At 40.8% G+C, this 206240-nt stretch overlaps 1 protein-coding gene across 3 annotated transcripts; it reads left to right on the top strand.

Annotated features, from left to right (window-relative positions):
- Positions 1–11495: 11495 nt before the first annotated feature.
- usp6nl (USP6 N-terminal like) lies at positions 11496–205814 on the top strand. 3 transcript variants are annotated; one of them, XM_068005133.1, is made up of 15 exons: positions 11496–11753; positions 15044–15124; positions 109890–109963; positions 122123–122205; positions 124846–124885; positions 129431–129511; positions 142867–142974; positions 145821–145930; positions 154694–154742; positions 155616–155736; positions 162641–162735; positions 165239–165304; positions 180235–180334; positions 189356–189508; positions 202831–205814. In XM_068005133.1, the coding sequence occupies exons 2-15, from the start codon at positions 15121–15123 to the stop codon at positions 204345–204347; spliced, it is 2601 nt and encodes an 866-aa protein (XP_067861234.1). In that variant the 5' UTR covers positions 11496–11753; positions 15044–15120; the 3' UTR covers positions 204348–205814. The 3 variants fall into 3 exon arrangements, with proteins under 3 accessions (XP_067861234.1, XP_067861235.1, XP_067861236.1); XM_068005134.1 differs by lacking the exon at positions 11496–11753 and adding an exon at positions 12661–12802; XM_068005135.1 differs by lacking the exons at positions 11496–11753; positions 15044–15124; positions 109890–109963; positions 122123–122205 and adding an exon at positions 126816–127056.
- Positions 205815–206240: the final 426 nt, after the last annotated feature.

Below are 206240 nucleotides of genomic sequence, written 5' to 3'. Positions count from 1 at the left end.
TTCCATTACTATGAATTTCTTAACTAGGCTCTACCAATTTTTGTTCCCTCCCCTGTCTTTATGTTCAACTTCTAATGGCTCCTTGCAGCATTTTCTTTAGCTGCTTATTGTGAAAGTGTCTGTAAACTATTATGTCTTTCTTTTCAGTACTTGCTGATGAATACTTACTGGTGAATTATATACATTTTTGAAGCAGTGTGAGCAATTTGGTTTCTACTTAGAATTTTTTGGTTTGACCTGCATGCTTCTAACCCACATAACTTCACAGAATATTTTACAATTCTTGTCTTTGGTCTTAAAGTTTTCCAGACTATTCAATCATTGATTGGAATTGACCAATTTCACTTAACTTTCTAAATTATCTACTTTTGTTGGATGCTCAGTTACAGCCCCAGAGAATTTAGTTTAAGGTTTGCTATTGTTATCCCTTGTGAAAACTGATGTGAGCCATAATTAAAACCACCCAGGCACCTGTCTCATCCTTTGCAAGCCTTACTTGTGTTTTTTAATGTTTTGCTTATGCAAATAACATTTCATCAAATAATTTAGTTATTTTACACACAAGATATTTTATTTGATTAGGAGAAATGCATTATTAACAGCACTACATTATTATTGAAATCTTCCCAAGCTCCAACTTGAGTTAGAATATCAATGTACAGTAACAGAGGATACACTCAAGTCTTTGAAATCTTAATTCACCAGATGGTAAAATGTTTCCTAATCTACATTTAAAAAATGACAAAATTATACAGGCAATATTAGTATGGAAATAATTGGCAAAAATGCAACAATATGGGTTATTATCATTGAAGGATTTTGAGCTTTTTGATATGGACTTTTTGGTGCCTGCTCTTAAGGAGGACTGAGTAAAGCCTACGGAAGGGGAACTGTCAGGGCGACGCTCGCACGGGAACCATGAGATGGATAAAAGAACGGACTCAAAATCCTAGATTAGCTGGGTGAATACTTGGTAAAAGAGAATAATCGGTTAAAAGTATGAACAGCAAATGAAGGATAACTCATGTGCAATCAATACAATTAAAACAAAATTACAGGTAGAATAATTTAGGATCGATAGTCTACTGAGGAATAGATTGTTTGTATTGAAACACCAATTGAGCAAAGGCCTTTAGGTAGTAATTGCCAGCATGGCCAAAATCAGAGAGCGTCATGGACTTGTTATTGCTCAAAGCTACCTTGAGAGAGAATGTCCTGACTGGGAACTCGCTGTACTGCTTGAGGACACTTACTCATTCTGCTGACAGCGAAAAATAAGGAAGAAAATAACAAAGGATATATGCTCTGCTGGACCATGAGAAATGAAAAAAAAAGCCTATTCTGCCTCGCAACAGACAAAAGGTAGAAACAATATAAAACATCCAGGCTTATGGTGATTTTCAGGAGAACCACGGGAGACCATAAGTAGCAGTCGAGGAAGACGCCCTTTATTCTGAGTTGTGCTCCCCAGATTAAGGTTGTATGACATCGTTATCTGGAAAAACCGTCATGTCTTAACGTCGATAAAATTAGAAAACCAGGTGAAAGTTTTGGTTGATTCTTGACCTTTCAGGCTGAATAAGAAAACCCTGCATCACCATATATAAATAACTGGGAAGATTTGCCAGAAGTAATAAAAAAGGTGTTTTTTTAAAGGAAAAATATAAATGCAAAAGAAGAATAAAAGAATCCAAATTTCAGTCAAAGAAGCCGGCATTCAATACATTCTAGATAAGAACAAAACCGATTGCAGAAATCTTCTCCAACCCTGACAACTGGAGCTTGAAAACATCACATAAACTATGCGCTCATACTTACTTGCCAAATGCCAATCATGCAGCTACAGTTGTTGAACTGTAACCAGTTGTTGATAAGTAACCAAAGTAACTCCTGTGCCACTTAGTTGCTTTATTTTACTAATGGTAAATCCAGTTATATATGATGACGATACCATCTTGATTACATTTTTGTCAGTTATTGTCTATACTATTATCTGTATAATTTTCTCTTTTTTAATGACCTCTCAAAATCCTGACGAGCAATTCACATACCGTCAGAACATAGCAGGAGTGCAAGAATCTTGTTCGCTGGACCCTCTGATTTGAGGTCTGAGACTGAAAAGTGACCAATATCTGTATTAATTGTTTCTATCATCTGGGTGGACTTGGTATCTATTAGCCTTTGTTGGGCAATACAACTAGCTCTGTCCTAATGACATATGTGTTTGCTCTGTCAAACCATTCTGCCTTGGTGGGGAGCCTCCTACAGGCAATGACATGAACAGGAATGGACTATTTCCTGAACAAAAAGCAAAAAACTGCAGATGCTGGAAATCTGTAACAAAAACAGAAAACGCAGGGAACAATCAATAGATCAGGTAGCATCTGTGGAGAGAGCAATCAAGTCAACATTTCGTCAGAACTGGAGGACACAAAGAATCAGCAAAGGGATATAGACAGTTTAAGTGAGTGGGCAAGAAGGTGGCAGATGGAGTATAATGTGGGGAAATGTTATTCACTTTGGCAGGAAGAATAGAAAAACAATATTTTTTAAATGGTAAGAAACTATTAAATGTTGGTGTTCAGAGGAATTTGGGTGTCCTTGTATATGAAACACAGAAAGTTATCATGCAGGGTACAGCAAGCAATTAGAAAGGCAAATGGTATGTTGGTCTTTATTGCAAGGGGTTTGGAGTACAAGAGTAAGGAAGTCTTGCTGCAACAAGGCTTTGGTGAGACAACACCTGGAATATTGTGTGCAATTTTGGTCTCTTTACCTAAGGAAGGATATACTTGCCTTAGAGGCGGTGCAATGAAGGTTCACCAGATTGATTCCTGGGATGAGAGGGTTGTCCTGTGAGGAGAGATTGAGTAGAATGGGCCTATATTGTCTGGAGTTTAGAAGAATGAGAGGTGATCTCATTGAAACATGTAAGATTCTGAGAGGGCTTAACAGGGTAGATGCTGAGAGGCTGTTTCCCCTGGCTGGAGAGTCTAGAACTAGGGGGCATAGTCTCAGGCTAAGGGGTCAACCATTTAGGACTGAGATGAGGAGAAATTTCTTCACTCAGAGGGATGTAAATCTTTGGAATTCTCTACCCCAGAGGGCTGTGGATGCTCAGTTATTGAGTAGATTCAAGGCTGAGATCAATAGATTTTTCGATTCTAAGGGAATCAAGGGATATGGGGATCGGGCTGGAAAGTGGAGTTGAGGTCAAAGATCAGCCATGATCTTATTGAATGGCGGCACATGCTCAAGGGGCCGTACGGCCTACTCCTGCTTCTATTTCTTATGTTCTTAGATTACAGAAGAATAGCATTTAAAAAGGAACAGAATAAGGGAAAGGGGAAAGAAGAAAGAAAGTGCTTAAGTGGAAAACAGAAAATGGCAGGTGACATAAGCAGGGGACAATAAAAGGAATAATGAGAACAATCGAAGAAAATGAATGAATTAACTCCTTTTAGGTTCTGCAGATGTGTATTCCAAATCTACCTCCATACACTGAAACATGGACATTCCTCCAAGAAACCAGTCACAGTAGACCAATTAAAAAATTGTCAAATACTGTAAAGCTTCATATTCATATACGGAGGGATAGACTTTTGTGACCTGGTGAAATTAGGTTGCAGAATGGTAAGAACGGGTGCAAATCTAGCCTGAAGTATAATGTGCTAATAGCATGCATGTTTCCTGGGTTGGCTTATTTGCATAATTATTTGCAGGTCCAAATAAAGCTTAGGCCTATAGGCATCTAGCTTAAGGTGGGAGCCAACAAATTGCGGTATAGGCGCAATCTGAAGGGATGCAGCTGTTAATTGCATGATTTAAATCAATTAGAGTTAATTGTATTCAGGTGATGGGTATCAATTGGGGACTCTCGTATCCTTTTTATAGGAGAGCTTAGCTAGGGTGTGGGGTGTGTGTAAAGGGGAATCTATGTGAATAAAGGCTTGGAAGCAACTAAAGACCAGGCTCTAGTATTCGATCCTTCACCACATGGCCATCCAATTTTAACAGCAGCCACTTAAAGGAGAGTAACTATATTGGGGGCAAAAATTCTTACAGCTTTTAGAAGCATTCAAAAATCATTTTGACCTGATGGCTGCTTTTGACAAGGCTGAAGGGGGTGAGGGGGAGAAAGAAGTAATAGGTAAAAAGGACACTGTGTGGACAAGTCAGGGGGCAAGTGACGGAGTGGGCTTGTACCCAACACTATTTGGCTGGCAAAGTGGATATTCTATTGCATGGTGTAGGACGAAAGGATACTTGCTCCATAAGGCTGTGGTGCAGCATGTGCGCAATAAGCCTGAGGCGAGAAATGTAAGGGCTGAAGTGATCTTTGCAGCCACTGGCTGTGCCCTGTCGATGCTTCAGTTTGGATGCAGATCAGATTCCAGCAAGCAACACAAATTCTCCCTCCATCCAAGGTGAATCAGAGCCCACCCCCACATATTTCCTTGGACAAATCCAGCTGTGCAACTCTGCTAGTGCTAGTGGGTGGGAGGGTAACAGTAAGTGAGTAACAGCCTTCGGGTTCTGAAATGTCAGATGCCTGGCATCTTTTCGTTCTTCCTCCTCTTCTTGTGCCAGGAAACATAAATATAGTACAATTCCTAAAGAGAAACCCATTGTCCCAATTAGCTATCTCTGCCCATTTTTCCACTCCGTTATGTCACTTACGCACCTGTTTATGAGGCATGAGAGACAAAAGTCAGCCCCATAGATTTCTATTGTATTTGTTCTTGGGATGTCGGCGATACTAGCAAGGTTGCATTTATTGCCTATCCTTAGTTGCACTGAAAGGGTGCTGGTGGTCTCTCTTGAACTGCTGCAGTCCTTGTGGTGACGCTGCTCCCATAATGACGTTCGCTAGGTAATTCCAAGATTTTGACTCAGCAACGATGTTGATCATGAGCTGATGTTGATCATGAGTTAAGGTGCTGGGCCATTAGATTGCTAATTGTGGTGGTATATAATTCTGCTGATGGTGAACAGCTCCTCATGGTGGTGATATACAAGTCAGAATGGTGTTTGATTTGGTGGAGAACTTGGAGGTGATCCTGTTCCCACTAAATTGCTGTCTTCTTCTCTTCATGGTAGAGGTCACATGCGAGAGAAGTACAATACTGTTGAAGTAACCTTGGTGAGCGCATCCTGTAGACTGTACATAATGTAGCCACAGTGCACTAGTGGTGGAGAAGATGGATATTAAGTCCAGAGGATCAAGTGATCTGCTGTGCCCTGAATGCTTCTGGTGGAACCCAAACCGAATCTTGATGAGCAGATGATTAGATATTGCTTCATGGTACTAATGATGATGCTTTCATCACTTTGCTGATGATTGGGAGGAGGCTGGTAGGGTGGTAATTGGCTGGGTTAGATTTCTTTTTTTTGTGTACAGGACCTACCAAGGCAATATTCCACATTGCCAGGTAGATGCCAGTGTAATATCTCTACTGGAACAGCTTAGCCAGGTGAGCGGCTAGCTCTGATGCAGAGGTCGTCAGCACTCCAGCCGGGATGTTGTCAGCGCTCCAAGCCTTTGCTGTGCCCAATGCACTCACCCACTTCTTAATATCATATGTAGTGAACCAAAGTATCTGGACACTGGTATCTGTGATGGTGGGGACCTTGGGAGGAGGCTGAGTAGCATCATCCATTCAGACTTTTGGCTGAAGATACTTGCAAACACTTCAGTCTTGCCATGTGCTGAGCTTCACCATGGTTGAGGGTGGGGATGTTCATGGATCCTCCTTTTCCTGTTAGTTGCCTGGATGTTCACCACTTTTCTCATCTGGATGTGGCAGGGCTGCAGAGCTTTGCTCTGATCCGTTGTTTGTGGGACCTCTTGGCTCTGTCCACAGCCTGCTGATTTTGGTGTTCAGTATGTAGGTAGTCCTGTGGAGTAGCATTCTAAGGTATGCTGGTGCTGCTCCTGGCATGCTCTTAGACACCCTACAGGTTGGGTTCCAGGCTTATGTTGATCATGAGTTAAGGTTGTGCTGGGCCATTAGGTTGCTAATTGTGGTGGTATATAATTCTGCTGATGGTGAACAGCTCCTCATGGATGCCCAGTTTTGTGCTGCTAGACCTGTCCTTAACTTGGTCTACTTAGCATGGTGTTAGTGTCACACTACACGATGGAGGATATCCTCATGGTGGAAACAAGACTTTGTCTTCGCAAGGACTGTGTGGTGGTCACTTTTATCAATGTTATCGTGGACAGACGTGTCTGCAACTGATACGTTGTTGAGGATGAGGTCAAGGTGGTTACTTCCTCTTGTTGTTTCCCTCACCACCTAATACAAGCCCCGACTGGCAGCTATGTCCTTCAGGACTCAACCGGTGGTGGTGCTACCAAGCCATTCTTGGTGGCGGACATTGAAGTCCCCCAGCCAGAGTACATTCTATGTTCTTGCTTCTGTCAGTGTTTCCTCTAAGTCATCTTCAACATGGAGGAGTACTGATGCATCAGTTTACATGGTATAGGAGGTGGTGATCAGCAGGAGGTTTCCTCATCCTTGTTTGACATGAAGCCATGAAACCTCAAGGGGTCTAATGTCAATGTTGAGGACTTTCAGGGCCACTCCCTCCCAACTGTATATCATTGTGCCCCCCCCCCCCACCCCAACTACTGATGGGTCTATCCTGCCAGGACATACCTTGGGATGGTGATGGAGGAATCTGGGAAGTTGGCTGATAGGTATGACTCTTTGAGTATGACTATGCCAGGCTGTTGGTTGACTAGTTTGTGGGATAGCTCTCCTAACTTGGGTGCCAGCCTCCACATGATGATAAGGAGGACTTTGCAGGGTCAACTGGGTTCAGTTTGCCATAATTTTATCCTGATATGATGCCTGTGTCGTTGCTGACAGATCTGTCCAATTTTCTTATTATTGAACTTTGTGGTGATTTCTTACAAATGGATGGCTTGCTTGGCTACTTCAGAGGGCATTATGAGTCAACCACATGGTGTGGGATTGGAGTCACGTGGAGTTACAGGTAGAGCTGGCAGGCTCCCTTCTCTGAAGGACACTAGTGAACCCATTGGGTTTTTCTGACAATCCTGAAGCTTTCATGCTTATTTATTTTTCTGGTGTTTGTCCATAGATTACCAGATTTATTGAATTCAACTTCACAATTTTCCAAGGTGGGATTTGAACTCACCCTGTGGGTTGATAATCCAGTATCATAACCACCAGATTACCATTCCCTTATGATCTGAAATGAGATGGATTCTTTATGTACATCTGCCACTCATTGGCTCACAGGTTTGGTGCTTCATCATTATTGGTGCCCCAAAACAATAAGTCACTGGCTCATCCCTATGCTGTCTTTTACAGCTTCTAACTTCTACCACTGCGATCCTCACTGAAATGTGGACCAATCCAATAGAAAGAACTTGGATTTATTTAGTGCCTTTCATGTCCGTTGGACTCGCAAAGCACCACGCAACCGCTGAATTACTTTTGAAGTGTAATGACTATTATTTTTGTAAGCAAAATGCACATAGCAAGGTCCCACAAACAACAATGAGAGAGATGACCTGTTAATCTGTGTTGGTGGTGGTTAAGGACATCAGGAGAATTCTCCTGTCTGCCTTTGAATGCAGCCATAAGATAATGTGCAGGCAGACAAGGCATAGGTTTAATATCTCATCCAAAAGGTGGCACCTCCAACAATGCATCATTCCCTCAGTACTATACTCAAATGTCAGCCTAGGTTATTTTATAAAGTCCTTAAGACCTTCTGTCTCAAAGGTGAGAGCAGTACGAGTGCAATATATCCATAAACCATAGCAGTTCCATGCTCCAAAAACGCTCATAAAGTGGGACAACGTTAACTAATGGTCACAATGTCAGCCTTTTCCCAGGAAATTACTTCTTTAACAGGAACAGCTGCATTATTGTGGTGTTTGACTTTATTTTTCTTCTGAAAAAGTCTTCTAAAGCTACAATGCAAGATGTCAAATCTATTAAATAGAAATAAACAATAACAGTACAATAAAAATGCACCGAATAACTTTTTAATGGGCTAGTGGATATAGGCAATACCTGATGTAACATGAACAAACAGAGACCAGAGGCCGCAGGTTCAATTCAAGGTCCGTCCTATCCGCTGATTTCAGCCTGGGGCTCCGAGATTTTACCCCAGTAACCCGGGCTAAGGAGGAAAATATCAGACCAGATTCCTGATTGCTATCATGACCGCTGCTGGAAAGTGTGTGTGTGGTGGGGCACCAGGTTGCGGGAAGGGCCTGTGTTGCCCATAGTGGGTCAAATAGCCTGCTGAGATTTAGGGAGTCATTTTAATCTAACCCGCCTGGCTGATCCAATTCCGTCAGTTTCCCGCTGAGCGGGTTAGGTTAAAATTACCTCCTTATTCTATGGCTCAAATTGAGCAAAGTATTGGAGAGGTGCCACTACCCATCGAGCTATGTACCAGCGTGAGTAGGTACTTTTAGCAGAGGAGCGAAGAAAACTATCGCTGTACTGTTGTAAGACTTAAACCTTTGGATTGTTCGCAGCTCCAGGGAATTCTGAACTCCCTGGATTTTCCATTTCTTTTAAATTTCAGCTCAAATAGCATGCAATAGAGGACACATGCAGCATATGCATTATACATTTTTATTAAAATTCTCACTTTCCATTACAATATATAATGAAAATCTGTTCCCAGGACAAAAGAGAAAAGGCCCAAAAACATCTCCTCGTATCTTAGAGACGTCCAGTACTTAACAAACTGTGTGTTTGAAACCAAAGCTGATTTATTTGACATATATCTAAAATATTAAACTCCAGTGTCAAAGCTCCTCTTGAGCTGTCTGGTGGAAGGCCCTGATCTTAAGTGTCCTGTCTCCTGTTCTTTGCACTTCTGTCACCCCTTTGAACATCCTTCTCCCCCGCACTGGCTTGGCTGATACCAAAAACTCAGTGAGGAATTGTTGGTGTAAATCTACATCTTAAAACTTGATGTCACAGTGGATTAACACAGCTGGTTGTGTAGCCTTCAAACCAGCCTTTCCATTTACAAATCATTACCAGAAATGGGACAGACCGCCAGTTTTTTTGATCGTGTGCAGCTCATGATCAGCAAAAAAAAAGCTGGCAAGAAATTATGTTCAAAACCACTACACTTTTAGGAAGGAAATGCAGTAATTGGTTTGGTTTTGGACAAGATCATAACATGCAGATCTGCACAGATGTTTAAAGAAATAGATAATCTTCAAAATCCTTGTGGATCATTTCTATCACAGTTTGTACTTTTTATAGTGATGGTTTATGTTTCTATAAATAGTAATTTTCTATGCTTCATGATTTAATCAATACTAATTCGGAACTCTCCATATATGTTGTTTCTGTTTTTAAAGGAATTGCATGCATCATTTTTATGGAGAACTGAAACTTACTTTATCCCTGAATTGTTTAAACTTGTTTTTCCCCCTTGTCTCAGTACGCAGTTACAGTACCGTGCACTATATGGCTCTTTGTAGCTTCACAACTGCTGTTCTAGCTGATATCAGCAAAGTTAACACAAAGTAGGGATCAAAAGTGGGACCTATCTGGTCTATGTAGCACAATGCATTATCAAGAGGTATTCCTACTCATTGAACCATTAGAGATGCTAACAAACATTTAGATTTTATTTAAGTATTTGTACTTTTTTTTTACAGATGTGTCAAAAACTTTTCCATGAAAATGGTGCTTCTTTAAATAGTATGCTACTTCCCCATAATTTTCACACCTCGTGAGTCCCTGATTTTCTGGGGGAAGTAGTGAGGAAACATTTCAGCCTGTATTTTATATATATATATAACCCATATATGTACATAGCTATAAAACGATACATAAGCACAAGTAAAACTGATACCTCTTTATTAAAGACAACATAAAAAAAAGTTGAAATGAAGAGTGCTGAATAAGCAAGGATAAAATATGTTTACTTCCGACATGACCTTACCTCAGCTATAATTGGAAAAATCTAGTTACCTAGAGATTAAGATGTTGAATGCCCTGTTTGTTGAAGTTATAGATAAAATACTGTTCCATGTTTATATTTAAAAAAATTGATACCTTCAGCCATCCAGTTTCAATTATTCATCTTCATGAAAGTGAGCACAATTTGAAGCACTGAAAAAAGCGATACTTTTCCTGAAAATGAAAATAAATTGTGTTCAGGTATCAGAAATGAAAGGGCAATGTTTCTAATCCATTGTACCACCTACACTCTGTTGATCACTCATGTCTTCAGTCAGAAAATTATTAACTGAATTACCTATTGAGAGTCAGCACCAGTGTTTCACAAACCATGAGTCATTTTCAATCTAACAAATGTAAACAAGTCAAGCACAACCATTAACTTGTAAAAGGAAGGCATTATGCTTGACGTAGCACTCATCCACATTTAAAATGGTCCAGAGTATCATGGCAATTTTTTTGTCAGAGATAATATGAATCTTAACAGTAACCTAAAGGTTATTTATAATAACTAAATAAAGCAATTATTTAGTTCTGCCAACACCTCATTATCCTTACCAACCTAACTGCTGTTTGTAGCTTGAAATTATTTTGTGACTTCGTGACCTATGTGCTATTGACTTAGAAGTGATGTGAGTCAGCTGTAAAATCAAATGGTAAAGTGTCAGCTTGGCTCCATTGGCAGCATTCTTGCTTATGAATCAGACAGTTGAGAATTGTAAGCCCACCACAAGACTTGAAGCATGTAATTTGGGCTGATAGTTCAGTGCAGTATTGTCTGAGACTGTGTTTTCAGGCAGATCTGAAAGTCCCGTGAGAAAAAGTAGGGTGTATAAACATTCCTCCATCAACCAACACTACCAAAAACACATCAAATGATTATTCATCTTGTTTGCTGCTTGTGGGACTTTGCAGTGTGCAAACTGCCGAGTTTGCCTTCATGATAATGACGGCAGTAGTTCAAAAGTAATTTATTGTATGTGTCCTGAGGAAATAATGTTACTGGTGTATGTGTGGAAGAGATCAGGAATGAAAAACAATAAATAGGTGCAACAAACAAACAAACAATAAAATGAGTAGTTGAGGCCAATAGCAGAGATGCGTTTCAGGGGGAGCTCGATAAGTAAATGAGGTAGAAAAAAATAGGAGGATATGCTGATAGGGTGAGATGAAGAAAGGTGGGAGGAGGCTGGTGTGGGAGCATAAACACTGTTGGGCTGAATGGCCTGTTTCTGTAATGTGCTGTAAATTCTACACAATAACAATGAGGGGAAAAATTATTTTGCAATTAAGTTATTTTAAAAAAAAACCATGCAAGTTGTTTTATCCTGTCTGTAGTAACACCAACACCCCCCCACCCCCACACACATAATTTCCTTCACATATGTATGTATGAGTTTCGGAGGGTGGGTGGGGAGGGAATGCCAACCCCCCTTTATCCCAATATTTCAGAATAGATGGATATGTGGCACTACCCAATGGCCCGGAAGTAATTCCGGGGCAGTGGTGTGCCGCGCCGCAGCGGGAGACGCCAGTTGGCCTGGCGCAGCGCGAGCGAGCGAGGGGCCGTTTCCATAGTTCCTCCTTTTTGAAATTCGCCTCGCGCTCAGTGTGCAACGTCCCATTTTACGAGTCCGGTCCGAGCCGTGGATTTAAGCTGACAGAAAGGAGAGAGAGGGGGGGGAAGAGAAAAGAAAAAAACACGTGAATTAAAAACATTTTTTTTTAAACCAAAAAAAAATGTAGCGTCGTCCCCTTTATTGAGAGGGAAATAAGGTAAATAATTTCTGTTTTTGGAAAAAAAAAAGTTTGTTTTCTTTCCGGTTGTTGTGGGACAATTTATTATTTTTTTTTAAAAAAGGGTTTTTTAATATGAAAGAAGAAACAACGAACAGGCTCTTGTTTATATTCGTGCGCCGCGACTCTCTACCGCGGCCTAGCGGAGTGTACGTAACCAAGCGCCGCAACCTATCTTGATGCTGTCCCTCCTCCGCCCGCCCCCCCCGCGATTGGCTGAAAATCTGGGTCTTCGGCCCTTCCCCGTATTCCAAGTGGCTGTCCGCTCACGTCAATCACCAACGGCGCGGCGCCGTTTCCGTTCTCCGGCAGCAAAGCTTGGTTGACCTAGCGTCATTAATAGCAATAAGAGAAACAATTGGTTAGTGAGAGCAGCGTTTGATTTATTTATTTGTGTTGCAAGGATTTAAACTGACAATATGATTTTCTTTCACTTTTGGGGCAACAGTTTCGCGTGCTTTATTAAAGGAGATCGTAATGGTATTTTTGCTTCAGGGGTTTTGCAAACGCTGATTTATGTTTTCTTTCTATTTGTTTTTCCGAATAATTCACGCGAGTATAGACATTTAACTGGTAGTTTCCCTAAAACAGTACACTTGTGAAATGTAGAAGTTGTTTAAAACAGTAGGTTCTTTCCGTTTTCTGCTTCACTGGTTCCATAATTTTTTTTAAAAAGCCTTTTTTTTTAATAAAGTCCCCTGAAAGTTGAGCTGTTGTGTTGGGAGTTTCCCCATCTCTCACACTGCATGTTGCCCACAGAGAAACGTGAGGCTGAGGCATTGATCTTTTGCCACTCCTGTCGGGAACCTGCTTTGTGAGACTTCTGAAGAAACCAGGAAGAAACAAGACATGAGTCTTTAATCGCCTTGTTTCCTTCTGGATTAAAAATGGTCGCAAACCTTTGAAGGCTCTTGCGCAAATTGCGAATTTAACATTGGACTAAGGGATCTTGGTAGCTTAATCGACAGTCGATGGTAGCAGAAGAAACTTAACTATAAAACTGAAGATTATTTTGGCATTAAATGGAAGTATGTTTGCCTCCCAAATATTTTGGATAAAGGGTGAAACTTGTGTGTGTCCAGACTTTTTATGTGGAGTAGATATAAAATCTTTTGAACAAGATTGGTTAACTTTGACTCAGGATCTGAAAAAACAACAAAATTATATTGATGTACTCTGCTTTGAACATTTTTTTCTAACATTTTGTTTTGCAAAATCAGTATTTAAGTGTTTAGAAGCTTTGTTTTATGATGTAGGACATTCAATCCGGAATACTGACATAAAGTAATTTATAGTGAGTACGCATTGTCTGGAGTAGAGTTGTTAAGAAAATCTAAACTACCCGTTACATTGTTCTTTGATGTGTATGTTAACGTAATCTTTTGAAGTAAAGCTATTGAGTTTCTGCAATAGAAATCAATTGCCAACTGTGTATGTATTTCTGTGCAACAATTTGCATTCATATAGCACCTTTAATGTAGTAAAACACCCCAAGGCGCTTCACAGAAGCGTTATCAAACAAAATTTGACATGGAACCACATAACGAGATGGTAGGGCAGGTGATCGCAAAGCTTGGTCAAAGAGGTAGGTTTTAAGGAGCAACTTGAGGAGAGTGGGGACGCGAGGTTTATGGAGAGAATTCCAGAGCTTCGGGCCTCGGCAGCTGGTGGCACGGCCGCCCAAGGTGGAGCGATGAAAATCGGGGAGGCGCAAGAGGCCAGAATTGGAGGAGTGCAGAGATCTCGCCGCGTTGTCGGGCTGGAGGAGGTTACAGAGATAGTGGGAGAGGGGCGAGGCCATGGCTGGATGAGAATTTTAAAATTCAGGTATTGCTGGACTGGGAGCCATTGTAGGTCAGCACGCACAGGGGTGATGGGTGAACGGGACTCTGTGCGAGTTAGGATACGGGCAGCAGAATTTTGGATGAACTCAAGTTTACGCAGGGTGGAAGATGGAAGGATGGTCAGGAGAACATTGGAATATTTGAGTATAGAGGTAACAATGATAGTTTCAGCAGCTGATGAGCTGAGGCAGAGATGGGCAAAGTTACGGAGGGAGAAGTAGTCTTGGTGATGGTGAGGATATGGGTAGCTCAGCTCGGGGTTAAATAGGACGCCAAGGTGGCAAACAGTCTGGTTTACTAAAATAAATTAAGATTGCATCTTTCAAACAGAATGCATTCAGATACTATGACCAGTTTAATCCTAAACTGTTTTACTAGCCTGTTGCCAAGAATTTACTTTTAAAAAAAAAACATTTTGAAGTGCAGTCCCAGTTATTGTAAGCAAAAGTACTTGAATTATTCTAAAACCTCCACTGGTGTTGATTATGGGTAGTCTGGAAGCAGGATGATAGTTTCTAATATTTGACACGTATGCTTCACCACAGTTGAGTTAATAAAGTTGCTCGTGATTATTTCACATATGTGATCGGTTCCATCTGTCATAAGCACGATCAATGGATTCCTACAAAATCTAATTATAAAAAAAACAAAAGTTGCAGTTTGAACTGTTCAGATATTTCTTCAGAATGTAGTGTATTTCTGTAGTTGTGTGTGATTAAGAGGCAGATACACAAATATTGGTTCTAGTATTTGGAAATGCTGTTGTCCTTACACTGGTGTCAGATCATGCAGCACTTGGGCCAAGGAAATAACATTAAGATTACTTAAAATAAGTTTCAGTATCTTCAGAGTTGTACCTACCAATGGATTGGTGAGGTGGATTTAGATTGAGAAATTATTAGAAATACAAGTAAAGGTAAATAAAATATGCAGTGTTCAATTTAAAAAAAAATTGCTAATGTTAGGAAAAGCCCACAGTTTCTGAATTGCAGAAATAGGTTGACATCGATTGCTTGCCAGTACTGAGATGCTTGTGACCTTTTGGTAGACTTGAGAAAGTTATAAGCACCTAATTGGAGGAATTGGTAAAATTATCGGCAACCAATCTGGTTTGATGGACAATGGTGGCTCTCCTATTGCTCACCCATTCTAAACGCGTGTTCCAAACAAATGTGGGTGGTATGACAGTCAAACCCAATACTGTCCTTGCCCTATGTTCCAGCAGAAGAAGTGGCTAGCAATCAGGTAATTGGGAATCCTGGCTGATTTTTTTTCTGCCTTATCCCGAGCCCAGAGACATTAAGGCCATTTGTGGTACCCCTACTCCTGCCCTGCAGAATATATTTCTACAAGTACAAATTGAACTAGAGATGTAAATGTTAAATATAATTGCATAAATCTGTATAAACCTTTTTTTAAATATAGGGCATGAGCTCCTCTCTCAGGATAAATAATTGCAGATCAGGACCATATCTCTATCACATGCAGAGGAACGCACCATTATGAGTGAGTAAATGTTATTATGCTTGAAAGCGAGTCGATATTGCTGTATGTAAAGTTAGTAGTTTAAAAACTATTTGAATCACATAACCTATGTACACTATAGTGTGAAAACATAGCAAATTTAACATCTCTCAACTTGAATTACCAAAGTAAAGTACATTATAATAAAACCAGTTACATTGTTTAAAATTATAGAATTACTGAAGGATGAAATACATTTATGTTTCCTTTTAGTTTCAGTGATTTAGGTTTTGTTAAAATGATCAGTTTACTGATATTACAGTCCAATATCTGAATAGATCCTATTACTTGGAGATCTTGTTAGGTTGATATTGAATGTGTTAATTGATCTGGAACTGACCAGTAGACGATTGAAAAGGAGATGGATCAGATTTGAAATACAATTTATTTGTGATCTCACCGTATTTGTAGAGGGACAGTGTGAAATGAGGACAGTGCAAATGTTTCTTTAGGACCACGTCCAAGTCGCAGTTTGGTAAAATGTATGGCAGACTCTTCCCCCACCCCCCAACTGTTTTCACTTCATAGTTCGCCAATAGGCAAGCTTCTTGCAGGGCAAGATGGATGAGGAGCCCATTTTTCTCACTATGTAGTCATGAGCTCTACTTCTGTGGCACATCATTTCGCAAATGTTAGAGACTAACAAAACTTATTCATGTTTGTGTTTAGCAAATTGGAGTATTAATCATTGCTGGGACCTGAGCTAACAACCATCATAACTAGTCTATTCCTGTTCATTCAAAGTTATTTTTGTGCTTAAAAGAATTCAAATTATCCAGTAATTAGAATTAAGTGATGTAAATAGAACAGTAGAGGAAGATTTTTGTGCACATAAAAAATTTGAATTCAGTAACTTTGGATTAAGAGGAGTAGACTGTACACTGCTGAAAGACAGATATAGTAGGACCATTGCCATTGATTACCCTGGCTGTTACAACCCATTAAATTGAGTTGAAGATTTGATTTTAATCATAAAATAAAAAAGCTAAATAAACTGGTCACAGAATGTCATTTTGATCCACTTGAAAATGTACCAGATGAGGTGAATTTTAAATAGAAAAGAAAGAATGAACTTGCATTTACATAACGTCTTTCATAACCTCAGGATGTCCAAAGCACCCTCAGCCAATTATGTACTTTTGTAGTGTCGTCACAGGTGTAATGTATGCAAACAAAGATAGATGTGCAAATAGATGTGTGATTTCAGCAATAATGTTTTACCTTAATGCAAACACTTGATCATTTTTATATTTTAGCGTTCAGATTTTAGGAACGTGCAACACTTTATGCTTTGTGTAGTTTTATCTTATTATCTTTAGTCAATGATCTACCTTAAAACATAGACCCAGATTCTGTGTAATCTCTAATCTTGTAAGTATAAAATGCTAAATTTTCCACTGCAGTTTTAGTTTGGATTTAGTGAAAGAAAATAATACTGAAAAAATACTATACTAATTAAAAGTTTTTAATCACATCTCTTGTTCTATGAGCTATGGTGATGTTTTTAATATAACCATCTGAGTTTGTAATTACAACAGTTAATTGTTTTGTTGTAAACATTCACTTGAAAGCAGGTACAGAAGAAATTTGTTCAGAACTCTAGGTTTAAAAATCGGGAATTTGTTGAGATTAAGCTGTAGAGTGAAAGCAAAATGACATTGAATGTGGATATTAAAAAGGTAGTAATTTAGTTGTGTAATTTGTATTAGAACTACAATCCTTGTAATTTTTTTTCCCACCTGTTTTCCGGTGAAATCAAATTTGAAATGGTTTTGTAGGAACAGATTGCTCCTCTCCCTGTATTTGTATTCTGTTGCAATTACCTTGGAAAATAAATTCAGCCGGAGCATGTATGAAACTTGGAGGATTGCAGTACTGTTCATTGGTTTGTAAGAGGAGGTAACAACTGTATAGAAAACAAGTACATTCTTGATATGTGATGAAAGTGTATCGATACATTTTTAGTTTCGGTGCTAAGTGATACTGCAAAGTGTGTATTTATATACAGATATATACCAGCTGGTTTTCCAAGGTCATGGATTCAAGCCCCACTCTAGAGACTTGAGCATGTAATTTTGGCTGACAATCAGAGCTGCACTGGAGGAGTAATGCATTGTTGGAGATGCTGTCTTTTAGATGAGGTTAAACTTCTGCCTGTTCAGGTGGACGTAAAGGATCCCAAGGTACTATTGATTAAGAGCAAGGGTGCTCTCCCAGTGACCTGACATACATTTATCACTCAACCAACAATACTAAAACAGATTAACTGGCTATTTATCTCATTGCTGTTTGTAATGACGAGAGGTGAGCATAACTGCCCTTGACATAAAGGCAGCATTCGACCTAGTATTGCATCAGGAGCAGCTTGCGCTGCCAGAGGTGCCCATTTAAATTTGATTCTGGGGCATTGGAAGTATGTCATCCTGTCTGAGGTGATAGGGTGCCTCACGTGGCTGTGCTGTAATTTAAATACAACATCTGATGTGTCTTATTAAAGATACTGCCCAAAAGGAAACTGAGCCATAGGACCAAGGAGGGAGGGAGGAGGCTCGTATGGAGCATAAACACCGGCATGGACCTGTTGGGCCGAATGGTCTGTTTCTGTGCTGTATATTCTATGAAAGGAGGTCCCAGCTTTGATCCTCGAGCTCTGAGTTAACTCATCTCAGTTAGCATAATGGTAGGGGGCGCTACATTTAGCTGCAGCACCCCTGGACTTGTATCACAGAAATCAGCCAGGGTTCGCCTGGTTGTTACTCAAAATAGTTGCTGGAAATGTGTGTATTTGGATGTCTTATGATAGTATTGGGGTTGGCTATAATTTTGTCCATATTGAATAATCTACTGACACTTGCTGTTCAGGTTTATGTGAATAATAGTCATTTGAGTGAGGCTGCCAACTGCTTAGGAACTTCCACCATACTGTTAGGTAGGGAAGGGGAGCATATTTAAATTGTGGTCCACAGGCCCTTTAGACATTCAATACTTTTTTCCCCCTTCATTGTACCTGACCTTAACAAACGTTGAAGGTACTTGAACCTATTTGACTCAGATCTGGAATTTGTACAAAGTATTTTCCTTTGTGAAAAATTTTGTTCACATCCGGAATTTTCTAATTTGTCATATTTCTACTCAACTTCTAGGTTAAAGAATCAATACAGGTTTTACAGGTGGGGTGGGGTGGGTTCTCCCAATTACTTAGTGTGCAAATGTCAAAGGATTGAACCATATAGATCAGGTATATTGGTCTGTCCTAAGTTTGCATGTTTGAGCCAGGGCTGTAGTGCAATTGTTGCAGTTATCCACGGCTGGGAAGGGAGAACGTAAATATCATCCAGTATCCCTGTTTATTGTGGATGTGTGTAGACATTTTGAGGAAAGGATCAGGTTGTTTGCCTAAAATTGAATAGCTTATTAATGTGCACAGCTGAGGCACATGAGTGGACACATGGTTGAGGTTCTGGATTGCTGCCAGCACCTGTGCAACCATGGTGCAGTGTGAGACACAGCCTCTAATTGAGGAGCAGAGAAGATTGAAAAAATGAAACGTAAAGGCACGGAAATGGCTTAATCATGGTAGTAATGGAATTCCTCTAGGAACTGTCAACGTGTTTTCCATTCTGAAAAAAGAATGATTTTGATCGTGAAATTTTTAAAATGGAGCTATTGCCCAAAAAAGGTACTTGTAGTACATAAACCACAGTCTCTTGGAAGTCATGCAGTAGGGTATCAAGTGATCCTGCTATGAAATTAAATGAATCTCACTACAACCTACTGGGATATAAATTGATTCAAGACCTCTTCTGACTTGTGAAAAGTGGCTAGTGAAAGAAACCACACAACATGTAATTTTTCCAAGCAACATGTTGAAGTGACTTAGCCTAATGGAAATTCTTGTAAGATGACATCCTGCCAAAGAGCATATTGTACCGTATTTCTCGATATAAGTAATGCATTTCAATTCAGAGTTTTTTTAAAAAATTGACAAAAGTATCACATGAATCCATTTAGATTTTAGAAAACTCTGTGATGGATGAAATAGTTAGGGATAGCCGAAAATATTTCACTCTTCCATTGGAGACAATGATACATATACCTCAAAACAATTTGATTAAATTATATATTCTGTTATAAGGAGTTTATCAAATAAATGTACAACAATAAAATTGGTTACAAATTACTACTGTTATTGAAACAGAAGCTTAAAGATGCTGGCTCTTGAAAAAGTTTCAACAGTCACAAGGCTCAAACATAATAGCCATTTCAAGCAAAAAATATTTTGGACAGCTGAACTTCACACGTGGTATCATTTACAGAAGACCTCTTTTAATAAGTATATAGAATTTAAGCACTGCTTACCTCAAATTCACCATTGGAATAGTTTCCTGCAATTGACGAAGTCCTGTTCAGGGACATGTATACACTTCAAAGCCATCAAGTAATTTGCAGTAGAGATGAGAAGAAAAAGCTGCAAATGCTGGGGGAAAAAAAACATAACATTTTGGTATAGTTGACTCCATGTGCAACAGCACAGGAGGAGTCAAGACCAAATGCAGTCTTCAGGTGAAGCAGGGTTAGAGGACAAGGAATAATTGACCAAGGTATGCAGACATAATTCAGTCCCCATTTTCAAGTCATACATTCTGTCCTTGTTTTGTATTTCTAAATTCCTATGTCCACATTTTTAATGGAAATTCTGTATGTAAACTTGTCAAATTGTAATTACACTCTACCTGCCAACAGCGGAGCTACATCACCTCCATTGAGGGGAGGGAAAATTACAGCCTGACAAGTTTACATTATTATTTTATGCCCATATTTAAAATGGAACAATGTTGACTGGAAGAAAGCACAGATGTAAGATTTTTGATGTATAGGTTTGCATATATGTGCACTTCCTGTATGTGTGATGCATTTATATCATACCTATTTCCGTTGTGCGTATTCCGTGGTGCTGTTTGTCACTCCTGCCTGTCGCACCCCAACTGTACTCCTCTATACTTCACTTTTGAGTCCTTCCAGGTCTGGTCTGTATATTAGATAGTGCTGTGACGTTGTGTTCCTTGCTCGAGACCTCCTGGCTCTCTTTGGTCCCTCTAATACCAGCCTTGCCTTGCCATTCTTATTTCTCATGAGACCATCCATGCATGCTGACCCGAACCCTGGTCCCAAAAATAACAAGCGGTTAGCCAGCTTGTGAGGGAAATCCCTTTGGGCATTTCTGCCTCTGTATGAAGAAAAGCCTCATTTCTGGTGGTGGCTGAGGGTTGAGCCCTTTTAAAAGGCACAAAAGACTTTAACTATGGTTAACCAATGTAAAGCCACTTCTCAGTCACTACTAAGAACACGGCTTTCCTTCTTGTGAAGGTGGGATTCCCCAAAATGGTTCCCCATGTTAGCTGTGAAAATGTCCTATTACTTAAGTGGCAAACAGCAATTATGCAAACATTGTTGTTCAACAAAGCTTTTGAAACTCATGGGATAAGTTGTTCGCGATAAAATTAACCACCTACTTAAACATATACAAATCAAGGTCATTGGTTTACACTTTCCAACACACTCATGGAATTAGATCCAAAGATACCATGAATGCTTCCACAATATAACATATAATTAAAATGTATTTTAACTTATTCCTGCATTGTATGTGGCTCTGACACATTGTACATTACAAGGGATAAAACAGCATATTATCTGATTCACACTGAGTAAAGCCATGGGAGATTCAAGCGTTTAATATGTTAAAAATCCTGCATACCGTTTGTGTTTTAGCACCTCTGGAAAATCTATTGGTTTTGTTTGATTGGCTCAAATTTCCAAAAACTAATCAAAAATACTTCACCACCATCCACTTACTTCACCGTTTTTCGCATCTTATCTCACCAACTTCTACCATATTGATCATGAGTAACGCTACAGGAGATCCACTACTGTTTTCTTTCTCCAGGTTCTAAGATTTTTTTTCCAGATACGAAGTGACCTAATGTATATTTCACATTTTCTGCTTTTGTGTAGATAGTCTGTAGTACTTGGAGTTAGCTGGAAGTGTTTGAAGTGAATTTATTTTCACTGAAGATACGATTGGGGCCAGGGAAATACAAGATCAGAATGCTGAAAGGCTGATTAATACAGTTCAAAACAGGTAATTTACCTTGGACTGATCACAGAAATGGAGGATGTCATCCAAGATTAACAAGCCTCAAGCCATATTAGATTTAAAGGAAACTTTTCCACTTGTCACAGAGCAGTAGATTTCTGGAATTATAGAACTTTCATCATTTGCAGTTAATGTTGTAGTAATTTAACTCCCTTGAAGGACTGGATGGTTTTCTGGTTACGAAGAGGATTGAAGATTTATGTAGACTTAGATAGATGATCATATACTTCATAGAACACTGTGGTTATTGTGCTGTTGGGACCATAGAAAAGTCATCTATGGAATGCAATTGTTCAGTGTTGATTAGTGTAGATGGTAATGTTACAGCATGTCTGTACTGCAGCACTGCTTCAATCAGCAGTTCTATTTTTTTCTGAAGCTCTTTGTCCTTTGGAAACTGCTGTATTTATGTTAGACTGATCCACAGAACTGAAACAGTTTAAAATTACTGTGCATGTGCAAAATTGTGCATGCACAATTTAAAAATCATTGGGCCATAATTCAATTTTAGGCCACTGTACCTTACTCTGTGGGCTAGAAGGCCATTGAGAAAATAAACACATTACAGACCTATATGGATGAACTGATCTACTTAGCTTGTGCATAACTGGAAAAAAAAATAGCCACCTCTGCCACCAGTGGCAATACCTATATTGATGCCAGGATGATACTGCCTCTGCAGCCTTAGCAAGAAGAAAAAAAACTTCCTTTTATATAGGACCATATGACTTTTCTCAGAAATGTCTTGAAGTGCATCACATATAGTGAATTACTTTGAAGCATGGTGATTATGTAGACGAATGCAGTAGCCATTTTGTGCACAAGTTCCCCTACAATACAGAGGTGAATGACTGACAAGCTCATTAGTTTTTGTGGTTATGGTTATGGGAATGTTTGCCGTAACATTACCTCGACCATCATCACCACTTTGCTTCTCAAAGGTTCTCTTGAAAAGATCCTTTTTCAAGAAGGATTATATGCAGTTATTTTTCTGTGTCTCGCTTGTTGTTGATGCTGCTTAACTTCTGTGTTGCAGTATGCTGCTATTTTCACTGGTTCTCACCCTTTTTATAATATTCCCAATGAAGGAACATCCCAGAATCATGTTTTGATGTTTCAAATGGAGAACACCTCCTGTTTTTGATTAAAAGTTATCAGTCAGATTTATAGATATAGTGATAATGCTACAGCGATAAAGGTATTGAAATGAAGTGGAGAAAAATAGAAAGACTAAATTGGAAAATTGAAGTAGATAACTGTCGGGGAAAAAACCCATACAGGCCAATATTTTTTGCTGAATGATTTATCAGTTTCTGATCCTGTTATTTTATTTCAAGCCGTGAGGTCCTTCCACATACTTATAACACTCGAGTGATAAACCATGAATTTGTGATGCTGTTCAGCCTGCTGCTTGCTTATGAGAAATTGATTGCTCCTTTCCTATGCCAACAATACAAAAGATCCTTAATTTAAATAAAAATCTGCAAATTTAAACTAATGGAGGCAAATTTTGGTTACATGAGTGGAATACTTCTTGTTGCAGTGTTCTGCTCGCAGATGGACTCTGGTGTAGTTCATTTACTACTGTGTCATTTGTGAGTTATGTGGTCAGCCTTGCCTGTGGAATAAAATTGCATCAAATTGTTAAGCATTTAGTATATGCTGTAATTACATGATTTATCATGGTTCAAGGCAACTGCTGGTACCACTTTGGCAGATGGCCCTTCTATTAAAATTTACTCACAGGAGATTTTCTAACAAGAGCTTCTGATACTCTGTGAACAGTTTGTTAACATTCTAAAAACTTTCAGGAGTTTTAATTTGTTCTTGAGAATTTGGGCAAAACTTCATAGTTTCTGTGATTTTTAGATGGCCAGAACTACTTCTGAAATGTTTCTAGAATAACACATACCATCTTGAAATCAAATTGATAGTATACATTCATGCCACTGGGGTTTAGTACTAGGGAAGTGAGAAACTCTATTCAGGCTATGTTTGCATACAGAATGTCTTGCATTCTGCTGATACTTTAGTTGCTGTTTGCACTTAGATGCTTTTCACAGGACTTGAGCTTTAACAACTTGGGTACAAACAAATCTGGATAAAATAGGTGATCTTCCAACAACAACTTATATTTATATTGTCCTTTTAACTTAGGACATCCCAAAGTGCTCCACAGAAGCTTAATCAGAAATAAATGGATGCCGATTCAAAGAAGGAAGTATAAGGGGTGACCAAAAGTTTGGTCAAAGAGGCGGGTTTTAAGCATTGTGTTAAAGGAGGAGAGGTCGGTGGAGGGGCTTAGGCAGGGAATTCCAGAGCATGGGACACAGGTGGCTGAAGGCACTGCTGGCAATATTGAGGCAAAGGGAGGGGTTGCACAAAAGGCCAGAGTCATAGGAATGGAGAGTTAGGGGTGGGGGAAGGTTGTCGGGCTGAAGGAGGTTACAGAGATATGTTAGGGCAAGGCCATTAAGGATTTAAGCATGAGGTGTTGCACAAGGGGTGTTGAGACTAGATGTAGCGTTCATCTCCAGCAGGGTTTGAGGGTGGGAGATGATTTAATTGGAGCAGGAGGGTGGAGGGGTTGCGGGAAACAGAAGGATTGGAAGGGTCGAAGGGGAGGGAATGAATGGGAAAGGAGGTCTTTGCTCCAATCAGATAAGTGATGATGGGGTGGGGAGGGAGCAGATTATGTGCTCGGATGAAGAAGCTGGATCCTGTTGCAGTCAATGCTCAGTACTTTGAAGGGTTTCGGCTGAGGCGCGTGGGCTCTGATCACCTAAGTAACGGTCATGGGGGCAGACAAACAAGCTGTGCAGGTGAAATGTGGCGGGAGTGTTACTTGACTGAAGGGAATGGATTCCAGTCAACTTTTTCCAAATTATTCTGTTATTTTCCATTCAAGAAGCCTGTGGAGTATGTGCTGTTACTACTCTGATGAGCTCAAAAACAACAAACTTTGGTCTCTCTTTCCCACCCCCCGCCCAATCCCTCTCCCCTTCTCTTCTTCCACCCTACCCACTCCCCTATTAGTGGCATGCAGATGTAAAGTGTTAGACTTTATCAAGAGTGGTATGCTGCAAGTTCATTTACATATAAGGGGTATTTGATAAGGGCAGATGCAAGCTGACCAAGAACGTAAAAATTGGATAACCAAGTTGCCCAATGCTGTTCTTCATTCAGTGGTTGAGGTATTGGCAGAGGCCAATAGAAATCAGGAGTGGTGCATAGCATGGGGTTGTGGAAGGAATAATGGCCCAGAAATTGTTCGGAGTGGCAAACCAACAGGGCTCACTGCCCCATAGATTTATACTAACTTACCACGGTCTTTACTGGGTGCAATTCCTCTAACAGGAAGCGGAGAAGGGCCCAGTGAAGCTAGGACCTGTGGGAGAAGCGAGAGGATCACAGTCTCCCCTTGACTAATCAGATTGCAGCATTCTTGACGAGCTGCGAAACTGTTTCTGCAAGCTTGGAATGTTAAATCCAGGAAGTGAAAGGTACCACATTAAAATCATTGTAAAAACAGTTATAGATAGCAAAAAAAAAAGAAAGGGTAAGAAATAATCAAATTAAATAAGTCAGAAAGAAGAAAAAAAATTAAAACATTTTTTTAATTAAAAATATTTTTTGAGGAGCAAAAACTATTAAAATAAGGAGTAATGAGATTCCACAATTTTAAGAGTTAATTTTTAGTTGTTTGGCAGTCATTAAGATTTACTGCGCTATTAAAACTTAGTTCAGACCTGGCATTTCACTGCGCTGGAACTTGCTCCTCGATTTTGCCACTAACAGTGAGTGCTGTTGAGCTCACCGTTCTTTTCCAAGCAATTTTTGCCTCAGTGATTTATAAAATGGTGGGGGAAACTATATTAAAATCTACCCTATACATTACAGTTAGTAAACTTAAAACATCTGAAAATAATTAAGTGACCCAATATCAACAAGTTAAATTCACAAATTTTGCACTTACTGTATATTTTAAGTTAATGCAGGTTTAATTAGCAAATTTCACTGAAATGCAAAGACTCCAGTCTGCATTTAGTTCATTCTAATATGCTCAGTTTTTGTTAGTTACCCGTAATTTTTGACTTAGTTTAGTTAAGATGTCGGCTTTGACTCTCGTTGCACTTTTGTCTCTGGGTCAGAAGATTGTGGGTTCAAGCCCCACTCCAGAGACTTGAACAAATGATTTAGGCTGATACTTCACTGCAGTAAAGGAGTGCTGCACTGTCAGAGGTGCAGTCATTTGGAGGAAACATCAATTCTCTCAGGTAGAAGTAAAATCCCATGACGCAATTCAAAGAAGAGCAGGGGAGTTCACCGAGTGAACATTTAGCCCGCAACCAACACCACTAAAACAGATTATCTGATCATTTATCTCATTGCTGTTTGTGGAACCTTGCTGTGTGCAAATTTGCTGTTGTATTTGTCTTCATTATAATAGTGACTACACTTCAAAAGCACTTTATTCGCTGTGAGTGTTTTGGGATGTCTGATATGATATGCTGTATAAATCCAGGTTTGTTTCTTTCTTTGTTTATTCTAATATTTTCAGTTTTTAGTTTCATAATTTTTGACTTCCTTTTAGGGGGCTCAGATGGGTTTTGTGTGTGAAAATCAGAAACTTTTGCACACCTAATCTCTGCCTTTCTTTACTGGACAAAATTAAAACTGCTTAACCAATTTTTTTTTACTGGGTGAATGGATCACTTTTAAACATTTTACTTGTAATAAACATTCTTGAATGATGTATCTGGCAGACTGTCATATGTGCAGCAGAGATGTGTAGGTGAAAAATTAAATTTTCACCACTTGTATGATTTGACTCATTGTCTAGTGGACAGGAGGTGAAAGAAAAAGCTACGAACCATTTCAGACATCTCTCTGCAGCTGATAAAGGAGCTGTCACAATTTGTGGTGGTCTGTTTTAATCTATTTATATATAATAATCTTGCACTTCATTTCCATTTTCCACACCAGTCATCTCTGTGCCTTTTTGTGTGAGATTGCCAATTAATAAACTAGGGACATTTCGTGCTGTGGGCTGACGCTTCTACGGAATTGGTTTAAGATCCTGCAAGCTTGTTTTACGTGAGGACTGAGAGTCTGGCAGAGAGATGAGACTATCATCCCATTGGTTCAGGCTGGACACTAATTGAGAACCTGGAGGTGAGAGGACCGTGAACTAACTCACTATGCAACCCAGTCCCAACCTGCCAAGTTTATGCACCTTTTCTATTTAATTTAATTTTATTATTTTTTTTCATTACCTCCTCTGTCCACCCCCTTCCAATATGCAAACCAAATCACCACTGCTGCCATACCATCTCATCCTTTTAGTTTGGCTAAGCGTTCTGGGCTGTGGACCATGCCTTTTCTTTCATTCCTGCCCTCTAAAGGTAGTTCTTCTATCCCCTCCCCATTTTTCCTTTCCTTTTTGGCCCCTCTTGGCTATACACCTTCAGATATGAGAATGGATAGGTGTACTTATATGTTTCCACCAATGTTGCTGTTGAGATGGCTGCTGGGAGATATGTCAAAGTGGTCTGGTGATTAATTTTGCTTCACTCCTTGTAAGTATATGCCTAGCTTTTGTTCGTTGTTTCCCCAAAACAACAAATCTCATCCTGCTAAATCAGCGGAGTGGGGAATCAAACCTTGCTTCCCTTCCTACACCTCAACTGTGAACTTACTTTTGATGTGGAGATGCCGGTGATGGACTGGGGTTGACAATTGTAAACAATTTTACAACACCAAGTTATAGTCCAGCAATTTTATTTTAAATTCACAAGCTTTCGGAGGCTACCTCCTTCGTCAGGTGAATGATGTGAAAATGAAATCCTCGAGATGAAATCGCATTTATAATTCACAGAACAATGCTTGGTGAGTACAGACAGTTTTTTCAACTGCCCGTTGCCAAGGCAATCAGTGTGCAGACAGACAGGTGTTACCTGCCAGGTCTCACAGAATATACAAATCACCAAAAAAAAAACAACAAACAAAAAAAAACAGAGATAGAGAGGTAGAAACATAGAAAAGACAGCAACTGACCCGTTATATTAAAAACAGATAACATTTGTTCGCTGGTGGGGTAACGTGTAGCGTGACATGAACCCAAGATCCCGGTTGAGGCCGTCCTCATGGGTGCGGAACTTGGCTATCAATTTCTGCTCGACGATTTTGCGTTGTCGTGTGTCTCGAAGGCCGCCTTGGAGTACGCTTACCCGAAGGTCGGTGGATGAATGTCCATGACTGCTGAAGTGTTCCCCGACTGGGAGGGAACCCTCCTGTTTGGCGATTGTTGCGCGGTGTCCGTTCATCCGTTGTCGCAGCGTCTACGTGGTCTCGCCAATGTACCATGCTCTGGGGCATCCTTTCCTGCAACGTATGAGGTAGACAACGTTGGCCGAGTCACAGGAGTATGAACCATGCACCTGGTGGGTGGTGTCCTCTCGTGTGATGGTGGTATCTGTGTCGATGATCTGGCATGTCTTGCAGAGGTTACCGTGGCAGGGTTGTGTGGTGTCGTGGACGCTGTTCTCTTGAAAGCTAGGTAATTTGCTGCGAACGATGGTCTGTTTGAGGTTGGGTGGCTGTTTAAAGGTGAGTAGTGGAGGTGTGGGGATGGCCATAGCGAGGTGTTTGTCCTCATTGATGACATGTTGAAGGCTGCGGAGAACATGGCGTAGTTTCTCCGCTCCGGGGAAGTACTGGACGACAAAGGGTACTCTGTTGGTTGCGTCCCGTGTTAGTCTCCTGAGGAGGTCTATGCGATTTTTTGCTGTGGCCCGTCAGAACTTACTTTGCCACTGACCTAGAAACTGAAGTGGGTTATTCTGCCTCTTGAACCTGTTCTGCCATTCAGTTAGATCATGGCTGATCTGTACTTTAGCTCCATTTTCCTTCCTTTGCTCCATATCCCTTGATACCCTTACCTACCAAAATTCTATCGATTTCATTCTTGAAAATTTGAATTGAACCAGCATCCGCAACCTTTTGGGGAGCGAGTTCCAGATTTACACGACCCTTTGTGTGGAAAAAGTGCTTTCTGATTTCACTCCTAAATGGCCCAGCTTGAATGTTATTCCCCCTTGTTCTGGATTCCCAACCAGAGGAAAGAGTTTCTTTGTATCTACTCCAAATCATTTCAAAGACATTGATTAGATCATCCTTCAAACTTCTAAACTCTCAGGAATACAAACCAAATTTATGTAATCAGCCCTCATAATTTACCTCAAAGTCCCAGTATCGTTCTAGTGAATCTGCGCTGTACTCCCTCCAAGGCCAATATATAGTTCCTGAGGTTCGGTGTCCAAAACTGAACACAGCACTCCAGATGGGGTCTGACCAAGGCTTTGTACAACTGAAGCATAACTTCCTCACTTGTGAATTCCAACCCCTTGAGATAAAGGCCAACATTCCTTTAGCCTTTTTGTACCTGTGCACTAGCTTTTAGTGATCTGTGCACCTGAACATCCGGATTCTTTTGCTCCTCCACAGCCATAGTCTCTCACCATTAAAAATATTCCGATTTGTCTTTCTTGGATTGAAAATGGATGAATTTACACTTCCGACACATGGAATTCCATCTGCCATGGTGTTGCCCACTCACTCAGTCTGTCCATGTCCCTTTGTAACATCCTGCTCCCATCTATACAACTTAATGTGCCTCCGAACTTAGTGTCCGCTGCAAACTTGGATATACAGCTCTCTTCACCCAAGTTATTAATATATATGGTGAAAAGCTGAGGCCACATACAGGTCCCTGGAGGACACCATTTGTCACACCCTGCCAATCAAAGAACATTCCCTTTATCCCTACTCTCTGTCTCCAACTTCCCAACCAATTACTAACCCATGTTTCAAGGTTATGAACATAGGAAGATGATGGACAGGAAAACACTCAACGGTCTATCTAGCCTGTCCCATATAGTTGTGATGCCTAGTACATCACAATACAGACACTCTCCACCTGCCCGGAGCCAAATAATCTCTTGGGAGAGGCGGAAAACTAGATTCAAAAACCTAGGTCAATTAGGGAAAAAGTATAGAAAATTCTTCTCCGACCCCTTTAGGCAATCAAAACTAGGCCAGAAGTTCAAATAGTATCCTATAATATAAATCAGGGTCTACTTCTTGTACCTCCGTGTGCTTTCATTTTTGCTAATCTTATCAAATGCCTTCTGGAAGTCCATGTAGACAACATGGTGATGAGGGAGTGGTTGAGCAGATTGAAAGCTGCAGAAATAACGTGGCAATTGGAGGGCCAAAGTCTAGGCAGTTGAAAGTTTGAAAGTTTAAAAGTGTAGTTGTATGTGAATTGGAGAGGTTTTTTCCCCAGGGGCAGAAGCAGAAACAGAAACAGAAAGAAGTGGGATTGGAAGGGTGTAGAGGAATGTGGATGGTGAGGGATACAAGGAAGTGGTTGCAAATGGCCGTATCTGCGAGCCAGAGGGTGGAAATAGGTCATGTGAGATGGCAAGGTTCAGAGGGTGGTTGTGAATATGGGTGGAAGAGTTTAGGAGGGCCATGGCTCAGTGATAGCACTCTCCTCTGAGTCAGAAGGTTGTGGGTTCAAGTCCCATTCCAGAGATTTGAGCATAACATCTAGGCTGACACTGCAGTGCAGTACTGAGGGAGTGCTGCACTGTCGGAGGTGTCTTCTTTTGGCTGAGACAATAAACGGAGGCTCTGTCTGCCCCCTCCTATAGATGTAAAAGATCCCATGGCACTATTTCGAAGAAGAGCAAGGGAGTTCTCCCTGGTGTCCCGGCCAATATTTATCCCTCAACCAACATCACTAAAAAATTGATTATCTGGTCATTATTACCTTGCTGTTTGTAGGACTTTGTGTGCAAATTGGCTGCCATGTTTCCTACATCACAGTAACTATGCTTCAAAAGTACTTCATTGGCTGTGAAGTTCTTTGGGCGGTCCTGAGGTCATGAAAGGCCTATATGAAGGGAGAGGTTAAGGGAGGACAGGACGGCAGTAAAACCAGAGGAGAGAGGGCAAGGTCAGTTGAGATGGAGATTGAAATCACCGAGGATGAGAAGTCACTCAGTGCGGAGGCTGTGGGAGGAAAGCAGTGAGGGTGTAGCAGTGAGGGTGTATCAGTGAGAAACACGACGTGGGAATTTGAATAGAATTATCTGAACCAATGAAATTAGGAGCAACAATTCATCTTGGTGTGGACAGGTATAGGTGCACTGGTGTTGATGCTCCCTGACACATTGCGATGATTTGCAGTGCTTATATCACAATTGAAAGGTAACTTTTTTTTAACACGAATCTGATTCACAAATGGATGCACAAAAAAATTGCACTTCATTTTTTTGAACTTTTTTTTATTGAAGCTGAAATAATTTCTCTTCCAGTTTTAAAAATGTTCATAAATATAATGCCTAGTAATTTGTACAATCTTATGCCTATTGAACTTGAAATTCTTGTCTCTTAAAAGTGATATTCACTGCATTGGCTAGTCTGGTTTCGCTGAAGAACCAAAACTAAACTCAGAATAATATAATTGATTCATTGCCCAAAAAGTAAGGTAAGCACTTCTGACTGACCCATTCATGCTACCTGAAAAGATTCTTTATTTCAGTTTCGTTCTGGAATGTGTACAAGATTTCCTGTGAGTTGCTTAGCAGTCTCCATTGAACTCAATATTTTTGTAGGCTTAATAGTTTACATCATTGCTTTGATCTTAAATGAAAATTTGCCCACTCTGACACTACCATATGTTTTCATTACTGCAATATGTGATTGCTGGCAAAAGCAGATTTTTTTTTAGTATTCCATTTACTTAAATTTTTTAAATTTCTGTTAGTTAGAAAATGCTGCATTGTCCATTTCTAGAGGCATTTCTTCTCGGCCAATATTAACTTTCACCTGCATATCATTGTTGTGACAATAGAATTTTTGTGAGAATTTGTTTTATTTGGAGTTTTAAAGGCAGGATAGGACTGTCAATGCAATTATTTCTTCTTGTTCAGTGATGCCTATTAGCAAAAGCTTGACATTTATTCATTTGTGTATGAATTTTATTAGCTGCTGTGAGCTAGTGATGCATTTATTAAAAAAAGTTAATTAAAAGGCACCCCTTGTTATCCATAAGTGTTCCTTTCAAAATGCAAGACAAATTCCATCCTGCCCCTCTAAAGTTTGTTAAAGGGGCACTGGCATCAGGAATTTGCACATGGTAAGCCACAAATTAATAGTATTCAGGATTGAAGTGAACTGCCACTCTGCAATCTTCAACAAAGCTGATTTTGAAGAACTGGAACTATTCTCTGGAACATTTTTCCTTTTTCCTTTTACATTGGACATGAGCTTACATTTATTCAGATCAAAATTCATCTGTTGCTTCTTAACTCACACTCTTTTGCCCAAATTTCTTTGAATAGAATGTTCTACTGCATGAAATGTGATACTGTTTAAAAGATTGGCAATAAGCTTAGCCACAGATTGTGAGCTCACCGCATGTTGAGGGTTTGACCTCATCAGTGCAGCTATGGGGAAACACTGAGTGGAAGTCAGCTGCTTCACAAGGAAGGGAGACGATTCAGAGAGCTGCTATCATGCAGTCCAAAACTCCTTTGATATCATTTGAGTGCACAGTAATGTGTGCTGGTTTTTGTTGTGCTAAATGCGCTTAATTTATTCAATGGGGTAGAACTGGCAACAATGGGGGACAGTGCATGCAGTTTCTCCTTAGTTACTGATGTGACCGAACACATGCATAATCTTGAATGGCAATGTGTGTGCTTCTGGTGTTTGCTGTATATATTTGTCAGAGGCAGTTGCTGGAAACCCTGTTGCTGGAGGTTGTATTTGGCTCTGAAGGCAAGAGCGTCAGGCCATTTATACTTGAGGGTTGCTGCAGACGACGCTTTTGCCATCAGAAGTAGTCCAGTAATAGAAAAAGGGTTTTGGGGAACAATGATAAGAGGCCTGGTTGTACAACTCCAGCTCTGTCACTACAAATGAGAAATGTATGTAGTTTGGGAGATGAAGTTGTGGGGTGGAGAAGGGAAACAGAAATAAAGTAACTTCTAAAAAAAATAATTGAAAGTTGTTTGAATAAAGGGGCAGATTACTATTGTTCAAAGCTATTGTTGCTTTCACCTCCCATTCCATCAAAATAAAATGATTGGGTCTATATTTTTCACAAGGTTTTTAGAATAAGTGCATTGTACTGTAATAATTGCAGCAAACTGTTTGCATAGCAAGCATTTTAATGAATGAAAAGCATGATCATGAAACAGCTATTTGGGTCATTATACAAGATTGCATGCTTTTTGTGGAATAGGAACACCTGTTCCATATGTAGTGTGTTTCATTTTTCCTTTTACATTGGACATGAGCTTACATTTATTCAGATCAAAATTCATCTGTTGCTTCTTAACTCACCCTCTTTTGCCCAAATTTCTTTGAATTTGATGTGTCTCTCTTATCAGTCACTTGGACAAAATTATGTTCCGCAGCTCTTCTGTGGGCATGCTGTGTTTCAAAACATGCTTTTTAAATAACATTTTTTAAATTTAAAATGTAATGTGCATTGTGGTCTAATACAAGATGTCTCTTAACATTAAAACAGGTGAGTCATGAACAAGGATGAATAAATCCTAGCATTTAGGACTGCTGATTTAGGATGGGATAATTGCAGATAATCACTTTTTAAAAAAAAATTTGCTTTGTTAAAGTGCCTAAGTTACTTATTATGCTTGTAAATTGCTACAAAGCTGTTGGTCTGATTGGAAGTGGGCAAAATATCTTGAATAAAGGATGCGTAAAGTTTCATTCAAAATATTTTGCTATTACATTTAATGTGGTTCTGAGATTGCGGTTTTTACTGTATCCAACTTCATGCTACTATTATTTCTGCGACTCTTCAATATAAATGCTAGTGACTTTTTTGCACTTACCAAGGTCAGTGATGTTGATGCTGGGGTATAGAATATGCTTCTACTTCTGGCACCAGGGGCATGATTTTTAAAGAAATCTGTGGGTGCGGGGGTTGGGGGGAAGAAAATTGGTTTTTTTTTGAGCGGGCAGGAATCCCGGCTCCAAACCGCTGAAGAACGTGCACCACCCAGAGTCATCTGGGTGCACGCGCTGTTCCCGAACCCAGAAGTCCCACTGGCAATTAAAGCCAGCGGGTCAATATTTAAGCCACTAAATCAAGTACTTAAAGTACTTGAAATGTCCATAAATCCAATTAACAATGAAGGCAGGTGATTTTAACGCTGCCTCACCGTGTTTCCTGTGCTGTGTGAAACACGGTATTGGAAAGTCGTCAGGTTTCAACTGGCAGCCATTTGGACATCTAAATCCCTGTTTGACAGATGGGGATAAAAGGTCAGTTATTGTAGTCGGGCACTCAGTTCTCTCAGACAAACTTTTGGCTGGGAGATCTTTGTGTTTAGACTGAAAATTCTTGGTTTCCACTCAGAATTGTTCTGTTTACACATTTACCAAATTTTTGGACCCCCTCAAACTGACACCATCAGGATGGTGGGGGGGGTGCACGATGGCTGCGTTCACCAGTACATCTGAGTATGAGGAACATAATCATCCTCACCAGGCACGGCGTGCACTTCAGATACTTGTTGCTCCACAACATAGTGCTGTGCCATGGGCATCTGTACAAGAGCAGAGAGGGGAACAGTAGAGGGACTGACGTCGCAGGAGGCACTAACCTCGTCAGAGGGCCTACAGACCGAGGCTGAGCTTCCTGGACCTCTCTGAGGAGTCGTGCATATGGGGGCTGGGAGTGAGTCGCCAGGTGGTCTGCAGCCTCCTTCATGCTGAGCTGCTCGCAGCTGGGCTTGGTAGCATCTCCTTATCTGTCACTGTTAAAGTGACCACTGCCCTCAACTTCTTTGCTTCTGGATCATTCCAGGGTGCCACTGGTAGAATCGCCGGGGTGTCTCAGCCTTCTGTCCACAAGTGCATAAGGCAGGTCACCGACAGTTTGTTTTGCAGGGCCTCGCAATACGTCAACTTCCCTATGGACGACCTCAGCCAGACGGAGAGGGCAGTGGGATTCCACTCTGGCTGGCTTCCCACGTGTACAGGATGCAATCGATTGCACGCATATAGCAATCCGAGCACCTCCACACGAGCCAGGACTGTTCATCAACAGAAAGGGTTGTCACTCCATCAACGCTCAGCTTGTTTGTGACCACAGCAAAAGATTTCTTCACGTCTGTGCGAAATTCCCTGGCAGCTGCCATGATTCATTCATTCTGAGGGAATCCAACATCCTGGACCTTTTCCATGCACCAATCAGCCTTAAGGGCTGGCTCCTCGGGGACAAGGGATACCCCCTGCACACGTGGCTGATGACACCTCTGAGGAACCCCATCAGCGAGCAACAGTGTCGATACAACGACAGCCACATCGCCACCAGGTCTGTAATTGAACATACCATAGGACAGCTGAAGATGCGATTTTGGCGCCTCGATCATTCTGGAGGAGCATTTCAATCCGCACCAGTGAGAGTGGGTTGCATTATAGTAGTACGTTGTGTCCTGCACGACACGGCACAACAGAGAGGGGTACCGGTTGATGAGGCCCCATGCCTCATCCAGCATCCACATCTGTAATGAACATGCAGGAGGAGGAGCAACAGCAGCAGGAGGAGGAGGACGAACCCATGGGCAGAGCAGCGGCTCAGCTGGCTGCTTGTAAGGCCAGGGAATCACTCATTTGTGAACATCTCTCATAAGATCACAAAGTGAGAATAGTCCAGTCCTCTCTCCACCTGGAAAGAGCAGCGCCAACACCAGTGCCCCCCCACCGCGCGCACAGCCCTGCTATCCAGTGCAGACATTTCCGCAGTTATCTGCGACACTATCTCAGACAGTTCCTCACGTACCTGTGCCACCATTCCACTAATGCAGGAGTTGGACTCTTCCATCCTCTGCACTATTGTGGAGAGCGTGCGTGGCACCTGTTCCAGTACCTTGTAAATGTGCTGCTGTCCCTCGATCATTCTCCTTTTAAAGGATGGCCCCCGGGGTACAGCATCTGTGTCCAGCTGAACAGAGCCTGAAGAGGAGGACACCCACCAACATGGACTCTCCACAGCTGCCCCTGTCACCAGTGTCTGCTCATGCTCACTTGTGTGTGGTGACTCACCAGATGCCGACCCACCGAGGTGTGAGTATCTTCGCAGGTGGATGGCTCACTAAGATGTGACGATGCGCCTTCAGAAGCCGGAAGCTCCTCTGAGGAATCGCCCTCTCTCACCACTATGGTCGTTGAAGGGCCTGTAAGAGAACAGAAGGCAATATTAAGCATGATCACAGATGTGTCCTGTTGCGATGATTGGCATGTTTAACATCAATTCATGTGTGTGATGAATGTTAAAGTTGTGTCACCAGACATTTGTGGGGTGCCAGTCTTGGCGTCCCCGACGAACAGGCACCCGAGGGTGCGGCTGATCTTCAGGGCTGCCTCCTCCGCTTCTGTGAGGGCCACGATTTGTTTGGCCCCCCTCCAGTCCCTCTAGAAGGGGAGAAAGTACAGACATGTGAGTGAGAGATGGTGAGGTGGCCAGCCGATGAATGTATTTCTTTGGGTGAGGCTGTCTGTGAAAGGAGTGCATTAGAGGGTGAATATCAGACAGAGACATCACATTGGATCGTGATTGGGGTGAGTGGTAGTGGTGGGGTCACAAATGGGGGAGGTGAGGAAGTGAAGGAAAGTTGAGGATGAGCCTTTAGTTGGTGTGAGGAGTGATGTGATAGAGTAGTCTTGGCAGTACAGAATGAGTTTGGAGAGGAGGGGGCGGTGATGTGCAACATGGAATGCAGGAGAATCAGTAAGTGTACTCAATTTTGCTGACCTAATTAGGTCATTGAAACACTTCCTGCATTGGACCCAAGCGCGGGATATGTTGCTCCTGCTTATGACCTCCTCTGCCACCTCGAGCCAGGCCTTGGTAGCAGAGGCAGGGCGCTTCCTCCTGTTGGTTGGGTAAAATCGTCATCGTCGTCCTCCTCCTCCTCACCCCAGCAGCCCCTCAAGTGAGGCATCGCTGCATCTTGGAGCAGCCATACCCCTGTGCTGCTCCATTGTTGTGTCTTCTTGCTCCTTGCTCCAGCAAAATCTATTGGAACAATGGCCCTTTAAATCTATGATGTGGAGATGCCGGTGATGGACTGGGGTTGACAATTGTAAACAATTTTACAACACCAAGTTGTAGTCCAACAAATTTATTTTTAATTCCACAAGCTTTCGGAGGCTTCCTCCTTCATCAGGTGAACGGTATGGAAATGACATTTTCGAATCCTTCGCATTTTAAAATCCCAGAACAATGCCTGGTGATTACTGCCCGTTGCCAAGGCAATCACAGTGAGCAGACAGAAAGGTGTCACCTAAAAAGGCCACCGAATATACAAACCCCCAAAAAAAAAGAGAGAGAGAGAGAGAGAGAGAGAAGGAAGACAGTCAATGACCCGTTATATTAAAAACAGATAACATTTGTTCGCTGGTGGGGTTACGTGTAGTGTGACATGAACCCAAGATCCCGGTTGAGGCCGTCCTCATGGGTGCGGAACTTGGCTATCAATTTCTGCTCGACGATTTTGCGTTGTCGTGTGTCTCGAAGGCCGCCTTGGAGCATGCTTACCCGAAAGTCGGTGGCTGAATGTCCATGACTGCTGAAGTGTTCCCCGACAGGGAGAGAACCCTCCTGTTTGGCGATTGTTGCGTGGTGTCCGTTCATCCGTTGTCGCAGCGTCTGCATGGTCTCGCCAATGTACCATGCTCTGGGGCATCCTTTAAATCTAGACGCTGCAGCTGACAGCTTGTCATGTGGGTGCGCAGTCTGCCCCCTGTGCAGCTTGTGGACCGCAAACCTGGAAACAAGATTAATGGCCACCAATTAAGTTACGATTGTGGGAAACGGTAAGTTCTTATTTTTGGCGTTCGCCATGTGCCCATTGACCCCCCCCCCCCCCCCCCAGCTGCTGTCATCCCTTCGCCATATTAACATTGTACCCCAGGTGTCTGCACAAGTATTTCCATGTCAAGCTTGTGAATTTAAAATAAAATTGCTGGACTATAACTTGGTGTTGTAAAATTGTTTACAATTGTCAACCCCAGTCCATCACCGGCATCTCCACATCAAGTTTTGTATGGGCCAGTTGCAAGGTAATGCTCCCCATTACTCTACATTAGCAACATGCATTTCCCTCAAGCAGAGAGTTTTGCTGCACCTGAGTGAGTTTTTCCATTTTTCACACCAGTGAAAGAAATTGCCAGTTTAATTCTGAATTGTGGCCAGCTTTGTGTTATCGGGCTGTGATCATGGGGAACTGGATTGAAAGTACTCCAGTTCATTTTATGTAGGACTTTTGAAGCAGAGGCAGTCTTGGTCCCATCAGTTAGGATGGGGTTTGGCCTTAGATGTAGCGTTAATGTGCAACACTACTTTTCATGGAGTGATTGTAACTTTACAACAGTCTGTAGGTGTGTGGTCCTCAGGCATAATGAAAACTTTCTGCAGAGGTCATTGGATAACGATCAGGAGTGGGGGATGGTTGGCATGCTATGCTGTTCTTCTGGTATACATGGAGAAATAACACAATTGTAGGCCTGTAATGAAGTAACAACAGTGATGAATCAATTGAGGCAAGTTTTTTAAAACAGCAATTATTACAGGAAGGGAAACGTTCACTGCTGAATTCACATGCTTACGCAGCAAAAAGTAATTTGCATTAGACATTTTAGTGTTAAGATTTCTTTAGGTTCACTGTTGAAGTACTCCATCCCCTACTGTTAGGAAAACAGTTACAAATAAATATGCTATCCAGATCCACAGGGAGGAACTGTAGGATCATATTCACATCCATTTGGGCAATAATATTTCAGTAAAACAATAACCTGTGAATGGTTTAAAAAACTGTCCATATACTGCACGCTACCATTTTTGTCAAAGGATACCACAGGATAAGGTCCGGAAATGGCCACCTCCTCAGAAAATTTACTTTAAAAAAAAATGAGATGGCTGGTGCCTCAACTGGGATAGCAATTTTCTTGGTTCTTCTAATGTGTGAGGCACAAAATGTGGCATTGTGTAGCAGTAATCAGCTCCCAGCAAATCTGCAGTTCAGGTCTTTCTGTGGGCAGATCAGAATTTTGGGAGCAAAGGCTCACGAACAGCATGTTTGCTTTTGAATGTCCTGAGAAGATGTGCCACTTGTAGTCAATCAACCTGCAGTAATTTAGATTAAAAAGTCAGTGGTTTTGTTTTGTTAGTGAAGTGCTCAATGATGTATCAGTGGGTGCTTGCAGTGTCTTGTGCAGCACTATACCGAACAGATCAGGAAGGTACCAGGGTTGAATTAGATCATGGGACAGCAATGAAGGCAGGACAGTCAATCTCCGTGTTAGTGGGTTAGGGAGTAGAAAATTCAGCAGATTTGTCATTCCTGATCACTATCTAGTGATGCCTGTTGGAAAGTGCATGCATGTGGGTGAGATACCAGCAAACTTATGTTTATGTGGTGTGTGTGATATTTTGTCTGGCATGTGTGCGCCTCACTTGAAAATATTACATGTGCAAAGTTTTGGTTATAAACTTATCTGATTGGCTCAAATATCATTCATAAAACAGCAAGTCATAACAGAACCTGTCTATGAACAAATAGCAAGCAGGTACGAAAGCTATCCACCAGGAATCAGCAAGCAACTACCAATAAAACAGTTAGCAAGGAGGAAACGGGAAATCAACCAAATTACTTATTTCTTGAAAATCTTTTTGGCTGCCATATTGTTTCCTCAACCAGCTGATTACACAGGTTAAAAAATATAAACCAGGAGTTGCCGCATGACTTCTGCCCAGATTTCTGACTGGAATGAAATGAAATAGCGCAAAAGATCGTGGAATTTTAAGCACAAGTGAGTTGCCACTTTACGCTGGAGTTTTTGTGATCTCTTAAGCTGTTTCAAATGTCCACAATAGCCTACGGCCCCAGGTTGGAAAAGGAGAGTTTCCGCCAATTGGACCCGTTCGGGGGTGTTCATCACATTGTACCCAGATTGTCAGGCACACGTGCACCGTGGTCGTATTAATCCATCGTTAATAACCTGCAGCTGCAGTGACCAGCAGTCAATTGAAGCCTCACTCTGGTCTTTTTCTCATACTGATGCTACAATTACTTTAAATAACTTCAAATACAGTTTAAATTAGTTCAAATTCAGTCAATTGATCTGCCCTTGGTGCATAAGACCTGTGACCAGCAGTCAATTGAAACCACTGATTGGCCTGTTTGTTCAGCTGCAGCAATTAGTTGAACACCCTTTTAGGTTAAATTAGTTTAAATTCAGTCATCTCGAGGCCCCATAGGCCACGTTCCAGTCAGTAATCGATTTTGATCGATCACGCTGGTTGACTGCGCTGATTCATGGGAGATTTTACGTTAGGGCATTCTGGGCGCATTTTACTGAAAATATATAAAGAGTCACTAATTTGTCAATTCTGAGTCTATCCTCACATTTTTTACTCTTTAATCTCTCATCATTCTTGTTGCTGTGCATGTTTTTGGCAGCTTATCTATGCCCTTGTTGTAGTATTGGTTCCAGGCCTGCAAATTATATTCTTCCACGTGTGGCCTCTCCAATGTTCTATGGCAACAGAATAACCTTCAATCGACACTTTTTCTTGTTTATACAAACTAACATTTGCTTTTGTGACAGCAGCCAGATATTAGCTTGATATTTTGAGAGATCTGTACTATGACTCCCAGATCCCTTATTTCCTTCCACATCCATCTTTCGCTGAATACTGCTGCTCTTGTACTAAAATGCAAAATGCTCCCTGAGATTAGTTGTTGGTGATTAATTGCTGATGATATCCCTGAATTGATGTTAAATCACAAGTAATAGTGTGCTCAGAGGTCCTATGTTTCGGATAATGAAGATTGCCGGTGACCTTTTTGTGAGCAGATGAGTATCAGTCTCTTATTGGTTAGATTAAAAGTCGACACACAGATCTGTCACTTATTGTAAGAAGCTTTTGATATTGTAATAACACATAGTGACAGGGAGATTTGTGTTCTGAGCTGCAAATTACCAATTGAAACGTGCCTATAAGGTATTGCTGTGCATATCTCATACACTTTATTTTTACATATTTTAAACATAAAGGTTAATTGTATTATTAACTTTTGAGAAGTTGCTGAATTATGAAATATAAAATAACAAAAATGTATATGTAGGAACTTCCTAGACTGGATACCTTCCTTATGGACAAACTGTTAAAATTGCTTAAAAGTTCATTGTAATGTATCGAAAAGCAGTTTTTTGTGATACTTAGAAATCCTTTCCACCAACTTTCTTTCAAATATTTATCACATTCCCAAAGAAGACACTTGAACATGTTGTAAACCAAAGAGTAATAAAAATGAGAAATGGCATCAACATTTTTCTTCAATGAATTTTTAAATAACTTAAGTACTCATCTGCTCTTGTATTCTCTGTCACTGTCTCAATTTTTTCCACCACCAATTTTCTCTGACGTAGCTGAGGTTTGGTTTAGTGGATGCTGACAGCCTTTCAGCACTTGCACTACATTTGGCAGTGCCTTATTGGGTAAAGTCAGTAAAATGGTGAAATTACTCAGGTCATTTTATTTAACCCATGCACAAAGTGAGTGTTAATGTGAAGTAGTGTTATGCTGTTTGCTTCCAGTGCTTCTCTTAAAATTCTTCTTTTTTTCAATATAACAAACAATATGTGGAAGCAGTAGACAGCCCAGCAGATTAGAGGGTTGTCACGTTTTGGGATTTCTAGTTCATCACAGAAGGATCTTATTATGGATCTATGTTAAAATGTTACCATTAAGTTAAACTTTGCTCTTAAGGGTTTAATTTTCCGAAGAACAATGCTGGGAGATGCGTTTTAGCATCCAGGCAAATAGTCTATTTAGATGAATTCAGATAATGAAAATTAATTTAACATCTACACCTATTATAATTGGGATGGCCCTGTTAATTTGAGCTCATCAATACCAAAAATGCAGCATAGCCTGCCAACGTCGATCTAGGGAAGGTAGTAGCCAATTTAATTGGCAGCTCTAGTGGCAGTCCCCAGACAGGGACAGAGTGGGAGGTCAAATTCCTGACTTCCAGTCAAGCTAGAGGACAAAGGCTGTTAAAAAAGCATACAGAATCCTTAGCTTTATAAACGGAGGCATAGAGAAAAAAACCAAGAAAGTTTTGCTGAACCTTTTATAAATTGTTGGTTAGGCCTCAGCTGGAGTATTGTGTTCAATTCTGGGCACCACATTCTAGAAAGGATATCAAGGCCTTAGAGAGGGTGCAGAAGGGATTTACTCGAATGGTACCAGAGATGAGGAATTTCAGTTATGTGGAGACTGGAGAAGTTGGGGTTGTTCTCCTTCGAGCAGAGAAGGTTAAGAAGAGAGATAATAGAGATGTTCAAAATTATGGGTTTTGATCGAGTAAATAAGGAGAAACTGTTTCCAGTGGTAGAAGGTTCAGTAATTAGAGGACACCGATTTAAGGTAATTGGCAAAAGAACCAGAGGAGAATTTTTTTTTAAGCAGCAAGTTGTTCCGATCAGGAATGCACTGCCTGAAAGGGTGGTGGAAGCAGATTTAATAATAACTTTTAAAGGGGTATTGGATAAATACTTGAAGGGGAAAAATTTGCAGGGTTTTGGGGAAAGAGCAAGGAAATGGGACGAATTGCACAGCTCTTTCAAAGAGCAGGCATGATGGGCCGAATGGCCGCCTCCTGTGCTGTATCATTCTGTGATTCTATAAGGGACAGAGACGTATGGTCATTTGGGAACATCTACTGAGAGGCAGGCAAAGGCCAAGGCTGCATTGAGATAGAACCGGTCAGGTTCAGAAAAGGCTGCCCAGGCGTAATGAGTAATTAGCCCGCGAGCAGGGACATGGCGCATTTTATGATTTTCTTTGTTACATGGAGAGATCCAGAATTAAGTTCAAGTGCAACGGAAGTTACTACAAATGTTTGTCTGTTTGTTCATTTAACCATTACAAAATAAATTAGATTGCTGACTTGCATTTGACCTCAACTTACTAACAACAACATGCATTTATAGCACCTTTAGCATGGGAAAATGTCTCAAGAAGTGTAATTAGACAAAATGAGTGCAAGCCCAAGAGGTAGATACCAGGAGGAGTGATCAAAAGCTTGGTCAAAGAGGTGGGTTTTTAGGAGCCTCTTTTGAGGCGAGGTCGGTGGAAAAGTGGAGTGGCTTCGGGAATTTTGGAATGTAAAGCCGAGACAGCAGAAGGCACGGTAGGAGAGTTGCACAAGAGCCTACTGTCTGAAAGGGTGGTGGAAGCAGATTCAATAATAATTTTCAAAAAGGAATTGAAAAAATTTACAGGATTATGGGGAAAGAGCAGGGGAGTGGGACTAATTGGATAGATCTTTCAAAGAGCCAGCGCAGGCATGATGGGCTGAGTGGACTCCTGTGTTGTAACAGAGTTAGAGGAGTGAAGAGTTCTGGGGAGGTTGTAGGGCTAGATGAGGTTACAGAAACAGGGAGGGGCGAGGCAATGAGGGGAATTAAACATGAGAATGAGTATTTTAATTACTCCTTTCTCCTTGCTACCTTCTCCCGTCTAATCGCATATTCTACCTTTTTATGTCCTACCAAACCCCATGTTCCTTCTGCAGTATTTGCATCCCTCAGAACCACCCCAAATACTACCAAAGCAGAACAACCCACATCCGTGCCCGCATGCAGCAAGACCTGGACAACACCCAGGCTTGGGCTGATAAGTGGCAAGTAACATTCATGCCAGGCAATGACCATCTCCAACAAGACAGAGTCTAACCACCTCCCCTTGACATTCAACGGCATTGCCATCGCTGAATCCCCCACCATCAACATCCTGGGGGTCACCATTGACCAGAAACTTAACTGGACCAGCCACATAAATACTGTGGCTACAAGAGCAGGTCAGAGGCTGGGTATTCTGCGGCGAGTGACATACCTCCCCAAAGCCTTTCCACCATCTGCAAGGCACAAGTCAGGAGTGTGATGGAATACTCTCCACTTGCCTGGATGAGTGCAGCTCCAATAACACTCAAGAAGCTCGACACCATCCAGGACAAAGCAGCCCGCTTGATTGGCACCCCATCCACCACCCTAAACATTCACTCCCTTCACCACCGGCGCACCGTGGCTGCAGTGTGTACCGTCCACAGGAATCACTGCAGCAACTCGCCAAGGCTTCTTTGACAGCACCTCCCAAACCTGTGACCTGTACCACCTAGAAGGACAAGGGCAGCAGGCACATGGGAACAACATCACCTGCACGTTCCCCTCCAAGTCACACACCATCCCAACTTGGAAATATATCGCCGTTCCTTCATTGTCGCTGGGTCAAAATTCTGGAACTCCCTACCGAACAGGTGGGAGAACCTTCACCACAAGGACTGCAGCGGTTCAAGAAGGCGGCTCACCACCACCTTCTGAAGGGCAATTAGGGATGGGCAATAAATGCTGGCCTTGCCAGCGACTCCCACATCCCATGAATGAATTAAAAAAAAAACATACCTGCTGTTAAATCACACTGCGCACTACTGCTAAACTGGTTATACCTTGCCTTCAGTCTGTTTTGTTACTGCCATATCCCTGTGTGTCTCCAGGCTAAAAAAAAAGGTAAGTGCTAAAAGTTAAGCACGTAAGTAAAGGAACATATCATTTCAAAGCCAATAATTTACAGTTTTCACACAAAAAGAACGGCATTATTTTTGTCTTGGAATGTGGACATCACTGGCAAGACCACATTTGTTGTCCATCCATAGTTGCCCTGAGCAGATAGTGGGCTGCTTTCTTGAACCGCTGCAGCCCTTGTAGAAGTGATGGTGCTTCATAACTTCAGGCCATTGAAGGCTCATTCAGAGAGCATTAAATAGTTTGGAGTAGTCATGTTTATGCCAGACTGGGTAATGGTGGCTGTTTTCTTTCCCTGAAGAACATTTATGACAATCTGTCAGCTTTCATCGTTGTTTTTTCTGGCCCCAGCCCACAACTGACCAGATTTATTGAACTCGGTTTCACAATTTGCCATGCCAGGATTTGAGCTCATCACCTCCTGAGTTGCAACTCCAATGCCATAACTGTTACGGTATTATATCAATCATAAGTTGCTGAATTTCATCCCAAAACCTTGGTAAAAATTCCAGAATGCCATGTATCTTTTTCAGCCACCATGTTGAACTCACCAGCTGAGAAACAAGTAATTGAAATAAATGGCAGAAATTACAATAAAATGATAAAACATACCTGTACAGCATTTTTTGTGTTTAAAACGTCAAACAATATGTTCCATTGAAGGCTTGTGCCTCTCTGAGAAGAGATCCGCTTGAATTGATAGAATAATGACTGTGAGAGGCTCTATCAGTTGAAGGTATTCAACATACATGTGTGCAGAATTTTCTCGATTGACAGCTAAGACTGGTCATTCACGAGTCGGCCAATAATCAATCTGAACATCGACAGTGAGCAGTAAGACTTGAGGATAATGAGGCATTTGTGGCATTAGGAATGCACCAAGTTGCACTTCAGTAGCAAAATAATACTTTGTGCATATATGGATTGTTCATGTCCTTATTACAAAGCATGTCCCCCAACCTACCATTAATAACACCATGCTGTGTATTGATCTGCTAGTGTATTAAAATTGAGTGATTAGTATTGTGAAGTGAGCAAGGTCAAAAGTGTCATTGGGGCAGAAGTCAAAACTCACTTTTTATAAATGCTTTCTGTTTTTTGAAATACATTGAGTTCGGTCAAGTCTACAGCACAGAAACCGGCCATTCGGCCCAAATGGTCCATGCCAGCGTTTATGTTCCACACGAGCCTCCTCCCTCTTTACTTCATCTGACCCTATCGGCATACCCTTCTATTCCTTTCTCCCTTGTGATTATCTAACTTCCCTTTAAATGCATCAATGCTATTTGCTTCAACTACTCCTTGTGGTAGCGTGTTCCACATTCTTACCACTCTTTCAGTTTGACAACCAAAACTGACACGAAGTGAGAAGTGACCAACGAACAGTTTTGTTCCATTGATTATTTCCTTCAAGATATATTAGTGCAGAGCCATTTTGTTGCAATAAAATATTTCTGTTTCAGGAACTGCTACTTGCACTCCTTTTACATTGCAGAACTGGTTCTACTAGAAGCTTTTTTGCCAAGTGTCGTGCTCCTGGTCCTTGGCAATTTGCACCATTTGTGGGATGGATTCTATAGCATAGGCAGTAACAGAAAAAAATGTTGTGCAGCCGCAGTCTTCTGTAATAACAGCTTCTGTTTTGGAGTTGGGGAGGTGTAAAACTCCTACGGACCAGTAAAGTAAAAACAGCATAGCAGTTAGTCAAAAAATCAGCTCTCTGTGGTGCCTGATTGTGCTGCTGCAGTCGTGCTCCATTTTGATTTACGGATGATTCCAGAGTCTAGTCATGTTCCATTACAGTACTAGCTTTTAGGATTTATTTTTATGTCGCTCACTTGCTCATTAGTGGGGTTTCTGTTGTGGAGCCAGCAGAATTTAAGTGTACAAGTACATGGGAGGTAATGTTTCCATGGCAATAAGATTCCTGTATCAGTAAGCTAGTCTGCAGGTCTCGATTGGCCTCGCGGAAAGAGTGAATCCCCTCACTACACAAACATTTTTTAAAAAGAAGACATAGATTCATTTATACTAAATATGATTAGTAGAAAATGACCTGTGCTGTAAAAGCTAAGGGAATGCAATGATTAAGGAACTTACCCTGACTATTTTCCACGACCAGATGTCTCTGTTAAACCCCTCACCCTGCAACCTCTAGCCTCACCTCCAAAAAGTGCAAGGAGCATATAGATGACATTGTCACTAAGATTGAGATCATCTGTTCAGCTGCCTCTGCTGCTTCCCCCATTTACCCTTACTGGCCAAACCAAACTTCCCCCTGAACCTCTGTCTTTTAGTTTCTCACCTAACTTCCCTCATGCCTTCTCTGAGCTCATCTTGTTCAGGAGACTTACCTCCTGCTCCTTGACTCTATTCCCACTAAATTGGCTATCCAATTTCTCTTCCTAGCCCCATGCTGGCTGACATTATGAATGGTTCTTTCTCCTCAAGTACTGTCCCCCTTCATTTCAAAAGTCACCACGCCGCTCCTCAAAAAAAACCACTCTTGACTCCTCTGTCCGAGCAAACTACTGTCCCATTTCCAATCTCCCTTTCCTCTCTAGTCCTGGAACATGTCGTCGCCTCCCAAATCCGTGGCCATTTTCCTGCAGCTCCATGTTTGAACCCCTCCAATCAGATTTCTGCCGTGCCGGAACACCAAAATGGCCCTAATTAAAGTTATAAACGACATCTTGTGTGATTTTGACATTGCATTATCCCTCCCCATCCACCTCTCTGTAGCCTTTGTAACAGTCGATCATATCACCCTCGTCTAGTGATTCTCCTCTGTTGCCCCGCTCAGTGGGACTGCCTTTGCTTGGTTCCACTCATCTATCTAATCATAGTCAAAGTATCTCCAGCAATGGATTCTCTTTCTATCCATATATCATTATCTCTGGAGTTGTCCAAGGATCTATCCTTCGCCCCCTTCTTTTCCTCATCTACATCCTGCCCCTTGGTGACGTAATTTGCAATTATGGGGTCAGTTTCCATATGTATGCTGACGGCACCCAGCTCTACCTCTCCACCACTTCTTGCAACACCTCCACTGCCTCTGTGTTGTCAGACTACTTTGTTTGACGTCTAGTCTTGGATGAGCCACAATTTCCTCCAGTTAAACATTGGGAAAATAGAAGCCGTAGACTGTGGCCCCTGCCTCAAACGCCATACCCTTACCATTGATTCCAACCCCTTCCCTGGCTGCTGTCTCAGGCTGAAGCAGGCAGTTCACAACCTTGATGTCCTATTTGACCCCAAGCTGAGCTCCTGATCAAATATCCTCTCATCACTGCATCCCTACTGTAAACTCTATAAACTCTGCCCATATCCTATTCTGTACCAAGTTTTATTTGCCCATTCCCCCCCCACCCCCATTCTCGCTGACCTACATTGGTTCCTGGTCCCCCAGGTTCCTCACGTTTAAATCCCTTCCTGGCCTCGCCCCTCCCTATCTCTTGTACCTCTTCTGGCCCAATAACCACCCTGAAATCTCTAACTCCATGACTGGTCTCTTGGGTGTCTTTTGGTTCCTAGGCCCTGCAATTCCCTCCCTAATGTTCTCTGCCTCCACCTCCCTCTTCCCCCTAATCTCCACCTCTTTGACAATACTTTTGGTCACGCCCCCTAATTTCTCCTTTAGCTTGACATGCATTTTTTGGTAACTCCTGTGTGAAGTGCATTGGGAATTTTTCTGTATTACAGATGCCAAATAAATGCAGGTTGTTATCTCTGTTTGAGAAGCAGAATAAAATACTAATTCCATTCCAATAGGCTGCAATGCTATTTTGTTCTGTTTCAAGTGAATTGCATGATTTTCTTTGTGAGTCAGCTAAACTAAGAGAACAAGTTAGACTAATTTGGGTTAACTACTGAAAATCGAAACACTCTCAAGTCATCTACAACCGCACGCTCAAACTCCCAACTGCCTAGCCTTCATCCATCATGATACTCCTGCAGCTGTTGACGAGCTCACCTCCACTGTTACTGCCCTCGTTCCCAGCAAAACCTCACTGTCTCACATACCTGTTACTTGTCTGGTACAGCCCACACCTTCACTCCCTCAAATCCAAGGGGCATAAACTTGAGTTACTTGGTTACTGCTGGTTTCACCATCCATTGTTAGACCTGGCCTGACCACATCAAGCTCTATTGGGCCTCACTCCCCTCTGCCAAAACTTCCACTATACTCTGACCATCCTCAAAAGAAAAGATAAACCCATGCTCGTTTCCTGCTCTTTAAACCTCTTTGCTGCTCCTCCACCCTCACCTCTAAGATTTGTGAGAGTTCATGGATTTCATCACCTAAGATAGAGACCATCTGTTCAGGTGTCCCTGCTGCTTCTTCCTCCCCCCTTCCCTATCAAGCCAAACCTCCTCCGAATCCCCCTCCAACTTCATCCTGAACCCATCTATCTCTTCAGTTTCTCTCCCATCTCCCCTCCCCAAGCTCATCTTGTCCATGAGACCTACCTCCTACTCCCTTGACCCATTCCCACTAAACTTGTTGACCACCCAACCCCCCTCGCTTTCCTATCCCGCATGCTACCTTTTATTGTAAATGCTCCCTCTCCTCAGACACTGCCCTCTCTCTCAACCCTCTCATCACCCCGCTTCAAAAAAAAATCTCTCTCAAACGTTCTGTCCGCTCAAGCTACTGACCCATCTCCAACCTCCCTTTCCTGTCCTCAGTCCTTGAAAGTATTGTCACCTCCCGGATTTGTATCTTCTCTCCTGCAGCTTCCTATTTGAATCCCTCCAATCAAATTTACACCCCTCCCACACACCATCAAACAGCTCTCACCAAAGTATTACAAGATGTAAATTATGTTAATAAAATAAAATGTCTGGCAGTTGGCAAAAATAAAATAAATCCAATTTCTAGCTGCATTAAACCAGCAATTTCAAAGAAATTCTCAAAGCTACTTGGGCAGAATTCGAGTGAGATGCAAACAGGTGCCTGGCCCATGTCAGAAAATCCAGTTAGTAAGCACTTTGGGAGAGGAGGGACTAGCACAATTATATGCAGAGGCTTTTGTTTCAAAAGTAAGGAATCCAAATTGTTCTTATGCTTTTGAGCTTCAGACCTTTCAGAAGGTTACTCTTCCACCATACGTTAAAAAGGGAACCTAATGTTAGTTCAGCTTGCCATGCATTTCAGAATGGGCTATGAAAATTCCTTATTGTACTTCAAATCTTTCCTCATAAGGACGGGTAATTTTCTAAATATTTGATCAATTTGTAATCAGTGTAATACTGTTATGTTCATTTATGTAACTGTTGTTAACAGTACACTGCTATTTTTGTTATATGACCTTATACCCCCCATTATCAGTGAAGGAGTGATGGACAAGAGGGACTTAGTGTGGGACAGGATTTGAGCAGCGTTGTTTTGGAGTTTATGGATAGAGGAGGATGGGAGGCTTGCCGGGAGGACATTGGAATATTTGAGTCTGGTACTGACAAAGGCATTTCATATCATGAGGCCAAGACGGCCGAAGGTGCTGCCGCCGAAGGCTGAACAGCAATGGAGGAGTTGAGGTAGAGGCAGAAGTGAACGATGTTGCAGAGATGGAAGCAGCAGTTCTGCTGATGGATTGGATGTGGGATTAAAGCTCAGCTTGGCCAAGCAGGTCAGTTGTTCTCCAAAAATAATGGGCACATTAATTGCCCGTTTAAACTTGCCACAAAATATTAAGTCTAGTAATTAATAGGTTAAGTACCCTTTTAACAATGTGATAATTGTTAATGACGACTGCCAATCAACCCCTCTGATCCAGAAAGTGAACAATTAAGTGTGGAATCTCATTCCTTCCAGTATTGAATTGTTGGAGATTGTAAAAATGTCAAATTTTACGTTTACATTTTTTTTCTTTCTGTCTCTTTTCTCTCTCAATCTATTCTTTCCCCCTCTTTATTTCTCTTTCTACACCTGATTTGACATTAAATTCACCCACTCTAATTTACTGTCCTCAGTCCTAACTCTGCTTATTTCTGAAGCCTTATCTCATTGGTTAAGGCGATACCCTGTTAGTCCTGTTGTTCACCAAGGTCCCAGATGTCCTGTTTCCCTCGTTGCGCCGTTATCAGCTCGCACTTCCAGCAGCTTATAGGAAAAAAATTTTTTTGAGCTGAGCGGTGCAGGAACGAGTCTAATTAACCGTGCATGCCGTGAGAGGCCTTGCTCCAGCAAATTTTGGGGCAGTAATTCATTGTGTGAAACATGATACAGTGCTATGTAAATGCAAGTTAGTCTTTTTTAAAATTATATAACAGTAAAATAAGCAAAATGAAATAACTTCCATTGAACTAAAACTGACCAAGTCTGAGTCTCAGAACTTAAATTAGAACGCTCTGGGACATCCTCGTCCTTCATTCTTACCTATAAATTTATATACACAGCATACTCCAGTTAATTCACAGTCATTGTTTGCTTGGAAAAATTCAAATTATCCACTAGTTTAATTTTAATAAAACTGCACAGGCAGCTTTTTTTTGCATGATTTCAATTTGTAATAAAGGGAGTAGTGTATTGTATAAAAGTTTGGCTTTGCATTGCACTTGAAACTTGTCTCAAAAGTATAAAAATACAGAAAGGCAGGCTAGAAATTTACAAGCTCCTGTTAAAGTGCAAACGTAAGTTGTTCCATCCTGCTTTCTTCTAAACCTGGAGCCAGGAACTTGCAGGCATTGTCAAATCTGCAAACTTCCCTCAACAATACCAATAAAAATTTTAAGTCCACCAAACTTCAGGCATCACATTTTGACTTGTTACAGATACAAAACTGTTCTTAAAAAAAAAATATAAAAAAGAAAGCCAGTTATGCTTCCTAATACAGCTAATCTACATAGAAATTCTATTAAATGTCAGATAATTGACCTCAGGATATGCTTAAGAGGACTTTAGGATGTGTCTATTTAGATTACTTTCCCAATGGGATTATTTTTGTAGTGGCACGACTAAACATTACATCCATACTCCAGACTTCAGACCTTCCAAGAGCAACAACAGGGAAGATCAGCTGGTGTTTGTTTATATAAAGAAAACCAGAATCGTCATCATCATTAAAAAGATACAGAGAGCTGCAAATGAGCTATGATGCAGCAGCAATTGTTAGAGCCACAAAATTTTAGATCTGCATTGCTGTTAGTTCTTCAGCAGTCAGGTAACTTATGTTGAACGCAGTTGACGGCAGAAGAACTGTGAAACGGAAACCAACTGCATTTCTTCAAGGTAGGTAAAAATGTTTAGGTTTAGAAAATGCAAAGTCTTTTCCGAATGTTTTTCCTTTCCTGTACTTCTCAAATAAATTGCATGATATAACTTATTATTTCCGCTTGAAATGCTTCTGGTTGCATTAGTGCAACTAATGGAGCTCTTGTGTGTGTGTTTGTGTGTAAGGCATCTTGCACAAACTTATATGTGATGTGGAGATGCCGGTGATGGACTGGGGTGGACAAATGTAAGGAATCTTACAACAGGTTATAGTGTTACAGGTGCAATTTGTAAAGTGTTTACTTGAACTAGAACTGCAAAATTTTAGTTTTTGAAATGTTAATGTGCAGGAAAAAAAATACCTGTGTAGACTGCTGTGAATCTTGGAACAATTTGGTTTAATTTTGTGTTTTAGTTAGCAGCAATTTGAGGGGAGGGTTAGGTATGGGTCGGGAAAGTTCAGCTTTCAGTCCTGATTCCCCCCCCCCCCCCCCCCCCCACCTTCTCTTGCCTGTTCACCGTGGTTTTCATAAAACACTTTTTTATTGCAAATACTATGAAATTTGCTTAATACCACTTCTCCCCCAACTTAATAGATCTGGGATAAAAAAATCATTAAATCGAATCTCTGCTTTTGTAGCAAGGGAATCCTTCTGCATAATAATTCCACATTTGGTTGAAGAAGTAAAACCGAGGGAGGGATTGACGATGCTGGTCTTGATTTTTAAAGAATGTAACTCCTGGCTGATGAGATATTGTCTCTCTTGTGGGGACCCATCATTTAGGCCTGCATTCACAGCCAGCCTAGATTTTGACCAGCTCAGATGATTTACATGTGTCCTACTCCAGGACATTCACTAACCTGGAGGTTGGTACTTTGAACCTGTTGGGAATATTAGCAACTGGTAAAAATACAAATGCTCTGCAGGTACATGGACGTGAGAAGAAAATTGGAATGAAGAGATTAACTTCTTGCTCCAATTTCTACAAATTAAACCACGAATATTAAACCGAATTTGTCATTTAGCATCACAGAAGTTGACATCCAAGATTTTTAAAAATTTTAACCATCACTTTACTTCAATGTCACAACACCAACAGCTGAGTATTTGTCAGCTGGTACTGCAATTCCTGGCTTGGGCAACAGCAGATCAACATCCAGGCTGGTTTGAAATGCTGATATTCATACCTGTGAGTGGCCAGGACTTGGATGCACGGCAACCATCCCATAAACCACCGCTTCGGATTTGAGTGAAGAGCTGAAATGGCAGGTCTCTATGGAATGGAAGTTATTCACTTGATTTAAAAAAAACTCAATTGGAGCAAAATTGGCTGGACATTTTGCGTTGAAATAGAAATTAGAGTGCTCTGATTGGCAGGTAATGACTTGGAATATTAAGCCACACAGACTAGAAGACCCCAAATTCATTTTCTGGTTTGTGTTAAGTTATTTGATGTCAGCTGGGACAGCATTTAGGGGCGCTACAATTGACCTCTGTTCTCTTATGGTGGGGGGAGGGGGGGGAAGAAGAAGGGAAATAGTTAAGAAAATACTCCTAGGTCACTGGGTAATGCTTGTGTCGATAAATGTGTGTGTATATGGATATCTGGCGAGCACAGGATAAAGCTCTGCTGTGATGCACCCACATTGTTGAAAACCCTCTAGGCATTTAGCTGTCTGAACTCATTCATGAAGAATGGCCACTTGCATGAGATACCAGAGGGTGGCTGGGAAATATACCTCAGCAAGAACTGTGCTTTCAGAATGGGACGAAAGATGAAGAGAAAGTTACATGATGTAGAGGTGAATTAAAAATTCTGGAAGAGGGGTTAAAAATAATTTAGTCTGTAGTTAAGATATTTAAGTCAAGTTTTATGTTGTGCCTTATGCTTTGACATCTTCAATGGAGTGGTCAAACTGTCTTCCAGCCGGTGTTCATTTTGTAATTCATGAAAGAATGGAGCTGTGAAATTATGGCATATCACTCTAACAATATTTAGTAATATGATTGAGCTTGCTTAATATTTACAGAACCTTGTGATTGGGATGACCTATTAACTTTTTGTACTCTTCTGCTTAATTGTTTTAAGTCTGAATAATTCACACAGACAATGGTGTAATTAAGTAATATAATTGAGTTCAGTTTTGGTGGACCTTCTCCTTCTGCTGTGGTCAGCTAGTTTAAGGTGACCCTTTTGTCACATGTAACATTTACAAATTATGTTGCTGCAAGAAGCAAATTGATCAGGCACTGTTGGGCAGTTCTCATCAGTTAATTTCAAAATAACTTTACAAATAGCATGCTGGTGCTGTTCAGTGGTGTGAGCATATATATTGGATATGCTGTCTTGATTCCAAGAGTAAAGCGTTGACCTTTTGTACTTGTGCAGAATTGTAGGGTAATTTTCAGGTGACTGGCATCGAAGAATTGATTCTTGTGAAACTTTCCAATGTGTTTTATGGAGTGTCCTTATGACTACAGTTTTGGTTTCTGTATTGATTTTTCTGGTTTGACATGTCATCAATTCTTCCTTTGTTGTGTCCATAATTAAACTCTCATTCCAGCAAAATTTAATGCATTATTTACCGATGTCCAGTTTAACGCCTTCCTGACAGATTTTTCTACTCTCCTAATTATTGAGGCCATTTGAAGTGGCTCATCACTATCCTGGAAAGCAAGTTTATTCAGTTCAAACTTGGCCTGGAACCTGGATTATTTACAGTTCAGTGGAACACCATGCAATGCAGTTACCCATTGGTGGTGGGTCTGCACCTGAAATGTTAACCTATCTTGCACGTTTCCAGCATTTTCTGTTTTTATTTTGATTCATGAAGCTCTGGAAAAGTGTAAAAAAATTGTGCTCAGTATGTGGGTCACACAAACAATAGTGAGTGTGAATTGCATGAAGAGTCCAATAACTAAAGAAAAATGCTAATATTTTCTTTGAGTTTGAGTTGTTGGAGGGACAGAATAATATTTTAAATAGTTGTAAAAGAGATGTAAAGAATTGAAGTAGAATATAGAATATTGTTACAAGAGATGCAAGGGAAAGACAAGTGAAAGGGAAGTATTGGCAAAGCATATGGTTGATGGAGAGTGCAAAATTTAGATAATAAAGTGAAAGAAAAACTACGTGTTACATATTCATGTGTGTCAACACTGTCCGAATCTGAAATATTTAAATATGTATTGCTGCACAAACTTCAGTATATTTATCAAAGCACCTCAATTAGTAATATTCGCATTTGAAATAATTTGCTGAGTTTTTTTCAAAGATGGTGGAGATTAACATCTTGAGCCATATGTTTTATTAAACCCACAAATGCTCACAATGAGTCACTGGAGTAGTGGCCAGGGATCTAGGAATGCTGGTAGGTGGAGGTTGGGGAGAATGATCCTGGCAGCACAGGGGTGGAGGAGGTGGATTGTTGTCACCTGTTAACAGTATGTTTCCTGCTGGTAGGTGCCCTGCCAGCCGGTTTCCTGGCTGTAATCCAGTTTTTATTGCTAGGTGCTGATACTGTATTTTTGGACAGTTGACAGTTACGATATCAGCACATAGAGCACCTTCAGGTGTGGAAGGGGATGGCAGACTGGGAATCTGTCAAGAAGAGGGATGCCTAATGGCTGGGAACAAGCTGCATATAATTCCGGGGTGAGGCAAGTTAGGGTAGCCAGGGAGAATCATGGAGCAGCAGGGAGGCGAATGGGTCAAGGCTGATCGGTGTGGGCCAGAAATGGGTTGCAGCAAGTCGAAGCATGCCTTGCAGGCTGGGCAGAAGCAGCACGCTAGGACTCTGGGTGAGTGGAAATGGGCCTTTTTTTAAAAAGAAAGAATTTCCCATGGCATAGATCAAGATCATACCAGCAGCACAGAGTGGTGGTCATGGAGCCAAAACTGAATCTCGAGCTCCTGTGGGAGGGGATGGGGGGGGGCAGGACTGAAGACACAATTATGACTGCAGTTATGGGTAACAAAACATTTTTTGAAAACTTTTTACATGTGTTATCTTGGAAATTGTACTTTATAACTTCTGTTTCGTCAGAAAACATGGTAGGCCAACAAGAAAAAATTTTGAGGGACCTGACCGATTTGCTATCTGCTTGCTAAGAAATTTGCAGTTGAGTTAAATGCCAATTAACAAATTTGCTTATTAGCCCTTCACCTGGAAGAAATTTGGTTGAGAAAATGTGACACAGGAAGAGCTATGAAAATGTACAGTTGTACCTTTTTTATAATGTAGTTAGATGAGCAATGGAACACTGAATGGCATTTCTCATCATGAGTCAGAGTGTTACATTGTTGGAAGAGATGGGTTTACATGGAGTCTACAGCACAGAAACTGGCCATTCGGCCCAACTGGTCCATGCCGGCGTTTATGCTCCACACGAGCCTCCTCCCACCCCTCTTCATCCAACCCCATCAGTGTATCCTTCTATTCCTTTCTCTCTCATGAGCTTATCTAGCGTCCCCTTAAATGCATCTATGCTATATGCCTCAACTACTCCTTGTTCCACATTTTTGCCACTCTTTGGGTAAAGAAATTTCTCATGAATTCCATATTGGATTTATCCCATATTTATGACCTCTAGTTTAGGATCCCCCCACAAGTGGAAACATTTTCTCTTTAAGTCGAAACTCTTTCATGATCTTAAAGACCTCCATCAGGTCACCCTCAGCCTTCTCTTTTCTAGAGGAAAGAGTCCCAGCCAGTTCAGCCTTTCCTAATGAAATATCTTCAGTTCTGGTATCATCCTGGTGAATCTTTTTTGTACCTTTTCCAGTGCCTCAATATCCTCTTTATGGAGATCAGAAATGTGCACTGTATTCAAAGTGTGGCCTAAACAAGGTTCTGTACAAGTTTAACATAACTTCTCTGCTTTTCAATTCTGTCACTCTAAAAATGAACCCCAGTGGATGGTTTGCTTTTTTAAAGACCTTATTAAACTGTATCGTTAATTTTAGTGATTTGTGTATCTGTTCCCCTAGATCCCTTTGCTCCTCTACCCCATTTAGACTTATTATCCAAGCAGTATGTGGCCTCCTTATTCTTCCTACCAAAATGCACCACCTTATCTATGTTGAAATTCATTTGCCAATTACGCACACATTCTGCAAGTTTATTAATGTTGTCTTGTATTTTGTCGCATTCTTCCTCCGGATTAGCACGACCCCCCAATTTGGTGTCGTCCGCAAATTTTGAAATTGTACTTCCGATTCCCAAGTCCAAATCGTTTGTAAATTGTGAACAAAAGTACTGTTTTTTTTTGTGTGGAATGCTTGCTGAGCACCAACATACATACTGGATCACCAGGGATGTTGAAAGGTGGAATATAATTTTAAAAGAAATTGAATATGTATTATGTCATCCTAGAGCTCTTGAGAAGTTGCAAGGCAGTAATTGCAGCAAGCAGTTTCCTTTATTTACAGTATGCATAGTCTGTACTGCTCTGACAAAGTGCTGAAATAATGATTCTGCTGAGTTTTTAGATGCATAATTTTGTACATCCAACATATGCTTACATAAAGACATAAAATGTCATCTTTAAGGTGATTGGCAGCGAGTTGTTGTGATCTGGGATGCACTCCCTGAAAGGGTGGTGGAAGCAGATTCAACAATATCTTTCAAAAGGAAATTAGATAAATACTTTGAAAAATTTGCAGGGCTATGGGGAAAGAGCAGGGCAGTGGGACTAATTGGATAGCTCTTGCAAAGAACCGGCATAGGCTTGATGACCTCCTTCTGTGCTATATCATTCTATGATTCTATGTTACAATTGTAGCTTATATAGACTGAATAGGGAACATTACCAATTCACTTGCACTAGAGTACTATATTTGATCCAGTGCTAATGTTGGTATATAGGTTTTACAGTTCAAGCTTCTGACACTCCGACACCTTTTAAAATTTGCTGTATAACAGCTCTTAAAATTTTGTTAATAACAAACTATCTCATTACCTACAGCTGGCAAATATAACACCTTTTCTATTTCTCCTGATTATATCAGTCAACGTTGTTCTCAACAGCCGATGTATAATGACTGTGTAATAAACATGTTCGATGGAGAGACAACTCTTGCCTCTTTCACCCTCCCTCCTTCTCCATATGCTCATAGCTGAGTACACTAAGAATTCTTCTCATGTTCCGGAATGAGAGAAGTACCACAAGCTTCAATTGGTAGTGTGGTGTGTGTGCTGATTGTGCTTTATCTCTAAGTTATATTCAGCATTAGGGGCAGGATTTTACCAAATGCTGTTCTGGTTAGACGTGCTTTTTTTTTGGAATCCCATCTCAGCCAAGCATTGTGTCTGTCCTGTACAGAGTTCAGTACAAGTGGGCTACCTGCTGTGCTTGTCTTTTGTGTCGTCAGCACAGCAATCAAAATGTTGCTGTCAGGCTGCTCAGTCTGGTATTTTGATTTTAGTTTCAGAATTGTATCTCTTATTGAGAGGCTCGATGAGCACTTCTGAGGAAAACTGGCTGAGTTTGCTTGTTCTGTGCTGTGTCCTTGCTGTACAAGAGGTTGCAGAGCGTTGGCGAAGAATATTGTGAAGTGTTTTAGAGATGAGACCTGTTGGAATTCGAAGAGGAAGGCTGACACCCGCTGCCCTGGCAACCAGCCATGATGCAAATTTTACAGATTATGAAGGAGCTGGTGTCACCTTCAAAAAGAAGTGTTGAAAAGAAAGGTACGAGTGAAGCTCCATAAAATAGTAAAGTATAATCACGTTCTATGTCTTTGTGTTGAGCAGTATTCAGCCTGTGAAGTCTCATTCACATTTACTATTTTGTCGCATTTAGTTATGATAATGTGTTTGGAGTTTTTACTGTTGATGATTGGAATTGATGAGGGCCTTTTAACGGTTACAGCAGAAAAGCAATAAAAAAGCTTCACCACTAAACATATCGCATTATTTTCAAGGAACATTCTGTGCCTGTTATTTAGATCTAAATGTTACTGCTGTAAGTTTACATTTGATTTTTGCTGAATGAGAAAAAATTGTTCATCAATATTTTTCTGTCACTTACAACTTTTCCTTCTCACTGGCAGGTTGCCAAGCGAACCTGTTATCTGGGAAAATATATATTAGCTCAGGGAGGTCTAAACAGCGAAAAAATGAAATCAAACAAATATTGGTTTTCAGTTTTGCAATCAGTTGGCATATAATGAATGAGCTTCTGAAAGGTTACATTTTGATTAAGGTGTATTTTTTGATATATGACATTTATCTCCCCATTCCTTTTCTCGAATCTCCACGTTGGCAAGCTGAAGATTTGCTCCCTGACCTCCCCATATGCTGCTGTAGAGCTTACTGGAAGGAGATACACAGGATTACGGTGATGACCACTCTGATTCCCTTCCCCCAAGGAAAGCTCCTGGCTATTGCTGGTTATGTTAAAATGGCACAGATTGAGAGCTCAACATGGGGTCAGCTCACTGTGACACAGCAAGCTGGAAGTCAAATGCACTCTGTCCCTTGGAGGCAAACGTGTACTTTTGAAATTGGCAGAATCTAAGTGAAGCTAATAACGAATATGATCAAATTCCTGTTGAGCTGGACTGTTTTGGTGGGATTGAGTGCAGGCGTATTCATTTTTTTTCCTCCAATTTACATAACTTTTATTATTAAAAGGAATTTGGCTAAAAGTATATAAAACCTTTTGAGTCCAGAGGGAATGTTGGTGCTGACATTGATCTTTATTATTGACTGAACTTTATTCCAGGAATTTTGAAGAAGTTGTTAAAATGTAAGAATAATGACAGGAGTTTAGGAAGTCACTGCATAACAAATCATTCTGTGTAATTACAGAAGCATTTGCATTAGTAGTTTTTGTGGGAAATGGAAGAAAATGTCTGCTGAGAAAAGAATTATTTCACACCAAACCACATCTTTTATTGTTGAAAATGTCTTCATGAATGTATGGTAAATGTTTGTAATCTGATTGGACTAAAATAATAATTGCTGTAAACTTACATGGAGAAAATCGACAGATTTTGCAATCATTAAAATTGGTACTCAATTAATAATTTCAAAATCTGATTATTTGTTGCCCTTATCATAGAATCATAGAAGTTTACAACATGGAAACAGGCCCTTCGGCCCAACATGTCCATGTCGCCCAGTTTATACCACTAAGCTCGTCCCAATTGCCTGCACTTGGCCCATATCCCTCTATACCCATCTTACCCATGTAACTGTCCAAATGCTTTTTAAAAGACAAAATTGTACCCGCCTCTACTACTGCCTCTGGCAGCTCGTTCCAGACACTCACCACCCTTTGAGTGAAAAAATTGTCCCTCTGGACCCTTTTGTATCTCTCCCCTCTCACCTTAAATCTATGCCCCCTCATTATAGACTCCCCTACCTTTGGGAAAAGATTTTGACTATCTACCTTATCTATGCCCCTCATTATTTTATAGACTTCTATAAGATCACCCCTTAACCTCCTACTCTCCAGGGAAAAAAGTCTCAGTCTATACAACCTCTCCCTATAAGTCAAACCATCAAGTCCCGGTAGCATCCTAGTAAATCTTTTCTGCACTCTTTCTAGTTTAATAATATCCTTTCTATAATAGGGTGACCAGAACTGTACACAGTATTCCAAGTGTGGCCTTACTAATGTCTTGTACAACTTCAACAAGACACCCCAACTCCTGTATTCAATGTTCTGACCAATGAAACCAAGCATGCTGAATGCCTTCTTCACCACCCTATCCACCTGTGACTCCACTTTCAAGGAGCTATGAACCTGTACTCCTAGATCTCTTTGTTCTATAACTCTCCTCAGTGCCCTACCATTAACGGAGTAGGTCCTGGCCCGATTCGATCTACCAAAATGCATCACCTCACATTTATCTAAATTAAACTCCATCTGCCATTCATCGGCCCACTGGCCCAATTGATCAAGATCCCGTTGCAATCCTAGATAACCTTCTTCACTGTCCACAATGCCACCAATCTTGGTGTCATCTGCAAACTTACTAACCATGCCTCCTAAATTCTCATCCAAATCATTAATATAAATAACAAATAACAGCGGACCCAGCACCGATCCCTGAGGCACACCGTTGGTCACAGGCCTCCAGTTTGAAACACAACCCTCTACAACCACCCTGTCTTCTGTCGTCAATCCAATTTTGTATCCAATTGGCTACCTCACCTTGAATCCCGTGAGATTTAACCTTATGTAACAAAAAGGCTTTGCTAAAGTCCATGTAGACCACGTCTACTGCACAGCCCTCATCTATCTTCTTGGTTACCCCTTCAAAAAACTCAATCAAATTCGTGAGACATGATTTTCCTCTCACAAAACCATGCTGACTGTTCCTAATCAGTCCCTGCCTCTCCAAATGCCTGTAGATCCTGTCTCTCAGAATACCCTCTAACAACTTACCCACTACAGATGTCAGGCTCACCGGTCTGTCGTTCCCAGGCTTTTCCCTGCCGCCCTTCTTAAACAAAGGCACAACATTTGCTACCCTCCAATCTTCAGGCACCTCACCTGTAGCTGTCGATGATTCAAATATCTCTGCTAGGGGACCCGCAATTTCCTCCCTAACCTCCCATAACGTCCTGGGATACATTTCATCAGGTGCCCGAGACTTATCTACCTTGATGCGCGTTAAGACTTCCAGCACCTCCCTCTCTGTAATATGTACACTCCTCAAGACATCACTATTTATTTCCCCAAGTTCCCTAACATCCATGCCTTTCTCAACCATAAATACCGATGTGAAATATTCATTTAGGCTCTCACCCATCTCTTGTGGTTCCGCACATAGATGACCTTGTTGATCCTTAAGAGGCCCTACTCTCTCCCTAGTTACTCTTTTGCCCTTTATGTATTTGTAGAAGCTCTTTGGATTCTCCTTTGCCTTATCTGCCAAAGCAATCTCATGTCCCCTTTTTGCCCTCCTGATTTCTCTCTTAACTCTACTCCGGCAATCTCTGTACTCTTCAAGGGATCCACTTGATCCCAGCTGCCGATGCATGTCATATGCTTCCTCCTTCTTTTTGACTAGTGCCTCAATCTCCCGAGTCATCCAAGGTTCCCTACTTCTACCAGCCTTGCCCTTCACTTTATAAGGAATGTGCTTACCCTGAACCCTGGTTAGCACACTTTTGAAAGCCTCCCACTTACCAGACGTCCCTTTGCCTGCCAACAGACTCTCCCAATCAACTTCTGAAAGTTCCTGTCTAATACCATCAAAATTGGCCTTTCCCCAATTTAGAATTTTAACTTTTGGGCCAGACCTATCCTTCTCCATAGCTATCTTAAAACTAATGGAATTATGATCACTGGTCCCAAAGTGATCCCTCACTAACACTTCTGTCACCTGCCCTTCCTTATTTCCCAAGAGGAGGTCAAGTTTTGCCCCCTCTCTCGTCGGGCCATCCACATACTGAATGAGAAATTCCTCCTGAATACACTCAACAAATTTCTCCCCATCCAAGCCCCTAATGCTATGGCTGTCCCAGTCAATGTTGGGAAAGTTAAAGTCCCCTACTATTACCACCCTATTTTTCTTGCAGCTGTCTGTAATCTCCTTACATATTTGCTCCTCAATTTCCCGTTGACTATTTGGGGGTCTGTAGTACAATCCTATCAAAGTGATCTCTCCCTTCTTATTTTTCAGTTCTACCCATATAGACTCAGTGGGCGAACCCTCGGATATATCCCCTCTCACTACTGCCGTGATGTTCTCCCTAATCAAGAACGCAACTCCCCCTCCTCTCTCACCGCCTGCTCTATCTTTCCTATAGCATCTGTACCCTGCAACATTGAGCTCCCAGTCCTGCCCCTCCCTTAGCCATGTTTCAGTAACAGCTATAACATCCCAGTCCCATGTACCCATCCATGCCCTGAGTTCATCTGCCTTGCCCATCAGACTTCTTGCATTGAAATAAATGCAGTTTAATCTAGACTTCCCTTGGTCTTTGCCCTGCTTTCTCAGACCATCTGTCCGGTCACGTTTTGTACACTCTCCCTTACTGCCTTTTGTTTCTGTCACCACTTTACTTCCCACTGACTTCCTGCATCGGTTCCCATCCCCCTGCCACATTAGTTTAAACTCTCCCCAACAGCACTAGCAAACACTCCCCCTAGGACATTGGTTCCAGTCCTGCCCAGACGCAGACCATCCAATTTGTACTGGTCCCACCTCCCCCAGAACCGGTTCCAATGGCCCAGGAATTTGAATCCCTCCCTCTTGCACCATCACTCAAGGCACGTATTCATCCTAGCTATCCTGTCATTCCTACTCTGACTAGCCCGTGGCACTGGTAGCAATCCTGAGATTACTACCTTTGAGGTCCTACTTTTTAGTTTAACTCCTAACTCCCTAAATTCAGCTTGTAGGACCTCATCCCGTTTTTTACCTATATCGTTGGTACCTATATGCACCACGACAACTGGCTGTTCACCCTCCCCCTCCAGAATGTCCTGCAGCCGCTCCGAGACATCCCTGACCCTTGCACCAGGGAGGCAACATACCATCCTGGAGTCTCGGTTGCGTCCGCAGAAACGCCTGTCAATTCCCCTTACAATCGAGTCCCCTATCACTATAGCTCTGCCACTCTTTTTTCTGCGCTCCTGTGCAGCAGAGTCAGCCACGGTGCCATGAACCTGGCCGCTGCCACCTTCCCCTGGTGAGCCATCTCCCACAACAGTATCCAAACCTGTTTTGGAGGGAGATGATCGCAGGGGACCCCTGCACTGCCTTCCTACTCTTCCTCTGTCTGTTGGTCACCCATTCACTATCTCCCTCAGTAATTTTTATCTGTGGTGTGACCAACTCACTGAACGTGCTATCCACGGATGCTCCAAAGTGAGTCCATCCGCAGCTCCAGAGCCGTCAAGCGGTCAAACAGTAGCTGCAGCTGGACACACTTCCCGCAGGTGAAGGAACCAGGGACACAGGAAGGATCCCTGAATTCCCACATCCCACAAGAGGAACATGACATGGCTCTGGGATCTCCTGCCATGACTTAACCCTTAAGTTAGCTTAACACAACTACAATGTTAAGAGAAAAAAAAGGAAAGAAAAAACTACTTACCAGTCACCAGCCAATCGCTTACCTGTTGGCTGTGACTTCGTGCCTCCAGCAGCTGCAGTAGCTCGATCCTCCTCCTAAACAATCAGCTACTCACCTATCAGCTCCTTCCCTTCTGCTGACGTCACGTTGGGGTTTTTTTCTCTCTCCCTAACCCTCGCGCTCGGCCGCTCCTCTGCTCCGCCGCCTCAGCTGATCCTGTGCTCCTGACTCCCGCCTTTTTATGGGTCGCTCCTCTGCTCCGCCGCCTCAGCTGATCCTGTGCTCCTGACTCCCGCCTTTTTATGGGCCGCTCCTCTGCTCCGCCGCCTCAGCTGATCCTGTGCTCCTGACTCCTGCCTTTTTAAAAATCTGTTTATGTATGTACTGGCTGCTGTACAGAACAGAATAATTCATCTTCTTAGACAGTGATGAGCTACTGTATTTTGTATTTTGATGGGAAGAATTTTATTTTTTCACATAATATTGAAGGTCAAAGTTGGTCTTGTGTGAAAAAGAATCCTTTAATTGCCCAATTTCAAATAACAGGCAGTTGAGCAATCCTTAACTTTAGTTTTGGCCTTACACCACTATGTCTTGTCTTCAGAGGTGTTGAATCAGTTGGGTTATGACTGTGGTTACAGTAACTTCTTCCCTGACTGGTAAATTATCATATTGCGAATAATGGTTGGTTTTCTAAAAGCAGAATACTGATTATCAACTACATATTGACATGATAAACTTGTTGGCTCCCATGATGATTCACTGAGTTGATGTGATGAATTCCTGAGCCACACAGATGCAGGTTTGTGCAGGGCAGTGATAGGGGCCTACAGTTAGCCTCCTTGCACTTATGTTAGTGAAGGAAAAATTGGTCAGTGTTCTTTCTCCGGATTGCTGACCAGCGACCCATGCTGGAATTGTGCATGTGAACAGGATTTGGTTAAGTCATGATGTTCTCTACCGTTAAATAGCTTTCCGACCCTCATTGTCAAGGCTTAGGTGCGAATAGTCACCACTTTGAAGAGATACTGGAGAGTGCCTGATGCCCATGGAATTGCACCCCAGCAAGGTGTCAACATCTTCAGAGGAGAGGAAAGACAAATTTCATGATAAAATTGCATATGAAGGTGACCATTTGTTTTTTGTCAAAAACGAATAAAATGAATTTAAGCCAATGTTTTCGGATATTTAGGCTAGATATGTCCTCCGATTCAGCATTACTAGCCACTGCTATAAACAGACATCAGGTCCTCTGTGATAGATTGCATCTTTGTTTGTCCAGTATCTAAAAACAGTAGTGAGACCCATGGACCTCAACAACAACAACAACTTGTATTTATATAGCGCCTTTAACGTAGTAAAACTTTCCAAGGCGCTTCATAGGAGCGATTATCAAACAAAATTTGACACTGAGCCACACAAGTAGATATTCGGATAAGTGACCCAAAGCTTGGTCAAAGAGGTAGGCTTTAAGGAGCGTCTTAAAGGAGGAGAGAGAGGCGGAGAGGTTTCGGGAGGGAATTCCAGAGCTTAGGGTCTAGGCAGCTGAAGGCATGGCTGCCACTGGTGGAGTGATCAAAATTGGGGCTGTGCAAGGGCCAGGAATTGGAGGAGCGCAGAGATCTCGGAGCGTTGTAGGGCTGTAGGAGGAGGTTATAGAAATGGGGAGGGGCGAGGCCATGGAGTGATTTGAAAACAAGGATGAAAATTTTAAAATCGAGGTGTTCTCGGACTGGGAGCCACTGTCGGTCAGCGAGCACAGGGGTGATGGATGAATGGGACTTGGTGCGAGTTAGGATACGGGCAGCAGAGTTTTCGATGAGCTCAAGTTTATGGAGGATGGAAGGTGGGACGCTGGATGGGAGAGTATTTGAACAGTCGAGTCTGGAGGTAACAGAGGCATGGATGAGGGTTTCAACAGCAGATGAGCTGAGATGGGATGGAGATATGCGATGCTACGGAGCTGGAAGTCGGCGATCTTGGAGATGGAGCGGATATGTGGTCAGAAGTTCATCTCAGAGCCAAATAGTATGCCAAGGTTGCGAACAGTCTGGTTCAGCCTCAGACAGTGGCCAGGGAGAGGGATGGATTTAGTTCTTGGGGAACGGAGTTTGTGGAGGGGACCGAAGACAATGGCTTCGGTCCTCCCAATAGCACTGATCCTTTACTCTGTACATTTGCGACTGGAATGCATCAAGTGCTGCCATATGATCGTCTTACTTTTGAAAGCCGACTAAATATGCATTCTAACCACACCGAGGCTCAGGCTCTGAACCAACAAGTAGCTTTATTTGCACAAGAAAGTAAACAACATGATTAATAGTATAACAGTAAACAACAGTGTAAAATACATCTTTTTGTCCTTGATCAGTAACAACTTTCATTTATGTTGTACCTTTAACATAGACAAATGTCCTAAGCTGCTTCACAGATGCATAATCAGACAAAATGTACTCTGAGACAAAGGAGGAGATATGAGAATGGGTGACCAAAAGCTTGGTCCAAGAGATGGATTTTAAGAAGTTCTGAGGGGGAGGTGGAGTAGCAAAGAGGTTAAGGGAGGGAATTCCAGAGCATGGGGCCTAGACAGCTGAAGGCATGACCAACAATGATGGGGCAAAGGGAGGGGAGAGGGTGTGCAGGAGGCCAGAGTGAGTGGAAGGGAGAATTTGGGGCTGGGTGGGGTTACAGAGATATGGAAGGGTGACCATGAAGTGTTTTAAACATGAGGATGAAAATTGTAGGCATTAGGGGACCGGGATACGATGTAGGCCAGCAAAGACACGGGTGATAAGTGAACCGGCCTTAAAGTGTGGAATAGGATATGGGCAGCAAAGTTTGGATGAGTTAAAGTTTACAGAGGGTGGAGGATGGGAATTTATAGTAGAGTCTGCTTGACTTATCCTGAATGCAATTATACAGGATAGTTATTTACCAGTGATAAGATTGTGGAGTCCCAAGCCTTGGCAACAGAGTTCATTGGTAAATCTATTGCTTATAATGAGCATTTGTGCCATTGTAAGGAATTGATTTACTATGGAGCTCTACACTGGAATTCACAGTTTAATTTAGAACTATACTTGTATGCAAGGCTCAGCTGTTGCATGCCTGGAAGATCACCGTATAGACCTGTTGTGCACCATACTATGGCTTTGCTTAATGCAGCACATCCTGGAGTTTATCCCAACAAGCAGGTATACAAGTACCTGTACCTGGAATAGTAACCTCATTAACAAAAATATCGAAGAGCCACTTATAATGTACAAAATTCCAATGGGCAAACCGATCCTTTATAAACAGCTCGTAATGTAAATGGTAAATGAATAATGTTCCAAATCCAAAATACTTATTTTATTCATGGAATTTTGTTTAACCTAAATAATTAAACTTAACTCCTTTAATATTGGCAACACAATGCAAACATACATTGGCACAATCAAAATAATTTTAAAATTTGAATAGTAAAAGAACCATGACAGATTATTTTAAAAATAACTACAATTTATTAAAGCTAATTTTTAATAAACTGTATATGGATATTTGGTACTGTAATCTAATACACATTTCATTTGTATAAATGTAAAAATGAGTCTGGGAGTTTCTTAAGGGAGTGTTGGACAAAATTGAAGCTAATGGAGGAGCAGCAAGCTGCTTTGGTAGGATTCCTTGAAAAAACTGTTGATTCATTGTAGGAGTATTGATACTTGGGAACCAACATCCTAAGTTGTCAAAAACATTGAATTTCAAATGACAAGTGTATCTATATTTTAGAAGTCCTGCTTGTGGCTGTGTCGTGATCCAAATTAACTGGAGGTCTTCCTTCTCAATAAAATGGTTGAATCCAAAGCAACGAACAATCCATCACGTCTGACTTTGGACAACATCCAAAAAGGTGAAACATTATTTGAGGATGCTTTACACAGAAACCTTCATGAAAAATTTAAACGAAGTTGATTTCTGTGTTGGTTGTACTCGTCCTTGAAAGAGGTAACACAAGTATTTTAAAAAATAAACTTCAAATCATGAAATGTTTATTTTAGCTTTGCACCAAAAATAAAAAATATCCTTTTTTCCTGAATCAATTGTGCAAGATGCCATTTTTCCACAGCTTCATGTACAGACTGTATTTCAAAACAAAAAGGGCGAACAGAAGTGGTATATACTGCAGTGACATAAACAGTATCTGATGTAGTGTAGCACAGTAGGTAGGTTAGTTGCAATACTGTGAGATAAAATATCCAGCCAAGTTGATGAAATGCAAATTCATGGAATATGCCAGTTTTAAAGCAGTAGATCCATCCCAAGGCAAATGGGAGCTGAATTGACTTTGGGCATAACTCAGTTTTTTGGTTAAAGTGGAACCAAATGTAAATGATTATATGAGAGAAGTGCATTGCTGGTCACCAAAAATCCCCCATTTTCAATTGTGTAAGTAAGCAGCTGTACAGAACTCAATTTTTGTTAAATCCACTGTCGCCATAACGAGTCACTTGGGAGAGGTTACTAGTGTTTAGTTTCTTAAATTGAACTTTAATCATGAAATGCCATTTGTAAAATGTGTATCTTTTTTCTCAAAGTTTATTAACTGACCAGTGCAAACATGTATGTATGAATGACACGATGGGCCAAATGGTCTGTGCTTAAATTTCTATTGGCGAGCGCCACACTGCAAAGTTCATTTAGTCCTTCCCGATCTGAGGCGGTCCATAGATCAGCAATTCAGTAAAACCATCTATTTCTATCTTGAGCGCTTCTTGGCATTTGATTTGTATTAAGATTATGGTTGTTTATATCTCTTAATTGATTTGTGCCAGTTATCTCTTAGTCTACCAAAGGTGCCTTCTTCCTTGGGGTTGCCAGATCAAGGTTAGTTTGGATAGACAATGGTCATTTTCAGTACATGGCCATAGAAATGGCAATAATGGACTCATCTTTATTATTGATTATAGTCATCTACTTTGTGCTTTCTCTTCAGTCATTGTTTGCTGCTATTGAATCTTCAAAATTCTTTTATATTTGCTTTTGAATCTTTTGGAATTTCTGCCAAACTTTTTTCAGACTTACACACTGCACCATACTGATGAATATTAATCATAGTGCAGTTGAAGAGTCTGAACTTTGTCTTAACTGTCAACCCTTCAGAACTACATTTCTTGCTGAGCTTCTTTACGTCGTTTGGTCCTTTTTGGAGGTGAGATCTTTCTTCATTACTTGCATCTCTTTCAGTTGTATTTCATTTCCCTGAAATGTAAAACAAGCTGCATCTTATCATTTTAAACTTGTGTTGGTGTCTTGTTTGGCATTTTGTATCCTCATAACTATAGTCTTTCTATTGAAGGTTAATTCAATTATTTTTTTCCCCGCCTTTTTTAATAAATCAATTCTTGTAGTTCTTCTATAGCCTCAGTAAAGAAGCAGAGATGGCTTGTGTAGTTAACAAACCACCTGCATTTATGTTGGTACTTATTCACATAGTCTAGTCAATAATGAGGTTGAATAATTTGGGGGAAAGTACATTTCCTTGATGTATCACACTTGTAATTGGGAAGGATTCTGCAAGGACTTCATTGACCTTCACACAGCTCTCTGCCGTTACAGCGCATTTTCACAGGATTTCCCAAAGTGAGGGGATGTGTATTGAGAGTCAAAGGCTTTTCAAAGTCACTAAGTTTAGGAAAACTGGCTTCTGGTATTTATTGCACTTTGCAGTGCCATTTCGGAGAATGGATTTGGTCTATTCAAGACCTACTATGCCAAAAGTTTGCTTGTTTCTCTTGCAGGACATCAATAAAGTGTTTTGTATTTTATGCAAATCTCATACCTTTCGCCCCCTAGAAAAATGTAACATTGGGACTGATTTTTTGGATGGCCGAGCCGGTGCGTTGGGGGGGCGCTCCGAAAATGGCGGAATCCCAGAGCGGGTTCGGAGCCTGGCTCCAACCTGCTCACTTCCGGGTTCCCCAATGACGCGTTCGGGTGCGTGTGCAGCTCCCGCATGCGGGACTCCCACCGGCAATTAAAACTGGCGGAATGATAATTTAGATAGTTGTTTAGTAGTTGAGAGACCTCATTGACTGGAGATTTTGGCAGGGGTGCAATTTTGAAGGATCCTCAGCTTGTTTCCCGTGCTGTGGGAAACACTCCCTGTTGGAGCAGACGTGTTTCAGCCAGCAGCCAGTGGGAGATGCAAAGGATTATTTGACGGGTGGAGGGAACAACTCATTTATTGCAGCAGGGCACTCTGTCACTTCAGACAAAGTTTTGGCTGCAACACCTTTCCACTCAAAATTATTAATTTATACCCTAAACTCTGCTGTGCAAACACATTTACCTACTTTGGGGACCCCCTTAAACTCACACCTTCAGGATGGGGGGGCGCCATGTCTGCATTCATCACTTCATCCAAGGACGAGCAACATCACCAGCCTCGCCAGGCACGCCGTCCACCTCCGCCATGTGGAGCTCCACAACACAGTGCTGCGCCACACGCACCTGCGCAACAACAGAGAGCGGCGTTGCAGGAGGCACTACCCTTGCCACAGGGTCTACAGACCGAGGCTCAGCTTCCTGGACCTCTCTGAGGAGCAGTGTATACGGAGGCTCAGAGTCAGTCGCCAGGTAGTCGCGGACATCCGCAGCCTCCTTCGTGCCAAGCTGCTCCTGGCTGGCCGAGCAGCATCTTCTTACCTGTCGCTGTCAAAGTCGTCGCTGTCAAAGTCACCACTGCCCTCAACTTCTTCGCCTCCGGATCGTTCCAGGGTGCCACTGGGGACGTCGCCGGGGTCTCAGTCGTCTGCACACAAGTGCATAAGGCAGGTCACCGACAGCTTGTTTCGCAGGGCCTCACACTATATCAACTTCCCCATGGATGACCTCGGCCAGATGGAGAGGGCATTGGGATTCCACGATGGGGCTGGCTTCCCACGGGTGCAGGGTGTAATTGATTGTACCCATGTAACAATATGTGGGGTGGGGGCGGTGATGTGGAAGACTGAGTGTAGGAGAATAAGTAAGTGTACTCACTTTGGCTTACCTAGTTAGGTCATTGAAGCGCTTCCCGCACTGGAGCCATGTGCGAGAGCCGTTGCCGTTGCTGCTGACCTCCTCTGCCACCTCGAGCCATGCCTTCTTGGTGGCAGAGGCGGGCCACTTCCTCCCGTCCGCCGGGTAGAAAATCTCCGTCCTCCTCCTCACCCCATCCAGTAGGACCTGGAGTGAGGCATCATTAAACCTGGGAGCAGCCTTTCTCCTGGTCTGCTCCATGCTGCACTTTTGATTGGTTGCTGCAGGAGCAGCATTGGAGGACTGCCCATTTAAATAGGGCTCCTCCAACTGACAGCCTGTGATGCGGGTGCGCAGTCCGCCCGCTGCGCAGGTTGACGACTGGAAACCCGAAAGCCACGGTAAGTGTCTTCAATTTGCCTGCGATCGCGTGGAGAACGGGCGGATTTTACTGGGTGGGTTACCCACGCGCCCAGTCGACCCCTCCCAGCTGCCATCCCGCCTCCCTGGTAATATCGGGGCTATTATCTTTCTCCAGTTTTCACAACCACTTGGTCTTCCTTTCTTTGAACCTTGATGATTATGTATTCTTAGTTTATAGGTGGAAAAACATTGTTTTATTTTTATACTGTTACACAATGTAGTGATATATTTTGTTCTCCTCCCATTCAACTTGTGTGTGGAGGCGGAAGACATGGGTATAATTCTTAATGAATACTTTGTGTCTTCACAAAAGAAGGGGACGATGCAGACATTGTAGTTGAGGAGGAATATGAAATATTGGATGGGATAAACATAGTGAGAGAGGAAATATTAGGGGGAACAGCATCTTTGAAAGTAGATAAATTGCCAGGCCTGGATGAAATGTATCCCACGCTGTTGAGAAACAAGGGAGGGAATAGCGAAGGCTCTGACCATCATTTTCCAATCCTCTGTGTGGGTACAGGCATGATGCTGGAGGACTGGAGGACGGCTAATGTTGTACTGTTGTTTAAAAAGGGAGAAAGGGATAGGCCGAATAATTAGAGGCCAGTCAGTGTAACCTCAGTGGTGGGCAAATTATTGGAAAAAATTCTGATGGTCAGTATTAATCATCATTTAGAAAGGCACGGATTAATCAAGGACAGTCAGCATGGATTTGTTAAGGGAAGGTCATGTCTGACTAACTTGACTGATCCTCCTTGTTACCTCCTCAATAAATTCAATGAGGGTAGCGCGTTCGATGTCGTCTACGTGGATTTTAGCAAGGCTTTTGACCAGGAGAATTTTTTTCACTCAGAGGGTGGTGGGTGTCTGGGACTCACTGCCTGAAAGGGTGGTTGAGGCAGAAACTCTCATCACATTTAAAAAGTATTTGGAGATGTACTTGAAGTGCCATAACCTACAAGGCTAATGGACCAAGAGCTGGAAAGTGGGATTAAGCTGGATAGCTCTTTTTTGGCTGGCACGGACACGATGGGCCGAATGGTCTCCTTCTGTGCCGTAAATTTCTATGATTCTAAGCTTCAGTGTAAATTGTGATTTGCGGTGGTACTAATTACTGTTTACTGCAGTAAATTACCCATGCAAACCAGGGTAATACAATGGATTACATTGCTCTGGTTTGTATAGGTAATTCACTGTAGTATAATCATAGTCCAAGTAAGATTACATTAGGGTGGTGTACAGCATAATTTTCTAGAATTTATTTCTATGATCTATAATGACCCTTCTGTGTTATCGAATATTGTAAAATAGTTCTGTTGTGTCAATAGCTCAGCTATGACATTCCCTTTTTGGCTATAGCTGTAGATCTTTATCTTGCTTCTAACTTGTCAGTTGACTTGCCCTCTTCTATTTACTGCTATCTTTGGATTATGTTATTCCTTTCATCTCTTGTTTCTTGGCACAATCTGATATGGGAACTGTATTGATCAGGATCTGGTATGACCAAAGTCAAAGGAGTTCATATTTTCTCCACCTTGTTAATTGTCCACTTTATATGTTAAGTGGACTATTGTCCACTTTTTAAGCTGGTGGAAGGTTAGTGGACGAGAATACATCTAATGGACAGTGAACAGAAAGACCCCAGCAACTTGATTTTGGGCTTCATTCCCAAGGATTTAAAAAAAAATTATGGGTGATGCCTCCACTATCTCTTTCCTAATCTCTCTGTGTTTTGGGATGGATACTACAATCATAAGAATATAATTTTTTGAAGGAATGCAAAATAAGCACTGGGATTTTAATTTGATAATGCAGAGTAAATATATATATGATTCAGTTACATTAAACAATGTTTCAATATAAGTGGAATATTTTTATATGTGCAATGTGCAAAGCTGCCAAGATTGAATGTGCTAAAAAATCAAGTAGCCAGTAATTTCAGTTTTAAAAAAAAAGACATTCTGCTTGTCAAAAAATGGAATGTGGTCTGTTTCTCGCACGTAGTACATAATAGTTCCACTTTCTTGTGTCAGAAGAAATTTTGCAGACCATTTAGTTGACATGGTAAAAGTGGTTTTCCTTTATAGTATGTGTTGGGCATGTGATGCATCTCTGCAGTTGTGCTCATTAATAAACCGTGGACATCGTTTGTAATGAATTAGGCTATCTCGGCTGGGGTGGCAGGAGGGGTACGACAACTGGCTTCAATGTTCATTGCTTCAGGAAGGAAAAATCAACAGGGTACCTGCTTGATGGCCATTGGAGTGTTTGAGTGAAGATAGAATTGTAAGGCCCATGTGGTTGAATCGTCTGCCAACACAGTTGAGACTCCCAATACTTGGGTGAGGTGCTGCAAAGGTGGTTGAGGTGTTGCAGGGTACCCATGGAATCCTATCTGAGCAAAGTACGCCTTCAGGAGAGTATGTTTAGATACTTCTATGGAGCTGCCAACTGATACTGAGCTCTGGCAAATTTTTTCCTCTTTCTACCCTGAAGGCAGTGACTTGTTTGAATATGGTACTGCCATATTGCAGCTATTATTCCTCCACACCTTGCCCATGTGGCCATTATTGTTGTATAGTAGGTGTCTAGTAGAAATTCCTTTTCTTGCCCAATGTTCACACAAGTACACTTTCCTTCAGAGGTTGCTCGATTGCAATCAGGAGCAGGAATCTGGCTAATTTTTTTTTCTCCTGCCACCCCCACCTTTCCCTTTCATGGCCCAGGCCAATTGGTGTCCCCATTCGTGCCCTTGTAGAGGTCATCTAATGCAGCTTAAACTAGGGATTGGACTTTTTGGTCTGCATGCTTTTATTATGTTTCCCAGCTTTTTAATATTGGTGTAAACTTGAGTGTTCTGCTTTGGAGACCCACAACTCCAAGCTGTATCAGCTGGCAAGTTAGCAAGTGTTTAACCTGCTATGTAGAGGATTATTCTTCCAATTTATATTGAGGATGGCAGGTTGTACATCAGATTGAAATGTTTTCTTCCCTAACTTCAGTTTCTGTAGCTAAAGGACAATCAAGATCATGGAATAGACATGAGAAATGTTTTCTTACACTTCATCTTGACAGTGATGTTTCACTAGTTTGTTGACTAAAGCAAACTTCTTTTGAACTTAATGCAATTGCATTGTTGTAAATGCAAGTGTCTTGTGGCAGGTAAGAGTAAAACGGCATGTGTGTGCATTCCTATTTTTTAACCAGAAGACATTAGTTAGAAATACCTTATAAATGCATTGGTACAAATACTTCAACCTTTGTGTCATTTTTTTCCTTTATGTTAAGATGTGTTTACTTAATTTTTTCCCCATTCTTTCCTTCCATTGACAAATAGACTGTTATTGTTTTAACTCTGAAGCCAGCAGCAGAATGAAGCACGAGTGCCGATGGGCTGAGCGTTGTAATGATAAGGTTGTAGATTACTGCAGGATATGAAGATGAGCAAACGTGGTGTGTTAAAACAAAAAAGAGTAATACTGAAGAACAGGGTTTTATATTTACTGATGTGCATTATCTTGTGAATAAAATTATTGCTATATTCTGCATAGGCTAGTTTTTTCATTATTTTGTGTCCTACTGTCAACTGCTTTGTGGGAGTATCTGCTGATCTTTGACCGATCCTGTTTTCTATGTGGGTGTACACTAGGCTAGCAATTGAAATTATTAATCCACAGATCAGCTCCTTAACATGAAAGCAACATTATGGAATCCTAATACTAAGTAGTAATGTCGGGATTCAGAAGGAAATGCCAGCTTGATTTTGACTAGCATCAGCTGTTCTTTTATGCAATGGTAGATGGTATCAGTGAACAGGATAATGTAAGAGCATCACTGATGGTGAAGGAACAATCTGGGATTTGTACTGCAAATAAACTGACCTAAAGTTCGTTCATAAAAGAATGATGAGATGGAAGAAAAGTATGCTTCTCATTTAAAATTTGAGAAATCATCAGATCTGTATCACATGGCAGAACTTCATATTATCCTTTGTAAACAATTTTACAACACCAAGTTATAGTCCAGCAATTTTATTTTAAATTCACAAGCTTTCGGAGATTTTCTCCTTCCTCAGGCAAATGTTTCAGGATCTCCTTGAAGCCTACGCATTTATACATATTGAACAATACATGGTGTTTACAGACTGCCCCTGCAACTGCCCGTTGCCAAGGCAATCACCGTGTTCAGACAGAGAGGTGTCATCTGCAGAACCCCCGAATACACATTCAACAAAAAAACAAACAGGGAAAAAAAACAGAGAAAAAAAAACACAGAGAGAGGCAGAAACATCCGGAAGGCAGAGAGAGCCAGCAAATGACCCATTATATTAAAAACAGATAACATTTGTTCGCTGGTGGGGTAACGTGTAGCGTGACATGAACCCAAGATCCCGGTTGAGGCCGTCCTCATGGGTGCGGAACTTGGCTATCAATTTCTGCTCGACGATTTTGCGTTGTCGTGTGTCTCGAAGGCCGCCTTGGAGTACGCTTACCCGAAGGTCGGTGGATGAATGTCCATGACTGCTGAAGTGTTCCCCGACTGGGAGGGAACCCTCCTGTTTGGCGATTGTTGCGCGGTGTCCGTTCATCCGTTGTCGCAGCGTCTGCATGGTCTCGCCAATGTACCATGCTCTGGGGCATCCTTTCCTGCAACGTATGAGGTAGACAACGTTGGCCGAGTCACAGGAGTATGAACCATGCACCTGGTGGGTGGTGTCATCTCGTGTGATGGTGGTATCTGTGTCGATGATCTGGCATGTCTTGCAGAGGTTACCGTGGCAGGGTTGTGTGGCGTCGTGGACGCTGTTCTCTTGAAAGCTAGGTAGTTTGCTGCGAACGATGGTCTGTTTTTTTTCCCTGTTTGTTTTTTTGTTGAATGTGTATTCGGGGGTTCTGCAGATGACACCTCTCTGTCTGAACACGGTGATTGCCTTGGCAACGGGCAGTTGCAGGGGCAGTCTGTAAACACCATGTATTGTTCAATATGTATAAATGCGTAGGCTTCAAGGAGATCCTGAAACATTTGCCTGAGGAAGGAGAAAATCTCCGAAAGCTTGTGAATTTAAAATAAAATTGCTGGACTATAACTTGGTGTTGTAAAATTGTTTACAATTGTCAACCCCAGTCCATCACCGGCATCTCCACATCATATTATCCTAGTTGATGTGATGCTTTGCATGTACAGTATTACAAGCAAAAATTTCTTCAAGGAGCTGTTCTTAATAGTTTTAGCATATTATGTATACTTTGCATGTACGATGATATGGAACCCTTTGATGGTGTTTAATCTCAAAACATGCTATAATGATGTAGATGATCGGTAAAGAAACTACCAATCCTGCTCTATTCAGCTACATTTATTTTCAAATGAAGGGAATTGATAGCATAACTGTTAATTCAAATACACTTTGTATAGTTGGAGATTTTGCAGAACAATGTATATGTGAGTTATGCAAGTCATTGTATTTCAAATTCTTATTTGATTGCCCTTTGTACAATTACATGTGTTTAGGTGAAGTGGAATATCAAAACTCCATCCTAAAATTAACTTGAGTGCTGTGTAACTTAAGTCCCCTGGACCCCCCCCTCCCCCCCAAAACAAAAAACTGGATGATTTTATTTTTGTTGTTAAATTTTAAGATGCAAGATGCTTGCTGGGATTATTCTTGATAGTATAATGGCACCTTTAATAAATTCTATCCATCTTTAATCAAGTCCTGAACCCTGGCTTATCAGATGTACACAGATAAACTTTAAATAAACATTGGGATGTTCACGTCATTAGTGCAAAGACCTCTGAGCAACACTCCGAAGTTATCCCATATAAAATGAGGAACAAGGACAGATTAAGCGCTGTTTTGTTTTGAAGCTTCCTCTAAATCTGGAGAAACAGTTACTAAAATAGGGAAACTAAACCGGACCAAGTAGTGACAACTTGAAACTGAGGACATTCATAGCATTTAATGACCCTTAAAAGAGCAAAGCACAATTTTCTTACATTTGAGCGATTCTTGTCACTATAACTCCTTTTATATATTAAAAAAAACCTATAAAACCTTTCATTTATCTTTCACTTTTTTTCTGGATTTAAAGGACGGTTTTGCTGATGATGGGTGAGTGGGGAGGGCGGGGTGGTGGGTGTGGTTAGGAGTCTCCGAGGAGTTATCAAACTTAGGATGAAAGATGAATCCATATTACATGATTAAAGTGAAACGTTTGCTCAAAGAGCCTGAATTTATGATTGTTTACTGATATGGCATACTCAGTAATTCCAACTCAGTAAACCATGTGATAGAATTCACTGATTTTAAACAGAATTGTAAACTTGAACTTCAATTTCAGAAATGAGTCCTGGTGGGCAGATTTTCTCTTGCATAATGCAAATTTTATTACTTTGAATTTGTATATTTTTGGTAAGATTGCTGTGTTAACTATGCTACTATCAAGGGAACTCTTGCTTTCTAGTATAATAAACTATGTGACATAAGAAAGTTGTTGAAAAATGTATACATGTTTAATTGAAACCCACCACAGGCCCAGAGAATGACTTCGAAAATCATCTCGGTTTCTGTGCCAGTTTTGAACATTAAAAAAATAAATAAAAATTATGAACTTCAATAAAAATGGTTAAATAATGGACTTGGAGACTGATAGAAAATGGTAAGTGTAATCATGATAATGACAACTGAAGAAATATATAGCCTGTTTTCTCTTTTTTAATCCCTTCCCCCACCACCATCTTCTACCCCATCACCCTCCCCAAACACATTCTGTTTTCCATTGTGGAGTTAACTGATTTCACATGGGTAACAGTGGAATTGCAGCTATAGGGCTCACCATCTCCAAACTGGGTGGAAGTAAAATCGATTAGCTTGTCTCTAGGTAGTGACATTGACCATTATGGATAATTTTTATTTGAATATTAATGAGCTTCCTCAGTATTTTACTTACAGGATTCTGAGGAACTGTGTACACAATTATTATAGTGAAGTGGGTGCACTGAAGTGACCTGCAGAAAGAGTATTCACTTATAGCGTGCTAGTTCCAGAGCATAGCTATGTGTGTTTGTGGACTGCTTACAAATTGATATTCTGCCAATTTTACCATCTTTCTCCTTCCCAGTTTCTTCTATTCAGCAAATTTTCTAAAACTTCATGAACATTTAAAGAGCTTGGAGGGGGCTGAAGGGAGCCCGCAGATAGTTTTACATAAGTTAGCATTGATTTTATCAAGTAAGTGGACCATAAAGAATCGTATTTTCCTTGTATTATTGCAGTATATTTGATTCATAAAAAATTATGAAAACCATGAGTCATTGCAGGAAGAAGTGAATAATTGTCCATAATAATTATAGAGGAAACCTGCAGAAGTTAAGGTTTTACAAATCACTGATCATACCTTATGGATACTATAAAATGTTAAACTTTACAGATAAGGTAAGTATTATAGATAAGCTGATTATTACTTCAAGTACAACAAGAGTGTAGGACCAAAGAATATAAGTAGATATTAATGAAAAAGTAAATTTAGAACCGAAATGGAGGAAAAAAAACTTTTTTTCAGAGTAATGTATATGTTTTGGATAATATCTGCCAAGCAAGCTAGTAGAGCCAAGGTTTTCTGTTTTCATGGGCCAATTGGTGTGAACTATGGAGTCTTTGGGTCACCGTCAAAGTTTAAATCAATGTTTCTATTAATTTGCATAAATTTCAAGATGCTGATACCATCAGATCTTAGTGTTCTGATGTTCGATTTGTCCACTGATGTGGAAAGCACTGTCTAATCCTCCAACAACTAGTTGATAAGAAATATAAGTGAGAATGGAACTGAGTTGCCTGGTCTTCAAAAGTCAAATTGCCAGGGCTTGAGGCTACGTATGGTCCATTGACTGTAAATTGGACATCTCTTTAACAAAAGCAAAAACATTGGGATTATTCATATTGGATTTAGATGCTGTAAAGAGGAAGCTGATGCACTAGTGGAATGAGCTTTGATGGGTCAAATGGCATTTTCTTATCTTTGACTTGGGTTCTATTTCATATTTCATATTTCAGGGGAGAGGTGAGAGTAACTGCTCTCGACATCAAAGCACCATACGACTGAGCATGACACCAAGAGCCATTTACAAAACTGAAGTCAATAGAGATCAAAGAAAAAACCCTCCGTCCGATGTTCTGGAGTCATACCTGTCACAAAAGATGATGATTGTGGCTGTTGGAGGCCTGTCATCACAGCCCCAGGGCATCATTGCACGGGTTCTTCAAGGAAGTGTCCTTGGCCCAACCATCTTCACCTGCTTCATCAATAACCTCTGATATTGTATGCTGACAGGGGCAGCTTCATTAAGACTTGGATGTAATCCTGTCTTTGGCTGACAAGTAATATTTGTGCTCCCTTCTTGAGGTCACTGGGGTCAAGAGGGAAACTGTCCAGTGGCTTGAGTCTTACCTGACAAAAAGAAAGATGACCGTGGTTGTTGGATGCCAATCATCACAGCTGTAGGATATTGTTGTCGGAGTCTCCCTTGACTTGACCATTTTCAGCTGCTTCATCAGCGACCTCCTCTCCAACATAAGGTCAGGAGTTGGAGTGTTTAGCTCCATTCACAATTCCTCCAATAATGAGACAGCCCATGCTAGCCTCCAGCAGGAACTGGTTAACACTGGTTAGGCTGACAAATGGGTTTTTGCGTTGCATAAGTACCAGGTAATGACCATCTCGAATAAGAGCGAGCTCAGCCCACCTCCCTTTGACCTTTTGATAGTCACCACCACCGAGTACCCCACCATTAACATCCTGGGGGGGGTGGGGGTTACAATTGACTTGATAGCTTAACTGGACCACCCGTATTAACACTATGGCTACAAAAGCAGGACAGAGGCTGCGTACTCTGTGAGGACTGGCTCACCACTTGAGTCCTCAGAGCCTCTCTACCATCTACCAAGTTGAAGTCAGGAGTGTGATGAAACTCACTATTCATCTGGGTACAATCGCAACAAAACTGGAAGTTCGAAACCATCCAGGAGAGAGCAGTTCTGCTGATTAGTGCCTCCATCCCTCCATCGCCAGTGCACTGTGCCTGTCGTATGTTCAATCTACAGGATGCACTCACACAAAAGTTACTTAGATAGTACTTCCATCCCCTGCAACATCAACCACCAAGAATAACAAGCAGCAGTGTTGTTGGAACACCACCACCTCCAAATTCACCTCTAAGTCGCACCCTTCATCGTTGCTGGGTTAGAATCCTGGAATGCCCTACCTAATACCATTGTGGGAGCATTGTTACCACAAGGATTGTAGTGGTTCAAGGAGAAGGCCCACCACCACTACTTCGGGGCAACTAGGGATGGGCAATAAATGTGGCCTTGCTTGCATCTCCTACATCCCAAGAACAACTATATAAAAAAAATTAGTCTTAACCACAAGAGTAAATTCACACACTTTTTTCCAGTTAAAAATACTGTTGAGGAATAATAGATTACAATATTTATGCATCATATATTGATAATTTGAAAATCAATAAACAACATTCCTCATTCTTCAAGTCTATTTCTAAACTTCTAACCTATAACTTTTATGCCTTAAAGTAGCTTGTAATGGACATTTCCAACAAAACCTGAAACATTTGTTCTTCTGTTGATGTGCATTCTCAAATTGTTCTACTTCTTAGTGATTTGGATTGAGGGGCTTTTCTCCATGAAAATAGCAATTTGCATTACAATTCCACCCTACTGAAAGATTTTTTGATAGAATATTTTGATTTTTTTCAAATCAAACACCGTCCGTTCTTCCCCCATATGAATATAGTTGTGAAATGAAGATATGATTTGCAGATATAAACAATTTTTTTGATTTAAAACCGCAAAAACACAGCAACTACTTGGGTTACCAAGCATGCATTTTCCCTCCACTTCCTTCGTTGGTCATTCCAATTATTAAACCTCATAGATGAGGGACTTCAGTTATGTGGAGAGACTGGAGAAGCTGGGGTTTTTCTCCTTAGAACAGATTTGATAGAGGTGTTCAAGATCATGAATGGTTTTGATTGAGTAAATAAGGAGAAACTGTTTCCAGTGGCAGAAGGGTCGGTAAGCAGAGGAGCCAGAGGCGACATGAGGAAACATTTTTTTACGCAGCGAGTTGTAATGATCTGGAATGCACTGCCTGAAAAGTTGATGGAAGCCGTTTCAGTAGTAACTTTCAAATGGGAATTAAATAAATACTCGAAGGGAAAAAATTTACAGGGCGATGGGGAAAGAGCAGGAAATGGGACTAATTGGATACCTCTTTCTAAGACTCTTTTCCTTCCTTTCTGTGGGAGATGTCTGGCTGAAACAGGGGACTCGACAGGGTGGAATATTGAACCTGGATATCTGTTTTGGCATGAATAGGACCTAGACATGAGCTGTCTTAAAATGCTTTTTCAGCTGAAGCTTGCGTGAAGTGGTTAGCTGCTCCAAACTGAGTTGGCTATTCTTATGCAGACCAGAGGTGATTTAAATCCGGATGTTTTCCGCAGATTCCAAACAATGACCAATGTGTTAGCAATGTCTGGCCACTCAGAAACACATCTAGCACCTTGAAGTTGACAAACTTATGGTCTTTATGGGTCAGGGGAGAGAGGCTTTCCAAGAATCAATACAGTAATCAGCAGTCAGTCAGGAAAGCAGCAGAAATCTGGAGTACTGGGCACCTTACCTTAGAAAGGAGATATCGGCCTTGGAAGGAGTGCAGCGCACATTCACCAGAATGGTACCAGAGCTCCAAAGGTTAGAATATGAGGAGAGTTTACATAAACCAGGCTTGCATTCCCTGGAATATAGAAGGTTAAGGGTGTGATTTGATTGAGGTTTTTAGGATTTTGAAATAAATTGATAGTGTAGATAGAGAGAAACTTTTTCAGCTGGTGGGGGAGTCTAGGACAAGGGGATATAACAAACCATTCAGGAAAGAAGTTAGGAAACACTTCTTCACATAACGGGTGGTAGAAGTGTGGAAAGCTCTTCCACAAAAAGCGTAGATGTAGCTCAATTAATAGTTTTAAATGTGAGATCGACAGATTTTTGCTAGCCAGGGGTATTAAGGTGGGTGGATGGAATTAGGATGCAGATCAGCCATGATCTCATTGACTGGTGGAACAGGCTCGAGAGGCTGAATGGCCATCACCTGTTCCTAAGTTCCTAAAGGCTGCAAAAGGAGTGAAGGCAATAGAAAGGCTGCAAAGGAGAAAAGAGCTCTGCACTCGGCAGAACAGATTACAGAGTGAATAAATTTTTCGATGTTAAGGAAGAATCCCCCCCTAACCGGAATAGTGTACATGTGTTTATTTTCGTAACATTACGCGAACAGAAGATTGTACAATGTGACTTCTAGCATACGCACTTTACTGTATGTTTTGTCTGTCGCAACTTACAGACCAATCACCGTCTCATCTAGTGTTAACTTGGTCAAGTAAGCTCCAGGAAACCCTGGTTTAAAATTCTCACCCTTGTTTTCAAATTCGTCCATGGCCTCACCCGTCCCTATTGAAGTCAATGGGAATCAGGGGGAAAACTCTGCAATGGCTGGAGTCATACCTAGCACAAAGGAAGATGGTCGTGGTTGTTGGAGGCCAATCATCTCAGCCCCAGGACATTGCTGCAGGAGTTCCTCAGGGCAGTGTCCTCGGCCCAACCATCTTCAGCTGCTTCATCAATGACCTTTCCTCCATCATAAGGTCAGAAATGGGGATGTTCGCTGATGATTGCACAGTGTTCAGTTCCATTCGCAACCCCTCAAATAATGAAGCAGCCCGTGCCCGCATGCAGCAAGACCTGGACAACATCCAGGCTTGGGCTGATAAGTGGCAAGTAACATTTGCGCCAGACAAGTGCCAGGCAATGACCATCTCCAACAAGAGAGAGTCTAACTACCTCTTCTTGACATTCAACGGCATTACCATCGCCGAATCCCCCACCATCAACATCCTGGGGGTCACCATTGACCAGAAACTTAACTGGACCAGCCACATAAATACTGTGGCTACAAGAGCAGGTTAGAGGCTGGGTATTCTGCAGCGAGTGACTCACCTCCTGACTCCCCAAAGCCTTTCCATCATCGACAAGGCACTAGTCAGGAGTGTGATGGAATACTCTCCACTTGCTTGGATGAGTGCAGCTCCAACAACACTCAAGAAGCTCGACACCATCCAGGACACAGCAGCCCGCTTGATTGGCACCCCATCCACCACCCTTAACATTCACTCCCTTCACCACCGGCGCACTGTGGCTGCAGTGTGTACCGTCCACAGGATGCACTGTAGCAACCGGCCAGGCTTTTTCCACAGGCCCTCCCAAACCCGCGACCGTTACCACCGAGAAGAACAAGGGCAGCAGGTACATGGGAACAACACCACCTGCACGTTCCCCTCCAAGTCACACACCATCCTGACTTGGAAATATATCGCCGTTCCTTCATCGTGGCTGGGTCAAAATCCTGGAACTCCCTAACAGCACTGTGGGAGAACCTTCACCACACGGACTGCAGCGGTTCAAGAAGGCGGCTCACCACCACCTTCTCAAGGGCAATTAGGGATGGGCAATAAATGCTGGCCTCGCCAGCCCCGCCCACATCTCTGTAACCTTCTCCAGCCCTACAACCCTCCGAGATCTCTGCACTCCTCCAATTTTGGCCGCCTCCTCATTCCCAATTTTAATTGCTCCGCCATTGGTAGCCGTGCCTTCAGCTGCCTAGGCTCTAAGCTCTGGAATTCCCTCCCTAAACAAGTTGTTGTGGTTACCCGTGAAGCATCACTAGACATATTTAACTGAACTCCCCAATGTATTTGAATCTTCTTCGGAAGATAGGACTGTACTACTACTACTACTACTACTACTACTACTACTACAACAACAACTTGCATTTATATAGCGCCTTTTATGTAGTAAAATGTCCTAGGGCTTCACAGGAGGATTATTGAACAAAATTTGTCAGGATCAGAAAAGACCATTTCTGTCCATTTAACCTCCTCCAGCATCACTGCCTCCCTCCTTATCAATTAGCATCATATTCACCTTTTGGTACAAATCTCGTTCAGCAATTCCCATAAAATATCTGCCAAGATGTGACTATTTTAATTTGCCACTATATTAATACTAATATGAAGCCTTCAGGGATAAGTGCCTTTTATTTTTTTGGTATCCACAGTCTTTGGTCCTTTTGTCTGTCACCCCTTTTTAGGTTATTTCTACATCAGTTTTTCTTGCATTTGCACTTAATACTCTAACTGTAAATACTGATGAAACGGAAGGCAACAGGCCTTTGTTTTATTTTGTTCAAATTTTGAGGGTAATACTTCTTTTGTTCACTGCCTTTCCGTCAGTCTTCCAAATTATGCACCAACTGTTGTTGAGGGTGTGCAACCTGTTTTCAGGCTTCCTCCAATGTCACTTAAAACTGGTTGTTTGAAAGCGTGCAAGAGTGGTCTGTTGATGACACTCCTACCTATGTTTTCTCCCTCCCTCTGGGGACGTTACCTTTCAACTGATATTTCTTCACAGTGCCACAACTGAGATTGGGAGCTCAGTGATATAGGATATGGTGGAAATGAACTTGTATCCTATGACTGTGGCATTGATATTAGAGCTCCACATTGCAGTGGCTCATGCTGCCAAAAATGACCATAGTTGTTTGAACTGTTCCATTTTGGAGGAGAGCATATCTGTCTGACTGTGATATCTCTACTTTTATGCTTTATTCCTGTTTGCAATCTGACTGTTCTTTTAGTTTTATATTGCGTGTCACTATCTGGTGTATGAGGCATTCTTGTTGCTTTATTTCTTGGATGAGAGCTGATCTGTCATGTTAAAAGAGGAGCCTTTTTAATCAAGACACAGCTTTGAGAATTAAAACTTTTATTGGCAATTTCTTCTCCAGTTGCACAAATGCATATAGAATGTTGACAATTATGTAGCAATCTTAGGAACTTAATCCATCTTGTATTTTGTCATGTGCTGTTTTAATGTCTAGCTTTATATGTGTATTTCTAGCACGTGTCTATTTCTAATATGTGCATGTGAAGAAAAGTATACTTTTGATGCCTGAAGTATTTTTCTTTAGAAAGAAGAAAGCCAGTCATTTCCTGCTGGTTTTTCGGACCATGATGACTGGCACTTCCACAAGGGCAGAAGCTAGGAATTTACAAGGAACAGTTTATCTACAGAAACATCCCTCAGCAATTTTCCTCTGATGATAGTCATTTTAGCACCAATAATTTGTCTTGCATCTTTGTCTTACGGTTCAACAACTTGCATTTATATAGTGCCTTTAAGGCCCTCCTTAAAACTCAAGCACATTGGGACTTCTTTTCCACATTAAAGGAGGAGAGGGAGGTGCAGAGGTTTTGAGAGGGATTTCCAAAGCATAGGGCCTAGGTGGCTGAAGGCACAGTGTCATTGGAGGGGCAAAAGGAGGGAGTGCTGCACAAGGCCAACATTGGAGGAACGGAGAATTCTGGTAGTATTGTGGGGCCGGAGGTGAGGCCATGAAGGGATTTCAACCCGAGGATGAGAATTTTAAATTGATGGCATTGGGGGGTCTGGGTACCAATGTAGGTCAGCAAGGACTGGGTGATGGGTGAACGGAATGGTGCGATACAGGCAGAGTTTTGGATGAGTGGAAGCTTATGGAAAGTGGAGGATGGGGAGGCCACTCGAGAGCATTGGAATAGTTGAGTCTCGAGGTGACAAAGGCATGGCTCAGGCTTTCAGCACCAAGTGGGCTGAGAAAGGGGCGGAGACAGGCGATATTTTTGAGGTGGAAGTTTTTGTGATGAAGTGAACATGGGGTTGGAAATTCAGCTCAGCGTGGAATAGGACACTGAGGGGCATGGAATTGGTGGCAAGGGTAAAGAAATTTGACCCAAAAATTCCTTGAACATTTACTATAATGTTGAATTTCTGTAATGTTGAAATGTTACAAAATAAGATTCCAAATATAATTTAAATCCTTACAATATAAGTAAGATTTTTTTGTACCTGAATCTGACAGTACCTTAAATAAACAATAGGTTGTAAATGGTATTAGCAAATTAGCATGACACAGTGATGATGTCACAACTTTGACAACTAAATCTGAAAAAAAAATTGGGAACTTCTCTTGAGGTTCTGCGCTGCTTAAAAGTTTCCAATGTAATACTTGAGCAGTGAACAACAGGAAAAGCAATGCAAAAGAAAAACAGGCAGGAAATGGCTATATGGGATATTTAAAAGGCAGATGGGAAATAATTACAACTGACATGAAAAAGGAACTGACTGGATCCATAAGTAACCTGTTCGGTGGTGTGACTTGGTGACTGGATGGCTGCGAGAAGAGGGTGGTTAACAGGATGGGGGACTGCAGTGAGGGTCCGAGGTTTGTATTTTCTCTTTGTGTGATGAATTGTTCATAGAAAGTATACTCTTCAGCTACAAAATAGACTAGCCACTTGTTCCATTAGTGTCTGCTTCAGTCATCATGTCAAGTCATGTAACTTTCAAGGATTTTTTTCAGTTGGGGAAAATTGATTTTTTTAATCATTCTGTACATAATTTCATTGATTACTCAGCTATAAGTATTGGTACAAGTTTTTAATTAATGTACATTGAAAATGTCAATTTTTTACAATGTGGTAATATAAAATTTCCATAATAGTGAGTGGTGTGCTAGGCAGCATTTTTGTACTTAAATTCAGTTTGAAATGTTTGTTCCCTCAAATTTGCTGCCTTCCCCAACTCCTGAAGGTACTGACAGCCCTCCATTTCTTTGTCATTCTTCATGTATGAGCTTAAACAGTGACTGCTGATCATGGGGAGCTGTACTTTTTGCTACAGGGACTATTGAAGGCCCTAACTCTGCTGGTGTGCAACCATTTTAGTTTTTTTTTTACAACTTTGCAGTTACAAATACCTAATATGGTAATTTTAAAATTGGGTTTGAAAATGAGAAGTTGGTAGACAAAATGGAATAGTTCAGTTTTAAATGCAACAGTTCGCTGATGTTGAAGTGAAAGTGAGTTGTGCCGTGATACTGGACTCGTTGCAGCAATTACTGCATTTGGAGCAGAAGAACGATGTTGTGCACGTACACTGGCCGTTAACGATGGCACTTCAAGTATTTAAGGCCATAAAAAAGACACAGAATCCTTAGTTTTCTATCTGAAGGCAATGGAAAAATGCAGGGCAGATTGACTTGGATGTTACCAGGGATGAGGGGTTACCGAGATTTATGATAAGAAGCGGGAGAAGTTAGGGATTTTCTTTTTTAGTAGCGCTGAGCAAGTTAAGCAGTCATCTGATAGAAGTCTTCAAAATTACTAAAGGTTATGATGCGATAAACAGTGAAAGTGGATTGTTTCCATTTTCTGGGTAGATGGTGATGAGAGGGCATAAATTTAAGAGCACAAACAATTGAAGGGGAGGTTAGACACAGTTTCTTTACATAAAGGTTGGGTGTAATGTGGAATTCTCTGCCACAAGTTTGTTGAAGCAAAGTCCATCAATTCTTCTCTGAAAAAGGAGAATATTAAAGCAAATAGGAGAGTGGTATTAGACTGGGTGATGTACATGGTGAAAAACACCTGCAAAGACTTGATGGGCCATACGGCTGATTTCTGCGTTGGAACATTCAATGAACAGGCAGAGCATGCTGCTTCACTCAGCCAGTAGGAAATGTGTTCTCATTCAGTTTTCAGTTGTGATCATGCTGAACTGAATCAGGTGTCACAGTCATAGCGTTTTTGTTTAAAATGATCATATAGTGTACAAATTTTTTTACCATCAATTTTTGATAAGTCCTTCATTGAGTATAAATAACTATATTTGATTTGATCTCTGCAAGCTGCGTCAATTAATTAAGTCTTTTGTGCTGTGGAAAGGAAATGTGTATGCTAGAAATTGGCTTGTTTGTTCTACAAAGGAACGTCTGTGCTTCACTTTTTTTCTGTGCTCTCAAAGAGCCTGAACAGTGTAGATGGATTGCTCAAATATGTAGATGCTTTTACCTTGCATGTTTGTAAATCAACGGCCTAATTTGCTTCTGATGGCAAAACAAAACGGTCATGCTGCTTGACACATTTTGTTGAAATACTTAATTTCTGTTGCTAGATGCTGCTTGTGAGTAATATACTTGCTGTGATTCAAAAACTGGTGTTAGAATATTACAGGGCATCATTATATTGTACCACCTGGCTGCTGACTGGAGCACAGATGCAGATACTCAATCTGAGAAAAGCTTCCGTCGCCTATAGCCCTCTCAGCTTCCCATTTCACGGATGGATAGTTCTTTACCAGTTGCTGGAGGAAATTTGTACTCAAAGTAGCATCAGCAGCCCTTTGTGATATCCAACTCAATTGCTGCTCCTGTTAGTTGCCTTTGGATTAATCTTTCAGTTGTTCCAGTCATTTTGAGACACCTTTTTAACCTCAGGAAAGTTTTTTGAGGGTGAAGACATTGCTTGGCGCATAATGCAACCAAATAGGCTGGGAGTTTGATGGACACTTAAGGCCGCTGAAAGCTCGGTGGTTGCACAAAAGCATCTCTGGGACTCTGAACTATTACACATTTATGTAAAAGTAGGAACAAAATTGATGCAAGTCGAAATGAATCAGTTAAGGGAGGAGCCAGGCATGCAATTTTGTTCAAGATTTAAATATTTAACTGTTTTGTGATCTTGGTAGCATTTTGGTTTGACATGTGCATGATTGGTTGTAAGATTAAATAGAGGACCAGATATCAGTGACTTGCATCAATTCAAAGCAGAGGTTGTAATTTGCAATCTTCTCTGAAATCAGAAATGCTCACGAAGTATTTCAACTTAAGCTGAATTAGTTATTAGAAACAAAAGTCAGAAATTAACATGGAGCTGGGGCAGAGTGAAATAGAAAAAAAACTAGAGTGCTTGGTAATGCTTCCAAAATGAAGCTGGAATGGAGCTGGAACAAACTATATCTACAACTACATTTAAATACAATCAAAGTTAAAGTTATGGAGGAGTGGAGCCAGAGTGGAAGAATGAAAAACAACCTTGGGGAAAAGCCTTTGACCAAAAAGGTGGGGCAGTGTTCAGTCACCTTAACAAATAAAGAAATAATTACATTGTTTAAAAACTGAATTGAAGGAGGCCAGGAGCTGAATAAAGAAAAACAAACTTTTAGATTACTTTAGTGTGCAGTCTCCTAAAGAGCAACTTGTGTTTATATAGCACCGTAATATCGAAAAATGTTCTGAGGTCTTTTGCATTTAAAAAAAAATCCTGGATGTTTTCTTTGGTTCAGTGTCAGTGGCTATTCCCATAAGTAGACCTCCCATCCCCAGTAATAGATATTATCTGTTATTATTATCTCCAGTAATAGATTATTATCGCCTGTGCAATATCTAGGTAAATGATAGTGAGACCCAGGGATTGCAACAGAGGATTCTTACTCCGCACGCTGATATTACAAGTGTTGGGTCTGCCATAGATATTTCCTGGTGCTGATTACTTTCTTAAGTGTTCCAAGCATTTTGCATTCAGGAGTGTGACTGCTCTACTCATTATCTAATTAAACACTAGCATTTCATAGAAGTTTAACAATATAACCCCCATGTGATCTGAACTGAATGTCAAGTCTTTCACACGTGGGCTTAAAAAAGCTTTACTGAGATGAGACCGGATGCAAATTTTCAAGCTATTTAATTTTATTGACAGCAATCGACATACAAAGTAACATTTGTAAACAAACCTCACTTATGTCATTCAAATTTCAATTCTCGCCTCGAAAAATAAGCAAAAAATAATATCCTGCCCCTTTTGGGCTGACTTGTTTTGACATTACCTTTCTTTCCAGAAAACTTCCAACCACAAAAACTGACTTTCTGCATCTTAGCTTCCAGCTCCAAATCCAGGCATGCACCTTACAGTCTCCTGTTTAAAACCTGACTGCCGTTGTGTCTCTTTTCTCCTATTCTCTGTACTCACAGGAAGTCAAAAGGCAGTGCCCATCAGATTCCTGCTGCCTTCAGTGATTCACCAGTAGGTCTGTCAATAAAAATCTACCTTCCCAGACCATGAACGGATCCTCAGCAGAAATTTCTAGGTCCAAAGTAAGATTTTAAACAAAATTTAAAAATTTAAAAATTACACATCACAATAACACTATTTAAATTTATCCATTGCATTGTCACATGTCTTTTAATGTCTTCATTAAAGTTTTTACTTGAAGGGTTTGGCTTCTTCACAAAAGTCTGAGCTTGGACTTCATATATTTGCCCAGAGCTGAATTAGGGTTGTGCAGTCTGAGCATGTCCTGTCTCGCTAATTTCCTAAGGTGCATCGGTGCTGTTCAGTCAGCTGTACTGATGAAATATTTTGGAACTTTCTACTCTTCAAATCTTGAAAAATAAGAGGACAAATGTCAAAAGCTTTGAGGTAAAATTTCCATTGGTTTATTTTTTAAACAAGAGGGGTATGTGTGTGTGAAAGAGAACATAGGAACAGGAGTAGGCCATTCAGCCCCTCGAGCCTGCTAGGAACATAAGAATAGGCCATTCAGCTTTTCCACCATTCAGTTAGATCATGGCTGATCTGTATCAGCTCCATTTATCCATCTTGGTTCCGTAACCTTTAATATCCTTGTCCAGCAAAAATCTATCCATTTCAATTTTGAAACTTTCTATTGACCAAGCCTCAACAACGTTTTTGGGGCAGAGTTCCAGATTTCCACTACACTTCGTGTGAAGAAGTGCTTCTTGATATCACCCCTGAACGACCTAGCTCTAATTTGAAGGTTATGCTCTCTTGTTCCATACTCCTCCACCAGAGGAAATAGTTTCTCTCTATCCACCCTATCAAATCCTTTAATCATGTTAAACACCCCTTAATCTTTTATACTCAAGGGAATACAAGGCTAGTTTATGCAACTTGTCCTCCATAATTTAACCCGTTTAGCCCAGGTATCATTCTGGTGAATCTGTGCTGCACCCCCCTCCAAGGCCAGTATATCCTTCCTGAAGTACGGTGCCCAGAACTGAACTCAGTACTCTAGATGAGGTCGAACCAGAGCTTTATATAACTGTAACATAACTTCTACCCCTCATTCAAATAGGTCATGGCTGATCTGCAATGCAATTCCATTTACTTGTCTTAGCTTCAGATCCATTGATAACCTTACCTAACAAGAAAGGCAGACAGGCAGTTTCTTTCCTCATCCTAGTTTAATTTTCATTGTAAAAGTTGAATTTTGGAAGTAAACAAACCCTCTTTGAGGGAAACCGATAAGGGAAGGTAGGAGGGGAGCAGGAAAACTGAGGATGCAGGGGCATCTGGTATTTCCATCTTTCCCTTGGGGCATCAGGTGGCAGGCGGGGTTGGGGGGGGAAGGGTGGATGTTTAAGGTTGGATGGTTGAGGTGTGAGTGTGCAGCAAGGGGAGGGAAGGATACAGGGGTTGAGACACTATTTCGAAGGAGAAAAGAGGGGTAGTTAGGAGATGGTAGGAAGGGGACTAGGTAGTGCCCTTGCTTTTCATGGGAATATCTGTCAAGTATCCAGTCCTGATAGCTGTTTAGTTTCCTTCTGGAAATGTGTTGGTTGAGGATAGGCTTGGCTGTGTGTTCTCCTGTTGCTGATGGTAACAAATGAAAAACGGCTACATGTGTCACACTGGCCATAAATCATACTTCATTTTGAGGTATAATGGAGAAGTGCAAGGAGAGAAAATCAAAAGGAAAATAAAATTGGAATTAGTGTTGCATACGGGTGTAACTACAGGATGGAGTGATGAAGCAGCACCATGCCAGTCATCAGGTATCCTGTGTCACATGCACTACTTTATCCAGTCATAAAGGAGGAAACGTGAGGTTTTTTTTGTAAAAATTGGTGAGAAATTCATTTAGATAGGGGTATTCGTAACCTTAAATAAAGAATAAATTGTTGTTTTCTCATCAGATGAGTTGGTTGAGAATTGAAATTACAAACCCAGCAACTTTTTGGGGGGTTTGTAGGCTGGAATTGAGCAGCTCAAAGTTACAGCATGCAAATAGCTTTCTAGACTCATACATACCTCTACTTTTCACCAAGGTTCCTTCCATGATACCCAAATTGAAAAGAGCTCTCAGAATAGCAGTTATCAGCAGATTAATGCCGCTGCATATCCACAGTTTTCTCCACATTCCCTTGCTAATATTTAACAGCCTGCCAAGCAACCACCAAACTCATCCCACAGGAAAAGCAAAGCCCAGAGGGAAGGGGTGGTGGAATGAAGTCAAATGTAATTTACAAAGATGTATATTCTTGAGTGGTTTCACTCCTGCTGAGCTCTGTCTCCATTGGTATTATGATGTGGAGATGCCGGTGATGGACTGGGGTGGACAAATGTAAGGAATCTTACAACACCAGGTTATAGTCCAACAATTTTATTTTAAAATCACAAGCTTTCGGAGATAATCCCTTCTCCGAAAGCTTGTGATTTTAAAATAAAATTGTTGGACTATAACCTGGTGTTGTAAGATTCCTTACATTTGTCCATTGGTATTAAACCTATTTCTTTATTATCTTGTAGCAATGGGGGTAAAGACTGCAGCCCAGTGCAACTCATGACAACTAGGAAAGAAAGACTTGCATTTATATAGCACCTTTCACGACCTCGGGACGTCCCAAAGCACTTTACAGCCAGTGAATTAATTTTGATGTGTAGTCCTGTTGTAATGCAGAAAACATGGCAGCCAATTTGCGCACTGAAAGGTCCCACAAACAGCAATGTGATAATGTCCAAAACTAAGTAGTTTCAATCACCAAGCCCATTCATCAGACTTTTGCATCATGTGGAATCTCTCTCTTCGTAATGGATTCAGTTTCCACCATGGCTATGCTGGTTTATCCTTACTTCAAGAAGTTAGTGTCACAGCAATATAATACAGGTTTGTCAGAATGCAGATGTTTAGATTATTTGTGTACTTTGCTAGAAAGATCTAAAATAAATCCCCAAAAATTCTCAGGAATCTTTCATAAAAATAAAAATGAAATTTACAGAGCTATAACTGTACTGTACAAAAGGCAACAATATAGTGATAATATGTAAGTTGCTCATTGATACAGTTTTGAATTACAGTTTTGTTTTTGTGTAGCATCAAGATTTTTGGCAGCTTGTTGTTGAAAGTGAGTGTTCAGCTGTTAGTGTGTTAATATTGGCATAAGAGGTGCCTTCCACTGTACAGGTACTGGCATCACAAAGCCCACTTGTTTTGAAATTCTAATCGTATTTCAATTTCTTCTAATCAAAAAGAGCTGACTGTTTTGTCAGTTCTCATATGATTGTCTACGAGGCATCAACTGCCAGGGAGAGGTTATGTTCTGTACATATGCTTGTGGGGTGCACAATTTTTCTGCAGCTTTTCTCTTCAACCAATGGCTAGCAGTGTAATTATAGTATTGCTCCAGAAACCCTACTGCATTAGCAGGTATCCTGCAGCAATGGTGCACAGATAAAGCTATAGAAAAGCATTATCTGTATTTCATTCTCCAGCAAAGTGAGAGTACTGAAAATTAAGAGTGTGGGAAGGCAGCCATCAGATGTAAAGAGCATATGACCTATTGCTATAACTATTAATAAGTTACCTCGATAGACTGCTTTTACTTGGATCCACTATGGGTGCCCAAACACAGATGACTACCACCTGCACGGATGTGGCACAGGGTTGGTTTAGGAATATTGTGGCTGACAATAGAGGCTGCTTAGTTGGAAAAGGCCATGGCCGCAAACTGAGTCGTTCTGATGAATGTTCCAGTGTGCATTTCATGTGTAATTTCTTCCTTTAAAAACTTACACTTGGAAAACCTTTATTTATTCCATTTCTATGCAAGCATAATTGCTGCAAAAGTCACATTTGCAGTTTTATCATTCTGGCTGTTGACCGTCCCAAATGTTCAGAAGAGGTCTGTACAGGCCAACAATGGCAGACCCGTCGACCAACAGTGCTGGCTGCAGCGACGTACTACCAGGGAGATTGTTTTGTTTCCAGCCTGTTGAGGCACCACTGCAATGGAAGTCAGATATTTGGAAACCAAAGCCATCGGTATTTGAAAAGAGAATGAAAGTTTAACATTTTGGGTAGAAACCCTTTGTCAGACTTTGAAAAAGGAATGCAGGTTATAGACCAAAATAAATGCCTTGTTTTGTTGCACTTCAAGAACATATACATTAATGTGTGTGTGTAAGTAAAAAAAAAAGTTAGAAGGGAAATTGCAAGAGTTGATGATTTCGAGCATTTGCTCACTAACCTTTGACAAGGATTACAATTCTAAATAGCGCGCAGCACAAGATTTACTTGTGCAAAACCTTCTTCCTTCATCAAACTCAAGCCAGTCACTGTTTTCTCTCCCCCCTTCACCCAAATGTAACCACACATTTTGATTTAAAAACTGCCACATTTTCCGAAGTAATAGGAATACTTTAATCGGGTATGGTAACATGATTAAGATTTTTTTTCCCGTAGGAGACATGACCAAACTGCCGCTCCAATCCACAATATAGTTTCTTGGGATAAAGGGATATGGGAAGAGGGTGAGCACATGGGATTATGATTTGTTCGTGTGGAGGATAAACATCAACATGGACTGGTTGGGCTGAAAGGCCTGTTTGCATGTTGTAATTTCAATGTAAATCCATTCCAGTGTGAAACTCAGGTAAAATACAATGGGGTCCAGAAACACTTTCCCCTTGTGAGACAGAATTAGGCAGTAAAATATTATAATGAGGTGCTGACAGTTTCTTGGGCTAAGTTTTTAGCTTCTATAAATCCCATACACTGTCGGGCAAGGAAAGATGAAGTATTTAGTGATCATGGAGGCTGTTAAGAACTGCTCAAAGACCGCATGGTTATGTTGAGTATTGTGCCGACAAAGACTCCAAGGTCTCTTTGAAATTAATCCATGGCTGTTTCAACGTCATTCATGAAGTATGCATGTTGCCCATTTTTCATTCCTATGTGCAGTATTTTACACTCGTCTGCATTAAATTTCATCTGTCATTATTCAGTCCACTCACGTATATTTGTTTAGCTCAGTCTGTAGTTTCTGGTGTGCCGCCTTTGATTCCACTGCCTCTCCCTGTTTAGTGTCGACTGTGAATGTAAGCAAATTGCATTGAGTTTCAGAATCCAAGTCACTGATGTCAATTAGAAACAGTAGTGGTCCCAAAACTGGTTCTTGCTGCATTCCAATCAGTACTCCCTCCTGACATTACCACTCTAACCAGTACCTGTTGTTTCCTACCCTTCAGTCAATTTCTTATCCATTCCCAAGTTTTACCCTGAGTACCCATGGCATTGAGTTTAATTCGTAATCTTTTGGGTGGAACTTTATCAAATATCTTCGCGCAAGTCTACTGTGGTAAACCCTGTCACTTTGTCTTGCATATCAAGGAAGTTGGTAAGGCAGGACCTACCCTTTCTAAAACTGTGTTGACTGTTGTTTACCAAGTTTTACTCAGCTTTTTTCATAATAATTGATTCTGTTATTTTACATTGAATTGAAGTAAGACCAATGGGTCTGCAGTTTCCTGTGCGTTTTGCCATTCTTTTTGCTTTTGGGTACCACGTTGCCTGTTTTCAATCTGCTGGTACCTCCCCGCAATCCATTGGCTACCTCATAATGATTCGCAGTCTTTTTTTTAAATTTCAAAATATACTTTATTTCATAACATTTAAAGATACACACAGTTCAAGTAAAAAGACACAATTTCAAACAAGGCAGTTCAAAGCAATACAGTGCAGATCGAATACGTTATGATCTCATTGTTACAATTTAAACACTGTGTTTTGTACAGCATGTATTCTAAGATAAGGTGGGATGGCCTTACAAGGTTGCCTTTCCCCATAGTGCCTTTGCATAGGTCGCACCTCGCTTCAGTGCGTCCTGCAGCACGTACTCTTGGACCTTGAGTGTGCCAGCCGGCAAGACTAGTTCGTGGACAGCTCCTTCAGCTGGAAGACGAGCAGGTTTCGGGCGGACCAAAGGGCCTCCTTCAGCGAGTTCATGGACTTCCAGTCGCAGTTGATATCTGTCTCGGTGTGCGTCCCAGGGAACAGCCCGTAGAGCGCAATGTCCTGTGTTATCGAACTGTTGGGGATTGGCAGTCACTCTCAAATCTACTATGGTCTCTGTCAGCACTCTATTGGTAAATACATGCAACCCTGGGAATCTATTTGTTTTAATCCCTATCAGGTTGTCTAGGATTCCCATCTCATTTATATTGAAGTCTTCAATTATGCCCTGGTGCTTTTTGGGGGGAGGGCATGTTTGTGTCTTCCCTTGTGAATACTTTGAGGAAGTAATCATTCAGAATGTTTACTCTATTCATTGTCAGTTTCAAGCCTATTTGCATCATCCTGCTCTGTACACTTGAATTTATAAAGGTAACATGACAGAAATTGACTTCATCAGAGGGATAGGAGGAAAACCGTTACAGAAAGAGAGATTTTTTGTTTAAACATCATTATGGGAGATTAGTAACTGATCATTTTCAAAAGGTACATGCATTCATCACCAGTGACAGCAATACTGAGCCGAGTTTCAGTATCAACATGATATTCACACAAATCTAATCTGAACTGAAACTTCTCTATCTATCAGAAGTGAAATCTTCACTATTGAAACATCAACTACATAGGAAATAGTGGCTAGAAACTAGAGATGAACAGCCAATCCTAGATGAATCAGATAATATTATAGTGTACCAAATCCACTCTCAGTTCTCATTCCCTATCTTCCACAATATCCCACCCACTCAAGTGTTGCATGTTTTTTTTAATGAAATCTGGACGTGCATTCCGACCCCAAAATTGGTAAACGGGTAAATGAGAGATTCATTGAAACATTCTTTCTTGAAAGGAGTGAGGTCAGGTTGTCCACCGTCACCCATCCTCTTTATTGTTGTCTTCATGGATAAGTTGGATGATGTTATAGGGGCTGTGTGTGTTTGGGGATCTCTGAAAGAATTGCACTGGTTTTTGTGTAAGATATTTTACATGGACTCACCTGAGGATCTAATAGATTTCTCAGTGGCATGGTTGGAGATTTTCATGCCAGCCACTGATTGAAAATGAAGTTCAGCTGGCTGACTCCACTGCTGCTAACAAGAATGAGCAATCTTGGACTTTTTAAACATTTGTCCATGATATAGTAAATGTGCATAATATTTTTGAGCTAAGTCAGACATTTCAGTGCTTCTTAATATTTCTTGGTTGCACAAATTTTTATTTTAAGTTACGTTTGCTTGAAGCTTCCACTCTCGAAATAAAGAATCTTCAGTCAGTCTCTTGGAAATTAAATGGGAGGAGCAGGACTGGGCATCTTTTGTGAATGGCCAGTCTTGCTATCAACCAAAAAGGATTTCAGAATTTATTTTAGGAAAGATTATATAAGTTTTTTTGAATTAAAAACCTGATGAAATAATTGATCGTTATTTTTCCACAAATACCATGCATGCTTTTTGGCTTTTCCATTCAAAAGAAAATAATTTTTATTTCCCTTGCCCACTGCTGTATAAATGATTTTTATGTAAACAGTAGTTTGTTTCAGATTTACAATGACAAACAATAGAAAGGACAAGTTGAATGACTATATGTGTGTCTTTCTTAAATATGAGCTTAAACCTTAAATTCATCATTCAGTTTCTATCAACCATTTTTCAAAAAAGCACAAACTGGAATAATGTTTATGCAGTTAAAACAAATCTTGACTTGTCACTGAAAAAATATGTTTTGGAATTAAAAGATAAACAAAAGCAAGCATGGGTGTCAGATCAATATTATATCTCAAGTGATCTCTGGCTGTGTCTGTTTTTCTCTCTCTCACTCACTTACAGTGGTTAAAGAAAACTGTTAGCTTTACCTGAGTAAAGCTTCTGAATTTTGCCATCTAATTCATCTTCAAATAATTTTTTAAAAATTTGTTCACGGGATGTGGGCGTCGCTGGCGAGGCCAGCATTTATTGCCCATCCCTAATTGCCCTCGAGAAGGTGGTGGTGAGCCGCCTTCTTGAACCGCTGTAGTCCGTGTGGTGACGGTTCTCCCACAGTGCTGTTAGGAAGGGAGTTCCAGGATTTTGACCCAGCGACAATGAAGGAACGGCGATATATTTCCTTGTCCAACAACCAACCATTTACGAATAGATGGAAAAGATAAACCTCCTTCGAGTTGAGTTCACAATATCCCACTGTTGTAATCTGAGAAATGGAAAACATTGCATGCACTCAGACTGCAAGATCTGCCTTCAGGTAACAGATTTGGAGCACAGGGCAAATGTATCATGGCCAGGTTCAAGCTTTTGAGAGTTGCTGAGACCTGCAGGTAAAAACATTAATGAAAATATTCAAAAGGCAAGAGCTAATTTAATGGTTAGATTTAATCATGTTATTATGAATTTTTTAATTTTTTAGTGTTTCTATCATGTTACACACCTTATTTTAAGACTGATTGGCTGGTTGGCTGAGAGGAAAAATGGCTGTATACAATCTGTGGTTTGAGTAAGTTGGTTTGGCTTCTCTTTTCCAAGAAATTTGACTGGCTTACAATTTAAATCAGCTGGAATAAATTTGCATCGAGCTTGAATAAATTAGCTGCAAGAATTTGAATAATTTGTTATGCATTTGCATATAAGTATAATGCTAATGTGTTCGAGGAAAGTTGACACAGGAAGTGTGACAAAATCAAGTGCTACATGTACCCTTTTTAAGAATAGCTGATCCCTTATGTTGATGCTCACCATGGGTGAGTGAATATGTAGTTTCATAAGAACAGGAATGTTGTGCCATGTCGTGTTATCAGTACTGGAGTGGCTATGGTGGTGTGGCAGTATTTTGAGCAGATTCTGGGGTCAAGGAACCAGATGATAAGGCCTCTATTTAACATTTAATCTGAAGGATGGCACCTCCTAATGCAGCACTAATACAATACTATGCTGGTGTGTCAATCTAAATTGTGAGCTGAGGTCCTGGGGTAGGGCTTAATGCCACACTCCAGGCTTGAAAATAATCCTAAATAATGACACAACTGAATGGACTGCAGCCTAAAAATAAATGCTTGCGATCACCCGCTCCCTTAAATATCTATGCAGTTCTCCTTTAAATTTTTTTCTGCACCATCTGATTCCACTACTTCCCTGGGTAGTCCGTCGCACATGTTCGCCACCGTCTACATGAAGTACACAAATCTAAACTGTGCACATACCCTCTTTTTAAGCCTGAACCTGTGTCTCCTGATTTTTGAGCTCGTGGCAATCTTGTACGTATTCGGGTTCGATTTATTCTATGTAGGATCATGATTACTTGAATAATAACTCACCTGATCCCCTCTTATCCCAAGTAAATAACCCCAGGCTCTTTAACCTGCCCCTTTGCCTCTGGAGTCTCCCAGGATCTATCTGTACCCCCCCCCCCCCCCCCTCCTATTTCTCATTTTACATGCTGCCTCTCGGCGACATTATCCAAAAACATGATGTCAGGTTCCACATGTACGCTGACGGCACCCAGCTCCACCTTACCACCACCTCAACCCCCCCACTGCCTCTGTGTTGTCAGATTGATTGTTTGACATCCAGTCCTGGAAGAACCAAATACTCTGATCAAACATTGGGAAGACCGAAGCCATCGTTTTCCGCCCCCGCCACTGTTCTCTCGCGACCGATTCCAACCCCATCCCTGTCCACTACCTCAGGCTGAACCAGTCTCTTTGCAACCTCGGCATCCTATTTGAGTCTGAACTGAGCTTCCGACCCCATATTCTCTCCATCACAAAGACCGTCTGCTGCTGAAACCTTCAACCGTGCTTTTGTTACTTCCAGACTCGACTATTCCAATGCTGTCCTGGTCAGCCTCCCATTTTCCTCCCTTCATAAACTTGAGCTCACCCAAAGCTCTGCTGCCCGTATCCTAACTCGCACCAAATCCTGATCACCCATCATCGCTGTGCTCACTACATTGGATCCCAGTCTACCAATGCCTTGATTTTTAAAATTCTCATTCTCATGTTCAAGTTCCTCCGTGGCCTCGCCCCTCCCTATCTCTGTAAACTCCTCCAGCCCGATAACCTCTGAAATCTTTGCGTTCCTCCAACTCTGGCCTCTGTGTATCCCCCCACTTCCTTTGGCTCATCATTGGTGGCTGTGCCTTCAGCCACTTCGGCCCTCAGCTCTGGAATTCCCTCCCTAAACCTCTCCGCATTTCTACCCCTCTCCTCCTTTAAGATGCTCCTTAAAACCTACCTCTTTGACCAATCTTTTAGTCTCTTGTCCTAATATCTCCTTCTTTGGCTCGGTGTCAATGTGTCTGATTACGCTCCTTTGAAGTGCCTTGGGACATTTGTTATACATCGGGTATGGTAGCATAGTGGTTATGTTACTGGACTAGTAATCCAGAGGCCTGGACTAATAATCCGGAGACATGAGTTCAAATCCTGCCATGGCAGCTGGTGAATTTAAATTCAGTTAAATAAAATCTAGAATAAAAAGCTAGTATCAGTAATGGTGACCATGAAACTACCAGATTGTCGTAAAAACCCATCTGGTTCACTAATGTCCTTTTAGGGAGGGAAGGAAACCTGCCATCCTTACCCGGTCTGGCTTTGTGACTCCAGACCCACAGCAATGTTGTTGATTCTTAACTGCTCTTTGAAAGGGCCGAGCAAGCCACTCAGTTTTACAATGCCGCTAGAAAAGTCACAAAAATAAAACCAGACAGACCACCTGGCATCGGACCACTAGGCACTGAACACGGCAGAAGCAAACCAAGCTCATTCGACCCTGCAAAGTCTTCCTCACTAACATTTGGGGACTTGTGCCAAAATTGGGAGAGCTGTCCCACAGACTAGTCAAGCAACAGCCTGACATAGCCATACTCGCAGAATCATACCTTTCAGCCAACGTCCCAGACTCTTCCATCACCATCCCTGGGTATGTCCTGTCCCACCGGCAGGATAGACCCACAGAGGTGGCAGCACTGTGGTATGCAGTCAGAAGGGAGTGGCCCTGGGAGTCCTCAACTTGGACTCTGGACCCCATGAAGTCTCATGGCATCAGGTCAAATGTGGGCAAGGAAACTTCCTGCTGATTACCACCTACCGCCCTCCCTCAGCTGATGAATCAGTACTCCTCCACGTTGAGCACCACTTGGACGAAGCACTGAGGGTAGCAAGGGCTCAGAATGTACTCTGGGTGGGGAACTTCAATGTCCATCACCAAGAGTGGCTTGGTAGCACCACTACTGATTGAGCTGGCCGAGTTTTGAAGGACACAGCTGCCAGAATGGGCCTGCGGCAGGTGGTGAGAGACCAACATGAGGGAAAAGCCTACTTGACTTTGTCCTCACCAATCTATCTGTCGCCGATGCATCTGTCCATGACAGCATTGGTAGGAGTGACCACCGCACAGTCCTTGTGGAGATAAAGTCCTGTCTTCACACTGAGGACACCGTCCGTCGTGTTTTGTGGCACTACCACCGTGCTAAATGGGATAGATTCAGAACCGATCCAGCAGCTCAAAACTGGGCATCCACGAGGCGCTGTGGGCCATCAGCAGCAGAATTGTATTCCACCACAATCTGTAACCTCATGGCCCAGCATATCCCTCACTCTACCACTACCTCGACCAAGCCAGGGGATCAATCCTGGTTCAATGCGGAGTGTAGAAGAGCATGCCAGGAGCAGCACCGGGTGCACCTAAAAATAAGGTGCCAACCTGGTGAAGCTACAACACAGAACTACATGCATGCTAAACAGCAGAAGCAGCATGCTATAGACAAAGCTAAGCGATCCTACAAACAATGGATCAGATCAAAGCTCTGCAGTCCTGCCACCTCCAGTCATGAATGGTGGTGGACAATTAAACAACTAACGGGAGGAGGAGGCTCTGTAAACGTCCCCATCCTCAATGATGGCAGAGCCCAACACGTGAGTGCAAAAGACAAGGCTGAAGCGTTTGCAACCATCTTCAGTCAGAAGTGCCGAGTGGATGATCCATCTCTGCCTCCACCCGATATCCCCACTATCACTGAAGCCAGTCTTCAGCCAATTCGATTCACTCTGTGATAAGAAACGGCTGAGTACACTGGATACAGCTAAGGCTATGGGCCCCGATAACATCCCGGCGGTAGTGCTGAAGACTTGTGCTCCAAAACTAGCCATGCCACTAGCCAAGCTGTTCCAGTACAGCGACAACACTGGCATCTACCTGACAGATTGCCCAGGTATGTCCTGTCCACAAAAAGCAGGACAAATCCAATCCAGCCAATTACCGCCCCATCAGTCTACTCTCAATTATCAGCAAAGTGATAGAAAGTGTCATCAACAGCTCTCTCTCAAGCGGCACTTACTGAACAACAACCCGCTCACCGCTGCTCAGATTGGGTTCTGCCAGGACCACTCAGCTCCAGACCTCATTACAGCTTTGGTGCAAACATGGACAAAATAGCTGAATTCCAGAGGTGAGGTGAGAGTGACTGCACTTGACATCAAGGCAACATTTGACTGAGTGTGGCATCAAGGAGCCCTAGTAAAATTGAAATCAATGGGAATCGGGGAAAACTCTCTTATGGCTGGAGTCATACCCAGCACAAAGGAAGATGGTAGTGGTTGTTGGAGGCCAATCATCTCAGCCCCAGGACATTGCTGCAGGAGTTCCTCAGGGCAGTGTCCTACCCCAACCATCTTCAGCTGCTTCATCAATGACCTTCCCTCCACCATAAGGTCAGAAATGGGGATGTTCGCTGATGATTGCACAGTGTTCAGTTCCATTCACAACCCCTCAGATAATGAAGCAGTCCGTGCCCGCATGCAGCAAGACCTGGACAACATCCAGGCTTGGGCTGATAAGTGGCAAGTAAAATTCGCGCCAGACAAGTGCCAGGCAATGACCATCTCCAACAAGAGAGAGTCTAACCACCTCCCCTTGACATTCAACGGCATTACCATCGCCGAATCCCCCACCATCAACATCTTGGGGGTCACCATTGACCAGAAACTTAACTGGACCAGCCACATGAATACTGTGGCTACAAGAGCAGGTTAGAGGCTGGGTTTTCTGCGGCGAGTGACTCACCTCCTGACTCCCCAAAGCCTTTCCACCATCGACAAGGCACAAGTCAGGAGAGTGATGGAATAATCTCCACTTGCCTGGATGAGTGCAGCTCCAACAACACTTGAAGCTCAATGCCATCCAGTACAAAGCAACCCGCTTAATTGGCACCCCATCCACCACCATAAACATGCACTCCCTTCACCACTGGCGCACAGTGGCTGCAGTGTGTACCATCTACGGGATGCACTGCAGCAACTCGCCAAATTGCTTCTTCGACAGCACCTCCCAAACCCGCGACTTCTACCACTCAGAAGGACAAGGACAAGGGCAACAGGTACGTGGGAACAACACCACCTGCATGTTCCTGGGACACTGGAAACGGTTCTGGGGGAGGTGGGACCAGTACAAACCGGACGGTCTGCACCTGGGCAGGGCCGGGACCGCTGTCCTAGGAGGAGTGTTTGCTAGTGCTGTTGGGGAGGGTTTAAACTAAAGTGGCAGGGGGTTGGGAACCTGAGCAGGGAGAGAGAGGAAAGCGTAACAGGAAGGGACAGAAGGTATGGAGTAATAGGTAAAGTGTTAAAAAAGGAAAAAGCAGGAACTAAGCGTCACAAAACAGATTTGAAAGTTCTTTATCTGAATGCACGTAGCATTCGTAATAAAATGGACGAGTTAACGGCACAAATAACTACGTATGGGTATGATCTTGTGGCCATTACAGAAACATGGCTGCAGGGTGACAACGACTGGGAATTAAATATGCCAGGGTATTTAACAATCAGGAAGGACAGGCAGGAAGGAAGGGGAGGTGGGGTGGCTATGTTAATAAAGGAAGGAATCACTGTAATACAGAGAAATGATATTGGGACAAAGCATCAAGATAATGAAACAGTTTGGGTGGAGATAAGGAATAATAAGGGAAAAAAAACATTAGTGGGCGTAGTATATAGGCCTCCTAATAGTTGCAACTCTGCTGGAAGAAGTATTAATCAGGAGATAGTCGGGGCATGTAATAAGGGAACAGCCATAATTATGGGGGATTTTAATTATCATATTAACTGGACAAATCAAATTGGGCAGAGCAGCCTTGAGGACGAGTTCATTGAGTGCTTCAGGGATGGATTTCTTGAGCAGTATGTAACTGATCCTACAAGGGGGCAGGCAACCTTGGACCTGGTCCTGTGGAATGAGTCAGGATTAATTAATAATGTCCTAGTTAAGGATCCCCTTGGAACGAGCGACCACAACATGGTTGAATTCCATATCCAATTAGAGGGTGAGAAGGTTGATTCTCAAACAAGCGTACTGAGCTTGAATAAAGGAGACTCTGATGGTATGAGAGCGGAATTGATTAAAGTGGACTGGGAAAATAGATTAAAGGGTAAGACGGTACATGAGCAGTGGTGTTCATTTAGGGAGTTATTTTACAACTTTCAAAATAAATATATTCCACTGAGGAAAAAAGGGTGTAAAAGAAATGACAGCCACCCGTGGCTAAGTAAAGAAATCAAGGATAGTATCCGACTAAAAACAAGGACATATAAGGTAGCCAAACTTAGTGGGAGGATAGAAGATTGGGAATTCTTCAAAAGACAGCAAAAAGTAACAAAAGGATTGATTAAGAAAGGGAAGTTAGATTATGAAAAGAAATTAGCAAAAAATATAAAAACAGATAGCAAGAGTTTCTATAGTTATATAAAAAGAAAAAGGGTGGCTAAGGCAAACATAGGTCCCTTAGAGGATGAGACCGGGAAATTAATGGTGGGAAACATGGAGATGGCAAAAATGCTGAACAAATATTTTGTTTCAGTCTTTACAGTAGAGGACACTAAGAATATCCCAACACTGGACAAACAGGGGACTCTCGGGGGGGAGGAGCTAAATACGATTAAAATCACTCAGGAGATGGTACTCAGTAAAATAATGGGACTCAAGGCGGATAAATCCCCTGGACCTGATGGCTTCCATCCTAGGGTCTTGAGGGAAGTGGCAGTAGGGATTGTGGATGCTTTGGTGATAGTTTTCCAAAATTCCCTGGACTCAGGAGAGGTCCCGGCAGATTGGAAAACTGCTAATGTAACACCGTTATTTAAAAAGGGTAGTAGGCAGAAGGCTGGAAATTATAGGCCAGTTAGCTTAACATCTGTGGTGGGTAAAATTTTGGAGTCTATTATTAAGGAGACAGTAACGGAACATTTAGATAAGCATAATTTAATAGGACAAAGTCAGCATGGCTTTATGAAGGGGAAGTCATGTCTGACAAATTTGCTTGAGTTCTTCGAGGATATAACGTATAGGGTGGATAAAGGGGAACCAGTGGACGTAGTGTATTTAGACTTCCAGAAGGCATTCGACAAGGTGCCACATAAAAGATTATTACTTAAGATAAAAAATCACGGGATTGGGGGTAATATTCTGGCATGGGTGGAGGATTGGTTATCAAACAGGAAGCAGAGAGTTGGGATAAATGGTTCATTTTCGGACTGGCAACCAGTAACCAGTGGTGTTCCACAGGGGTCGGTGCTGGGTCCCCAACTCTTTACAATCTATATTAACGATTTGGAGGAGGGGACCGAGTGCAACATATCAAAATTTGCAGATGATACAAAGATGGGAGGGAAAGTAGAGAGTGAGGAGGACATAAAAAACCTGCAAGGGGATATAGACAGGCTGGGTGAGTGGGCGGAGATTTGGCAGATGCAATATAATATTGGAAAATGTGAGGTTATGCACTTTGGCAGGAAAAATCAGAGAGCAAGTTATTTTCTTAATGGCGAGAGACTGGAAAGTACTGCAGTACAAAGGGATCTGGGGGTCCTAGTGCAAGAAAATCAAAAAGTTGGTATGCAGGTGCAGCAGGTGATCAAGAAAGCCAACGGAATGTTGGCTTTTATTGCTAGGGGGATAGAATATAAAAACAAGGAGGTATTGCTGCAGTTATATAAGGTATTGGTGAGACCGCACCTGGAATACTGCATACAGTTTTGGTCTCCATACTTAAGAAAAGACATACTTGCTCTCGAGGCAGTACAAAGAAGGTTCACTCGGTTAATCCCGGGGATGAGGGGGCGGACATATGAGGAGAGGTTGAGTAGATTGGGACTCTACTCATTGGAGTTCAGAAGAATGAGAGGCGATCTTATTGAAACATATAAGATTGTGAAGGGTCTTGATCGGGTGGATGCAGTAAGGATGTTCCCAAAGATGGGTGAAACTAGAACTAGGGGGCATAATCTTAGAATAAGGGGCTGCTCTTTCAAAACTGAGATGAGGAGAAACTTCTTCACTCAGAGGGTGGTCGGTCTGTGGAATTTGCTGCCCCAGGAAGCTGTGGAAGCTACATCATTAGATAAATTTAAAACAGAAATAGACAGTTTCCTAGAAGTAAAGGGAATTAGGGGTTATGGGGAGCGGGCAGGAAATTGGACATGAAGCTGAGTTCGGATCGGTCAATGCCCTGTGGGTGGCGGAGAGGGCCCAGGGGCTATGTGGCCGGGTCCTGCTCCGACTTCTTGTGTTCTTTAGATTTGTGGTTGGGATCAGATCAGCCATGATCTTATTGAATGGCGGAGCAGGCTCGAGGGGCCGATTGGCCTACTCCTGCTCCAATTTCTTATGTTCTTATGTTCTTATGTTCCCCTCCAAGTCATACACCAACCCGACTTGGAAATATATCGCCGTTCCTTCATCGTCGCTGGGTCAAAATCCTGGAACTCCCTACCTAACAACATACAGACTGCAGTGGTTCAAGAAGGCTTCTCACTACCACCTTCTCAAGGACATTTAGGGATGAGCAATTAATGCTGGCCATGAATGAATGAATGAATAAAAAAAAATTAAAAATAAATGCAAGTTGTTGTTGCCGAGATGCTTTAAGCTTGCGTATCCATTTGGTTGCTTTTTTCTGTACTGACTTCAATGTTGGGATCTCCTTGCTGTGGTACAGCAACCAGAATTGTACGCAGTACTCCAGCTGACGCAGTGCCAATGCCTTCTGTAGATTTATAATCGTCTCCTAGGATTTGTGCTGTATCTCTCTGGCAGTACATCCCAAAAGCTGGTTAGCTTCCTGTAATGCTGCTACACAATGTCCTGTTGGATTTGTTAAGCTATCCACCATTATCCTAGATCCCCATCTTTTGCATTGTCTTGTAGCTTACAAATATATTCACACTGTTCATTTCCATTCCCTGGTCTTGTTACTTTGTGTTTGTTCGAAATAAATGTCATCATTTATCAGCTCACTATTTCAACCTATCCAGATCTTTTTATATTTGGTGTGACAGCTCCCTGTTATATGAACTCACCTCTATCCATTTGATATCTGCAAACTTAGATAGTTTTGATTCTCTCTCCAGCTCCAAATCATTTATATATACTGTAAGCAATAATAGTCCTAACATTGATTCCTGTGATACCTGCGAGTGACCCCTAGCTATCTCAGCGTAGCTCCATTTACTACCTCCCTTTGCTTTCTGTGGTTTACCTTAATTTCGGTCCACTTCAGAAGCTTGTCTCCTGTTCTATGCCTTCCTACCTTGTTGGCTGATTGCTTGTGTGGCATGGTATCAAATAAATTGCTGAAATCTAAATGTTCAAAGAATTGAACGTTCAAAGAATTTTCATTGTTAACTGGACCTGAGATTTCGTCAAAAAAATTCCAGTGAACTTGTAAGTCAAGACCTATGCTACATCTATCTAGTTATTTCAGGATGCCTTCTATCCATAATTAAATGTTAGTTCACTGGTCCATAGTCTCCTGAAAGAGCTTAGTTTGATTTTGGATTTATTAAAGTAATTGATTTGAAGTATTTACAAAGGAAGAGAAGAATAACTTGACCAGCCCTAAATAGCGATAACCCAAATAGAATTCATGACTGATGGAATTATGATAGAAATCCTAGACAGGCTAAAAGGGTTCAAAACAAATACATTCCCAGGCATAGATGGTACTTAACCCAGAGTACTAGGGAGGAGATTTGAGGCATTGACAATCATTATGAAAGAGTTATTGAACATTAGAAGCTCAACAGTAGTTGACTGGAGCTTAACAATTGATTGGAAACAAGTTACCATGGTGGTCACCTTCAAAAAGATTGTCAAAAAACAGATACAGGCAACCACAAACCCAATAGTCTTAATTCAGTCCAGTGTAAAATAATGGAATCATTTTATCTGGAGTAAACTTGAGGATTATCAATACAATAATAACCTAATCAATAGCATTCCACGTAGAATGGATTCAGAACAGGAAAATTGTACCTGACCAATTTTCTCGACTTTTATTTTGAAGCAGTGACAAACCAAGTGCGCTGTGGAAAGCCCAACAACATGGTGTGCTTCGATTTCTAAAATAGATTTGATACAATGAAAGATTCTTCGTTAAGCTCAAACGAGTAAAAAGCAAATTTAAGACTGATACGAAGTTGTACTTTGTACAAAGAATGATCAATACATGAAATGGATCCTGAGATAGAGCTGGGGGAGCAAATAGCCTGGTATAATTGAATAAACAATTAGATGTTGAATAAGGGGACTGTAAAATCTTTTTAAATTGATGAATTTGGGTGGGCTGAATAGCCTTCCTCACCTGTAATTAGCTTGTGAAATTGACCAACAGATCACTGCAAAATTGCAACATTTTGGTTATCTGGTCGCTCTACTGGCATAGTAGTGCAAATTTGGATTCCAGGCATAGCTGACTTCTGGGTTGACTACTTTCTCTATGGCATGTTTCACCTTTTTCTCATGAAGGGGGCTGTTGTTATAGAGTGTCTTGTAGTGGTGAAACTCCAGTGTCTATGAGGAATGTCTATTCTCTTCTCTTGGCCCCACTTCTCCAGCAGGTTGGTCCTGTTAAATGTTGTGGGGCAGTATTGATATGCACTGTAAAAGTGCACCTAGCGCAGATGATCTTGTCTTCAATTTAAAGGCAAACAGCTTTGGTGCAGGTTAATTCAGAGGATAATACAACAGATTTTATCTTTCATTTTTTAGAAGTTCAGCATGGATATTTACAAATGTTCAGTAGAGTATATTGCCCCCTGAAACCATGTCTGAAATAATTTGCCTGAAGAAGTATTTCCTTTGTTCAGACAGTGAATACCCTTGTGCTGCCATGCAGATAGGTCATGCCATTTCTCGAAACTCGCCTAAAGTAGGCGACATTCCTGTTTTATATTTTAGCTGCTTGCGTTAAAATGAATATACATTGTATAGTAGCAGTGTGATATAGAGCATTTGATCTATGTTATTAAATTGAATACACATGCTGTAAAAATGAACAAAGTGGTAGCTGAGTATGCAGTGGGAATGCTGCACGTTGGAATGGTTGAAATCAGTTTTGTGCCCACATATTGAAGTAACGATCAGAGATATTGGCTTGGCAAAAGCTTCTTAATTGTAACACCCATATGTTGAGGAAAATCTTCTTTCTTCCTTCTATCATTATCGTAAGTAAACTGCAGAATGTATGGAAAATGATTTGCTGTTTCAGAAAATAGTTTCTTTGAAATTGTTTAATTTTAAAAGGATGTGGGTTAACTGGCTGTTGCTGAAGTATTAAATCTCCTGTTTAATGAATAAAATAGCTCGATGGATAATCTCATTCTGTTAGAAATTAACTATACACTAACTATATTTTAGTGCTTTGATGTGTTAATATTTGCATAGACCTTTGCTTAGTCTTGAGCAAATGTTCGGGAATCTGCTTTGATATGGCACAAAAACTAAAGCTGCATTTATATTGGTTTCATGCATGTTGGTGTGCGGGTCTTATGCAGCGAACGGTAATCTCAAAGTTAATTTGCTGCACTCTGAGGCCCGTTGCCAGGAAGATCCAGTTAAAAAGGTTGGTCTGCCTGGCTGGCCTTAATGAATGCAGGAAATTTATTTTGGGTTTGCCTTCAGTTATATGCCACCAGCTTGTCAGGAGCTGGTGGTACAAGCGTGGTATAAAATCAGTGTCGAGGAGTTTTAGTTAGTCTGCAACAGATGTGACTCGGGGCCTGCTACACCCAGTTTCATTATGTAATGCTATCGGAGAGGAAGCAACTATTTCAAAATCATTTTCTTTGATAGTTTCATTAAACACAGGGGAGACTTGTAATGCTGACCCATTTATTTTCTGGTTTGCCTGCAGATCCAGATGCTGAACAGGGTGCGGCAGCGAAACTTGCCCAGGAACGAGCTGAGATTGTATTGAAGTATGACAAGGTGAAGTATTCTCAACCTGTACTGTGTATGTGAGACTATTATCTTTTCTTTTTTTTAACATTGCTAATTGTTCTTGGAGTTAATGACTTTCAGACATTCTGTCGAATTAGAGTACTGAGGAATGTAGGCTGGAGGGATAAATACTTCCTTTAAACAATGCTAATCCAACACAAACCGAGATCGTCTTTCCCTTTTAGTTAAGCCTTGCTTTTACACGTTTTTCCTTTGGAAACTTTCAATCTAATGTCAAAACAATTTAATTCTTAGATAGCATGGATCATTAATGAAGAATATGATGTACCTTTAGTCACTGATATATTCCTTACCAGAATATCCTAGATGATTTGAAAACCTTTTTAGAGACAGTAATGTGCCTTAAATAAAGTAAGTTATATCCAGCAATTTTATTTTAAATTCACAAGTTGTTGGACAACGTTCACCTGAGGAAGGAGGAAGCCTCCGAAAGCCTGTGAATTTAAAATAAAATTACTGGACTATAACTTGGTGTTGTAAAATTGTTTACAATTGTCAACCCCAGTCCATCACCGGCATCTCCACATCTTAAATAAAGTATGATGTGGTGATGCCGGTGATGGACTGGGGTGGACAAATGTAAGGAATCTTACAACACCAGGTTATAGTCCAACAGTTTTATTTGGAAAAAATGAAGTGTCAATGTAGTGTAGTGTTCTCCTTCTGCTCTAATGTACATGTAAAAACACAAGCAGCAACTACCAAGAGAAGTTGAGTACTTCAGTCTAACATACTGTATTAGGTATAAAAACAGAAAATGCTGGAGAAGCTCAGCAAGTCAGACAGCATCTGTGGAGAAAGAAACAGAGTTAATGTTTCAGGTCGGTTTTTGTTTTTGTCAGAACTGGAAGATGTTAAGAGTTAAAGTTTTTAAGCAAGTACAGAGCCAAGGGAAGGGGGGAGGGAGGTGAGGAAAGAACAAAAGGGAAGGTCTGTGATAGGGTAGAGGGCATGTGTGATTAAATGACAAAAGGGATACTGGTGCAAGGCAAGGAAGATGGTAATGGGACAGGTTAAGAAACAAAAGATTGATCAGGAGTAGCTGTAAATGGCAGTAACAGAACCATTACCAGCACTAGCTGAACGAAAAAATGGGAGCTGTGGTTATGATCTGAAGTTATTGAAATCAATGTTGAATCTGGAAGGCTGTAAAGTGCCTAAACGAAAGATGAGGTGCTGTTCCTCAAGCTTACATTGAGCTTCATTGGAACAGCGTAAGAGGCCGAGGACAGAGAGGTCGGAGTAGGAGTACTCTCTGTTCTCGGAACTTGGATAAGGGAAACAGTCCTATTGAGCAAGTGTATTTGGGTATTTCACTGCCTTTGTAAACATTACTTTTTAAACATCTGTATTTCTATTCATAGAGCATCCTTTTAACTATTGTACAATTAAATTCATTTATTGATCATTAAAGGAGTGAATTGTCTATAAAACTAAATGATTAGAACTTTGTGATAACTATTTGGATATAGTTAAGCCAATAAATGAAAACTGATTGTCATTCAGCTACTTTAGCCAACCCATGTCATTTTGAAATTTGTTTTAATATTTGTTACAAAATCAAAAAATACTGTGTAATGTTTCCAGTTACATTACATTTTCATAAAAAGACACCTGAAAATAAGAGTTTTTTAACCTTCCGGTATTTGCAATTTTACTTGGTCTACTTTAGATGTTTGGGGCAAGTAAATTATGACTGGATATCAGTGACTATACTTGTACAATTTATAATCCCTTTTTGTTTTCATTTCATGTTGATGACACTGGCAAAGCCACATTTAGTGCCCATTTGGCATCCTGCACATACCACTGGAGTGGGTAGTTACTGAGAGTTAGACCTGGGGGTGTGGATGAATAGATTGACATAAATATATTTGGTTACCTAGCTTCTGAATCATAAGCGAGATGTGAGCATGTGATAGTGCATCATTTCCAGAAAATTTCTGCATGTTGCCCAGAACACACTTGAAGGGCTGTTGGATTATGTGATCTATTATAGATTACAGTACAGCCTACCTACTCTACTTGGTGAAATTACTGTTAGACAGCTCAAATATAAGCAGAACTATTTGGAGGGAGGGGTAAAAAAAAAGCAATATTTAAATATGCCTCTTGATCTGGAGTTGATATTCATTGTGAATAAGTTTTAACCACCCATCTAAGATCCATATGGATTTTGTTGACTGATTTATAAAGTTTTTTTTAAAAAGTAAATTCTCTCTCTTTTGGTGCTGCGTTTCATTAAGCTTTCATATAAAAAATGCTAAGAGTTAAAGAATCATAACTTAGTGAAATAGTGGATGTGTAAATCTGAAAAAAAATGAAATCTACATTTGAAAATCAGGACTGTAACAGCCCCACCCTTCAAATAGTTTCACTTGGTTTTGTCACAGGAGAGTGGGCTTGATTATTTTGAGTTTGGCTTTTGATTACACCCCTCTCTGCTCAGAGGGAACTACTTAGCCTTCATCTGATACAGGCTCAGTAAGATTCAAGACTTTCTTTGTGGGAATGTTGCATTTTGTTAAATTTAGTCATGATGTGATAAACAGTTGGGAAAGCCCATTTCAAATTCCAATACAACTGCTGCAATACAAAGTTAAAAGGTTGGGGAGAGCAAGGGAGAAATAGAGATGGCTGCTGATTCTATTTGGTTCAGTGCTGGAGATAATGGTGAGGCTTTTATCAGTAGGGAAATGGGTCGCATTCCATCTTGAGAGCCTTTCCATTGATAGATGGTAGAGTTGGAATCAAAATGCTTTATTGCCACCCTGACAGTTCTTCTGAAGTGTAAAAGTTCACAGATGCTACATTTTATGGGTGATCTTCAGAAATGCCTGGTGCCTTTTTATCTCAAGATTTGAATTTACCTTAATTGTAGAGATCTGAATGGAGAGTGGCAGAGTTTACATCTAACATGTTCAGCTAGATAGTGCCTCAGCTACTTTAAACTATTGAGTTCTGTTTGCATTTTATTCCTTTTTAATTATTGTTTCTCATACCTTTCTTCCTGTTTGTTCCCTGTGGTGAAATATGTAAGCTAAAGCAATCCAGGCTTGAGAATGCCATAAATTAATTGTTGGTGCTCGTGGTCTTTCCTAAAGTTGCAATTTTTACTTTCAGTTGTTCGGAATATCAGATATAATGGTGAAAGCTTACAAAACAATTGCAAACTATTAGAGGTAGGAGTCTGCAAAAGTGACAGAAGCACAAAGGAAAACATGATGTGAATGTGTTGCATCACTTCTTCATAATAACACTCACCTATACCCTGACCTTCAAAGCACATATTCTTTCAGGGAAGAAATCAAAAAATATATAAAACAGTCAGTTGTGTGACTATCACTAAATTGTGTGTTTTGTTGTTTACCCAACCAGTGTAATATGCCAGATTGTTGTGTGTTTGATTTTTAAAGTGGAAGTTTTGCAACCAGGCAAGTAAATAGAAATCCTCAAGGAGAATTTCAGGGTTGAAATGCTCAGCCAGCATTTCAGGGTTGCTCAAGACATTTGTCTACCAAGTGATGGCATTTTGGCTTTGTTTGATAGGCTTTGGAGAAAGTTTTTTTCTATGTAAAGGTATTATATATGTGCAAATTGTTGATGGTAAAGGCTGGATGAAAAGAACTTACTGGCCAAATCTGACCCTGGGCTGCCTGTGGACATTGCCACTATATAGTGCTATAGCCTGGAAAGCATTCCCTTGTATGCAGTTGTCGAAACTTAACACTATACTAATGCACTAACACCAAAAAAAACAGTATTGCAAGAGGAAAATTTTACTTTAATTGACTTGTATACAAGGGAAGCGCACCTCCAAGCAAAGGTTGAAGGTACAACTTCTTCGAGTCAATGAAACAGCTCATGTTTATACAGTTCAACAAGAATGCCCATCTGCTACAGAATATGGGCGTATACATACATTCTTTATTGGCTCAGGTAGTTGGTCAATCAAGTAGTGAGCCTGCCCCCTCTGAACGTCCATAGCTCTTTTTTATCTTGGCACGTAGGCCTGAGCATTCTCATCCTCCCCACATTCTTGTCCTGGTTATCAGTAGGGCTGAAGTCAGTCTCAAGGCCACATGGCCTTTCAAGAAACTGTATTCTCATTATATTTTTGTAGTCAGCAATACCCTTATCTGCTAGGGGGGCCAGACGGTACTAAGCACCTGCTCAGCTAACTTAATTATCAACATACCAAGGCTTAAACGTAATTACACAATTGTGCCTTTCTGTGTGTGCTGTAGCTACCCCATTATGTGAGCCAACAAAGAGTTAATATGGTCAAATATCCCTTCATGCATTGCTACATTAATATGGTCAAGGAACTGTTCATGCATTTCTACATTAATATGGTCAAGTATCTCTTTATGCATTTCTACACAGTTCAAAAGTGGAGTTAACTGTCATTTGCTTACCTTGGGTTAATGAATCAAACGTTACACTATAAGAAACGTCTGGCTAGGGTGTTAGCCTCCCAGTAAAATTTCTCCCTGCAATAATATGGTACAATATGGTGCAATGTGTTGAGCAATACAGTCTTTTTTTTAAAAAAACATGTGGAACACCTGAAGTGGACTGCTATTCACGGCACACGGCTATTTTGTATTACATTAATCTGAGTGCTGAAAGGGTTGATGTCTAGTGTGGCTACAACTGCTAATGATTTTAATAGTTCTGTATACTGTTCCAGGGTCCTCAAGTTCCTGAAGTCAATTCTTTATTTGATTTGTTTTGAGATTAGATGCTGTTGGAATTTCCTGTTGGTGTTTATGGGAGCAGACTTGTGTTATTTATCATATTCTAATCAGAAAGTGTCTCTCTGGCTTAGCTTTGATTTATTCAAGTGTGATTATGGTAGTAGACTTTTCTTTTTATGTTCCAAGTTTGTTCTCTTCCATGTATGTACTGGCCCTTGGGCTGGATCTTGAAGAATGACATTTTGGATCAGGTTATTCATTTTTCATTGGTCACTATTATTTCAGTATAGACCTTATTCTGAAAGCTTAACTTTTTTGTTTTAGTATACCATTTTTTCATTTATAGTTAAATGGTTCAACCATTCATGTTTAGGATATACAGCTGAAGTGTTTTTTTTAAACAGGAGAGATGGCTTAAGAGGCACTGGTCTTCATAATGGGTGGTATGAATGCAATGTTTAATCGGGAGAGGTTCCCCAGAATAAATAGCCTCATGAGTGAGCTTATAGAGCAGCAGTTCTGTTTGTATCCTGTGCTTGGATTTGCATGAATTTATCTGTTTGTCTAACAGCAACTCACTAACTGCAATGCAGAATGGACTCCCCTCCCTTCCCCCAATCTCCTTTCTTGCAGCACAGTACTTGGAGGAAAACACTGTTGAGTAACCTCATTTTGACTTTTCCAAATGGAGTTAGAAAACCGTACTGTCTTGCAGTACACAGGGTGTTTGATACCAAGCCACTTAAATATCTCATGGTAACAATTGGAGGTTTACAAGGTAAGTTAGTGTAGTGGCTATGGTACTCCTTGAGCTGCCCAAAGGTTGTGAGCTCAAATCACACCATGGCAAGTTGTGCAATGGAATTGAATAAATCTCGTATTTTATGGGCTGGCATCAGAAAGAGAGCTGCCATATTATTGTAAAAAACCCAACTGGTTCACTGATGTCCAATCTTCATTTGACTCTAGTCCCACACCACATGGCTGACTCTTAACACCCTCAGGGCAACTAGGGTTGAACAATAAATGCTGCCTTGCCAACATCGCCAAAATCCCAAGAACAAGTGCAACTGTCTAAGTTTTTAGTTATCTTGTATCTGCTGCAACCAGCATTCTCTTGGTGGGGTGCGGGGGGGGGCAGTGGATTGCTTGGATCAAAATGACTAATCTTTTAAAAACTCATTTTGTTTGTATGTCTTGCCTACCACTGCTGCATGAAAATTCAGATTGTGCATGTACCATATATTGAGAACGAATTATAACATATAAGATATTTGCTAGTGATATCGATGAAAATTCCAACCATCTCCCCCTGACCTTGAATGGCACCATCATTGTGAAGAAGCTTAACTGGATCAGCCATATGAACATGGCTACAAGAGCAGGGCAGAAGCTGGGTACTCGGGACAAGCGGCTAACCTATCCCTCACAGCCTCGCTATCATTGACAAACCTCAACTCAGTTGTGGGGTGGAATACTTGCTACTTCCTTGGGTGAAAGCAGCCACAACAACATAAGCAGCTTGACACTGGTGGATAGAGCAGTCACTTCACCGGTGCCCTGCACTGGACTCGATATTCACCTGCTCCACTACTGTAGCTGCAGTATGTACTATCTACAGGATGTCCTGCAGCAATGAAAAAATCATACTCCCATAGCAACTCCCAGCCATTTAACCTTAAGCACTGAGAAGGACAAGAGCTGTAAGATCATGGGAACACCATCATTTCTAAATTCCTCTCCCAAGTCACATACCATTTTGTCTTGGACAGATGTCTTTGCCATTTTTTCATTGTCATTGGGTCAAAATCCTACATTTCCCTACCTAACACCATCGTTGGAGTGCCGTCAGCACAAGGACTGCAACAGTTGAAGAAGAAAGCTCACCATCATCTTTTCATGGCAATTAGAGATGAACGATAAATGTGGCCTTGCCAGCATCATCCACATTGAAAGAGCAAATGTGTTCTCACCACATAGTCTTCAGATGAATATGCGAAGGGACAGTGAAAATAGGATTCATAATTACATCATTCCTGCCATTGCAACCATCTGCAGCATTTCTGTGCGGTATGTTAAAATTATGAAGAAGGCATTGTTAAGCCAGTCCCTCCCCTCAACTAGTACCCTCAATGCACAAGGGTGCAGCTTATGATGTATGTTCCTCAAATTGCCCCTTCTTTCCCATAGGGAGGTGCCGAGCTTTATTGCATCATTTCTTGTAAGTGAGATAACGACAATTTAAAAATATAGAGCGCACTTTGCACAAAGGATGTCTGAATGTCTTACAAAGAAGAGAGATGGATACTGAGAAAGAAATAATGAATTTAAGAGGAGAAATTTTGCAGTCCGTGGTCTTGCCTGCTGTTCCTGTACCACTTTGCCATACTGTATGCATATAGAAATTAACAAAAGTGGAAGAAGCAAACTTAGCAGCAGATCTGTGACTATACCTTGAGTTCAATTTAAAGCAATCACAGACAGTTATCTCCAGAGAAACCTCATTCTTTGCCAGACATTATTATTCAGTATTATTAGCCAAGAAGGAGCCTCAACTTTGAAAGTAATTAATTGGCTGTGAAGCACTTTGAGGTATCTGTAGAAAGTTAACGGCACTATATAAATGCAACTTGTTTCCGTTCATTCTCTGTCATGTCATTTTGTTCCCTGTGTCTGGGGATCTATTATATATAATTGTGTTGTTCTTGTATACATTGCCCTATTTTCAGGCCATGGCAGGAGCTTTCATACAGTGTGTGAAGGGATGCTTTATATTGAGGATGCTTTACTCAACAAATGAGGTGAACTCAATAAGAGTGCCTCTTGAGTGAGTACCATGAGCTTTGGAAGGACTTTGGTGTTCGTTGTTGTTCTACATGACCCAGCAGGCCTGCTAGCATCATATGGCTTAAAGACCACTGACCAGGATTGTGAAGCATAACTACTATACCACCAGGAAACTGCCAACATGAGCTAACTTCCTCAGTAGTGAGATCAACTCTATTCTTTTTGTAATCTTGCACAGAATAAATTGTTATCCTCCTGAAGTTTAAAAGAAAACTGGGAATAGTGTTGTTTCACTTCAAAGGCATGTTGGAAGTTAATGTGACCTCATGTGATTCACAAGAGGCCATTAATAGCAGTCCAATGAAAATGGATCTACTTCAGGAAATATCTTTGTTTACAATCTAAATGCTGATGTGCTACTTGCACCAGTACAAAAGGTCTCTTGCAAACTGTGGAAGGACAATTCTGAATTAATTGCTTCTAATGTACGATTTGAAAAAGTGTATTTCAATTACACTGCAATAAATATCTGACACATCGATAAGATTACAAAATTTACTTGTCGCTCTTCTGTTGTGTTGTTTGTGAGGCTTTGCAGTTCCAGCTGAAATGCACTGCTTACCCTCGACTCACCATACTTCTTCAATCTATTATTGATTCTTTATGTCCGTGCTTGGACAGGGAGTCCAGAAAGGGTGGAGAAACTTCTGGAAAGGGAGGAGAGCCCTCAAAGGTCATCACTCCCGTTGAAATCATTGACATAAATAGAAGCATGTTTTAACTATTGCAGAGGGAGTTTAAGGATCTAGGCACTAAACAAGGGTGGTAATCTCCAAATTGCTTCCTGTGCCATGTGCTGGATAAGTTAAGGGAAAGAAGATTAGGGAGGTCAATGTCTCACTGGTCCAGGAGGGAAGCGTTCACCTTGGGGCATTGGAGAGTTTTCTGGAATCAGGGACAACCTTCACCTCAACCAAAACGACACCACTGTCCTTGTGGAGAGGGAAAATAGAGCATTGTGGGAGGATATAAATGAATATGACAAGGGCTGGGGGAAGTCTAGGTTTGAGACTGGAGAGGAAGAGCAGGATTAATAAAGCTATTGGAATGGAAGCAGAAGGCTTAGCTTAAATGAATATTGAGAAAATACTGTCAGAGAAGAAAAGGAAAGTAAAAGCTGAGATGGTGAGTGATAAAAACACTATTATAGAAAGGGCAAGGGATATCAAAAAAATTAAATGAGAAAACTAGGAAAAAGAATAAGGGTCCATGTTCCAGAAAATCAGAATCAGGATTGATTATTATGTTCTTTTGTCCTTCGACATTGGAAAAAAAAACAGGGAAAGCATTACCTCACTTTCTGCATTGAGTTTTTTGATAACTCATGAGACTGATTTTTGCTGGGAACGAGCGTCCACAGAGTGAACAGTGGATCCCGGATACATCAGATTGGGACTCTTGATTTTTCAGGATAGAGAAGCGGGCAATTTGTAGGCACCTATTCAAGCCCCTTCCTCATGTTATGGAGGTGAGCGCTACTGTCCTAAAGAAGGCTGTTCAGTCACCCAGGGGACTGCCGAACTCCACTGCCATTTCTTTCAGTGAGGAGCAACCCTATGCCTGAACTGCCTGTGTACAAGACTGCAACTACAGATTCCATTGTAACCTCACCTGCTGCTTTGATGCTTGCCCATCACTGCAGGGCTTGTGGAGTGAAGAAATTGAAGGTGGTGATAAAAAGAAGAGATGAGATGAATGGCACTTGCGCGTGAGGTTGATTTAAGTGAGGCAAATTTGTGCAGTTTGCCTCACACACTCTGCTCCCCATATCTGAATCCAGTGGCAAGACGAAGTCAAGACACCTGGAGATGGGGAGGGCTGCAGTGGATGGTCTGCAATATCTGATGCACCCATACCAAAGACTTGAGCTTTCCTCAAAGCCTTGCGACCATGCCTTCTTAGCCGGAAAAGTTAGCCTATCTGTTAAGTCTGCTTAATTCACCAAAGCAGCCCTCTTGCACTGAGGAGACGGGTACCTCCATCGCCCAGGATACAAATCTGTGAGCTCCTCTCGCTTTGGTCTGCAGGCTAAACTAAGTAATTTCCCAGAGTGTGGCTGCTGCAATGAGTAAGCGACTACTTGAAACCATAGGTGAAAGTTGTGTAAGCAGAGGGGACCAAAGATTGGGGACCATTAAGGGATGCGGCAAGCCCCTATTTAGAGATATTACCCCTTCTGTTTAATGCTACGTCCCGATTGGATTGAAAAGGATTCAAAACAAAATTGGAGAGTTTAGAAGCATCAGATGGAAGGATATGATACGATAGCTGGTGATGATTTAGGTTTGGACAAGACAGGGAACTTAATATTCCTGGTTATAACATTTTCCGGAGAGCTAGGGAGGAGAAAAAAGAATGATGGGGTCATAGCGTTAGTGGAAGCATTCTATCACAGAGCTAGAACACAAGTATATCCTAAAAGGGCTGTGCTAAGTCAGAATTTATATGGATAGAGATAAATGGGAAGGGTAATGGTACAATTCTTGTATACTACAAGCCAACGCACTGTCGAGATGAGGCAGAGGTGGAGATCTACACACAGTTCAGAGGAATATGCAGGAACAACAAGGCAACGATATTAGGTGATTTTAGCTCTCCCAAGAAAGACTGGACTAAAGGTAATGCATGTGGTCCAAGTGGGTACCAGTTTTTAAAATGCATCCAAAACTACTTCCTAGATCAGTATGTTTCTAGTCCAACAAGGAAAGAAGACTTGCTGAATTTAGGAAATGAACAGGGACAAGTAACTGATGAGAGTCGGAGAACAATTGTGAAATTGTGACCACAGCATAGTAGGATTCAATGTAAGAATAGAAAAAGGTAAAGAGTCAAATAATAAATGTTTTAGACTGGATAGGAGTTGGTGGTGGTGAACCCCAGAGGTCATTGTTGGATCCACTTTTGTTCTTGGCATATATCAATGATTTGGACTTGGGTATAGGGAACATTATCTTAAAATTTGCTGGTGAGGCAAATGTAAGAGGTTTTGGCAAGCAATGAGGAGAACTGTGAATGACTTCAAGAAAGTTAGTGGAATGGGCAGATAGGTGGCAAATCCAACTTAATATGATAAACAAAATTCCTCATTTTGGGAGGAAAAAAAGGAATGGGAGCATATATTTACACTGAAAAGGTATGGACGAACAGAGAGACCTAGGGGTTCAAATACATAACTCCCTGAAAGTACAAGTTCAGGTGGATAAAGCCATAAAAAGGGAATAGAATTTTGAGTCTTGCAAATAGGAGCACAGCGTACAAGTAGTAAACTATTGTACAAAACATTGGTAAGGTCACAGTTAGAATACTGTGCAGTTTTGGGTGCCCCATTATAGAAAGGACATTAGAGAGCATTCAGTGGAGATTTGGCAGGATAGTGCAGGGATGGGAAGCTATAGGTATGAGGAGAGACTGGGATGGAGAGACGGGGATTATTTCCACTTGAGCAGAGAAACAAAGAGGAGGTTTAATGGAGGGTTTTAAAATTATGAAGAATTTTGATAGAATGAAGAGAGAAAGACTGTTTTCTCTGGGTGGGGAGCCATTGCTGAGCAGTCAATTTAAAATCCTCACCAAGAGTGAGGAGAGATTGAGAACATTCTCCACATAGTTGTTGGAGCATGAATTACTTTGCTGCAGGGTATGGTTGAGGCAGGGACTGTTGGATAAATATTTAAAGCAGAGGAAGATGAATGCTTAGGGGAAAAGTATGGGGCTGTTTGGTTTGCTCTAGCAAAAAAACGGCACCAATAAATTGGGCCAAAAGGCCTCCTGTGCTGTAAACGTTAATAATTTTATGATACAGAGCATTGTCATGCTCTTTGACCATAATTGCCATCTTCGTGTCAACAAATGCATACTTCTGACAAAGGTCACTGGCCCACAATTGGGAATGGGAAGCTTGGAAGGTTTTACCTTATTTGGCATGAGGCCGGAGGTCAACTGTAGCACATTTTTCTTTGCCCTACCTCAACACAGAAAATGGTCAAAACAGGAACATTTCTGGCCTATGTGGCTCATTTATCTTTAGGGCCATGAGGGAGCCTGAAGATGAAAAAAAATACTGTTTTTCTTTGCATATTTTTGGTCCTACATGCTGAGAGAATGGGCTAGCAGGCATGCTTTCAGAAGCCTCTTTTACTTGAAGGGGCTGGTAGGTGCATAAGAGTGTTGTTGCCGAATTGGACATTTTCCTCCTGGCTGTTGCCCTCGTCAGAGTGCTTAGCATTTCCTTGGAGTAGTAATAGGAAAAGTATCCCAATTAAGATCAAGGTGCCCCTTTCATTGGATCTTTTATAGACCTTTACTGGAAAGCTGAAAGTCAAGTGCATTGTTTCCCATATTCCACTTATTGTAACATTCATGTGATCGTGCTTCATTGTTGGATTTGTAAATGCTATTTATATTTTAGTTATGTTAATTGACAAGTCTAATTGTTTTGAAAATTAATCCTGCGCAGTGCTTTTTTTGGAATAAATTAATAGGTAAATTTGAAGTAACAGCTGGCTTTATTATCAACTCAAAATTGAATGCATCAAAACTAGACAACTTTATTGATGACCATGTCTGCTGTTTGTTTCAGGGACGGGAAGGAGCAAAGATTGATCCGTGGGAAGATGCAGACTTCCATATTTATAAAATCACTGATCGATTTGGTTTTCTACAGTAAGGCTCAGTATTTCTTTTTAAACTTCTGTATGTTTTCAAGTTCAAGGTGGTGATATTTTTGCACCAAAAAGGGGCATACATTGTCAAAGAAATTATTTGATTACATCAAGAGCTTAATGTGGTTAAGTTCAGTATATTGCTCACTAAGGATGCTGGTTTATTTGCAGATGAGGCCAATCGTTCAGCATGAACTCTTGGTCAAATCATTGATTTATTCACCAAAAAAAAACATTTTTACGAAACTTCTTCACATGTTTCCAATTGAGCAGGTTTTCTGTTCTGAGTAACCATTGCCAAAGCTTCCAGATTTAATTTTATTAACATGCTTCATTCATCTCAATCAACATCTGGGCCAGCTTCAACAAATTTCAAGGAGCAGTTAGGTCCAGGGAAGAATATGTCTTCCTCCCCCTGCCTCCGAAAAGTGGTATGCTCGCAAAATCCCATTTCACATTCTTTATCTTTTAAATTATGTTTTCTGAGTTTCTGGGTTGTTTATAAAATAGAGCCTCATTTCCTGCGAGCTGTGCTATGACCTCACCGACCGGAACCATCTTTCCATCACCTGGAGCAGCTACATTGGAACCAATGGGATATGTGACAGCAGATGAGCCTGAATGGGAGTTGGATGACAGTGGAAAGCCACACTGACTAGCAAGGGATGCTGAGTATCATACTAGTAGCATGGATTTTCAGGAGATTGGGCACCGCTGGTCAGCTTTCAGCTTGGTCTGCAGTAACATCTCCTGTTCTTTCCAGTGAAGCTGCTCCAGGGGACACATACACACATTCCTCATTAGTGATGTCTTGGAGTGACCTCAGGGAAATGAGGCCTGACTTCAGGTGGCTACTCAGCTCACAAAGCTGATTTTTAAAAATAAACCAATTTCTGTAAAGATATTTTTGAGTTTAAGTTTACCTTGCTCTTAAATGAAAAAATAGGGACTTCTTAATTATTTTCTGCTGACAGGTAATTATTTGCTGTTTCTAATCAATATAGAATAAGACAATTGTTTTACATTTGCTGGAATTGATGTATGTTTCTTTACCAGTGAAGTGAAAACTACAGTATAATTTTTTCTGAGGAAGATGAAAAAATATTCTTTCAAACCTAGTAATTCTATCTTTTTAAATATATTTGAAAAGAACTGGAATGACACACCGTCATCTCTCAAATGTGTAGGAGCCTTTCTCTTCCATGCTCTCAAACTCATTTCCCACAGAAGTTTTATCTTGCTGCTCCTCTCTTCTACCTCTGACACCTTCTGAATATGGGTACAGAATGGGCAAAAAGATATCTTATGCACAAATCTGAAAATAACAAGCTGTAGTTATAAAAAAAAATGCACAATGCCATACAGTAGGAAAAAAAGTCTTAATCACTTCTGATGCAACCATGTAATTCACGGCAAAAGTGTGGCACGTAACTGTACCATAACATCTGACAGCAAAAACACTTGCAAAAATGGATCAGAACTGCCACAATGTACATTTTATAAGTTGAGTAGAGGTTGGGCAGTATACTAAGGCAGCAACGCATTTCAGGGTGAGATGAGGTTGATGTGTTACTTCCTTGCCAGATATGATTTTATATGTATTGTGGTTTAAATCTGTTCTCTTATCATTTCACGAAAAATAAAAATGAAACCAAGAAAAAGATAACTTGCTATCTCTGAAAACCAGACACAGATTTAAAAATGTTGAATTCGCCTACTGTCGAAGATGTTGACCTTGACTTTTACGAAAAATATTTTAACTCCTCATCTACCAATTTTTTTCCATTTGAAGCTTTTGCCTTACATAACTAGTTTCTACCTCTTCATTTTCTAAAGTGTTACTGACTGACCAGATTTAGTGAATAGAAGTGTGAATTGTATGTATTTTGATGTTTGGACCATTTCTATTTGTTAACTTAATAAATTAATTTTTATGAAAGTCTTGCATTTGGGTTGAAATGTCATACATTTGAACTGTGATTTGATAGCCCAACTTTAACATACTTCGATTAAAATTAATTGTAATCTTATTGTACTATTAAATACTGTTGAGATGACACAAAATAAAATAAGTGACACATTTTGTGTTCTGCATAGAATGCTTGAGATGCATCTGACAGCTCAGAGGGCCATTCAATACCCCTTCAATACACATATAGAAGTTACAACATGGTAACAGGCCATTTGGCCCAACCAGTCTGTGTCTGCGTTTATCCTCCATGCGAGCAAGTAGTTCTAATCACATTTACCCACCCTGTTCCCATATCTTTTCATCCCCTTTTCCTTCATCCACCTATTCAATCTAATCTTGAACGTTGACATAGTTTCTGCCTCAATCACTAACCCTGGAAGTGAATTCCACATCCTATCATCTCTCTGTGTGTGAAGAAGTTTCTCCAGCCCTCTGCTGTATATCTTTTACAGAGCAGTTCCTCTGGATGTCTGGTATTAATTGCCTCCCATGTTTATAGGCGTGGTATAGGTTGGTTGATTACTAAAATTGTGCTTGATTTCTAAAAGTAAAGTTTCAGAATATTTTGAAGTGCTAGTGCAGTGAAAATTGTGCATATGCTTTTGTTCATTCTAGTGAAACATGTATTGCGGATATAATTATTGAAACCTGTTTTGCTTTTGTAAACAGTGCGAAGGAACTACCAATGCCTGATGCTCTAGAAGAAAGAGTAAGTAAAAATTAATTCTAATTGCTGTATGGAATTCTTTTCTTGAAAATCTGTAATCCCATTTATATGAAGGAGTGTAATAGAAATTTGCTGTAGACTAATGTTTTTCTGATCATATGTAATGAAGTGGCAGAGGGTAGTTTTTTCACTGTTTAGTGGGCAAAATCTGAGAGTGTTCAGCAAATTCCAAAAACTAATCATTGATAGATGTTCAGAATTTTGAACAGTAAATGGCTGTTTGTTATGTCAACATAAAATCAATAATCACTAGACAAATCACATTTTGTTTGCAGACATTTGTGGTGCTGTCTGTTTATGCCACATATTAGGAAATCTGAAGAACTTTTCATTTAAGTTGATAGTAAACTAGTTGACAAAATGTCAATAGCACATAAATGGCTTCATTATCCAATTTTGCTAATTAGATTCAGACTAGTTGACAAAAAATGTTGAGGGGAATTCCTGCATTTAGTAATATATTCCATTCTAATTAAAAACTTTCTCACAGTTGCACAAATTCTTCGGATGTACAGGCATGAATTCAGGTTATGAAGTTCAGGGACTTTCTTGTAATCAACAAGCAGGTCTGAAGATTACATTTTTTACCAGTGATATTGAACCTTCAAAACACAATGATTAAATCTTTACGTGATTTAAAAGATGGTCAGCCGGCTCCCCCAGTGGCTCAGTGCACTTATCCAGTGAGTAACTGGACAGTGTAGGCCAGGAAGGCCCCAAGCTGTTTTTTGATCTCAGTAGGGGTGCTGTGGTGCTACAGTTGGCCACACCATTCTTGAGTTATGAAGAAAAATGGCCAGGTTTTCCAATCCTGATCATTATCCACTGTCCTTTGCTGCAAGTTCCCATGGATATTGATTAGGATATGGTTGAGCTTGACTTGATGGTAAAATAGCCTGGCAATACTTTATCCAGTCTCATACATGAATGTTGGCTGCTAATAATGTAAGAACATAAGAAATAGGAGTAGGCCATACGACCCCCTGAGCCTGCTCCGCCATTTAATAAGATCATGGCTGATCTTCGACCTCAACTCCACTTTCCCGCCCGATCCCCATATCCCTTGATTCCCTTGGAGTTCAAAAATCTAGTGATCTTAGTCTTGAATATATTCAATGACTCAGCATCCACAGCCATCTGGGTAGAGAATTCCAAAGATTCACAACCCTCTGAGTGAAGAAATTTCTCCTCAGCTCAGTCCTAAATTGCCCACCCTTATCCTGAGACTATGCCCCCTAGTTCTAGATTCTCCAGCAAGGGGAACAGCCTCTCCGCATCTACCCTGTCAAGCCCTCCTAGAATTTTATATGTTTCAATGAGATCATCTCTTATTTTGCTAAAATCCAAAGAATATAGGCCCATTCTTCTCAATCAACAATTAAGTTACCGAAGGTGACAGATACTCAAGGGATGGTGTGCCATCAAAGAGCTAATTCTTTTAGGAGAGAAGGGGATGGTTGCTTTTTTAACTTGCCATGGTTTTTAAAAAGAAACTCAGCAAATGTGACCAACGTATTGAAGAGTTAATAACCAGAGGCAAGTTTTCACTTTTTTTCTTCAATACTTCAAAAACTTTTTGTAGACTAATTTAAAATTAAACTAAAAGTAGCCCATATGTAGCATGAGTTTTGATTGAGGATTTTTTTCCTGCATTTTCTCTATTTTCCCCCTTCCTGAGCATGATGACTTGTGTTGTTATAGTTCTGTGCAAGTTGGTGGTCACCTGTTACCTTTGCCTAAGTGGCCTTTCTTCAGGTGAGCCTGGATAGTGAATATTGGCATGGTTTGAACCACAGCAGGCATCATAGTTGAGTCAAATCCTATTATCACCTGATATCGACCTATGTACACTTTCCAACAGGCGTGATCAGGAGCACTTGCTGATTTTATTTTTTTATTCCCCTTTCCCTAGCTCAGAGTTGATGAGGCAAATTGTAGCATCCCTTCTGACATACCTGTTGAGGTCAACTAATTCAGCAGAGATTTGGGATCAAATCAGGGACCTTCCTGTTTTATATGGTTTAATACCATGCCAGTCCACTTATCTCCACTGAGCCACTGGATGAGTGCTCCTGCACTTTAAAGCTGAAAGTGATGGGAAAGATAGAGCTACTGCCGACATGAGTGATTGAAGCCTTCATCTTGCATTAAAGGTAGCAAAGCAGTTTTGATATCACTTAATGATACTGAGCTTTACCAGGGATTGAGGAAATTATTGAAGGAAAAATTAATTAATATTATTTTCAAAACAGTTCTGTGTATGCAAGACACTGATTTTTGAACCACTACTTTTGGCTTTAACAATTTGTTCAGTTGATGGTGAAGCTCCATACAAATGAGTAATACCAAAGCTACTTCACTATCTGTGCAGAAGGCCATCAGAAACTCAAGCTAGAATGGACCATGTTTCATCATCTTTTGCTTCCTTCTCCCCATAAAGCTAGTAAAACTCTGTTCCACAGTAAACTGGTTTTACTGGTGAAGGTGAAAACATTAATGTACAGTATCATCGAGTTTAAAATTCTGTTTGAGTTAATCCATGTAAGGATGGCCTTGTTCTGTGCGAACAGGAAATGATGTATTGCATACATTGTATGTGAAAATTGTATTACTTTTCATCCAATTAAAATTATGCCATCGTTTTTTGCTGTCTCTGAATGAGGACATTATCCTATTTACTTTTATGATATTTGTTCTGATGAAGCTTTCCAAAGCCATGCTTCCTTTATAGTGAACAATAAAAACCTCCTTTGTTGGTTTTCAGCAGGCTAATTTCCTTAAAGGCAAATAAGTTCCATTTTGCATCTCTGTTTGACCAGCAGTTCATCTTGTTGGCTTGTATGGTCCATTGTTGGCTTGTATGGATCTTGCCCAGCAATCAATGAAGCTCTGCAGCCAGCAATGAAAGTTGCAATTGTGACTTTTAAACAGCTGATTGAGGAGATTTTACTCTCGACCCATGTAAAATTGCAACTTTCATTGCTGGCTGCAGAGCTTCAGGGATTGCTAGGCAAGGTCCATACGAGCCAACAATGCAACAAAAAGACGGTAAGAAAAAATGATTGCCATTGGCAGCAATTTGCCTAGCTGCTTCAGCTCTACCATCTTTGGAGGTGCAGAGAAAACCATCTCTTAACACGGTTCTCTGCTCCTCTTAAAAAGCAGCAGTACTACAAGGTAAAAGCACCATGTGCTCTGTCTTCAGAACGTGGAGATTACTAGTGATGTGCAATTTGGAATGGCTTATTGATTTAAGTACTGACTTGATTGATTTCCATGCTTCACGCCACATCATCAAAAACCTGCATTTATGTAGTGACTTTAATGTAGAAATATGTCCCAAAGCACTTCACAGAGGCATAATAAAAAAAAATGGAGGCCGCACCAAAGAAGGTGACATTAGGAGAGGTGACCTTGGTCACAGAAATGGGTTTTAAAGACAGTTGTAAAGGAGGAGAGGAGGTGGACAGGTAGAGCGGTTTCGGGAAAGCATTCCAGAACATAGGGCTTAGTTGGCTGAAGGCACAGCAGTCAATGGTGGAGCAAATGGAGGGGGGATACACAGCAGGCAAGAATCAAAGGAACGGAGAGTAGGGAGAGCATTATAAGGCTGAAGAAAGTTGAAAATTGGGAGGGGCAAGGCCATGAAGGGACTTAAAACACAAGGATGAGAATTTTAAATTGGAGTCTGGAAGCCAATATTGGTTAGCAAAGACAGGAGTGGTAGGTGAGCAGGTCTTGGTGTGGGATAGGATAAGGGTAGCAAAGTTTTCGATGAACTGAAGGTTGTGGAGCGTGGAGAATGGGAGTTCAACCAAGAGAACATTGGCATAGTCACATCTGGAGTTGACAAAGACATGGATGAGGGTTTCATGGGTTGAGGTAGGTGTGGAGTTGTGTGAAGTTATAGAAGCAATTGTTGATAAACTGGCAGATTCCAGGGGGGCACTGGTGGGTGGGGTGAGCGGGACAGGAAAAGATTAGTCCCCAATGGGTGAGCTGGGTGGGAAGGTTGGTGGAAGTCTTACACAGGCAAATATTATGATTCACTGTTGGTAATAGCCTATTGTATATCTAGGATTGTGAAACTAGAGGTTAAAATTTACACGGTTCTGCATCCTCCGTTGAGATTTGCCAGTAACTGCTCAATGTAGGAAATTGCAGGCAATTTGCTTGTGATTTTCCCCTCCATTGATTTCATTTCAATTTACCCTTGGATATCAATTCAGACTCCCATGCTCAATTTTTAGCAATCCAGTATTCAATACAGAAAATCAAAGGGTTGAATAGCTTGTGAAAGACGACCTCATTTTTATTTAGCATGTTTGAAAGTCTTTTTAATAGAGCCCATCAACAGTTAGATTGGAAATCACCTTTTCGAAATGTATTTAGCAACTAGGTGAATGTTGATATGCTGTTGTCTGTATTATTTTGGCAGCACGTAACTTGTATTTAATTCAAAGCAATTATGCTTTGACTTCCACTTTTAAATATGCATGGTAACGAAATGTTGACTTGTGTTTACAGCTAAAACAAATTGAGATTGAAAGAACAGGCAAATGGCTAAAAATGTTGAAAAGCTGGGACAAATACAAGAACAGTGAAAAGGTAAATCTGCCTGTGAATTAGTTTTACATGCTTTTGTAAACTCTTGTATAGAAATAGAATTTTGAAGTTTATGCTGATTACTATTAAAATAGCCAACAATTGTACGTATGTAAACAATATTATATACATGCAGTTAATATTTGGTAAAATGCATCTGCACTATTAAGTTACTAGTGGATCTGAGAAGGTTCAACCCCATTTTCAAACTTCTTTGTTCTTAATTCTCAAAATGCTGTAGTGCTTTACTTTGACAGTACATCTCATAAAGTACTTATAAGATTCCATCTTACTTGGGCAGCATGGTAGTGTTGCATATTGGAACATGGATTTGCAGAAGTCTCGAGTTTATTCCCTGACTGCAGAATTCCCAATCTCAGTCATGATGTAGGGAGAGGGGCTGGAAGATGGTGGGTATCTCACTGACGGGCAATGGGAAGATTGAAATGGCTGCCTTGGTCAGACCCAACTGGAGTACTGCAATCAGTTGTGGATACCAATGCTGCTATTGTGCACAGTAATGGTGACCAGCCCAAGACTGCAGAGTGTGTGGTCCAAGGGAGGTCCTTTGGGCATAGGGAATAAGAGGATGGATGTCCTTCAGGGAGGGTAAAAAAAAAAGCATTCAAATGCAAGTTTGTACAAGAATCCATAGTAAATCTCACCATACTTTACTATTTTTTTCCAATGATAAAGCTGTTAGATTTTACGATCACCTGTTTTGCCTCAATTAAGATCTCCTGTTTTGTCTCAATTATAAGACATTTTTCTGTGTTTATTTTCCTTTTGCTGTTGCATGTTATTTTTGTAGTGAGTATATTGAGCTGGATGTTTCACCAACAAATGACTAGTTTGAATGGGTCTACTCCAGTAAATAGCGTAAATTCAACTTCTCTGTGAGACCTTTAAACTTGAGTACTTGGTTTTTGATATGTGTTTAGTGCAATATATTTCAGACAAAGATCACCTCAAGAGTAACCTTGATTTTACAATGGGGACAGAAGGGATAAGGTTGGGTTTTTTGAGGAGAGGGGTGATGATGCTGGTTTTGAAAGGTAGGGTGCAGTGCTTGAGGAGCGGGAACCATTTACTATCGCCACTAATACAGGGGCCAGGAAGGGAAGTTGGAGGGAAGTTGGTTCATCAAGATTTTAGTGGGAATGGTGTCGAAGGAGCGTGAGGCCAGTCTCATGAGATAGGAGAGTAACTGGAGACAGATGGGGATTTAGGGTAGGATGGGGACAGGATTGGGGTGTTGTTTAGCTTAGTGGTGAAGGGGAAAAACAGCAGAAACCACTGAATGGATGGTCTCTATATTGGAGATGAAGAAATCCATGAGCTCCTTGCACAATGGTAGAGGTGAGGGAGGCAGGGGAGAGGGGTTGGTAGTAAATAAAAGGAACCTGGGATTATCTTTGCCTTCCAAGATAAACCTAGAATAGTGGGCAGTACTAACAGAGGAGAGAGAGAGACCCAGTCAGGCCTGATCTGTTTATGGATATTTAAGCCGTTCGGATTTGAGGGAGCAAAGATGATGACCCTATTAGGGAGAAACAACCAGCATAGGAGACGGTGAAGGTTTTGTTGAGGACTAAGGCATCGACAGTGGAGGTGAGGGAGCGTTTAAGCAAATCAACAGGTGCCAGAGGAGGAGGGAGAAATAGTGATGTGTGACTTGCCAGCCAAACGAGAAAGCTGGGATAAAGGCTACGGTGTCGCCATTCGTAAGCCAAGTTTCAGTCAAAGCCAGGATGTCAATACAATCGTTCACACTGTGGTCTCAGTTGGCAAGGGTCTTGCATAGAAGGGAGCAGAGATGCTGGAGGGAAGCGTAGTGTTAGTTGATCCTCCAGCAGAGCTGAGGTGGCAGTGGTAAGGTTGGTGAGGCTAGCCTCCAGCATTTACGGGTATGAAAGTCATCGAGAGGAGGATGGGGCTATTGGGGTTAGGCAGTGACGGGTTCCATGAGAGAGAGAGGGGAAAACATAAATAAGCGAGATGGAAGTAATGGGCTCAGCTAGCATGTTGTAACTCCAGTGTTATGTGCCACAGAGGGGTCAAGTATAGTTTTTTGTACGTAGTCCATCACTCAAGAAGCTGCAATCTCTACCAGACTAAAATTAAAATGCACTGATTGAAGGGCAAGCAGTTCTCCAGATAGGGAAAAAAATCTAACTGCAAATCACTTTGAGTTGCCTCCTGTTGACCAGTTAGGGAGCAGCATTTGTATGCATCTCAAAATGGGTCACCTGTCTATGCCTTGGTGCTTGGTGAAAGGATTTTTAAAGCTTTGCAAAAAGGAGACGTCTGTAAAAACTGCCTAAAAAGGGACTGCTTGTCAGTGGCAGTATAAGAACAGATGTTTTATGCAGAATTCCCCCTGCAGTGATCGTGCAAGGTTCTGCTTCGGTGGTGATGTGAACTTCATTATATCACTGCCGGGTAAGTTTTACATAAAATGTTTGTCATCCATGTACGGTCAGGAAATATTTGTGGTAATTCAGATATGGGAAAGGTGGAATCTAAGTTTTTTTTTCATTCAAAATGTAATGGTTTATGTTTGAGGCATTGCTTTTGAAGTCAAGGTCATTTCAACCAAAGTCCGTCCACCAAAGAATCCATTCTGCCAGTGACAGCAGGATATAAATTTCCAGCTTGACAATGAAAGAATTGCATTGACCTTGATCACATGATAAATGCTGCAGCCTTTGACTTCAGTCTAAAGGTATGCTGCATTACTTCATCTTGTCCTGTCATGAGACTGTTGTCAGGGTGAAGATTTCACAGTAGACAACATAATGTGTGTGCTGTACAAGGACTTTGAATTGTCTAATCATGAAATTTTGGCAGCTTGATCTGAAGCACAAGCATTCTTGTTCTGACATGATTGTATCTTGCCGAAGTGAGAGCTTGAAGGTTAAATTAAATAGCATTGACCTTGAATCTCATTATGCACCTTTGCTTTGTGTTGGAGCATTTTTCCAGTAAAATGCACTGTAAATATAATGAAGTAGAATGAAAATACAGTAATGAAGATGCAAATAGCGCAGTTTTAATATCTTGTTCAATTCTTCGTGATTGATATTCTGTCTTAAGCATTTATTTGTCCCTGTGGCTTGCCTTCAGTACTACATAAACTGAAGGTAAAAGGCAAATTTGTTCCTGGACAAAGACAATTGTGTGTTTTTCTTCACAATGGGCATTCTGCAAGAATCATCAGTGGAAATTGTGTGTAAACATTTGCATTCAAAATGCAAACTAATCAATAATTGAGTGTTTTTTATATCCAACTTGGAGACTGTCCGCAGACTTTGTTACTTTCACTATTGGGTGAGAGGGTAACTACCCCAACAAAAGTTCATTTACTCATGAACAGTGACTTGTGCTTTTACTAAGGTCAAGTCCCATTGGATATGGTTACTTTCACATAACTGCTTCTAATTATGTTTTTAGCACATTTATCCCTCATTAGTAAACTGGAAATGGCTAAAATTATTATTTTTTTAAAACTAGAAGTATGGATATAATGGAGAACAGTGGATTCTTGCAGGTTTAAGCTTTTATAAAATTCATGAAATCAATGTCACACTCATTGGAACAGGAATAGGCTATTCATCCTCTCAAGCCTGCTCCGCCATTCAATTAAATCATGGCTGATCTGTGCCTCAACTCCACTTACCCGCCTTAGCTCCATATTCCTTGATACCCTTCCCAACAATAATCTATCTCGGTCTTGACAGCTCCAATTGTCCCAGCATCCACAGCCTTTTGGGGGAAAAGAATTCTGGATTTCCATTACCCTTTGTGTGGAAAAAGTGTTTCATGATTTCCCTCCTAAATGGCCTGGCTAAAGTTCTAAGATTATATCTCTTTGTTCTTGATTTCCCACCAGAGGAAATGGTTTCTATGTATCTATCCTATCGGATCCCTTTAACATTTTAAACACCTCGATCAGGTCACCCCTCGATCTTCTATACTCAAGGGAACACAGGCCAAGTTTAAGTAACCTGTCCTCATAACTTAACCCTCTAAGCCCCAGTATAATTCTGGTGAATCTGCACTGCACCCTTTCCATGACCAAGGTGCAGTGCCCAAAACTGAATGCAATACCCCAGATGGGGTCTGACCAATGCCCATAATTTAGCTTGTGTGTTACACAAACAAAAGAAAAATACTGCGGATGCTGGAAATCTGAAATAAAAACAGAAAATGCTGGAAACACTCAGCAGGTCAGCCAGCATCTGTGGCGAGAGAAACAGAGTTAACGTTTCAGATCAATGACCTTTCATCATGTATGTTACATAATTAGGTTCACAATTTCTATAAAACTCCCTGTGTAATCAAACTTGGAAAATTCCCTTTGTGCCAAGTGTAAGGAAATCAAAAACCATTTACAAAAAATTGAATTGTGATTTATTACGCACATGACACAGGGAAATCACTCCCTTGGGATTACTTTGCATCACCAGAGCTCATGAAAACTCTTAACTTGGTCATAGTATGCAGTTCTAGAAATACCATAGGCTTTTTATGCTAACATAAATTTCAAAAATGAAGCCTTTTTAGCTTACTTATGCACTTTAAATGGCATTTTGTATAATTTCCATATTATCTGCATCAGCATGTTGTAAAGGTGATTTCTTGAACGTTGCTCATCTTTTTAGTTAAGAAATTATATATGGAGGAGAATGTGTATTTTCAAACGGTACCTAAGGATTAAGTTAGTACTCTGAGCTTGAGTTTTTTGTAATCGATGCTGTAATATGTTCCGGAGGATGGCAATTATTGAGGATATGATTTTTGTCAATAAGCTCAATATCAGTTGATTTAAGCAGTCATGTTGCCTGAAGCTTCTACAGCATTACATTGAGCTGTTTCCCCTTTTTTAAAAATTAGTTAATCTCCTTTACCTTTTTCATTCATGAACTTGTTGCAGTTCTGAAAATCCTTGCACCACAAGAGGTTGCTTGTGGCTGTTCAACTGTGCGTTTATGGCCCAGCTTTCTTCACATTTGGCTTTAGTGCTGCAACATCTGTTGCTCCTCACCCAAGCCAGACGTACCGTGTAATCCTGCCAATGTGCACAAATGTGACATTTGGCAGTGTTGAGACCTTGTGAAAGAACTGGTCTTGCATTGCTAGCACATCTGCATCAGCTTCTACAGTTAGTCCACGGTTTGCTTTTTAAACTTCGAAACAAGTATAACCTGAGGATGCCTTTCGTACACCATCAATTCCTGATGGTTAAAAGGAGTTGGGATGGGGCATCGAGAATGGCTGGCTGGATGACATAGTGGTTTAGCACATTTGTCGTTCACTTTTGGGTCCCGGGTTCAATTCCAGCCCAGACTGATGGGATGGAAATATCCCCTGTCCTTTGAATTTCCTGTGTGAATTAAATCTGGACAGCCTCTGTCCAGTTTCAAGTGTCCATGGACCCACAGCATAAAATTGTGCCCAATACTAAAATTGGAAATTTGACTCGAATATATACATGCTATGGAGAAGTGCCAAGCAAAAGGTAAATAGGACCAGACTTAACCTAAACCTAGTTTCGGAGTAACATTGGTGAAGCTTTGGGATCAGTCATGCTGCCCCTCCTCTGTTGCAAGTTATGTGGAGACGAAAGGGAAAAAACATAAAATACACCAATTGTTAATCTATATTATGGAAGTATTTTTCATTAAGATCAGGTTTATAATTGATGGAACTATAATGGAGAATTAATTCACTGTCGTTGAATATATATTTACTTACTTACTTTATTTTCCATTTAATAAAAAAATCCACAAGACAATTATTACTATGGATTTTCACTAGAGTGGAGCTTAGTAAGGGCAGTCAAAATTAATTAAGTTATGCTGTCCACGATACTGGGCACAAACTGAGAGTGTAGAAAGTGTAGTCAGCCGGAAATTGCCTTCAGCTGAATTGTCTAAATAATCTGATTTGCCACATACAGTGGTTGCATACTCTATGCAATATGACAGATTCCTTAATTATTCATTAATTTAACAGATCCCTTAATGGCCTGGTGGGTGAGAGAGCAATGGCAGATGTACTAAGCCATACAGAACAGAAGGTCCAAGGTTGAATTCCTGATAGGTGCTGACTTAGGTGATCTCAGCCAAGGCAGCAGCTGGAATGCTGCAGTTGCCTTCAGCCCCCAAACTAAGCAGGGGGCGAAATCAGCCAAGAGTTCATGCTCCTTCTAACTATCCAGTGATTCCTGATGAAAATAGTTTATGTGTAGACTTTGAAATAGAATCTGCTGGCATCCATGGATCTGTATTCAGCAAGAGTTCCTACTTTTAGGGTTGAAAGGAGAAAATTGGGCAAGAAAAACCACTTTAGAACATGAAGTAGAGATGCCCATTCAGTCAAACTATCTTTACTTACAATTTTGGTCCTAATACTGGATCCACATCATCCTTCTCCTGCATTTTGAATCTTTTAGTTCATGTTGCCATTCCAGGACTGGCTATCTAAGTAAAAACCACGAATTCCAACAGTTGTACCATATGTGAAAAATAAAAATACACTGTTTTGCTGCTATAACCCTGTAGTCCAAATCCTGTCTTTGCAGGATAAATTGTAAAGCTGACTAAGTGTTCTATCTGATCAGAAATATTAAACTGTAATGCAAAATTTATATTAAATTTGGTATTCATTAAATATTAAATGTGAAACAAAATTGTTGAGTTTAATGCTGCATACACTTGGCTTTATGTTTAAACCTAGCACTAACTACTTAAAGCTGGAATCTAATATGAGTAGGATATTAAAAGCCAAGCAATTTGAAAATTTTGGCAGTACATGGCTGACAATGCATGGACTTTCCATTCAGTTTTCACAAAATTGAAAATGAGCTTTGTAGCTGCTTTAACAACAAAATGTGTACATTGTCAGCTGTTCTGGGCTTTTCAGTCACTTGATATGCTTCTTTACTGAAGTGTTGTAAAGGCTGGGATGTGGGGGGAGGGGAGTGGGGGCAGAAAGAATAACAAGTTTCATGTGCACTAAAGAAAATACTGACTCTGTTTACTTGTATTAAAATAGCCTGTTTTTGGCAAAGATCACTTGCTAGCTTTGCACTCTTTGTATTCCTGGTGGTGGAGAGTTGGTTTGTTTAAATGTTTGAATTTTCAATATTATCACCGTCTCTAATTGACTTTATGTTGTAGATTTTATAATTAATATGATTTCAGTGACTTAAATTTCAATAGTTTCTGGTGTCTACCCAGGATGCAGGATCTATCAGAAGTTGTCATTATTCTACCAAGTTAGAATAGAGAGTTGTAATATCTCTAAGATCCTTAAAAACTCAGATCAAGAAACCAGACTGGAACTCGTGATCACAAATGAGCTTAAACGACAGAACTTTTTTGTTTACGGCAAATATTTCATCACTTGAATTGCATAATTTATGCATATATAATTTCATTTGAAATATTAAAGAAATATTTTCCCCACATTTAACAGCAGACTGCTCATTCAGTGTGCCGGCACCAGGCAAATATTTCAATAAAATCCAAATCACTATAAAAGATGCAACAAATTATATATGACCTGTCAATACATCGTTTAAAATGATTGCATTGTCAGTTTTCACTGATAAATAACACAATATCCTAACTTTATGGAACTTTAGAACATTCTTAAAAAAATCCTCAAGGAATTTTTATTCCCTCAAGCCAATTAGTGGGATATGTTGTTGCATCGTGGGTGGGACTGGTAACTTCCTGCATAGTTTGTAGTGATTGTAAACAACATACTTCGAGCATTTCGCATTTGTTCGAAGAGGATTTGACATTCTAAGACAGTTTTCTGTCAGGCCAGCATCAGTCTCCTATAAGTCATTTTAGTCTTAAAAAACGTTGATCACACTGTAAAGTACCGTTGACATGCAATGCCGTTTAAAAATTGCAGAAGTTACAGCACAGCCAATTTGTGTGCAAAAACTAACGCATGCATAACTCGTACATCTGTGGAATACCATTCACAAGATATTACTCTGGAGAAATCAGGCCAAGGGGTTACCCATCAACAACCAGAGTATAAAAACAGGCTCCAATAGAAGCTGATCTCGTCAAAGACAGATCAGTGAGGATGAACTGTTTCAGAAGTCAGAAAGTATAATAATAAGGTATAGTAAAGGGGATGAAGTTTTAAAAATTTTCTGTACTGGAAGCAGAAGGTAGATGAACTGGGCCCTGTGGGGAGGTCACAGGCTGAGGTTTTTTGCTGAGTGTTGGGCAACAGGGGATTAATCAAATGACTCATTTCAGGATGAAGGGCGTCTCAGCAGACTCTTAAGAGGCAGAAAAGTTGATTGAATTAGACACTGTTTGAGAATTTAATCCTCACAATAACTTCCCACTATGGTCAGACAATTGTACAGGTCCTGAGAACAACGCAGAGGCTTTCGATTCCAGTACAATTGCTCCAACATCAGTAAGTTCCACAACATTTCTGAAATATCATGGCCCCATGATCTTAGCTTGTTAAAATTGAAGATAAATTAGAATAAAACTGAGAAACTAACTTTTTTTCCTGATTGAAGTCCTCCAAAGTCTTAGTCTGTATTAATGCAGCGACATCAGAAAGGATATTATGCATTTGCATATAAGTGAAGAAATCACTGCCATCAGATGCATTGGATTGTCGCAGAGAACAAATGACCAAACTACTTCCCCTTTAAGAAGCTTGGAAGGTGCCAGGCTCTGTAATAGCGGCTCCAGGATGCCTGATTTTCCACCTCCCCTGCCCCCAGTGTATAATGTTTGCTTCGAGTGGTGAATTGGGACATAATTTCATAGTATATGTAAGAAGCAACAAGTGTCTCTCCAAATCCATTAATTTGCTTTGCAGCTTTTAATTATATTTGTGCTGAAGTCTGCATTTAACAGCTTATTTGGTATTTCTTGGAACTGGGGTTATGTGGTTGCAAGATTTTGGCTGTTCTGTCATCTCTAATATTGTTTCTGGTAACTAATTCAAGTGTGAGTTGTCAAAAAGAGTAATGGAGTGATTTGAAAGTATAATCAATCTTGTTTGCTTCATTTAAAATAGTTTTTTCTGGTGCTAAACTGCAAAAGCCAATTGCTCTGCAAGAGCCATTGATCCTCTGATAATTAATTTCCAGAGGCTTAAGATGCCTTCATCATCCTGTTAGATAACAAAACCGATTGATTAACACATGAAAATTACAAACCATACGTAAAGACCAAAACGTGGGTTCATCCAAATAGATCACACAGATATGTTTGTGTTAATCATAGGTTATCTACAAAAAGCAGTTAAATTATCTTGCTGTTGTAGAGTTCCTGGATATTATTTTTCTTTTGGTTGAAACATTTCAGTTTCTTGGGGTCCGTGATGGATGAATAATTAAGTACCAGCATCGTCGCAGACATGATGTCTTGCAATCTCCTGTTCCCTGACATTCAAGTAGCTATGTAATTTTCCAAAAATTGCTGAAAGGCAAACTGAACAGTACTGCTACAAAACCAGAAAATGCTGGAAATACACACCAGATCATTCCAGAAAAGTTAATTTGCATGCATTGAGTAGTTGCCGTTTGTAGCATATCATAACCCCAAATCTGTGTGTCAAGAGTACTACCTATAGGTGTTGGAAAGACACTAACATGCAGCATACAGATGCTATACATGGAAGGACTTGGCTGGCAGACTTCTGCTGCAGGAAGTGGTGCTGAGCAAAGAAGGTGCTGGGAAGTGCACAGTGCAGCCTAATGGGCACCGCGAGAAGCTGGAGACAGTGAAGGAATGAATGGGTAGGAGAGAATGGTTCGACAGTAACAGTTGACAGTGCGGCCTCCTACCTTGCCACGCCTGATGAGGGCATTGAATACTTGACAACACTGCACTTATATCCTCTGAACAGTGTTGCTGGCATTGGCCAAGCTCTGTTTGCTGACCCAATGGCCATCTTCGGCAAACAGGATCTTTTTCTTGAACTGCACTTGATGCAGCAAGATTTCTACTGCTTCTTCAACAAAGTTAGCTGCCCTGCTCTTTTCTAGACAGCTCTGTCTCTTACTGCAGCCATCGGTCAAAAAAGTGATCTAATTAAGGCTTGCAGCAGTACACACATTCCTTCTTGCTCTTGGACTGACGTTGATTCTGAGATGAAAGTCCTGCTCTGTGCTCGTACTGTATATTATAATGAACTGAACCTAGAAAATAAGGTTGGATTTAACCAACCTACTGAAGGTTTTGAAGACATTAAAAACATGGTGGACAGAGAAAACGCAGCTCATATTATATCCTGAAAGCTTTTGGCAAGATTCTACATCAGTTACTAAGATAATGATTCACAGAATAGGTAGTAAAACATGGTGCTGAATAGAAAACGGACTTAAAAGTTAGAAATTAATGGTAACCATCAATGGAAACTATTCCAATTGAGAAGAGCATGGTATCCCAAAGGTCAGTTGATCTTGGGAACCCTGCTTTTTTTAACAAATAAATTACATATACCTAGAAACATGGACAGGTTCACCGATATTCAAGTCCGGTGCATGGAGAGAATTCTAGCTACATGTATAAACGTTTTAATAGAGGTGTGAAAAGTCATCTTGAGGAGTTGAATTTTTTGAAGAGGTGACTAAAGTAGTGGACAGGGGATTGTCAATGGATGTTATTTATATGGACTTCCAGAAGGCATTTGATAAGGTCCCACATAAGAGACTGTTAGCTAAGATAGAAGCCCATGGAATCGAGGGAAAAGTATGGACTTGGTTAGGAAGTTGGTTGAGCGAAAGGCAACAGAGAGTAGCGATAATGGGAAGGTACTCACATTGGCAGGATGTGACTAGTGGAGTCCCACAGGGATCTGTCTTGGGGCCTCAATTATTCACAATATTTATTAACGACTTAGATGAAGGTATAGAAAGTCTCATATCTAAGTTTGCCGATGACACAAAGATTGGTGGCATTGTAAGCAGTGTAGATGAAAACATAAAATTACAAAGGGATATTGATAGATTAGATGAATGGGCAAAACTGTGGCAAATGGAATTCAGTGTAGGCAAATGTGAGGTCATCCACTTTGGATCAAAAAAGGATAGAACAGGGTACTTTCTAAATGGTAAAAAGTTGAAAACAGTGGATGTCCAAAGGGACTTAGGGGTTCAGGTACATAGATCATTGAAGTGTCATGAACAGGTGCAGAAAATAATCAATAAGGCTAATGGAATGCTGGCCTTTCTATCTTGAGGACTAGAGTACAAGGGGGCAGAAGTTATGCTGCAGTTATACAAAACCCTGGTTAGACCGCACCTGGACTACTGTGAGCAGTTCTGGGCACCGCACCTTCGGAAGGAAATATTAGCCTTGGAGGGAGTGCAGCGTGGGTTTACTAGAATGATACCCGGACTTCAAGGGTTAAGTTACGAGGAGAGATTACACAAATTGGGGTTGTATTCTCTGGAGTTTCGAAGGTTAAGGGGTGATCTGATCGAAGTTTATAAGATATTAAGGGGAACAGATAGGGTGGATAGAGAGAAACTATTTCCGTTGGTTGGGGATTTTAGGAGTAGGGGGCACAGTCTAAAAATTAGAGCCAGACCTTTCAGGAGTGAGATTAGAAAACATTTCTACACATAAAGGGTTGTAGAAGTTTGGAACTCTCTTCCGCAAACAGCAATTGATACTAGCTCAATTGCTAAATTTAAATGTGAGAGAGAGAGCTTTTTGGCAACCAAAGGTATTAAGGGATATGGGCCAAAGGCAGGTATATGGAGTTAGATCACAGATCAGCCATGATCTTATCAAATGGCGGAGCAGGCTCGAGGGGTTAAATGGTCTACTCCTGTTCCTATATTCCTATGTTTCTATTCCTATGTTCCTATGCTGATCATTTATTTTATACCATCTGCAAACATGGGAGATCTCAGTTGCTTATACCCTTGTTCAAGTCATTAATTTACATGTAAAAAATAGCAGGGCTCCCAAGATCAATTGACCTTTGGGATTCCATGCTCTTCTCTGTCCACCATGTATTTAATGTCTTCAAAATCTTCAGTAGGTTTGTTAAACCCAACCTTATTTTCCTCCATCCATGCTGACAACTTTTTAACACAAATTATATTTTTCAAGGGATCGTCTGCTTGATTTCTCAAGGTAGTTTCAAAGACTTTCTCTACAGTAGATGTACACTTGCCAGCATGTGCGTTGACCCTTTTAAGTTATGAAATTAATCCTGAATTTTCTAAAACTTACAGAAATATCATTTACAGCTTGCCTAATTTCAGTCACCACCTTCTTTAATTTTAATAGCTACAACGTTGGTGGCCATGCTTTCAGCTGCCTAGGCCCTAAGCTCCGGAATTCCCTCACTAAATCTCTCCACCTCTCCACCCCCTCTCCTCCTTTTAAGACACTCCTTAAAACCTACCTCTTTGACCAAGCCTTTCTTAATATCTCCTTATGTGGCTTGGTGTCAATTTTTTTTTGATAATGTTCCTGTAAAGCGCTTTGGGAGGTTTTACTACGTTAAAGGTGTATATAAATGCGAGTAGTTGTTGTTGTTCAGTGTACATTGTCCTGACCAGATACTTTGGCTATTTTAGGAGCATTTAACCTTTTTATAACAATATATATATATATCCTTTGTTATTTACAAATTTTCTAGCTCCTCTTCTGCTGCTTTTGGAAATCTGATAGCTGACTTAGACAACTTTCCTTCCTTTTTGGACGAAGTCAGATGTGAAATATGTCTTTAATAATATTTCTTTGTCCCAGATTTCAGCTTCCCACTTGAATTTTAAGTGGACCAGTACTTTCTTTCACCCTTTGTCCACTGTGGCTATCATATTGTAGCATATAGCCGCTACTGACTAATTTGGGGATCTAAAATCAGCTTTAACTTAATCTTGGTTATCTGATTTTTTTTTCTCGGTACTAGATCACTAAGTACATACTATGACTCAGGTAAAATGAACATAATCCAGATATGAAAAACTTCAGAATAATAAACCTTGGGGCTCAGATAAGAAGCCTTAGGAAGATGTAAGTGGAAGGGAGAACTGGAAAATAAGCAAGACCTGAATTTATTTTTTGAAGCATGAAGAAAGAAACAAGTCTTACTGAGAAAAATCAAGACTACAGTGGCTCAGTGAGGCTACGTAACTTAGTTTAACAATTTGTGAAATTTAATCAATTTTGAAATCAATACATTTACCAATCCTGTGGCTCTAATGATCAATTTAGCTAGTTCCCAAATAGCACATGCATCTGCTCTATTTTTGAGCATTTAGACATAGTGTTGTTGTAAGATTTTAGTAACTTACAATGTAGCTAAGGAAAACAATTATTTTTCACTTTGATTCTAAGGTGGTGCGGAGAATTTATAAGGGAGTCCCACTGCAGCTGAGAGGAGAGGTCTGGTCTCTACTTCTGGAAATACAAAAAATAAAGTTGGAGAAAAAAGACTTGTATGATGTAAGTTTTTTGCAATTTCTGATACTTTTAGTTAACTTCAATTAGGGCTATCCTTATATGATTTTTAGTTTACCCACATTATTAAAAGCACAGGGAGGAGCAAAATTATGTTGATGTGCAATGCATCTATATATCTGTAAATCTAAGCTTATATTGATAACCAGTCTTAAATTTAAAATGATGCTTTGGAATTTTGCCAAACTTGATAAATAACTTCTTTCTCTCAGACCATACTTTTTAAAAAAAGAAAGCCATGCTAAGATCAATTTGTATTTAAATACATGACATATCAGCATTGTGAAATAATCCACCAGCAGACTCATTGCTTCTTCCTGCAATACATTTCAGGTAAGTGGACATCATTGTGAACTGCTCATGATTGGTAACTATGTGTTACTTTTCATAGTATTTTGGTTCAAATTAAAGAGTAGGTTCTGTGTGTAAATTGTTCCCTGTAGTATTATTTTCCTAATTTAAATTTTTTTTTGTGTGCAAGGTAGAATTAGTGTTGGCAGTGGAACACTTTCCAAATGGATATCCAGCATCAGCCATCATGTATGTTCACCTGAGGTTTAGCACTGCTAGTTAGATTTAGCTCCAACAGCATGTCTTAACCCCTGGCTTAGAAGATCTACTACATCAGTGTGAATTATTTCATTTGCCATATCATTCATCATTGTGGTGTTTGTGAAGGCAGTGGCTGCGTTTGTGCTGAATTGTGGGGCAGTCTTGTGCTTTGGGCCTGCATCCACTGGGAACTTGGCTTATGCTGCTCAAACTCAATTCAATCATAGCCAGTAGGAATATCAGACTTAAATTGATCTTGGGTGAAACCAGTTCCCAGAGATTGAAGGATAGTATAGTAAACCATTGCCCCATCCAGCCCCCTATTAAAAACAGGTAATTCTTTTGCACAAAGTTGTCATTGGTGATGTTGAATAAATATTTATATTTGCAGCATGTTTTCTCCCAAGTCAATATCTATGCGGTTCTCAAATGGGTTAAAGGGGTTGCTGAAGAGCAGCCCTGCCCTTGAGCTTTGTCTTTCCCACTACTTGTGGGAAGTACCTAGCCTCTCCTTGGTGCTTGCTCCTGATAAGCCTGGTTGAGCTCAGAAACTTGTAGAGTGGGTGGATCAGGTGAGCAAATCGCTGTCCTAATTTTTTATTAATGAGCCAAAATTCTATGGAGAGTTATTTATATTGCTAGAATTTAAAAAATCACAAGTTGTCCATGGTGATGTCTTATCTGAAATGTGCTATAGGAATGTAGAACGGTTGGAGCGCCTGTTTCGCCAATCGTAAGTAATGTTGAAATATTACTTTCAGTTTTTGACTCTCAACTTTGAAGCGTTGACTGAAATTATTTTTCTGGATTATTGATTCATTACCCGCATTCACTGAATGGTGAGGGCACTGATTTAAAAGTGGTCCAGATTATCAATAGTACAAATTTTATTGTCGACAGTTGGAACTGGCAACCTCTTTCAAACAGTAAACTACTTTGAGATTTTTTTTATTATCTCACCATTTAAAAAAAACTTTTCACAAGACAGTGTGGTGGGAATGAGAAAAACATTCAACCCTCTTATTTATTTAGGGCCATGTCCTGGACTTAGAGAGAATTTTCATCTCTGTCCCACTTAGTGCTGAGCATGTATCCCTGTACGTCTGCTCAGTTTTAGTGTTTTTCATTTGTCATCCTCAAGATGCTTTTTCCAGCTTAACTGTAATTGCTGTAGTTTCCTAATTCCTGCCACTGGCTGTCATTGCAGTGGCTGAATATATTGAAATGCTACATTGTGCCAAATTTCCCCTACTTCGTGCTTTGTACAAATACTTATTTGCAGTTTGGCATAACATGACCAAGTGGCGAGAATTCGGTACTGTATACTATATAACACAATTTATTTCAACCAGAAGTTCATTACAGTGCCATCCAGTTGCAAGATTGAGGTACTACGGTAATAACAGATCCTACGGTATAAGAAGGATTTTCTGTCCATGTGGGTCACAAGTCCCAAACCTGGGGAAAGAAGCATTTTTGACCCCTGTACCTAATTGATATTGAAATAGCATCTGTTGTTTGAGTGTGATGAAATCTAATACTTTCGAGTGCAGAATCACTTACCAGGCAAATGAGCAGCATGTTGTGATACTAGGTGATACAGACCTTGATTGCCCAGGTTTTGATCCCTGACCCATTTAGCTCATCTCAACCGGGGCCATGTGCTGTTGGGTTTGGTGTCTTCCCCCCCACCCCCCCCCCCCTGCCATTCCCTGGGCTGGGGAATCAGCCAGAGTTCCTGCTCCTGATTTCTGTCCAGTGACCCATTGTTGATAAGTGCACACTTGTGGATGTTGAATGAAGACCAGTTTTGGTTGCAGTTCCCTTTTTTTCTTTTCCCTCTCCTCTCTTTCCCTCCCTCCTCCCCCGAACAAACATTCTGCCAGCAATTGCTGGCCCACAAGTGAGGAAAGTGAAGGGCTGCTGATGCTCATGGAACTGTAACCTAGCATGAATCACTGCGGGGAATAAAATTGGGTAAAGAATACCAGTTGTTTTGGATAAAAATTACATTTTAATTCTACCATATCTTTCCATAAAATGTAAATGCTTTTAGGCTGAATAAATAGGCCTGAACTGTAGGTAAGCATTGTATGTAAGTGTGTGTTAGATGCAAAATGTTTTGCCCATGCTGGCAAAATGTGAATTTTAAAAAATTGTAACAAAGTAAATTATTGAGTATTTTAGCATTTATGTTTTATTTTGAATTGAGAATATTGTTGACAAATCCCAAATGTCTTATTTTGTTCTCTCTGATGCATTTTAAAAAAAATCTTCAGAAACTTAAAAGCAGAGCACGGACAATATCTCCAGACATCAGGCAGATTGACCTTGATGTGAACCGTACTTACAGGGACCATATCATGTTCAGGGAAAGATATGGAGTCAAGTAAGGACATTTTTGCTTACCTCTTAAATGTTTCTACATATTGCTTGCATTTGTTTGGCACAGTCAGTATAATCCTTTTTGTAAATTCCCACCCCTTTGCCTTTCACCTTCAGTGTTTTCCTGCAACACATACCTACTCCTAAGATTTCCCTCGAACAGCTGCCAAGAGGTACATAAGATTGGCCTATAGTGACTGAATGACTGATATTTTTCCTCCTCCCTATGTGGAACAGACCAGCTATGCAGCTCCTCACAACAGCGTGACCGAAGTCGGACATCCTGATCCGACAGAGAAGTGTGGTGTGAACCTGTGTCTTGCTGTTCCACAATGTGGTGCCTTGAAATTCAGATGCGCTGCCCTTTCTGTCATTTTGATTTCTTAAAAATCAAATGGTTACATTGAATTACTGTTAACTTCAAAATCCTATTTTATTTATTCCTTTCTGTGTTCGATTTTGTGTGTGTTTGAAATATTTTTGCTTGAACAATGATTACTAATGACCTCATGGGGGGAGTCTGTCTCTGCAAGGAAGCTGAATTAACATCAGCACTTGCACTCATGAACCCTGGAGTGCATTTGCTTCTAGCCCCTCTGTGTTGGGTTCAGTGATGTTTCTAAGTATATATCCACAATGTTATCAGCACTCAGCATCTAAACAATTCTTTAAAATTAATAGAAAGACTAAACAGATTTTATTGACCATTCTTTGTAATGGTAATTTTATTTGAAAAGAAGTACCAATGATGATAATAGCTCTTTAAATATCATGGATAGGCATCATGGTTGAAGGTCCTACTTGTAAGAATTAATATGCAGTTAATTGGAATTACATTCTGACTATTTGAACTTTTGTATCTTTTTTGGTATTACATTGTTTGTAATAGTATACACAACCCATTTCAGCACTTTGTCTTCAGTATTGCAATTAAATATTTTCATACTGTGCATGCATTTTCTCTCTACTGAAAAATAGACTTCAATTTGTTTGAAATGTTAATTGGTTTCATTTATTACTGATATGCTGTAGTACTGAAATGGGTGTCAGTAAGTTGGATATAATTGGGGTTAGCTTCTTTTAACTTTTACTGCAATAGGAACACAAATTATGAAGGATGATGGTAAAAACCATTAATTTAAATTTTTGGTGCTTGTCAGAGTTGAGCATTGCCAGGTTGAAGAATTAATTTGTTTCTCATCAACTGATAAGATTGAAGTCAGTTGCAGGCAAGATGCCTGCTGGCATTACTTTAATAATGCAACTTCAACTCCAAACTATAGAGAAAAAGTATATAGATTGCTGCATCATGTGTTGTGTTCATCCCACACATATATCTGCCACTTCGGACTGTGAGAGCCAAATTAGTTCGTATAAGCCAGTCATAGTCAAGTACTAGGACTGCCAGTGAGAAAGTGACGCTTAAGTCCATTCCTTATTTGTGTAAATGTGAGTTATACAATACAAAATGAGATGAGCAATGTCCTGTGAGGGGATAATTACCTTTTTTGGACACCTGCTGCAGACTTGAGAAGCATTTTTGCAAATAACTTGGTAACCAGTGGTAGAAATTCAGCCTCTCATAACCCTTTGTGGCCTTGTTGTTGACTGGGAGATCAGTCATGATGTGCATAATGCCAACTCTTGCATCACAGAGTACCTCCTTCTGAAATAGTCTCAGAATTTTCTTAGATTGACTGAAATGCTGAAGTAAATGATCAGTTTTTAAACAAATATTTCCTTTTAAGTCAGAATTTACAGAAAAGATGCAATGGATTGCAGATAACCATTTGACATAAAACAATGATGAATATCCCTCTAATTATTACATTTGATAAGCTAAATATATCAGAATATCAAAAAGCAAGAACACATGTTTTGTAGATCACTCAGGAACCATATTTCCAGACAAATGCATTTATCAACCACTTGTCACAGTTGATGCATAATGGTCAGTAAGTAGTTCTCTTGAATTACTGAAACCTCTGTTCTTATAGATACAAGATATAGGTTCAGAGTTGTAATGGGCAAGCTTTGGACAGAGGCCATGAAATATTTTACTCATAAGATGATCATCAGTTGGAATAGGTTGACTAATGGCGGACGCTAGTACACTATTTAAAAACAGCTAGATTCTGTAATGGGAAAGCAGTAAGGCTGATGTTCCGAAAAGATGAGATCAAATGGGGCTTCATTAAGTGTCAGCTTGGCTCAGTTGGTAGTGCTATAACCTCTTATTCAGAAAGTTGAGGATTCAAACCCCAATAGGATTTCAGCGGCTGATATTTTAGTGCAGTAATGAGACAGTGTTGCATTGTTGGTAAGTGTCGACATTCAGATGAAATGTTCAAATAAGGTGCTGTCTGCCTATTCCGGTGGTTCATTTGGCCTTAAAAGATCCTATGGCAGTATTTGAAGAACAACAGGAAGTTCCCTCTGTTTTTAATGGTGTCATAAAGACACATCAACTGATCATTTGTCTCATTGCTGCTTGTGTGATCTTGCCATATTCAAATTAGCTGCTGTTTTTACCTACATAGTTTCATTCATTCTTTTCTTATGATTTAGCATTTCAAACTATTTGATTTAAACAGGACGTCAAAGAAAGTCCCCTTTGTTTTCCCAGCTTTGCTGAAATTTTGGAGTCAGAACTATGACGAAACATATTTTACTAATTTGTTACAGTTGCCCTGTGCTTCACGTATTAAGCGACGTAGAACTACAAAGCAGTTTCAAAAAGAACACTTCACAAATATCTCAAATTGAAAGAACTCTAAACTTCCAATAAACCTCAAAATCTGATAGTTGTGAGGACATCGTCCTGCAAGCCTCCCTTCTGTGGGGCATTGCACTCAATCCTGGGAGCAGGAGAGAACTGCCCTATAAATGTAAGATGGCTTCATATCACTATCCAGTCTTAGGGCCATGACCAAATAATGTTTTGTTTCTTTGTAATATACCTTCTTTTAGAGGTGTTAAGTTCTGTGAAGGAGATGATGTAGAAATGATAAATTCTTTCCTTACATTCAAGAGGAATTCAACTTCTTCCAGTTGCTTCACAGAAAAACAGGTTCTGTTTTTGTCACTTCACCTCCAATGAAAAGTTCAGTGGAATTTCAGTCCATTCTGAACATATTTATCATGAAGGAAGTTTTCATTATAGTGTCTCTGATTGTCCTTCAGGCAATGAAGCTGGGAAATTGATTTGAATCCATAGATTTGAAGGTTGCGAATTTACGTATTTTAAAATTTTCTTCTGACTTTGTTATTGGCAATAAGTACTCCCAAAAAAGTTATACTTGGTGACAACTTGACTCTTGTTCCAAGAAATTTCTATGTGACGCCATTTTGATAATTGGTTATTCCAAGTATACTCCACATATAACTCAGCGAGTAAAATAATGATGTGTCACTTCTCAGCAAATTGGGTATGTAGTTTTCCAAAGCCTCCTCCAAATCTTTCCATCAAAATTCATTTACTTTGTATGCTGATGTGAGATAAATGGCATCAGTTTTTATTTTGAGGTATAGGGTTTTTTTTGCAGCATCTCTTTTCTAGGCTAGAGCCTTAATCGAAACTCAGGTGGAACAGGGGAGTTACACTGTGCAATCTTTTCAGGTATTTCATCCAGAGCTAATTCATTGGCCACAAAATCTTTTTGGTATAAAAAGATGAATGTCACACTAGAAAACTATTCTCATGAAATGTTAATCTTGCCCAGCCACCATTTTTAGCCTTTGCAAGCTACTCTTATCTTGCTTACATCTTCCTGATGAGATGATGGTTCAGTCTAGATTGTTGACATCTCTCTCGATTGACATTCCTAAAGGCACCATTCAAGTCGAATAAGCAGTGTGGTGTCCATTATATCTCCTGCTATAGTGAAATGCTATTTGGATTTTCACTTAAAAGCTTGGTTTTGCACTACTGATATGTGCAAGACAGAAGAAGAAGGCAGCCCTTAGAATCGAGCTCAATACAGTGCATTGTTTTGAACCAGTTAATAGAGCTATTTATCTAGACACAGTTGTCATTTTTTTGACAAAAACACTATTCTGGAGTGGTGAGTCTAGGCATTATTCTCTAATATCCATTTACTATATAGGATTGATTCTGTCAGGTAGGGTGCCGTCAGGCAATCCTGTAAAGCCACATTTGTTCCATCAGAAGCAGCAGGACTTCCCTTACAAGAAGTTTTTCTAGAGTTCCTCCAACTGCTGGAAGCTGACAGCAGCATTTAGATAAGCTCACCATTCCCTGTTGTTGGCCTGCATCAGGAAGGTTCCGGCTGGACCGCCATTGTCATAAATGTGACTGCACCAACTCTCAAATATACAGCTATCCATTGTTGCCAGATCCAACCTGCAGAATAAGCTGGGCACGTTAGTCAGCAAGGGAGCCAGGTAACAGTCCATTGAAGTGATTCTGTAATATAAATGTAGGACTTTTGGCCAACATGATACATGCCTCCTGGAAAACATTTCTGAAATTCACTGATCCTCATGTGATTCAGGGTGCATTTCCATTACAGTCTTAGCATCAGTGTGAAATGGTTTCACTTTGCTCTGATAAAAAGAAATTGTAGTGCAAATCTGGAATGAGTCAGGCTGTGATTTTGGATTTATACTGCAGCTTTAGCATCGATGCAAAGTATAATTGCAGGTTCAGCAACTTTGAAACCGGAAACAACTGCATGATGTGTTACTTTGAATCACTGGTGGTAATTATTCCTTTTTCATTCTCCCTTGGAATGCTTGAGAGGAATACAATTTTTCAATATAGACATTAAAATGGTTTCTACAAAAGATTGCCACAAATTAACCCAAACTATTTTGCATGAGCTAGGAAACTTACATTTGCCAAATGGAAATAAACAGTGCCTTTGAATTTTCTTGTAACATTCCATTGAGTCTTAGAGAGGTGTCTGTGGTAAGGTTTCAACAAAATAAATTAATCAAAATCATTCCATTTAAGTGTAGATGGGGAAAAAAGTAAGTAGGTGTTGAATCCAACATCCAAAGTTTAAGTCAAGGGAGAGAAAAATAGTTGCATGGATATGTTGTAATCTGTCCTTAGAAACGATTTCTCTCAAACTATTCCATTCCAAGAATTGGGGATGTCAAATTAAAGTGAATGCACTTCAGTAACTGTCTATACCTGTTCATGTGCTTGGTTTGAATGGCTGAATGGGTTTTGTGAAACGTATGCTTCATTCAAATTTTGGACTCCTCAAAATATTCACTTTCTGAAGCCATCAATTACTTTCTAGTATTGAATTTGGCTTACTGTGCGTTTCTAGACAAAAATAACTTCAAAAAGTAATTTTGAATTATCTCGCCAATTTTTAAAAAAACTCAGCCTTTGTTTTTAATGGAAAGATTGACATTTAGCTTTTGCAGCTCATACAAATTTGTTCCATTGTTAAAATGCTGACACTGAAGGGGAGAATAAAAATGATAATGGCACTGAACTTTAGCTGAAATCTTTACAATAGCTATCAATTTGAAGGCTCTAAACAACACTGTATTCCAATAAAAATTTTGATGTGGAGATGCCGGTGATGGACTGGGGTTGACAAATGTAAGGAATCTTACAACACCAGGTTATAGTCCAACTGTTTTATTTGAAAATCACAAGCTTTCGGAGGCTTTCTCCTTCGTCAGGTGAGCGAGTGTGGGATTCCATGGAAGGTTACCGCATTTATAGTCAGAGAACAATACCTGGTGATTACAGATAATCTTTCCAACTGCCCGTTGTCAAGGCAATCAAAGTGTTCAGACAGAGTGATGTTACCGACAGGACCACCGAATACACAGACGGCCAGAACAAAAGACAGACAGAGAAAGACAGAGAATGACCCGTTGTGTTAAAAACAGATAACTTTTTTTCGCTGGTGGGGTTACATGTAGCGTGATATGAACCCAAGATCCCGGTTGAGGCCGTCCTCATGGGTGCGGAGCTTGGCTATCAATTTCTGCTCGACGATTTTGCATTGTCGTGTGCCTCGAAGGCCGCCTTGGAGAACGCTTACCCGAAGATCGGTGGCTGAATGTCCTTGACTGCTGAAGTGTTCCCCGACTGGGAGGGAACCCTCCTGTCTGGCGATTGTTGCGCAGTGTCCGTTCATCCGTTGTCGCAGTGTCTGCATGGTCTCGCCAATGTACCATGCTCCGGGGCATCCTTAAATTTTATTTAAGGTCACATTGTTTAAAGACTTCAAACCTAAATCTCTTGAGATTAAAGCAGTCTTCTCGTCCACCATCATGAATAAAAGCATCTGCAGTTGATTGCAGTCTGGAGCTTTGTAGACATTTGTTGCAATTGTGTTTTTTTTCTGGAAAATCAGCATTAGATTAAAAAGTCTACTCAAATGAACTGTGCTTCAGCAACATGTAAAAGAAAAACAGTTCATCCTGCAGCATTTGGGGGTGGGGATCATTATCTCAACACAGGCTGTAGCTAAAGTCTGTCATAAAATGCAATTGGCAAATGACCTCAACTTGTCTAAATGCAATAACTTTTAAACTAGTGTCTAATTATCTTTTTATTAACCTATCATGATTCCACGGCTGTGTTTTGTTCTGATCTCAATATTCACAAAGTGGTGCTGCAGTACTTTACATAGTCAATGCATGAGATCTATTTTAGCTATTTAACCTATTAAGATTTTCCGTGCAATACACTGTTTTCCCACAAAGCAAATGTAAGCAATATGTGATCTTGTTTCACACATCAACCCTGTGTAATGCTTGTGGTCCTTTCTAATATGTTCAGTTGGACTATAACCTGGTGTTGTAAGATTCCTTACATTTAATATGTTCATGGCATGACACTACAGATGTTCACAAGCACTTATAACTTGGAAAGGTTACTTTCAAGTGTCTTTGTGGAGGTACTGTCAGTCATTTGGGAATATTTTACGTAAAAGTTCAACAGATATGTTGCTACTGATGCCGCATTTAAAGTTTGGGAAATAGTAATAGAGTGCATTTAAATATCTAAAATTTACTTTTCTAATATTGAGGTTAAATAAGAAATTTTCAAAATACATTGTTTTCAAAGGCAAAATGCAGCAATTAAATGATGCAAATTTACTTTGATTAATGGTACCTCAGAATAAAGTCTCTCATAGTAATAACTAAAAATGGCTAAAAAGTATATTCAGAACAAATGATTGATTTTGTGCACACATCATTAGGTGGATTTTTTTAATATATTCTCGGGATATGGTCATTGCTAGCAAGGCCAGTATTTATTGCCCATCTCTAGTTACTCTTGAGAAGGTGGTGGTGGTCCTTCTTCTTGAACCGCTTGTGATTTAATACTTTTTTGGACAGAGGCGTAAAGTGCAAATGTAACACACATTGAATTGAGGTCGGATCAATACAATCTAAGAGTATAATGACTATGAAACAGTGTGCTATTTTTCAGTAAAACTTTCTATTGCACTCAGTTGACCCTTCCCCTACGTTCTACCCCTTTTTCTAAATTATAATGTTGGTCTCGTGTCAAAATGATCAAGATGCCCCTTTTATGAAACAAGAGGCTAAACTTGGCTTTAATGGCATGATTAATCTTGGATTTAAACTCCAATGGGAAAGTTCCAAAAAGGTTGAGTGTGTATATGTTCTAATACAAAATTGAAATTGATACTGTGTTCAAAGCTGCACTGTTCTCTTGCGATGCCAGTAGTTGTGTTAAATCAGCGTTGTTCTTGCTGCTTGTTTCCCATGAGTATGTTACAACTTCCTGTCTCACTTGGAGTTATTAATTCTCTTTACAAATATATTGTGTAGAAAGTACTTCTGAGAATTTTCTTCCTAAAGTAAAGATGTCATAAAATAGTCTAGTACACTGCCCTAAACAACCTTTTTTTGCTTCACTGAGACACCAGAATATTTGACTGAAGTCCTCGTAAAACAGTAATGTTCCAGCTGAAATTCCATACGCTAAATATATTGTGTACCAAATAAATACTAGAAAGCCATTCATTTGGATTTTTAAAAATCCTGAGTATCTGCTATTCCGTAGTAGTTGCATACATGAATTCAGATATTAGGAGTTTGTTTAATACAGCACATAGTGGTTCATAATTTTATTCTCCACATCAGTGATATTTTTGGAATCTCAGGACATTTTGGGATCTGCAAGGGGTTACCAAGGGTTTGTGAGGTCATAATCACTACCTGAGTAAGGGAGTGAAGTTGAGTGATAGTAGACCCAAAGATGGAACAGTAAGGTAGAGAGCAAATAAAAGCCGTACCATAAATATATTGTCCAAGACTGAACTGAGGAATGAGAAGGATAATTTGGTAGCTGGTAGCTAGCGTCCAGGAAAGAGACGCCATGAAGTTGGCAATGGATTTTAAGAAATGTCTGAAAGACCTTCAGTGTAGACTGTTTGTTCTTTACAATGCATATCCATGGCTCAGGTTTAGGGAATAGCCCTATCAGGTCAGGAGCCTTCAGTTTCAAGACAGTATCCTTTGTGATCCCTGTGCCAGGCACAGTTAAGGTGATGAAATTTGCTTGTTCCTCAGGGACCATCCATAAATGTCTCCTTTGCAAGTGTCCAGAATACTATTTTGCTTAGCTCTTCAGCCACTGCCACATGTGTATAAATGGAGCATATACACACCCAAGTACACCCTAAACTCTAGGTCTTGTATTTAGATTTAAGCAAGGTGTCCTGAATCAATCTGTATATATTCAATAATGACATAGGATGAAATTGATACATAATTTCTTTGCATCTCTCCTCTACAGGCAGCAAGCTTTGTTCCATGTTTTAGCTGCTTATTCCATGTATAACACGGTATGTTTTTTGTATTTAATATTCTAGATACAGTTTTTAAAACTGCTTATTATCTTTCTGGTTCATAATGCCTTTCTGTAAGATTACAGATCTGGAATGTTTTCAAAATTAAAACTTTTACTTAGCCTTGATTTCAAAATGCACAATTCTAGCAGTAACAGTTTTTCTGTAAAGTGATTGTTGAAACACTTGAGTTTGAAAGGAGGAGTGGCGGCAGGAAGGGGACAATTAAATTTGGAGGATACTTAAAGAAGAAAGAAAGTTTAGGGGAATCATTTTTTTTCTCTTTTTTTTGGAAGAAAATATTACTGGCAGGAGTATATTCATCGTGCACATAAAATTCATCAATTGCACTGCAGAAACCATACATTAAAGCACGTCAACGGTAATAATTAGGCATTTGTTTTGTGGAGTGAAGGTGAGGTAGCACCTGTTGGAGTTTGGTCTACCTTGCCTAATAATTTCACTGAAGTTCACTTGTGGAATCAATTTGGTATCTCTTCAGTAGTTGAAATTTCACACTGTTTATAAATTAAGTACTCCACAGCTAGCTACCTTTTTACAGATCTTCACATTTTGACAGTCAGTTACACTTCTGGTACATTTGTTATGTCGACTGCAGAAACAAATTCCACAGACTGCTGCATTTTTTTGAAGCTCTGTGATTTCAGTATAAATTAGATTTGGAATGGAAGTTGACAATAACTGCTCGTTTAACATTAGTTTCTTTTCCTAATGTTTATGTTTCATAAATCATCAATAAGAATTATTTAGTTATAAATAAAACCTCATTCATTTCCATAAAGGGAAATTAATAAATTGCCTTTAAATGGCCACTGCAGCTTTATTTTTTTTCAATTTGTTGAATTGCAGGAAGTAGGCTACTGCCAGGGAATGAGTCAGATCACTGCACTGCTTCTTATGTATCTGAATGAAGAGGATGCCTTCTGGGCACTTGTTAGACTACTGTCTGGCCCAAAACATAGCATGCATGGTAAGATATTTCCAGACATTTTCATTTTAAAAAAAAAAGCAAATAGAATCTGTTTACTGCCATTGATAATAAAATGAATAACCTGATTGAATCAATTTTGTGATCCTTGTTTGCATCGATTTTAGTCAGTCGCTCCCCATGACTTCACACGGATAGCTGACTAGAGCACCAAAACACCATGCTTACAGGTTTTTGCTTGCCTGTGATTGACGGCCTTTTATCATATTCGCCACACTTCCAACGTTCTTCTCCTTCAACAACAGGGTTGCTTTATGTTCCGTTTTCATCTCATTAGCCTCCTCATCTGCATCACTTACAAAGCAATCTTTATCACCAAGTGCATCTTCCTGTGCTGTCTCTGCATTTCAGGCACCCAATTCTCAATGCCCTTCTCTTGGCAATTTCCCATTCAACTATAATGGATGGCCATTAGCCTCTACCCCAGCATTGTTGAGGGCACCAAACATTCTTTACTCTCTGTGTGCTATTCACACATGTTTCTTTACTAATTTATACCTTTTTACTATTTAAAAGCCCAGGGACTGCAGCAAAATAGTAGTCAACTTGCTTATGATGGGTGCTGGTACTGGATGATGAGAGGCGAAGGCCAGGAGACATGGTCCAGCAGGTGTATAAACATATGTTGGTGAGAGAGAAACTGGGGATCCAAAGATTGGGCTGGGAGAGAACATGGGGTGAATTTCAGTAGGGAGGGATTTGTGGGCTGGATGATCTTCCTGATGCTGTTAGAATAGATTGGGACCTCCTCAATGTGGCAGTGCTTTCAGGAGTTGCTGAAACATGCACAAATGAGAGGAAAACTGGGATCTTGGGGCAGGGAGAAGCAACAGGTTCAATTTGGGAGGGAGCAAGGAGACCTTGCGTCCAGAGGCGGTGGGCCTGAAAGGGTGAGTTGGCTGCTTGGCTAGGAGAGACTTTGGGATGGGACGTGTTCAAGGAAGGAATGGGGAGGACCTGAGATGTACGTAGGTTGGGGGGATGGATGAGGATGCCATGGGAGTGTGTGGCTGTGAGGGGAAGGGAGCTGGAATGGGTGGAGAGGTCGCGAGGCTTTGGGCTGGGAAAGAGCATGGCCGGAGGCCATAGGCTGGAAGAGGCTGAGGAGGTCGTGGTAGCCCAGCAAGAGTGGACCTGTCATTATGAGACCTCAGTGGAGCAACACTGGTTTCAATGAGACGGTAGCAAGGCTGCAGTAAGAGCAGGCGGGGAGACCACTATTAGTTTGGTCAGGCATAAGGCAGCACAAGGCTGTGGAGTGGAGTGGAGTATAATGATGTGGAGATGACGGTGATGGACTGGGGTGTACAAATGTAAGGAATCTTACAACACCAGGTTATAGTCCAACAGTTTTATTTCAAATAAAACTGTTGGACTATAACCTGGTGTTGTAAGATTCCTTACGAGTGGAGTATAAGACTTAGGAGAACAGTTAGACGAGTTGCTCCTAAAGCTTACTGTGAGTGAGGGAGCTTCACTGCATTATTTGGAATGGGCTTTGGTGCAGTAAAGGTTGGATTGGCGCCAGAACTGGAATACTCATTACCTCACTGGAACACAGCAGAGCTAGAGCATGTGGATGGGAGGGTAGGAGCAAAAACTGAGCTGGTGGTTTTGGCAGACCTGGCAGCGTAACAGAGGCCAGAGATTATGGCTAACATGCCTGAGGTGGAAAAATAATAGGATTGGGGAGGAAGGGAGCATTGGGAATTAAAATGGCAGCCGAAAACCGGTTAAAATGTTTACAAAATATCTGGTCCATGCTAAACACATGATATGACAGGCCAATCAGCAATGTTAAATATTCATATTAAGCACATGATACCATGGTCAGTGGTATTAGAAGCTGCGTGTATGATTATAGTCCTACAGTATTGCAGACATTTTAAAAAATAAGATGGGTAGATTTCCCACCATTTTCCTCGATTCCCAAAATCCATACTGACAATTCAGAACAATTTCCTCCAGGATTTTAGGGGCAAGAGAGAACTGGAGGAAATTTAACACAATTGGTTTTGATTCAGAAGGCATTAATTAATTCCAAGTGTCTGTCTTTCATGCTGTCACTGCTTCAAAGTTTGATTGTAAATGCTACAATACTCCTCAAATAAAAGAAAAGGCAGTACACGGTACTTTGTGTACCTTTATTGCATAAAGTCTCTACCTGAATGTTACATAATACTATTTGTTTTTTAACAATTGACTGTAAATTATTTCTTGATAAATTTGGGATATTTCTGTCATTGACCTTCAGTAAGGACTTGGCCAAGATCAACAGATTGAAGCATCCTGACAGTTCGTGTCTGTGGCGACACCTGCCTTCAGCAAAAACAGTACTATAGTATATAATTTAAAAATCAATATTTAGGAATAGTCTTATGCTAAGTTTCATGTGATGGTTAATGAATCGCTTCAGATTCACTCCTGTGAATTATGACTTAACCTGAATCCCTGGATGAAATTACTGAGCTCAAAATCAATCCTGTCCATCAATTATGCACCAAATATTTACAGCTGCCAACTTTTCATAGTTATGTGAATGAAGATTTGGCTGTTGTTGAAATGGAGCTATATTGCATATGGATGAGTTGAATAAGTTAATGAGAACTGCAGCTACATTTTCCTGTCAAATGTAGTCTGAAACAATTTCTCAGACGGTAAGTTGTACTGTAACAGATGCCGTAGACTCACTTTTACTGACGACAAGATGCAACTGACCTGATTAGGGAATTTGTTAACAAATAATGTAATTATAAAACACTTTTTGTTTTACAAATTACAAAATTCACACCATGATTCCTTGGACAGCAGATTCCCAGTTCTGCTATGCTGTGAATAATAGGCACATAGTTGGAAATCTGGTACCTCTCCACAGAGTTTGATGGCAGGGGATGGGGGTTGGGAAGATGGAATCAGAAATTATCGTTGAACTAGTGGAAAACCATAGGGTGCCATGGATAAATTTTCTCGTAACCCTGTTCCACCATTGTGACAAAGGAAGACTCAACTCAGGAAGAGGGGGAAAATAAGACCGTGGAATGCAGTGCTGTATAAGTTTCAGATTGTTTTTATAGTTTTTGATCAAAATCTGTGAACTACAAGTAAGGAAAGCATAGTATTAAAAAATCAAGTAATAGATTGCATGGATCTCACAAAATTTTCTGGAATGTCTTCATGGTGGTTAATTGACAAATTGGGAATATTTAAAGTTTTAGCATTATCTGGGCAGTAACAGCTAAAGTGACCCTTTTAGTTGCCACACAAGATGAAGTTCAAATATGCTGTGAATCTCACAGCTGTGGCACTTGGAACGTTCCCAGTGTGAACTAAAATAATCCAAGACAGATCATTTGATTTGCCAGGCAAATTGGAAGTCTGAACCAACGATCCAGTTCTTTTTTGCACTTGTCCAAAGTTGCTGTCATTTTCCCTACCTAACAGCTTCTTATCAAAAAAAAATTATGATTTTAGATTCATTTATTTTGACTTTTTTTACATGCATGTATTTTACAGTCACTGCAGTTAATGCAGTACTTAGAGTTTATTTATGATTTCATGAAGAGTATAATACTTGAAGCTGTGTTTAACATATTTCAAGCGTGTAACAAAGTTTGAAGTTATTGAATGGATGTTGTGAGAATATTTTTAAATTGAGGAAAATTCTTGTTTTCTTGTATTGTAATTTGAACTCCTAGAAATTGGGAATTGGATAAATACTTGAAGGGAAAAAATTTACAGGGCTATGGGAAAAGAGCTGGGGAATGGGACTAATTGGTCAGCTCTTTAAAGAGCTGGCACAGGCACGATGGGCCGAATGGCCTCTTGCGCTGTACCTACTATGATACTATATCCAATATACAATTTTTTTATGAAGGAAGCATTTAAGAGTGCCTTAGTTTTTAAAAATAAAATGGAGGTTTGAGGATGCACTCAGAAAATGTAAACTACTTTTGTGTCCCCTATTAAAGTAATTTTATTTCCTTCCATTCTTGGTTGCTCCATGCCGTCCACTGGTCCTACATCTTGACGTAGAGAGTGGGTAGCCAACCTACCCCCAGATCTTTACCAATTAGTATGGTCAGTAGAAAATGCACAAGAACAAACAAAGGCAATTAGCCTGTTGATTTATTTTCCTCCCATGTGGGAAATGTCCAGTTTCCACTTGACAGCATGATTGAGATTGGGAGCTTACCATGTGATGAATCATGGATGCTGACGTTGCCTTTGCCTGTTTGTCTTTCATTTTTCTACTGTGCAGCCCTTCAAATTCATAGCTAATTAGTTAAAAGTTCCAAGAAAAAACTTGAGTGAAAGATCAACAATAAAAATGACTGAATTGAACTAAGTAAAATGTTACCTCTTAATATTCTGTTATCAAAAAAAACTAGTCTGGAGGTAAATAATATTGGAAGCCATTCCTTATATCGAAGTTGATTGAATATTTTAACTGTAGTTGATGTTCCCGTTGTGCACAGATTACAAATGACACTTTTTGTTAAGAACAGTTTTATAGCAGTCTTTAAATGCATTTAGTTTCTGCATTTATTTCTTGTTGATTGACATTTTTCAGCATACAACTAATACATTTGGGAATCGGAAGATTTCTCTCTACCTTAAACTAATGAGGGTTTTTATGTGTGTGTTAACTACAGATGAGAAGAACTCAGTTTTTAGGTTACATTTTCAATTCTGACTTGGAAGAATTTCAGCTAAATAGTATGATACTTTCATGCATTTTTGGTGAAACAAGGTTGACTATTATTAGACTGCTAAAATTGACAAATTTGCATCTCCGTGCACACCATGATCTTTCACAGACAAAGATTTCTCTGTACATATGGTACGGTTTAATAAAGTATTTCAGTGTTTAAATTATAATTATGCAATGCTCTCAAAGATGCAGTGCAAATGCTTTTAAGGCTGCTATTAGAAAATGCCTAACTACCCAGCTGTGTTCACCCAGTGTCTCATTCGCTGCAACTTTAACAATTTAATTTAAAGAAAACTTCCTAGCAGCTATCCATAAATGTAATTGTTTTTGTTAAACTACTGGGAACTCATTAATGGATTATTTTTCTGGGATGAATCTGGTAATTTCTGGAAGTTTAGTAATGGTTTGTATTATGCCTTAGGGCAGCTCTTTATTTTAAAATGATGAGGAGCCCAGTGAGATGTTGAGCAGTTTTCGGCATGAAGCCGTAACCACTTCCTGACAACGTTGGGCAATTGATTACTAATCACTAGGGTTGGTGGGCATTTATTTACCAGCATGCAAGCCAGATCTCTCTCAGTATTGTGTTTGAGGCATTGCATCTTATGTGATTTACAACGAGATCTCAAAGAAACTGATTTAGAATCAAGGTGCTGATCAGATCCTTTCTGGAGTACTGTTTCCAGTCTAGATACTGAGTTAGAAGGCTATTACTGATCTTCAGGAGATTACATTGCCAATCAATTATGGCGGCATTGGGTACCAGGAATTTAAGGTATGATGTCAAGTTAAGAAAACTTTTTTTGGTAGAAGGCATTTGGTAGAAGGCATTGAAGTGTCATGAACAAGTGCAGAAAATAATCAATGAGGCTAATGGACCGCTGGCCTTTATATCTAGAGGACTAGAGTACAAGGGGGCAGAAGTTATGCTGCAGCTTTACAAAACCCTGGTTAGACCGCACCTGGAGTACTGTGAGCAGTTCTAGGCACCGCACCTTCGGAAGGATATATTGGCCTTGGAGGGAATGCAGCGTATGTTTACGAGAATGATACCCGGACTTCAAGGGTTAAGTTACGAGGAGAGATTACACAAATTGGGGTTGTATTCTCGAGTTTAGAAGGTTGAGGGGTGATCAGATCGAAGTTGATAAGATATTAAGGGGAACAGATAGGGTGGATAGAGAGAAACTATTTCCGTTGGTTGGGGATTTTAGGAGTTGGGGGCACAGTCTAAAAATTAGAGCCAGACCTTTCAGGAGTGAGATTAGAAAACATTTCTACACACAAAGGGTTGTAGAAGTTTGGAACTCTCTTCCGCAAACGGCAATTGATTCGAGCTCAATTGCTAAATTTAAATGTGAGATAGATAGCTTTTTGGCAACCAAAGGTATTAAGGGTTATGGGCCAAAGGCAGGTATATGGAGTTAGATCACAGATCAGCCATGATCTTATCAAATGGCGGAGCAGGCACGAGGGGCTGAATGGCCTACTCATGTTCCTATGTACCAGCTATCACCAGCTACTCACCAATCAGCTCCTTCCGTTGTGCTGACGTCACTTTAGGTGTCTTTTCACCTCTCTCTCGCGATCCGCTCTCTCGCTCCTCCTTTTATCGCTGATCCTGCGCTCCGCGCTCTCGCTCCTCCTTTTATTGCTGATCCCACACTCGGCTCTCACTCCTCCTTTTATTGCTGATTCCACACTCTGCTGTCTCTTCCCTCTCGCTCCTCCTTTTATTGCTGATCAAATCATTTAGTGTAGTTTTTTGCGGGGGGAGGTGAGTGAATTTGCTAGGATCCCAGAATTGTTTCATATTGGTGATTGTTGCTGTGAGGTCTCCATCAGACACCAGCATAGACCGTTGTGACGTAGATATTGCTTTCAAATGTGTTTGCCCACTTTCATTCACTGCCCTTAAGTGTGCACAAAGTATGGGTTTATGTCTGGATGGGATTTTTTTGGTGAAGTATTCAGCATTTTAAACAATTTTTTTTTGAAAAGGGAAAACATACTATGCAAGTCTGTGTCTTACATTTTCATACACATTTATTTCAAAATAAGTCAGATTAAGATGTATCCTAATAGTTATGCAAAACTTTTATCTGGTTTTGTCGACAGAGAATTTAAATTTGAGATGAATGTACATTTATTTTTTGCAATATTATTTTCCTTTAGGGTTCTTTGTTCCTGGTTTCCCAAAACTGTTACGGTTTCAAGAACATCATGACCGGATTTTGAAGAAGATCATGCCCAAACTTAAACAGCATTTAGTGAGTATCTTCAATCTGTTGATAAACTTAGTAACAAGCATTTGTAAAGATCATATTTCCTTGCATCTCGAACTTTAACATAACCACTAAGGGTGCATTTAAACTACTAGTTTAGCATCAGTATGAAGCAGTCTCTTAGAGTGTCAGCTTTGACTCAATGCCTCCGTCTTTCCCCTCAGGTGGATGTAAAAGATCCCATGGCACTATGTACGGAAGAGCAGATGATCTGGCCAATACTTATCCCTCCACCAACATCGCTTTTTAAAAAAAAAATTTATCTGGCCATTTATCTTGGTGTTTGTGGAACTGCGCTATGCACAAAATTGGTTACCACATTTCCCCTACATTACAACAGTAATTCATTGGCTGTGAAGCACTGTGGGACATCCTACGGTCATCAAAGGCGTTATATAAATGAAAGTTTTTTCTTTAGAATGGGCAGTAAGCCTATGCAGTGTAAATCCGATCTGACTCCAGAGAGTCTCACTCCACCATACTTCATTGTTAGGGTCGGGCTGTGACAGGTGTTACGCAAATGCACCCTAATGTTTACAAAATGCTGGAAAGATAATTAAAATGTTCCTAAACAGGCAAAGGAAGATTGGTTTAATTTTAGAAAATGTGGAAAAATGTTCACCTGCCTATCTAGCTAATAAACTGGTGAGCTTTTGGACTGAAAAAAGAACTTGCATTTTTATAGCATCCTCAGGGTTTCCCAAAGTACGTCACAACCAACTAATTGATTTTGAAGTGGAGTTATTGTTACGTAGCTAAACGAGGCAGCCAATTTGCACACAGGAAGATCCCACAAATGGCAAATGATATAAATGGATCAATTAATCTGTTTCTTGCTGGTATTGTTTGAGGAGGTTGTTGACCTCGACACTGGGAAAACTTTCTGCTCTTTTAAATAGTGCCATGGAATCTTTTATCTCCACCAGAATAGGCAGACAGGACCTCAGTTTAACATCTCATCCAACGACGGCACCTCCAACAATGCAGTACGACTTCTGTACTGCAATGAAGTGTTAGCTTAGTTAAGCTTAGAACACTTAGAATGTGTTCAAGTTCTGGAATGGAGCTTAAACTCACAACCTCAGACTCAGAGGAGAGTGGAAGTGAGCCAAGCTGATATTAAAATTAACCAAGCAAACTGTGGCATATTAATGTTTTGTAAACCATGTTGGACTGGACTAAGATGTTGAAGCCCAAAATCAAATGGAAATGTTCAAATTAATTGTGTTACCTCACTACTTTTGCGGATAGATAGGTACTTTGGGATCTTAATTGTTGCTAACTTGACAGGCATTGCCTATAAAACTGGGATTCTTTGTAAGTGCAAGCCTTGACTCAGTGGTAGCACTCTCTCCTCTCAGTCAGAAGATAGTGGGTTCAAGCCCCACTCCAGAGACTTAAGCACAAAATCCAGGCTGGCATTTCATTGCAGTACTGAAGGAATGCTGCACTGTTGGAGGTGCCTTCTTTTGGATGAGACGTTAATCCCAGGCCCCTTTTGCCCTCTCAGGTGGACATAAAAGATTCCACGGCACTTCTCGAAGAAGAGCAGGGGAGTTCTCCCAATGTCATGGGCAACATTTATCCCTCAACCAATAGCACTAAAAACAGATTATCTGGTCATTTGTTTCATTGCTGTTTGTGGGACCTTGCTGTGCACAAAGTGGCTACCGCGTTTCCTATTTTACAACCATCACTACACTTCAAAATTGTAAACAATTTTACAACACCAAGTTATAGTCCAGCAATTTTATTTTAAATTCACAAGCTTTCGGAGGCTTCCTCCTTCGTCAGGTAAATGTACTTCAAAAGTACTTAATTGGCTGTAAAGTGCTTTGGGACGTCCTGAGATCGTGAAAGCGCAAGTTTTTCTTTTAATCGCATGGTATTTTTTATAAACTGTTTTGTTATGCAGTACTTTGTTTAAAAAGAATTGTACTAATGTACTGAATGGGATTGTTGCAAAACATCATACACATTTACAGAGTTATTTATTTTTAATTGGATTGTTGCATTTTTGATATAAATAGAAAAATAGCATGATTGCTGTAAATAGGATTATGGAGTGGATTGATGGCAATTAAGGGGCAGTCTGCAGCCTGGACTATGAGGGGACGAGCATCTCCCATTGGGAGAAAACTAAGGATGTGGAAACTGCTGTGGAATTTCTCCAAGACCACTTTTTTCCTTGTTTTCCAAATAATTCCTCCTGCAACTATCAAGTAAAAGGATACTGGAGCTAGAACTTGGGTGCAATTTTAAATGAACACATTGCTTATTTAGAATGGTCTCAAAAATGAGGCTGCTTAATCATAGAAAACTCATTTCCTTATACTTGTAATTGAGTGGGATAATGAAATGGATTCCCATGATTCACAAGATTTTAAAAAAATGAGACGAACTTATCAAGTACACAAACAATGTCATTCTTTTTTTTTTAAATGACCAATAATGTAAGATAATGTAATATTCTATCTTTTTTATACAGGATTCCCAGGATGTGTTTACAACTTTGTATACCATGAAGTGGTTCTTTCAGTGTTTTCTGGACCGAGTAAGTCTGAGGAGGGTCTTTTTTTGGGCTATGGTATATACAGTAAACTTTTTATTGGAATTATATTGCAGTCTGTTCAATACACCGTATACAGGATTGTGTGAAAATCTCACATCACTCTGTGGTACCAGTGATGATAGTCTTGAAAATTGAGCTATTCACATCTGCAGGTCTGTGTCTACTTTGTATGATATTCTGTCTGCTTTTCCACAACTTTCCCTAACAGTACTTTTTATTTTTGTAAATGTGGCTCACACTTCTATTTTTTTAATGCTAAATATGAATGTACTATGGTTTTCTTGATGGATTAACATTACATGAGATGAGAAGTTTTTCTTAATAAAAAGAAGAATTTAGAGCTTGAAGAACTTACAGACTGCTTTAATGAATAGTAAAAAATATTAATTCCTAGATGCCTCAGTGGAGTATTGCACCATGTGGTGTAGCACTGAGTCATACTGCCCTCTTCTAAGGTCGCCAGGTTTTAAAACACGAGGAGTGCTTCTTGGTTAGAGGGGGGAAAATTGGCCAGGATTATCACTCCTGCTTGTTATTGAGTGAACCCTACTGGACGAGGACAGATTTAACTCTGGTGATTTCCCATCACTCACGTGCTCATTAGAACACCTGACTGGACTCTTGAATGAAGGCTGGCCAGCTGGAAATGTACTGAGGGGTTACTGCTGTCCATAGAGCATGAGTCAGTACTTGTGAGATAAAATGGAGGGGGAAGGAAGGAATTTAACTTTTTAAAACAATCATAATATTGTTGCAAGACACGATTGAGTTGACTTTATATCAGTAGCATAACTGTGCATTATGTTTTTGTATATATACTGTACTCAGAGCCTGCTTCCAAAAGCAATACCCGAGATTTGAAGATTTGGTTTGTTTTCCCCACTAAACTGTTTTTATAAGGAAATAGCATTTTGTGCTTGTGCTGTGCTTGTTAGAAGATGTGTGATATGAAATCAGGCAAACACTTTGTCATTTGTTAGTTTTCACTTTTATCTGTGGTTAAAACATACAGCACAGCTTCCAGTCAGGTTTCTTTCTGACAAATGTCACTTCAAATCAATCTAGGTCAGTATCCTGTGGTTTTCTCCCTGGCATCCCAATCCCCCAACACTCCAGTTTTCTCCTTTCCTCAAGGCATTGACTCATGCTGAGATATGATCAATGAAAACTGGCTGCCTTCCCGGTGCCTTGTCCAGGTGGCTACATTTTATATGTATTCCTAAACAGTGAGGGGGAAAAATTGGTTAAGGGTCCATTCTGGGCGATGTTAATGCGATGCGCTAACACCCACGCCCGACTGACCCTGGACAAGCAAGACACAAATTTGGTCCCAAGGGAGCACTTACCTGCAATTGGCATTCCTTTCCAGGCCTTGAATGAATGCAATTTGCACTTTCTACCACCAGAGGGAGTTCAATCTCTTAAAGGGAAGATGTTAGAAATCTCTTAAAGCTAGCTTGTACCTGTTATTTGCTGAAAATAACAGTCTACTGTCTGCATGGAGTCTGAACAGACATCAGACATCGCACAAGTAAAAGACAGATGCACATCCCATCCCTATGTTTACACACTGATGAGTTATGTTGAAACATTGAATAAAGGTTGCGCATTACTAAATCCCACATCCTCCAATCTGCACGCCAGACCTCACCAATGTGCCGATCTGAGTTGGTACCAGCCCTGCGAGAGCGCATGCACCAAGGTTCTCTGCTGATGCACTAGAGACCTTGGGTGCAAGAGGTGGACAGAAGGAGGGACATCCTATATCTGCGGTGGGGTGGTGGGGGTGCGGGGGGAGCAAGAGGCCCTCCAGACATTTACTCAAAAGACAGTGGGAGGCAGCGGGGGGTGAAGTCAGTGCCAGGCGCACAGCATCATGAACATGAATGCAGAACTGGAAGAAGTTCAATGCTTTGACATGAGTGGGCAAGGTGAGTGAGGTCAGTTATCAAATGGCGTCTTCTACCAACTGCAGCGGGGTCGAGTGCAACGAAGTGGGGTCGAGTGCAGGGATGTGGGCTCAAGTGGGGTCGAGTGCTGCAAAGTGGGGTCGAGTGCAATGAAGTGGGAACGCACGACACCCCCCCCCCCATTCCCCACATACCAATAAACTCTTTCCATCAGTACTCGACTCTTCCAATCAGATGCTTCCTCCCGCCCTTACACATTACCACTGTTTCAAACCACCCACCCATAACTCACCTGTGACCTAACTCCATATACCCGTCTTAACCCGATATGCTTTAATTCCCTTGGTTCACAGAAATCTATCAATCTCAGATTTAACATTCACAAGTGAGCTAGCATCAGCTTCTGTCTGCAGAAGAGCATTCCAACGTCTCCCACCCTTTGCATGTAGAAGCATTTCCTAACTACACTCCTGCACATCCTGGCTCTAAATGTTAGGCTATGCCCCTGCATCCTAGTACTGAAGTCTAGGAGACCTTCAAAAATGGTTACAAATGTCTCGGCAGCCAGAGGCAATAATCCAGCCACTAACCTGTAAATCCTGCATGGTCCCTTTAAATAGCACCGGTGGGGGGTCCTCCTGGCACTCTAAGACATGTTCAGATGGTCGGGATTAAGACTGTGCGTTGAGTTGAGCGTTAGACACGATTTTGGGACTTATCACCTTAAATCAGCATTGCACACCGAAGCCAATTTCTCCCTACTTTACATGATGCTGGCGTTTCTTATCTGCGCCTGCGCAAACTCCTATACCAAGATGGCGTCTGGTGCACGTCACGCAGGAAATGTGCATGCGCATCCAAGACGCCATCTTGGATGCTGGAGAGACCGTGTGGTGCCGAAACAACGGACGCTACACAGCCCAATTTAGCGCCCTGAGTGTCAAAAGGCTATTTAACTATGGTGACTAGTAAGGGACATCACAACCAAGCTTATACCTCATCCAACATCCACACAAATGTGTACTTTCCAATAGAGGTTTATGAATAACAATCAGGAGTGGAAATCCTGGCTAATTTATTTTTTAAATAAAAAAAATTAGTTGTATAATATGTTACATAGCTAGTTTAATCACCATGACTTAATGGCCAGCAAGGATCATTCATGATTCGCATTTTGTGCCTCAATTGCATCTCTACCTTTTCTCTGGAACATTTATATAACATAGTACCTCGGATTCTCAGTTTGAAGATCCAACTCAGCAGCTGCACAGCTTCAATTTGATTGTTTTCTGCAGGCTGATAGCTTAGACTTGGGCTGCGATCCAGTACGAAGACACTGTCAAATTGCAGTTTCAGGTAGTAGAATTCAACATGCCTTGAAGATCTTACTTTGAGATAATAGTCATGGTTCTGAAGGTTAGTAAATTATCTTTGTAGAGCAAATAAATGAAGAATAGAGTAAGGGTAAAATGAAGAAAAGGATGATGATTTGACGAACAGGAATAATATCAAGAAAAACTGAGGGAAAGGTAAGAGCCAAAATAAGAAAACCAAAGTCATATTTAAGTAAGTTAATTACATGAAGAAAATGCAGAATGAAGGGCAGAGCAATCATGCATAAAATGGAAAACAGGGAAGAATAAATTGAAGTAAGGTGAAAGGTAATCCAAAAAGGAAGAAACAAAAGGGAAAAATACAAGTTTATTTGAAATAAGGGGAGAGAAATGAACAATAATTGGAAGATTCTAAAAAAGCTGACATAGTGGTTTGTGGTTCGGACAAACTGATTATTGATCTTTGGTATTTTCTGCCATGCACAAGGAAGTATCAACATGGAGCATTAACTGCACAAGTATGTCATTGGTGTAAGGTTAGTATTAATTTTAGAACCCCTGTGATCATGCATACAAATCAAGTATGTGCACATCATGAAACCCTTAAGAGTGTTGAGAAGCACCAGGAGAGTCGAGACTGATGTCTAGTTCAATTGAATTCCAAAGTAAATTTCTTGGCGACTAATTGCATTCATGATAATTAAAAGTTTACAATCCTGAATTTGCACCTTACGTTTTACTGCTTCCCTATTGCCAATCGAAATGTTCCACTGAACTCGTAACCTATAGCCTTGGTTAATTATAATTCATTAAATAATTGACCACAAATCAAGTTGAAATATCAGGGGTAGGCGAATGCGTTTTATTCCAAGTATAGTCTGGCATTCTGCAGACAATCGACCTTTCATTTAAAATGTCAAAGCTATTCAATTTGAATGCATTTTATTTGATGATATTTTGCGTAGAAGCATTCCTTGGCATTTTAAGAGTGCTGTGTCTTGCACTGACTCATTGTGAAGAATGTTTCTACTTGTGGCTCACTACTTTTTGCGTGCTAACCGTTGTTTCAGATAACATTCTTGTGCCTTGATTAAACTGCCAAGTTTGTGTCTGATATGCATTAATCTCTGACATGGTAGCCATGCTGAGCAGTATTTAACCCTCTTCTTTCCCTCCACCTCCTGTATTGCTGATATAAAACATCACTGCTCTGTGCACGATTTAATTTATTGATATGCTGTTACTGATGTTGTGACACTGCTGTTGGCTTATTAAACTGGAATATATTCTCCCTGCATAGCTAATTTAGCTTTTAAAAATCTGAAGATGGTTGTGTGTTGGCAGTCTCCTGGAGGATCAGAATGCACAGTGGATTGGTGGGCCACAGGTTCATAACCAACAACATTCTTATTTGACAATCTCAACTATGTTGCTTTGTTAATTGTTGAGTACCTAAGGTGTTTTCCCACAGGAAAAATCAGAATAAGAGTAATTCCAGGGCTGGTCTCTCACATTTTCCTCTTGTAGTACGTTCACATCAGCATTGGCTGGGTCCAGGGAGCATGTTGCTAGAGTTGCTGAGTGGCATGGGTAGACAATGGACTGAGTCTTACTTTCAAATGATTAGGGTATATCTATTAACATATACTCTTAAGATCAGTTGAGGATATGTATCTAAAACCCAGTTTAGACTAGTATTTCAATTGGGCATTCATGGAGAATGAAATGTTAGTTTCAAATGGAATTACAAGGCAAATTGGTATATAAAGCATAGCAGATGCCACATTTGCAGGCCCAGATTGCCCATGGTCAATGGTCTGGATGATCTATTAGTAACCTTAGTTTACACAATGCTGAAAAGTCACTCTTGTAGATTTGCAGTTAATTCAGAAGAAAAATTCTTAGTGTAAATAATAATGTTTTATTCTCCAGTGTTAGTACAAAGTTTAAAATCTCTTGCTTGTCAATACTATTTTGAAATGAGCTAAAATAGAAGACGTGTCTGAATAAGATGTGTGTAAATACCCAATGTATATCTTCTATCAATGTAACTGCTGTTACCTGGAACAGGAACAAGAACAGAGTACATTTTAGTCCAGATATTAATACAAACTGAATACCATCTTCTGATTTAAATGTAGCTTTTAATTACCTTCTTTATAGTAATCTGCTTAATTTGTAATATAATTCATCAGAAAGCCAGTGGCACATTATTTGACAGGAAGGAAGTAAGATACACTTAGACAGTCAAGCTTGCATTATATATTCAGAACTTCTGAACAGTATGATTGTAACAAGGGACCCATTGTCAGAATCTTTAAAAGACCTTTAAGGCATGTACTGTGTGACTTCATGAGCGCGGGTAAAAGAAGAAACATGCAACATTACGGTTACGTAGCAGCAAACAGGTAGAGATAAACTACAGTAACTAAATCACTCTGATACTCTTTGGTTTTTAACAGAAAGTGCATTCCTGTTTCCATTTACTTAAGTATTTATTTCCTTTTGTAGCCAAAGACAAATCGTTTACAAAGTGGCTCCCCCTGCTAGTGTTAGGTACCAAAACGAGAGACTGCACAGATCTGCTCTTCAGGTTTAAATTGGTTGTCCGATTATCCTTTACATAAGGAGTAATTTTTAAAGTTTTACACAAATGAAGTGTAGTTTAGACTTTCTAAGCCAAATATTTTACAAAATAATGTTTTACTAGGAGGCCACAGAAGCATGTAAAAAGCTTTAAGTAAGTAGTTTAAGAATATATTTGAATGACATGTAGTGGGTTTTGAAATGAGGCCTAATGTGTATATAAATAGTGTCAATAGATATTTGAAAGTTCTCCTTGAGGTTGAATTTTACGCAATGAGTGAATACTGGGATCAATGCCCTGACAAGAATTATCATCAAGGGCACCATATGAATCCTTCACCCCCTTTACCTCAACTCTTTGTCAAGGAATAGAAGAAATAGGAGCAGGAGCAGGAGTCGGCCACATGGCCTCTTGAGCCTGCTCCGCCATTCAATCAGATCATGCCTGATCTTCGACGTCAACTCCACTTTCCTGCCCGATCCCCATATCCCTTGATTCCCCTAGAGTCCAGAAATCTGTCTATCTCAGCCTTAAATATATTCAACAATTCAGCATCCACAGCCCTCTGGGATAGAGAATTCCAAAGATTCACAATCCTCTGAGTGAAGAAATTCCTCCTCATCTCAGTCTTAAATGGCTGACTCCTAGTTCTAGATTCTCCAGCCATGGGAAACAACCTCTCAGCATCTACCCTGTCAAGCCCCCTCAGAATCTTATATGTTTCAATTAGATCACCTCTCATTCTTCTAAACTCCAGAGAGTATAGGCCCATTCTACTCAACCTCGCCTCATAGGACAACCCTCTCATCCCAAGAACTGTCTGGGGTTTACCACACAGTGCATGCTTAGGACTTAATGATTCCTAAATTTAGCTTGTCAAACTATCTTAAGTCAACCAGGATTATAGTAGCATTTACACTACCAAATTCCCATCAGGATCTCCACAAGTTACTAACTGAATGAATTAACCTTTCTTGCTAATTATCGAAGAAGTCAGACAACAAAGTTGTGAACTAACAATTGCTTATTAATATTAGAATCATAGTTAGCAGCACTTAAACAATGAATAGGTAAATTATTTGTAGATAGGGTGAATTGACAAAATAAGTAAGAGGTTAAAACGGCAGTTCGGTTATGTGCCAGTAAGTCAGCATTAACTGCTTGCTGGTTATAAATTTACAGTTGAGATTAGTGTCTGAGGTTTTATATAAATTGGTGATAATTTAGGTTTAGACTCCTTAGATAGCTGACAAGTTAACAGCATTAGATAGCCAGTCAGTTGAATAGATTAATGTCTATATACTTGTAGTTACCAATGTTTCCAGAAATTCCATCCAAAATGCAATAGTCCTTGACATTTGCAGTGCAATCTACACTGTACGCATCCTTAGGGGACACAAACACCATAGGTCATGATGTACGGGTGGGTATTTGTTTGTTGCAAATCTTTATTGAGTAAAGATAAGCATGGTTGGCCCACTCTGTTCTTTTCTTCAGCAATCTCCTGGATATCCCCTTTACTGATCATACAACCCTTTAACTTCCATTTAAAACAAAAGCAATGACTGAAACAGTTCATCCAGGTATAGATAGATGAAATTGGACACTGGAGAAATGGTATTCATTTCAACACTTAGACCACTAAATAAATAACTCTGGGAAAGCTTATTTTGGACGTGTGCCACTGTAGAAGGGTACCAAGCTTGCTTTCATTAAATTCAGCACTTCGGTTTGCTTACACTCAATCTGTGCTGGAGCAGCGAAGTAGTGAATGTGGTTAGACAAGCTAGTAGAGTGGAATTATCAGGAAAGTTTGTCCCTGCCTGTCCCAATCAGCAATTTTGTTAGAAATGACTGCCCAATGGGCTATTGTAGTGTTATTTAGCAGGCTGCTAATTAAAACTAAGAATTTGCTCGTATACTCAGTACAGTTTGAGTTGTTAAAAATGTTTCGACCAGAGTAGAATTCACTTACCTGAAATACTATCCCTTGTATGCAGAAGTTTTTAATCATGACTTGTTGATCCAGGCCTGTTGAGAATGCACTGGATCGTGGCTATGGTCTGGTTTGCTCCCCTGGTTGATCCCCTGGTTTTGATGACAGCAATTGGAAAGGTCAATTTTGTGAGATGTCTCTCCTTGTTATGGTTATCTCTGATAGTATTCAGTTGTTAATGTAGCATTTATCTTTCCAGCTCCCTCAACCTCTTAAAAATAAAAGACTACAACTCTGACTTGGACAGACAGTGTCTACAAAGGTCCTGTGTAGGGATTTCATTCTAATGTTTCACTTATTAGCACTTTGTGTTAGTTTTGAAAGCCGTTTGAGTCAAATGTTTAACATTCTTCTGTGAAACAGAGCCAGAGGTGTATGCATCATAAAGTGTCTTAAAGCTGTACCTTATATGTTAGAATATAATACCTATATGGCATATCCTTATTTTCTATGAAAAAGAATGCAAAACTCAAACCTTGAGGGAAAGTCTGAGAATATCTATGAAGAAGGCGCAGAGCGAAGTCTTGAGACAGCTATTTTTTCCAAGCTTGAGGTAGCCCTGGAGTACGACATGAGCTTAGTATTTAGTTTTAGCCTTCATTATTCACCAGTGTGTCATAGGATTCTACTTGACATCCAAACCCATATACTTGTTCTTCCCTATGAAGACAGCCAACTATTTAAACAAACTCAGAAGAAATCCTCTGTTCCTGAAGGAGGCACAAAATAATTGTATATTCCAACCATTAGCTGACTTTATTTGAGAACAAGACCTCAATCAATACTCAGGGATATTTTGGAAGAACCATTACCAATTCTTAGAAGTCTGTTAAATACCAAAAAATCTCTAGCAGAGCTAATGTTTTTATTGAAGACCAGCATGAGGCTTGCCAAGATTATAAAAAAGGTATTAGAATGGCAAAGAAAAATTTTGAATTGAACCTAGCAAGAGAAGTGAAGGATAATGGGCTCGAATTTAGCAGGCCTGCGGGTTCCCAGCGGGTGGTCCTCCGGGAGCGTCGGAAACGCGGACGGCGAAATTAGTGGGTTGCCCACGCGATCGTAGCAGGCAACACCCTAATAGGAATCAATTACCTGCTCCTCCGGGGTCCACGGCGCTGGCCTGCGCGTCGGTCGGGCTGCGCATGCGCAGTACGATCTGTCAGCTGGAGGCTCTCTAGTTAAAGGGGCAGTCCTCCACTGACAGATGCTGCAACCAATGGGACAAATTGCAGCATGGAGCAGCCCAGGGGGAAGGCTGCTCCCAGTTTAATGATGCCTCACCCCAGGTATCATCAGATGGGGTGAGGAGGAGGGGGAGGACACAGATCTTCCCCCCGGCGGGCGGGAGGAAGCGGCCTGCCTCTGCCACCAAGAAGGCCTGGCTCGAGGTGGCAGAGGGGGTCACCTGCGCCACCAACATATGGCCCACCTGCATACAGTGCAGGAGGCGCTGCAATGACCGCAGTAGGTCCGCCACTGTGAGAACACGGAGTCTTTCCCCTACACTCCGTCTGCCACAACACTGCCCCCACCCCACATCTCCTTCGGCACCGCCAACACTATTCTGTCACATCACCCTTCATACCCACTCACACCCCATCCTCATGTTACCTCCACCTACTCACCTCGCCAGTACTCATCCTGCCACTAACACGCAACCCAATCCTCATACAATCTCATGGCTCCATCCCATACTCACCCTCTCGTGCATCTCCCTCACGGCCAGCCTCACTCAACCTGCCACCACCTGTGCTGCAGCCACAGGGCATGCATCACATATGTGCATTAGGCAGCGTAAGGCAAACGTCTCGTCAGCATGAAGGGGGTGCACAAGGGTGTCTGAGGGTTTGTCATGGGTGTTACCCATATTGAATTTCAGAGCAACAAACAGCACACATTATATTGACACCACCACTGCCATGTCTCCGCGAATCCTGTCCGTTGTGTCCAATAATGCCCGCTCCTGGGTATCACTATGAGGACCCACCACTGATGCCACCCATCGTGTTACTGCAGAGTAGGTGCAGGTGTATTTGCAGGGCTCGTCCGCGCAGACGACTGAGAGACATCGGCGGTGTAGCCGGCTGCACCCTGGAAGGATGCGGAGGAGAAGGTGTGGTGGGCAGTGGTGACTTTGCCAGCGACAGGTAAGCAGTTGGTGCTGGGGCCAGCCAGGAGCAGCTCGGCATGAAAGAGGCTGCAGATCTCCACGACTACATGTCGAGCGAATCTGCGCCTCCCTGTGCACTGCTGCTCGGAGAGGTCCGGGGAGCTGCGCCTCGGTCTGTGGACCCTGTGGCGAGGGTAGTGCCCTCTGCGACGCGTCTCTCTGCGGTAGCCCTCCCTCCTGCTGTGCAGGTGGGCGTGCAACAACACCGTGTTGGGGGGATCCACGTCTCTGAGGTGGACGGCGTGGACTGCGAGGCTGCTGGTGCTGGTCATGCTCTTCGTCCTCCGAGGGTGTCCACACACCACCCAACTGGCAGGTGTTGGTCTGAGGGGTTGTGCAGGGTAGGTGTGTGGTTCCTCGGACTGGGGCTGCGGTTTTGTGTCGGTCTGTCCTCTGGCTTGGCGGGGGGTGGTGGAGGGCAGGGGTTGCCCTATGTGACGCGGTGGCCTCCTGCGTGGGTGAGGGCTCTCCCCCGTGGAGCGCACCTTGGCACCTGCCACAGGCTGCTGGCTGCAACACGCCTGGTTGGAGGGAGACTGTTTCCCCCAGTGTGGGAAACTCACTGCCTTGAACCTAAAATCCCACACTTCCTCTTTTGACAGCTGCTTCAGCTCATTAACTGCCCACAACGAGCAAGTTAAGTACTCTCAAGTGGAACCCCGCTGGCTTTAATTGCCTGCGGGATTCCCACCAGCGGGGCTTGCGCGCGCAGCCCCGCACGTCAGCGCGGTACCCGGAAGTGGCCGGGATTTCGTCGCGATCCGGTCACGTGACCGGAGATCGGGATTTTCGGGGCCACCCCGCTGGGAACCCGCCGGAAACACGATCCTAAAATCGAGCCCAATATGTTTCTTTAATTACATTAAGAGAAAAAGAAAAACAATGGATGAAGTGGGGCCACTGAAAATGGGATCCAGTGATGATATGACACATGGTACACAGGCTGCAGTAGTGTTAAATAAGTTTTTTGCTTCCGTGTTTACTGAGGAGGAGACAAGTAACTTAATTGATCTGAAAGAACTCGAGGATTTGCAGAGGCAAGTTGTGACACTACACTATTCACATTACTACCAACATGGTAAGTGCCAGAGGACTGGCGGACAGTTAATGTTATTCCTGTATTTAGAAAGGGAAATAGAACATGTCCGGGGAACTATAGACCAGTAGGAAAGATAATGGACTCTTCACTCAAAGATGTAAGAGGAAACTATCCAGACAACGAAAATATAATAAAGCAGTCAGCACGGATTTCAGAAGGGAAAGTCACGTTTGACCAACCTTATTGAATTCGTTGAAGAAGTAACAGAAAGAGGGCAATGTAGTAGATGTAATATATTTGGATTTTCAAAAAGCCTTCAATAAGATACAGTATTGTAGACTCATGACTAAGGCCAGAGCATGTGGAGTCAGAGGACACTTAACAGAATGGATAGCACGCTGGCTACAAAACAGAAAAGAGAGTAGGGGTTAGGGGTAGCTACTCAGACTGGCAAAAGGTGGGAAGTGGTGTACCACAGGGATCGGTGCTGGGACCACTGTTGTTCACAATTTACATCAACAATTTGGACTTGGGAATCAGAAGTACAATTTCAAAATTTGCAGACGACACGAAATTGGGGGGCGTAGTTAATATAAAGGAAGAATGTGTTAAAATGCAAGAAGACATTAATAAACTTGCAGAATGGGTGTGTAATTGGCAAATGAATTTCAATATAGATAAGTGCGAGGTTGTGCATTTTGGTAGGAAGAATAAGGAGGCCACATACTGCTTCGACAATAAGAGTCCAAATGGGGTAGAGGAGCAAAGGGATCTTGGGGTACAAATACACAAATCGCTAAAAGTAGCGACACAGGTTAATAAGGCCAGAAAAAAAGACAAACCAAGCACTGGGGTTCATTTCTAGAGGGATAGAATTGAAAAGGAGAGAAGTCATGTTAAACTAGTATAGAACTATAATTAGACCACACTTTGAATACCGTGCACAGTTCTGGTCTCCATATTATAAAAAGAATATAGAGGCATTGGAGAAGGTGCAAAAAAGATTCATAAGGATGATACTAGAACTGAGAGCATATATTTATCAGGAAAGACCAAACAGGCTGGGGCTCTTTTCTCTAGAAAAAGGAAGGCTGATGGGTGATCTGATAGAGGTCTTCAAGATAATGAAAGGGTTTGATAGAGTAGACGTAGTCCACTTGTGGGGGGAGTCCAAAACTGGAGGTCATAAATATAAGATAGTCACTAATAAATCCAATAGGGAATTCGGGAAAAACTTTCTTTACCCAAAGAGTGATAAGGATGTGGACCGCGTTACCATAAGGAGTAGTTGAGGCAAAGAGAACAGATGCATTTAAGGGGAAGCTAGATAAGCAACTAACGGAGAAAGGAATAGAAGGGTATGCTGCTCGGGGTAGATGCAGTAGAGAGGGAGGAAGCTCGTCTGGAGCATAAACGCTGGCATAGACCAGTTCGGCCGAAAGGCCTATTTCTGTGCTGTAGACTCAATGTAACAATGGTCGCCGAACAACAGAGCAGACTGAAGGTAAATAAATCTCAGTGGTTGGACAAATTGCATCAGAGGATCCTTGAGGAACTAAGGCACAAATCTTCCAGAAATCACTGAATACTGGAGAGGTGCCTGGAGACTGGAAAAAGGTAGATGTTACTCCAATTTTTAAAAAGGGATACAAAAGTGACCCAGGATACTACACATTGGTGAGTTTGATGTCCATTTTGGGTAAAGTTATGAAGACCCTCATTAAAGATAAGATCATGGAGTAACTAGACAGAAATAAAATCATGAAAGATAGTCAATATGGGTTCACAAATCTAACAAATTTTGGTCTAGAAAGTGGCCATCTTGAAATTTTATTATAGGGTTACACTGCTGACTTTAAGAATAAATATTATAGACTTTGTGTCTTCTAATATCTTGCAGTATTAAACCTATAGGATATGTACCTTGCTAAGAAGAGAAGCCACATGTAAGCACTTTTTTTATAACTGCTCTCTGCAAGCAAATTGACTCAAAGCATCCATTGAAAATGTTTTACCTTCCTTCAAACACTACAGTTCAGGAGTGGTCACTACTTGGTCTTTGTTGGGAAATCTTTGCAGATTAAATTGGGAATTGTTTCATATGTGCACATACTTGTTCCTAATTCACAGGGGAATATTGTTGGATCCTAACAACTGCATTGCCTAGAATATGCAAACTTGATTAGATTTGGTCAGAACTCCGTGGCATTGGTCATAACCAGAATGATTGAACCAGATGTGATATGGTACATTGCTTCTTTCATAGAAAACAGATTGTATATATAAGAATGGTATTTAAGTCTGAAATATTGTTTGAACCATCAAATTAAATAGACGGGGTGGTGTGCTCCAGGCTAGTCATTCAATTCCCATTTGCATTAATACATTAATCAGCTGAACAACAAATTTATCCCAAGGGAGTCTTTTACTTATACCTAATTCAACCCATAATTTCACAGAATTGCTCTTCACTAATGAGCACCACAGCAGATATCTGGAGGGTCGGTAATATGGTACATTAAACCTTTCACAATTTTTCATACAAATTTAAAACAGATAAAGGTTGCACATTGGTTGAAAATATTTGTCTTTAGTTTGCAAAGAATGAAATTGATTTAACAGAGGTATAATTGGAAAAGGACTTGGTGTGATAATCGACTTGCCGCTTTCAATTTCTAGTTAATGTTACAAAGCAGTTAAAAATACAAATAGAATGCTAGCTTCCATAGCCATAACAGTGGTTTACAAGTCTCCAGAGGTTTTAATAAGATTTTACAATGTCCTAATCATACCCCACTTCTAGTGCTGTCTTTAATTCCGGTCACCACACCACAAAGTCATATACAGGCATTAGAGAAAATTGATCCCAAGTGTAAAGAGGATGACCAATGAAAACATATTGGAGAAACCTGAGCTGTACAGTCTAGAAAGTACAGAGTGAAGAGGGGACCTCTTTAAAGTATATAAATTATATTAAACTATTAAAAGCTGCAGTAAGGTATACCCAGAATATAACTTCCAAGTAAGCCAGGATCAGAGAACCTTGATTAGTGAAAAATGAATTTAAATTAGTGATAAAGGAACTTATAATCAATATAAGTTCTTTACTCAGTGATAAATGTCGTGAATAATCAGTCAGGCTGGGTAGTAGAAACGAGAACTTCCGAGTACAGGTGGATTCTATAATAAGGGTTTAGATACTGAAGGGATGAATTCCAGTGATCAAAATTAACCTTTCTTGCCCTTAAATTTTCTTACGTCCTTGTCTCTATCGTGTATCAAGACAGCAAAGTTGGTCGCACCACCACTAAACAGTTGCATTGTAAATGGATGTAAGTTGACTTTTTGTATTCTCTGGCTAGTAAATGTGCACTCTGGCTCATAAATGTGCTTGATAGGGTTTTAAGGATCGTTCCACCAAATGGAAAATGGTTTGTTGCAGTGGCTTTACTTTCTCAGAGATGTGAGTAGACAGGTGGTCTCTCTGACATTTGGCTTTCAACATTTTATAGCTTTATTTGGGTCAACATTTTAGAAAAAAAGTCATAGTAGCTGCAGCTGTCTATAACTACTTTTATCACTCCACAATATCTTCGTGATCATCACAGGGTATTCCTGTCTCTAGCACTGGATTTTCTTTTACTTGCATTTATTTATGTTCAACTTGTTACGAAGGATTTTGGTAGTTTCTATCTATAATTACAGTGAAAAGAGTTTAACTAACTGAAGCTGTTCCCTCTAACCATTTTAGGCACAAAGGAAATAATCACGACTGCGAAAATTATCTAATAGATTTTTAGAAATATTGTGTAAAACTTGAACCATTTCCAAGCCTATTTATGCACCTAATATTTTTGATTTACCTTGTTGCAGACTCCCTTCACCCTGACATTGAGGCTATGGGATATCTACATGCTGGAAGGAGACCGGATTCTCACAGCAATGTCGTACACTATTCTTAAACTCCACAAAAGTAAGATTGCTTCATTAACTGCTCACATTCTGTTTTGTTTTTCCACTTTTCAGCTTGGAATGATACAATTCTACGACATAACCCTGAACACTTGAATATTGTGCTTTTCCAGACTGATAGTGGTGGGTTTTAATCAAATCCAATGACTAAAAAGAAAAAAAAACAATTTTGGGGGCTTATAATGAGGAGTTTTGTTACTAGGGAAGAGAACATTTTCCATTTTTTGTATCAAGTGTGAAACCAAGCAAATCCAAGTCATGTGTAACAAGGGTTAGATAAAAGGTAAAGCTGAGTACCAGCCCAAATCACATCAGTGTAAAATTAAGTTTTCTCACTGGTTATTCTTAACTGTGGCTGGTAATTAGTGCCAAATAGTGTACATTTTATTTTTGTTGTGGACTCCCGTCCATTAAATACTTTGTTAAAACTAGCATAGCTTCATTTCACTTAGGATGCTTGCATCGATTGGTACAGTCTACTTTCATCCAGACTGGGCTGGACTCAAACTGAGACCCCCAGAGATGAAAGTAGTGTTCTTCAACTGCTTTCCTACCAAATTTCTCCTTTTATCTCCACTCCTGTGTTGAAGCCTCGGGTATGATCTAATAGGCACCACAGCCCCCCGTTACCTCATTCAAACAGTCATTCTTCATGTATAAGCTGAAATAGTGAATTTCACCAGGCCATTTGACTATGTGGAGCATCTCAGCAGAAATATTTTTATCAGACATCTACATGTGCACTTTATAAACAGTGATCAATGCATAGCAATCAAACAAGATTCTTTACTGTGTTCTCTAAACACCCTCCCTGGTCAGGGGCTAATGAAGCCAATTATAATGCCCCGTGAGCATGGAATTAGCTAACTCCACAATGACCAGGGATTGAACCTGCGACCTTCATTGCTACAAAAAGTGCATTTACCCTCTGAAACTTTGGGGAGCTACTTTATATCTATCTTTTTTTTAATATCTTTTTTATCTAAATTAAACTAAACTGATTAATTGCTTATTCCCTCCCTTTCATGACATTCTGGCCACTCAACCGGGAGGTTAAATGAGCCGCTCAGATTCCTTCACAGCTTTCAGCACATATGCCATTCTTTGCTATCCAGCAGGAGGAAAAGTTCAATTGTTTTTAGTAAGGTGGAATGGATTATTTGCAAAACATCCCAGCTGAGAAACTGGCAAAGCTCATTTATTTTTTTAAATAGTGACTGGATCATATCTTTAGAGAAAATTGTACTTGGGAGAATGATTTAGCCTGGACAAAGTAACATCACTAAATACACTATTAGCTCAAGATTCTTGCGTGACCGTATGATTTTAATTCAGGTTCATGACAATTGGGTTTAGCAATGCATCCCATTTCCCTTTATCTGATGCCATTAGCATGTTATGATAAATCAAACCTATTCAAATCAATCAGATCTCGGGGTGGGGGGGGGGTGCAGGAAGCAAATCATAATTGTCAATTTTTACAGTGATTTCCAGTGCTGGGATGAAAGTAATAGGTGCTAAACAAAACAATGTGCTACTGTTTGGAACGGTTGGATAAGTACAATGCCAAATAATGTAATTTGTTAGATTTTAAGGCAGTAATCTGCCTTTGAGAGCAGAAATTAATTAACAGTAAAAGCCAGCCTCTCCTCCTAGAATGAGTTCTGTTGTAAACAATTTTACAACACCAAGTTATAGTCCAGCAATTTTATTTTAAATTCACAAGCTTTCGGAGATTTTCTCCTTCCTCAGGCAAATGTGGAAGGAGAAAATCTCCGAAAGCTTGTGAATTTAAAATAAAATTGCTGGACTATAACTTGGTGTTGTAAAATTGTTTACAATTGTCAACCCCAGTCCATCACCGGCATCTCCACATCATAGAATGAGTTCAACAGCTGAGAAGCAAAACCACCTGAGTTATTAAACTGGCACAATTACCTTGAATTCCCTTTGTTCCATCTACTAATGGTTACAATGTATATTCCATGGTGTGTTATGTTGAAACAGGCTGATTCAAGTAGTCTGCTGCATGTTGTGTTCCAGTTGGCTCTGTGTCCCCTCTTCCTGTGTGTGCTGTGCCATTATTGCTATTGGGCTAGACTTTGCTGTGAGTGGCGAACGAATGGTGCCAGCCGTTCGTTAGACTTGCACTTGCCCATGGACTTTCTATGAGCTGTTGCACAGCAAGTTTCTCTAAATTAGAGATCCAAAAAGCGTGGCACCCTCTACAGGGCATCTGGGACCTGCGTGAACAAGGCAAGCACCTGTGTATCTCCTTAACCAATCAGATTGAAGCATCGTTAATAATAGCGCAGTCAGAACCAGGAAATGTAAGTTACAATGGTGAATTCAATGTCAAATCAGGTACAAGAAGTGAAATAAAGAGAAGGTAAGAAAGATTGAATAAAGAGACAGAAAGAAAAAGTGAAAAAATGTATTTAAGTTTTTCTATTAATTTAATGTCCAACAATAACTAAAATCTGATAGAAATGGACTCCGCACTTGTAAAAGTTAATTTTCAGTGCCAGAGAGGTTGTTTGGCAGTAATTAACACTTACCACACCATTAAAAGGGTACTTAGACTTGAAATGACTTGACACTTTTTTTTTGCAAGTTAGTTCGTATCTATCAGTTAAGTACAGGAACTTCACGCCATTCAATACATTTAAATGGGGCGCCAGACAGCAAGATGCCATTTTTGCGTTGCTTTTGGAAGAGCGTTGCATCTCATAACTGCACATGTACAATCACCAAAAGTTACTGTCCAATTTGCACATGAATAATGGTGAGCGCTGTTAGCTTCACCATTATTTTTACAGCAAAATCCGGCCCATTGTATTTTTAAATGGCTAATATATCACTTTGAATATTCTTTCTCTTTCTCCCCTCTCCCCACAATTTTCTCCCTTTTTGCATAGGGCATTGAATCACATTGGTATACTGCCTCACAGACACTAGTTGTCCTCAGTATTTTACCCAAGTTATCATTCTTCATTAGTGAGCCTAAACCATGACTGCCAGCAGAGTATTAAACTATTGGGGGGGAAATTCAACTGAGACGGATCTTGTCTTTGCCAGAGATAATGATCAGCAGCAGAAACCCAAGTTGAATATTCACTCTGTAGCTTGGAGTTGCTGAAAGAAATTGCAGTAGCTCCTCACTATCATGGCTAAGATTAGCTAACTCAATTTGTACCAAAGATCAAATCTGCAACATTCTTGGTCTGTGCATCTCTCATAGCAGATTTTAAAAAAGGAAATATTGCAGTTTAGCTCTTAAATACTGACTTTCAAAATTGTGACATTTAAATGCATTATTTTGAAGAATCTATTAAGGCTGCCCCAAAGCCTCAGTGAGGAAATACACCATGTCATAGAGTCATAGAGTTATACAGCACGGATAGAGGCCCTTCGGCCCATCGTGTCCACGCCGGCCATCAAGCCCAGTCTAATCTAATCCCATATTCCAGCATTTGGTCCGTAGCCTTGTATGCTATGGCATTTCAAGTGCTCATCCAAATGCTTCTTGAATGTTGTGAGGGTTCCTGCCTCCACAACCCTCTCAGGCAGTGAGTTCCAGACTCCAACCACCCTCTGGGTGAAAAAGTTCTTTCTCAAATCCCCTCTAAACCTCCCGCCTTTTACCTTGAATCTATGCCCCCTTGTTATAGAACCCTCAACGAAGGGAAAAAGTTCCTTAGTATCCATCCTATCTATGCCCCTCATAATTTTGTACACCTCAATCATGTCCCCCCTCCGCCTCCTCTGCTCCAAGGAAAACAAACCCAATCTTCCCAGTCTCTCTTCATAGCTGAAGCGCTCCAGCCCTGGTAACATCCTGGTGAATCTCCTCTGCACCCTCTCCAAAGCGATCACATCTTTCCTGTAGTGCGGCGACCAGAACTGCACACAGTACTCCAGCTGTGGCCTAACCAGTGTTTTATACAGCTCCATCATAACCTCCTTGCTCTTATATTCTATGCCTTGGCTAATAAAGGCAAGTATCCCATATGCCTTCTTTACCACCTTATCTACCTGTTCCGCCGCCTTCAGGGATCTGTGAACTTGCACACCAAGATCCCTCTGACCCTCTGTCTTGCCTAGGGTCTTCCCATTCATTGTGTATTCCCTTGCCTTGTTAGTCCCTCCAAAGTGCATCACCTCGCACTTTTCCGGGTTAAATTCCATTTGCCACTGTTCCGCCCATCTGACCAACCCATCTATATCGTCCTGCAGACTGAGGCTATCCTCCTCGCTATTTACCACCCTACCAATTTTTGTATCATCAGGGAACTTACTGATCATACCTTTTACATTCATATCCAAGTCGTTAATGTAGACCACAAACAGCAAGGGCCCCAGCACAGATCCCTGTGGTACCCCACTGGCCACAGGCTTCCAGTCACAAAAACAACCTTCGACCATCACCCTCTGCCTTCTGCCACTAAGCCAGTTTTGTATCCAAAGTGCCAAGGCACCCTGGACTCCATGGGCTCGTACCTTCTTGACCAGTCTCCTGTGGGGGACTTTATCGAAGGCCTTACTGAAATCCATGTATACCACATCCACTGCGTTACCCTCATCCACACGCCTAGTCACCCCCTCAAAAAATTCAATCAAATTAGTCAGACATGATCTTCCCTTGACAAAGCCATGTTGGCTATCCCTGATTAATCCTTGCTTCTCCAAGTGGAGACTAATGTTGTCCTTCAGAATTTTTTCCAATAATTTTCCTACCACTGATGTTAGGCTCACTGGCCTGTAGTTCCCCGGTTTTTCCCTACTCCCCTTCTTGAATAATGGTACTACATTAGCGGTTCTCCAGTCCTCTGGCACATCCCCTGTGGCCAGAGAGGTTCTGAATATATGTGTTAGAGCCCCCGCAATCTCCTCCTTTGCCTCACACAGTAGCCTGGGATACATTTCGTCCGGGCCTGGGGATTTATCCATTTTTAGGCCTGCTAAAACCGCCAATACCTCCTCCCGCTCGATGTTAATATGTTCGAGTATATCACAGTCCCCCTGTCGTATTTCTCTGTCTACGTCGTCCTTCTCCATAGTGAAAACAGATGCAAAAAATTCATTTAGAACCCCTCCTACATCTTCCGGCTCCACACACAGATTGCCATTTTTGTCCCTAATGGGCCCTATTTTTTCCCTAGTTATCCTTTTACCCTTAATATACTTATAAAACATCTTAGGATTTTCCTTTATTTTGCTCGCCAGAGTTTTTTCATGGCCCCTCCTTGATCTCCTAATTTCCTTTTTAAGTATCCCCCTGCACTTTTTGTACTCCTCTAGGGCTTCCTCCGTCTTTAGCCTTTTGTATCTGCCAAAAGCCCTCCTTTTTTTCCTAATCCATTCTCGTATATCCCCTGACATCCAAGGTTCCCTGGAGTTCTTGGAACCACCCTTGACCTTTACGGGAACATGTTTCCATTGTATGGTCTCAATCTCCCTTCTGAAAGACTCCCATTGCTCCGATGCGGATTTTCCTACAAGCAGCTGATCCCAGTCCATTTTGGCCAGATCCTGCCTTATCCTATTAAAATCGGCCTTCCCCCAATTTAGAACCTTTATTTCCGGCCCCTCCCTGTCCTTTTCCATGACCACCTTAAATCTCACTGAATTATGGTCACTGTCACCAAAGTGCTCACCTACTAGCACTTCTTCCACCTGGCCGGACTCATTCCCTAGAATTAGGTCCAGTACCGCCCCCTCTCTTGTAGGACTTTCTACATGCTGGCTCAAAAAGCTCTCCTGGATGCACGTTAAGAATTTTGTACCCTCTAAGCCTTTTACACTCTGAGTATCCCAGTTAATATTGGGGAAGTTGAAATCCCCCACTATTATTACCCTATTATTTGCACAATTTTCTGAGATTTGCCTACATATCTGTTCCTCTATCTCCCCCTGACTGTTTGGGGGTCTATAGTACACACCCATCAAAGTGCTTGCCCCCTTTTTGTTTTTAAGCTCCACCCATATGGCCTCATTTGAGGAACCTGCTAATATATCATCCCTCCTTATGGCAGTAATTGATTCTTTAATTAATATTGCGACCCCCCCCCCTCCTCTTATACCTCCCCCTCTGTCTCGCCTGAAGATTCTGTACCCCGGAATATTGAGCTGCCAGTCTTGCCCCTCCCTCAACCATGTCTCTGTGACAGCAACAATGGCATACTCCCATGTGTTTATCAACACCTTCAGTTCATCCACCTTATTTGCAAGACTCCTTGCATTAAAATAGATGCCATCCAGCCTTGCTCTTACATATTTGCCCTGTCTTCCAAGCTGACTTGTTTTTTTCTCAATATTTGGCTGCACATCACCCCCTATTGTAGCTCCACTCTGTATCCCATCCCCCTGCCAAGTTAGTTTAAACCCCCCCCAACGGTGCTAGCAAACCTCCCCGCAAGGATATTTGTCCCACTCTGGTTCAGATGCAACCCGTCCGACTTGTACAAGTCCCACCTTCCCTAGAAGCAGGCCCAGTGATCCAGGAAACTGAAACCCTCCCTCCTGCACCAACTCTTTAGCCACGCATTCATCTGTTCTATCCTCCTATTTCTATACTCACTAGCCCGTGGCACTGGGAGTAATCCAGAGATTACAACCTTTGAGGTCCTGCTCTTTAATCTGCTACCTAGCTCCCTAAATTCTTGATGCAGGACCTCATCTCCCTTCCTACCTATGTCGTTGGTCCCAATGTGGACCACGACCTCTGCCTGCTCCCCCTCCCCCTTGAGAATGCCCTGAAGCCGCTCAGTGACATCCATGACCCTGGCACCAGGGAGGCAACAAACCATCCTGGAGTCACTTTTACGGCCACAGAAACGCCTGTCTGTTCCCCTTACGATAGAATCCCCTACCACTATAGCTCTTCCACTCTTTTTCCTCCCAGCCTGTGCAGCAGAGCTACCCCTGGTGCCAGGAAGTTGGCTGCTGCTGCCTTCCCCTGATAAGTCATCCCCCTCAACAATATCCAAAGCGGTATATTTGTTTGAGAGGGGGACGGCCACAGAGGACCCCTGCACTGCCTGCCTGCTCCTCTTACTCTGCCTGGAGGTCACCCACTTACTTCCTGCCTGTACAACCTTTACATGCGGTGTGACCATCTCACTAAACGTGCTGTCCACGACGTTTTCAGCATCGCGAATGCTCCATAATGAATCCATCCGCAGCTCCAGTGCCGCAGTGCGGTTTGTCAGTAGCTGCAGCTGGATACATTTCCCGCACACATGGTCGTCAGGGACACCGGAAGGGTCCCTGATTTCCCACATAGAGCAGGAAGAGCATAACACGAGGCTGGGCTGTCCTGACATGACTTACCCTTTAACTAATTAATTCAAATTAAATGAATCCCACCAATTTCACTTCAATTAAAAGGTATACTCAAGGGCCCTTGCTGAACAGCAGTCCCCCACTACACAACAGAGACCCGAGAATCCACAAACTCTAACCTTAGACAAATTCAGCAGGAAAATACTCACCAACCAATCACTTACCTCTTGGTGACGTCCCACTTTGGATTACTTTTTGCTTCTTATTTATCTTAGGTCCAGGAGTTAAGTCCCTGAAATCAAAATATAAAAACGAACCTACCCTTTAAATTACCTCTACCCCCCAAAAGGTTAGAGGAGGTGGGAGGGTGGGAGTCACTACTCGTGTAGTGTCTCGGGTTTAGCAACCGCTCCACCTATATACAGGTACCAATGAATTGGCCCCGCCCCCTGCCTTTGAAAAAGCCGCGAAGCTCCTTCCCCGCTGGGGAAAAAGACTCACGTAGGTCTCTCCTAGGTCCGCTCCCGCCTGTAGCTCCGCTCCGAGTGTGTGTAGGCCCTCGAGCCTGGGCCTTTAGTAGTCTCCGAGTCCCGCGCTCTCTCCTAGGTCCGCTCCCGCCTGTAGCTCCGCTCCGAGTGCGGGTAGGGCCTCGAGCCTGGGCCTTTAGTAGTCTCCGAGTCCCGCGCTCTCTCCTAGGTCCGCTCCCGCCTGTCGCTCCGCTCCGAGTGCGGGTAGGGCCTCGAGCCTGGGCCTTTAGTAGTCTCCGAGTCCCGCGCTCTCTCCTAGGTCCGCTCCCGCCTGCAGCTCCGCTCCGAGTGCGGGTAGGGCCTCGAGCCTGGGCCTTTAGTAGTCTCCGAGTCCCGCGCTCTCTCCTAGGTCCGCTCCCGCCTGTAGCTCCGCTCCGAGTGCGGGTAGGGCCTCGAGCCTGGGCCTTTAGTAGTCTCCGAGTCCCGCGCTCTCTCCTAGGTCCGCTCCCGCCTGTAGCTCCGCTCCGAGTGTGGGGCACTAAACTGTTTAGACCAGGAAGGTCCAAGCTTCAGTCCCTGGTCTCCGTTAAGTTACTGGATTTCAACCAGCCCAGCAGTAGAAGCTCTAAAATTGGCCTTGGGGCCCTTGGTCAGATGAAGAGAAGTTGTCCAAGGTTCCTGCTTCATATTGTTATGCTTTGACCCTTCCTTGAAAATGCTTGTGTGGATACCTGATAAGGATAGCATCAGTCTCAGCTGTGGTACTCCCCACAGTTGAATAGCCTCTTGATATACACTGTGTTTAGGATTACATAAGATGAAAGACCACTTGGAAAAATACTGGAATTCTGCTGTCACCCATGCAACCATAGCTGAGCATTAATCTTTTGCCCTCAGATAAGGATGGGAAAAAATGGGGAAGTGGTAGGGCGGGGCGGAAATGTATGTTGAGCAGAGGAGCACTTAAGTATATTGGTGCTGCAGCGCACCATGCCACAGAGTGGTAGTATGTATGTTTAAGATGGTGATTTTCCCATGTGATGAGTTCATCTCTGTGTGGCTTAGAAGAACCATTAAACAAAGGCTAGGTGTTTTACTACAGGAAGGGTAAAGTTGGAGACCAGAGCACATCCGGATGCTCTTGCATGTAGGAGTACATAATTTTCCCACTCTGTTGACCAGAAAATGGTGAGTAGCTCAGAAACCCAAAGAGAAGGGAGGAAAATCCTCATCCCTCCAAAATAGTAACAAAAGTCTGTTTATTTTTACAGAGCATCTGATGAAGTTATCAATGGAAGATTTGATAGAGTTTCTGCAGGAATCTTTGGCCAAGGACTTTTTCTTTGATGATGACTTCGTTGTAGATCAGCTGCAAAACTCAATGTCTGAGCTGAAACGTAATAAACTGGACTTGCCTCCACCAGGTGAGACTTCCAGTATAACTGTTAGTATTAAAATAAGTTGTGCTTTTATATTTCTTGTAAGTAAAGGAATGAACTGTCAGTGATGATTTTAGGGCAACATTGTTGCCCCATGTGTTGATGTATGGGTTTGCTTTGTGATTTCCTGCACATTCATTTTTCTGATCTATTCAATGCCTTTGGGAGGTGCTGAACATTAAATAAGGCACTTGTGTCCATAAAGGGACCACTTGACCAACATCGGTCTGCAGTGTTCTTGCTAAATGCACAGCTAAATAACGTGCAAGCAGGTCAAAAGCAGCTTAGATAGAATCCAGAGAATGGATTGGCTTTCCATCCTCCTGTCTGTGGAATGATGCATAGAGAAGCAAAATTAAATTAAATGGGGGGAAATTAATAGAACATTTAAATAATAGTTCACTGTTGATGCTACCATCAGATTCTTTTGCAAGCCAGCCAAAGACTTCCAGTTGGTGGGAATCAAGCTCTTCCTTTGTGCCTTTACATGTTGTGCTGCAGGGTTTTTCAGTATTCGCTGGTGAACCAGCTTGGCATTTATAGCTCTTGTACTTTGTATTATGTTATTTGTTCCAGCTTATCTGAAATCCTTTCACACTGCCCTAAAAACCTGCAGAATTACTTACTGAAGTCCGCTGACCCATTAAATCTTATTGCAGTACTTTATTTCATGTAATGGCAGCAGCAAACAGCTTTCCAAATCTTAAACTTGCTCAACTTGCCATATCTACCTCCTGATGGTGCCTTTTGAAAACAGATTTAACTAACTGGCCACTTTTCTTTCTCCTGAATTAAAATAAATATGATCGTCACCATCATTAAATTTATATCAATAAAATGCTACTGAACACTACAAAAGCCTAACTTTGTTTTTATATAAATTTGCTCAGTCAGCAGTTCAGCTGCCTGCTTGCTGAATTGGTGCTGAGTTGTTCTGATTTAGTTAATTTGCACAGCAGCAAAGAAGCTTTAATAATGGTAGAGCTTTGAAAGTGGCATTCTGTTAGTATAAATGTAATAATGATTGTTTCAATCATTTTATATATCTTTCTATCTGTGTGAATGTAATAATAATTACAAAAAGGTGGTCATACTTAAACACTAAGCATTTATTCATTATAACTCTTTACCTAAACTGATCTTGGAATTTAAGGATTTAATGGTTAATTGGTTACTCTATAGTTAGAAGTAGTGACTGATTACAGAACTTTTGTGAACTTGAAAGTCCAAATACGTGCAGAAGGCAGGTTCTCAATATAAAACTATATATTTTGACTCCAAATTATCTTTGTGAAGCTGAACTTCTGCATAGGTAAATAAAGAATGCACCATTTTATGCTAGCGACATTCCCTCTCTCCTCTTTCCCCCAACACAATCCATGTTCTTTTGACATGGCCAGGTAGATACAGGACAGCAATGGACTCGGTTAGGGGATCCAAGTTCAAATTGTGGTCTCTACTGACATACATTTAATCAATATCAGATTGAGGAAACACTGGCAGGGCTGGGGTCTATTTCTGCACTTCATTCAAATGCGCCCCCTCAAAACTTGAAGGGGAACATTGACCATAGTACCATTGATATAATGAAAAAGGCACAAACAGTTGTGATGGAGAGACAAGTTGGAGGCTGGAGATGAGAGAGGGATTGCCTATCAGATGACTAGCTTTTTCTTGTATCCCATCCTGAAATGTGAAGGAGTTGTTTGAGTCCACCCCCTCTCCAATTTGTGAGCAATATTCAAGTCTCAGATAAACTTCGAGCTTTACAGAGTTAAAACATTTTGAGGGGAAAAGAAGTGTTTGGCATGAAACAGCAAACCAAGTTTTTTGGAGGCAAATGTAATAATAGAGTAAATGTGAGAGTTACATTTGAGATCAGAGGAGATAGAGAGGCCAAGTCACCAAGGTAACTAGAAATAAGGGAGACCATTGGGGCCCAACTAGCTTAGCCTTCCATAGAAATCTATGATTCCATCGTCACTGCATCCAACTGCCTCTTGAATTATTCTAGAGTTTTATCCTTCACTGCACACCCAAAAGACCATTCCAAGATTAATCAGTCTTTGTGTGAAGAAGTGCTTCATGTCATCAATCAAGTACTTGCCTTTTAATTTTTTTCCCCCCATATCCTCTTGTCCTACATTTGTGCATTAACTTGAAATAATGCTTTGGATGAACCTTTTCTATTCCATTTGGTATCTCATAAACCTCTAAGATGCCTTTTCATCTCCTTTCAAGATTGGAAAGTCTGATGTTTTCTAATTTGTCCCGATAACTCTGTCGTCCCTGACACTAAGGATCAACTTTGTGGCCCTTCTCTGCCTGGCCTGGATGTTTTCTTGTGAGCAATATTCTGTGATCAGAATGAAATGAAGTGCACAGGGTCCAACTTAATTGGAGCTGTAAACAACTTCACCATAACAGCCTCAAATTTATATTCCACTGATTTAGCAGCATAGCTCAGCATTCTGTTTGTTTTGCTCATTGCTCTTTTCCAATGGACATATCAGTGTTGAGTCTTCTATCACTCCCAACCTGTTCATGTTGACCCTTTCAGAAAACAGCATATATGATAGTATATCGTATGCAAGTTATTTAGTCCTTTCTCTTGGAATAAGAACTGACTACTGCTAGGGTTAGTGCCTTTGATGTCCAGTATGTGAGGAGACAGTCACATGGTTGATATCTCAATCTCATGACACTGTCTGTGTTAATTGTATCCATATGATTTATATCAATTAGTGTTAATTGTATTCAGGTGGTGCGTATCAATTGGGGACTCTCGTATCCATTTATATGAGAGCTCGTCTAGGGTGTGGAGGGGGTAATGTGGATCTCTGGGAATAAAGGCTTGGAAGCAACTGAAGTCCAGGCTCTATTGTTCTATCCTTCACCACCTGGCTATCCAATTTATTACAGTCTGCTCCAGGGAGCATCTTCCTGATGCCATCCTCCTGATTTTCCCCATTTGTGCCTAAGCGTACTGTTATGGTACATGAACGTTCCTAATTCAATGAAGATGATACTTCAAATTACTTTTTGTTTTTAATATAAATCTGATTTTTAAACCATTAAACAGAATGTGAGGAAGCCAGGTTTTGTAAGTGAGATGGCAAAGGATCATGCCATGAAGGACACAGTAAGGTCCAGGGAAAGTTGATAGTCTATCATTCCAGTGAGATGCAGAGAGGACTGTGGCATTTTCAGAAGTTATGATTGTACACCTATTCTGCAATAGCGAGTGGCTTACAGTGGGGGAATAAATATAATCTGAAATAAGGAATAAATCATTGTTCCCGAGACCATGCAGAATATAAATGATGGAATACAGTATGCTTTTTTAGTTTTTTTGAACATTTGAGATTAAAAAGAATGTAACTTATTTGCATTACCCTGAGACATGGTATAAATGTTCGTTTAATAGAGTTCACCTACTAATAAGTGCTAATGGTAGAGGATATGTAGGACAAATAAGCTTCCAATTGATTACAATATAGGGATTTCTTATACAAAGTTCCAGAGAAATTCTCATAACTGAGATAAAGTCATGATAACTCATTACAGGCTGCAGTTCTGGATGAAATTAGTATTTCAACCCTTTATTGTAAAACTAATGCAAGCAGGATCCCTGCCTTAGTTCCTTAACAATTTGCATTCAGTTGGGGATTCTAATTGGTTAATATGACTTTACCCCTGAGACCCTTCTAAAATAATAGAGATTTTAATCTTTTCATTATTTTAAATGTGTGGTGAGTACTGTGTGGAGGATAAGAATGTTGTGTAGGCTTAATTTATTTATTTTAGAAGTGTGACTGTTATGTAATTTATATACACATCGAGGTATGTCTTGGAATACAATTGAGTTACGATCATTGTAGTTCAGCCCTTTTCCAGTAGATGGCAGGAAAGTTTGTGCATCAGAGTTTTGTAATACAAAAAAAGTGAATGACAAAAATGTTCATCTCGTGCTTTATCTGTACTATCTACAACCAGTGAAGGGTTGCCTAATTATTTGTTGTCCTTTCTACATTCCAGTTTAGAGTGATCCACAATCCAATCTACCTATTATACTTACGATTTAATATCTTCATTTTTAGAAAAACATCCAGAAACTTATTTGAAGGGAGTCACTTTAGATTTTCAGTGTGGTATTTAAAAAGTAGAGAAAACTGGTTGAGGAAACTATTGATTATGATCTTAATACATAGTTAAGCTATGCATGTTATCCTCAGAAGGATAATTGCATTACATGGGTTTCTACTCAATATTTTGTTAATAACGCAAATGGTTTGGAATATTTTTGTTTTCTTAAAAATGCTTTCTTTTTTTTCTCTCTTTCACTTTCTTTTTATGAGGAGCAAAGCACCAATCTAAATGTGGGATGGGGTGGTTTCTATTAACTCATTGTTTGGGACAGGGCTGACTGTGGGAACCAGACTGCCTGCATGGGACAGAGGAGCAGTCACTGCTGTAAAGGATCAAAGAGGAATGTCTGCTGTATTGGACTTCACTGTGGAGGAGCAATAGCCTGCATAAAAACACCTTCAATCACAAGGGGATGGATTGTGAGGCTTGTCGCCTCAAGTGCCCTAATAGTGGCTAAAGAGAAGCTTGCTCCACCACTGCTGTTGCAGTCAGGGGTTGAGGAGGGAAGCCTCCTCTACCACAGCTGCTGAGAGGATTTCAGAGGAAAGGCTCCACTGGTACTGCTGACAAGGAAGTTGCCTTTGCTGCTGCTGTCAGGGCTTGAAAGGTAACTTGCATCGTGGATGATGGGACGAAGCTGAATTTTGAATTATGCAAACTAAAACCATGTGGTGTGTTTGGAACCTATTTGGTTGAAGATAATACTGCATACGAAGGTCGTGTTTCTTGGCATCCATTCACTGTCTCACACCGATGGAATGGTAGAGGATATGTCGGACAAATAAGCTTCCAATTGATTACAATATAGGGATTTCTTATACAAAGTTCCAGAGAAATTCTCATAACTGAGATAAAGTCATGATAACTCATTACAGGCTGCAGTTCTGGATGAAATTAGTATTTCAACCCTTTATTGTAAAACTAATGCAAGCAGGATCCCTGCCTTAGTTCCTTAACAATTTGCATTCAGTTAGGGATTTTAATTGGTTAATATGACTTTACCCCTGAGACCCTTCTAAAATAATAGATTGAAAACCAACTGAAAGGGCCAGAGCAGCCACCGAATGGTACACCACTACATCACCAATGTTAATACTCATATTTATTGTTATGCAATATAGTACATATAATTGCATACAAAGCTTGCTATTCCCCTGTAATTTATAATGAAGCTGGATATTACTCCAAGTCAAATTAATACAATTTGTAAGTGTTTTAATAATTCAAGTGGATAACATATAGTATGAAGAGGGGGGATAAGACCTATGGTATTACAATTTTTTTAAGTAGTGGATGTCAGTGTTAGTAGAATTGGTTATGGATGTGGGCGGGGCCAGTGGCCACGTGGAGTCCTTCTAATTCCACTTTTACCTTTGGTGGCTGGTCTCTGAAAAATGTGGGTTTAACAATATCCAAGTGCCTGTCTCCTAGATTTATATTTATCATTTGACATTGCTTTTCCTAGGCAGGTTAGAGGCCACTGCACAAATTTTCACTGCGTGTGGATGCACAGAACTGGTTTTGCATATTTAGTAGCACAGCATAGGGGGCATCTAATCAATGAGCAGCTCACGAGACCCACAAAGCAGTTGGTCTCTGATGCCATTATACTTCCAGAGGTTACACCATTTACCTTTGAGAGTGCAGTTGATGGTGGGAGAACTGCACGTCCGCAGTCAGCAGTACTCCATCAAGGTAAAAAGGGAGATTGTGTCAAGGACAGTATTGTTTTATCCTAATAGCTTAACATGGTTTGTAGTTAGGTTTATCTGTTGAAGGCTCCTCGAGTAATGCTAGTATTGATCTTATGACTTGATAAACTATGCAGTGTAAGACTGTAGTATGTGATTCAGGTTAATAAGGCCATAAAAAAAGTACTGGGGTTCATTTCTAGAGGGATAAAATTAAAAAGCAGAGAAGTTATGTTAAACATGTATAGAAACTTAGACCACACGGAATACTGTAAACAGTTCTGGTCTCCATATTATAAAAAGGATATAGAGGCACTGGAGACGGTGCAAAAAAGATTTACTAGGATGATACCAGAACTGTAAGGTTATACCTATCAGGAAAGGTTGAACAGGATGGGCTCTTTTCTCTGGAAAAGAGGAGACTGAGGGATGACCTGATAGAGGTCTTTAAGATTATGAAAGGGTTTGGTAGGGTAGACTTAGAGAAGATGTTTCCACTTGCAAGGGAGACAGAACTAGGGACTATAAATATAAGATAGTCACAAATATATCCAATAGAGAATTCAGGAGAAACTACTTTACCCAGAGAGTGGTTAGAATGTGGAATCTGCTACCACAAGGAGTAGTTGAGGCGACGACCATAGGTGCATTTAAGGGGAAGCTAGATAAACACGAGGGAGAAAGGAATAGAAGGATGTGCTGATAGGGTGAGATGAAGTAGGGAAGGAAGCATAAACACCAGCACGGACCTGTTGGGCCAAATGGCCTGATTCTATGCTGTACATTCGATGTAATTCATCCGTAACTGAAAGCTATGTTGTCACCTGGATAATTCATTGAGAACTTCAGTTTCTCATTATGACTGATCAAAACCAGGAGATCAACCCTGGTTCAATGAGGAGTGTAGAAGAGCATGCCAGGAGCAGCACCAGGCGTACCTAAAAATGAGGTGCCAACCTGGTGAAGCTACAACTCAGGACTACATACGTGCTAAACAGCGGAAGCAACATGCTATAGACAGAGCTAAGCGATTCCACAACCAACGGATCAGATCAAAGCTCTGCAGTCCTGCCACATCCAGTCGTGAATGGTGGTGGACAATTAAACAACTAACGGGAGGAGGAGGCTCTGCAAACATCCCCATCGTCAATGATGGCGGAGTCCAGCACGTGAGTGCAAAAGACAAGGCTGAAGCGTTTGCAACCATCTTCAGCCAGAAGTGCCGAGTGAATGATCCATCTCGGCCTCTTCCCGATATCCCCACCATCACAGAAGCCAGTCTTCAGCCAATTCGATTCACTCCACGTGATATCAAGAAACGGCTGAGTGCACTGGATACACCAAAGGCTATGGGCCCCGACAACATCCCAGCTGTAGTGCTGAAGACTTGTGCTCCAGAACTAGCTGCGCCTCTAGCCAAGCTGTTCCAGTACAGCTACAACACTGGCATCTACCCGACAATGTGGAAAATTGCCCAGATATGTCCTGTCCACAAAAAGCAGGACAAATCCAATCCGGCCAATTACCGCCCCATCAGTCTACTCTCAATCATCAGCAAAGTGATGGAAAGTGTCGTCGACAGTGCTATCAAGCGGCACTTACTCACCAATAACCTGCTCACCGATGCTCAGTTTGGGTTCCGCCAGGACCACTCGGCTCCAGACCTCATTACAGCCTTGGTCCAAACATGGACAAAAGAGCTGAATTCCAGAGGTGAGGTGAGAGTGACTGCCCATGACATCAAGGCAGCATTTGACCGAGTGTGGCACCAAGGAGCCCTAGTAAAATTGAAGTCAATGGGAATCAGGGGGAAAACTCTCCAGTGGCTGGAGTCATACCTAGCACAAAGGAAGATGGTAGTGGTTGTTGGAGGCCAATCATCTCAGCCCCAGGACATTGCTGCAGGAGTTCCTCGAGGCAGTGTCCTAGGCCCAACCATCTTCAGCTGCTTCATCAATGACCTTCCCTCCATCATAAGGTCAGAAATGGGGATGTTCGCTGATGATTGCTCAGTGTTCAGTTCCATTCGCAACCCCTCAAATAATGAAGCAGTCCGAGCCCGCATGCAGCAAGACCTGGACAACATCCAGGCTTGGGCTCATAAGTGGCAAGTAACATTCGCGCCAGATAAGTGCCAGGCAATGACCATCTCCAACAAGAGAGAGTCTAACCACCTCCCCTTGACATTCAACGGCATTACTATCGCTGAATCCCCCACCATCAACATCCTGGGGGTCACCGTTGACCAGAAACTTAACTGGACCAGCCATATAAATACTGTGGCTACGAGAGCAGGTCAGAGGCTGGGTATTCTACGGCGAGTGACTCACCTTCTGACTCCCCAAAGCCTTTCCACCATCTACAAGGCACAAGTCAGGAGTGTGATGGAATACTCTCCACTTGCTTGGATGAGTGCAGCTCCAACAACACTCAAGAAGCTCGACACCGTTCAAGATAAAGCAGCCCGCTTGATTGGCACCCCATCCACCACCCTTAACATTCACTCCCTTCACCACCGGCGCACTGGCTGCAGTGTACCATCCACAGGATGCACTGCAGCAACTCGCCAAGGCTTCTTCGACAGCACCTCCCAAACCCGCGACCTCTACCACCTAGAAGGACAAGAGCAGCAGGCACATGGGAACAACACCACCTGCACGTTCCCCTCCAAGTCACACACCATCCCGACTTGGAAATATATCGTCGTTCCTTCATCGTCGCTGGGTCAAAATCCTGGAACTCCCTTCCTAACAGCACTGTGGGAGAACCGTCACCACACGGACTGCAGCGGTTCAAGAAGGCGGCTCACCACCACCTTCTCAAGGGCAATTAGGGATGGGCAATAAATGCTGGCCTCGCCAGCGACGCCCACATCCCATGAACAAATAAAAAAAAAACCAGTACTGTGCCAGAAAAAGTCACAGTGTGTAGATTTTGACAAGTGGCTGTTGCTGATCAAGGCGCCATCGGAAAGTGGAATATTTATTGCAGCTTGTTTTTAAAAATATTAATTTGTGACTTTCATTATACTTTGCCGTTCTCTGAAATGGCTAGTACTTTGTGTTGTGAACAAAAAATGTATTTTACTACTGATAATTTAAAATAAATGCTTGCAAATGAAGTAAATTGAAGTAAACTTTTAAATATTTTTTGAAGAAATCCCACTTCATTCAGTTGGTGGCAATTCTTGATTGTTGTAGAATACCGCATGAGCTTCAAAGTTTAAAAAATCTTTAAAGTTACAAAACTTTCTATGTTTAGGTTTTCATAAACACAACACTTGGTTTGATAAGATGGCTTTGAGAGATTGTTTTTGCATCATAACTGATCTCTTGCTTCCTTTCTACCTCAGTTCTATTGTTTTGTTTCTTTTCTTCCCTCCTCATTGGCAGATACCAAACGTCTCACTCTGCCCGGGGGCCACTTTCATCTCTACAACAGCAGTTGGTGGGGCAACAAATCTCAATTGTTTTCTATTTATGTTTTGCTGGAAGTTGGTTTGGCAAAAATAAGGTTATAACTTTCCCACATTTATGAAATCTTGAATGTGAAAACCCAATGCCAGCAAGCATTTATGGCTTCCAATGAGGGTTTTGTCAAAACCATGTTGCTAAGTTTATATGTAAATTGTGTCTGATAAATTATGGTAAAGTAGTACTAAATTCTTGTCTGCAGACTACTTGCAATTTCTAAATCTCTGGATTTAATGATTTGAATGCTGAAATTAAGGCCCTTTTGAAGTTTTCAAAATACACAGTTGATGTTTGTCTCAGAGATTTGCGGTAATTAAAATAGTTTATTTTAATGCCAAATATTCTAAATCAGAATTTCACAATAGAACAGAAGGATACTTTAGTATTTCTAAATGACAGTCTTTCTGGTGAATTCTTAGAGTATTGTGTAGGGGACTAAATCAAACTCACGGTTGCTTTAAAATTGCCCCATGGGACACCTTCTGGGGAGCTAAAGGTTGCTTTAAGAATGTTCCAGGTCCTTCAGGATAAACTATTTTGTAAGTAATAGTGTTAGAAATTGTGTAAAGACCCTCATCTAATACTGGATAATAAAATATTCAACTTCTTCCAAACTCCAGGCGTAGGTAGATACAGAATAAAATGAATTTAATAAATGGGAATTGAGATACAGGTCAGCAATACATCATCTCCTTTCTCTTTTTTTCTCTTTCTTTTTCTCCTTTTTCTTTCTTTCTCTTTCATTCTCTTAATGTAAGTTGGAGTGTAAACCTAAATCTGTGGGGAGGAGTGTTGATGTTGAACATTGATACTCCATGCCATAGAGTGGGATGATCCTTCCTGGCAATTCCCAGCTTTGTTGAGCAGAGAAAACCAGAGGAGAAAGTAACACCAAAAAGCTTTTGTTCAAAAAATAATAATTTTAGTAGGAAACCAGAGAACTCTTGTTGCCTTGCAATTCTATGATTCTTCATCAGACAGGTACAAAAAATCAATTTTGTAAAAATAAATGTGTACAGACAGTATTTTGAAATCCACAACGGGCACATAATACTCAGATAATTACAGTTTTCAGAGTAGTGACCCATTAGCACTAATCTTCCCACTCCATGCTTGCTTTTATTTGAGGGTAAGGATGATTAGACTTTTACCGGTTTGGTTCTTAATCTTACAAAGTAATTCTGTTTCAAGATATTCCTGGCAATCCAGATCAATTTCACGTAGTCATGGGTTTTGACGCAAATTTTCATTAATGTGGGAAACCGGTATATGAAATCATGCATGACCACATTAAACGGGACATGGCTTTTTTTTTCTCTTCTGGATGCTGCCGTCTCGTGTTGCTATTATATATAAGAAAATTCTCTGGCTTCAGGAATTAATGTCTTGCTGTCATTAGCTTCTCTTGCAATCCGTGCATTGCATATCTTTTGTGTGTTTTTCTATCAAGTTCATGGATCGCTTAGAAAAAATGGAAACAATTTGTTTGGCAGTAGTCCCTCTATTGAAAATGTCACCAATCCAAGTAATGATTGACAGATTTGGCTTTGTGGCTTATGTGAATGTCTGGCTTTGTGGCCTTGGGTGTTGCTATCACTATGTGTTACTATCAATTTGAAGGTGTATGGTTATGAATTTCATATAACATATTACAAGACAACCAGCTATAAATATAAAATACATAATGTACATTAGGCATCCTTCCTAAGCCCCTTTAGTATTAAAAATATTTTCTCAAATGCATGCTTTTGAATATGACTGATCTTTCATCGCAAAGGTCGTAAATGTCCATTTTGTATCTGACTCTTCCAGGGACAATTTATTAACTAAAGTTTTTAAGAAATGCATTCAAAAATGTGTTTAACTATTACCTTAGCGATGGAAAAAAATATGCTTTACTCATCATTCATTCAACCTCCCATGAAGAGGAATAGTTGTCATCCCAATGGGATGGAAATCCTTTCAAAACAGCTTGCACTTGCATACTAGCAAAACAGCCCAAGGAGCTTAACAGTATGACATCATACCTGAGCAGGAGGGAGGCTAGAGGAGTTGACCAAAGGCACTCTTGATGAGGTAGGTTTAAGGAGAATCTTTAAGGTAGGGAGGGATGTAGCAAGACAAAGGGGTTTTGGGGAGGGAGTTCTGAAGCATGGGGCAAGATCACTGAAGGCTCTCCCACTGTCGGTAGAGTGGGGTGGGGGGCAGACGGTGTGAGTAGAGACATAGGACTGAAGGAGGTTGCAGGTTTAGGGAAGCACAATGTTGTGGAAGGAAGACAAGAATTTTGAAGTTGATGTGCTGGGAGATGGCGAGCCAAAGGAGATCAAAGTTGGGGTCTGAGGTGAGTAGGATTTTGTGCACGATAGGATGTGGATAGCGGAGTTTTGGATGAATAGGAGTTACTGTAGGGTGGAGTTTGTCTGAAAAGTGCTTCACAAAATGAATTACTTTGAAGAGCAGCGACTGTTATGTAGGCAAGCACAGCAGCCATTCTGCACCATCAACATTCCACAAACAGGCACCGAGATAAATAAGCAGTTAATCTGGTGGTGCAGTAGTTGATCAGTGTTGGTCAGGATCTCAAAGAACTCCGTGCTCTTCCTGGAATAGTGCCATGGGATCTCACGTGACCACCCTGTCTGGCATCAATGAAATCTTACACCTTCGACAATGCAGCACTCCCTCGGTATGTCACTGGAGCATAAGCCTTGATTATGAACTCCAATTCCAATGGGGAGTCGAACACATGGCCTTCTGCCACAGAAGTGAATGCACTACCAACTGAGGCTAGCATCCTTGCTATCTGGTAGATTTAAACTTCTTCGCTCCCTTAGACTCTCTTACTTTGTTTTCTGGAGACACATTTTATCTGATTTTTATCATCAAATTCAATTAATCAGTACCTTTAAAATAAGGGATTGCTACCATGTGCAGGGCACTTTTTATGGTTTTGCTTCTCTCTTATCTCACATAACTGGCCTTTGTCAATCAGTGTTGATAAGCTATTCAGTCCTGGAGAGCATCACAGCTGAGTTTAATCATATCCTTGTCCTACGTCCATATTCCCACACTTTGTACTGGGGACCAATGGATAAAGTTCAGGGATGGGACCCCCAGCTGATTTGGTTTATTTTTGTTGTTTGCCTTCCCTAGACAGGAGGTCAATTATAGCACCCCTACTGTTAGGATTAACTAAACCAGCACTGACAAGGGATCAAGACTTGTATCATCTTGGTTTTTAATGCTAAGCACCATGCTGGCCATAGAGTGAGCTTGAAGCATGATATTTCCCCATGATGTACAGTGAAATCTCAATATGACTAACTATCAAATCATGATGTACAGCATCAGTTTTGGTCAAACAACGTGATTTTATCATGGGAGTCTGCTGGACTCCTGCCAAGAGTCTTGTGCCAACAAAACAAACTAGCCAAATAAACCCCCCCCCCTCCCCCCATAAACTTCATTTATATATTTTAAAGAACACATTTTGAGATGCATTTCAAGGCAGTTGTACATCTGAGAATTGAGAGACTGGTGGAACCTTGCTCAAGCTTTATAACCTCTCAATCCCTCACTGTATAGCACACTGTATCAAGTGTCTTATCTTACATGAAGTAGTTGTAGCAATAAGGATATGATTGCTTTTATAATCCTAAATGTTTCAAACAGTCTGTGACATAGAAATGTAACTATGTGTTAGAAGCACTGGAGTATTTTGTAAGCTACTTAAAATGTATCTTTCTTAATTCTCCCCCTTCCAAAACAGTTTCAGTTGAGTTTGAAGGTTCATTATTGGGAAGGACACCGTGAATTGTAAAATGTTTAATGTTGTATGTGCTTTCCTTGGTGACCGTTTTAGATATTTGTGATCCGTACCATCTGCATGAAAAGAAATTATGTCTGTCCCTAATGTAATCAAAAATATGAACTTAAAAATAAATTATCTGCAATGTTTTCTAAATACTGTTACTTCATTGTTCATTTTCAGGTAAACCTGAAGAATTTCCACAGAAATCACTTGGCCAGGTGCCCCTAGAGCACCAAGAGCCACCTGTTCTTAATCACATGATCAATGGACAGAACAACACAGCTAAAGTAGGGCCTCCAGCTTCAAGGAGAAAAGACAGAAAGACATCGCCAGAGAAACTGCAGGAGAAACAACCTGACAACAAACCCAGAAAGAGCTCTTTGGAAAAGCTAACTGTTAAATCACAAAGGGCGGGCTTTGTAGAAAACCAGGGAGGCAAAGTGAAAGTCCTGCCGGATCCTGATGTGAAAAAACAGCATGGGCTCCCACCACAGCATGTGTTGACACACAACAATCCTAAACCGCATAACAATGCTACTGCTAACCAGAACTCGAATGCTAACCCAAGTGTTAAGAAGGAATTTGCACCAAAGTGGAACAAACTTTCAGGCTTGAAAATTTCAGAAGCAACTTCAAAACATTCTGCAGATGGCAAGGGCAGAACTGGAAGCTACAATGCACCAAGTTCCCCATCCAGTCCAGAGGAGACACGTGTGTTCGTAGGTAGAACAAAGGCAATGATTATTGAGGTTGATGAAACAAAAAGAGACTCAAATGCTTCAGAATATGACAATGTTCCTGGGGTAGATCATGAATATGAGAATCGTGTTGAGGAAATGGTGGAAAAGAGAGAACCTAGTATAGTGCAAAATAATGCTCTCTCACGAGAAGTCATATTGAAAAATACTAGTCCCTTGAGACTATTGCCTGCACCATTATCAAGCAATACAAGCAATGTCAGTGCACCCTCTCAACCAAGACCTCCAAGGACTCATTCTGTATCAGGAACTTCCAATCAAACATCTTTAATAAAGCGGCAACCTTCTTTGCCACCATCCTACAGTGGCCCTCCTGGGTACCATGGTAGCCTCCCACAGTACTCACCCACCGGAGCTAAAGACATGCCTGTCTTGCCACAGTACAGTTACAATATTTCTGGAGGTCGAGCAAATCGTGACAATAGGCTATATGGCACAAAGCTAGCACATACGCCAGACTATCAAGAGACGAGCATGAACTCCTTTACTATTAGCCGCCAATTTTCTAGCTCTTCACAAACATTCAGAACTGCAGCACAGCCTTTAGACCACAGTGGACGATATGATTCAGTGAACACAACCAACTACGTAAGGCATCCGGTTCCATATGAAGGTACACAACAGCATTCACCAGAATACCAACTAGATTATAAAAGAAAGCCTGAGCAATATGAACGACAGTGGAACCAGGAAACTGACATAAGGTACAGAGGAAATATGCAGAGATCACCCAGTTTTCGGAATGCACAGCAGACTCCCGTCCCAGAGTTTAGCTACCAAGGTGTGCCTGTAGCTGGCAGCAATGTCTATAATAGAACTTCACCATATCCTGATCCACATGCACAAACAAAATACCCACATTCAACTCAGTTTGATGCCCAACATTATGGACAACCTCAGACAGGTAGAAGAGCCATCCCTGAATCAGTATTGCTTTAAGACATTGGCTGCTCCCTTTTTAAAAGTGATGTGAAGAACAGTGTTAAAGTAGAAAATCTCTGACACTTAAAATGATATATCTGTATTAAAAATCATACAGAAGGAAAGAAGTTTGTAGCATAGTCTAAAACTATGGGTGAGGTTTCTAACTTTGAAAGTATCCCAACAAAGAACACTGATGGTATTTCTCCATTACATCTGGTTACCAGAATTTGCAAAATATCATGATAAAGAAAACCACCGCTCAAAACTGAGTATCAGACCTCTGTTAGAGTTCGTTGAACATGTACTGTTTGTATTCTAGTGCCAACAAGCAGTGAGATTTGAACCCATGCATACAGCAGATTGAAGCAAGCATCTTAAGTGGTGTACTACAAGGTTCCTGATTTGTAAGATTTTTGATGGATTGGTTTACAGTCTGTCTCCTTCTCTCACTATCCAGGTCAGTCCTGGAATTGTTGGTGTGTAACCCTGACGTGCATTTCAAAAAATAGGTTTGTCCAGCAACATTTGTTGCAGTGTTTTGGTCTAAAGTCACAAATTATGCTTTGAATTTCCCCAAGTCACTTTTGTGATCTCATATTTAGTAATTTCCAAAAAAAAGTAGCTGGACTACATTTCCCTTGAGCCTAGCCAGGCAGTTATAATATCAGTAACAAACCTAATTATGTACTTTCTAGTTATACTTGCACAGAAATGTTGAAGACTGCCTAGAGATTAGTGCTATCACACTTGAGTTAAACTAATAGGAAAAAAAATGATTAATATACTATAGTTGAAACACAACAAAAACAAGACCACAAAATGGTTTTCACATCACTTTTAATTGTGGCCAGGTGCATCGTGACATGATTTGTGCAAAAAAACATTTTAATGTAAAAGAAATTAATGTTTTACCCTTTACGTTGAATGTAATTTACACCCATTTGCATTTGAATACATTAACAGGAATTATTTTCCTTCCAGTTTTTCTATTAAGTGGCAGAAACAGTCCTGCTATTTCATACCTTATGATTATGATTAACACATTCTCTTGTTTTAATTGGAGGTTAAAACTGTATCAGTGGGTGATTGAGGTGGGATTAGGCGGGTTTTTGGACCAGTTGGCTTTGTATTTATGTCTACAGGTTTTTGTTTTATTTTCTAATGATATGGCCCAGCTTATTTCCAGATAGCTAGATATTTCCCATAATGAAAATGTCATATTGACTTTTTTTTAAATGATTTTAAATAGAAAGGAGCAGAGAACATATACTGCAGATTGTGCCTATGTTTGCAGTCAGATTGGTTTAGGGTTTAAAACATATCAGCAGAGTAGGAAAACACTGGTAAGAACATTTAAATGAACTAAAAACACTGATTCAAACACGATTATCAACTGACTTTAACTATATGTACGTAAAATAACACTACTGTGTGTATATGTGTGTATGAGTATATGTGTGTGTATATATATATATATATATATATATATATATACACAAATCAAATGTGCAAATTAAATTATCAATATATCATTTGGAGACATTCTGATCTGAATAAATAAATTGAGACTGTTCATTTCCTGCTCAATTTTCCACTTGATGAAACAATCACAGAAAAACCCAAGTAGTATTGTTGAAATATGTAATTATTTGTAATAATCCTTTAAGTCTTAATCATGAGTCTTTAATATGGACACTTGCTGTATAGTATACTTTAAATGAGATGGAGCAGCTGAAACCAGCTATCTGAAATATATGTATCAGCAGTGGTAAATACTGTAGAATTTATATATTCACACTATTTTCTTAAGTCATCAGCAGCAGTTTTATAGCTGTGTATTCTATTTTGATGTGACTGTACTTTTTTAACGTTACAAAAAATAATTTGAACAAGTTTGGTTTCCTGTGT

The sequence above is a fragment of the Heptranchias perlo genome, chromosome 24, assembly GCF_035084215.1.
Source record: "Heptranchias perlo isolate sHepPer1 chromosome 24, sHepPer1.hap1, whole genome shotgun sequence".
NCBI lineage: Eukaryota > Metazoa > Chordata > Chondrichthyes > Hexanchiformes > Hexanchidae > Heptranchias > Heptranchias perlo.
Note: the sequence above shows the minus strand (reverse complement) of the source record. Positions and strands in the feature narration are given on the sequence as shown.

Excerpts from the sequence above, each read along its gene's own strand:
- usp6nl (XM_068005133.1), top strand. Across the intron at positions 109,964-122,122 it reads TTGTATTGAAGTATGACAAG|GGACGGGAAGGAGCAAAGAT; the intron begins GTGAAGTATTCT and ends TGTTTGTTTCAG. Across the intron at positions 142,975-145,820 it reads AGAAAAAAGACTTGTATGAT|AAACTTAAAAGCAGAGCACG; the intron begins GTAAGTTTTTTG and ends AAAAATCTTCAG.